At 39.3% G+C, this 288358-nt stretch overlaps 17 protein-coding genes, 1 long non-coding RNA gene and 2 pseudogenes across 19 annotated transcripts in view; 9 read left to right on the forward strand and 11 right to left on the reverse strand.

Annotated features, from left to right (window-relative positions):
- Positions 1-3012: 3012 nt before the first annotated feature.
- On the forward strand, positions 3013-29765 carry LOC137293573 (xanthine dehydrogenase/oxidase-like). Its single transcript, XM_067824205.1, has 32 exons — positions 3013-4102; positions 4557-4665; positions 5176-5302; positions 5788-5849; positions 6754-6816; positions 6957-7049; positions 7938-8079; positions 8332-8499; positions 9256-9332; positions 9897-9990; positions 10306-10418; positions 11090-11274; positions 11363-11525; positions 11813-12023; positions 12489-12667; positions 12821-12940; positions 13667-13888; positions 14402-14465; positions 14804-14873; positions 15380-15467; positions 16625-16711; positions 17756-17947; positions 19087-19232; positions 20852-20939; positions 21833-21928; positions 22232-22360; positions 23124-23192; positions 23795-23847; positions 24538-24739; positions 26876-27043; positions 27690-27857; positions 28525-29765. The coding sequence occupies exons 1-32, from the start codon at positions 4065-4067 to the stop codon at positions 28576-28578; spliced, it is 3840 nt and encodes a 1279-aa protein (XP_067680306.1). The 5' UTR covers positions 3013-4064; the 3' UTR covers positions 28579-29765.
- Positions 29766-37100: 7335 nt separating this feature from the next.
- LOC137295023 (tight junction-associated protein 1-like) lies at positions 37101-68691 on the reverse strand. Its single transcript, XM_067826281.1, has 8 exons — positions 68294-68691; positions 64771-64853; positions 63293-63336; positions 43233-43397; positions 42615-42681; positions 42125-42232; positions 41136-41219; positions 37101-39841 (listed from the first exon to the last, which is right to left on the reverse strand). Exons 2-8 carry the CDS (start codon positions 64825-64827, stop codon positions 39410-39412), a joined length of 957 nt encoding a protein of 318 aa, XP_067682382.1. The 5' UTR covers positions 64828-64853; positions 68294-68691; the 3' UTR covers positions 37101-39409.
- A 5057-nt stretch (positions 68692-73748) lies between these two features.
- LOC137295020 (selenoprotein N-like) lies at positions 73749-105796 on the reverse strand. Its single transcript, XM_067826278.1, has 9 exons — positions 105563-105796; positions 104939-105276; positions 84508-84621; positions 83020-83375; positions 82142-82293; positions 80782-81032; positions 80072-80281; positions 79564-79733; positions 73749-78148 (listed from the first exon to the last, which is right to left on the reverse strand). The coding sequence occupies exons 2-9, from the start codon at positions 105269-105271 to the stop codon at positions 78073-78075; spliced, it is 1662 nt and encodes a 553-aa protein (XP_067682379.1). The 5' UTR covers positions 105272-105276; positions 105563-105796; the 3' UTR covers positions 73749-78072.
- A 165-nt stretch (positions 105797-105961) lies between these two features.
- On the forward strand, positions 105962-118146 carry LOC137295021 (AP-5 complex subunit mu-1-like). Its single transcript, XM_067826279.1, has 14 exons — positions 105962-106162; positions 106413-106539; positions 107239-107340; positions 108327-108397; positions 109053-109125; positions 109415-109549; positions 110086-110166; positions 110450-110639; positions 111181-111311; positions 112320-112420; positions 114875-114960; positions 116425-116549; positions 117099-117195; positions 117497-118146. The coding sequence occupies exons 1-14, from the start codon at positions 106089-106091 to the stop codon at positions 117565-117567; spliced, it is 1464 nt and encodes a 487-aa protein (XP_067682380.1). The 5' UTR covers positions 105962-106088; the 3' UTR covers positions 117568-118146.
- A 2738-nt stretch (positions 118147-120884) lies between these two features.
- Positions 120885-131073, forward strand: LOC137293699 (cryptochrome DASH-like). The gene is made up of 13 exons (XM_067824403.1): positions 120885-121122; positions 122737-122909; positions 123533-123632; positions 124007-124125; positions 125141-125289; positions 126183-126345; positions 127016-127185; positions 127829-127888; positions 128322-128404; positions 128782-128856; positions 129323-129442; positions 129758-129931; positions 130425-131073. The coding sequence occupies exons 1-13, from the start codon at positions 121045-121047 to the stop codon at positions 130497-130499; spliced, it is 1539 nt and encodes a 512-aa protein (XP_067680504.1). The 5' UTR covers positions 120885-121044; the 3' UTR covers positions 130500-131073.
- Positions 131074-132559: 1486 nt separating this feature from the next.
- LOC137295083 (uncharacterized) lies at positions 132560-133213 on the reverse strand. Its single transcript, XM_067826366.1, has one exon. It carries the CDS (start codon positions 133211-133213, stop codon positions 132560-132562), a length of 654 nt encoding a protein of 217 aa, XP_067682467.1.
- A 4606-nt stretch (positions 133214-137819) lies between these two features.
- LOC137294664 (uncharacterized) lies at positions 137820-140395 on the reverse strand. Its single transcript, XM_067825733.1, has one exon. It carries the CDS (start codon positions 140393-140395, stop codon positions 139733-139735), a length of 663 nt encoding a protein of 220 aa, XP_067681834.1. The 3' UTR covers positions 137820-139732.
- Positions 140396-155503: 15108 nt separating this feature from the next.
- LOC137295022 (kelch domain-containing protein 3-like) lies at positions 155504-174859 on the reverse strand. Its single transcript, XM_067826280.1, has 11 exons — positions 174730-174859; positions 166750-166918; positions 164445-164618; positions 163776-163891; positions 163188-163259; positions 162318-162531; positions 160642-160728; positions 160259-160367; positions 159618-159706; positions 156013-156091; positions 155504-155655 (listed from the first exon to the last, which is right to left on the reverse strand). The coding sequence occupies exons 2-11, from the start codon at positions 166901-166903 to the stop codon at positions 155592-155594; spliced, it is 1158 nt and encodes a 385-aa protein (XP_067682381.1). The 5' UTR covers positions 166904-166918; positions 174730-174859; the 3' UTR covers positions 155504-155591.
- Positions 174860-175623: 764 nt separating this feature from the next.
- On the forward strand, positions 175624-179523 carry LOC137295370 (uncharacterized). Its single transcript, XM_067826693.1, has 3 exons — positions 175624-175660; positions 178239-178398; positions 179205-179523. Exons 1-3 carry the CDS (start codon positions 175624-175626, stop codon positions 179521-179523), a joined length of 516 nt encoding a protein of 171 aa, XP_067682794.1.
- Positions 179524-184923: 5400 nt separating this feature from the next.
- Positions 184924-194112, reverse strand: LOC137295375 (elongation factor 1-gamma-like). The gene is made up of 11 exons (XM_067826702.1): positions 194041-194112; positions 193759-193908; positions 191698-191761; positions 191176-191318; positions 190672-190815; positions 189960-190089; positions 188458-188573; positions 188095-188153; positions 187266-187438; positions 186190-186314; positions 184924-185165 (listed from the first exon to the last, which is right to left on the reverse strand). The coding sequence occupies exons 1-11, from the start codon at positions 194050-194052 to the stop codon at positions 185013-185015; spliced, it is 1269 nt and encodes a 422-aa protein (XP_067682803.1). The 5' UTR covers positions 194053-194112; the 3' UTR covers positions 184924-185012.
- Positions 194103-205826, forward strand: LOC137295377 (calcineurin subunit B type 1). Of its 2 annotated transcripts, none has more exons than XM_067826705.1 (6): positions 194103-194200; positions 195418-195457; positions 196577-196753; positions 197570-197629; positions 201315-201499; positions 202739-205826. In XM_067826705.1, the coding sequence occupies exons 1-6, from the start codon at positions 194198-194200 to the stop codon at positions 202784-202786; spliced, it is 513 nt and encodes a 170-aa protein (XP_067682806.1). In that variant the 5' UTR covers positions 194103-194197; the 3' UTR covers positions 202787-205826. The 2 variants fall into 2 exon arrangements, with proteins under 2 accessions (XP_067682806.1, XP_067682805.1); XM_067826704.1 differs by having other exon boundaries at positions 194108-194200; positions 197570-197635.
- Positions 205827-206447: 621 nt separating this feature from the next.
- On the reverse strand, positions 206448-218156 carry LOC137295376 (JNK1/MAPK8-associated membrane protein-like). The gene is made up of 7 exons (XM_067826703.1): positions 217954-218156; positions 217464-217519; positions 214126-214295; positions 213675-213878; positions 212400-212569; positions 211361-211437; positions 206448-208803 (listed from the first exon to the last, which is right to left on the reverse strand). Exons 1-7 carry the CDS (start codon positions 218003-218005, stop codon positions 208588-208590), a joined length of 945 nt encoding a protein of 314 aa, XP_067682804.1. The 5' UTR covers positions 218006-218156; the 3' UTR covers positions 206448-208587.
- On the forward strand, positions 218146-219767 carry LOC137295378 (uncharacterized). Its single transcript, XR_010957563.1, has 2 exons — positions 218146-218307; positions 218989-219767. It is a non-coding gene; the product is annotated as an uncharacterized lncRNA (long non-coding RNA).
- A 7036-nt stretch (positions 219768-226803) lies between these two features.
- Positions 226804-232311, forward strand: LOC137295094 (proton-coupled folate transporter-like). The gene is made up of 4 exons (XM_067826382.1): positions 226804-229054; positions 230288-230371; positions 231582-231738; positions 231995-232311. Exons 1-4 carry the CDS (start codon positions 227554-227556, stop codon positions 232110-232112), a joined length of 1860 nt encoding a protein of 619 aa, XP_067682483.1. The 5' UTR covers positions 226804-227553; the 3' UTR covers positions 232113-232311.
- A 2591-nt stretch (positions 232312-234902) lies between these two features.
- On the forward strand, positions 234903-238803 carry LOC137293740 (lysosomal proton-coupled steroid conjugate and bile acid symporter SLC46A3-like). Its single transcript, XM_067824453.1, has 5 exons — positions 234903-236500; positions 236650-236733; positions 237117-237273; positions 238155-238274; positions 238587-238803. The coding sequence occupies exons 1-4, from the start codon at positions 234985-234987 to the stop codon at positions 238270-238272; spliced, it is 1875 nt and encodes a 624-aa protein (XP_067680554.1). The 5' UTR covers positions 234903-234984; the 3' UTR covers positions 238273-238274; positions 238587-238803.
- A 9014-nt stretch (positions 238804-247817) lies between these two features.
- Positions 247818-253213, reverse strand: LOC137295463 (lysosomal proton-coupled steroid conjugate and bile acid symporter SLC46A3-like; annotated as a pseudogene).
- Positions 253214-258131: 4918 nt separating this feature from the next.
- On the reverse strand, positions 258132-264517 carry LOC137293744 (proton-coupled folate transporter-like; the record flags this gene model as incomplete). Its single annotated transcript, XM_067824455.1, has 4 exons — positions 258132-260200; positions 261083-261239; positions 262038-262111; positions 263543-264517. Coding segments are annotated over 2 exons (1041 nt in total), but the record flags the coding sequence as incomplete, so codon positions are not given.
- A 752-nt stretch (positions 264518-265269) lies between these two features.
- Positions 265270-270421, reverse strand: LOC137293743 (lysosomal proton-coupled steroid conjugate and bile acid symporter SLC46A3-like; annotated as a pseudogene).
- Positions 270422-273412: 2991 nt separating this feature from the next.
- On the reverse strand, positions 273413-277694 carry LOC137293742 (lysosomal proton-coupled steroid conjugate and bile acid symporter SLC46A3-like). The gene is made up of 4 exons (XM_067824454.1): positions 276522-277694; positions 276343-276426; positions 275087-275243; positions 273413-274632 (listed from the first exon to the last, which is right to left on the reverse strand). Exons 1-4 carry the CDS (start codon positions 277633-277635, stop codon positions 274560-274562), a joined length of 1428 nt encoding a protein of 475 aa, XP_067680555.1. The 5' UTR covers positions 277636-277694; the 3' UTR covers positions 273413-274559.
- Positions 277695-286393: 8699 nt separating this feature from the next.
- The window catches only part of LOC137294612 (lysosomal proton-coupled steroid conjugate and bile acid symporter SLC46A3-like), a 4048-nt gene continuing 2083 nt past the window's right edge, over positions 286394-288358 (forward strand). The window contains exons 1-2 of the mRNA XM_067825669.1: positions 286394-287963; positions 288112-288195. Coding sequence (XP_067681770.1) covers positions 286448-287963; positions 288112-288195 — 1600 coding nt within the window. The 5' untranslated portion in view covers positions 286394-286447. The remainder of the gene's footprint in view (positions 287964-288111; positions 288196-288358) is intronic.

The following is a 288358-nucleotide window of genomic DNA, read 5'->3' on the forward strand; positions in this document are numbered from 1 at the left end:
TCAATAACTATTTCCCCTTCCGTTACGTGGAGACGATTGCAGGATCACGAATACTTAAAGGTGGTCACAGAGGCGTGGTTAGAAGGGCAATATGGGGATTTCAATGAAAGTAGAGTAAAAAGCTTGAAGAAGTAAATTGGAGTAAATGTACTGAAAAACATAGGCGTAAAAAAATTCTGTGGTTTGGTCTTATATTGAAGTTTGCCAAATACATGTATATAGAACGCGCCTCGTATGTGTGACAATTGCAAATGGTGCACACAGAATGAACCATTTTTATTTGTGCAGTTCAATTTGAAAGACAACGTAACTTTATTATATTGTCAGGAAGCACATTAACTCTTTGCAACATAAGAGCGAAACTGTGTTTCAGGATTAAACATGGCCCAGCACATCTAAAGGTGATAACTAATAGGTTGACCTCTTTTATACTTCTCGTCAAACGTGCCTCGTTGCAAAAGCACTACACATATCAGCAATGCTTGCGTCACGTGTGTGTATCTTGTACGAAAATAAATCACCACTCTTACTCTGGTCAAAGTTAGATAACACTCCTTGAACATGGCATCTCATGATTGAAAAGAAATTTCTTGTCGCTGCACACCACAACTGGACAGTAGAAATTTCAGTTAAGCGGGGACAATGGCGGGGACGGGCACCTTGACTTTCTTTGTTAACGGTAGAAAGGTAAGGTGTAAATAACACTACCAATTATATTTCAAGGGCATTGCCGTGGTTTTCTGTCGTATGACTAGTCTATTGTTTGCAGTACCATACAACAAACACTACATAGGTGACCGTGTTCGCAGCTTGACCACTGAGAGTTTCTAGGACTCCAGAACAAAACACATGTGGTACATGTGAGTACCCGGTAAGGTAAATGCATGTGACTATAACCTTCTAGCGCCTAAGAGGCAGCTTCCTGGTAATGATAATCAGATTCTGATTACAGCGTCCAGTGAGCAACCAGATGGATACTAGGCGCAATATAAGTGACTTATCATTAGTAGATCTAGTAGTAGATGTGTTAGTTGTGTGAGAGGAAAGGTTCTCACTCTAGGGTACGTCATACAGTCTTTATTCGCGTTTTAAGATACCTATTCCCCTGCAAATGAAACACTGCTTTCATGCACGTTCATTCAGTGCCATTTACTTTCATTCACTTTCATTTCAAGCGTAATGGATCCTTACATACAGAAGCATCCCCAATATTACTGATGCGATGTAAAATTGTCATTGAGACGCAGAAATTCTAAGTGGGCATATATTCTGACTGATTGGCTATTATATCGGATTCCATGTCAATGGCATCTTGAAAGTATCCATTTGCAGCCTTTTATACTTTCTTCCTTGTGTTGGGTGCTCGGGTGGCCGTGTGGTCAATGCGTTTGCTCGTCACTCCGAAGTCCGAGATTGACTCCCGTCATGAACCGTCTTGAAAGCGATGGGTTATTGCTCAAGGTGATATTTTCACTTACATGAGAAACACTTGAGTTTCTACTGACCAAGACAAAGAGAATGGGTTGTTTTTACTCCTTAGACGACAATATTTGTATTACATGGATCATTTAAAAGAATCTGGACCAGACGAACAAATGATTGATAGCTTCAGAATGTTACCAAGGTGACGGAGCTCGACACACCAAACAACCGAGTCACACAGTATGTCGACAATTTGTCGACATCTACGACAATCGTACGATGCTGATCGCAGAGCAGGTGATATTTTGTCCTAGATATTGGACGTGGCAATAGGGTTAAAGAGTGTAACCTGATAACCCGATCTACGCCCCCACGGGACACAATGAGCATATACGCGCTATATGTATGTAGGACAGTGTGATATATAATCTATATTAGAACCGATAGCGTTCCTTTAAGTGCTAATGTTATGTGAATCATACAACAATTTGTTTAAGCACATGGGATGAGTGAGTGAGTTTAGATTTACGCCGCTTTTAGCAATATTCCAACAATATCACGGCGGGGGGACACCAGAAAATGGGCTTCACACATTGTACTCATGTGGGAATCGAACCTGGGTCTTCGGCGTGAACACGTGACACAGAGTACTGCTCGGTCACGATGACTTCTGATGTTAGTACAGCTTCGTTTCTGAGGTCATTCTATTCCCTATGCATTGTTGGGCATGTCCCTGTAAGCGCACTGAAGCAACATTACCTTGCAGTAGGTCATGTGGTTGGTGCTTGGAAAGGTTTGTTCCTGCGATCAAAATTGTTTTGCCATTCATTTCTAATTATTCAAATTTTCTTCACCAAGTATTTAGCAGTTGTCGTGCAAATGCAGCTGAATGAGACCCTCTCTCTTTTACATAATTTTCTGCCCGCTTTATTTTATTTAAAACAAAAACTACGTTTATTCGAAATAATGGAATAAACAATGCAAATCATTCAAATCTCTGTAAACACCTCTGGTTAACGCAATACGGAGACGGGCACTGCAGCAATACACACATTTACACACACACACATATACACACGCGCACGCACGCACACACACACATGCCACATTATCTAGACTTGCATGGTCTTTCTTGGATATATGGTTTGTGTAACAGACTATTAAGAGGTAATCCTGTTTGTATTTGTTGACATGAATAGTCCATCATGTCCTAACACAACTGCAACAACGATTCCAGGATGTTTTGCACATACAAGCGAATGCTTCATGAAACAAGATCTCACCAACCTTATCTGATGTTGGTGCGGTTACAGAGAGCAGGGCGTCATCAGACTGGAGACATGTTGTCCTGTACTTGACGTAGAAGCTAAGGTCAATGCTTATGTCCCTAATCACGGCTCCTAATTCCTCAAGGCAGTTGTGACAGCTGATGAAGAACGCGCACACACGCACACACACACACGGAGAGTGAGATGGGGAGTGAGAGTAGGAGAGAGAGAGAGAGACAGCGACACATTGTTAATCATTAAAATGTACTTAAAGGCCAATATTTTGTACAGTGTGAGTTTCACATTCTCCTCTTCTATCCAGGTGGAAGAGAAGGATCCGGACCCCTACACTAGTCTATTGGACTATCTACGCTACACGCGTATCCTTATTTAAAGGTGTATTGACAAATGCAGGGATGAAGATAAGGGTTTTCTTAATGTTACTGTGGTACCAAACCACAAACCATCACAATCTCTTATCACATAAATTCTTCCGAAGGATATGAGTGGCATAAAATATGTGATGCACTCTTCAGAAAAGAAATATGCATAAGCCATTTTAGATAAACAATATTCTGTTTGCTTAGGTGCATTTGTTTTATGTAATTTCCATGGAAAATGGTGCAAATTCACGCGTCTATAGACAAACAGTTATTGTTGTGTTTCTGTTTACTGGAGTCCACAAGATGGCGTCTAAGGCGTATATTGACATTGGCGTATATATTGATCTAGTTCATCCCACAGGTAGTCTATCGAGTTTAGATCTGGTGGTCGGGAAGGCCATGGCAAGACACTGACGGTAGAATTGTCAAGGATCGGATCTACCTACCTGTCGAATACAATTTGTCTTTTCATACCGCATGCTTTTGCTTTGCAGGTTTTCTTGGTAACGTTTTGGAAAATAAATTTACGTCTTCAAACACTTCTAAAATGAAGGAAAACAATGAAATTGCCTCTCTTTTTGAGACTGTCGATGTTTACAATCACACAAAGATGACGTTTTGGAAAGAAATAGTTTGTACTGATTTTGCCGCAGCTACAATATTGTCAAAATCACCTATGCGTTTCTTTTTTGAAGAGTGTAATATACATATTCTTCTTGCAAAGGATATGGGGGACATGAAATGTGTGATATTTTGAATACAGATATTATGAATCAAAATTACATTATCTGGGAGAATGATTAAGAAAATCACAAGCCTTACGCTAGTGTTTATTTGGTCTGTCCCTCTCCTTTTGAAACTTCAGTTAACATTATCGTCCTCATGTATAGAACAACGCTTTATCATAATTTAATGCACCTTAACTTGCGATGTGCGCCTGACCGGAAGTAAGGCCGGATGTAAGGAAGGAGGATGTGGTGCCTGTACAGTCATGGTGTCGGAGTACGACAATACTTCCAAAAACATCAGGTATCGAAAAGCAAATTGATCACTTGGTATTTAAGGAGCAAACATCTAAAGAAGTACAACTGGCAAAGATGAACTACTCTGTTTAGGAAACGGGTGGGCGATAGCCTAGTGGTTAATGTGTCCGCTCGTCACGCCGAAAACCCGGGTTCGATTCCCAACATGGGTACAATGTATTAAGCAGATTTCTGGTGACTGCTGTCGTGATATTGATGGAATATTGCTTGAAGCAGCATAAAACTAATCTCATTCACTAGTATCAATATCAAAATGCTTAACAGCAAAAAACCCCGTAATTTTCGAAAAAAATGAAGTCTCATAAAAGTAAGCGGTCATGGTTATGTCTACTATCTAAAACCCTAGCTCGGGGATTAAGAGTTAGTCTAGCCTCTGTACACACTCACTCGCACAGGAAAACAGTGCAACATACTGTACTCGCGAAAATATTTTGTTGAAGACACTATTCCGCCAACGCCTGCCTTCTGCCTCTATGCGGCCTTCACGGTCTGGCCATCACTACAGTAGAGGGGATAGGCAGCAAAGAGAGCAGATTGCACCCAGTACAGGTAAGTCTGCTCTATCCATGGTCTGGCTCTCACTATACGTGAGTTGGTATAGGCAGCACCATGACCAGGCTACAACCAGTATTGTTAAGTCTGTTGTCTCCACGGTCTAGCTGTCACTACAGTAGAGGATATAAGCAGCAAAGGAGCCAGGCTACACCCAGTACAGCCGGTACAGGTAGGTCGGTTCTCTCCATGATCGGCGTTTTTTAAAGAATCGAATCTGTCCAAAAATATCCACTGAATCACCTCTTGAGCATCAATTTCTTTCATCAACTAAGCCAGCTGGTCTGACCACCCGATCCCTTTAGTTGTCTCTCACGACAAGAATGGGCTGCTGAAGATCAAAAGTAACCCGGACCGTCATGAGGTCTTCGCCATTTTAGCTCAGCGGGAAAAATGTCAGAGAATCCTAACGATTCATTGATAAAGAAGGCTTAACGATAACATCATGAATACTTCTTCTTATTGTTTTGAAATATAGGATTTTCAGACATTTGTTTCCAACTCTAGGAAAAGATAGCTGAGGCCCATGGCTCCCAGTGTGGATTCTGCACACCTGGTATGGTCATGTCAATGTATACCCTCCTCAGGAACAACCCGGAACCAACTGAAGACGACATTCGAAGTTTTCTTGACGGTGGGTTTCCTAGTCCTCACAGTATTTAATGTATGTGCGTCAAACCCATTCGATTACATCACTGATTGCTCTGTGTGTGCATGCATGCGGGGTAAAAAGGAGAAAGAAGAAGTGGATAATTGTGACTATCTTCACCAGAGCTGACATTTTATAGCAAAAGGCACAGATGCACTGCATTTAAATAAAGGACTTTAACGCTTAAACAATCCTCAGTACATTTAAATTGATTATAAATACAATATACAAGGTTTTTACTTGTTTTGTGAGAAGAAACTTACGAATTTTTGGTTGTTTTTATCTGACTGAGAAGTTATTGTAAATTGCCTCAGGGAATAAACAACTGACACAAAGTTGTAAAATACAGGTGTCGCTAACTTAGGCAACCATTAGATACCTGAAAGAGTGTTGGGGGTTCTAAATAATTAAGAACAGTTATTTTTCCATTCTATCTGATTTTCATCTTCTGCATGTTTGTTATTTTACAGGTAATTTGTGTCGTTGCACTGGCTACAGACCAATACTGGATGGATTTAATAAGTTTTCAAAGGTGAGAACCTCCACTTCTTGAAGTGTACATACTTTGTTTTGACCAACTTAATCTTGGTAATTCATACCAACTTAATCACTTTATACATTAGAGAGAGAAACGTGTAAGTAAATACGATATGTTTGTTAAAAGAAAGTTAAAAGAAAGTTAAAAGAAAGTAAGTGTTAAGTTGGCAAACATAAACAAATCTTCTTTCGTCCTGGCGCACATATTCAGCGACGTCGCAAAGATCCCGCTAGAACTGGTCCTCACCAGTCCATGCTTGTAGGACGAATGTGGTGAGGTGAACTAGCTCAGTGAATTCACTGTTCGTATCCCAAATACGCAGATAGATGCGCATTATGTTAATCACAGGATTGAGTGGTCCAGACTCGATTATTCCCTGACCGTGGGTCCTTTGCTGGACTAATGCTGAGTCAAGCGTTACACAAACACACACTATAGGCTATTGGTGTCCTGATCTAATGCTGTGCAGAAATGCGTCAGAATAGATACCCTTTAGCGTAGGTTGGAATCTCCCTAACAAAGGTTCTAGAGTTGTCAGCGCTAGCCCAGTGCTCGTTTATCCAAACCCCTGGCGTTAAATCCTTTATCATAACATCCACTCTATGGTTATTCAGCTCTACCAAACTTTTGATCGTAGATTTTGTGTTCTTTTTATAATGACCCAAACGCAACACAATCGCCAGCTGCTGAAGGGATGTTGTAAATCGATGTAGGGTCAATGCAGGTAACAAAAGTACAGTTATTCCCCATTGACTCTGGTATCGTGATCTACCTTCAGTTGTTGACGATAATATTGACATTATTTAAACTGTTCTCGTCACGATATGACTGAAATATTGCCAATTTGACGCTATATAATAACTCACTCACGCACCCACCCACTGCTTCTCTTTCTAAGGGTGTCTGCGGCAAGGGAGATCAATGCTGTCGGAACACAATCTACGACAATGTGCCTAATGGGGTAAGATAATCTTTCTTCTTCACTCTCACGCGATGGAGAACAAAAGCAATTAACGCTTTTCGAAGGATTATTAATTTCAGACATTTTGTTCATGTGTAAGCGCATAATTATGAAATGTTAAGAATTTTGATTATTTTCAGTCGGTGTCCACAAATGGCGACACTGTACCAAATGGAACATCTTTTCCACCCTATGACCAAACACAAGAGCCTATCTTCCCACCAGAGTTGAAGGTAAATGGTGTAGGGAACATCTCTGGGCTTAACGGTATTTTTAAAACAATAAAAAAAGTTCTTTGCTAGAACCTCTGCAGTGTCCCCGCGTCAGAAGAACCGTGATATGCCTTGAATGTCAGCGTTAATGATTGGTTGACCACCTCATAGTATCCTCATTGGATAGATCGATGCTCATGATGTTGATCTCTGGATCTGTTCCAGATTCGATTATTTACAAACCACCGCCATATACCTGGAATACTTCCGAGGGTGGCGTTAAACAATAAACAATGTCAATGGTTATCGTGACGTCAAAGGGCAGACATATATGACAACTTATATTAATAACATCCCTGTATTCAAATAACGTTGAAAATTACTATTCGTTACCGTGGTTTTGACGAAGGAAAACGTTTGATTTGTTTGTACCGAATTTTCAGCTCGTCTGATGAGAACTAAAGTCGTTACAAACGTGTACTAATGCTTAGTCTCTAAACACCTGTAATTTAGATAGAAACATCATTTTAAATTTAAAAGTAGCTCCAGTAAGATGGGGTATTCAGAACCTGAGCAATCTAGACTGGCTTCATTACGACTTTAGCATTGCAGATTGAGCTGGGCAGAAGGGAAAATGATGTGGTTCAGGCAATGTTAGGTATATAACTGGGTCAAAATTGTCATATATTACTTTCAGTTAAATTTCTCTAAATTTCGAAAAGTATTAAAATAAAATTCGAAAACTATTCTACAATGTTTGACAATTTTGAGCCTGTTACAGACAGACTACTGCGTTATCCGTAAAAGTGTCTTGTCTGCCGGTTCCTCCTGTTCGGTGACTACCGTGGTTTCCGGAAAACGTTAGATATTCTTTTTCTTACTAAAAAAATTCTCGTGTTTCTGCTGCAGAACAATTGGAGCCAGTACCAAAAGTCGCTTGTTTTCAAGAACGGGCAGGTCACTTGGTACAGGCCAACAAGCTTAACCGATTTGCTTGACTTGAAAACAAAACATCCAGATTCAAAGCTGGTGCGAGGGAACACTGAAATAGGTATGTTGTCGTCGTTGTCATCATCATCGTCGTCATCATTTTACTCTTCTTCTTTTTCATCATCATTGTCGTCCTCATCGACGTCGTCATCAGCAGCATCAGCTGTCGTGATATATTGCTGGAATATTGCTCAAAGCGGCCTAAAACCATACTCATTCACCCTTCGACAATACAACTGCATGTTGTCATAACTACCAATGTCATGAGAGGAAACAAGACACTTCCCGTTGTTTTATTTTTTTTCAATTTCAGCAATTGAAACTCGCTTCAAAGGTCAGACTTATGCTGTTCAGATAGATGTCACCAAGGTGCCGGAGCTCAACCAGATCGCAAAGGCACCATCTGGCATCACATTTGGTTCCGCAGTCACACTGACAGACATCAAAAAAACATTAGAGACTGCAATCAAAGAAATGCCTGGTATTACATTTGTTTTAAATGTCAACTAAAGTATGTATGCATCACTAACGATATTTGTTAGTATCAAGATGAGGTACCGTGAAGATCTGCCTTGAAATTGGTCGTCAGCAACGAATGCTTGTCGTAAGAGGACTCGGGGCTCACTGTAAAACTCGCTGACTTCGTTGACACATCTCATCGTATCCCAATTACATAGATAATGCTCATCCTGTCGGTCACTGGATTGTCTGGTCCAGATAGGATTATTTACATATCGCCACCATATAGCTGTGATAGTGCGGCGCAAAAAAAACGCAATCACTCACTCAAGGTTAGGTACATCTTCCTTTCGATGTGTACCTCTTTAAATTTATCATTGATATATCTATCTATCTATCTATCTCTCTCCCTCTCTCTCTCTCTCTATATATATATATAACACAAAATGCAACTGTGCTATTTGCAAAACAATATGACATTGTACGAGTTCAACAGCATAAGCGTATGTGAGTCAACTACTGTAAAATAATGATGGTACTAGTTCACGATATGGAAAACGTTCACAGTCACACCCATCAAAAACACATGCAGGGGTACGTCATGTGTTCCTTTGAGCGAACGTAGGTCCAAATTTGGAATACACAATGTTGTCTCTGCATCAAGGGTGACAATGCCTTCTTCCCGCAAACAACCCACATAAACATATTTTACTACAAATATCATTCTAACATTTCTGTTCGCTCTTGATATAAACATGACATTGTCTTTGTTTCGTAGAGGCGGCAACACGGGTGTTCCGGGGGTTCCTTGAAGTCATCCGATGGTTCGCCAGTACACAGATCAGGAACGTGGCTGTAAGTGGCAGTGAATATTCCGTATCGTATTAGTATAAATGGATGCGGCATACGTTATCACAGAGTAGCTCCCTTCTACAGACTTACAATATTATTCATGCTACATGTATTTACATCAAAAGACGGCAAGAAGATATAGAGAAACATATGTGCAGTGACACTGCCTTCTCAAACAGGTTTGTTTTCAATACACGTATACACGCGTCTCTATTTGAAAAATGTGAATAGCTTGTGGTAACTTTATGTCATGATCATGTATTTCCAAAATGACAGGTGTGTGTATATCAGTGGATTTCTGGATCAGATGGACAAACACTGAATTCGAATGATCAGGGGCTTCCTGCGGATTGCTACGTCAACGTTTTGTGACGTTTTCTATATTTACCGTTATTTGTGGCGCCATCGTCATGTCTTCGAAAATATGTCTTTAAATGGATATATCTATCTGAAGATGAATATTTTAGCGTGTGTATAGTGTTATTTGAAACAAGTCCCAGACTCATATTTAGAATGGTCGATTCTTTCTTTGTTACTGAACAGAGAATATTTCTGTTTCATGTGAAGTCTATTGCTGGTAACATCATGACGGCAAGTCCTGTGTCAGACCTCAACCCTCTTCTCATGGCTGCAGGTGCAACTCTCCGCGTTATCAGGAAAGGTAAATATTGTTGTTTGTTGGTTAATGCCGCACTCAGCAATACTTCAGCTATGTGACGTCTGTAAATAATCAAATCTGGACCAGACAATCCAGTGAGGAACAGCAAGGGTATCGATCTACGTAACTGGTATAGGATGACATGTGTCAACCAAGTCAGCGAACCGATCCTGAGGATATCAAACAAAACACCAGTCTATACTGCGACATTACCCAGTTACAAACTGTTCACAGGCGCTCACGGTATGAATGTCTGGAAAAAATAGTATTTTGTACACCTTCTTGAGTCGGTGAAAGATCTGCAGTGTCTCACACTAGGTGGTGCTGTACGCGAAATGAAGGTTGACAGCAACTTCTTCACCAAGTACCGAACCACGTGTCTGGCGCCAGAGGACATCCTCCTGTCTGTTGAAATACCTGCTACAAAGAAGGTTAGTGCTTCCTGCCCAAACTACAGTATTAGTTAGTTAAACAGTCACACAGGCGTACAGGTTTAACCAGTGTCCTATGCCTTTGAAAACAAATCATACCTCAGGTTCATTGCAAAGCTCTCGTATATAATCTATTTCCTTATGGAAGCTATAAAGAATGAATCCTTCAACGGAGCATCTCAGACTCTGACCAGTGGTGACACGGAATCTGCACGGAATATATTTCTATATAAGTGTCATGGGATTTAGATCTTACAGTAACATATTATAGATGTACCATTGGCCTTCGTGTTTGAATACTTTTACAGGATTACTTAGTTAAACAGCCACACAGACGTACAGGTTTAACCAGCTCATGCCTTATGCCCTTGAAAGCAAATCTCAATTTCATTGCAAAGTCCTCGTATAGAATCTACAGACTCTGACCAATGGTGACACGGAATCTGCACGGAATATCTTTCTACATAGTGTCATGGGATTTAGATCATACAGCATTGATGTTTGGATAGACTGACTGTGTTTATTTAAAAAGTACGAACTTATCCAAATACATGTAATGTCTTAGAAGCCTGATACGTATTTGGCATAACAAGAATTCAGTTCGACTTCTTATATATCTGTGGTCAGTGGAAGGTCTGGTTCATCATTTTGTCATTTGAAAATATTTTCAGAATGAATTTTTCCAAAGTTTCAAACAAGGGCCACGGAAGGAAGACAGCATTTCTATAGTGAACGCTGGTATGAGGGTCGTCTTTGAGGAAGACTCGGATATAATCAAAGAACTATACCTGGCCTATGGTGGAATGGCACCAATGACCATCATGGCGACCAAAACCATGAAGTCATTAGTTGGAAGGTAATGTTTATTACCATTAATTTACCAAACCAGAGAATGTTCCGTGGATACTGGATATCATGTACTTTATTCCTGGAAATTGTTCCAGTCGGTGGCAGGACGATCTGGTAACCAAAGCGACCGCCCTGCTCGCTGAAGAACTGCAGTTGGATCCGGGGGCACCCGGGGGCATGTGTGAATACAGACAATCTCTCACCACCAGCTTCTTCTTCAAGTTCTATCTGTCTGTACAGCTTCCTTTGTGTCATCAGGTGGGTACTTGCTCTGAGTGCGTTACTTTGTGATGTGTCATCAACTGGTACCTCACTTTTGCATGACAGTGGAAATGATCTATACTGATCGCATCACAATATAATATAGAACTTGTCATCCATAATATACCTCATGTTTCTTGTTAGCCACTAATTTCACACGTTCCAATCACAAAGATCAGTGCAATACCTTGACTGGAAAAAAACGGCCAGACAACGTACATGCAATAGTCTCCTAATTCCACGATCAACACACTTAACTAACCTGAATGTATATACATTTAAAGATGGGAGTGTCCAAAACAGGGATTCCCACGTCTTACCGAAGTGCTGTGTCTGACATCGACTGCTCTCTTCCAACAACTAATTACGTGTATGATGACGTCAGTTCCGTTCAGCCTCCAAACGACTCAGTTGGGAGGTCGTTGCTGCACGAATCTGGGATACAACACGCTACGGGCGAGGCTGTGTATGTGGATGACATGTCGTCAAGAGAAGGTGAGATACTCTCAGCGAGACGTGGCATGACATTCCTGAAATGAAGATATATCAAAGACGATGTTGTCTACATATACGTTCAGAAGAGTGAGTGAGTTGGGTTTTCGTCGCAATATTCCAACAATACCAGGACGGGGAACACCAGAAATGGACTTCACACCTTGTACCCATGTGGAGACTCGAACCCAGATAGACCTTCGCCTTGACGAGCGAACGCTCTGACACATTGTGCCCATTTCGGGACTCGAACCCAGACCTGCGTCGTGACGAGCGAACACTTTAACCACTGTGCTACCCAACCATGCACATCTCCTGAAATTTAGCAAGCATGTCTTAGCGTATGCAAATTTTTAAAACACGGATAAGTTATTCATGGCCCCACCAGTTCGTTATCGTAATTCTGATAAGCATGCAAAAAGATGTTGCTAAACTGGAAAGCATAACTGACCGATTCATTGCGAGCAGGAGAACTCTTCATGACACTGGTGCTCAGTGAGAGGCCACACGCCCGTATTGTCAGTGTTGACGCAACAGAGGCGCTCTCTCTGCCGGGAGTGGTGGACTTCATCACACACAAGGACATCCCAGGGGAGAAAACCTGGGGACAGCCAGGACAAGGAGAGGAGGTGCTAGCATCGGACAAGGTGCGACATTACTTTCAGTTCAAAATATGTCAAACGTAGGTGACTATGAACTACGGTACATGTCCCTGAAAAAAAACAAGTTACTACTGTACTACTTTTCAACAATAATTGCTGTTAATTCATTGCTGTTAACAGTTTTATGTCTGTTGTCAGGTGCTGTGTCGAGGCCAAGCTATCGGCGCTATTGTTGCGGAACGTAGAGAGATCTCAGCAAATGCTGCTACCAAGGTCAAGGTCGTTTATGAAGATCTGAAGCCTATTTTCACGATACAGGTTTGTTGGACTGGTAAAATCACATATTAAAGTCTCCTCCAGTTGGAGTAACATCCACTCTGGTGATAATAAGCAGGACACATGCTATTTTATACAAAGCATCAGCTCACATCACGTGACCGATAATGGTGTCCTATAACCTCTACGTCATTTACGATAACCGTGTCCGTCAAGAGTGTTGTTTTGACGAGACAACACCATTGACTGCAACGAAAGCACTCAGTGTAGAGCCTAACCAACGATAGAGAACTGTTACGTTGACGACACCATCACCGACTGCAACGTCATCTCTCAGGGTATACCTAAGCAGTGATGGAGAACTGTGAACTGTTTTGCTCAGCGACGAGTTAGGATGTATGCTGTATTCAACTAAAGGGATATAGCAAACAGGGGTGGGGTGCAGGGTTGGTTTATTTTTTGCTTCTTTTTGTTATTGTTTTAGTTGTTTTTAGTATTAGCTTCATGTTATTTATTTATTTATTTATTTATTTATTTATTTATTTATTTATTTATTTATTTATTTATTTATTTATTTATTTATTTATTTATGTGTTTGTTTGTTTGGGAGGTTAGGTGATGGTGGTGATGTCATTCAAAAAGCAAATATTAATTTAAAATAAATAAATATTGTTTTGATTGCGTCGTGCCCGCTTTGTCTCCATGCATTATCAGTAAATGAGTATCATATCAAAGCTCTAGTCGTAAAACATTACTTATGGATGACAGGAAGCCATCAAAAACGAATCCTTTCACGGAGGGCCCCAGAGCCTGACCAATGGCGACCCCGAGTCTGCTTTCAAGACCTGCGATCACGTGTTGGAGGGAGAGGCACGGACTGGGCCCCAGGAACACTTCTACCTGGAGACAATGGGCACCTTGGTCATTCCTGGATGCGGGGATGGGGCAATGGAGGTTCATACTGGCACCCAGAATCCAACATTTACACAGGTAAATTACTCTACTGACACGATACAATGATATTTCTGCTTGGAACCAAGACTGATTCGTAGCCAAAATGCAATAAAAATATAAAGCATTGTTTATTGTACAGTTCTCAGTTACTTAGCATTGCACAACTTACAGAAAGATGCTATGTTCAGGGGTTACAAAATCTCATCGCCCGACGCCCGGGACACGTCAGTTTTCATTTCGGACAATCATATCTTACTTGTCCGTGGACTACTAGATAATTTCCACTAATGGTTTCAAACTGCAAATAAACTTGGACTTTGTTTCATATCTGCTCATTATGGAGCTATTACTTTTCCCAATAATGATAATTTACAGCCGTCGTTCTTTGAAATTTACCACTATTAGTGTGTGGTACAGTAAACATTAACACCAAACATTGTGTCATAAAATCAGGACACGTTACTTTCTTGAAGTCACAAGACCTGTGGCAAATGGCTCTTAAAAATTTTGAACCACTGATGTTTTATCTGAGATATGAATTCTTCCAAGGACGCAGTCTGCAGGACTTTGGGTCTCACCTCCAATAAAGTCGTCGTCAAGGTAAAGAGAATGGGTAAGTCGATAACCAATCATCAATTATTATCTATTCTCCGTCACGATTTAAAAAGCGTTTACTATTTCGCTTTGAAGTGAGTGAGTGAGTTTAGTATGGCGGCGGTCTGTAAAGAATCCATCCTAGACCAGACAAGCCAGTGATCGACAGCATAAACATCGATCTACTCAACTGGGAACCGATGACTTGTAAAAAAAAAAAGCAGAAGTTATAGAAGATTAATTCTGACCGGGATCTTCACGGATCTCGCTTTTGAAGAAAAAAACTACATGACAGTTCTAATTTACTAAATATTTGATGATGCTCCTCGGAAACACCTGCTGCGCTATTTTTTTCAGGTGGAGCCTTTGGCGGTAAACAAAGCCGGCATCTTCTGGGTGCTCTTCCGGCAGCAGTAGCCGCTCAGAAGTAAGTCCCGGGTTCGATTCCCCAGATGGGTACAATGTGTGAAGTCTGATGTAACATATGCTATATTTGGGATTACATTTTCTTGGTAAAGTAGACATTCTAGTACCTTTTTGAGTTGAGTCCCATCCGGGATTCGAACCCACATCCTCAGAGTCAGACACCTAATCGCCAGCACATAAAGTCAGCCGCCTAGTCTAACTTGATCAGCCACCACGACTCCCCAAAAATGAAACTAGTAGTGTAGACTGCGAACTCTGATACGTGTGCTGGCGATTAGGTGACAGACGCTGAGGGTGTGGGTTCGAATCCCGGATGGGACTCAACTCAAAAAGTACTAGAATGTGTACTTTACCATGAAAGTGTAATCCCAAATATAACATATGTTAATTTGACCACTGTCTAAAGTGCATTTCTGATGTTCCCCACCGTGCACACTCAGCTTAAGTACAGATTTGCATGTGTTAATATGCTATTTTGATGTTATACTGTTGTAATTATCCCCACAGGCTGGGGAGACCTGTACGGTGTGTTCTGGAGAGACAGATGGATATGGCCACTACTGGCACCAGGAGCGCCATCTGGGCACGCTACAAGGTAATAATAATAAAATAATGTGTCCATTTACAGTGTGCCAACATTCAATAGCATAACACGTTATTACCCCGGAACTGCCTTTTAGGGGCTAGACGGTTTAACCTATACACATGACTTATCCCCCGGGTACCCATTTTTCTGCTGGGTGAACAGAGGCAAGCTTGAAACTCACTTGTCTAAGGTGAGACCACGTATATTTCTTTATTTCGCTGTGGGTATCTGCTGCTTTAACTTCAGCTGATGTTCCTCAGAAGTACTTGATTCATGTCTTTGAACTTTCCAGAGGGTGCCTATGGGAGAGTTTATTGTGATGAATTATGTTTTAAATTTGAAACCTTGTTTGAATCATGCCATGCGCCATGACGAGTGATTCGTCTTTTCTGTTTTAGTCAGAGGAGGCCATAGTTCGCCATTCCATCTTTTAAACTTATGTGCGGGTGTGCGCGTTTGAAATAGTATATCATTATGAATGTTAAGCTACATATAAACTCATTAATCATTATATCACTTCCAAAGGGTGAGCTACTCTGCCTTTTACTATGATATTCATACTCTTCCAAAAAATTAAGGGAACAAGAAATATGTCGGAGAAATAAATAATAAAGAAAGAAAGAAATAATAAAGAAATAGATTTTGACATGACTGTGATAATAATGAATGCTTTGAGAAAACTTCCTTTTGGCCATCGTTGTTTGTACAATGATAGTTCTTGAAAGATGATTGGCGCCTGACGTGTAATTTGCACGTGTACAATTTCATTTTCAAACAAAAACAAGAGCTAGCAACAAAAACTAACAACTATGTATCGCAAGGTGATCGTCAAAATTAATGGTCTTCAGTGATTTATCGACCCTGTTGAAAACCGCCATAATCAGGAATGGCACCCCATGCGTTGTGTATGGGGCCGTTGCGTTGTGCAGTTGCATCAAACATGTTTTGTGTTTAGGGATTGTGATGAAGTGAAATGTCTGGCTTTGAAAGGTTTGTTATCGCTTGTACCTATTGTCCAATTTGAAAGTTCCGGTTCTCCTACTTTCTTTTTTATTGTACATATGGACTGTGTATAATGATAGGCTAAGAGTGTGCAGAGCTGTGATTAGATATACTTGGTCTTAATATCAATTGTTAACGTTAAATCATATGTGACCGTTTTCTAGGTTGGCTTCAACAAGGACGGCAAGATCATCGCCTACAGTGTAAACGCCTACATTAACGCCGGAATGTCTGTCAGCCAAGCAAGATCGGTGTGTAGAACTGTTTTAGCATTTTAGACGGAAATGTGACAGTGACAGTTGAAGATTATCAACTGATATTAACTGGGTATATACTTAAAGTCTGTTACACCCGTGAACATCCGGGTAATAACTGGCTTCAGCAACCCATGCTTGTCGTAAGAGGCGACTAACAGGATCGGGTGGTGAGGATCGGTGACTTGGTTGACACATGTGATCTCATCCTCATAACGAAGATCGATGCTCACGCAGGTGATCACTAGATTGTGTGATCCGGTCTCGATTATTTACAGACCGCTGCCACATAGCTGTTGTTGAGTGCGGTGTTAAACAATACACCAACAATCGTTTACAAATCAAGTTCAAAATTACCTTTGGATATTTACTAAATTCGAAGGTGCTGATGTGACCGATGGGGAAAGGATTCACAGTTTACTCCTCGGGCGTAGGTTTGATAAAGACACATGAGACTAACAGTGAGTGAATGTATATTTACTCCGCTCATAGCAATATTCCAGCAGTATCATAGCGGGGAACTCCAGAAATGAATTTCACACATTTTATCAACGTGGGGAATCGGACAGGGGTCTTCGGCGCGACGGGCGAACGCATTAACCTCTGGCCCACCCCAGCGCTCTCATTGGAAATGGACTGAGTATGTATGCCAATCTCCAAGCAGTATCATGGCGGGTGACACCAGAACGTCTGGACAGTTCAGTCGACAGGAACAATGCAGGGTTCCAGGGACATAACTATTTGCCGGATCATCAGTTCAAACAGTAGAGAAAACGAGAGTGCGCAGGCACTATTTTCAAAATGGTGGAAATATGGAGTACGTCCGTGGAATAACCCGTATGAAGGTCCTGCGGCAAAACATGCTTTTCTACGGTATTCTAGAAGGGACATACACTGACAACGAGACATGTCCCTTCTGGGATTCCATAATTTGCAGAGCTTTTGTTCTAGCGTATTCATCAACGCATTGTCTAACACAGAAATTGCATTCATGACTCATTACTGATGTAATTTGTTTTTCTCCTTTCCTTTGTACCACAGGTTGTACAAAAAATCGTGTTCCAAATCGATGCCATGTACAGAATCCCCAACTTGACCTGCATTGGCAACGCATGCAAGACCAACCTGCCGTCAAACACGGCATTCCGAGGGTTCGGGGTGCCACAAGCCAGTCTGGTCACCGAGCAGATGATACTGCGGGTAGCAGAGTACCTTCAGAAGCCCCCCGAACAGGTGCGAGTCAGTCTTTAACGTTTTCTACTAATGGGAGATGGCCAGTCCGTAAAGAATGTTTGTTTGTTTGTCTGTTTGTTGTTTAATGCCGCACTCAACAATATCACAGTTATATGGCGGCGGTCAGTAAATAATCGAGTTTATCCAGTGATCAACAGCATGAACATCGATATATCTCCGCAATTGGCAATTACGTAAGAATCAAGCATTCGTGAATAAAACGTTAAGCGCCGCCCAATATAATTTGCAAAGATATAGGCTGGCATATAGGGAATCTTTCAGAAAAAAACGAGCTATCATAATTTGGTTTAGCACGTTTTGTTTAAAAACAAAACCATAATGGAAATTATCTATACTTTCAACAGGATGGATGCACGTGCATTTTGTTTTCCTCGAAACGCTTACTTTCTTTTGAAAAGTGAAAACCAGAAATGACTGTTATATTGTCACATGATTGTCACTTTCAACAAGTGAAACCTAAATTAAATAGTTTTGTATAAGCCGAACGGGGATAGTTATTTTGATTTAAAAAGCAATGTCATCATATCTGTAATAATATTTCCTTTAATTGTAAATTCAAATGATTATGATATCCCTAAATCAGTTAATAGACGAACCTACTCTAAATATGAATTGATCTTCCCAACTAGTTCAGCCTAACATTCCCGCAGCTTCACATCTTAGTTTTGAAATAGGCTGGCGCTTAACTTTCTATTCTCGGTATAGACTTTTTATCTTTAAGACTTTATTTGCAGCTGTGGTGTCACGTAGGATGACAGTGGCTTAAAGGTTCGAAATCACGAGAATTAAAGACATTTGATTATACTTGATTTGCTTTACTTGACATGTGCACAGATTGTTCTGCACTGAATGCAGGTTACTGGACGAGCCGTAATGGTTAGTGAGTGTGAGTGAGTTTAGTTGTACGCAGCTTTCAGCAATATTCCAGCATTATGAGGACGGGGGACACCGGAAATGGGTTTCGCTCAGTGTAACCATGTCGGGAATTGAACCCGGGTCTTCGGCGTGACGAGCGAACGCGTTAACCGCTAGGCTACCCCACCGCACCCGCTTTAGCCTTTTAACCACTACGCTACCCCCATCACAAATGGTATTTGAGTTCACGGTTTTGCTTTCAGATTCGCCTCCTGAACATGTTTAGCCCTGGTGATGTCACGCATTACAAGCAGGAGCTTTCCCCATGTAGTGGTCGGAGATGTTGGGACGAATGTTTGACCAATTCTCAGTTTGAAAAGCGCCGACGAGAGGTGGATCTCTTCAACAGGTAACCCTACAAACACAAATATAGATATAATTGAAACTATTTGGATCATACCTTAACTTAAAACGTTTTGGGGAAGGAGGGGTAGTCTAAAGATTAAAGCGCTCGCTCGTCCCGGGTTAGATTCCCTACTTGGGTACAATGTATGAAGCCTAATTCTCAATATCTTCCCCATTGATATTGGTGGAATATCGCTAAAAGCGACATAAAATTAATCACATTCGCTCACATGCTGAAACATAGTAACGCAATGAAAAGCGTGAATGAATGAATGTCAGGTTCTTTTTTTTATTATAAGGTTATTCTGATTCCGTCATCTTCGTAATAGACAGGAGTTGATGGTGGATTCGATTGGGTACAGTGGCCATTTCTGGTGTCCCCCGCCGAGATATTACTATAATATTCCAAAAGGCGGCATGAAATTAAACTCACTGTAAATTACATAAAATGACTTTAATATACGAGGGGATATCAAAAACCAAAAAGCAGTGAGACTCACCAGGACAATGATATAAATGATATCTGTCAACCTCAAGCAAATTGGTTTTGCTGTGGTCCAGCCTCACGATCCCAATTTTGTTTGACGTTCATCTTGGTACTCCCAAAGAACACAACATCTGCAATAAATACATCACAAACTTCAGGAAACGACGTATGCAAGAAACAATTTGTGTTTTAGATAGGTAGATACGTATTAAAGTGCATTAAAAGGCAATTTGTTAATGTTACTTTCCCCATTCATGTTTACTGAAAGAGCTTGTTTCGAAGGCACTACCTACCCCTTCCAGATGACGTCATCATAACGACATAACTGATTCTAACGGTTTTCATACATGATGCCAAGCGTTCAAGCTAAATACTGCATGGTCACAAAAGTGTCAATTCCCAATATATTGTAAACAGTGCCAGATTGAATATCTGGACTCAGTGTTCAAAATGGATGTGTCCTTAAAACAGTCTAAATCTAAATCAAGCAATCCAAATCTTTGGCTGTTGATTTGGACGGGCATTCATGTAAGACCATTGTGAACATATTTTATATCATATTATCTGAGAACATTCCTTTACCAAAGGTTTACCAAATGTTTTCATTTTCTGTAATCATTTTACAAATATTATACCCCGATGTGTTGTGATGATTCATATCTCGTGAACAACATAACCAACATATGTGAAAATTTGGATATGGCTTTGCTAATGATCCTTTCAGAATAAAATGGAAACTTCACAAACACTGGACATCTACAATATATATATATATGTGTGTGTGTACCTTAGATGTGTGCAATGGCTGGGGAAAATAACACATGTACAGATCTCAGTTTTAGCGTCTTGATGGCAAATTGTAAAAAAACACAAAGTTAAATAGCTATAAACAAGTGTATTTGTTATATTATTTTTATTTCACCTGCATAATCGTATTCTACGGTCCATCATACACTGTCTGCGAAAATTCTAACTGCGTCTGATTCCGGTTACAAACTAAGTCAGTATTTCTAGAAACATATATACTTCAGCCAGAAATTGTTCCTATACTACTGAGTGCAAAAGAAGTAACCACGCGAAACCTATTTATGGTCAGGTACGGTGGTCTTTTAATTTACGGTTCCATCTGCATTTAGCGAGAACCGATGGAAGAAGAGAGGAATTGCAGTGGTACCTGCCAAGTTCAGTGCATGCTTCGCTGCCACTGTTCCAATGTTAAACCAGGTACGTGACGAACATAAAGAAGTTTCTTGAGTACATCTCCCTTTTTTCTTCTTTTTTTTTCTTTTTTTTAAGAATAAACAGAAAATAGAATCCAGAACATTCTTTTTTATCCAACAGAAGCAACTTCTAAAATTCGTGCATCCAGGTACAAGTATGTGAAGTTCTCTGCATGCTTTTGTCACGCTTCCTGAGTGTTAAATATCTCTCGCTGGTAATAATGAAGTATAACGATGCATAACAGAAAATTCGTTATTTGGGTTTTTTAATTAGTCAAACTGTGATTATTCGATACTTCTTTGATGTTTTCAATTTTTTCCCTTGTTTTGATTAGTGTATCGTTCCAGGTTTTCCCCTAAAAACCAAAGCTTCTCGAAATTAAGAGGCTTTTTTCTGGTTACAAGTTTATTCCCACAAACTCAATATTTCAAGAATATAATTAAAATACTGGGACAATAACAACAGGAACAACTTTGAAATGTCGAGTTTATGGAATATACTTGAAACAACAGAAAATGTGCAAAGCGAGGATATATGAATATGCATTAAGTGGAAATAATCGAAGTAACGAGAGAATGGCCAAAACTAAGGAGAAAATATCGAGGTTTTAAAATACACTTAAACTAGCGGAACCCCAGTCGGAACTGACTGATTTATCTAAGAATCGAAAAAGCACACATTTCTTTGAAATAATATGAAATATCAGCTAAGAAATAATTCGTGCTTGGAAAGTACCATTGGCGGGGAGGGACTGTGATGGGGGTATTGGAATCGCTTCTATCGGCGTTGTTCCACGAAAGTATTTGAAAGGTTAAGTGTTGACGTTAAAGGCTGCGTTCGAAGTAACAAGATTTATTTACATGTCTGTGTATTGATTGCCACGTTTCTTTGTCTAGGCCAGTGCCCTAATTCACATCTACCGTGACGGCTCTATCCTCGTCGCACATGGAGGCGTTGAGATGGGGCAAGGCATCCACACAAAGATGATACAGGTTTGTGTCCTCTCTATATGTTAGGGATGTGTCAGTGAGTTTAGTTTGACGCCACACTCAGTAATATTCCAGCTATATGGCGAAGGCGTGTTAATAATCTCTGGACCAGACAACCCAGTGATCAACAACATGGACATCAATCTGTGCAGTTGCGATATGATGACATGTGTCAACCAAGTCAGCGAGCCTGACCACCCTATCCCGTTAGTCGTCTCATACAAGCATGGGTAACTGGAGAACCATTCTACAGGTCATCTTATTTAGAAGTGACACTAGCTCACTGATTCCGATCCTTTCCCACAGGTAGCTAGTCGAGAGCTTGGTGTACCCCCGTCCACCATCCATGTTGAGACCTACAGCACAGACACAGTTCATAACGTCTCCCCGAGTGCGGGGTCAGGAACGGCTGACATCAATGGAGCAGCGGTGCAGGTAAGTGAGAGGGCACCTTGCGCAGGTATACGTCTTACAATGATCAATACTCTCCATGTTTAATAAATAATGAGAATATGGGAGACATATAAACATGCATGTTTCAAGTGAAGGTAACATTTTATAATATACGACAAGGCAATATTCGTTTCCATATCGACGGTGATGATACGAAGGTTTATGTAATGAAGATAAGGTACAATTTATTTAGATAAGGATATGAAACCTTTCATGAAAACGACAACGGCATACATTTACATAATGAATATACCGACAAACGCTTTTCAAGAAAACGATCTTTACATTTACATAATGAATATAAGGACAGCCACGTTTATGTAATCGAAACAACGACATTTACATTTATAAAATGAATATAAATACAAGCACGTTTATATAATGAAGACAAAGACATTTACATTAGCACAATGAATATAAGGAGAAGCACGTTTATACACTGAAGATAACGACATTTACATTTACAAAATGAATAGAAATACAAGCACGTTTTTATTACGAAGACAACGCCAAGTACATTTACAGAATGAATATAAAAACAAACACGTCTATATAACGAAGACATCAAGTACATTTACAGAATGAATATAAAAACAAGCACGTATATATAATGAAGACAACGACAATCACATTTATATAATGAAGATATGAACACATGTCTTTGCACGAAGAGGAAGAGCATACACATGTATTTTCAGTGTAGATGTTTCTGTCAATATATGCGATGTGTCTTTGTCTGTTCTAGAACGCTTGTCAACAGCTCCTCCAGCGGCTGAAACCTTACATGACGCCCAAAGGAACATGGAAGGATTGGGTATGTCATGTGGACATGAATATACTAAACTTGAGAGGTTTAAATTAGGTTTTACTGTTTATGGGGAAATGTTGACACATTATCCAACAAAAAAATATTTTTCCGTTTCTTATCAAACATGGTGTTCATAGGAAATACACTCAAAGGGTGTTTATTTGAAATACAATCAAATACCGATGTGTCGACCTTACAGCTGTGTCGAAGTGAAAGCTTGGTCCGTGCGTATTCCTTGTTCAGTCATCATGTCAAACATCGGATTTACATGGTTCCTTCAATATCGACACAAGGGTGTTTGACTATATACAGAAACAAACATCGCTCATAAGAACCCTATTGTAGTTTAAAAACCGAAAATAATGTACATCATGAAATCATTGCGTCACGAAATTAATGCGAGCTCAGGAATCTGCGTTGATCACAAAATGAGACACCCAGACTCCTTGATGTAGTTAATGTTCTTTTCACACTTGATATTTACCAAACACCTTGAAGTAACCACATTTTATTAAAGATAGTTTATTGTTATTTGTCCACTTGTTCCTGGAAGTAACTTGTCAGAGCGTTAGTGTAGCGTCATTATTTCCCTTTTATCTCGTCAATAGATTCAAGCAGCCTATATGGATCGAGTCCAGCTGATGGCGACAGGATTCTACAAGTAAGACATGCTTTTATCTGATTGGGTTGAATAGTTTTTAAAAATTTCTATTGAAAAAACGGCAACAGACACGTCATCAAATACGATATTTATATTTTCATTAACGATGATATCGTATTGCCTACACCATTCTTGCGAGGTACCATACACCCTTCTTACAGTCATGTAATTAAATATGTTCCGCGAATGAGAACCAACTGAGAAGTGAGTGATTGAGTTAAGTTTTACGCCACAATATTCCATAGCAATATTACAGCAATATGACGGCGGTCTGTAAATCGAGTCTGGACCAGACAATCCAGTGATCAACAACATGAGCATCGATATACACAACTGGGATACGATGATGTATGTCAACCAAGTCAGCGAGTCTGACCACCCTTACTTATTAGTCGCCTTTTACGACAGGCATTGGTTCCTGACAGGCATTGGTTCCAGTTCCATCCCAGATCTTCTCGGGTGGTCAGCTTCATATACTCAATGATGGCTTATCACTAAGGGTAGTGTAAATCTGTGTTGAAGTATGGACGTGTGTCACGGTATGGTCTTAGAACTGTTGACGCTTTGTGCGGGCAGTTGCAAATCGACATCAGCATTTTGTCAATTCATGTATATGCTTGATAGATTTCATTTCGACATGGTTACAATGCAACACAAACAGTTTTGTTACAACATATATTACGATGAAAGGATGGACGGTCTCCACTACGACCCCGCAAGCGACAAGAACGTCATGTACAACTACTTCGTGTACGGTGCCGGCTGCTCCGAGGTGGAGATTGACTGTTTGACGGGAGAGCATCATATAATCCGGTCCGACATCGTAATGGATGCCGGTCAAAGCCTGAACCCCACTGTGGACATCGGTCAGATTGAGGGTGCTTTTATTCAGGTAGGTACCTGGTTTGTATATCTGACTTAGTAAGAGATTCACGAGACAGCAATGCCAGAAAGTATATATGTTTATATTCTGTTGTTACACCCCGTGGGTGCCACGGGGACAATTAAGTCCTTCCTCGTCAACTCTCACTTTGAAGTCGAGTAAAATTCTAAATATATTACGCACACAAATATACTTCACAGTTTCGAATTCTGCGGGAAATTCACTTTCTCTTGATACCATCATGTACTCTCTCACAGAGCTAAAGTTCATAAAATAACTTTTAAAACGGGATTGATCGTAAGTGTCGCCAGTTTCGACACAATACGAAATTGCGATTCACAGGTTAAAATGATGTATGCTTTGAAGTGTAAAAATCGGATAATCAGCATGTTACTGATCACTAATATCAGATTTTCATGAACTCACAAATGATAATTCTGAAACGTTACCGACTGCCGAAGTGCACTTTCCGCCATATTGGATTTTGTTTACAAAATTCACTTTTCGCAAAGGTCGGTATTGAGACAATATTCCAAACATATAACGGCGGTCGGTAAATAATCGAGTCTGGACCAGAAAATCCAGTGACGTGAGTATCGAACTACGCTGTTGGGATGGCATGTGTCTACCCGTTCGTGACTCACTCGTGTTATTCATAGCTGGTTAAGGAAAGGGGCGAGTAGTGACGAAAGGGGACTTCTTGGACTTCATTCGTGTCCAACTCGTGTTTTTATCCGGGACAAGCCGAACAGCCTCATGGAGGTTACGGAAAGGGGAGATCGGGGACGAATGGTGTCAACCACGTTAGCGAGCCTGACCACCCGATCCTATTAGTCTCTTACAGCAAGCATGAGTTGCAGATGATCAATTCTAAACCGGGTCTTCAAGGGTTCCCAGAATAATACATGTGACTACGTGTCTAGAACTACATAAGCTGTTCATAGCACAAAGTCATTTGTCATACTATGACAAAATATGTATACTACCCATCAAAACTTTAAACTCTCTGGTGTAAATATCGCCACTTAGACAACTGACAACTGTTATAAACTAAATTTTGCAAAAGTGTCTTAAGTGACTCTAAACCTTTGATGGAAAGTATAGTTAGGACAAATCGTAATACTACAAACGCTTCGTGGGTCAGAATCCGGGGCTCCAGCTCCACAAAGAAGGATGTCCTGGCCTCTTTCACCATCCGCCATTATGTATGGTATTGTGTAAGGTACCCTGGACTAATTAGATTATTGTGGCTTCGTTTTTGGGAGTTACATCACGTTCTACACGTCTCTGGTCACATATAATCTTGTAACGCCAACTCAAGTGTAAAAAAATCGATTGGCTCACCATACTTCTGTACTGTCGATTTGGGCGATTGTATGTATACCGATTAAATCAGGATTCAAGCAAGTGCCAATTTACGGGGGATGGCAATATGATAATAAACAACGTCTGTATTAGAGTGAGAGCGACCTTTTGGTGTCGGTTCTAAAACCGTTGATGTTTTATAACGGTGTTAGAATTCACACCGAAATGTTGTGTCATTGTAATTAATTAATTAATTTGTTTGTTTGTTTGTTTGTTGCTGTGTTAATACATACATGCTAATAAGGGTCAGTTACCAGGTCAGTGCTCAACTTATCCTTGTTTGCCAGTAATTCAAGATACAGACAACTTGCTGCAGACATTATTTATCTATATCTAACAGGGCTATGGCCTATACATACTGAAGGACTACCAGGTCAGCTATTTGCCAGTCCTTCAGTGTTTAATTAATTAATTAATTAATTTGTTTGTTTGTTTGTTGCTGTGTTAATACATACATGCTAATAAGGGTCAGTTACCAGGTCAGTGCTCAACTTATCCTTGTTTGCCAGTAATTCAAGATACAGACAACTTGCTGCAGACATTATTTATCTATATCTAACAGGGCTATGGCCTATACATACTGGAGGACTACCAGGTCAGCTATTTGCCAGTCCTTCAGTGTTTAATTAATTAATTAATTTGTTTGTTTGTTTGTTGCTGTGTTAATACATACATGCTAATAAGGGTCAGTTACCAGGTCAGTGCTCAACTTATCCTTGTTTGCCAGTAATTCAAGATACAGTCAACTTGCTGCAGACATTATTTATCTATATCTAACAGGGCTATGGCCTATACGTCCTGGAGGACTACCAGGTCAGTCCCGACGGGGTGCTACTCACTCAGGGACCAGGCACATACAAAATCCCCTCCATCGGGAACATACCCTCTAAGCTGAACATACACCTGCTCCGAAACAGCGACAACAAACAGGCTATATATGGCTCTAAGGTCGGTAGAATAGTCCCATTTCCCTTCCTACTATGTATATGCGGCGTAAAGCATTGATTCCTGACATGTACATTAACACTTATATGTCATAACAGGCCAAAGGATTTAAATTTGATTCATGTTCTAAAATTAATGTGACTTTATATGGCTTGACCTTTTTACATGTAATTATTTAAATTGCTTCCCAATCAAAGCCAACTGATGTACATCGAAAATTATGTCAAAGATTATTGCCAGGTGATCTAAATTTGAGTGAGTGAGTGAGTGTAGTTTTACGCCGCACTCAGCAATATTCCAGCAATATTGGGGCGCCGTGGGCAAGCTGGCTAAAGCGCCAGGCTAGTGATCCAGCGAGGTTGCGGTGTCGTGATCGAACCCACCGGTGACCGAGTGTAAAAACCTTGGAGTCAACTTTGTGTGCAGACTCTTTCCGTGTTGTCACAACCCCTGGTGTACAGTACACAACCCTGTGCACTTAAAAGAACCCACGAATCCGTTGGTATATGACCAGATGGTGGCCACAGGATTTTTTTATGTACACTCACACACTTAACACTGGCCTTCATATTCATGATTTGAACCGATTAAGTTACGTGTGAGCATTCAGGAACACTGCAGACTGTATGATTTGTTTGCCACATCGCAGGGTGTTGGTGAAGCGTCCTATGGACTCGGCATCTCTGTGTTTTCTGCAATCGCTGACGCCGTCAAATCAGCCAGGGCAGATGCAGGCTGCACAGACCGGTTCCAGCTGGATTGTCCCGCCACCCCTGAAGTAGTCAGAATGGCTTGTCAAGACCAGTTTATAAGAAAGGTTGGTTTTACAATACATATGTAGCATTAGAGGATTCAACTTGTCGTCTGGTTTAAGGAATACGTGGGGAAGTGGGGTAGCCCATAGGTTTAAGCGTTCGCTTGTTCGATTCGACTCATGGGCTAAGAGGTACCACCAGGCTGTCCCTCCACCCGTTCCACATAAGACCTGACTCAGAAATATTTAAATGGAGGGAATAATGTTAGGAATGTTTGAAACTAGATCATCTAATCTTATGCCTTCATAAATAGGGGGTGGGGTAGCTCAGTGGTTAAAGCATTTGCTCATCGCTGAAGGCCTGGGTTCGATTCCCCACATGAGTCCAAAGTGTGAACCGGCCTCATTTCTGGTGTTCCTCGCACTGATGTTGCTGGAATACTAACAAAAGTGGTGAAAGCCACCACTGAACTGGGGTGAAAATAAAGTGTGCACCCCTCCTTTTTGCATTTGTGTGCACCTCCCTTTCTCACTAACTCACACATTATAAACGCCGGTTCTAAGGTCATGTTTGTCAGATAATAAAATTAATGTATTAATGTTTGATGTTTTCGTGAAACAAACTCAAAATGTTATCATTTTCGTGACCGATTTGGTGTGAAGTAATAAAGGTGTTTCACTCAGCAGCCAACCCTTTTCATAATAACCATGCCTTTCGTTATGCTTGCAGGTTAAACCTACTCCCGAGGGAGGATTCAAGCCATGGACCATTCGTCTCTCTTAGCCACTCTGAACTTGAAGAAAGTTGCTAAAAAGGGATTCACGCTGTACAGTTCAAAGAAGCATCGCTTGCAATGATATATTACACCAATACTAACATGAAGTACAGAAAGGATAACCATTGATCAAAGGCAGATCTAGAGGGGAGTGCAGGGGGCCGATCAGGGCTTTTGTCCTGACATTTTGTTAAATGACCATTGAACTCGGGTGAAAATGAAGTGTGCACCCCTCCTTTTCTCAATAGTGTCCACCCCTTCCTTCTCTCCCCTCCCCTCTTCCCCCACCCCACCATTACCTTTCTCCCTGCTAATGAGTATCGTTTGTGTCGTTTGTGCTGTAATGTTACCCAGATGCTACAATTTGATAGCCTTTGGTTTTACAAAGGAGTTCATAGTAATGTATATAAACAACCCTGCATCTTTCTCAATACCTTACAGCTATACATGGACTGAGTCATGAGCAGGTAGTCCATTTTCCGGTTGACGAGATCCTGCCGAGATTATCGATGTTTGTCAATACCGCGACAAATTCAGCGGAAAATCCAGTAATAACAGTCTACTTTCCTTGAATTCATTCAGAAAATCTAATTGACAAGTAGATGATTGATAGATAAGCAGTTTTTCGATGATTGATAGATAAGCAGTTTTTCCTCCGTTTGTGTAATTGTAACTGATATTGACTGGAAACTGTTACCAAACAGGTAAACAGATGTGATATCAATATGCATAGCATGTTAAAACAGCAACCAACAGATGACAATGATTATTATTTTGTTTCTACTTCGCTGTAACAGGTTTGGATTCACTATCACCTACTGGAGCTTAGATGTGCATTCATGCCCATTCATATTTACTCGTATCAAAAGCACAGAAGAAATTCACTTTCCTTTTAATAGCGCGTACATAAATAGTTGGGTTTAGTTTAATGGTAGGTCGAATATTCATGAGCATTCTTCGCCTTTCGCTTCTTTCCGTAACCGTTCGGCTTGTCCCGGAATAACCCGAGTTCGTTACGAATGTTTTGTGGCGGTCATGTTAAACAGAGCTGACGGAGTCATGAGTAACGCACGATACAGACATATATGATGCTCAATGCTGGCAGTACCGACATATACAGTTAGTTGTATTGTTGTATTCAGGGACAGTGTGATAATAAATTTATTTTACAAGGAAGTAAAACACTTTCATAACATTTCTGTTTAATGTACTGTGTGACGTCGCGGGACATTACATCACTCGTACAGTAGAGTGAGAGAGTTTAGTTTTACGCCGTACTCAGCAGTATTCCAGCTATATGGCGACAGTCTGTAAATAATCGAGTCTGGTCCAGACAATCCAATGATCAACAGCATTTTCATACTATCATATGAAAAACGTGATATCATTACTAATGTGAACCCGTGAAGGTCTCGGGGTAGAATATTCCTTCAGCAACCCATGCTTGCCCTAAAAGGCGACTATGCTTGCCGTAAGAGGCGACTAACGGGATCGGGTGGTCAGGCTCACTGACTTGGTTGGCATATGTCATCGGTTTCCAATTGCCCAGATCGATGCTCATGTTGTTGATCACTGGATTGTCTGGTCCAGACTCGATTATTTACAGACCGCCGCCATATAGCTGTAGTATTGCTGAGTGCAGCGTAAAACTAAACTCACTCACTCACACTCACTCACTAATGTGAATGGAATTCCTAGATAACGTATAAGAATAAAACTATTTACATTCCTTACTTGTCTCAGTTAACGTTTGACAGCGTCATTTGTTTTCGTCGTTTGCCATAGTAAGAAAATAGCAATACCGCGACAATAGAGAGTTGCTTCAACTTCCTGGTCAAACAAGATAATCGCCATTGCCATGATCATGTGGAATGAGCTGTGATTACATTGCACATTGTTTGTGACAGAAATGAAGATTAAACTTCAGTCAACTGAGAAAGTATGTAAAATGTCAAATTGCAGTAGTCGGTCATAATCCCGATGGTGACAACATTAACAACCGCAATAATAGAGGGTCCCATGATAAACCTCAAACCAACACACAAACTACATTCCTCACTACACTAACACTGTAGAGAACAAGATTGGGGGATGATTGGGGAGGTGGGGTTCATGGGGATCGAATTGATGCAGATTTGTTGTCAAGGATTTAGCTGGACCTGACTTCTGATACAGACTTCTGTCATCAAGGATTTAGCTAGACCTACATTCTAATGCAACCTTGTCTTATCAGTGATAATCTACAACATAATCTGTCAGTCTCCTTGTTCTTATTGAGGATTTATCTGGATCTGACTTCGGATGCAGATTTGCGAGAATACAGATTTAGCTGTATCTGACTTCTAATGCTGATTTGTGCTATCAAGGATTCAGCTGTATCTGACGCCGATTTGTGGCATCAAGGATTTAGCTGGATCTGATTTCTGCAACTTCGTATTGTCATAAATTTACATGGATTAGACTTACGATGCAGATATTTTGGCAAGGAATTACCTGGATGTTACTGATGCAACAAGTGTCATCAAGGCTGAAACTGGACCAGGCTTTCGATCTAGAGTTTGTGTCATGAAGGACTGTCCAGGTCTCAACAATACTGGAGCACTTAATAACACAACAAGCAATCAAATATTTTGTGAATGTTTTAATGGATGTTGAGAATGTGAAAGTGGTACCCCTGATGCAGAGAATACTGACAAGATATTTACATCATGTGTCACAACTTTGTGTGGTCAAACAGGAGATTCTTCAACCTCCATCACAGCAATAAATAACTGTATAGTAAACACCAAGTGTAAATAGTCATTATGCAGTCAATGCAATGCAATACTGTAGCTAGGTGTTAAGACTACGATTCTGGTCAGGCAGAATTGCTTCATCGTGTTTCACTGGATAAAGCTTCTTGTCACATACAGTAGCATACATATACCCCAGGTTGCTTTCTGCATAGTGACATGAACTAATCAGAACTGCAATACATGAGTGACCTGTGAACATCCAGGTTATAACTGGTCTTCAAGCTTGTCATAAGAAGCCACATACGAGTGGTCAGACTTGGTTGACACATGTCATCATATCCAAATTGTGTAGATTGATGTTCGTAATGTTGATAAGTGGATTGTCTGGTCCAGACTTGATTATATGAAGACGGTTGCCATATAGCTGGAACATTGCTGAGTGTGGAGTTCATTAAACATCTAACAAACATTAATGTACACTTGTATATAATGGCAAACAGAACTGGAAGAAGAACCTGTTCCATTGGGAACCTCCAGCACAATTGAGCTTGATATGTCCAATCTGAAGAAAGTTCCCTGAGGTAAATGTACAAACTACTGCCTTGCACAACAACAATCCATCCAGTGTAAACAAAGCCCTGCAGTTCAACTGGAAGCAAATTCATGACAGTGCAATTCCCTTGATCATTCCAGTGTGTTAAGCTCAGTAGTCACACTGTTGAAGTTTATACAGATAGATCATTGTTACAACTATGTAAAGTGTGAAAGAAACACCTGAGTCATTAATTTTATGAACAATGCAATGACCCACAGCATGCACATCAGGAGGCTTGCACTACAAGTTACTGGAAGCTGTAGCTAGTAGTGACATAGATGTAGCACACATATTGACATCATCCACTCATAACAGAATGATGACATGCCCAGTTAAGACTACAAAGATCAGATTTTTTTTTCTTATAATGGCTTAAGATAAGGCAATGTGAACAGCAAGGATTAAATGAAATGTTTGTGAATGACTTCTGAATTGATTTTTTTCTTTTTTTATATACTACAAATGATGCTCACTCAGTTGAAATTGTAACCAACCTTTTCCACCATAAAACTAAATTGAAACTGTTTTGAACACCATTGCAAAAACATTTTGGTTTCAAGAATACCTCAAGGCTAGGTAATATTGATCAAAGTCATTCTAGGAGATACTGATGTAAGCAATAAACTATCTTGGGTTACATCCCTTGATGATATTTCTCTAAGCCATTCTTGGGGATATTGGTCTAAGCAATCAACTATGTAGAGTTACATCCCTTTGGCTTGTCAGGATCCAATGATCAAAGATGCAGTATAGAAGTTCTGATGAACAGCAGATCATGTCATGGGTAAGGGACACAACCATGATTTCCATTTGACAGTTAGAAGTCTATACATCTTAATACACCTGTCACCATGGGAACAGACTTCAGTTCAGCCTAGATTCAAAAAACCTGGAATGGTTATGAACAAGAAAACAGTTAAACATTCAACCAGCTGACTTCTCATGGTTACCACATACGTTCTCTACAATGCACTTGACAGTTCTAAAATCCTTGACATCCTAACCAACATTTAAATACAGTGCTAAACCCATTGCTGCAATATACTGATATCAGTCATAGGAGCCGTTATACATATACATACCATTTTCATATCTGTAAAATCCACAATATACACACACATTTGATCCCAGATCAACAACACATAAACAAACCCAAAGCATCTTCAAAACTAATTGTCCATGTTCTCCACATCAGTACCATCTTAACTAATAACAGAAGCACAGATCACTGTTACCCATGAGTCAGAGTTTTGAACATTCAGATGCTCATGATTAGACTATGAAACAGAAGAAAAAACATACTTAATAAAATCAGCTGATAAAACAAATACTTAACCATCATTACTATCGCCATGGAGACGATGTCTGGAAGACTGAAGCTGACGACAAGAGCAGAGTGATACACACTGATACAAGCACTCATAAAATCACCAGCATACTATCATCAGTTAGTATACTATCTCATACTTGAAAGAGAGTACATAAAGCCTGATTCTTTTCAAGTATATAGCCTCTTTGTGGTGAAAACATACAGTTGAATTTCACTTTGAACAAAAATGAAAATCAAATATAGTGAAATTAAGATTGTGAATCCTCATAATTTTACACTGCCAACTTTAAATCTTACAATTTTATCTAAGGATAAAAGTTGTTAACAAACCATCATAGTTTGAAATCATTTATATTGGTTTGTATTGCAAGGGGATAAACACAGTTGTTGGAACAGTGAAACAAATGCATGTGCAGTAAATGCTGAGTATTCATCTGGACCAACCCTCCTTCTTTTCAGTGTTTCATTAAATGTGCATATCCCCTTGTAATGCAAACCAATAACACCAATTTTCTGTAATTTAAATTCTTGATTGGCAAGGTAAAATTAGAAGGATTAGCAATCTTTATTTCGCTTTACTTCATTTCCATTTTTGTTTTAAAGTGAAATTCATCACACAGCAAACAGACTATAGCTATTATGACATGTGAGAATGATTATAGACATATGAAAAAATTGTTATTTTGAGTGCCCTGAAGAAAATATGTGACCATAAATATAACACATCCGAACATAATCTGTCAAATCATCTTCACAAAAACATTAGCAACAAACGCAAACGGCATATACTAGATACAGCATTCACATATTTTCTGTAGGAGATAAACCTGATTTAAAGACTATAAAGAGGAGAAGTAGTGACTTTGCTCACAACTGGGCACACTGGTCCAGAGTTCAGTACAAGTAAACAGCTTGTCTGGGATGTCTCTAGTTTGTCAAATATACTGGACAAAATAAGTTAGGGATATTGGAATTTTCATGATTGCTATATCATCAGTGCGTTAGTGAATAAATAAATCATTATTCATAATTTCAAAATTCACATATATATCCAACTATTTTTGTCCAGTATACATCAGACAAACTGATGGAGCTTTTGTTGTAAGAAAGACACAAGTTTCAGCTCTCCTATGGTTATATTCTTTAAATAGTGTCAAATATTACGTGTCCATTCATTTGTGTTGCTCCAATACTATGATGTTTCACTGATCAAGTGGAAACCAGGACTACTGATGCTTCACCATACACACACATACTTTCACATAAGTTTCACTCTTTCCACTAGCATGAAACACCCTTTCCTAAAACGGAAATTTTTCATCTATACTGACATGCAAGTTTTTAAATAGACAACATAAACGTGAACGTTTTCTTTTATCAGATTTCACTTTTTCTAAACTTGCACTTCTTTAGCTGTTCAGTCTAGTTGTCAGTTAATGTGACAAATTGACGTGGAGTCAGACGTCTGGACCTCTCAGTATGAGACATGCGTGGATGATAACACTGACAAACTAACCTCTCATACCAACACAGTAGCAGGCTGTCTTGTGTTGTGTATGCATAAGTTAATTGAGTATTACGCCACACGCAGCAATATTTCAGCTATATTGCCGCCGTCTGTAAATAATCGAGTCTGCACCAGACAATCTAGTGGTCAACAGCATGAGCATCGATCTATGCCTTTGGGATACAACATGTGTCAACCAAGCCAGCAAGCCTGTTCTTATGTGGTAATTACAGTTAACAAACGTGTACATTATTTGTCACACAATGCCACAGGCAGATTTTGCCTACTGAATGATCCTGGAAAAATACATCAGTGAGACTTCTTAGAGTGGCATCTTAGAAGTTGGAGGATCAGATAAGGACAAAATTTTCAGTTAAGATGCTTGACAATACAAGAATCTGTACTGAAACTTACATCACCTGAATAACGAAGTTGCACATCCGTAAAGTATGTTCTTATCTCATCTACATCAGTGTGCTTGTGTCAAATGTCTCATGAGACACAGGAGGATTCAGAGATACATGTAAGACATGTATTTGCCTAAAATATGCAAAATTAGTCTTTAAACTGCATAAAAAAATTTTTTTTTAAAAATAACACTTTTGTTTAGGATTCAGAGCTCCAGGTTACTGTAAGATGTGTTTTTGCATAAAACACTCATTCAATTGTTTGAAAACTTTAAGAAAACAATAGCATCACCACAATCTGTTTACTTTTCCAATCATCCTTCCGCTGTACGTCTTCACACACTTTACTTACTGGCCAGATTAAACCTTGACAGGCATTTGAATACAGCTGCTACTAGCACAAGAAAGCAGCTTTACATCTAGCTCATAGTTATGACGATTTACTTTATCACAAACAGATATACTTGGAAATCATCACAGAACTTATAGCAGAATAATGTGAAAAAACATCTACTCATTAGTGTAAAATTATGCTAGAGAGTAAAAATATATTTAATGCTAAAAATAAACAAACAGATAATACCTGACGTGGCTGTTATGTTGGAGCAGATACTCAAATGCTTAAAGGTCACATGCAACATAAAACACAACTTTGCAAGTGTGATACGTTTTGGTATGCACTTACCAAAACAAATCACCAAAAAAAGTTGGAAAAAAAACATGATGAAAGAAAACCGCAAAATTGAGTTGAAACGATTCACTATATTACTCCCAGTGCTGGGGGAAAGCGTGGTTTTAACAGCTATGACGTGCTGTGCTCATAATGTATGTGCAGTGAATAGGTTTGCGGAGCTTGAAACAGTATGCCTGCCCAGAGTATGAGGTTCTGAGTAGTCTAATCTTGGCTGTGTACACAAATAAGTAAATAATCTCCTCGTTACATGAAAAAAACATGTTGACTGTGATAAGCAGACTGAGTCACAGAGAAAACTCAATGTCTGGTTTATTGACAAACACATGACACCTACATAATAATTCTGTTTATTTGTCTTTTCTTAATCAGCAATGTGCATTTTATATATCGTGAACAAGTGATAACTGTGTTTTAATTATGTTTGATTTTTTGGTTGCATGTGACCTTTAAACTATAATCTGAATCCCTGGGATATGAAGATTCCACTGTCTAGTGTCCATTTCCAGTCTAGGTCTAGATCTAGACGTTTCAGGTGTGATTTGATTAATTGTGATCTCCATTACACATGAGAACACATAATCTACTTCAGCTCACATGCAGTTCACAGCATAATGCATATTTCCCAACGAAATGCATCTTTAAATTCCTTTCAAAAGTGATTGTGAATGACATTGATCAGTTTTACAAGACCTGCCATTGGCTGTAGCCAAGCAACCTTCAAAGCATTCCAACAGAAGTTAGAGATAGATGGTGTATTATGAGATGTCTAATGGGTTACCGATATCCATATATTCATGGAACTATTCCAATGTCCCTCCTTGTCTGTTGTTTGGAGGTAGCAAATATGAGCAAACTGGGTCAGAAATGCTGCCCATCAAAGGCATCTCCCGTGATTGGTTTAGTCATATACAAACACTGTGATTCAAAACACAATCATATTTCTAATGGTCTATGTTATGGTGTTTTCTAGAATGTACTATCACAGTAACTAGTTAGGCTGAATAAAAAATGTGAAATGTTTCTCGGGCATTGGCGTGCAACAATTTTTTATTGCCATTTAAGAAAGATAATTTTGACTTGGTCGCGTCCCGAACATCCATCTGTCCACTATAAGAGTGAGCGTCTGTAAGAAGGAGTGTGACTGAATCTATAACTCATTAACATGTGCTAAACTCCCCAAGCTGTACTTCTGAGAGAAGAAAACCCATAAAAATGTGTTCCTCCCACATCACATTTTTGGGTAAAAATGTGCCTGAGAAACATTTATTTTTTTTTATGCAGCCTTACTGATGAATTATCATCAGGGCTCCAGATAAGGACCCATAATGGTCGATAAAAAAAGGAATGACACGGTAGGAAATAATTCAGAAAATGTAGCAGATACACACCAGTGCAATGGTGCATGGTCTTTGAATCATTTACAGATACATTTATCTGAAATAGCATTGTTTTAGTGTGTACTGACCTGTAACACAAATGTAGCAATGTTGTGGTGCATGTATGAAACAAAACACAAGATTACTCCATTAAATTCCATGCAGTACTCTAAACGTACACGTAAGTTTTACCAGAACTCCTGTATTGTTAAAATAAGGAGTACATACTCCTGATGTTGAAAACTTATCTTGAGCCCAAATACATGGGGACAATACTATCTCAGACTGACTGTAGCCAGGCTTTAAATTTACTGTCTTTGTCTCTGTGGACAAGGGATGGTGGTTCAGCTCATGTACAAAACATACCATTTTGATTCTTATTTTAACGATCAAGTTAGGATCAGCTTACCTACAGTCATACAGCGTAGTGTGCAGAAATGTCAGTCTCAAATACATGAGAATCTTATAATTTCTAGCTGTTCGTTTTGAAAATAACGTCTAAATACAAAATTATTCTATTGTTACTTAAGTTTCAGTTAAAAAGTCACTTCGATTCGAACCAAGTGACACTGATAAAACATGACATGTTGAAAATATGGTGCTCATTACCAATGTATGAAATAAGGCCGCCCAACACAAGATAGATTTCTTAACAGATGGTCTAAATTTACACCTTGCCAGCCCAACAGAGTGCTCCAAAACTGAAAGAACATGTTCCATACATCTCACTTAAAAAACAATTGGTTTCTTTGCATTGTCTGGTCTGATAACATTTTGAATTTACAAGCCCTGATGTCTGGGTGGGTATTTGGTTTACAGTGTTGCATCTAGGAGTTACCATATGTGGGTTATGCAACTCATCAACTTGTGGGTATAAACTGAGTTGGGGCATCGAACAGCCAATCAGGACTCTTACTTCTTCACACATGTCAACATTATATCTCTTTTAAGCATCATTACCTTCCGAAATTTGTACACAATGATTACACTTCATTATTGCATGATATTAATTTTGCAGGACATGTGACACATCCAAAATAAAAATAGCGTTTTAGTAAGCTGGTATCAAGTACATTACACTATTACGCTGCCCAGATGCAACACTGGGCTTATTTCATACACTGCAACTACATTCTATTAAAATATACTTACTTTAAGACACGAGCATGTTCATGATCAACGTGCACATATTATTCCAAATCCTAAACTAGAGAAAAGACAATCTGCTGCACCAACTTTTAAAGAGTTATTCACCACGTGAGATGTAGTAGAAAATATTTACATGGTTTGTTAATAAATATATTTGTACAGATGTACAAGTTGCAGGTGTGCCTGCCCTATGATAACATCTCACAAAATGCTGCATATGAAGTGGCCTTACTCTCATAAACAAGGCATAAATTGTGAAGATTTAAATGGTAAAACCGTTTGAAATTCTGTGCAAACCTGAACCTATTCTAGTCAGAAATCCATGTGGATTCTAAATATCCCTCAGCATCAGTAAGAACAACTTGAGTAGCACTTCAATTCAGTCCAAGTAAACTTAGTGTCAGTATTATTTGTTACACTCCTCTACTGAGTCTAACAAACCCTAGTAGAAGGTTGCATCAGCTAATCTTTCCAACTGACCAATCAAAGATAACTAAATCATTAAAATTGACATTGGCAAATACCTTTTTTCAACCAGAATGATTCCAAATGCTACAATCGCTTACATGTGATGCACATGATGCATGCCACAACAGTGAGTAAACAGTCACTGAAATTGTCAATATTCAAGGATGTCAGCTTGCGGAAATATTAGCAAATGGTAACCAGGTCATAAAAAAGTCCTAAGTGCAGGTCAAATGCATGTGTTTATGTGGTTTTCAGTTTGTTGAGAGAACAGTGTCAGTGACCAGAGAATTTCGTAAGACCCACTGAATCCTAAACAGTAACAGTTGTCTGATTGCTTAAACCTGTTCAGCTGTCTTGCATTTGATTGCCAGTCATAGGTCACTCAAAGGTTAGTTGTCATGACCTTCAACTAGATTTTGTTAGACTTAGTATAAGCAGTGTAACAAATAATGCTGAACCTCAATTTACTTAGACTGCATTTCAATTATGCTTAGTATAAAACACTCAACCACACATGAAGTTCGACAATATTTGACTTCATGATGAAGGCATATCACATGGTGACAAAACAGTGTGTATCAGATCTCTGTCTCCGTAGAATTGTGTCTAGGTCTGCCACTACCATTACTACTTGTACTTCCTGTCCGATGCACCCTCATCGGCAAACTGTTCCGTTCAAGGTCACGCAGACCCGTGGCCTGGACCTGTTTGTCTATCAACACAACGTCCCGCTTACACTTCAGACAGATGTAAGTTCTCTGAGGTTTCCGCCTGGGCTCGGGTTGGGTCAGCACTTTGGCTATGAGGGACATTGGCACTGTTTCTGTAGGGGACACGTTCCCCATGTTGCTTTCGGCATCCGTGTTGTTGACGGAATAGACCATGGCACATGGTGGGAATGTCTGCATCGGGACTCGGATCAACTTGGATTCCTTCACGCTGTTCTCCATGTTCAGAATCTGTTCTCGGGTCATGTGCTTCTTCACCCGGTCTTGCAAGTCCATTGGAAGCTGCAAAAGATGGTGCAATAAATATGATAAAGAGAATGTGGTGTTAATCATGTGGGCTTGTAACACAATGGCATCATTATAAAGTGCACTTTTATACAGTGCTAGGGATGTTTGCTCACTGTTTAACCCATTCAACACCGTAGGCCGGTAAACTGGCCAAGACGTCATGAGTCCCCTGACACTTTAGACTGGTATACGGGCACTCAGTGGTCGCATCAAAATGATATATAATATTCGGAACCTAACAAAAATATGATCAACTCTATCACTTTTCACAATGTCTGAAAACACTTATCAAATTTCAAACGACCATATATTATCAACATGATTAAAATTATAAACTATTTTTCACAATAATTTTATAAAAACATAATTCTAGGATACATGCTTCGGCAACGGGTCCATTTCAAAGTTGTCAAAGAGGGAAATAACAATGTTTCAAGATAATAATTAAACAAATTGAAGAACCTAAAAAAATATGATCAGTAGTAGTACTCATAAAAGTTGTCAAACGTACATTCTAACTTACTATTTCCATCTTTTTTGAGCAATTGTGTAATGTAATTCAAGTGACATCTCGGCTTTTGTCGCCTCTAACTTTGCGCTCAGACACAATGTTTAATGCAAAAATATATGCATGAAGCATTTTTGTCACTGGTCACAACCTTGCATAATATGCCCACTAAGTTCCATAAAATATGTATAGGTGGTGATTTTTTGCATAACACGTTCAGAATAATGTGATTTTACCCAAAACTTTCATCTGAATCTAAAAGTTTTTGTTTATGAGTACGGTATCCATTGCAGCAATGTGATTGGCTGTCTTAGGTCATGTGTACAATTTTGACTAATCATGATACAGAATGTGGCAGAAATGTGTCATTAGAAACCAATCTTTATCCAATAAAATTGCATCTTAAAACTGTGAAAATACTCTTGGCAAGGGTACAGTGATAATGTTGATCTTCAGAGGTTTCAAACGATACTCGCCATCAAACGAATTGCCTCACAAGTCATTCGTACAACCTCAGAGTCTCTGGGAACTAGGTGTCATGGCAGTAAATGCCTCTGCTTGTCTTAAAAGAGTTAAGGCAACACTTAGCAATATTCCAGTTCTATGGTGGCAGTCTGTAAACAATCAAGCCTGGACCAAACAAACCAGTGATTAACATCATGAGCATAATCTATGCAAGTGGGATGACGTGTCCATCAAGTGAGCAAGTTGACAAGTATGGGTTGCTGAAGACAATTCTATAAAGATATAACACAAATCAAAGGACTGGCTCAAACTTACCGAATTAAGTTTATGTGCGACAAAGTTGGAAGGTCTACAGTGTAGTAGCTGCACTGCCAGATTACAGTCATTACGGTACCGCTCCTGGGGGGTCAAGCAAACATGCACAACCTTCAGAGACATCATTACAATAGAACAGGACTAATACTGTACCCACTGGGATACGTCATGTGACTGTAACCGTCTAGTGCCTAAGAGCACAAAAAGACAGGAAGCTCACAGGGCTGATAACCAACAAATGTTGCTAGAAAACATGTAACCAGCCCTGTATTAAATATTGGAAATTGAGATATTCTGTTAAAAGAAAGCAGTTAATCAATTACATCGAGGAAAACTTAAAGGTGTGAAAAAGCAAATTTAATAAAACCATGACTTGGCGGTCACTGTTTATTCATTTAGTGTCACCGCCATCATGAAAGACTGTTAGCGCTATGAGCATTTACCTTGTGAGTTTAGTTTGGTGCAATATAAATGCATATTATTATTATTATTATTACTACTGCCATCACAAATATGTCTACGAAATTCCCTTCATGGCAGCAGTCTGTAAAAATTGAGCCTGGACTAGACAGTACAGAGATCAGCAGCATGAGCATCGATCTACACAGATGGGATACAATGACATCAGTCAACCAAGTCAGCAAGCTTGATCCTCTTTATCATCGCTTACAACAAGCATGGGTTAGTGAGAACAATTCTAACCCATATCTTCACAGTTCCGCTTCATACTCAACTTCAGTACATAACGGCAAAAGTTCATGGTCATGCAAACTATTCAATTTCCATTGTCCATTCCATTCAATTTTCCATTGTCTATTATCTTCATGTCAAAGGAACTGAAATGAAACGCATGTCTCAAAAACAATCCTGAGAACCGATTGTACTGGCTGTGAGGCATCTATTGAATAAATAATTGTCCTGAAATCCTTAAGGACTGATATTGTTTGGACAAGAAATGAATGAAGCTCTCTTTGTAATTCAATACTTACATTTTCCTCCTCTAATTCACATATAGTGACCTTGCCATCAACAAGTTTAGAGGTCAAGGCTGCAACCTCCCGCTGCAGGGATACCTTCTCTCCCTCGAATTTGTTGACCTGGAAGAAAACAAAACATTATTTAAAACATTTCTGGTGCAACAGGAAACATTTTCGTCTATTGGATGCTCCTGAGCTCCTGAGCTCCTGAGTGAGTGAGTAAGTGAGAATTGCTTTCAGCTGCTTTTAGCAACGGCAGTGGGAATCTAACCCAGACCTTCAGCGTGAAGAGAGAATGCTTTAACCACAAGGCTACTCCACAGCCATCGCTGAAGTAAATTCAAGTTTGTCATTCCATATGACACATGAATGCACTACACTGACGTCTAAAGCTTTTCATCCATGTTCGTTATCCTTGTGAGAAAATGGGTTTAACATAGTAAATATATGTGGGGCTGGTGAGACAAAATTCCAACTAAATGACGAAGCAGCTTATACTGACCACTTTAAGTAACTTGTCCTCCAGGTCGTGGTTCACCTTCTGCATCCTCTTGTGACTTTCCAGAAGTCTGCAAACAACATGTGGTACTAAACAACATGTGGTACTTGACAACCTGCCACAAATCAAGTCATCACAAAAGAACCTAATCATCACGATCCAGGGGTGCACAATTTGTAATCACAGTGATATGAACTTCATACACAAAAGGCATCAATATTTTAATAATTTATTATTTAAATTGATTATTAATTATTTACTGTGCCTATAACTGAAAGATACCCTATAAACAGATAACAAGAAAGGTAGGTAGTTTATTAATCTATTGTGCAACTAAACTGATGAAAGTCCATACACCTACCCTATGCCTGTTTACAAAACTTAACCCTCTTAAGAAAACAAAAAACTGACTGTAACATTTGTGAAATATATACTGGACAAAAATACTTATGTATGTATGCAAATTTAGAAATTTTGAATAATGATCTGTTCATTCATTGACACACTGATGAAATATCAATCATAAAAACGCCAATATCCCTAAGTTATTTTGTCCAGTATATGTCACAGCCTTATGTCATATTCATAAAAACTGTAACTTTTATAGTTATAGTCACTTACCTGTCATATCTGTCCCTGAGTCGAGCAAACTCCTCTCGCAGTTTCAACACTTCATATTCCGCAAGCTGCTTACTGTCGATCAGCTCATGCTCTATGAGAGAGATGTGGGAGTTGCTCCGAAGCAGCTGACATTGCAGCTCCTCTATCTGCTGGTGGAGGTCCAGGCTGTAACATACATAAAAGGCCACAGACTGTACTGTAGTGGGTATGAGGTCATATTGTACAGATGTGGAATACAGCTGTATTGTAGTGGGTATGATTTCATACTGTACAGAGGTGGTATACAGCTGTACTGTAGTGGGTATGAGGTCATATTGTACAGATGTGGTATACAGCTGTACTGTAGTGGGTATGAGGTCATATTGTACAAATGTGGTATACAGCTGTACTGTAGTGGGTATGAGGTCATATTGTACAGATGTGGAATACAGCTGGGTATGAGGTCATACTGTACAGAGGTAGTACACAGCTCTGCTGTAGTGGATTATGAGGTCATACTGTACAGAGGTAGTACACAGCTCTACTGCAGTGGATACAAGGTCATACTGTACAGAGGTGGTATTCAGATGCACTGCATTAGATAGGAGGTTATACTGTACAGAGGTGGTATAAAGCTATACAGTCGTGGATATGAGGGCATATTGTACACAGGAGGTATACAAGGGTACTGTACATTAGTGGATACAAGGTCATACTGTACAGAAGTGGTATACAGCTGTACTATAGTGGATATCACTGCATTAGATATGAGGTCATGGTATAAAGCTATACAGTTGTGAATATGAGGTCATATTGTACAGAGGTGGTTCAAAGCAGTAATATAGTAGATACCAGGTCATATTGTACAGAAGTTGTGTACAGGTACACAGTTGTGGATATGAGTTTGTACTGTACAGGAGAGGTATAAGACACTGTTGTAATTAACTTGAGATATTTCATTGACTTGAGGAGGTAGAACTCTGACAAATGTGAAGAAAAGAGGAAAACGTGTTTATCAGCCATCAGTAATGCAAGTTACATAAGGAATACATAGTACATTCTAGCTGAGCAACAGTCTAACATAGTCTAGAATACAGGAATCAAGCCAGGTTGGTGAACTCCATTTACCTGTAGGATCTTAAGCCTAAAACTACACATCAAGTGGCCTATGACACTATAAACATAACAAGGCTACTTGCCTATTCTTTCATAGTATCTGTCAGACATGATAAGAATGAAACATGCTCACTAAAGTCCATCCAGACTCTTTAACAGGGCTATTAGCCTTCACTCTAATTTCACTATAAAATCTGTATACAGCTGTCATGCATAATTCAAAGTTACTGTTTCAGGCAGCTTTAACCATTTACTGTTGCATACAAGCTCCCACCCTTCACAATTGCTTCCAGAAATCCATACAAAACTACAACGTCTAGTCAATATGTGCCACTCAGGCTAGTGTTGTTAGGTATTGAATCCAACCTGCATGCATGGCAGGGGCAATGCTACTTCATCAATTACTATGGCGTCTATTGATCTTTTTGTGCCTTGAAATACACCAAGCCTTCCCTTTAATTGTCTCATCTTTATACAGACAATACTGCTGACACTTACAAATGAAATGTCAAAGAAATTACTCTCTGGCACTGTAGCTCACCTATATGTGTGAATGAGTGAATAAGAGAGTTTGGTATTATACCGAATTTAGTAATGTTCCAGTGATATCAAAACCGGGGACACCAGAAATGTGCTTCACATAATGTACCCATGTGGGAATCAAGCCTTCAGTATCAGAAGCACATGTTTTAACCGTTAGGCTACCTACTCCCCTAACTTACATATATTCTCAACAGTTCAAAATGTCATTATTGAGATCCAAACAGTTTTTCAGCACAAAATACCTCCAACTAAGATCAAATTCAAACCAAATAATTACATGATGATTTCATCTTTAGAATCACGATAAAGTACATGGCATGGCAATTTAAGACACTTCCAAAGAGCAAATATGCATCATGTGACTATTTAAAAACATGGACACAATACAAGTGTGAACTGTTTACATGGATTATGTGTTCTGCAGCTGTGAAACTTTAGAAAGTATATATGGAATCTATGTTCTGTAGCTGAGAAAAGCCTAAACTGGATTTAGCAGTGAAAGTTTTAACTGTCTACATGGATTCAGCAGTGAAAGTTTTAATTGTCTGCATGGATTCTATTGTCTGTAGCTGTTAAGTCTGAACTATTTGGATGGACTTGGCATTCTGTGGAAGTGAAAGTCTGCACTGTCTCCATGAATTCTATGCTCATGATCAGTTAAACTTCTGCTATAGTGAAAGTCGAACTTGTTTACATCAGTTAAACTTCGGCTGCAGTGAACATCTGGACTGTCTACATCAGTTACACTTTGGCTGCAGTGAAAGTTGAACCTGTTTACATGAGTTAAACTTCTGTTGTAGTGAAAGCCTGGCCTGTTTACATCAGTTAAACTTTTCCTGCAGTGAACGTCTGACCTGTTTACATCAGGTAAACTGCTGCTGCAGTGAAAGTCTGACCTGTCTACATCAGTTAAGTTAACTCTGCTAGAGTGAACGTCTGACCTGTCTACATCAGTTAAACTTCCGCTGCAGTGAAGTCTGACCTATCTACATCAGTTAAGCTAACTCTGCTGCAGTGAAAGTCTGACCTGTGTACATTAGTTAGATGTCTGCTGCAGTGAAACTCGGAACTCTTAACATGGTTGAATCTTATGCCTCAGCATTAATCAGTGAACATGACATGTCTCAATTTCTTACATTGAGAGTTATAATATCAGACTGATTATTTGATAGGACATTCAGAAATGACAGAAGCAAGTACACCAATTCCGGAAATTATAAACCATTAAGTAGTCCTGATTGCCTCAACCAAAGAGGCAGTTGTGGATGAATCAGGCAATCTCCCTTGGCTACCCTAATGAGTCACCTGACATGCAGAACATGCATGATGATAAGAACGTGTCAGCTCATACAACTATGCCAACATCATACGTGCAATTCCTCAGTTGTCACATTAAAAGCACACACTGGCGTTTTGCATTCCTGGTGCTTCTCCCATGTTGTGTCTGTAATGACCATACCACAAAGTCCTGCTGGGACTACTTAATCTTTGCTGTCTCAAAGTACATTACTCATATAAAGGAAGGCAGTTATAGTTTTAAAGTATCACCCCCATACTGGTACAATTACAGCTTCACAAAGCTTGGAAAGGTCAAAGGCAACACCTAATTCAATAAATAGCCTTCAATATGTTTCATTGTTAAAGTCCATAATATATATCTGGTAGCCCATCGATTATAAAGTTCAGTTAATATTCTCTCCGTTTTAAAAGAAGAAGCCCTGAAATCACTATATGACTTCAAATTTAGCTTTCAAAAAGCATGAAATCCATCCCAATTGCACTTATTATCATGTTTTGCACACATTTAACTGAAGCCCTGAAATCTCTATGGATTCTCCAATGGTTAAATATAATCAGTTAAGTTTTTCAAATTCGGCTTTCAAAAGGCATTAATTCCTGTGTCCAAACAGACGAGAAATATTGGCTCCAAATTCACTGAAGCGTTAGACTGGCATAGAATATGCCATAAAGTAAAGACTTTTAGCTGCACAAGATATGCATACAAATCAACAACCATGACAGACCAACTTTTGAATTTCTTGCTTGTGAAAAGCTCTCTACAACTATTAGCATCTAAATTTGGCGTTAAATCACTGTAAACACACATAGATAAATGGCACAATGGACGACAGGCATATTCTGACAGATAATCATTTGGTAATTTTGAAACTGTTTCAGTTACATGTCCCTTCAAATGTACATTTGACATTTTATCCATACTGAGCTGATGACGTCTGACATTTAACAGATTGGTTGGTAAAGACCTTAGCTGGGAAGACATACAGACATGTAGGTGCTACACTGGTGACGTCTGACATTCAGTGGACTGCTACAGATGTCAGCTAGAACACACAGAGATGTAGAAGCAACACTAATGACGTCTGAGATCTAGATGATTGCTACAAGCCTGAGCTTGGAACACACAGACATGTAGCGGCTACACTGGTGACGTCTGACATTCAGTAGACTGTTACAGATCTCAGCTAGAACACACAGACATGTAGCAGCAACAATGATAACGTCTGAGGTCCAGCAGATTGCTACAAGCCTGAGCTTGGAACACACACAGACATGTAGCATCTACACTGATGACATCTGATACTTAGTAGACTGCTACAGGCCTCAACTGGGAACACACATAGACATGTTACAGCTACACAGTGTAACTTGGCTTGGATATGTTACTTTGATAGCGAGTTACTTTTACGCCATTTTAGTAATATTCCAGCAATATCACTGCATGGAACAGCAGAAATGGGCGTCACTTGTTGCATCCATGTGGACAACTGAACCCAAATCTTCAGCGTGCTAAGTGAACACCTTGACCACATGGCTATCTAAAACACCACATTTGCTTTAAGAAAGGAAAAAGGTTGTGATTGTTTCCTATGAAAATGATTTCAGAATTTTAGCTTTTTAGTATGCCCAGAGTTAATATTATATTTTATACCACTCAAAATCAAATGACGCCACTATGGTTACTTCAACTGCTTACCCATCAGGATTACCCCTTTAAGCAGCAGTATCATCCATGATGCATTTCATGGGGGAATTACCACCCCTACAAGTTTATCAAGTTTACACAATACCTAACTACCAAGCACGAGGGGGAAAAGCTGTCCACATCTGAAATGTACGGTCCTTTAATACTCCTGCATATGATATATTATTTAATTATAAAACAATTGCATCAGAATATTTGTTATCCAACACACACCAACAAGTCATTTGTATGGATCAATGACTTTACTGGTATATATTTTATAACTTAGCAATGTCTTGAAGTGAAATCTGCATGAATACAGATTATGGCCCACTTTCACCAGCATGTCTATACTAATCTTGTTTATAAATAATATCTACCTCAAAACATAGGTCACATGTAAAACATAAATTATGCACAGCTTGAAAGGTGAAAACATGTATACTTTAGAGCTAACATTCCACCAATGAAACTACATATGGATCAGATTCTAGATAACACTCAAACATTACTTAGTACCAGCCCATCCTGTTCACGCTCTCACAACTAATGTTTCCAAACTGGACTGGCAAATGCATCTAATTCTGATGTGGGTTACAGCTATTGGCAATGATCTCAGTGTTTATATTTCCTCAAGTTCTAAATATTATCATGATCATTTCAAAGCTATTTTTGCTAGAATAAAGCATCATAACTGAACAGCTAACAAAACATTTAACTCTTGGATGGTTTTACTAAGTACCGCTTCCACAACATATAATATACAAAATGAGTTTAATGATGCAGCAATTTGAACTACATAAGTGAGTTTGGTGTTATGCCCCTTTTGGCAAAATTCCAGACGAGCACGAAAAATAGGCTTCATATGTTGCACCCACGTTGAGAATCAAACTAGTTCTTTCTGTGAGATCACACACTTTAACTACTAGACTACCCAAGGATCCCACACAAAAAAGAGTGAATGAGTTAAAATTCCACACCATATCGGCAATATTTCAGTCATATTGTGACTTCAGTAAAAGGGAGGTAAGTGTTTGTTCTGCACCACTTTCCTATCAAGGCAGGAATCATGATAAGACACAACTCCATTTTTAAAGGATTTGAAGATGGATCTTGAAGAGCCAGCACCTTGAAAAGCAAACACTTTAACCACATGGCAACCTCACCTGGTTCCACACAAATAACTGAGTGAGTGATTATGGTCTTACGCTACTTTGGGAAATTTTTCAACAACATCACAGAAGAGAAGACCAGAAATGGGCTTCACACCTTGTACCAATGTGGGAATTGAACCTGGACCTTTGTCGTGATGAATGAATGCTTTCACCACTTAAGGCTTCCCAACCACTCCACACTGGTAATGGAAAGGGCCAGTTGAGTAATAGACTACATTACCTTGGCAAAGAATGCAACACCATGTGAGTCAGCTAATAGTGACTGTATAACAGACTTTGTTACATTTGCTGAAAGTAAACAAAGTGTTGTGACTGATGACATTCCTCAATGGTAACACTAACACCCCTGTACCACCCACTCTTCCCTGTCAGACATTATCAGATCACAGTGACCAGAGCTCCCGATAGCCTTTTGACTATGTGGGTATGATACCCATACATTTGAAACTAAGCAGGTATTTCTATTTATAAGTGTGTACCTATACTTTTAGATACACACCATGTTTTTAAAATCCAGGCATTCATTCCAAATAATAACAGCTGCGACATTTTTCACTCAATTTTTATAATGACAATATCCTCCCCAAAAAGCTAAATTATATACAGCTAAAAACTAATACAGCTTTAATTACTTTTGCTGTAAAAAATAATATGTGCCTTAGTCTACATCCATTTGGTGTGACCCGTGAAGACCCGTGAAGGTCCCGGGGTAGAACAGGCCTTCAGCAACCCAGGCTTGCCTTAAAAGGCGACTATGCTTGTTGTAAGAGGCGACTAACAGGATCGGATAGTCAGACATGCTGACTTGGTTGACACGTCATTGGTTCCCAATAGCACAGATCGATGCTCATGTTGTTGATCACTGGATTGTCTGGTCCAGACTTGATTATTTACAGACCGCCGCCATATAGTTGGAATATTGCTGAGAGTGGTGTAAAACTGAACTCACTCACTCACTCCATTTTGGTGTAAATCAAGATACCAAGATAGGTATCAGATGATGTAACAAATGATGATATTCATACACTGGCATTTATTTTTCTTGCATATTTCAACTTTTCCACAGCATATTTTATGCAAATACGCACCTTATCTGGAGCTCTGGTGAAATAAATATGGTAACGATGACAACTTAACACTGAAAAGGCTTAGCATTTACTTGCAACATAAATGCAGCATTTTCTAAAAATATACAAAGCATTAGTGAACTATTGTGCATTTCCAATCAAAACATTTCTTTTACACCACCTACTAATAATGCAAGCATCAGGACTCTGCAGCTAACTGTGTACCAGTAATATGGCAGAAATAATGCAGACATAATCTAAGATAGTAGCTAAATTTGAAATTACATGTATTACATTTGCTCAAAACAGAACTCTATTTTACACATTTCATTGTTCATCGATATCTGACACAGTCCTTACAATATCAACAATCAGGAGCAGTAGGTTAGCCTAGAGGTTAAAGCATTTCTAGTCACACGGCAGACCTGGGTTCAAATGCTATGTGGATGCAATGTGAGAAGCAATATCAAAGCAGGGGACACCATACCCATGTGGGGAATCAAACCTAGGTCTTTAATGTGAAGAGCCAACACTTTAACCACTAGGTTACCTCACCGCCCCTCATGCTGGAGACCTATGTTTGTTTCCCACTCAGGTACAATGAGTGAAGCCCATTTCTAGTGACCCGCTATGACATTGCTGGAATACAGCAAAAAGCAGCGTAAAACAATCCTCACTCACTCACTATAATAACAATTCACATCAGACTGGTATTTTTAAAAATTACCATACCATGTTGTACAAGTATCTGGCTTATTCACGTCACAGACTGGCTGGTAGATAAACATGTCTTGATTGGTTTGTCTTTGAAAAATTTCTTAACTTTACCTACTCTTGAAATGTTACTACTCAATGGCAGTATTAGGTGAAGAATTTTATTCAATACTGTGTCTTAATATGTTTCAAATGGGTTTTCTGGTCTTATAAATCACAGCAAGATCACGAACTCACTTTCATATCTTACAGTCTGATGAATAAATATTCAGCTCCCAAAATTACTCACAGTATGACACTCTGCATATTGTCTTTCGCAAAGATCTTGTAAACAGTACCATACTTTTTGACCATTTTGATTCTTCTTTCAAAAAACTAGACGATGGATCAAGCTGGTGAGAAAATATATTTCATACATATTTTTCGAAAACAAAATTAAGTTTTGAAATGTACCTTTAAGTGACAATAGTGAAACTACAATTATGCATGTGGCATTCATGAAACAGTCAATATGGATTGTGCATTTACTGATTAAGCATTAGGCATTACAATCACAAATTACATCCTGACTACCAAACATGGAATCCTAGCTTTCCATACAATCAGTGTCCAGTAACATCAGAGCAGTCTACCAACCAACTTGACGGTGAGTTAAATCCACTATTAACTCAGGTTAAAGAAATCATTGACAAAACATTTATTCATGATAAAATCACGCTAAAAATTATCTAATTACACAGACTGTCTTTAGGGATGAGATGCGGGACAGTATTTAGAGATAATGTAACGTTCCAATCTGCTTCATCCCTCGTTAATGCCATCATCAGTGAAGGAGCTGGATGTTACGGAGGTGAGAGCATTATACTTTCAAACAAGGTGATGAAGAAGGCCATCATGGAGATTGCTAGGCAAAAGTACTTGCCCCATGAGGAATAACCGATCAGCAAGTTTGCAATCGGGAAAATATAAAAAATGGAGCATTTCAGAAGTTTTTCCGTTTTCATTACATTGAGGTTAATAGAATCATAAGCCCCAGATTCTTTAGTAAAAAGAGTAGAATTTTTAAAGGGTGTTTTAATATTTTACAATAACTGCTGAAGTAGACCCTTAACTGTTAACATAGAACGTTGCTTCAGTCAATATATATTCAGTATATATCTGCACAAAAACATGAACTGGGTTTAAACTTGTGAGTATGTGAGTTTTAGTTTGACGTCACTCAGAGCAATATTCAAGCAACATCATGGTCACAACGGACACCAGAAATGAGGCCAGTTCACACTTTGTGTGGGGAATCGAACCCGGGCCTTCAGCGATGAGCAAATCCTTTAACCACTAAGCTACCCCACCCCCCTATTTATGAAGGCATAAGATTAGATAAAGGACATATGTGAGTGAAACGTACCAGCTCTAGTTTCAAACATTCCTAACATTATTCCCTCCATTTAAATATTTCTGAGTCAGGTCTTATGTGGAAAGGGTGGTGGTTTAGCTTGGTAGTACCTCTTAGCCTTGAATGGTGAGTGAGTGAGTGAGTGAGTGTGGTTTTATGCCACTTTTAGCAATATTCCAGCAATAACACGGCAGGGGACACCATAAATGGGCTTCACATATTTTACCCTTTGATTCTGTGACGAGCCAACACTTTAACCACTACGCTACATCACCAACCCGATGAAGACCTATGTTTAATTCCTCACATGGGTACAATGTGTGAAGCCCATTTCTAGTGTCCCCACTGTGATATTGCTGGAATATTGCTAATGACTGCATAAACCTATACTCAATCCCTCTATTGTTGGAGGATAGCCCATAGTGACGTGTTTAATACAGTGGAAGCTGTCAAAACCGGCATCTGTCTAATCCAGAAAGTTGTCAACCCCAATGAAACCAGGACAAAACCAAGATTTAAATCCTCAGTGAGTGAGTGAATGAGTGAGTGAGTTTTCAGTTCGCTTCGTATGACAAGCATGGGTTTGTAAAGACCAATTCTTCATTGATCCACTGTGTTTGCTTAGACGACTCCAAAACCTTAGTTTTAAAAGCGTTCTTAATAATCTCATGTGATGCATATTCTATTAGCTAAACATACTGCGTTTCACGTCATTTTTCTCTAACACAGACATCTCCATGAGATAATTCTATAATGATGTTCAAATAGCCAAGTCCAACTAGGTCTGTTATTTTGTGATCAATTGTTCAAGAAAAAGGCATAATTGGACTAAATAACCCTTTCTGGTGTCAAATTGAATGACATCAATTTGCTGGCTGTCAAATATCGGTTGCCATGTTGCTTGAAGCAAGAGAATACCTTGCAATAATCAAGTTACACGGATTTAGTTATCAACTAATCACTAATAATCATGCTTTATTGAGTTCTCATGAAAATGACTCATGAGGTCTTGATATTTCCTTGTCCATACAATATTACATAAAGCATTTAGAGTCAGTCTTTGACTGTCATAATATCCCACAGCGTTCTTTAATTGGAACATGCTTGTGGAGAAGCATGGCAACCAGAAACACAAGAGGAGTTCTATCTGGGAGAAATAACAGATGATGTTTTTGATGTACAGCCAACTGATAGCCTTTCTTTGAGCACCATCCATCGGTTACACAGAAAAGTCATAAAATACAACTATCAAAACAGTTATTTTGCCATTATTCCATGATAGCCGATTATATGAGGCGTTTATCACTTTGTTATCTTGATATCGCATCATCAATCATGCCAAATAAATTTGATTTTTTTATTCATCTTCTGTAAAAATATGTACAGAAAAAATTGGTGAGGTGGCTTAACATACCATACTACAAACTGAAATATCATTAACTGAAAATGTACTACCATCTGGCAATAATTGTTTATACTTATTAAGTTAATAAATACATGCATTGCCATGGATGTTTGTTGTGATTTTAATATATGTTTTTTTTCCCACATTTTCATGAATCAATATTACTTGTGTATGAATATGTTTTTATCCTCGTTTCTAACAGCGTCAGGTTGCAGAATCAGTCTGGTTGCATATACTTTGGAAGCTGTCTAAACCGGCACACACTGGGACTAGAGAAACAATCCGGTTAAAACAATGAACCAGACTTTAGAGCTGATGATAATTGTAGATGTCATGCATGGGACTGAGACTTTATTCCAGTGTTAACAACATGCTGGATTGGACAGATGACGGTTTTGACAGCTTCCACTGTATTGTAGATGTGACCAAGATTAGGTACTATGGATAAGTATACTTGCTAACATAATGTGTAGCTACAAAATTAGAATACACAGTTGGATCCTACTTTGGAAATCTATGATAATGAAGTTCAAACAAATCTCAACAATACACAAACTGGTTTTTTTTCATATCCCTTTTCCTAATTTTCTTGAGAATATTACATATATATCGCTACTGCCATTCGATATGTTCTCAGAAATTAGTATACACTATTAGCCTCTTGTTTGGACATGTGCAACAATGAAACCAGGACAAATCCACACCATAATCCATAAAATTGTTTTCTTTAGACCTCTTTTACATATTGTTCTTGTAAATATTACAGATGAATAGCAACATTCATTGGAAAAGTTCTCAGAAATCAGAATACACAACTGGATTGCACAGTTGGCCTTAGTTTGATAACACATGGCAATGAGGCCAGGACAAAAAAAAAAATGCACAAAACTGTTTTCTTTCATATTAATCTCAAATACTTTCTAGTGAATATTACACATACATAGGTACTATCATTGAAAATGTCCTAATATTGTCTATATTAGAACTAAATTCATTCAATCATGCTCAAACTCAACAAGTTGGGTGATTAATCTCCATGGCAGAAGTGATAATATACTCTTGACAACTTATCAGAACTACAACAAACATTCTTAAGGCCACAGTATGTAGAGTAGTATCTGCATGTCCCATTATAAAACAAGATGTATAGCAATAGGGACACTTGTATCAGAAAATATTCAAATATGGTTTATTTGCCATCCCTAGTTTACGTGTTACTCACCAAGTTTTGTCTTCACCATGTTCATGGCTAGTGCTTTCTGTTCACTAACCGGAAAATATTGGTGCTGTTTGCATCAATGTGATACAGATATTTGCTAATATGTCATGATTTTTTTTTTTCATATTTTAACCTTGTGCCTGAACCAATCCTCTATAATTACTCTTATTGGAAGTGACATTTTCAACATTGACGCAAATATTGAGCCCAATGCTTAATTACCAATTTGATACAAATGAAAACTAAATCTTGAAAATTTTACTGATTCTGTATCTAACATGGAAAGATTCATGTCAACAGCCTGGTGAGGAAACTCACACGAGGAAACCATTACATAGACAGATGCTTACAAATTGCAACCGAGATAAACTCTCCAATGGTTCTCATACACTGCAGTGACAGAATAAAATGATTAAGCGAGTTAAATATGGAATAATATAATATAAAATGGTATTATCAAGAAATACATCTTACCAAACAGGTCCACAATGTCTCTTACTCATCTTGCGATCTTGATGACAATACAATCAATACTTTTAAGTGGCTCCGTAAAAATCTAATTAGGTCAGGCTGACCTCTTCATCGTTTAAGGAAATCCCAATTTCTACTTCAGTCGAAATAAACGCCATGTTCTTCATCCATGGTATCCAAAAACATCAACACTGCTTTCAGTTGACGTTAAAGCACTTGGAGTTATTGAGTTAGGCACATGGACGTTATGTAGTATAAGGCATCAGTGTAACATGGATGAGGCAACGAAGCAGAGTGAGTCGGCTTCAGTCCAGTTTCAAGACAACATGGTGTTGTTATGACAGTGCTGTAGAAAATCCCTCGTGATTCCAGCTCCGGAACAGCACAGGATGATGAAATAATGAGGCTGGCGACGTGATGCCACTCTCACATGTCCAACAGAACAACACACATGCACGTACTGCACCTGGAACGACGGCTATTGTCTGCCATCATGTTAATGCACCTCCATCTTTATGAAGCATGGGAATAAAACAGTTCCGTCAGAAGGGTCTGAAGAGGTCATATCAATCACACAAAAGTATCACTCTATAACCTCTATGATTCACGGTTCAGGCGATCAACACGGGAACTAGAACACAAGTCCTCGACCCTACATTCAGTGTAGATGAATCATTAATAGCAGACGGAACACAAATGCTGCCTAATAATTTTGTTTCTAGGGAACTCTGGAGTAGATGAAATTGATTATTTCTGTGAGGCTAGCTCAGTTCGCTGTTTGAGAGAGATGATGACAAACTACAGCACCATTCAATGAAGGGATTCAGGGATTCACCGGCTCATCAGCAAAGCAAGCTACGGTCTGCAGCTAAGAAAGCAGCTGAGAGACTGACATGAGGCTAAGATCCTAAACTCTTCATCTTAAACACAGATACCAGTCTTCCTTCAAGCCAAGCTTTCACACTGCTGGACAGCTTCAGCCATTGTGATATTTATACAGAGTAACATGAAAATGGCTTTCAGCTATATTCAGGGCTGAATTACTTCCATCATCCTGTCTTATCAAATTACCTCCCTGTCAAATCATCCGGAATTGGAAATTCCATTCACATCAATAACAAAATTACCATAAGTTTCATTGTATAAATATTTTGAGGAAATACCAAAAGTTTACTCCCTCCTTTGAACTTAAAGGTCAGTTTTCAAAGCTAATACAGTGATAGCACAAATTTCCCACACTAAAATACAGTTATCACTGTGACAAAACATAAGCATCAGGTACTCATTAAATGAGGAAAAATCTTCTATAGCCAAAGAAGCTCCTTTCTCATAATTAAACTATGTGTGCCTGAATGTAATCCCTGAAAACAAACAAGAAGATCCAGGTTTCGTGCTGGTCTAAGCCAGTTTGCCACAACTTCACTTATAAGACATAAATCAATTACTAGTGGGGGAGGGGGGGACGTTCTGTTAATGACACTACAGACGGGGAATCAATACACAGGGGAGAGGAGTTATCTGGACCGACAGCTGGCTGCGGATCAATCACACAGAGAGGAGTCTCATCATATACTCTGTTGTCATAAGCCAACTTCAGTGACAGGGAAGAGTATCGTTCTATAGTCATCAGTCTAAGGCATTCCTTCTCTATTTGCTGGTTTATGAAGAAACAAAAACAAGGATCCTTCATATGCTTTTTCATTTTTGAATGACGCTGTAAGAAATTAGAGAATTAGAAGACAAAAATATTTGATAGCTACATTTGACATTTTGTACAATTAGAAATTGTATTTTGTATGTAAAGGAACAAAGCTACATTGTGCATGTATCACCAGTCTTAGGCTACAGTCACCAGTCTTGGGTCTTCCATTTTTATATGTTAGTTTATAAAACAATAGACCTGAACTTTTGGTATATTTTTTAACTTTCTAATGACACTGAAAGAAATTAGAGAAATACTGTCTTTTTGATCAGGGAAAAACTGTTCTAGACATTTTGTGAAAATGAGAAAATGCAAGTTTTTAAAACAGAATGATGCTAAGCAAACAATGCAGGTCACTGAAAACTCACCATGTGTCTCAACGAATCCAACATGAAAAGGTCATTTTGGTTTTAGAAGGGTGATTATCAGTCTTGGCTTTTATCATGTTAATCACATGAAAAGCTACGAAAGGAATTATTCATATCTATCACAATCGTGACTTTTCCTTGTTGTAAGGAACCATAAAAATATTATGAATTAAAAGGCTACAGCGGCATCACTGTAGGGAAGCAGACGCACACATGATGGGAGAAATAACAAAGAGTCAGTTACTGGTTTTCATAGCTTTCAGCAACAAACAAGCACTATTATGGCAAGAGTTTGACATGAGTTTCACATTTTGTAGCCATGTATGGAATCAAACTACTTCTTTTTCTGTGGGCATCAAACACCTTAACCACTAGGTTACCTAAGCACAGAAAGACGAGGGAGGGAGTTAAAATGATACGCCGAACTGACAATATTTCAGTCATAGTTGGACAACCACAGAGAAAAGGATCATAACTAGCTGTGCATAAGTGTTGGTAATGCACCACTTTCTGATCAAGGCACAAATCATGAAAGGACTTTACACATTTCAACCATGTAAGGATTTGAAGTTGGATGAGGAAGAGCCAACACCTTAATTTGTGACGAATACCACTTCTCCTTCAGTGAAGGTCATTCTCATTATGGCCATCACAAAACATGCCTGTAAATCACGATGATAGTAAGAGAGTAAATTTACCATTTGGGTTTTGTTCTTTAACGCACCAATATTCCAGTGGTCTGTAAATTATCAAATGAAGTCTGGACCAGACAATCCAGTGAGCAACAGATGCATGACATGTACTAACCAAGACCATCCAATCCTGTTAGTCAGCTCTTATGACAAGCATAAGTTACTGACGTCCAATTCTAAACCAGATCTTCACAGGTCTCAATTTTATCGAATATATGATGCATAAACGTATCTTGAGAGTCAAGTAATGCCCTCCCAAAACAAATACAATATATTAGAAACAGTTTACACTTTCCAACCAGTTAAGATTAGCAACAATGAGCTCTTGAACATTTCATTTCAAAATGTACAGGCTATTTTCCTAAAATCCACTCGTGGATATTTTGATACCGAGTGAAGAGTGAGTATGGTCCTACACTTTTATCCACTTCCAGAAATATCACTGTGGGGGACACCAGAAAAGGGCTTCACACATTATACCAATATTGGGAATTGAAACCCTGTCTTCAGTGTAACAAATAGACACTTTCACTATTAGGCTACCTCAATACATAGATTTACATACTGAAGCTGTAGAGCTAGATAATATGATATCTTGATGACTCAGTATAGAATCAGCACTGAGAGAATGTGAGTACAAGACACCAATTGTAATAAATACAGGCTTGAACACATATAACTTTATTAGAAGCATTTGTATGGTAATTCTGTTGGTACATCAAACATCATTTCAGTGTATACACACGCTCAGCAGCATACAACATATGCACAGGAAGTCCTTTACCTCTGTCATAATGAGGTGGCAATGTGCAGGTTTTATGGCCTGAACAAGGCAAACCCATGGGAAATCATAGTGCAGCTACAAAAGTGTCTCTCGGCTGACAAGCTGTTTCGTTTTTGTTTGCTGTTCAATGCTGCACTCAGCAATATTCCCGCTATATGAATAGTGGTCTACAAATATTTCAGTCTGGACTAGATAATCCAGTGATCATCACCATGATCGATCTAGGCAACTGGGATACAATGACATGAGTCAACCAATTCTATGAGTCTGACTAACCCATGTTGGTCACTCCTTCACACCATCCTCTGTACCTTTAGGACTTGCATTCACATCCTTCTCTAACCCATTACAGCATGTCCCTGGTTCTGGCAATCAGGCATAATCTACCCTTGATTTGAATTAGCATATTTTACCAACCAAACAAGTATCATGATAACGAAAAAGGAACTGGGTAAAATTTAACTTAAAACTACCATTTTTAAAAGACACTGAACCAATCCTTTCCACAAAAAGTGTTGTTGAACGCTGTCTTTGTGAGTCAGTTTTTAAAGTTGAATTTCTCACAAGTGCTATCAAAAATCAATGGGACTAGTTGCCGTATTAATGAGGATAGGGACTGCCTCATATTATGATCGGTCCGTTAGACTGAGTAGGGTAGCTAATCAAACTTGCTGATGAAAATCAAAAGCAAGTAATTTGAGGTTGCTGGGATCACTAGAATGAATCCAGGAGTTAGTTAAGATTTATCAAAATGAGAGCCTTGAGGATGACTGACAAAGCCTTCAGAAAACTATAAGTTATTTCGCAAGTATTTTGTGTGAATGACCTTCAGGGGGCCTTGACGCATGGACAAGCTTTTTTATTACTAAATGCATATTGTGTGACACACACTGACTTTCATTATTTGCCTGTCACCATAATCACATGTGACAACTTCACAAGTTGCTAAAAGGCATGGTTGGGGGGACTGGAATAAGAAATCTCCTTACTGTCAAGCCTTAATTCACATGTCAGAAAAAATATTCTCAAAAACTATTGAGGGAGGCAGGCATGATTGGGGTGGCTTGAATGTGAAATCTCCTAACTGTCAAGGCTCAATTCACATGTCGGAAGAATTCTCAAAAACTAGTGAGTGATAGGTATATCAAATCACAAACATGTGGACAGAAAACCTGTTGTGTCTTGTGATCAAATTTAGTCACACACTTTCAGCTGCCCCTTTAACAGAGAGTGACAGCACTGAACTAAAAAACCAATGCTTTAAGCTGTGTTGAAGTTACTCCATGGAGCATCATCTTTGCAAGGAGGTGGATGCTCATGCTGTTAACCACTGGATTGTCTGGTCAAGATTCAATTATTTACAGACCGCCACAATATAGCTGGAATATTGTTGAGTGCGGCGAAAAACTAAACTCACTCACTCATTTTGTTTGTTTTGTGTTTATCACCAGACTGAGCAATATTCTACCTATAAAGCAGCGGTCTGTAAATAATCAAATCTGGACCAAACAATCCAGTGATCAACATCACCAGCATCAATCATTGCAACTGGGGTATAATTACAAGTGTCAGCCAAATCAGCCAGCCTGACTAATCAGCCGCCTCTTAACAAAAGCATGGGTTACTGAAGATCAGTTCTAACCCAGACCTTCATGGGTCCAGTATTCATAAGGAAGGATGACCAGCCAGGAAGATGCAAACACATTCACCACTTCTGTTATACCAACAAGCATCGGTTCAGTGTTAATGAAGAAAACACAGTTTGGACACTTCGTGTTCAATATGTATACAGCAAGAGAAATACATAACAGTGAGGAGTACTCAATAACCTACTCCAGGGCCTTTTTAAACTGATAGCTAATACCTCATACCTCAGTGATTTTTTGTCACAGGGCAAGTGTAACGGGGACAAGGTGGAAAAAATGAATGCTGACATGCTCTTCTTTCATAAGGCTATTTCAAAAACAGGATGAAATAACATATACTCTTTTTTCGACTATTTCAAGATGACAGGCAATAATTATGAATTACCAAGAATCGCTGGCTAGAATAAGCAAAAAGATAGTATAATGATGACAATTTTATCAATATTATAAATGTATGTTTGTCATTGTCAATGCTATCTAATGATACTCACAATGACAGGAAAAAATCAGAATAGAAAAGTCCAAAAAGATCTTGGACCATGGCAAACCTTACTGCAACGCCAATCACTTTACAATAGCAATACTCAGGCCATATAAAAAAATTAAATGTTTCTCAGGCACATTTTTTTCAAATGTGATGATGGCAGTAGGACTTTATTCTTAAAGGAAAAAAAAAGTGATAAGGGAGGAATAAATTTTTATTATTTTTCTCTCAGAAATACAGCGGGAAGTTTAGCATGTGTTAATTGTAGATTCAGTCACACTTGTTCTTTCAGACACTCATTCTTATCATGGACAAATGGATGACTGGGATGCTGCCAAGTGGCAATAAAAAAGTGTTACATGCACAAATAAAAGTGACATACTGATGCCACAGAAACATTTCTCTTTTTTCATTTAGCATAAGATACATTAGCATAATTAATGTATTGCATATTACCATTTTACTACATATACATTAAAGGATGGTAGGGTAGCCTTGTGGGTAAAGCACTGACTTCACACACTGGGTACAACTCTGCATATGGGTACATTATAAGTTGTTCACTGGTCACGAGGGGTCCATGGGCTCATGTACCCTCGAGGTTTGTTCATGTTCCCCGAGCCGCAGGGACCAGTGAACAACGTATTTATCTTACCGAACACCCAAGTTTCCATTTTGAACTGTCTGAAGCACTTCTGTTGAATGCGAGGCGAATCGCCATTTTGCAGACGCCACAAGGTAAGCAGATTTAGAGTTATCTCCCTTCCATTGATGTTCAATAGCAAGACATTGGTAGTTTCCGTGCGTGAAAAATGATTCAATGTTATTCGAGAAAAAAAATACTAGCACGAAGCACCAGAAGAGGTCGGAATTCACAGCGGTGTACATTGAAAATAATACATCGCCTGTAAGCAGGGTACATTGAAAATAATAGACTGGTGCTTAGTCAATCAGAAAGCGACATTCATGTGTGAGGTAAGATAATGTGTGAAGTCCATTTCTTTTCCCTTGTCCCTTTTCATGATATTGTTGGAAAACACAGCATAAACCCATACTTACGTATTAGCAGAACCGCAGTATTGTGCCTAGACTAATGCTTAGTCTTTGAATATATATAATTTTTATAGTAACAAACAAACCCATTTAAATTCAAAAGGAGACCCTAGGAGACCAGCGATTCGACATGGGGAAATCTAGACTCCCTTCATCTATGTCTTTAGCTTGGCAGGGAGAGCTAGGCAGTGGGGAAAATAATGTAGTTCAGGGACTGTAAGACAGACAACATTTTGCCTTCAGTTTGGTACACCATAATGCAGTCAAAATATTCAGTGTTTTGGTTTTTCATCATTTTATCAACCTTTTTAAACCTATGATTACAGAATGTCATTTAGAAAGTGGTCAAATGTAATATATGCCATATTTGGAATTACACTTAGTAAAAAGGTACTAGAATTTACACTTTACTAAGTGTAATCCCAAAAATAGCATATAGTACTTTTCAAACCTTTCCTAACATGTAAAAAAAAGTCGAAACATTTGTCAAAATATATGCAATTCTTTGTAAGATGGATGCTATTTTCCTAGAAGTGACTCCTCATATACCAAACCAAAATGGACCAAGCCATGGTAAAAGTGTACTGTTTCACCTCTGTTACTCACATGAATGTCAAACATAAAAAATTTCCCCAAATGTTTTTGATCATGTCGAGATGTAAATAATAATCATAGGTGACAAGTAAATAAGTCATGATGTAACCCGCAATGAGGTATCAAACTGCGGTTGCATCATGCACACAGCAGCTACTATTTTCTTGTACCATCCATCATTAGAGCAAGCCTTTGTGTACATCGCTGATCTTCCTCTCATGACAGCTTTTGCTCACTGCATGGACTGAGTGAACAAAATGGATTTAATGCTGCTCTGAACAATGTTCCAATTATGTCACAGCATGTCTGCTTCAAGTTTGAGGTGAAGCAAGTCTTAGATGTTTGATTTCTGGGATGACAGGTCAAGACATGACAAGCCTGCAAGTCCAGTAGAGGTGCTGACACACCGCAATGAGAGAGTTCAGCTTATGCTGTTTTTAGCAAAATTCCAGCAATATCGTTGCTGGGACACCAGAAATGTGCTTCACACATTGTACCCATGTGGGGAATCAACATGGGTTTTCAACAAGATCAGCATTGAACATTGCAACTGGGGTACAATTACATGTGTCAACCATGTTAGTGAGCCTGAGCACTCAATCCCCTTAGTCGCCTCATATGACAAGCATGGGTAATAGGTATACCGTGCCGCATAAGCATAATGTTTCTCACCTGGAACCATTGCTGAAGCAGGTCTGACAAGCACATCCACAATCCTGAAAACACAAATATGATCATTTGACCAACACAGTAAAATAAAGTTAAACGTGACTTTAATAAATCATATCAAAAGCACATGGAAACTGAAATACAAAACTCAAGAATCATAATTATCAAAAGCTTATTATTGTTGTTGTTGTTGAAACAATGAAAATTTAGCCCCAGAAGGATCCTGTTTTCTCTTAATGCCAATGCTGAAATATTTACAATTATTTCAACATACTTTAGACATATTAGAGAAAACTCATTTGTGAAAGCTGCTATGGTAGAGTACTTTAGATCACTGACTGTGTGTTCTGGCACCTCACCCTCAGTGTGTGAATCTGCATCCCAGATAGGATTCAGATATGAAGAGTACTAGAATGTCAGTCTAAGTAAACTTAGGCTCAGTGTATTTCGTTACACTCCACCAATGAGTCTAACAAAACCTAGTAGAAGGTCGCGTCCGACCAATAACCATCCAATCAAACGTGAGACGGTTAAATAGATTTAACCAATCAGACAACGGCTACTACACAGGAATTGAAGGGACTTTCAAAATATTCAGGTCACTGACACAGATCTCTCCACAAACAAAAATCTGCATATAGCACAGTTATTTGACCTGCAGTATATATGCTTTGGGGTTTCTGTTGACATGGATACCATTAACAAATATTTCCGCAAGATAGCATCTTTGAACATTGCCAAAAACACTATTTTCAGCAACTGTTTACTCATGTTTGTCATGGTTGTACGTACACCATGTGCATCACCCGGAAGCGAGCATACGCTAAATAGTATTCGGAATCGTTCGGGTACCAAACTTTTCGAGATAAAAAGTTCAAAAGGTATGTGCACTTTCGCGATTTGGTAAGCTGTGTTCTGATTGGTCACTCAAAGGTTACCTGATGTGACTTTCCTTTTTGTTAGACTCAGTAGTGGAGGGTAATGAAAAGAACTGAGGATAAGTTTAGTTAGACTGATTAGAATATGTACTTAACTGAACATGTGAAAGTTACATTTGATCCCTTTAGAAAACACAATCTATATTCAAAGCCTTCAGTCACTGCTGCCATGCCAATTCACACTCATCAGGTAAAGAATAAGCTGATTAGCTGATGGCAGAAAGCACCCAAAAGGTATTTCCTATGCATGAACTCACAATTCATATTCAAGCATCAACTGATAAATGTTTAATAAACAAACATACAAGTAATATTTTCAAGTAGAAATGGAAAAAAAGCAACTTAAAAACACCAACCTATGGTACTGCTGTAATCACTGGTAAATGATAAGAAATTTAACAAATATACCCGAGATGTTCTCCTTAAATTTTATAAAGAAAACCCCACATATTTACAGTATTTATATTCCTACTGAAGAGAACTGTTTCCAAGGAGTTAATTTAAAAATTTAAAAAAAAAAACTAGTGACATGACAGGCAATACCTTGCAAATGTTAGCCATCCTTGGTACAATAACTTCAGAGTTTGTCCGTCGATGCATGGTGTTCCTGTCCTTCAGTACTCTGCCTGTGAATATGTAAGCACTAAAAACATCAAAAGGCTTCTAAAAGTGTATTCATTAATCAGTTCTTACTATTAGTATTCTTCAGAATCAGTGTTTTTTCATATGTGTCCAATCAGACCTCACATTATGACACCTGGACTGAAGTATGTAGCCTTGCACAGTTTTAGTTGGTGTATTTATTTACATCTAGCAATATTCCATCAATATCAAATTGAGAGGCACCAGATAGGGACTTCATACACTGTCAGGAATCAGACCTAGGTCTTTGGAGGGATGAGTGATGATGTTTTTAGGTTTACAACCAGGCTACCCCAAGTTCGCTTGGAGAGAGTGAGTGAGTTTAGTTTTACGCCGCACTCTGCAATATTCTAGCTATATGGCAGCGGCCTGTAAATAATCGAGTCTGGACCAGACAATTCAGTGATCAACAGCAAGAGCATCAATCTGCACATTTGGGAACCGACTGACATGTGCCAACCAAGTCAGTGAGCCTGACCATCCAATCCCGTTAGCTGGGTCTTACGACAAGCAGCGTCGAGTTCACTTGGAATATAATTTGGAACTCTAAGGATAGATATATATTTAACCTAGACGAAAAACACTGCACTTGATGTAGTATTTTAGGAAATGATATTGCAGTTAAGAAACAGTCGGCCTTTGTCAGCTTCTTTAACAAAAACGGAAACAATTCATGAAATGGACCAAAGAATGTTCTTTGAACCATAGTCTAGTCCACAGTTTGAATTCTATCCCAAATATGGTTTAAACATATTTATTTCAAGACAAAAAAGCAACAACAGAATTTTCATGAACTGGATTGGTCAATAAGCTCAATAGAACTTATAATTATGAAGACAACTCAAATATATATATATATATATATATGTGAAACACTATCATAACAAGAAAAGATAATATCTATGAAAGTAGATGTTATGACATCAAGTCAAAAAATTACACCCATGATGGTTGTATGTACATTAATGGCATTTGCAGTCAGGAGCCATAGTAGTATAGCTTTGAGAATTATGAGTTGTAGAATATGATTTGCTCAGTTAAAATGCCTAGTTTCAATTATAAATAGAGGGACTGTTTTTAAGATTTTATGATTGAGTTTGTTTGCTTGTTCATGGCAATTGTTCCATAAAAGAATCTTTCTAATGAAAAGCCATTGGCATAAATACATTTTTTTACACTTATAGCAAAAGATCTGGGACATACACAGGCACTGGGAAAGAGAACTTTGACTTTGGGCCATTTTCAAGATTATTAACCATTTTCTTAATTTAGAACGGGCCACTGCCCTTGTATCAATAGTAAACTTCAAAATTTTAATGTGCCATTTTTCATTCTAGTGTGCAGAATGGCCCTTGGCCCTTGCCTTTCCCAATCCCTGCATACAATGAAGTAATGATGTGCATCTTCTGTAGGGTGGCCTCACAAACAATCTGCTCTCTCTGATTTTTCAGCACTGAGATCAATACATCCTGACCACAAGTGACAGTGGAATATTTGAGAAACACTTGTACCCCTATTTGGATCTTCAGCTCTGGAACTTAAGGCAGATTTGAAATGAATGATGTGTGTAAGAAGTTAATATTCTGCAATAAAGCCTTCCATAAGCTTACAGCATCCAGTAGACATGAATGGGCATATTGAGCAGTATGGCACAGATAGTGGGGTAATCTGTTATGATAATATGTTATGATCTGTTATGATACCTTTTGAAAAATGACCAGTTTAGCTTTTCTTCTTCTTTAGCAAAATGAAACAGGATGTTTCAGCTTGGATTTTATCATAACTTATTTTTTAAGAATAAGAAAAAATATTCAATTTTCTTCCCTCAAACTATAAAATCCTAATGTTTTCATTGGCCAAAACTGTAAAGTTGTGTGTTCCCTCATATACACTTCATAAATACTTCTACTTAAAAGGAATATTACTTTCATTGGTGATATTTTTGCCCCTTCTGCATTCAGGTTTTCTGAGAACAAAAATCTTTAAAACAAGAAATAAAATTGGTCTGGCCTGAAGGACAAATGTATCATAAACATCTGAAATGCAATACCTTGACACATTAAAGGTCATATTAGTTGAAGCATGACAATGATATATTCCAACAATCTGTTTAATTAAAATAAAGATAGCTGTGCCGAGGGATATCCCAAAGGTGGCTGATGAGCCTTGCCATACAGTTATTAATATTTTACATAAATGTAGTAACAGTAAACTAATATGACACAATACTGGAAGATACCATTCCGGACATGAAATTAGTTTCAGATACAATCTATTCTTGCCATGCATCAGATGTTTTTGTGCTATATTTTCAACTGAATAGCTGGCAGATTGGACAAAAACATGTGTCCATCTGATTTCTGTGTTCATCCTTGTTTCTTCACATGAAGTCTGTCTTTTTCAATAAAAATACTTCACAAATAATCTTATGCATTATATAACAGAAGGTTTCTGTTCTTTTGCGCATCCACAGAATTTTGAATGGTTTTGTTTGTTCTCTAATGACGCATTCTGCAATATTCCAGCTGTGCAACATTGGACTGTAAACATGGTAAATAATCAACCTGGACCAGACAATCCAGTGATTGACATCATGAGTATTGATCCATGCAGTTGGGATACAATGATATGCATATACCATGTCAACAAACTTGACCTCCCAATCCTGTTAGTCGTCTCTTTACTACTATACTCCATTTGACTCAAAAGCGAACCGATGAACTGCAATCTACATCAAAAACTAATAAAAATGAAATACTCAATGAAACGCTGACCTCAATCAAAATATCATACCAACTCTGTGAAGTTTTTGCAAAATTTTGGTCATAAGAGTAAAAAAGTTGTTTAACAAACTATCATTAATATTGTCACAGATCACTGTTTGTTACAAGCAAGGAGTACTGAGAAGGGACAGCCAGATGTGGTAGAAAGGATGGAGATGTTACTGCACAGGGTATTGAAAAAATACCTTTCTCAACACTTTCTGAGTTGCTCAGCCCTTATGCATGTGCTCCAATAAGACTTCTCCCCTATCCCCCATTTTATTTCACCATGTTCATTCTAGTAAAATCATATCATCGGAACATATACTCCTCATATGGTAAGTATGAGTTTTAACATGTTTCTTTAATTGTATCTGAGCATACTGAAACATTTCAACTGCCAATCAAACACATATTTCCTTATCGTAAAAAAGAGGGAGACACGGGTGGATAATACCTGTGACTGTGCTTCTGGATCAAATGGCTCACTAATGGGTGCCTAACCCTAAACCCTATGGATCGTAATGGGTGCCAAGCCCTAATTATAAACCCAAACGCTAAGGATCGTAAAGGGTGGGTTCACTGTAGTTAGATAATTGCTCAGTGGCATAGGCTCGTGCTGCGCCCGGTAAACTGCATTCTAGCCCCAGATTCATACCAACCTTATTGTTTCGTGCGTTTCAACTCTTTCGAGGACGAAACCATCATTTTCAGGGTGTAACTCCAACTCGCTCCTATCAAACTGATAACAGTTGAAAATTTTCAACTTGCCGACAGTGATGTGACACGGATGAGGTGTTACAGATATTGAAGTCGTCAGTATGCACGAAAACTGGGACGTTGGTCGTTGGACAGGCCTTGGGTCACCTTCGGTGATAAAACAAGGATGTTGCTTGACGTACAATTCACACTGTGAGGCGGATAACAGGGCGTAGGAACCCCGTGGTGATAATGTTGTGGTGTCGTGTTGTGCGGATTACTTTGGTAGTAAATCATTAATTTTGACAAGTTGACGTGTACACATTTTTCCAAACAAACATTCTAACTTCCGATAGGTCTGCGCCTGATCGGAAACTCCTCATGAAACTCCCCACAGAGAATGATAACTCGGTGTGATGTTGAGAAGTCGTTGTTTCATATTTTGACTTTTGGTTATCCTGTTTTAACCAAACTTTATCATTTTACTTGAAAGATTATGATTATATACACGATATAGATTCATTTCAAGCTTAACCCGTGCTAACAGAATCCATTATTTGATTGATTTGCAGATGCAGGTTGTATTTGTGTCAAAAGTAGTTATGTGTGATTCCTAAAAGGTTCTTCAAAGCAGAATTGTTCGATCACTCAAATAAGTACATTATGTTTTCAGAAAAAATATTTAAAATACGACTGAAAAACACGTGCAATAGTTTAACTACCTCTAAGCGTTTTTCTTGGCCTACTTAAAATCCACACACACTCACTTACCGGACAGACTGTAAACACATCAAGGCAATGTCCGCAGAAATCGGTTGTCAGTAGCACTTAATAGCACAAAAATGGGCTTCACACATTCTTTGGGTATGAAACTCCCATACAATTCAGCCAGACCCCAGAGTTGTTTAGATGTAAACTTGCGCCCTGGCCCAAACTTAACTGCCCACAAAATATCTTCATATACATTTCTAAATTTTAACCCGACAGTAGGGCAGATGAATCTGAGTATCTGACAGTCTGTGTTGAAAATGACCCGTACCGAGCGGTCGAGAGGCAGTTATTCCGAACGCAGTTGTTTTTTTCGACGTATCAAAATGGGGAATCGAGCCCGGGCCTTCGGCGTGAAAAGGAAACGTTTTAACCACTTGGCTACACCACCGTTCACAACCTCTATGCATGCACATTCAGCGAATGTGTGCGTGATTGGTATGGGTATATAATTATGTGTGTTCCAGATGTTGTTAAGAAATTGTATATCAGTCGCAACGGCCATTTGATAGCCAATGTCAGTGTGGTTTTCCGGTAGTCTGTAACGTCATATTTCTATTTACAAGCAGTTACTGAAACATAAAGTGTACAATAGTTGATTTTAGACAATTTCGCTGCTGTTACTGCTGCTGTTGATGTTGTTGTTGTTGGTGGTGGTGGTGTTGTTGGCAAGCTACCTTCTCAAATGCTGATCATTCGAAGACAAGCATTCACCTTGAACATACAAATACAAATTCATTGGGTCAAGCTAGCTTTTCAAGTGTAAATGGTTTACAAACAGTTACTAACGCTTGATCGTGTAAATACACGTATTTTTTTAAGGAAACCTAATTTTTGTGGATGGTTTAGACACTGTGATTAACAACTGAACAGACAAGGAGTTGTGTTTTGGGTCAAGCTAGATTTTTTGGTTTTAAGTATTTATGGTTTACGGACTGTTATTAAAAAAGTGTGAACATACCAATTGTACAAATGTTGTTGACTGATATTTTCATGTATTTATAGTTTGCGAACACACATTGAAGGCTGAGTATTCACGTGAAAGGAGTTGTTTATTGGAGGCAAGAGGGTATTGAATATATTTGGTTACCTCAAAGTCTCTTGCTGATACAAAAGTTAATACCACAACCCCATATTGCTCGGTCGTCACCATTCGGAAAGTAATCGATAAATATCGACTTGAGAGTCGGAAGGTGTCAAGCGACTGTTTTGACGGTCGATATAACACGAGTTCTCAACCTTACTTCAAATCCATCATTTTATGTATATAACGTGGTATTGATTAGAAACTGACCTTGCCAAATAATCAGTTTAGCTCTCCTGAGGCCTTCAACATGTTGTATTTAGCTGATCAAGAAAGTAATGGTAAATCGACCTTGAAAATGAAGCATGTTTCCATGAAATATTTCGATTCAGTTTAATTGCACATAACATTAATAAAATAAGTCTGGCCTTTACTATTGCAAAAATATCTTCAGGAACTGTATACGAGATTCTTCTAATGAGATGAATGTTCGTTTCCACTGAAGATATCATGTTTTATTTCGTTTTCCAATAAATATGTGGGAACCGTCGCCCCGAGGAATAGGAGTTTGTTTGTGAATGTGGTTTCACGCCAATCTTAGTAATATTCTAGCAGTACCACGGCGCGAACACTAGATATTGCTTTCACACATTGTGGGGAATCGAACCCGGGTATTCGGAGCGACAAACAACTGCTTTAATGGCCAAGCTATCCTACCGCCCCCAAGGAATGAGAAAAAGTGTCGTACACTTACATGTATTTTCTCGGAGGTTTATTCGAGGGAGTGAGTTTTCTCAAATGAACCTTCTTGATTTATGTTCGTCGTGTCGGAAAACATGGCGTTTGCTCTAGGATTTACTGTACTTTCAGGGAAAAAGCGGAGTCCCCGTTCGGGAAGTAACATAAAACTTTGTACACAAACAAATATATGCTGTGGAATATTGAGTTGAAATAAGTCATTATTAATTTCTGGGACAGAATTTCTTTACTGTTTCCTGATAATCGTGAAACGATTTCAGTGCATGGCATTCTAGATGATGGTGATATTGAGATGACGAAACTTTGTGGATGATCAACCTCTTTACTTTGTCAAAGTAGTTGCGTTTCCGTGTAGCTTCAGTCATATGTTTGAAAACAGTATAAGAAGATATAGCGAAACATTGCTACGTTGAAAAATAAACAAGTTGCCCATCTATAAAGTTTTGCCATCTCTTGATCGTGAAAGGTTGTACACTCATACAAGGCAAGACAGGAACTGTCCTTGGTTATACGGAATCTAGGCTTCGAACAAGAACCTAGAACTAAATTAGGGAGCGCTGCTCAGAACGGTATATGACACACAGTCCTAATGAGAAGAGGTTACATTTCCGTTGCCTAAATCACACGCTGATCAATACTGTACCTGGAGCTTAACTAAATCGAGGCTCTGAACTGATGCTGTTCCTTTAAGTACACATAAACGTTTTAGAGAGTTCGTTCCCTGAGCAGAAATTATCATTAATTTCAGAAATATCTCAATTATTTTCATGAAATTTGGCATATACATCGAACAACTACTGAAACGGTGATTTTAGCTTTGTTGGAATTTTATACTTTCGGGGTTTGTCCGCTTCCCTGACAGACATTTCTAACGAAGGTCGAGTTTGGGTCAGGTTAAAATATTATAAACTTTAAATATTTCCTAGCACATTAGGATACAGATGAAATACTTCTAGGTTTAGTTTAAACACTAGATGGATTCGTTTCAAGAGTGGCGATCTGAAATCTTTCCGTATTGCTTACAAAAGATTTGAAGAAATATCATTCTGAGGTGCCTTTTTATTTTTTGCATCAGATAAGTAGGATGTCAATACATTTATTGGTCTTTCGAAAGTTCACTTCGGAATTCATCTCAACGAGTGAGTGAGGTTTTATGACGATATTAGCAATATTCCAGCAATGACCTTAAACATCCGAAATGGGCTTCAATACCAATTGGGGTAATCGAACGCAGGTTTTAGGCGTGACAAGCGAAGTCTTCAACCTTGTAGAAGTCTTCTACCAACAGGTGGATCCAGATGGGAGGCTCACTCCCCTTTTTGTCCCCGAAGTTTATTAAACATACCCTGTAATACGCACTAGCGATAAGATGTTTGCTAGTGGCCATTATAGCTTGCTATGTACAGAGTAACGGTCCATTACGGCTGAATAGCATTGGTTGCATCACAGTGAAAGGTACATTTTACGACATTAATACGCTATATTGTAAGATTCTTGTCAATTATGGATAGCCAATATTTATATGAAGTGTTTTAAAATGAGCATGTGTTTAAAGGAATTGTTTTACCTTTTAACGAATTTTTATGCCTTTGATTCCATTTTGTTTATTATTATCTAAATATGTCGTAAAGAGAAATTTAACTTGTATATACATATTTTTTCAAAAGGCATTACCATAGCATTGGCCGTAATGTCAGGAGAAGCTGATACGATGCAATATTCACAACAATTTCATAAATTTGATGCTACGGTCGCTAATGGTAAGCCATGTGCATAAAAACGGTTTGCTATGGTGTTTGTTACCGGTCGCTCATAGTCACAACAACAATGAAATCAATACATCAACAAGTATTGAGGTTTGTAAAACTCCATTTCAGAGCTGATTTAACTTCAAAGTAGCAAGAACATGAGATATGGTTATTGGTTTTATGTTATAATAATTTACAATCATTTGAATATACAATATATTCAAATATGAGACAGCAAAGTCGAAACTCTTAGAAGATGCATCAATGAGGAATCTCCCAAATCAATCTGTCCAAGGATATTTTTTAATGTCCAGACATACATCGGATAAACCGACTGTATTACGTTCTGTAACCTGTTTACCATTGAGAATGACATCTGTACTGCGTCGCACATTCGTTGTGGTTTGGAATCAAAACCATTTCATGACATCCATGAATAAATGGAAGGCTACGTTTTCTGTTTGGAATGTTTTGTCGGCTAACATGTGATGGAAGCTTTTCCATTCTGAATATCTACCAACTTCTCTCACACAGTCTACAATTGATTGTAAATGAATTATTTCGGCCATATCATTTTCAGTATCTTCGTCAGGACTCATTTCATAAGTCTGAGATGCCACAACTAAGTTCGCGACTTTCATCACCACAAATTTATTTACTATTAAAGGCACATTTATCGTATTTTGATAGCTTATTAATTATGTAATAACCTAACGGCCAATAGCAAACGTTTTGTGGCTGGTGTGTATTACAGGGTGTGTAAATGACCATTGAAACTCAAGTGGAAATGGAGCGTGCACCACAACTTGCTCAAAAAGTTGTATCCGCCCCTACTACCCCTGTTGCATTTTTAGCCTACCGAAGTTTCAGTTTGTGTGTTATAAACAATTTTAAGCTTTACGATAATACCGAACCGCTAGATGTGATCCTCTGTGCTACTGCTTTCTTCTCACATGCTGATAAGTGAAGAGTTATCTGCCCTAGTCTGTACAGCGCAGAAACAAAGATTTTACGTCCGGACCTTTCAATATCTAGACTACACGCAGTACAGTGTCATGCAAGTCAGAGACTGTTTACAAATAAAATATTATGGTCTCTGAGCAAATACAAACACCAAAGTTTCAAATTGTATTTTATTTTGATAACAATGCTTGCATATATTGTATATTCTTTAAAAAATAAATATAATAATAAAAAAACCATCATTTTTACAAACACTATCTCCACACATCTGAATTAGATTCACGAAAAAACATAACGAAATTGTCCACATATACAAAGCAATTTAAAGCTTGAATTGACTTCTGCATTCAAGGTTCCAAACATAACTGGCCGCGTGTGATATGACTTTCAAACAAACCTCACATGTAATTCAAATGGAAGAATTTTCCACCTTCTCTGAATGTCTATCCAATTCAGAAGCTTATTTACAAATCAAACAAACACTTCCTGATGACAGAAAACACAAAAAATAAAACCAAATAACTATGGTCTTAGCTAAATCACTACTGCGCGAACATGGTTATATACTGATGGAAACAATTAAGGCATCATGCTGGTGATAAGGTCAAATCAACACTTTAGCTTCAGACAGCACTGGTGTTTGTCTTGTTCACACGTAATGCAACTTCTTTTGTTATGTTTCTGTTTTCCCAGAACTTGAAATTAAAATTATTTAATAAATCTTCATCAAACCAAATCTTAATACTTCCCCAGCTGGTGCTTGAGATTGAGTAGCTCCTGTGTATGAAATAGTCTCCACGTTTTGTTCGCCAGTCCTGCTAGCTACACCTGAAAGTTTTTAGCGCACAGAATAATAATTTTTCTGAAATTGGAATGTAGACACAGGCTTCATCATTAAGCTGCTAATGTGACTAGCATTTTTATCAGGCCATAATCTTGCATGATTTAAAAGTGTGTTATAAATAACTTAATAAGTCAGAGAGAGTGATATATCTACAACATGAAATTTCAAGAGCCAGTCAGGTCAGTGACAGTGAAGAATTACTGGCCCAACTAGATTTTTCCTAGCCACAGGCTAGCTTTTTTGCACGCTGAGTAGGTCAGCTTCTCTCCAATTATACAACAGTTCAAATATAGTAAAATTGTCTAAAACAAAATATGGCAAACACTTCAATATTTCAACACAATAATGAGTACCAGGTTGCTTAGTGTATTGTTGACATCAGACAAAAATATCAAAATCTTTCTCACAAATCTCTCACTGGCGAGTCTCTAAACACTTTCTTGAACACTAAAATTCAAGACAAACTAAACTTGCAGGCAATGTCATCCATTTCTTCACTACATACATAGTTAGTGAAACTTTATTAATCCAGACTCTGATGTACAATGGAAACCAGGATTTCGAAGTGTGAAAGCATAGCAATACAAATGGCCATTATTCTGTATATTTGAAACTTGATAATCAAAATGGTTTCCTTTGAAATGGTACAGTCTGGATAAACAGGTTTTTACTGTAAAATATTGCTAATTGCTTGTATTGTGGGTGTTGAAGCTATTGACACTACCTGAAGGGAATTTATACTGATCCTACTTTTCTCAAGCATCTATTCATTTTCTAAATTGCACACTTCAGGCAGAACATATAAAGGTAAAACCTTTTCAAACAGTAGTTATCTTGTGACCATGTAATATTGAAAACTGGAGATAATCTCTTCTCACTTACACTTCAAATCTGTATTCCACCTACTAACATATGGTGCTAAACTGCAAACCCAACACCACTACCTCAATTAACACAGCACACACTGCAAAATATTTAGGTGTTTTGATGACCACAAAAATCTCAAGTGTCTGTTGTATTTTCCACAACAACTGACCACAACTTTTCACCAATACACCTGTAATCCAAGCAAAAAACAAGGTCTTTCCTGAACTTTGTGATCTAGGCATGAAGGGAAATCCTGCCTTAACATCTTTGATACCAGTTTTTGATGTAGCTGGGCCTAGACTGACTGAAGGTGACCTATTGAGAAGTATGGTACAGTTTCCATGGCAACACAGAGAATGGCCATGCCATGAACATCAAAGGTTGAAAGTAGCATGCCATACTTTCATCAAAGTTTAACTGCAACTATATTTTAGTGGATAAGTCGTTTTATGACAAAGATACCTTGGTTTTTATGATGATATTATTTTCCCAAATGTATTTAACTCCATACTGACAATTCTTTATTAAAAATATGTTACAAAAATAACATTTTGATGATGGACGATCAACAACAAAAAAAATAAAACAGTTTGTGTCTCTTGTTTGAGTATCTGCAAAAATGACATGCTGCATTATTAAGTTCAGCAGCTGGTACAGACGTATTCACTCAAACTAAACATCAGTTATGAGTTCCTTAAAACATTTTTCATCCAGACTTTTGTCCACATCAAAACCAAAGCCGACTTAATCAGCTCCAAACTCTTCACAATAGCCTTGATTTTGAAGCCTCAGAAAACTAGAGTAGAACACTTTAAACAAAGGTAGGAGCTTCAAGAAATTTTGAGGTACTTATTATTATATATACTGTGACACAAAGTGGTCAAAAAACAAAACATAATGCACACAGAACAAGACTGACAAACATGTCACAAATAACAATAATTATTAGATCTTATTTATGATAATGATAGTTATTTACAGTGTTCAGTGTTCACCATGCTACTAAGAATATTTTCCAAGTTCCATTCCACAATATTGCTGTAACATCAGGCCAACCTTCACTTACCACTGGATACAACTCTAATACAAGATGCAGCAGATTGGAAATGAAGGAAATAATATGGACACCTAAGGCAACCAGCACTCAAAAGTATGTCATAGTAGACTAGAAAACCTGTAATCTAACACAAACTCCAATTGTATTCATTAGAATATTACCATGTTTTTGCAGTTTAGTCTTAATTGTTTCAAAGCAGTTGCAAGAGCCAAGGTAACCCTATACTGCAACATCTGGCCTTATGAGTCAAACAAACATTGAATGTTCATCAGAAACAAAACAAAACAGAAAATAAGTCTTCTTTGTCAGTCATTATTTTATAAATATAAGCTGTTTGATCTGCGATTGAAGTGACAAGATTAAGTTGGTCTCAGCTGAAAATATTGCAGAATTGAAGCTTTTTAAAAATACAATAATTACATATAGTAAAGTTGTACACCTTTAAACAATAACAACTGTACATGCATTATTTACCATGTTATTGCAAAACTACTTTGAATCAAAGAAACATCTGTTGAAGAAACTTGGACACTTTGATGCTGCCACTACAACTGGCAATGGACAACGGTTGGTGTCAGACTTTCCCTAGCAAATCTGCTTTCTGGTCAAGTCGTCATAGTACACGTTGTCAAGACAACTTAGTAATCAGCACCAAAACATTCTAATTCTTGCCGTCATTTCTAGATTTATGTTGTCTAAATCTACAGGAAAAATAATATGGTTAGGGGTCTTTAACTCTGAACACACCCAATAAAAATGCAATAAAATCAGATCGTTTTTCACGGTTTTAAGCTATGTCTACACCTACTTCTGTGACACTATCTTCAGATAGGCACATGTTGAATATGATGAAATAAGCAGAACATTATGCTGTCAATCCACAAGTTCAAACATTCTCTCCACATGTACTGCTGGTCCGAATTGTTTTGAATTTTCTCTTAACTGTTTGACCTGTGAAGATCCCTGGGTAGAATAGACCTTCAGCAACCCATGCTTGCCATAAAAGGCAACTACACTTGTTGTAAGAGGCGAGTAATGGGATCGGGTGGTCAGGCTCGCTGACTTGGTTGACACGTCATTGGTTCCCAATTGCGCAGATTGATGCTCATGAAGTTGATCACTGGATTGTCTGGTCCAGACTCGATTATTTACAGACCGCCGCCATATGGCTGGAATATTGCTGAGTGAGGCATAAATATAAACTCACTCACTCACTCTTAACTGTTTGCATACTTCAAGATATTTGCGCACTGAGAAGGAATTTTGAAATGATGTGGGCAAACTGACGAGGTCTTGAAAGACCAACTATTGGATATAAATCTTATGTATAAATATTGTCATACTATTATGATAATCTTATGCCCACAAAAAATTAAAATATTCATGGATCAGTCTGTTATGTGTAAATAATTTCAGTGTCTGCAAAACTTTAAAATATGACTGAAAGTCAGTCAAGTGCTGTTATAGTTGATTTGAACTGTAACAGCTGCAAGAGTTGCAAGAGGACTTTATAATATCATTAGAATTATCCATTCGTACATGCTAACATATGGTAGGCTGGATTGTTCAAGAAAGTATGGGATGAAGCATATTTCAAAGGGTCTTAAGTAAAATCCAGTACTTTTGTATATTTATATTTAACCTGTCAAAACTGTCTTCCGAGATTCACTTTACTGTAGGATATGTTGTCATGAAAGCAGGATATGGTAACTTTATGCTGCAGAGGCTGCTTTCTGTATGCCTTCTTTAAGAAACTTGATATAGTTGTAGCTGGATGGTTCAGTAAATCTGAAATCACAAATATAGAGACAATAAATAACATGAATGACAATCTGAATGTAATAACAAATGTATTCCATACAGTCATAATATCAAAATTTGGTGAGCCACTGCTGTCCTTATATGGAAACTTGGTGCTGAAGCAGTCCTCTACAGCCTGCACACCTGGAGTCAAGATTTCACACGTCACAGTTCTACATTCTACAAAGCATGACTTGAGAATAGAAGTGTCCACAAGACAGAACAATAGCCTCCTCACCCTAGCTCAAGAGTGTCTGCATGTCACAGTTCTACAACCTACAAAACAGGACTTGAGAGCAAAAGTGTCCGCAAGACATGCCTACTCACCCTAGCTCAAGAGTGGAAGTGTACAACAGAAAGAAAATTTGGAGAAACTTCAGTTGGAAGCTGCCATAATAGTAACGGGTCTACAGGTTTACCTCACGGCAAATTCTGCATCATGAGGATGTAAAAAGCTGGATGAACGAAGAAAAAGAAGAAAATTTTGTCTATTTTATAAAATTCAAAATAATTTGGCTCCTGTATACTTAAAAGATATTACTCCAGATAGCGTGGGATCAAGATCTAATTATAACCTTAGGGATACTAACAATATTATCCTCCCTTCTGCAAGATTACGACTTTCGTATGTTTCCTTTTTTCCACCAACTGTAAGAATGAGGAATAATATTCCTGAGACCGAAAGAAATCGACCTTCATTGCAAAGTTTCAAGTCGTACTTTAAGTGCGAGCAACCTGTAGCTCCATCATATTACTTGTGTGGAATTAGAAAACTTTATATTATACAAAGTTGAGATATATGACTAGTCAGCTAAATTATGATCTGTATCATTTCAAAATGAAAGATTCTGCCTCTTGTTACTGTGGCAATGCTTGTGAAAATGTTCAACACTTCCTATTGGAGTGTAAACTGTACAACATTCATAGAGCGATATTAATGTTAAATCTAAAAAGTATTGAAAAAAAGACTCTCCAATCATACTGTCATTGATGTTATATGGATGTCCTGATATGACCACTGAACAAAATGAATACATTTTTAAATGTCTGCAAACTTATATTCAACAATCATAATGTTTTGTGTGCTTACATAAATTGCCTTTTTCCTCTCTTTCATTTTCCTGTCTCTTCTCTCTAGTCTTTTCTAAGATGTATACAATTACAAATGTACGTATGTAAATATTAGGGAGCGGGAATTTTAAGTTGGACAACTTGTCCCCAATCCCGTTCACATTTGTGAATAAAATATGTATAAATCAATGGAGGTGTCCACCAGAGACAGGTCAACAGCCAACTCACCCTAACTCAAGAGTGTAAGTGTCCACATGTCACAGTACTAAAGCCTACTCACCCTGACTCAAGAATGGAAGTGTCCACATGTCACAGTACTAAAGCCTACTCACCCTGACTCAAGAATGGAAGTGTCCATGTCAAGGAAATCATTGGCATTCATCTTGTTGATAATGGTGCCATTCGGCAGTATCACCATCATCATGACAGGGAAGTTATAGTTGCTGACAATCTCCTCTGCCTTTTTTGCAACCTCAGGCTCACTGGAGTCCTTCTTCAGTTCCTGCAAGGGAGGTAACTCACATTTTTTATTCTGCCAAACATCCTGTTTACCTCATGGGCTAAGTTATTACCTTGTTTCCAATATATACGGAACACTACGAACAGATATGACAAACTGCTCTTATGTCCTGGCCATTTAATGTAAATTTTAACTGAAATACATTTACTATAATAATTAAAATTAGTGGACCCTAACACTAAACCCCATTCTTATCCTAACCCAAACACCTTACCCTATTCCTACCTCAACTTAACCTTAAACTCAATCCCACCCACATACTAAACCCCAATCTCACCCTTACCCCAATATCAACCCTGAATCCAGAAATATGAGCTTACCTCTAGTTCAGCTAACAGTGACCAGGAACTAATGAAGTTCTCAGACAGGAGCTGAGTGACGGGCGGGCTCTCCAGGGTAGTTTCCCTGAGAGTCCGCCCCGAACCTCAGCAGCTCTGGTCATCTAGGGCACCCCATAACACGATAGAGTGCACTAGCTTATTCTCTGTCTTTGCTCTTTTAAAAGCTTCAGTAAAGTTGTAATATGGAACCTGAAACCAGAGTAAGCAGAAATCAATCACATGAAAATAACTAATTATAAATATATATCTTGAGGATAGAAATATATTAAGATTTGACTAATTATTATTAACTGCTCTTAGTAACTCATGCTTGTCAAAAAAGACGACTAGCAGGATCGGGAGGTAATTCTACCTGACTTAGTAGACACTTGTTCATGGAGACCTTAAATGACACTGTCCTGAACCATACTCCCCCACTGCAGTGAAATCTCGAGCACTAACATGTGTTGAAACCTTCACAAACATGGTTCATCAAAAGAATGATGTGACATAGGCCAGGTATTGGGAAAGAGAACTTTGACTATGGGCCATTTTCAGGCTTATTAACCATTTTCTTACTTTAGAATGGGCCACTGCTCTTGTATTAAATAATAGACTTCAAAATTTTAATGGGCCACTTTTTAATCTGATGTGCAGGATGGCCCTTGGCCCCTGCCTTTCCCAATTCCAGTGTAGACAATGTTGCATACCTTTTTAAATGGATACAATTTGACTTCAAGCACTCTTATAGCATCTTCAAGAGAAATTTCACCCATCCACTCCACCTCAGATACAAGTTTGGGCAGGAAAGGGTTCTCTGCCATCATGGAGTCATTCAGAAGTAAGTCGCCGTGCAGTGCCTTCTCCGATGGCGATGTGTTGTTCAGTTGCATCAGGGGCAAGAAGCCGATGTCCACCTCCATGTTCTCGTTCTCCTTGGGGCCATTCAGCCACTCCATATCTGCAAACATACAGATCAAATTAACGTGTAGACTAAACTCCAAAGACTTGGATCAATGGTAGTTTACAGGACTGAGATCACACATCAGACTGAGAACCATGGCATTTAAAGGACCCGAGGTCCGACTCAAAAACCTTTTCATTACTTATAGGAATAGGATCAATGGTAGAAATGGGATCTAGGGTAAAATCAAGACTAAGTATAGGAATCAGATCTATATTTAATCTCAGATTAATTACAGGTATCAGATCTATGGCATGGCTTGGATGAAGGGTAAGATTTGGATCTAGGTTAAATCCTAGGTTGAAGAAGCTGGTATGGGGTAGGTAAGGAGATGGATCTGAGAATTCACTCGTGTATGAACATTCAAAGAGCAAGGAAAAAACAAATGACAGTAAGCTTTTATGCTCGTACAGTTGCAACTCAGGCCTTAACTCCCCCATTCTCTTCCCACAGAGTGTTCTTGTCATATCTTCCTACGAACGTCTGTTCTAATATGGCCCTTTTATGGTGCAAATATTCAGGATTCGTAATTGGTTGTCACCAGATTTAGTTGTGCAATCGACCATGTCGTTTCAAAAGTGATCATTAATAAGGCCTTGGAAATTTCTGGGTGCTTCAGGAAAACTAGAACCTTTTCCCCAGTGCAATGCATAAATGTGTCTTCTAGACAGAACTCAGTCGTGTAACGGCAGATGAATGGCATCTCCATCACCCGCATTGAAAATGGGACAGTAAGCCAAAAACAAGTCACTGGCAGAGGAGGGATATTTGCGGCCCCACAGTTGCTTCAGTCAAGTTGGGTCAAAGTAAATGTCTGATTGGATAGAAAGAGGGGAGATAATTCAAGTTGTGATTTTTTGCTGCTAGAATATTTTATGAGAGCCAGGAAATATGGGCGTATTGGAACAAAGATTCGTAGGAAGATATGACAAATAATCTAGATGAGAAGAGAATGTAACTCTCCTACATGTAAACAGCATGGATAATCAGATTTACCTGGCTCACAGAATCCCGTCGAATCACACCTAAAACAAGGGTCAGGAGACACAATGCATAACTTTAATGTCAGAACATAGTATATACTGATGAAGAGTGGTCTTACTTACCAACATTAAGTTTCTTATCTGTGGGCACGTACAGGTTGAAGTAAAGGATATGTGAGCTATCACGTGTCATGATGATATTGCCCATGAACTGGGCCGGTGTAAACCAGTAGGGATGATATGGAGGTTCGTTCAGCTGAAACTCAGCATGAATCCTGAAAAGTAAGGACATCTATTGGTGTTTAGTCTGGCAGCAGAAATATATACAAAACATCTACAGGAATAGTTATAACATGATGTAAACGTCCATCCCATAAAAAAATCATGTATTTATAGTAACTTTCAAGAGACTGCTTGTACGTGAAGGCTTCTGGTTTCTCCCCTGTACCAATTAACATCTCAGTCATGCAATACTTGACAAGTGATACAGAATATATCACCTGACAAGTCAAGAATGCTATGAACAGAATAATAATAACAACAACAAATAATGAACTATGATTACGAAATGTCACAAATTGACAGCAAAATGCTACTTTATCTTTCTGTATATTTCGTCAAAGTCAATAGTGAGTAGCCCATTTGTCTAAGGTTCCGCAGTTCGCTGTGCAGTTAATCCCTTGGGTACAAAAGGGTCCTATGATTGTGACTGTGAACCTTTTTTCACCCCGTTATGTTTCTAGGTTGTTCAGCACATAAACATACACATTAGAGAGCTGCTTCAATCACCAATTCACCACATTATGTTTTATCTTTAACTTATAGGTGTGGACTTTGGCTTTATATCACACCTGCTGCAGGATAAATATTTCTGCATTCGTCTAAATCTATGTAAAAATCTATATCTCAGGATTTTGACAAGCATTCACTAACATTTTCTCAATTACAAAAAAAAATATAAAAGAAAATAATCTTTAAGGATTCTCAGTGTGTCCTCTTACCTGAACTGTATATCAAAGTATTTGTCGTTCATGGCCCTGACAGTGGCCACGCTACCAGTCGGAGCGAAACGTGATATGATAAATGGCCGTGAGTGGAACATGGTAAGGAGTCTGTGAATCATCACATTAGAGTCTGCCACCTTGGGTGGATAGTACCGATTGCTCGACAGAGTGGACCCGATTATGGAGCCAAACATTGATGATTGAGTGTTCACAATGTAGTACACGTCTCCCAAGTCCACTGTCTCTATATTTGGTGGCAGGAACACGGAAAAATGACGAGCACCAAAGTTCATCCATTCTATGGCAGGTTTCTGCCAATTCTTCAAGCCAGCGAATGCATCCAGCCCACCATACTGAAACATAAAAAGACATTTCTGAGGTATTCTTCTGCACATAAGCTTCCCCACGATTACTGTTTCGGTTAAAATTATACTGATTGATCACAATCTAACTCCAAACTGAAAGATCAAAACAAAACGATGATAGTTTGTTAAGTAACACTTTTATTTCGAAGACAAGTGTCATGAATCCTTTTTCCAGAGTTGATCAGATGTTTTCATTACATTCTGCATTGAAATATGTCTCATCATGAACTGAGTTGAGAATCATCAGTATGCAACATTCAAAGCTATACTGATCAATCATCTTGATAATTGTTACATACTCGTTCGTTTATTACATATAATTTTTACCAAGTCATGCTTACATGATTTTCTAACCATAAAGAAAAAGTATTGCACATTGTATGCAGTTTACATTGTTACATAGGGGATGTATGAACTCCTGCACATTTTGCATGTTGCACGAAAATATCAGATGTTTTACAAGAAGGAAGATTACTGTAAATCTGTTTTCCTTGCGTCGTCCTCCATCTAGCGATGACTACGAAAGAATCTGCCTTGCATTCTAATAAATATATTTTGACAAAAAGAAGGTAGAAATGTGCGTGGGTAAGTTTAACGATGCTTTTGGCAATATTCCATCAATTTCACATCAGGGTACACCAGAAACAGGCTTCACACACTGTACCCATATCGTGAACTGAACATGGACTGAACGCTGATCTTTCAGTTTGACAGGCTTTAACTGTTTGATTAACCCATTGCTGTGGAATTTGAGCATCTTCTCATCCTTGATATAAGCAAAAGTCTGTTAGATAAAAGTGCCATTAGAAATTCTTGAGTATTGGAATTCATTGTTCTCTCCTCTAATCACTGACCATAATAATAATAAGTGCTTGTATAATGCTTAAATCCATACACAGGTATACTCAGAGCATTTTTCAGAGTAACAGAGGTGGAACACAAAGTGGCAGTTGAATAAGAATATCTTGAACTGATGTTCGAATCGGGTCAGTGATGTTAAAGTTTTTAATACCACTGAAAGAGTGTTCCAGTGTTGTGCTGATACGTTGGAGAATGACCGACATCCAAAAGTTTTCAATTTTGTCTGTGTCATATGTGTTTGTGCTGTTACTACAGTTACCTGCTCATTAAAGTCTTTGGTCATCGTCTCCTGTCTAAGAGGATCAAAGTAGGCCTTGATGGTGACAACTTCATCATCCTCCTCGATAGGGACATCATACACCAAGCCTGTCACCTGTACAACAAATACAAGTTTGGGATTTATTGTGATAAGCTGTTATGGCCTTAATCTGTATCTGGAGTAAACAAGCTTGAAATTCTTAGATCCTCTCCCACTTGTATGTTCTGTGCTGTGACAGATTCAACTCTATGACCACAGGAGATGCCCAGGGCCTAGATTTTCTAAGCTCTCCTAGTGCTGAGATAGTCATAAGTTAATTTTAATGTATGTCACTTCCAACTATCTTAGCACTAAGAGAGCTTCGAAAATCTAGGCTCAGGATGTTTACTGATGTCTGTCTGAATAAACATCTGTAATGAGCTGTAAATGAAAAAAGGTATCTAGGAATAAACACAGTGGAATAAACATAGTGAAAAATTCCAAGTTCTAAATTTCTCATGCGTAAAAACTCCAATGGTTCTAGCTGTTTTCACACAGATATGTTTTAATCGGCTAAGGATTTAGTTCTGAACCTTTCTCGAAGTAAGAAAGTAACCTGGTATATATTTTGCGAGTGAAAATGTTTCTTTAAGCTAACCATAACCTTGAACTTGAGATAATAATGTAAATTATCTCAACATCAAATATACATGTTGATTTCTCTGCCTCAGTGAAAATCTGTTCCACTGGAAAGTTGCCAAATTAACTGGATAAGACACCTTTACACTGGTCTGGAAGGAACCAAATCTGCATTCAGAAATGTTTCTAAGAAATGTGATTTTTCTACAACAAAACTAACTTTTCGTGGAAGTGGCAAATTCACTGAAGTGTTCGTAAAATGACTATGAATCTCCTGTGTTCTGGCTGTCACCATGTTGGTAGCCCGGACACTAACCGCACGGATCATCTAAATGAGTTGCCTCGCTGTAGTGAAAACCTGGAATGAGTTCAGGTATGTGTGTTGGTGCTACCAACATGGTGACAGCCAGCACACATACATAGCCTCACTCCTGGTTTTCATTACAGAGAGGTGACTTGTTTCTATGATCACTGTGGTTGGCATCTGAGCTGATACATGAGCAGGCGACACTTGTGTGAACTTGAATATGTGTCATACAAAACTATGTGCTGCACTCTCATGACTGTTCTGAATTTATTTGAAAAATGTCAAGACAAAGGGTTCATAACAGCACATTGGTAAAGTCATTACACATTTAGCGTGCTCAGTATGGAAGTGGTCACCATTCACAGTTGACTGGTAAGAAGATGTCCAGATTATGAGTTTACATTATTGGTAATACGTATCTACTCTCCTCTTAATTTGGAACCAGTGTTCATTATTATGCTTATGTTAAATTATCTAACATTGTGATGTGTGAAGGTCCTGGCTAGAATTGAACCCATGGTTGTCTCAAGAGGTAACTACTGGGATCGTGTGGTCAGACTCACTAACTTGGATGTTACATGTCATCGGTTCCCAATTTCGTAGACTGATGCTCATGATGTTGATCAGTGGATTGTCTGATCCAACCTCAATTATTAACAGACTGCCACAATTCAGCTGCAATATGCTGAGGGATAACGTTAACCAACTAACATAACAACAACAAGATGCTCCTTTTCATTAACTACTGGTTGTTCTAATCCTGCCTCAAGCATGTTGACATGATGCTAGCCATACCACTGGCTTTCAACAACTACCTACCAGGCAGTCATGACACCATCTAGAACCATACCTGTCGCTCAAGTCTTCATGATAAGGTTACATGTGATTGCATGAGGAAACAGTGTTTATGTCTACCCCACCACATTCTTGTAACTCCTTATACTTCAAGCCTGTATTAAATTCTGTAGTCATGACATATATACATAAAGACTAGATTAACTTGTTGTATTACCAACTTACCATAAATTCACTTACAAATAATAATTTCTTTATTGATTAACTTAATATTTAAATTCTGTAGACTTCACAGATATTCATAAAGACTAAACTAACTTGTTCTTGTATTACCAACTTACTGTAGATTGACATACAAACAACAATTTCTTCATTGATTAAATTAATATTTCTTTAAAACTGCTTTCGAATGAACGTTAAAGATGATAAAATAAGAATGACTTCAACTGTGAAAACCAATGATCGCTTGAGTAAGACATTTACAAGGTGTAAGGTGTTGTCAAGACTCCTCTCTGTACAGGTGCGTCTCCCTGTCAAGATGGCGTCACACCCTGGGGCTTCAACAGATATCACTGACTCGCTCAACCCATTAACATGGGCCAGGGACTGAACTGCACATATAAAATGTGCAGCGAATATTAACAACAGTCACCTTGCTTTAGAAATGGGATTAAAACCTTGATGCTGAGATATTTCAATATAAGTAACTGTTTGTTGTCATATATACATAACCAAGAGTAAGAGGATGTATAATGTAAATAAAACACTAAAACTCTGTGCTGAAAGCCAGCTTTTATCAACACATCATCCTGTTTCGAATTTGTGCATCATGAAAAACACTTCAATATGTCTCGGGAATGGTTGCAAACAGAATCACTTTTTGATAAGTTGCCAAAAAGGTAAAAAGTTCAACTCAGTCATGAGCCCCCAAAAGCATAAACTAACACCAGCCAAACACTTGTTGCACTACGTTATCACTTCATTATCACTTCATTATGTCATACAAAAAAACAGTTCGGTTAAAAAAACCCAGAAGTTAATTACCCGAAACATTGCCAACAAGGTATGTCGTTAGGAGGTGCAAGCTGCATTCGATACATGACTACAGGTTCATGAGCTCTACTCCTGTACAGCAAACGTACCCTTCTTCAACACTGGCGCTGGCAATATGACTGAGGTTTGTAAACCAATTAATCTGCACCAGGCAATCCAGTGATGGATATTCTGAGCAATAACGTAACCCGCTGGTTAAGATATCACACTATAAAAAAGTCACACTGTGCCACCCAAGTACTAGTTAAGTACTAGTGTTGGGAATTGGTTCAAATCTCACAATTGATGATTTGCTTCATTACTAATGACCAATCATTCAAAAAAGTTGGTTAGCATCAGTTTTCAGGTTTTCCTACGCAGGTTGCCATGGCAATTATGTATAACATGATGTAACTTGATATTATTGATAACTAATATATTCTGAATATACACTTCCTGGAGTCCTCAAGAAATATTCAGTCATGATTTTTCAGTTAATGAAGTGAGTTTTCTAAGAATAAAGGCCCTGACAAGATGTGTTCCATCGTCAAGTGTTTCCAAAACTAAAACAATATTTTCAAAATCATTTGTGTTCGATTATGAGAAAATGTCATCGATTGCTTGGTTGTTTGGTCACTGCGACCAATCTTTAATCATTTCAATTAACAATTCAATTCAAACTCAGTTCAGTTTCAATTTCGGAACACAACTATTAAGTACCCCCTCACAACCAGCATGGCGCCCAATCCACAAAGCATTGCAGAACATCATTTGTAAATCTATCATAGACTACATAGCTGCGATAATATGTAACATTAGAAACGCTTTGTAAATCATTACTGTACAGAATCTCTATAGAGGACTACACTGATGAATTTTAAACACACACCAGTTCAGAATGATCAGGATGCCATGCCTTGCCAGGCTCTGCAGAACTCATTCATTGTCTGAGCTGATAAACATATTAAACAACGTATCAGCCATATGTTATATAATGAATGCTGTCAAATTAAAAAATAACTGGAAATTATGAAGCACCACAGCTCTACTTCTCATCAGTTTTATTATGGATCAGATTTTTAACCAGATGCGAAAAAATTTGCTTCAAATTGCATTAATGGCTGACATTTTTCTAGAGACAGGAACTGATTTCTCTATCAGAAGTTTTAAAGATGATACCTATGCCTCTAGTTTTGTAACTTTCAGAAATTATTTAAAAAGCACACATGCAAAATTGTTTGATCTATGGGCAAATGGAGTCACAAATATTTTGATTGCTGTGAACAATAATTGAGCCTTGACCAGACAGTCCATTGAACATCCCTGGTACAAATCCATACAATCTGGATGATGTGGCATGCATAAATAGACTAAATGAGCCAGAGCACCTGATCCACTTAGTTGCCTCTCACAGGTTTTTCTGTAATACTTTAGCAAACAGAATCCAAGCACATGCTGACACTTGCAAAAGTGCAGAGAGTAATGAGCCAAACAGCAAATCCAATATGGCTTCTGCTGGATTATTAGGTTGCATTATGTCATATTCAGCTTTTTGAGACTTTTTTAAACCACTCAGTTTCATAATGACAAAACAAGTCTTTGAAATTAGCAGAGAGTAAATATTTATCAAGCACCTAAGCAAGATAAATGGAGATCAATCGTTAAGTAGAACCAGTATTTGGAACATTAAACAAGCACTGGAGAGAAAACATTTACTGGGCCTTACTGGTTCTAACTTGTATCAGGACCCAAGGACTATTCATCTTCTCTTACCCTCAATAAATATTCTCACATATCCCTTTCAAGATTTACCAACTGGATATGAAATTACACATATGTGTTGAGCTGTCGGCCAAACTACATTTTCAATATGGCTGTCAAGTAGTTGTTTGTGGTAATTATCTCTTCTCATGGAAAACAACCATAGTCTGTTCTTAAATTCAGTAATGGAATATAATGATACCTTCATGATATGCATATCATGAGGCCACTGCACTATCTAGCTATTGCTGATTCACATAATGTTTTTCTTTTTCAGAATAATCCTTTCTCAACACACCACTGTACAAAATCTGTTAGTATCAGCTCTCACGGAAAATGACAGCCAACTCTTACATCAAGTCAGAAACTGAAAAAATAATAGGTCCATAATATGGACATTATGCCTCTATCACACCAAATGGCTATCACCATAAGCTGGATATCACGATAAGCCTGCCTTCTTCAACAAAAATCAATCTTCAGCGCACCACTCTATAAAATTGCTAAACTGATGCAACTCAGCCATGCAAGCTTATTATGCAGTTATCCTCAACAAAACCAATAAAGGAAAATGAAAAGCATGACAGCTCTCTGAGTGTAAATATTATCTTAGTCTCCCTCATCTGTACCGCAAATAGACTATACCTGTAAGCTGATCACGACACACATCTATAATGGCTACTCAATCCTATTTGTGAGCTGGCAGGTGAAGATTGGTACCTGTACACAGACAGCACCACAGATATTGAATATTAAACCCTTCAAACCACCAACCATGTTGATGAAACTGAAAAAAACCCAGTTCCATATGCATCATTAAACATCTTGGATACATATTTTTCCTATCAGTTAACGCAAAATACCATCAGTACCTTGGAAAATCTGACATCTTGGTATTAAATATTCTAAATTTATTTTTATAACATTCTGCATCATTAATCTGCATTAATATGTGCCACGTCCTCAAAGGTTTATGCATTCTCAATTCTTCAGTGGCTGTTTTCACCATTTTCACCCTACTACATATTGATATAAGACATGTGTCGTTGTTGTGAACCTATGCAGGGGAGGAAATAACTTTAAAATTGCTATACTCCAGTATAGTGGCACATGTAAAATCACTTGCTCTGATAATTTTCCAACTATACCAGCTGATTTTTTGCTCATGTTTTAAAGGTCACATGCAACGTAAAACACTACTTTTCAAATTCTGATAGTTTTCGGTATGTACTTGCTGAAATAAATCGTCAAAAATACCAATTCAACCTATAAAGTTGAAAAAAAATGTGATAACAAAAGAAGCCCAAGAAATCGGAGTTTAAACAATTCACTAACTTTCCCCAAACACTAGGGGAAAAAGTGGTTTCAACAGTACGCTGTGCTGCACTCATAATGCATGTACATGAATAGGTTTGCAGAGCTTGAAACAGTATGCCTGCCCAGAGTATGAGGTTCTGAGCAGTAGTCTAATCTTGGTTGTGTACGCAAACAAGCAAATAATCTACTCATTACATAAAAAAAAACAAAAAAACATGTTGACTGTGATAAGCAGATTCTCTCACAGAGAAAACTTAATGTCTGGTTTATTGACACTTATCTGTCTGCCTGTCTGTCTGCTAATGACAATATGCAATGCACAACTTCAATTACTGACCATTTGCAATTTGAGATAAACACCTATCAGGTTTACAAGCCATAAACAAAGAACTGGCTAAGCATATCTGGCAAATGAACCAGTGGCCAATGAAAAAGCTGTGTTAAACTTGAGTGCACACCCTCCAGCTCTGACTGGGTTTGGTATCACAGCTGCTTCATTTCAAGGGGGGTAAACCCAAGTACAAAATATTGCCCTTTTGAGTTGCAATAATACATTTATAATTTTGTTTATTTGTCTTTTCTTAATCAGCAATGCATTGTATATATCATGAATAAGTGATAACTGTGTTTTCATTATGTTTGATTTTTTGGTTGCATGTGACCTTTAAATAAAAAACATAACAAAGTCAACTGGACACTGGTACTGAGTGATATACACATTTGCTTGCCTGACAGAAAAATACACTGGACTGGGACATCAGACAGTGGATTATTTCCTTCCACCCCTGATGTATCAGGAAATACCTGCACCTGCTGTGGAAGACTAATTAGCCACTGAAATGAACACACATATTTTCTTTATTTTCACTGTTTAAATCTAGACTTGTCACATATTCTAAACTTGCTGGGCTGAATTGGATTATGTTTGTTTCAGGGTCTGTTTGACTCCTAGCAGCAACAAAGAATGGTTAATGTGAATGTTTTAATACACATTTCATTAAAAGGCTAGCTAAACGGAGTTAAAACTATTCATTGAAATGTCCATATATAGCAAGGATTGTCTTATCCAGTTAATGATTTGGAGGTACAAACAAAAGAACAGTGTTTTCATATGGCAAATACCAATATGATCAATAATGAGATATCCCAGTGTTAGGGGTTCTCAACGGTATAAGACAAAAACCTAATTTTTATCTTTAATACCATTTTAAGTTTTGATTTTGCTAACCTTGGGTGACAAAGGTATATTTTTCTATTTCACAAAAAAGTATCATGTGTTTCCAACAAAAATAGCATTTAAAAAATCATACCGGCGAAACTGCAGTTGCTTGTCTCATCGGTGAGCCAGACTTTTCCCTCCGCACTGCGAGAGAGTGTTTTGATCACGTGGCTTCCTGTTTCATACATAACCTGTCACTAGCAGACGACTGATCTTGTTAAATTTTGCTCGCTATTTTTTGTTAAACAGGCAATTGATTTTGCCTCTTAAGTGGTATTAACAATCGAGGGTAAATAATATTGTTGTTTATTTGCTCTTTACATAACTTAATTTCATGATTTCAATTATCAATAAAACGTCTCACGACAGGAACTGGGCATCCGCCCTACTGATGGAACTGTTTGTGCACTCCGATTGCGCACATACTTCCTTGATATAGCGCTGCAATCGTCGAAATCACCAAAACGTTGAATTCAGCTCGCTTTGGGATACTGGCAAAGGAATATTTTATTTGACATATTTACAAGTTTGAAAGACATTTTAATGAAATAAGCAGATAACTTAGTGCTACAGCTGCATAGGTTAGTTTTTTTTTATTGGAATTGTGTAAGTTGGAATGTGAATAAGTGAGTGTGGTTTTACCTTATTTTTAACAATATTCCTGCACCAACAAGAAATGGGCTTCACACACTGTACCATGTGGAGAATCGAACCCAGGTCATTGGGTTAATAAGCCAGCTTAGAAAGTGTTAACTGAAAGGCTACCCTCCCTGACACTGCTGAAAATGAAAGGTCAAGCACTTTGTCCCTGTATATAGACAAGGAAGTGATCATTATTACAGTTTAATTATCCAGCTATGACAATCTCAAACATCTTGGTTAAAACCAAACACAGGGTTGTGTGTCAGGCTCACAGACTTGAATGTATCAAATTCAAGAGGACCACTATCTGTATACATATACATAATGTGACTCAACTTGGGGTGGGTATTGCAGAGAATGTTTATTCTGTGACATAATGCGATGTGAAAGCAAATATTCCGATATATTGCAACAGTGTATATTCTTTCAACAAAATCAGTTAATGGTTGGTAAAATCAATACCTTTTACATCTGAATATATACTGCTGGACAAATTCACTTTCATTTAAACAAGCTCATTTTACATAAGATCATTGTCTTACTTGCTTTACAGATGACAAATTTATACTTGATAAAAATTTATATCATATAATGTGCTTTTAACTGAGATGACACTTTTATTTGCAGTCAGTATTAACCTCAAATCAGTTTTCAGTGAATGAGATTAGTTTTACGCCACTTTTAGCAATACTTCAGCAGAATATACTAATGCATGCAGCTGATGAAGGTCCACAGGGACGACTTAGCCTAAACTAACAGGAACTTTATCACACTTCACAGAGAAATATTTGAGAAGCTCTATTATGACATTGAAGCACTGCTTTACATACAAAACACAAAATGCCTACTTTTATGGACAACTCAAAGATATTCCAAGATAATATTTGTTTCAACATTTTGCTTCTACCAAAATGTTCATAAAAATATGCAGGCCTCGGTAGTAAAATCTAATGATTTACACAAAAGAGTTACACATAACATGGTCATGAGACTATAAACATTAATCTTCGCAAGTAGGATTTGATCACATACATGAAACAAATAAGTGAAAACAAGCACCCGATCACATTAGTTCCCTCTCGCGAAAACATGGGTTGCTGAAGATCAATGTTAATCCAGATTATTTTTTCGAATCCAACATATTTGTGAACCTTTGAAAATGATAAGTGAATACATACATAGTCAGGCTATCGATTGTAGGTAATTCTAAATGCTGTTATAGAAAACACAATGACACTCTAGATCTAGATTTTGCAGAGAAACCCTAAAATAGTACAAACATATTGACAAATGGATACTAAAACTGTCATTCATTTCCTGATTTCAGCGTGTCGCATGACTATGTTGTCAGTCAAGCAGAAAGTCAATGAACTGACAATGCTTAGAGCATCATGGAACTGGCTCACACGCATCTTCATCTGCTTGTGAACGTCAACAATACAACATCAGTCTTAAAATATTGACTGATGTTACCAACATGAACACTACAATGTTGTCTGTAGTCAAAATGCATTGTTCCAACTGACATTAAGAAGCCACCAGCTGTGATCAGCAGTGCATGTTTCAAATGAAGGACATCTTCTGCTTGGCAAATTCTATACAAAATGTTAATACCAATACATGTATTAGTAAGAGATTGGGATTTCATAAAATGCTTTTCCCTCCTTATGCAAATCATTCTGTATCACTGGGACCTTAGACATACCAGCAGTCTGTTTCATGCTCCAAACGTTATGCAACACCCTTCTGCAAGGTAATAGTCTAAAATGAAGATACTTATGCCCTATACAATAATGTGTCAGGATCCTGTAATTATGTATCGAAATAATGTCATCATTTTCAAAAATTTTCCAACCGCCTTCATGGGGGGATTGGTTAGAGTATTAAACTGCTGAGTCGCCTGTTATATCCCTTGCTGTGTCATACCAAAAAACGTTAACATCTGGAACTTGGTGGTCCCTGTCTGCATGGCGCTGAGCGTTAAAGGTGAGAACAAGGACTGGTCAACTTGGAGTCAGTAAAATGTGTCTCAGTGGGGTATTCACGCATGGTATCTCAGTGAGTAAACCAGTTTAAGTCTGGGCTAGTACAAGCAACCACACATACACATGCATGCACATCGTTATATGGGCGAAAAATTCTCAAATACGACACAAAACCTCATTTCATCTAAAAATATTTGTTGTTGCAATTGTGTTTAAAATACCTTCATACAGATAAAAGACAGATAATACATCACACTCACTGGGAACACATTTTGTTACAATGTTCTATACCAGCTACTCGTAACAGCTATGGATACTGCAACATATTTACATTTCAAAATTTCACTTACGGCTGGAATAGAGTGAGTTTTATTTTACTTACTCAGCAATACTACAGCTATATGACAGCAGTCAATAAATAATCAAGTATAGACCACACAATCCAGTGGTCAACAGCATGAGTATTGATCTACACATTTGTGATACAATGACTTGTCTACCAAGTCAGCGAGCCTGACTAACCGTTCCCACAAGTCGATCTTCAGACAAGCATGGGTTTACCCCCATATATCAATTCTAAGCCATATGTTCGCTGGTCATGCCACCAACGAGATAAAATCATGTAACCAATGCAAAACGTTTAAAAGTTTAAGTGCCCTCGAGGAACTAAACCACTATCAACATGATTAAGAAATGTTTAAAAAAACAATCAACATGTTGACACTCAATATATACACAAGAAAGGGTTTTTTTGTTCTGAAACTGATCTGACCTTTCCTTGAAACGTTTATAAAATATTTGACACACACTTGGCAACTGCAGAAAATGAACTTAGAAAGTCTGCCAAAGACGATGACTCACACATAAGAATTCTGGTTTAAACTAACAAATATACCCATAAACACATATATGCTATCTAAGAAGCTCCCAAATGGGCACGAACAGAAATCAGCAACAGAATTCAGAATTCACACCAACTTCTTAGTGTAGCGGCATAAACAAATAATAAACAAAACAAATTCCCCATCAACCTTTTGGACTATCGTCAAATGGAGGAATAAGCCAAGGGAGGGAATGAAACTCGTTGTACCATGACTAAAGTAGCAACCATCCCACTTAATATAGTTTTCAAGAACATCATCTCATGCACCAGTGCCAAGAACTTGTAAACAAATCTAGAACACCCATAGCATTCCATGACTAACAGTCTCTGATTAAAGTGTAGATAAACACACTTTTATAATCGTATTGTATGAGATCTGTGAAGATCAGTTTACAATTGGGTCTTCAGCAACCCATTCTTGTCATGAGAGGTGCCTAACAGGAATAGGTGATCAGGCTTGCTGACTTGGTTGACACGTGTCATAGTTTCCTGTTGGCGTTGATCACCTGACTATTTACAGACTGCCAAAATAAGAACTAATGACTGCAGTGAAAAAACAACAAAAAAACACCCCCAAAACAATAGTATTGTCGAATGATATATTCAGATGCACTGTGGTATATGAATGAATAATGAAGATGGCAGACTTTTGGATTTTACCTGCTTTATTCCTTTATGCAATAAAGCTGCATATCCATAAGATCTTATTACTGTAGGAATTAACAAGTCTAGGTTACCAGATATATTAATAATTTGGCACCTGGATCTCATTTCTGCGGCAAATTAACTGAAGAGAACAGTCTGATCAACACTTCCAAAATGAACAGTAGAATAGGACAATTACACATCAAAGAAAAAGTCTGATCACCAACAAGTTCATAAATATAAACAACTGTCTTATCAAAGAACAAGAAACACAGCAGAACATCAAGGAAAAACTCTGATCACCAACAAGTTCATAATTATAAACAACGGTCTTATCAAAAGAAGAAGAAAGCTGAAGATTAAGTAGCTGCAACATCTGACAACTGTTAATTGTAATTGTTCTGCGGTACTGTTGCCAACACTTCGCCTTGAAGATGACAAAAAACACTTCCTTCTGTGAAGCTTGGCATGATGAAGTTTTACGGTCATTACAGAAATAGCTACAGTGGCAAGTGGTTGTTTCCCAAGCCAAGCTGAACCAGACTCACAGCATTCAAAATACCAGCGCCTTCAAGAGAAAACGTGAATGTGTTTGTTGTGCTAGAAATACACTTCAATATTTTTATGTTCAAGAAAAAATCAGAAAGAGAGAATTTTTCTAGGTTCTGTTTCTTTGAGCCCTAGCACAGAAAGAACAGGAAATTGTTGGAAAGTTTTGTCTTTTTTTGGCTAAATGCCCAAAGCAATTAAAACAGTGATGCTTAAATTACCAAATTTCTCGGCAAAGAGACAAGCTGCAAAATGTTATTCGGAATTCTCTCCACTTCAAAGTGTCACATAAAACAGATTATTAGAGAATAATAATCCTTCATGTATTATTTGTATGCCACTTAATGTGTTTCATGTATTCAACCAAAAAAGGTACATTGCTGATTTCAGGAAACAGATGTTTTTCTTCAAATTATCTACAAACAGATGTTAATGGTGTAATTTGTAGATAACACTTTGACATAACATGTACACATATATCAAGATACAATTACAGACCACTGTTCTCATATTTCAGTGAAGTGTTATATTCAGGAATTGAAAATGTGTAATATGATCCATCCAATCACAACAGTATATATGTTATGGACATTTGTGATTAGTTTCGGTAACAGTATTAATGTAACATCTGTATATCAAAGTCTATCATCACAAGCATCGCTGACCAACATGCATCATATCTTGTATAGAGACTTTCGCTGGTCTACAAGCCATTATTAGTTTTGAATTTGAACTCTGTTCCTTGTTTTACAGATGAGCCAAATTAATAAAAACATATAAAGTAAATTACGATTTGGATCAAGAATATGTGTTCATTATTAACCTCAAATCTGTCCTGATGAATATTTGCCTGTTGAATGATTTCATTTACATTTAATGTAGAGTTAGGCACAAGAAACCTCAAAGCATTGGCATTGTGAGTGAGTGTGTGAGTGAGGTGTTCTTCCAGATAAGCAAAATTGATATAAATGGATTACAGCTTGCTCAGTAACTTCTTCCTTCAGCAATCTTTTAACCATATAAAGCTATGTGCATTACAAATAGACGTTTTACAACAAACCAACTGGGCTCGACAAAATGTAAATTAAACGGGCCTCATCAAAACATAATTCATTAACTGACATGATCCATATTGAAGCAGATATACCACAAAGATCAGTAGGCAATTAGAGTAGCATACACAGTGTTAAAAAAAGAACAGTTTCAATGGAGACTGAGGTGGGGGGCATGCTTCCTGGGAACACCCTCTGACAATCATGACTTGATGAGAAACTTATGATAGTATTTACAAGAACAGCTTAGCCTTCATCAAAACCACTTTCCGGTGTATAACAATGAAGTTCCATGAAGTACTTTCAGATCCACCATCTGTGTATGCTATTTGGAATCTTGCTGTGCCTGATGATATGGTTAAAAGCATCACTTTCTTATACATGACATCTAATACAATCTAAAGCTGTCAGGGAACGTAAACACGGAGTCTGAACACCGAACATGGTTGTCTTGTCAAGTAAATGTCACACTAATGTTATGAGGTTATAAATCATTTTTATACCATACACCACTGGGGGAAAATTAGGGCATTGCTTGAACTCTGATTTTGCAAGCTTTCTTCATCACTGTTTTTTTCAACTTTAGAGGCTGAATTGGCTTATTTTATTATTCGTTTCAGTAAGTGCATACCAAAAAGTATCAGAATCTGCAAAGTTGTGTTTTACATTGCATGTGATGTCTAATGGTTCTAATGTTTTTTCTTGTCCTCATCCATGTTGAAATACATTTCGTTACTGCCTCTGGATCTCAAACAACAAATTCAACTTAAATGATATTTAGGACTTAAAGTTTAACATGCACCCAATTAGACAATGGTATGAGTTAGTTTAGTTTTAGGTTAAATTCAGCAATATTCCAGCTGTATGGAGGGGACCTGTAAAGAATCAAGTCAGGACCAGACAATCTAGTGATCAATGGCATGATAATCGATCTGCACAATTTGGGAACTGATGACATGTGTCAACCAAGTGAGAGCCTAACCACCCAATCCCATTAGTCGCCTCCCATGACGAGCATTGTCATCTTTTGTGGCAAGCATGGGTTGCTGAAGGCCTTAATTCTATCCCATATCTTCACATGCCATCAAAGATATGAGTGCCCCAGTGACTTATTACAATCAACAGTGAATACAGTATTGACACCATGACTAATATCATCATGGCATGTTAGTTTAATGAAACAGGAGATATTAGATGATCCGACTACCAGTGCTTAACGGCCATCAGCACGTGAAGGTCTAATCCCAAATATAACATGTTGCATAAGCAGGTTACTGTGGGATTATGGGGCAGGACAGGTTGTAGTGCCTCTTGCTGAAACAGACCCACGAACAGGATCAAGTGGTCTGCCCTGCTGGCTTGGCATTGGCATGAAATTAAATACCACTTGCAAAGATATGCTCATAATGCAAAAAAATTGGAATGTGTGTTCCAGACTCCATTATTTACAGGTTGCTGTCATATAGCTGATATCGCTGACTGTGGCATTCAACAAAGAGGAAATCTTACTTCCTGAGACAGGTCCTAGAGTAAAGCTTCCTGAATATATACAATTTTTATGGTATTTAAATAAAAAAAGGAGTGCCAGTGAGTTTGGACACCCCTGAACCTGGGGAAATGTAGACTTGCTTCATTTTGGGCAGAGAGAGCAAGGCAGTAGGTAAAATAATGTGGATCACTGACTGTGAGACAGACTACACAGGTCCCAGTACCTCTTGCTGAAACAACTGATTAAAATAAGACTAGGTGATTCGGATTTGGATGATTAGGTACCATTGTGAACGGGGAATAGGGGCCAAGTCATTGAGGGCACTTCAATTTCACTGTGAATTATGGTTGTGTCCATGGGACAAATCAGAAACCCGTGATTCTGGGTTCAAATTCACATTATGTTTCTAGGTTTGTTGGTGCCATACATGTACTCAAGGCAGTTTTTAAAGTGTCAAATACCTGAGACATGCATCTCATTAATCTGACACTCATTCACATAACTAGAATGCCCCATTTAACATTCTTAGTTGGCCCAATATTGGCAGACGTTCGCCCAACATTGCCAAACATTGGGCCAACCAAGAATGCTTTCTGGGACTGTCAAAACCAGTGGTGATCCAAACTCACTCACTTATTGCTCATGATTTCACTAATTTTAGGAACTGTTTGTGTCTTGGGTCACGGTTCGACATTGAGTTCATTTTTTACACATCTGCAATAATGACATGCTACATTTAGCAAATGGCAAAGATAGTAGTTCACAAGGAAATGTTTGTAGTCCACGCTGAGAGTTGTTAGTGTCAGTCTGTTAGACTTACGTTCATCAGAAACTGAGCAGGCTGCTGTGAAAGAGTTGAAATATTGCTGAAGGAGGTATTTAATATCAACCAGTTATGCACTCAGTCAAAGGCTGTGGACACAAAACAATCTCTTCCAAACAGTAGCCTGCTGAGATGTATGCTAAGCTGTCTGGAAACACAAATATCCCTGGATAATATGTGTCAGAATTCAAGACAAAACCAGTCATAACTTGAACTCCTTTTGTCATTGGCACTAAGATACAAGGACATGCAATATGTTATCAATGCATTATCATGTCTACAAAAGCCTACACAATAACGTAGAAAGTTTCAAGTCAAGTGACTTTAGAGTCGGTTTAATTGTATCTATGATTTGAATACATTGAACATCAAGTTTAAAGTGAAAACACGGATGTAGTTCAAGCATTCATGACTGTCAGTTCTGAAGACAATTAAACTGGACAGCTTCATTCACAATGAACAAGTAAATCTGTCTCCATTTGGAAAGTCTGTAACGTGTGTGGTACAGCAGAGAAAAAATGAAAGCAAACAAGAAAGAATGTAGACAAAACTCCTAACTCTCTGAATCTCATGCAAACCTTTTTCATGTATTTGGCGCCAAGTGAAATGACTCATTGCTTCCAAAGGGAGAGGGTGATAAAAAACAAAAACAATACCTACTCCAAGGCAAGAAGTGTGAAAAAACTGACATGTTTATCAACACCTAATTTACCTTGTTTTCTTGGCAAATAAACACAAGCAATTGTAGACAATACAATGAACAATGTCAGTCATCCACAAAGGGGGAACAAAGCTTGTGAACTGAACATTTCTTCTCCAGGTTAACACACTGTAATTAAAAGTCAGTGCCCTGTGAAACCAGGAAATCTGATGGACTATTCAGTTATTATAGATGTGCATAAGCCAATGAGATTTAGGGGGATTAAACATTAGTGATGGGAATTGGTTAAGATCTCATAATTGATGATAGGTTCATTACAACTGATCAATCATCGAAAATAATTGGCTAGCGCCAGTTTTTAGATTTTCCTATACACGTTGTTACTGCAGATATAACCAGAGATCATATATGGTCTCTGATATAACAGGATGCAACTTGCTCCTATACACGTTGTTACTGCAGATACATACAACCAGAGATAATATATGGTCTCTGATATAACAGAATGCAACTTGCTACTTTAAAGTGATGACTAATATATCATAAACGCAAATCTTCTGGAATCTTTAAGAAATATTTTGTCATCAGTCTAAGTAAACTTAGTCTCAGTGTATTTCATTACACTCCACCACTGAGTCTAACAAAACCTAGTAGAAGGTCGCGTCAGGTAACCTTTGAGTGACCAATGACCGTCCAATCAAATGCAACACAGTCAAATAGATTAACCTATCAGACAACGGCTACTATTTAGGGATCAGAGGGACTTCAAAAATATTCAGGTCACAGACACAGATCTCTCCACAAACAAAAATCAGCAAATAACACAACTATTTGACCTGCAGTATATACGCTTTGGGGTTTCTGTTGACATGATTACCATTAGCTAATATTTCCGCAAGATAACATCCCTGAATATTGCCAAAAACACTATTTTCAGCGACTGTTTACTCACCATTGTACGTCGTGTGCATCACCCAGAAGCGAGTGTACGCTAAATAGCATTCGGAATCATTCGGGTACGAACCTTTTCGAGATAAAAAGTTCAAAAGGTATGTGCGAATGTGCACTTTTGCAATATGGTAAGCTGTGTTCTGATTGGTCAATCTCAGATGTTAACTGATGCGATCTCCCATATGGTTTTGTTAGACTCAGTAGTGGAGTGTAACGAAAAGTACTGAGGACAAGTTTACTTGGACTGATTCGGTCATGACAGTTAGTAAGTGAGTTTTCTAACAATTTAACATGTTTTCAGGGGCTGACAAGTTCGAAGACATGTTCCATCATCAAGTCTTTCAAAGACAACAACAGTACTTCCAAAATAGTTTGTGTTCGATTATGAGAAAATGTGACAGACTGTTTGGTGGCTGCAACCAATCTTCGATAATTTCAACTTCTTGGATCACCATTACTAAACTTGACATAGCAGAGGATGGAGGTCACAAAAATAAATCAAAGCTATATGAGGTTGGTCAGGCAAGCCACTACTCCACCAACCTCTACAGAAAATGACCAGTCACTAGCTCCTTCATTCATACACACAAAAATGTGAACAAGCAATGGTTGCGTGAGTGAGTGAGAGTTTTACACCACTTATAGCAATACTCCAACATTATCACGGTAGGGGAATGGACCCTACACATTATACATGTGTGGGAAATCCAACCCGTGTCTTCAGCTAGACAAGCTGATGTACCATTAGGCTACTTCACTGTCACTTATCCCCATTAACAGAACCTTCAAATATTTATCAATTCAAACACCTCTAGTAGCAATTTCATGTCTAACTGGGAAAACGTGATTGTTAAAAGGGCTGGGATGATACACTATGTCACAATATGATACATATCGAAATATTTTACCTGCGATGCGACAAATATCATGATACATACACTCTCAAAGAACAACACAGTACTGAGATATAAAATGATTTACATGTATTTCAAGGTATTTGTGTAGAACAATGACACTATTGCTTTAAACAAACAAGTAACCCTATCATACTTGCATATTTTTCTCTAAATAAGAACTTTAAGTTTAACATGTTTAAGATAATACTGACTTGAAAAAAAGTTGTGAACACTATATATTGTCACGTGACATATGTGATAGCTGTATCAAATCTAAATATATCACAATGTGTTGGTGCCTTAGTAAATCATCCGAGCTGTAATTGTTAAACATAAAGAATTCGCACATGTTATTGAATGTCAAGAAGAAACCTCTCTTGAAACCATAAGAAATTGACCATGTCTCATGATGTATTGAGTGTACTGACCAGTGTCAATCTCTGCCATAAACTCATGATAAAGGTCTATATAATTACTGGCAATCTCTAGTCTTCATGAGAAGCTACATTCTTTTGACATTATTATGACAAGAATGAACTGTGATTCTCATTATTTTTGTCATAGATTTATGCATGTGTTGACTTATATATATGACACCTATGAGAATCACTGACACATGGAAATACTTTGATATAGACTGTGATTTGATAAATTACTTGATAACAAAAACTATACAAATTGTTCACATTTCATAATTTCAAAGGGCTTTTTCATATTCATAAGGAGAATCTAATGAAAGATACATTTTAGTGGGAATATTTTCTGTTTTCTGTTCAATGAACAATATTCTGTAGTCTGGAAATGTTCATTTTGATGTAGTTTACCAATTATGATTAGCATTCGGATTTGCAGAAATGTATGCATATAGATACAGGTTTGTGAAAAGTATATCATTGGGACTGCTGTCTTACATTTCTTCATAGAAATGTAGCTGTAATATTGCAGATTCCATGAAATTTTGTTAACTTACTCACTCTGACCTTCTGCAATTCTTATATTCCAAGAATAATAGGGTGCTGTTATATATTAAGTGACCTGTGAAGGTGCGGGTAGAATAGGCCTTAAGGAACTCATGCTTGCCATTGAAGGGCGACTGTTACGTGCTTGTTGTAAGGGGTGACCAGCGGGTTCAGGCGGTCAGGCTTGCTGACTTGGTTGACACATGACAATGGTTCCCAATTGCCCAGATCCACACTCATACTGTTGATCACTGGTTTGTCTGGTCCAGACTCAGTTATTGACAGACTGCCGTCATATAGCTGGAATGTTGCTCTGTGCGGCGTAAAGCTAAACTCATTCACTATCATATTAAGCAATAGATTTTGATTAATGAATATGGAAATTATAGCGCCATAGTTTCATGATATTAATTTAAAGGTCACATGCAACGTAAAACACAACTTTGCAGATTCTGGTACCTTTCGGTGTGCACTTACCGAAACAAATCATAAAAAGTGCCAATTCAACCTATAAAGTTGAAAAAAACGCGATGAAAAAAAAGCCCGCGAAATCGGAGTTCAAACGTTTCACTAAATTCCCCCCAGCGCTGGGGGGAAAACTGGTTTCAACAGCTGTGCTGCGCTGCGTCCATAACGCATGCGCAGTGAATAGGTTCGCGGAGCTTGAAACAGTATGCATGCCCAGCGTCTGAGGTCGTGAGCAGTAGTCTAGTCTTGGTTGTGTACACAAACAAGTACATAATCTACTCGTTACGTAAAACAGCTTGTTGATTGTGGTGAGCAGTCTCTGTCACAGAGGAAGCTCAGTGTCTGGTTTATTCACACCTATATGTCTGTCTGCCTGTCTGCTAAAGACAACATGCAATACACAGCTTCAATCATTGACCACGTGCAATTTGAACTTAACACCTATCAGACTATACGACATAAAGAAAATAAGTTGATTTATGACTCGTGCACCCGAGTCCCGTGTCTGCTGCATTATGTAATTAGGCACGTGTGATACACATGACATGTTTTTATGTCTGTGGGTTGCAAACAAACTACATTCATTTTTTTCGGATGACTGGATCTGACGGAAACTTGTGCAAACTCTTGTCAGATTCAAGTCCTGTTTTGTACTTGGACGAATGACAGATTCCAGCCACGCAGTATTTTCCCATCTCTACTGACATTATTTTTTATTGGATCGAGCTCAAATTCAGATAACATGTATTTTCTAAACCCAACATCTCTATATACATTCTTCATTGATATCGACTTCTTTTCGTGTATATGATTTTGTTTGACAACAGTATATGAATCCATACTGAAACGACGCATCAAGTACACAAAAAGAAGTTATCCATAAAGAATCTTACTTTCTTGTGACTGGCTATACTTCTAAAATGCCCATCAAACAGATCATCTTTCTGTACACACAATGAACCCTCAGCATGTCAGCAAATGGAACAGCCAATCGGAAGCCGTCGTTACACTTGAGTGCATATCCACCCGCTATAACTGGGTTCGGTCTCCCGAGGGCTTCGTTTCGGGGGAAGTAAGCCCAAGTACAAAATATTGCACTTTTGAATCGCGATTGCACGCTTATAATTGTGTTTATTTGTTTTTTTAAAAGCAGCAATGTATATTATATGTCGTGAATAAGTGATAAATGTGTTTTAATTATGTTTGATTTTTTGGTTGCATGTGACCTTTAAGTAATTGATTTTGATTCATCAATATGGAATAACACCGCCATAGTTTCATGATATTGATTACTTAAAAACTTTCCATATGTTGGTAATCTGTTAATATTACTAAATAAAAAGAACTGTGACATGAAAGAAATTCCCATTCATACTTACATTTGACTCTAGAAGTCTGTATATGAATGGTTCAAATTCTTCAATTGACAAATAACCATCCCCGTCTCTGTCATGCTGTTCAAACAACTGTACTCCTTCAATGCCAACATTTTGGAGGATGTCCATATTTCTTGTTGTTGGAATCAGCTTAACATAAGCCAGGTAGCTCCCTATCATTACAGAAACAAAGCCAACAAAGACTGATGTACTGAAAAACAGCCATCTTGGGATCTCTATTTTCACTGTTGGTTTTTGAGGCTCCAATTTTTCACTTGATGCATGTTTTGACTTTGTTGTCCCTGTCCCACCTTTGTCAGGTGGTTTTGATGTCATCTTGTCTGAAATTGTTGAAAAAAAGTGAAAATATACATCACAAGTCATATGCATAGATTCATACAACTGTTATTTTGTTTTATGCAAACATGTTTCTGAAAATTAGGAAATTATCTGTTGAGACAGCCGAAACATTTTTTAAACATGTGGCTGAGATCGATTTCCACAGACGGATTTTTACCATGAGACATGATCAGTGTCAACATAACCTCTTCGGATGTGACAAAACTGTTATGTGGTGGCTGAACAAACACATGACTTATCGTGTTACACTTATGTGTTATGGCGTACCTTCTACAACTCCGAACTACTGCTGTTTGGTGACAGACGCGCAGCTTCCTGATGATACGTGCAGGTCCGCATTCACCCTTACACTAAAGAACATTTGCTGAAACATTACATCCGCTTTCCCTATAAGCAAGCCACCCAGCCAATCACAGGTGCCGGGTTTGCTTGGCCTAGTGATCACGGTGGGTGATTAAGCTTGACAGACAGCTGGGTCCCGCTAAACAACACGGGTCAAGTGTCAAGGTGAAGGCCTTATGTGAAACTACCCATTTCTGGTTTACGGTCATAATACCAAACCCTAGAGTAGACACAGTACGTTTGTAATATAATTAGAGGTAGTAATTACACATTTTATTGCGCCTGGGTTTTCATACACGCTTCAGCAATACAATATACGAAACCAAACCGCAGGCTAGGCAAATATTTAAAACACTTCCGGGTCGTGGTCATTTCCTGATATTCAGTCATGTGAACCGCATAAGCGCATAGCAGTACATTTGGTGACAGTCTCAGAAATATCTGAATCCCAATGAGTATACGAGCGTTATGGGTAGTTAAACTACCCTCTGCCAATAATAAATCTCCAAAGAATTTATTTTTCAGGTATCAGAAATTTAGGGAACTGTAATTTCGCAGAAGATTTTTTGACGCTTTGATTAGTTTTCAATATTGTGTTATGATCTGTGATAATAGTGCCATGAATGCATCATATCCAAGGGCCACTCATCATCTCTTTGCGACAATGAACAATGACATTGTTTTGCCTTTACAGTAACTCGCAGGTGTCTGTTTTTGAAATTGCAATTTTAAATGTTTGGGTTTAAGTCTCTTAATTGCCAATGAATTGTTTCAGAAAATTCCCAACAGTTGAGAAAAGGACGAAGCAAGTAGAGGGTACAAACTATATTGCCATTCCCAACTCCCCACAGTTTCTACAACAGCTGCTTGTTGAGACAGGACTGTCACATACATCCGGCGAGGTACTATCATACACCAATGTCATGGTTAATCATAATAAGGAGAATGTTTAGTATTGGCCGTATATTAGTGTCTCAAAAGGAATCTCTATTGGGTATTTCATCACTCACTGGAATTGTCATCTTAGATTAGTTCTGCTTAATAAGGGGCGGTGGGGTAGTGTAGTGGTTAAGGCGTTCGCTCGTCACACCGAAGACCCGGGTTCGATTCCCCACATGGGTACAATGTGTGAAGCCCATTTTCTGGTGTCCCCCGCCGTGATATTGCTGGAATATTGCTAAAAGCGGCGTAAAACGTAACTCACTCACTCTTCTTAATAATTAATAACCATGTCCATAAGACTTTTAATTGTGTAGATTGATGTTTATGCTGTTGATCACTGGGTTGTCTTCACAGTCTTTAAAGACTGCTGCCATATTTCTTGACTATTGCTGAGTGTGACTTTAAAGAACCAATTATAGTTAAAATGCATGGCATTATAGATGTTGGTCTTCAGGAAATAATATTACTTCAAATCCTTACATACATATGTTCAAGCAAACATACATTATTAGGTATATAAGTTTAACATGTATGTAAAAGGTTTATTCATGTCAGTGTTATCAGGTATACAAGTTTGGTATTTTGTTTCATTCAAGTTAAAAAGAGTGAATCAGTGAGCCGATGAGGAGCAAGTAAGCAATGTACATATTTTCCTATAGTTTGTTGGCAGCAGAGATCAGTGCTCAAAGCAGGATGAGAAACCAGTGTTTGAAGTGGACACCAGTAGTGGTAAAATCTGGCCCTTTATCGTCATTGAACAGGTTTGTGATAGCATCAATCATATCTCCATGAAGTTGTTTGTTCAAAAGTGAAACTTTGATGTTTTTGATGTTTGATAGGCATTTAGAAGTTGGTAGGGTAATACAAGACACTTGATATGGATGTGAAACATCTTTATTATTTTATTTTATTTTATTTTATTACAAAATAGTAAAGAAGTTGCACGTCCATATCAAGTGTCGTGTATTTGATGTTTTTGTTCTTCAGAATCTAATAGAACTAAACACAAAGGATTTGCAAGTACCTCTGATACACTTGTTAACAAGACAGCCTGTAGGCAAATGAAGAAGTTAGAATATTATTTAATTACAGTGAAATCTCGGATATACAGACACATTTGTTATTGCATAAATCATCCGGATAACTGAGTATCGGAAAGTCTGGATTTCTGTCTTTTAGGTTTCATTGGTTAAAATCACTTCAAAAACAGCATGGTTGTTTTGATTTCCAATTCAAGTTCACTCAGTGTCAGACAGGCCTACTTATCACCACAGTACCCTGCTGATCGGTCATTAATCTGGATTATCAGACCTTTTCTTGTGTCAAAACACGTGGACATCATTAGTAGATCAAGCTTCCTGCAGATAATTTAGTCAGTTATCTGTTGACTTTGCAGGTTTGTTTGTAAAATTTACTGTCTGGAAACGGAAAACGAGTTTCAATTATAGAGATCACTTTTATAGCGTAAGAGATTTGGCTTTTAGGAAAACTGACCGGAAGGCGAGATATCCGGATATTTGAAGTCATGGTGTCTGGGATCTCACTATAGATAAATAGATAAGACAATGAAAGATCTCAGGTAAATATTTTTAGATGGTTTATATTCGTAATATGAAAACCTTTTGTGTCCCTCAGATCCTTAAAACCAGTTTAAGAAGAAAAAAATTTAGTAAATTTAGTAAAAAAAATTTGTTTGCATAAGAGCATTTGCTAATTGTGCTTTTGAAAGTTAGTTTGTACTTTGCAGCAAGGTGTGCTGTATTGCTGTTTGGTGCATGTGCCACAGGGAGCTCATCTCAGACCAAATATGATAGAAATGTAAGTGATTCAATCAGGACACTTGCTTCTCAATGTGATGCTTACACATACCAGGATCTGCTGAGCCTGACTTTAAATCCTATATTTACTTCCAACGTGATTCTTGGTCTCCCAGCGACCCGTGAAGGTCCCGGGGTAGAATAGGCCTTCAACAACCCATGCTTGCCATAAAAGGCGACTCAGCTTGTCGTAAGAGGCGACTAACGGGATCAGGTGGTCAGGCTCGCTGACTTGGTTGACGCATGTCATCGGTTCCCAATTGCGCAGATCGATGCTCCTGTTGTTGATCACTGGATTGTCTGGTCCAGACTCGATTATTTACAGACCGCCACCATATAGCTGTAATATTGCTGAGTGTGGCGTAAAACTAAACTCACTCACTCACTTGGTCTCCCAGCAAAGCCTTGATGAACATGGTTGATGTGTTGACCTGCTTTCTGGGTCTGAATAGGTACCCCATGCCTCATTTAAACTGGTTGAACAGTGCCCAAGATGTGTATAATGAAACAGTCAAACATACTTGTATCTCCATTTCATTCATAGCATTGTCACCAGCATGATTATGATTGGCATCCTGGACAGAAGATGTTTGAAAACAGGATAAATGAAAGATTTGTGGGACTGAGGCGTTGAAACACCTATCCAACTATTTCAGCCCATCTGTGTCGCTCGGCTTCTCCCTGATGTGTGGTGTAGCAGAGTATATTCGGTCAGCTTCAAGTCAGGAGGTAGGTCAGAAGATCAACACAGTGTCCTGGTTGACTGAAGATCAACACTGTCCTGGTTGACTGAAGATCAACACAGTGTCCTGGTTGACTGAAGGCCATAACAGTTCTCTGTTTGACAGAAAGTCTGCAACACTTGGCTCAAATTTCATGTTTGTAATACATTCAAACAAGTGATAAATGTCTTCAACAGGTGTCATTTTTGTCTCCTCCCACATTTATTTGATACACGGCTGTAACTGAGACAGTATTTAAAGTTGTGTTGAACCCAACTCATGCATCTCTATTCCAGCTACCTGCCCGACTGACAGAACTCCACAATTTCCTGAATGAAGCAGCGCCTTTTGGAGCTCTGAGAGACACATGCTGTGAGTCGATAGTGGCCAAGTTAGCAGGGAGACCTAATGCCCTGCCTAAGTCACAAAAGGTACATTCATATTAAAATAAGTTCTTATACCCCTGTACAAAACCTCTCTACACTAATCCCGGGATATGTTTTAAATCAGATAATCCGAATGAGGCATCAGAATCTTCAGTGTGAGTGAGTAAAACTTGAAAACAAAAAGCTGATTTCTGTATCTCAATAAAAAACCCAAACAAGATCATCAAGTTTTGAAAGTAGGAAGTATAGAGGTGCTGTTTGTTTATGTGCATATTTCATATCGCTTGTCGAGAACATTGCGTCTTAAATGCCAAAGGGAGTGCCATCAAACTAACATGTCTAACATGGTGGAGTTCATTGTTTTGAATCAAAATTTGACACCACTCTTAGCAACATTGCAACTATATTGCAGTGGTCTGTAAGTAATTGAATCTGGACCAGACAATCCAGTGGTCAACAGCATGAACATCGATTTTCACAAATATGATACAGTGACATGCTCCCTTGCTGTGGTAAGGTGCCATTGCTTCTTTATGTAACCAACCAATCAACTCACTCACTCACTCACTCATTTTTTTCAGCAACCAGCTTGGAAACCTCTGCTCAACAAGGGAAAAGGAATTATCTACCTTTCTGTATCAGAATGTATTAAGGCATCTCAAGTAAGTCTAGATCCATGTTATTTCCATGGACAAGAAATGTAATCCCGCTCTTCTACTAAGGAATGAGTAGTGTTTTATTCTGAATCTCATACTTTAGTTTTAGTTCTTTATTTTGAAAGCCCAGGTTCAGGTTTTCAAATTTGAATATACCTCCAAACCTTTGATATTGCTGGAAACTTCCTAAAAAGAATATTGGTGTTCTCTTTTTCAATGTTTTGAGTTGGTATTTTTGCTTTGATGTTTTTAGTTCGTTATAAGCACAATTTACTTATGCATGTTTCAGTGTGAGCAAGGAGAAACACAAGACTCATGGGATGTGTACGGCTCTATATCATGTCGTGCTGACCTAGAGGGTGCTCTGTCTGACATCACGCTGAACGTGTCACACCAGAGCGATGGGGACAGTGTTGCCCTTGATCACTTGCTGATACATCCCTGTGTCCAGAGTGCTGACTCAGGGATTGTTGATTCAGGTGAGTAGGGAGTCAGGTTAGAATTACCCTAGTTTTCAGTAACCCAGTCTTGTAAGAAGAGGTGACTAACATGATTGGATGGTCAGGTTTGCTGATTTAGTTGACACATATCCCAATTGCGTAGATAGATGCTCATGATGTTGATCGCTGGATTGACTCAATTATTTACAGACCACTGCCATGCAGCTGGAATATTGCTGACTGGACAGTCACCATGCTTTGCTCCAGCCTTGGTTCAAATATTTAAATACAGCATCCTTCTTAGTTATGAAGTATTCATCCAAAACATTTAGTCCGCAACCAACCCCTGAAGATCAGTAACCCATGCTTGTCACAAGAGGCGACTAATGGGATTGGGTGGTCAGGCCCGCTGACTTGGTTAACATGTGAATCCAAGTTGCATAGATTGATGCTCATCGCATAGTGGAGCTTAAAAGTAACCTGCTCACCCACTTGACTGCAATTCTTCATAAATTATTCTGTAATTATGACAGGACATTTGTGAGGAAGGACACAAATGTTTTCTGATGTCTTGTTGCAGCAAGCATGACCCAGTCCCATCCTCCCCCTCGCCGTCTCCGCTTCATGCCACCCATGGAGATGTTCGTCCTGTGTCAGTACTCTGTGTCCGGAGTACAGGAGCTGCCCATATTTGGTGTCTACCAGATGAAAGTGAGGCTGGTCATGCTATACTTTATGTGACCACGGATGGTTGAGTTGACTCAGTTGATCTTGTGACATGCTAGAGAAGTTGACATCCATATATTCTTGCCTTTATTGACTCAGGTTTCTGATTCTTCAAAATGAGACCACATTCAGCTGATTTTGTGTAATGCCATGAATAATTATTTAAATGTTTGTTGTCGTAAGTCATGAGCAAAATGGGGATCAGGTGGTAAGATAAACAGACTGTCATTGTGCCCAGTAGTTTGAAAGAGTGAGTGAGTGAGCTGGGTTTTACGCATTGTTAAGTAATATTCAAGTAATACAATAGCTAGAATGCTAGATGCTAGAAATACAATTCACACATTGTACCCATGTTGGGAAACAAACCTGGGCCTTTGTGTAACAAACTAATGCTTTAATCATCATGCTATCCGTGTAGTTTGAATGGAATGCAGTAAACAAATGGTGGGTCTGGTCCAGCACTGTACAGACTACTATACTACAGTTGTTATATTGACTGAGGTGTGAGTAAACAATATTTACTCATCATGAGCATGCCTTTGCATAATCAGAAATTGTTAAACTGCCCAAAAAGTTGTTAATGATCTTTGAGAGTAGGATTTTTCATGATATATGTCCACAGCCCACAAGTCCACAACACTACAGGGGCAGTGAGGTAGACTAGTGGTTAAAGTATTGGTTAATGCGTTCGCTGATAACACCATGGGAATAATGTGCGAAGCTAATTTCTGTTGTCCTGTGATATTACTCGGAAGCTAATTTCTGTTGTCCTGTGATATAACTGGAATATTGCTCAAAATTAGCAAAAATCTAAACACTCTCACTTATTCTACAGTACTAAGGTACACTCGACTGGAATCCATGTAACCATGAACATGATTTTTATGTGTTTAAAAACATATCTTAGCTCAAGAACCAAGACACTCACTGCTCAAGCAAATTATTGATGTTATTATCATACGAACAGTGACTATGTTTGTTTACTGTTTGCAGTGTGATGCTAGGATTGCAAACCTCAGTGTCAAGCTGAAACTCAACAACCAAGTGAAGAACATGTTTGAGTACTGTGAGGTACAGATTCCTTTCTTCAACAGGTGAGCTACGGCTTAGTACAACATTCAACACAATACCATATATAGTGGAAGTTGTCATAACAGGCAGCTGTCTAATCCAGCAAATTGTCAACACCGGCATAAACTCTGAGTCCTTTCATGAGTGAAAAAACTCTGCTACCTGGCAGCTGTCAGTTCCGGATCTCAGCATGAAATGAACCGGCCAAACATATGTTCATACAGTGATCAGCGCTGTGTAATTCGGCACGAGAGGAGTTGAGCAGATGTGGATTGCCACCAATCAATCAGTCCTGCATAGAAACTAAATGGTTGCAGACAAAGACATTTTTTGTCTCATTTCAGTATGGGTATATATAGTATTCCCAGAAATTATTGAGAATCATGTTGCATCATGTAACTCATTACGTTTATTAACTTCTGGCGTTTTACTTACATAAACATGTTAAAACATCATCCTTTTACAGTCTCAGTCTTGTTTTAGTACTTTGTTAGACCTCCTCGCTCAGCAATGCATGCCTGAATATGCCTAGGCACACTACCCATCAAAGTTTGTAGGTAATCGTGTGACAGGGTATCCCAATATTGGACCACCTCGGCCTTCATATCTTCAATATTTCTCAGTCCCTTTTGGTTTATTCTGTCCTTCATGACTCCCCACACATTCGCAATTGGGTTTAGGTCTGGGCTGTAACTGGGCCAGTCTAAAACTTAAACATTTTCGCCCGACAACCACTGTTTTGTGTAGCGCGCAGTGTGTTTTGGGTCATTATCATGCTGGAAAATCCAATCATCTTCATACAATGTTTGTGCTGTCGGAAGAAGGTGACCATTTAGAATGTCAACGTATCTTTCTTTTGTCAAGTTTCCCGTGAAAACACACAATGGCGTCACTCTGCGAGCCGATATGCCACCCCACATGTGAAACTTCGGGCTATGTTTTGGTCGCTGGTAGATAGGTTTGACAGTATCTTTGGTCCAAATTTTCACACAATTAGGGAAAAGTCAAACAGAACTTTCATCCGAAAAGAAAACATTTTCCCAATTTTGATTTTCATGAGCCCGACACCAGTTTAAACGTTTTTCCTTTTGTGCATCTTTCATCAACGGCGAGGGAATTCCACGTTTTTTCACCCAATTAAGTCTCTGTAATTCCTGCCTAACTGTTTCATTGCATACCTGAGGACTTCCTCTGCTAATCATTTCATTTCTGATGTTCTCAACACTTTTCAATTTGCCCCTACTCACAATCTGCCCAAGTCTTCGGCGATCCACAACACTGAATTTCCTAGGCCGACCTGCCCCTGCTTTGTGCTCTATCCCGGTTCCTGTTTGAATATTCTTCAAAGTTCTGTATACTGTAGACAGAGGAATACCATGTCTACAAGCTAACACTTTAGCATCAGCCTCACCCCTTTCAAAATCATCTAGAATGAGCTTTCTTTTCTCTCTTGCTGTAAATTCTGCCATGTCAACACAGGAAGCCGTCTGCTCAGACAAGGGAGATAACTCTTGACGTAATGAGCTGTCTTCTAAGCCTTCAAGAGTTGTCTCCCTTATTTAGTATGCTTAGTGCATAGTGAAAGCCCTTTTTCCAATCATAGCATCATTAGAGAAAAAACAAAGATTTTCTCAATAATTTCTGGGAACACTGTACTTGTACAGTGGTCAGTGTGTGCAGTAATTTAGAGAACTATATGATACAACAATGGATATGAGAGTTACCAAACTGGTTCAGTTTTATCTGTGAGTTACCATGTCAGCTCTACAATCCGGCACACTGTCTGAACCGGATTATTTCTTAAGTATCTGGGAGTCCTGGTTTAGACAGCTTCCACTGTATGTATAAATCTAGGTGATCTCCGTTGAACAACATCTGCATTAAACTCTGGAATACCTGGGTGAGTGAGTATGGCTCTACACCACTTTTTAGCAATGTTCCAGCAATTTCGCAGTAGGGAAGTCTAGAAAAGGGCTTCACTCATTGTACCCATTTGGGCAGTCAAACCCGGGTCTTCAATGTGATGAGTGGACGCTTCAACCATTAGGCTACCTCACCACTCCTAATGCCTTGGTAATTTGAGATGAATACTGTCATTGCTTAGTAGGTCTTGCTTTTCATATAGATCACAGAAATTGATAATTGATAACTAAATATGCAACGATTATAGATAAACAGTGTTATAATTATACTTGGATTAGTAACAAAGGAGCATGCTGAATGCAACTCAGAAGCAGCCCTTAAATATATAGACTTAGGTTTGTGTAATTGTTAGTGCTCTATTTTGCGTCACAATAGTTTGTGAACTCTGTTGTCGATGCCACAATTTTCATATAGATAATAATCAATAATTCTTTCCACTGACAATATTTCCTATTATTGATCTCTTAATCAGCCCTATTGCTTAGTATTATGAACCATCATGCATAATATGTCACTTTGTATGTAGTGTTGACAAAGACCCTCTCTTGTTGCAGAGGGATTATATCAATGCACGACTCCTCACCTTCTCAGGGCAGTGTGTCACTGTCACCTAGTAAAACTATCTTGGTGTGGAATGTTGGTAAGTGTTGAACTGTCACAACCTCATTAGTATTACAGCAGAAAGCCTCTATGTGGAACAGGGCAGAATAGATTCACAGCCCACGATGCTGGTTTTAACAAATGAGTCTGTCAACGTCAGTGTTGATGCAGAGCAAACACCCTTGTCTCACAACCTGAGCATGACTGTAATTAGGAAATAAAGTTCGCTCTACCCTTTTTTTAGTTTTCTAATACAGTATAGTTTTGCCCTGAACTTTTACTATTATAATTAAAGCACAAGGATGAACTTTACATCTTTTCTAAGATGCCAGATTTAATACTTTTTAAGGATATCTTCGTTTAATCTAAGGCAGAAAACAAACGATGGTGTCAGTGACCTAACTTAAGAATCTTCACACAGGGTTACACACTGTTCCTTCGATGTGTCTGCCACCCTGTGGTGTGACGAATGTTACCAGACAAAACGCATGATAAACAGTTTGATGAAGATTTAAGTTTGAGTAAATATCTCCTCCAAATTATTTTAATTACATCTGTGATTAATGTAAATCATATGGGGCAATGTGAACATCGCATTTCTACTACCAACGTAAGTTTAAATCTGCACATAGAGATGAAGCAGACTAGTCAAGTAACATTCCACAATTTACATTGTGGGAATGTAAAGCGTTTGATTATGAGGGGGCAGACTAGAATGGCACAGTGACTCTGAGGCATTGTGACGCAATGCAAAATGAGCATATTATCTTCTGATGAAGTACTGCTGGCACCTTTGATCTTTCACTGAAGCATCTTAGAATGCAGAATAAGTTCACAGTTTGTCATGCTGATTTGAATGAAGATTGTTACAGTACCAGTGGAGATTCAACAGCCTTAATTGCTGTAAAAGTCTCATTTTAAGTCATAGCTAACCCTTGTGGTATGCAGAGATATGGAGTTATCTCCCTTAGCTGTGAGGTTCCAGCATAATTTTGAGAACCTCTCTTGAAATTTCTGTATGAACAACACAGAAAATGTGTTTACACAGTGCAGGTGTTTTAAATTTGTCTTCAAATTTTCAAGGACGACAAGACTCCTGGTCAATAGTGTTGTAATGGTTGATGTTTCTGGCTATCACACTCCATTGCAGCCGTGATCACTAGAAGTGTCTCATTCTAATCCCCCAAATTGCATGTCAGTCTGTATTTTGGTGTGTATTTGAGATCTGTTCCAAAAATCGAGATGTGCAGAAGGAGCTATGATTGAAACAGTACTTTTGCTTCTTTGAAGTCTGCTTCTACAACCCAACCTCGGACAACTAAACTAACTTTTTTCCTTATGTTGTTAACTCTTTACCACCTTTGTCAATTTTCTAATTTCCTGGACCATGTATTTCACAGTCACATTTTTGTGTATTGTTTCATGTGAAACAGTAACCATAGCAACTGACTTCTATATCACCTGTTCTTGAGCCCATTGTGATCCTACCAATGTTGTGCCCCAGGTCAGAAGTTCCCCAGCAAGACCCTAGAGGTGACAATGTCTGCCAACCTTCAGTTCTCTGGACCCATCATCTCTCCATCTGCACCAGAGGACAAGTTCTGTTCCGGACAAACCTCTTATGCACAGGTGGGTTCTTTCTATAGATCTTATTCAACCTTCTTTCCACAACGTCAGATGAAACCGAGTCTCTTTTGGACAGATTAGACACATTAATGGAATGCATCTAATTTTCTCTGCATAATGTTATTCTCGTAAAACAGAGAGAGAATGTTATCAAAGATTTGCATTTCTATTTTCCAGGACGCAAATGTGGACTATCAGAAACATATATAAAGATTACTGGCTGATTAGTGTAGATATTGGTCTAGGAACAAAGAACTTAACATTGCCACAAGAAATCTAGAAAATCACTGCCGGTCCTCAACACAGTAACAAACGTCATATTTGGGATTATACTTTCTTAGTAACATACGAATTCTAGTCCAAATTCTAGTCTAGTTTGGGATTTGAACCTGCACCTTCAGTCAGGCACCTAATTGCCAGCACACAATGTCAACCACTCGGCCAATGCGACTTCCACTTTCTAAATGATATTGTGTAATCAGTGTCTTACATTACTGTTACCAAGGCAAATCCTGTCAGGAATATTATGAGCAGTGTATTGTTTTTTGACAGCTGTACTTCAAGGTCCCTGACTTCACTCAGTCTGGGTGCTGTATTGACCCCCGATCCATACAGGTGTCTCCAAGTGCAAAGTTCAAACTCACCACAGGTAGATAGAACTTATGTCTTGTCTCATACATACCTAGCAACCCATCTATTCATGTTTTATACCTAGGCGTGCAGAATAAAAAACTGGATACTGTGTGTCACAATTCTGTAACAGGGTACTGTGTATCACAATTCTGTAACAGGGTACTGTGTATCACAATTCTATAACTGGGTATTCCACAACTGGGTAGTATGTATCATGATTCTGTAACAAGGCACTGTGTATCACAATAGTCACTGAGTACTGAAATACCATTTTCAGCACAAAAACTAATACCATATTTTCATTTTTTTGTTTCTAGTGAGAGAATATTTTTCTACGGACTACAAGATTTGGAACTCTTATGGTGATGTCCTCTCCACATCCGAGTAAGGAGATGGGCCAGGAAAACCTAGACTGTGATATCCATGTTTGGGGCCATGTAAATGAGGACATGTGGACACTGCAGCTGTATTGTTAAATCATTTGTCAGTCATTCATTTAAGTACGTTGAATCTAACAAACACATTGCTGTAATCTCCATGAAACTCAACAATCAAATATGGACGAAGTATGAATTTTCCCTAATGTCTTGTTTATTCAGCACTGTTTCAAGGAAATGTCAAAGTTTGTTTCTTCTTTACATAATTTACTTTACATTTTGATATAGCTTGTTTATCCTCCTGTATATGTGTTTCAAACAACATTGCAAGGTATTTTCATGATTGGTGTACAAAACATGAAATGATCAGAATTAATTATTGAAGAACTATGTGTATTTCTGACATTTTGTTTGAAAACTACTTCAGTGTTGGAAATATCTTTTTTAAATTATAACAGAAACCATGTTCATATGAACCATTGGTAACTATATTTGTTAAGTACTTTTTGTTCTACTGGCATTGATATACTTCATTTCTAAAGGAGAATGTGCAATATTGTATTCAGTTGATTAAATGTGTGAAGTTTGAATATTTTGTTTGTGATCAACACCACCAGAATTGAAGACAAGACATAGCCACTAGTTATCTATGGCCTGCGACACATGCAGTGTGGGAAGAACTGTTTGTTTTCTTGTCAAATCCAGTTACGTTACATTCTATCATAGCTTTGAAAATATAGTACACATCTCACTAGTGAAAATGTAGCCACTTAATTCAAGCAGCTGTTCTCAAATAGATTTTGCAAAAATATTCAATAGTGTTTTAAGGTACTGTTTACACATGAGCTGATGTATCATAAAATAAATTTATAACATTTAAACTATTATTGTCATGTTCAATACATGATAAAACTCGGTGAAAATTGTAGAATTCTTAACAAAACTTTACCCCAAAATGCAGCAGTTCACATGCACAACATCGACACATGCTTTTCAATAAGTTGATGCATGATCTTCGTGCAGTTCATCTGCTTAAGGTTTGCAGTTGATTTCCCAAAGTTAGAGGAGAAATTCATCTTTGATGTAACACATAACATATAGTGAGTGCTTCAAGTGAATTTAAACTTTAGATGGGTACTATACCTGACTATGATTCATCAGCCAGGGTTTTAAATAATGATACCAGCACAAGGAGAGTGCTGTGATGTTATACTTTCTGAATTTTGAAAGTGTGTAGCAAAGACTTACCATGCTTATGGACAACAAATACTATAAAATTGACTTGGAAATTACATTACCAGTTATATATAAATATACCCCGAAACATGATCTTCTGTGCATTATGAATATGTTGTCATGTTACAATGATGATAAACGTACAGTGTTTTAAATATATTGATGGGGCATTGCATTGTAATATAATTAAGGAAAAAAAAGGTTAAAAACAATGGCTTCAGCATTAATATCACTGCATTGCGACATGCACGTGTACATATCAAACACACCTGACCTGACCCTAACCCTAAGGATCGCAAACGGTGCCAAACCCGAAAGTATCGTAAAGGGTGTTGCGGTAAACTGCATTCTAGCCACAACTTCTTATTATTGCGTTGAGCGATTCTTTCGATGTGGATTCTTACCTCTTTTATAGCAAACTAACATTGTGACTACACAACCAAATGGTTTGCCGAGACTTGGGCGAGAGTGAGTAAAAGATGAAGCATATACAGTGTTCCCAGAAATTATTGAGAACATCTTTGTTTTTTCTCTAATGATGCTATGATTGGAAAAAGGGCTTTCACTATGCACTAAGCATACTAAATAAGGGAGACAACTCTTGAAGGCTTAGACGGCAGCTCATTACGTCAAGAGTTATCTCCCTTGTCTGAGCAGACGGCTTCCTGTGTTGGCATGGCAGAATTTACAGCAAAAGAGAAAAGAAAGCTCATTCTAGATGATTTTGAAAGGGGTGAGGCTGATGCTAAAGTGTTAGCTTGTAGACATGGTATTCCTCTGTCTACAGTATACAGAACTTTGAAGAATATTCAAACAGGAACCGGGATAGAGCACAAAGCAGGGGCAGGTCGGCCTAGGAAATTCAGTGTTGTGGATCGCCGAAGACTTGGGCAGATTGTGAGTAGGGGCAAATTGAAAAGTGTTGAGAACATCAGAAATGAAATGATTAGCAGAGGAAGTCCTCAGGTATGCAATGAAACAGTTAGGCAGGAATTACAGAGACTTAATTGGGTGAAAAAACGTGGAATTCCCTCGCCGTTGATGAAAGATGCACAAAAGGAAAAACGTTTAAACTGGTGTCAGGCTCATGAAAATCAAGATTGGGATAATGTTTTCTTTTCGGATGAAAGTTCTGTTTGACTTTTCCCTAATTGTGTGAAAATTTGGACCAAAGATACTGTCAAACCTATCTACCAGCGACCAAAACATAGCCCGAAGTTTCACATGTGGGGTGGCATATCGGCTCGCGGAGTGACGCCATTGTGTGTTTTCACGGGAAAATTGACAAAAGAAAGATACGTTGACATTCTAAATGGTCACCTTCTTCCGACAGCACAAACATTGTATGAAGATGATTGGATTTTCCAGCATGATAATGACCCAAAACACACTGCGCGCTACACAAAACAGTGGTTGTCGGGCGAAAATGTTCAAGTTTTAGACTGGCCCAGTTACAGCCCAGACCTAAACCCAATTGCGAATGTGTGGGGAGTCATGAAGGACAGAATAAACCAAAAGGGACTGAGAAATATTGAAGATATGAAGGCCGAGGTGGTCCAATATCGGGATATATTGTCACACGATTACCTACAAACTTTGATGGGTAGTGTGCCTAGGCATATTCAGGCATGCATTGCTGAGCGAGGAGGTCTAACAAAGTACTAAAACAAGACTGAGACTGTAAAAGGATGATGTTTTAACATGTTTATGTAAGTAAACCGCCAGAAGTTAATAAACGTAATGAGTTACATGACGCAACATGATTCTCAATAATTTCTGGGAATACTATAACTTTATGGCTGTTTCGATGTAGATTCTTATATAGTTATCATGCTACAGCGAAAAGTCTCTCAACGCAATAAACAAGAAGATATAATCCATAAAGTTGTATGTTTCATTTTTGAATTGCCAACTTCTCGAACGCCGATTAACAATTATGTCAGCTGTTCGTTCCGAGAGTTACCTCCCTTCGGACACCTGTCCAGAAAGACTTGGTTCATTCTCACGCTTATTCTTATTCCGAATACACAAGAACGCAAGCGCGACACAACAAATGAAACTTGTTAGAAACGGCAGCACAAACAAACTCCTTGCAATGTTCTGAACGCTTCCTAAAATGTAAGACCGCCCAGAGCATCGCAGTAGCGTAGTGTCGTGAGCTAAATATTAACACGCGCAAGATGTTTTGATTATATAAGTCAGATTGGAAGAGAGAAGAAACACTTATAGAGTGTTCACCATAGGAGTAACTTATGAATAGAGTTATGGCTTCAGTAACAGGAACCATTATATGCTTATTTAGGAATGACCTGAGACTGCACGACAATGAGGTAAGGGATTCAGATCACCAGCTATGTACATATATATAGCTACATATTTGCTTATTCGGATCACTGTTATTACTGTTATTTGCAGCATTTGGGTTCTCCAATATTAACCATGTTGGCACGTGTTTCCATCCCAGATTGGACCAATTTGTATCTTGTTTTGCCATAACCATGGTAACGGCTATGTTACAAAGTATGAATGACAATTAATCAGTTGCGAAAGTTGCACAATATATTGATGTAAATGTGATATCAATTGCTGCATTATGACAATGTCGTTATGCGTCATGACAAGCATCCAGGGTTGCTGTGGCTCAGCCAGCTGAACCAGGGTTGCTGAAGAAACGACTAATTATAACCCGGATCTGCACAAGTTTAGAACTATTTCTGATGTTTCAGTAGGTAATGAAAGCTTCGCAATTTTTTCACATTATGATAGGAGTGAAATTGTTTATGACAGCATGTAGGTTGAACAGAAGAGCCATACATTTGTATTTATTTAGTTGTCACTAGAAATATTGTCTCCATATTTTGACATCTGGCTCCTTGGTTGTGACTTAAAAAAAGAGTTATACCAGCTAGGTTTTAATTAAGAGACAAACATTTTCTATTCCTTGATATTATTAAACCATTTTGTATAATAAGGTTCTTCAAGATTTCATACCAAATTTCTGTTTGATTTAAAAAAGACATCCCAGAGATTCCTGAAAACAGAATTAATATATTCCTTTGTACCCAAATGTGAATATTTAAAAACATTAATGCTTTTTATTAAGAGATATACCTGTCATCATGATGACCATGTGCGTAACAGTTGCTTGTTCATAGAGAACATGTTCCTGTATACAGATCTTAAATGATTTTCTTAAAATGAGCACTACAACGTCATATCTGTTGCCATGTACATGATATAGGTTCTTGAAATACTCTATGAATCCAGTGAATGATATTTTAAGGATAAATGTATACTTCCCATCAAACGTTTAGACTTGCATAAAGCGTTCACTATATGTGGTTACACCAAAAATGAATTTTTCCACAAACATAGGGGGTACCAACTGCAAATCTTATGCAGATGAATTGTATGACGATCATGTATCAAATTGCTGAAAAGCATGAGCATGAGCATATGCAAATATCATGCATGTGAACAGATGCTTTTTTGGGTAATGTTTTCTTAACAATTGTCAGTTATTCACCGATTTTCACCGAGCTCCATCTTATCACCAGCTCCAAGCTTATTTAACTCATGACAATAGTCTATTAAATGAATTTGCTTTACAATGCATTAGTACCTGTAAACAGTAAGGAATATTTTGCAAAAAGTAGCTGAGAACAGTTGACTGCAGTGGCTGCATTTACACAGGTGAAAATAAACCTTTGATGTGGAGTATATTTACAAAGTTACAAGTATGATTTATTCATCTGATGTGTTTTGTGACATACATTAAACTATGGTTACAAAACTCAAAACGACCATTAGTGTTGGTCAGATAACTATTTGTTATATGCGTTTAAAATTATATAAACAAGTAGCTTGGACACATGAAACTGTGCACTGTCCTTTAGTTTGTGATGAGAGTGTTTGTTTTAAACTTTGTTTACTGTTTACACCAGGCACTGTATTGGGCTATGAAGAATGGGACACATGTGTTGCCTTTGTACTGCTTTGACCCTCGTCACTACAAAGGAACTTACCACTTCAACTTCCCCAAGACTGGCGCCCACAGACTTAAGTTTCTCCTGGAGAGTGTCACAGATCTCAGACAGTCTCTGCAGAGTAGGGGGAGGTAACCACTTACTGCTTCACATTTCACTGTCAGTGTTTGCAGTCTTTGGGAGCAAGTAAGCATGTTCATGGACCTGTTCAAGACTCCAATTCTTCTACATTTGGCAATGATGTACCTTTTATATCTGAGAAGAAAAAAACTTGTAATTATATCTGGTTTTGTCATGATGATGTCGAAGATTCTGTTATACACTAACAAACATTCCATCAAAATTGATCATGGTGAGTTTCGAGGTGGTTGAGAGATGTTGATATTTTATAATTCCACAAGTTTTGAGCATGCTTCAAAGCGAACACACATGCAAAGTACAGTGGAAACTGTCTAAACTGGCACGCATTGGGACTGAATAAATAATCCAGTTGAGACAAAGTGCCGGATTGTAGAGCTGATGATAAAGAGACAAGCCATGGATGGGACTGAGATTTTATTCTGGTGTTGACATCTTGCTGGTTGGGACAGATGCTGGTTTTGACAGCTTCCACCGTATGCTATTATATTGTCAGTGATGGCATTTTCCATCTTGTCAAGAAGTCTCCCTAAGGAGACATATCAAGAATATGATTTATACATGAATTTTGATGTCACCGTCCAATACCAAAACCTCCCGCCGATTTCTATTTCAGTAACCTGATAGTTCGAGTTGGCAAACCAGAGGAAGTAGTTCCACAGCTGGTGGAATGCATTGGTAAAAATATGGTGAAAGGACTGGTCTACCAAGCAGAGGTAATTACAGCAAAACACTCAAGAATACAGAGACTCAAAGTTTATGTGTTATGCTATGTTCACAGCTAATAGATTAAATTAGATCAAACTAAGCATGACCCAATGCCATGTGTGAAATGTAGTTGAATTACATTTTTGTATTTTGTGTATATTTGTCCTAATACATTGGCATTAAGTAAGCAGCCAAGTAGCTTTGTAGGCTTGGTGTTTAAGTTTAAATATTTGTTCATGCTGTTGTTTTGTAGTGATCATAAATAGTTGAAATGAAATACAAGTCCTTTCCAGATTTATTTCTTTTCCTTTTAGTAAATGAAAGCAAATTGGTTTACATTCTGGCTATTTTCATTGGAGTTCTGTCTTTAATTTATGATCAGGTGACAGACGAAGAGTTAACAGTTGAACAAGGCTTGAATAAAAAATGTGGGGTCAAAGTTCATACTGTTTGGGGTCACACATTACATCATAAAGAAGATTTGCCGTTCAACCCCCAAAAGTAAGAAATTAATTTTGTTCATATATATATCATGTGTATGATGTGTTTATTGGTATGTGGATTTTTAGTACCTTGTTTTCTCAATGCATTGAAATAATGAAAACATAAGAACCCATTTGGCAACCATGATAGTCAGCATGTTCGGTTTGCTATTCGCATATACAAAACATTGCACTCTTAAGTTACATGCAAATGTGCTTAAAGGGTGATTCATCTGCCCCTGCTTGAGCATCAGGGTAACTTTATGAAGTTTCAGTTGGCAAAGGAAATGATCTAATCAAAATCCATATTCTGTGTGTTTGTTATGTAGCACTGCACCCAGCAGTATTCAAGCTGTAAGACTGCAGTGTGTAATTTATTAACACCACCCGTGAAGGTCCCGGGGTAGAATAAGCCTTCAGCAACCCATGCTTGCCATAAAATGTGACTGTGCTTGTTGTAAGAGGGTGGTCAGGCTCACGAACTTGGATGATACATGTCATCAGTTCCCAGTTGTGCAGATCGATGCTCATGTTGTTGATCGCTGGATTGTCTGGTCCAGACTCAATTGTCTACAGACTGCCGCCATATAGCTGGAATAGTGCGGCGTAAAACTAAACTAAACTCTGGAAGCCTACTAGGATTTCCCGTAATAAACCCTGGGCTTAATAACAGAAAAGAACAGCGTGCCAGATTGTAGAGCTGATGATGAATGTACAAGCCATGGACTGAACTGAGTTGTCATGCAGGTATTGAGAACTTGCCAGATTGGATAGTTGCCTGTTCTGACAACAGTTTTCACTGCAGCAGGAAACTATCCTGTTTTTATGCCAATGGGTGTAATTTTGAGTGGGGTTAGGGAGTTAAAGGTTACCTCAGTGCTAAGATGGGGTATGGGACCTGGTTATTTGCCTCTGACAAAAATTATAGATCATTATTAGTGGGGAGCCAATGTTTGCATGTAAACACCTCTGTTACAATAGACATCATCCATCATGTGATTCAGTGTCTGATATAAACACATGGCACAATCCAGTGTTCCAGATGTATACACACAGTTCAGGAAAAGAGTTGAAGAGCAGGCTCCAGTCAGATCTGTCATCCCTACCCCAGACAGGCTGAAACCTCTACCCCCAGGGATTGAGGAAGGTGTGATCCCTACCCCTCATGATCTTGGGGTTGAAGGTCAGTATTTCATATTAGGCCAATGGTGATTAATTGAGGTTAAAATGCACTAAAGTAAATTATGCCTAAAGTTCAGACTGAGTGGAACTGGGCCTAGACTTTCCAAGCTCTCTTAGCACTAAGATAGTCGTAAGTGCCATTCATTAACATTAACTTACCACTATTCTAAGCGTTGAGAGAGCTCTCAAAATATTGGCCCAGGTTCACCTGGATCACAATATGTACCAGGTTGAATTGTTTGGTGATATATTCTGATAATGTGCAGTTGTTCCCATCATCATTACAATTTCTGGATGTAAGATTTTTTTTTGTGGTGGCTTTCTCTCTTGTCCACATATTTCTCCGCTCCATGTCCTGTAGACACACACACTGCCTCTGTCTCATTTTCCCAACATGATGTGGATGGAACTCCTACATGTGTATGTCCCCGCACGCAACTTGCGCTCAAACACTCAAGATCTACTGGTCATCCCATCCTACAAACTGAAATCCTTCAGCTACTGGTCATTCTCATACTCTGCACCTGTTCTTTGGAACTCTCTCCCTTGTGTCATTTAAAGCTTTAACACAATTGACATTTTTAAGTCCAGACTTAAAACTCACTTTTTCACAGCATACTACTAATTATTTCAGCTGTAAATACTCCATTGTAAATATTCTGTAGCACTTTGAGCATGCCTTAGGGTGTGGAACAGGCGCATTATAAGTATGCATTTATCATTATTATTATAATATTGCAGAAAATCAATTTAGTAACTTAATCCATATCAATGTTGACACCATGGGTTGACTTTCTTTTTGTCATGCGAGAATAGTCATTCTGTGTAAAGTTTACACCTGACGTACTGTTAACTTTATCACATGTAGCCTTACGATGCGACCTTCACATTCAGAATCAAACACAGACCCAAGGACAGCATTTCCATTTGCTGGAGGGGAGACAACTGGTGTTGCAAGGGTGCAGAACTACCTGTGGGAGACGGACCATGTCGCTCAGTACAAGGAGACAAGGAATGGCATGATTGGTGCTGACTTCTCCACAAAATTCTCACCATGGTAGGTATCCATTATTCAACAATCCACAACATCAGATTTCGCTTGCATGGTTACATCCCTTGGAACTGCCAGGAACCTCTCCCTATTATCATATATTTGAAATCCCGACTTGCCCATCAGTGGATTATAAGATTATAAAGGTCAATTTCTGTTAGAATATTTTCCCAAAATAAACTGACATACTGTAATTAGTGTTTACCAAGACCCTTGAAGATACCAGTGATTGTGCTCTTATTTACAGATAGCAGCCATGTAGCTGAAATATTTCTGAAAGAACTGCAGTATTATTTTTTTTACTCCTTACTCAATCATTTAGCTGATATGCTTCTCTCTTCTTCATCAAGTGTTTATAACAGATTATTCCACCACACTGATAGATCTGTCACAGATAGAACATGAGCTGTCCCAATCCATGTATCATAGTATATATTTATTGCACATTTAACTATGTTTTCAAACATAATCAAAGAATTATTATGTTGAATTCATTAAGAGGACTGCACTACTTGTGTTTATATATTTAATCCTGTTAAAAGAGGTGTAAAGCGGCATTTTACCTTTGTATACGAGTACATGTTACTAGTGTGTGTTAGTTGGAGAGATGCTATGACTATTGATCATTTGGGATTGGCTTCATGCAACAGTAAGAATTTTTTTATGAATGATGCAGGCTGGCCCATGGATGTGTCTCCCCACGCTTCATATACTCCGAGATCAAGAAGTACGAAGCAAAGCGGACGGCCAACCAGTCAACATATTGGGTCATATTTGAGCTCCTCTGGAGGGACTACTTTCGGTTTGTGGCTCTCAAATATGGAAACAAGATCTTTTTCAGTGGAGGTGAGTTGCCAGTACTTTATAAGGGAACTGTCAAATAATGATGTTACCAGGCTTTAGGGGAAATGCTGATATATTTCTTAGTTCAATTAGTTTTAGTTGTGGTTACGGTGACAGCATTGTTAGGGTAATTTTTTTTGTTTCACTGACAACCATTCAGTGAAAGAGGTTTTATGATGTAGCTTTATAATACTGCAATTGATTGTCTGATAAGTGTTACGAGAACTGTAAGAAGAATTTTTCCCCCAGAGCAGTTAGTTTGCTCCAAGTCCATATGCCTGAGACATTTAGTTAATAACCTAGCTAAATGTCTATTGCTTTAAGTGTCTACTGCAGAAGGCTTTGTTTCAAATGGTTGTTAAGTGTTAACTTTCAGCTGTTAAGAGCTGTTTGTATCTTTGTTTAGTTGTAGAGATGTATATTTTAACATTAGCCTGGAATAATTTCAGATAGAAATGCATTTTCCAGTATGCCTTGTAATGGTTTTTCACATCCTGTGTACAAACTGATTTCCCTTTAAGAAAAATCTGTTGTGATTAGGAGCCCTCCAACAATCAAACAACTGTGTGGAAATGTTACTCACTTACATCTTGTGTTAATTTCTGATGTTGTAGTGTGACTACTCTCAATATCTGTCTTCCTACAGGCATTTTGGGGAAGGATATACCATGGAAGAGAGACATGAGGCAGTTTGAAGCTTGGAAAAGTAAGTACATGTATTAACTGTATATATGTATTAAAATGGCTGCAATAGAGGTAGTTATGGAGGTTTGAAGACCTAAGATAAAAAGATATCTCTTTTGAGACATTCTACATGATCACATTGTGTTAAACCCATTTCTGGTGTCCCCTGTCGTGATATTGCTGGAATATTGCTGAAAGTGGCATAAAATCATACTCGGTCACTCACAGGATCTTGATCATATTGATGAAGCATGTCAAAAAAAAGAACAACTCAGTGAACTGAATATAATTCCCTCTGAAACTGACTTAATTGAGCACTCAGCTGATGATTTTTTTGTATCTATGTATGTTGTATGAAATTGTTTATCGCTTCCACAATAAAAATACTGCTACAAAGCTATCCCACATGGCCTTGAAGTTGTTTGATTCCTGCAATACTGTGTGTCCTGTGACAGGTGGCACTACTGGTGTTCCATACATCGATGCCAACCTGAGAGAGCTGCTGGCTACTGGCTTCATGTCCAACAGAGGCAGACAGGTAGGCATTTTCTACAAGAGAGTAATAGCAAACATTCCTGGAATGTTTTTCAAAGTTATCCAATTCGTTATCATATTTACCAACGTTTCCCTTATCTCCAACGTTAAATGACTGTTTATGCGTGAGTAATTTAATGCTGACTCTGAATTAAGTCAGTTTGATTGGCATCATTTTGGAAACATTGAATAAGAATGATCAGGCATCAATTATTGTGATCATTGTAGTTAAACCAAAATGTCCCTGTCTAAAATTATTTTGCATTTTGAATGAGTTTCATCATAATAAGGACAAAGCTACAATGAATGTTATTGATAATTCAATTGCACACAGAGGCTTTTTTCTTATTCCAATTACAAGTAATCACTTTCGTGATTCAGAATGTGGCAAGTTTCTTGACGAAGGATTTGAAACTAGACTGGAGACTTGGTGCTGAGTGGTTTGAATCTATGTTGGTAAGTTCAATGTGCAGCCAGCTGGTATGGCTTTGGTGCTGGTATGCCTACTGATAGCGTTGGGTACCCTGGGTGTCTTGGTGTCTTGAAGGACATGTTAATTCTTATCAGTTTCATTTGTGATCATACACATTCACAGAAAGCATTTAAATGTCCAAGCAAAGTGAGTCACTCTCTCCCTCGCTCATGCACGCCCGCAACAAGTGCTCATTCACCAGTAACACACTTAATTAACACATGATAGATATGTTGTCATCATTGTGAGTGGAATGGATGAGTTTGGCAGTATTGCTACTTCCCTGTCTTGGTAATAATAGCATATTGATGTCGAGGATGAAAGTACATGGCACTCCTTGGACATGGTCCTTGACCACGTTTTACACCCGACATATTAATGTTATTGGAGTATATTTCCTTCAATACTCATTTATTCTAAGGTGTCAGAATGTCATTCATTGTATTTCAGATAGACCATGATGTATGCAGTAACTATGGCAACTGGTTGTACAGTGCAGGCATAGGTAATGACCCTCGTCAGGATCGCAAGTTCAACATTGTCAAGCAGGGCTTGGATTATGATGCTCAGGTGAGAACTAGCCTTGAAGGATGTAGGATCTATCTAACCATGGTCTTTGACATTATTTACTAAGGTAGCTTCCAGAATTCTGATGGGTGGGGTAGCCTAGTGTTTGTAGCATTAGGTGGAATCGAATCACAGATGGCATTCAATCCAAAAACTGTAGTGTACTGGGACAGTTTAATCCTCAAAATTAACATGTTGCATTTGACCACTTCCTGAAAGGCATTGTGTATTCAGAGCATGCTGTACCCTTGATAATTAAGAGAGCATGTATAGTTTATTTTTAAATACAGAAAGTTGACATTGAATGTTGTGTTTCAGGGTGACTATGTTCGCCTCTGGGTGCCAGAGCTGTCAAAGGTGATGGGGGGTGATGTACACACTGTCTGGGCCCTTAGTAATACAGTACTGTCTCATGCAGAGGTTTCACTAGGAGAAACATACCCCAAACCACTCTTAGTGGCACCAGAATGGAGCAGACACAGTGCCAAATCGGTAAGTTCTTGAATCAGCTGAATCCTAAAACCCAGGCAATCCAGGGGCCCCTTTCACAAAACTCTTGTATGGCTAAGGTGTCATAACATTTCTGGTAGCATTCTTACCTCCTATGTTAAAGTATAGGAGGTACAAATGATCATAGATCTTAGGCTTACGAGAACTAGGGTTCAGACATGACTAATGGGATCAATTGTCAGGTTCGCTGATTTGGTTGACACTTGCCATCATATCCCAATTTGTAGATCAATGTTTATGCCATTGATCACTGGATTGTCTGGCTCAGACTCAATTGTTTACAGACAACTGCCATATGGCTGGGAAATTGATAAGTGTGGTGTTAAACAACAAACCAACCAGCCAATGTATGGTCTTGTCCATGTACACTTATTTACGGACTGCCGTCATGTTGCAATGGTGAATTAAACAGATGCAAACAAAACAGACACTTCAGTGAACTATGGTCACATGAATGTCACAAATCTTGTTTCAGCGTGGCCATACTCAGGGGAGAGGAGACAAGCCTCGACAGAATCGAGGGATTGACTTCTACTTCAAGAAGAGATGAAGCAAGTGAACAAAAACACCAATTTCTGCATTTATTCCACTCAGGGAAGGTTGGCTGTTTACTGAAGATAAGAGATGTTTGCAACATCATTCACAGATCAGGAATCCCATGGGCAAGCCTAACAATGTAATATGTATTATGTTGTAGTACAGTTTTCTTATCTTCTCAGTAGCTAACAAACACAGGGCAACCTCATCAGAAGAAGGGGTGAAATGGTACAGTATGGTACATACTGGGTTAGGAGGCCTTTGGTTCGACCCGTTTCAGTTTGGAATTTTAGACATAATCATAATCCGGAAAATTGACAAGCGCCAAACCAGACATTGCTTAATAACATGAAAAAGAAATAACCATTAATTAATCTTTGTTATTCTGAAGGAATGAAACTGTCATTTATGTAGGTTCATAAAGTGATGGTACAAAAAAAAAAAATTGAGTATGTGAAACTGAAACAAAATATTGCAGTTCTACTATTACTGATGGGAAGTATACCGTTTCACCCCTAATCAGAAGCGTCTTAATGTGGTGAATTGTTATTGTATGTCATGTGTTTGAATTAAAGTGTAAATACCTATCTGTGGCTTCAGTCTTACAGTGGTGACACTGGATGAGATATTCATTGTTGATTTCATGTGGCTCATCAGTTGCAATCGTTTTTGGTCACAACTATCATTTATTTACGTTCTGTTCTTTGTTCATCTCTTTAAGCGAATACTTCCAGCAAGGGCCCCCACATAAGCTCTTAAAGAATATGCCTCAGTATTTGATGAGTTGATTTTTTTTGCTAGACCACAGTTGTCCACATCTGGATGATCCAATATTGCTGTATTGGGAGCTGTATCACTATCCCAGTTGTTATATTATAGTATTACAGAAGCTGTAGAGGTGCACTTGCTGTGAATGGATAGAGATCTAAGATCAAAAGAAACATTTGTAGCAGGTGCAAATATAAGTTTCCCGTTGTCTTATCCAACAATTAGTTGGAATATCTGTAAACATTCATGTCAGGCAGAACCAAACTGCAGCATCAGTTCATATTAAGAATAAGAATTGATATTAACTGATTCCTTAAGTGCCTTGTGAGCATTTGGGTAGTCTAGCGTCAAGCGTCAGGCTGGAGGCAAATTAGTACAGCGTCTGAAGGACATCTCTGGTGTCTGTCGCCATGCTATTCCTGGAATATAGCTGAAAGTTGCATAAACCGGTACTCACATTCACTCACTCAATGGCTTAATATCAACCAACAGGTGCCCACTGGTGCTATGACAAAGATAAAATCAAGTCCATGCTCACATAAACAGGCCAGTCTAGTGAAATGGTGAATGGAAGAGGTGAGTTCTAAAGAAAGACTTGAAAAGATCTTTGCATTTGACGTTTCTTTGTTCAGAAGGCAGAGAGTTCCAAAACTCTTGTCGACTGGACACAAGACTGAAAACTTGTCTTCTGGTCATTTAGATTCAAGTAATTCGGACTCATCCAGTGCTTTGTGTCATCAATGTACTGTTTAAATTGGAGAACAGAACCACAAGGAACCCCCATACAAACGTTTGAATGTGACAGAAAGCCTATCTTGAACTTCAAATAGTAGGGACAATATGAGGATGAAAATATTCTTTATTACAGTGAGAGAGATGTTTCCTTGCAGGCTCTTACACCGTTATCAAGCAGTTGATTGTCATATCTTAGAGCAAGGTTAAGATCGTTTCTAGCTTCTCACTTTAGTGGTACAGGAGTATGCGGTAGGACAGATCAGAGGTAAACAACAGAAGAATGCAGGTGATACCCAAAGTTCCACCATGCCACTCACATAGTGAAGGGTTGGTGGTCTATCTGTTTAAAATGGGGGCTGAGTAAGGATTTAACGGCCCCGATTCGAACAGACGTTCATGTCTACACACAGCGATGTTTCTGACTTGTAAACCCAAGCTGCACATATGGGGAAAGTAGTTTTTGTAACAGTTTAGAAAGGCATATATTCATGTTGAAAGTCGCAAACAAAATGATGTGTCTGACGCGTAAATCCCACGTTGTGCACATATAGAGAAACAGTTTGTAACAGTTTAGAAAGGTGGAGGGAAAGGTCTGGGACAATCTTTGAAGCAATACTCGGGTACTTTGAATATGCCATCTTCAGGTTCACTTTTCGTGTAAGTAGTCATGTCAAAGGTGAGAGTATGATCCACAGTGCCCACAACTTCATGATACAGACATGGTACATTGTCTTTAGTAGCGAACCACGTATCGTTGGCAACAGCTCCGGGAGTGGTCCAACCGTAGCAGACAGTGCCAGATATCACCTCGGTGCCAATGGAAGTTGCACCCTTCAACCAATCAGGTCTGAGAACAGTACATCCCTCACTTGCTCCACACAGTCGACAACAGGTGCCCGCTTCTGGGTAGTGGACATACAGGGACATGTCCCTTGAGAAGATCAAATGACAAGGACCCTGTGGATTGTCATCACTTAGTCCCTGGCCACGACAAAAATTATTTTTCTGGCCTTTAAGATGATCGAATCTTGCTTGTATTTTGGTATAGTCGTAGTGCCAAGCCCCTGTATTCTGTGAGTAAAAATTTCCGTTTTTTATTTGTAGTTCTGAAAACTGGACAGAGAACGTATTCGGCCAGTGGGGTGTTTTTCTTGTGGTCTGGGGTTTATTTGACGTGTTGAGAAGCAGAGCTTGCATGAAGACTGTCATTCCTGGTAAATGCATCTGTAAAGAAGTGATAGATTAATGATAGTATATATAATAGATACGCGTGGGCCTAGTGGATAATGCACAATGCAATATTCCACCCAGCCGAGTGAGTACACTACCATAAAGATGAGATGAACGTAATGTACGTGGAAATTAGATGAATGTAAGACCGAACTGATAGTCTTTGAATCCCATTTCAAACCTGACGCGAAGGGATGCGTTATGTAAGATGGATGTGTTCCACACCATCCCCAGCCTGAGGAAGTCTGGTGCTATGGTTGGCACCATTCACAGTAGTGTGTTTCTCATAGATGTAGCACTGGTTTAACTGGAATCCCATACTGGTCGCAGCTGATGATGAAACGGGTAGGTTTACTCTTTCCACATATGTAGTGTAACATAATATAGTTTGACCCCGAGCTACTATAGTCATAATATAGCTTTATATAGCACGTGGTATATTTGGGATTACACTTTCACTGTAAAGTACAGTGACTCTAGTACTTTTGTTGGGTGCAGTGACGAAGTTGAGTCCCAGCTAGGATTCGAACCCACCCCCTCAAAGTCATAGCATTTCATGGGTGTATAGCTTTCGGCCATGGGAACCGTTCCAATTTACACATATTGGACTTGTACACAAAATCCGTTGTCTAGACCACCTGGTGTCCGACTTCCATTTCTGCCGCGATGGCCGAGTGGGTGCCACTTTCTAAATGGCATTGTGCATTCATAATATAGCGTTGGCATTCAATAACATTCTCAGGTTTATATTTTGTCTAGGCTTATTATAATACTTAGAATTGTCTTGGATAGGAATTTGCTGGGACGTACATCTTGATATAACCAAGAGAAGCATCTCTTAGTGGTGTAACGAATCAGTGTTTTTACTTTACAATGAAACATTAGCAATATTATACATTTTTGAGAAACCTGAATTGATAAATATACGAACCTTACTGACAATGGCAAGTAACCAGTTTATTTGCATTTGAGGCCTCGTGGCCCACATTGCTAAGATACCAAACTCATCACACAGCCTTTTCATTTTGCAAATTAACATTCAGGTTTAGCTCAATTTGCTATTTACACATATCGGACTTGTACACAAAGTGTACAAAGTTGTCCGAGTTCCATTTTTGTGGAAGGCTCGGGGGCTGAGCTGGTTAGACGGCTGACATTGTGTTCTGGCGATTAGATGCCTGATTCTATGGGTGTTGGATGGAATCCCAGATGGGATTCAAACCAGCAAAAGTGTACGAATGTGTACTTTACTGAGAACGTGCAATCCAAAATATAACAGATCACAAATGAACACTTTTTAAGTGGAATTGTGTATTTATAATATAGCTATGGCATTCAATAACAGTCTCAGGTTTATATTTTGTCTGGACTGATTTTAATACCTAGAATTGAGTTGAAAAGGAATTTGCCGGGACATACATCATTATATAACCAAGAAAAGCATCTCTTAGTGGCCAATGTTAACTTGGGTAACTCATCAGTGTTTATATTTTACAATAAAACATTAATAAAATGAGAATTTTGGCAATTAATACATTGTTGAGAATCCTGAATTGATAAATATACGAACCTTACTTACAATGACAAGTGACCAGTTTATTTGCATTTGAGGCCGTGTGACCCATAGTGCTAAGATACCAAATTCATCACACAGTGCACAAGATATACTGATCTACAATACAGGGTCACTTAACATGAAGTATTTCTTTTGTGAAAGTGATTACCTCTTCATACGAACAGAATATGTTGATGACATAAAGAGACACATTTACCATGGGATAAATATTATTGTACACACAACAATAGATGTCTCATGATAAGAACATAACAAAAACAGATGGATTCATCTAACACAGATGGTGCACCACACTTTGAGCATACTTACTGATAATGTAGCTTATAATAAACATACTGTGTTGGAAAATCAGAGGCATATAACGAAATTATGACAGCTTTAAATTTGATTTAAGACCAAACGCGTAGCTTGAGGTTTTTTAAATAAACAATTATGGTAGAATAAACAATTGCAAAGACTACAAAAAATGCGAATCACTTTACATTTGGAAAAAAATAACAGAGAATAATAAATGAAATAAAAAGAATAAATGATATAACTCGTAAAAGATATTGTATCTGTGACTGAAATAGTCTTTCATGCTTATGCAGTCATTTTCTTAGAGTACGTGACATGCCCTTCCTCTCGGTTTGTTTAGGTTGAATTGTAACTCTACTGAGAGAAATAAATAACGGAACACAAGAAAATTCACGTGTTCCTTTAATACTTTCCAGTTTTCATTATCAGCTTTGAATAGCGCTGTGGGAGGAAATCTGAAAATAGCTAAATTAACACTGCCATGAATTAGTGTAATCTTAATTGTTTTCTTCAGTATATCATCGATCACAAGGTATCAATTTCTATTTCTTGGATAAAATAATGAATAGTTGAATAAACAGACAATTTCAGTGAACAGGCGTGTTCGTTGAAATGTGACAGATGACTTACCTCCAGGTGTGGTGAAGATTTGAGTGGCCACCGAGACTACTCGGAGGATGTTGAACCAGACTGACGGGTGGCTTGGGTATTCGATGACGACTTGCTGTAACAATAGAATCACTCAAGCAAATGCCGTGAAAAGCGACAAAATTTCCTATGTCCAGCAGTGGCCCGTGAAGCAACATATCCCGTGTACGGGTGCATTATATTTCCTTCAAAGAAAAGAGCACCTTGATGTCCAACGTATACCCTAGGGGCTAGTGGGCAAGAATAGAAAAAATAATTTGTTTCGACACATGTGGAGTACAAGTCACAACAAAATGCCCCAAGTCACCATTAGTCCAAGTTAGATGTGAAATAGCCTAAACAGTCTTGTGAAAATCACTTCACACTTGAACAAAAAATCTAAACCTGTCCAGAGAATTTATATAGAATGGGACTCAGTTTAAATTACAAAGAGAGCTGTAGTTTCAATATATATAATTTATTCCTGGTACATCCTCTTTGTTTCAGTATGGCTTTGCTCCGCTTTCAGCAAGGTTCCAGCAACATCAAGGCGGGGGACTCCAGAAATGAACTTCACACATTGTGCCTATGTGGGGAATCGAATGCTGGTCTTCAGTGTGACGAGCGAACGCTTTAACCACCAGGCTACCCCACCGCCCCTCCTTCTTTGAAACAAAATTCCCGAATTGTAGGGTTTGTAGTTGAAATACAATTAATAATCTGGAAATAAGTTTCTCAAATGACTTTCAAATTATTTGCCTTTAAGCGACCTTCCACGTTTTGTTGATCTTGCAAAATTCACAGTCTAATACGAGAATGGTAAAAAAAAACCCCATATACCTCACTACTCAAAGTTGCAAGGCAGTTGTGTTTATAATGGCTTTGCACACTTGGACTATGCATGAATTGGTAACAAAAGTACCCGTCGTGAAGATCCGGGTATGAATTGATCTTCACCATCCCGTACTTGTCGTAAGAGGCGACTAACGGGATCCGGTGATCAGGCTGTTTGACCTGGTTGACACATGCCATCGTATCCAAAATGCTTTTATCAGTGTTCATGGTGTTGATCGCGGGATTGTTTGGGCCAGATTTGAATACTTACAGACCGCTGTCAGACAGCTGGAATACTGCCGACTGCGGCGTAAAACTAAATTCACCCACTAACGTTAGTCGGGCTGCAAGGTTTGGACACTTCGTTGATGCATATCATAGCTATAAATAGACAAAGCTGAGAGCAGCACTAAACAATACAAAGCATTGTCCACGTGGAAGTGCTGGTGCGAAGTTAGTTGATACCACTGCCACTATCCTGCTGTTAAAAAATTGTCATTTCACTCGAGTGCAAAAAAAAATGTGATCCAGGTTCTCTTTATCCCTATTAATAAATATCGTGAGCTAAGCATCTCCTATGTGCATATTATAATGTTTCTTTGTCATTCATTCATAGTTCCTTGTCGAGAAGTGATTATTCATTACGCTTCAAGCATTCAGTTAGTCGGCTTTTAGGCCCAGATTGCCAGTGTTATCACTCGTGTCACGTCGTGCTGGGGTGAGTGAGTTTAGGCCCAGTTTGACAGTGTTTTCACTCGTCTCACGTCGTGCTGGAGTGAGTGAGTTTAGTTTTACGTCGCTTTTAGCAATATTCCAGCATTATCACAGCGAGGGACCCCAGAAACGAGCCTCTCACATGGTATCCTAGTGGGTGGAGTGACGAGCGAACGCGTTAAGTATTAGACTACCCTACCATCCCTTGCAAATTGTGTTTCGAATACAACAGGTGGCGGACAAAGGGAAGCAACTCAGCTTCTGTCGTTCCAAGGATCGCATAAAATGCGAAACACGGTTTTATAATGATAACAAATACATTCTCGGTACTGTATAAACTTCTGAAAGCATTGAAACATATAGAGTAGCTATAACTCGTTTTGTTAACGTAAACGTAAGTCGGTACTGAATTATACGTAAACATCCAAAACAAAGGATTTTGCCTCATTGCTGACAGGGGTAACTCTTCCGCGTGTTATACATTAACGCAGCTGTGCATACCTTCACAGGTCTTGTTCAGAAATAATTTGTTCTCATACAACAGAAGAAGTAACGGATAATTTTTATTCAGGGAAAAAATAACGACTTCATCAAAGAAATGTAATTTGTCTTCATACAAAAAAAGAAGTAATGAATCATTGATTAAAAAAGTAAAAAATAAAAAAAACCCCACATGACTTTTAAAACTAAAATATATTTTGTTTTCATACAACAAAAGAAGTAATGAATCATTATTTAAAAAAGTAAAATATCACAAAATACGACTTTTAAAGAGAAAATGTAACTTGTTTTCATACAACAAATGAAGTAATGAATCTTTTCTCTTTTTTAAAAAAAATAAAATATCACACAATTACGACTTTTAGAAATGAAACGCAATTTGTTTTCATACAACAAAAGAAGTTATGAAACTTTTTTTTGTTAAAAAAATGTAAAATATAACAAAATTACGACTTTCGAAAAATAAGTGCAATTTGTTTTCATACAACAAAACAAGAAATCGGGCATATTTCCAGATGAAAAATCTCAAACGTCTTAAATATATCTGGTGTATGTGTATCTTTAGTTACAAATTGACCATTGTATGTGGCAATCTTTTAAAGTCAAGTTACAACCCTGTGAACTGCAGTATCGTTTTTATCCCAGATATGACGACATTATGTGATTTAAGTGCAACATGTGGAACATGTGCTGTAAAAATGTTAATTTACGTTCGGTAAACTACGAGAGTAAGATTTTTAACGGTGCTGATGGGCGAATGAGCATTCTGCCTGACGGGGACACGACATTGCTCATCTTGAGATCTGATAAAAACCTGGGACTATATTTGTATGAAAGTATAACCACACAGCGAGTGCGAGTGTGTGTACGCGTGCGTGCTTTTAAGGTCCTTCATTGTGAGTGTAGGAATCTTTGAGAAACGATGACACTAAGTGCTGGCCTCGTTAATTGGAAGTGTAGATGATTTGAGATCAGGCTTCATTGAGAGTTAATCTCGCTCTTTAAACAGAGCCTTTCCACTTAGATTCTAGGTCACAGTGAATGCAGACTTCATTAAGTGAGTGAGCTTAGTTTTACGCCGCACTCAGCAATATTCTGTAAATAATTCAGTCAGTACCAGACAATCGAGCGATCAATATCATGAGCATCGACCTACGCAGTTGGGATACGATGACATGTGTCAAGCAAGTCAGCGAGCCTGGCCACCCGATCACGTTAGTCGCCTCTTACAACAAGAATGGGTTACTGAAGATCATTCTAAACCAGATCTTCATGGGTCGTAGACTTAATATACCCGTGAAGGTCCGGGGAAGAATAGGCCTTCAGCAACCCATGTTTGCCACAAAAGACGATTATGCTTGTCGTAATATTCGACTAACGGGATCGGGTGGTCAGGTTCGTGGACTTGGTTGACACATGTCATCGGTTCCCAATTGTACAGATCGATGCTCATGTTGTTGATCAATTGATTGTCTAGTCCTGACTCAATTATTTACGGACCGCCGTCATATAGCTGGAATATTGCTGAGTGCGGAGTAAAACTAAACTCACTCACGTAGACTTAATAGGGCGTTGGTGTTGTCAGTGTCACTGGGCATCGACCAAATTGCGCGTATGCGTGGGTCCCATAACGGCTGATCCCACTGACTCTAGGGTTCATTGACTGTAAATCTTGTCAAGTGTATGCTTCATTGATTGTGTGTCTCACTGATTATGGGATACACTACACTGATCGTAGGTCTCAAAAGCTATGATCTTATGTGTGTATGTGGTGAGCTTTCTTGATACATGGATACAGACATAGGGAAGTCAGAGGGATTCAATGCAAACATATTGAAGACCTATTCTGACCCGGAACCCCCTTATGAGTGAGTTTAGTTCTACGCCGCAGTCCACTATATACCAGCAATATACCTGGCGTGAATGCCCTTGTGGCATAATTATAGTGTAGAGGTGGCGACAGGTTAGACTGGGGGTGTGTAAGGATTTGGACACTCTCTGTAACAGTAACTGGGTACTTTGAAAATATAGTCTTTGGGTTGATCCTTCGTATAAGTATCCTGATCAAATGTTAGAGTATGCACCACAGTGCCCACAATTTCATGATACAGACACGGTACATTGTCTTCAGTAGCGAACCACGTATCGTTGGCAACAGCTCCGGGAGTGGTCCATCCGTAGCAGACAGTGCCAGATATAACCTTAGTGCCAATGGAAGTTGCACCCTTCAACCAATCAGGTCTGAGAACAGTACATCCCTCACTTGCTCCACACAGTCGACAACAGGTGCCCGCTTCTGGGTAGTGGACATACAGGGACATGTCCCTTGAGAAGATCAGATGACAAGGACCCTGTGGATTGTCATCACTTAGTCCCTGGCCACGACAAAAATTATTTTTCTGGCCTTCAAGATGATCGAATCTTGCTTGCTTCCGGATATAGTCATAATACCACGTCCCTTTGTTCTCGGCGTAAATAGCGTTCCTGACTTCTTGGAGTTCTGAAAACTGGACTGAGAAGGTTTCCGGCCAGTAAGGTGGTTTAACCATGGAACCGGTGCCATTTGGCTGGCGTGACATCGGGAGGAAGAGAGCTTGCATGAAGACCGTCAATCCCGGTAAATGCATCTGTAAAGTAGTACAATGTAACAGAATAATGATCGTGTAAGGTATCATGTGTCAAGGTAAAAATCAAACCAAAAGACATGTTTTCAAATGAGAGCCAAAAGCTCATCTGGATATGTAATCAACAGTACAACATGTCAATATAATATACATTTTGCCAACGTAGGAAGTGACACTTGCAACTGCTGACAACTTCTTTTAGTGGCATTTTAGATATTTTGGAGTACAATACTGACAAGTTTCGTGGATTTCAATTACTTTACTTCGTAAGTGAGACGTTTCGATACAGATTATTGCACCTTTGTCCAGCTGGAATGGTAACTGCCGACAACATATCCAAGTGCGCTCCGTTGGAACCTTACATTAAGATAAGAAAGAAATATACCATTAAGCCTGTAGATGTGTAAAGTATACTTATAATTATGATAGTTCAACTCCAGTTAATGTGTTGGGCGCAGATAGACCTTACTTCTGGTCCAAGTCACTCTAAAACTAATTCACCACCACCACGCCGCTTGCACTTGTGTTTTACAAGTCGAGTAGCAATGAGCATGCATTATAGGGGATCAGTTATTTGATGTTTGAGTGAGTTTGGTTCCACGGCGCCTTTAGCCATATTCAAACAATATCACGGCGAGGAACACCAGAAATGGGATTCACATGTTGTACCCATGTGCGATTCGAAGCGGAATCTTCAGCGTGACGAGTCAACGCTTTAACCACTGAGCCACCCTTACCGCCCCGCATTTGATTTCAGTGGGAGAACGTAGATATGTTTTGTCAAGAACAGGATGAATGGGTTGAGAAAAGCGATCAATTAATTTGGTGAGTGAGATCAATTACTGAAGAGTCAGTGGTGTCAGCGTGAATTGGTATATTCATGTACATGCATGTTCATTGTACCGAAGAGAATAAATCCCATGATATAATGTACATATAAATGCCCTTATGTCATAATTATAGTGCAGAGGTGGCGACAGGTAAGTGTCCTGATCAATTATGAGAGTTTACAACATACAGACATGGTACATTGTCTTTAGTAGCGAACCACGTATCGTTGGCAACGGCTCCTGGAGTGGTCTAACCGTAGCAGACTGTTCCAGATATATCCAGAATTGTACATGTAAATACAGGTTGGTTTTTTTCTCTATTTACCAAGAAAATAACTATTAAGCATTAATTTCATGATATAAGCCAGAAAAGATGTATGGTACTGTTTGAAAATTATCCAAGCATGGAGACATTGAATTATCAGACACGCTGTATAATCCGACAATTTTTTTCCTGTCACAGTGAGTGTCAGTTTCAGTTGTAACTCATATCTGTGTTCTGTTACATGTCGCTGTTCTGCTCTAAACATGCAGGCCTTTATTCTGGATGAGCCCATGTGCTTCTGATCATGTGATCAGATGCCATGATGTCACATATACTGTATATATGCAAAGGCTTAGGGAGCATCCTAGGTTTGAACCAGTAACCGGTATATTTTATAAAATGATTAATACAGAGGCTCAAGTGAACAATCCTGCCACCCACAGGCACTTGCTCAGGTGTTGACAAGATTGGAATACTGAAGTTAACACCCCCCACCCCAACCCCACCACTGTTGCCATAAACCCAACTGTGATATGAGAAAAGCGCTTACACAGTCACGCATATATCGTGATGCACAAGATCACTCGCAGTTAGATGAACGGGAACTACTACCAACAGTTTCGCTTGACTTGGGTACCGTTTCTATACTTTGTGTAGTGTAGGCTACATGCCTGTACACAGACACCTACCTGGGGTACATATCATAAATATCTGCGCCAACAACGACACCTTCGGTCCCACTTTCACGCATCTGGCTTGAAACTCATGCTTGTAGTATTTATGTTACGGCCTCACGACAAACCAGGTAAATCTAACGAAAACCTTGGTTCATGTAAACTATAAATTTGTAAAATCACACAGGTAAGATAAATACAGCTGAATACTTTTCTGAGAAAGGAATCTAGAGCGCCCCCACCTACCCCTACCCCCCACCAACACAGACACACCTTTGTTGTCCTGAACCCGCCCAACCACCCTCAGACAGACGGACAGACAGACAAACGGGCAGGAACACAACCTTCTGAACTGTGCACACCTACTCTCGTGCTCAGTTGTAAAGTGCAACACTTTACAACACTACCTGTTATCGCAAGTACTTTTCTCTTGGGTCTGAAAGTTCTCTGTTCGTTTCAAATGTGGGGTGTACAGGGGCAGAGAGTAAAAGGTCTTACCTTCAGGACTTATGAAAAGTGCTGCCCCAGCACAAATGGACTGTATAAGTCACGTGATTGACGACGGAGGGATTTTTCCAGTGATGGTCTCAATCTAACAACAAAAGAATGTTCAAGTGTTCAAGCCTACACAGGTAAATAATACCCGTCCATGAATGACCTCTCAATCACCTTGTGACCCACATAGCGTGGTGGGCGAGTTGGCTAAGGCTCCAGGTGGTGGGATCAAGTCTATATGAGACCGGGTGAAAAAGTCAGCTTTGTTTGCAGACTCAACCCCAAATGCACAGTACACAACCCTGAGCACTTTAAAGAAACCAAGAATCCGTTTGTAAGTGACCAGACGGTAGTCAAGTGAATGCGTGCAAACTCCAGGTCCTAAAGTACTGTTGGAAATAGAAAAAAAGTGTTAATAAGCTGGTACTCTGTATCCCTGAAATGAACACAGTTACAAATAGCATATATCGAAATAGCCCTCTTCGGCCCAACTGGGCGTTCGAGGGATGCACAATTAGAGGATGTCCAGAAAAATCGGGCAAAACATCGGGCAAACATACGAATGGCTGCAGAAAACAATAGGTCAGACTTACAGATGGCAATTTGGTCGCTCGAACCGCCGACTTTACTGGCACGAAAAGCTTGTGCTACATACTGGAACAAGGGGCCATCTCAAAGATTTCTTTTGCTTTTTCATGCGTGTTGAATAAATCCCACCAACTGATTAACATCTTACCTGTCTTTCTTACATAAAGTGTATGTTGTGGTATGTCAAAGAGTATCATACCCATAGAAAAGCTTAATTCAGCCATCGTATTAAATGCATCGATGATCTACAGGCTGGGTGTTAGTGGTAAATTGTTATGACATCCCGTTTGATTCCGCAGTTTATTTCCCTGATGTCTCTATCCCCCATCCCGACCCCAACCACCGTCCGTGACACCCGTCCTAAAGTTCATTTTAAAATGGGTATTTAAAAAGAATCCTTTGTAATACAATATCATCGCACACGAATTTGCATGAAGTCATGGTCCGTTCCAAATAAATCCATTTGGAAATAGCTCATTTGGGCACTAATCTCTCCTCAGTAAAGGAATTTTCTGTACGTGACCTATCTCCCTACCACTGAGATTTTAGTTAGGCCGAACTTTATTTAGTTTAACGGATATTTCACACTTTTACATATTAACAACATACATTGCAGATATACATGCGACAAACCTCCTCCTCATGTCTATTCTCGAACAATACTTTAATGGGGTACACCAACGTGCAGTAAAGTTGGACAAATTAATGTGAGCGCGTGTCCCAGTCCACCCATCTGTGAAGGATGAGAAAACTGCAAAAACTCGGTGCGCCCAGTTGGGATTGAGACTGAGAATACGATGTGCTTCTGAGGTCGACATCCTGTGCACGCACACGCACGCACGCACACACACACACATACACACATACACACACACACACACACACACACACACACAGCTCTTTTGTCATGCACGAAGGTTAATACTCACATCACTTATGATACCTTTCTATGATCCAACGCCGGTGATGGTAAGATCTCGGTGACGATATGACCTAGGTGATGATAAGACGTCAGTGACAAGATCCCGGTTACCTCTGCGATAACTCCTATTCTGTTTTATTTGGAGAAGACATCCAACACATTGCCACTGTCGATAATGATAAACAGAATCAGCACACCAGGCGTTACGGTAGGGCCAGTATAAACGTATACCAGCAGTCATTCTGAGCACACCAAGTACGTGTTGACAAATACGACTGGACCCTTAGAGTGGTAGCTCTGCTCAAGAAATGGGATGGTACAATCGGTCGCGCGTGAGGAACAGGTATATCAGGAAGAAAGGCTCTGTTGCCCATGGCTGAATATTTTTCAGAGGCCAGTGTGTTTAAGCTTACATGCTGAGTTGTTCGCAGAGAGGAAGGAGTGCACTCATAAACGTAGTGAATGAGTTTAGTTTTAAGCCACTTGTAGCAATATTCCGATGGCGAGGGGACACCGGGAATTGGCCTCACACATTGTACCCAAGTGGGAAATCGAACTCGGGACTCCCACGTGACGAACGGCGGCCTTAATCTTTTAGATATTAGCCATCTGGCTTGGCTCAAGTAACTGAAAAATATCGATGACTCTACTGATGAATAAACTGATTAAGAATCTTTAGGAAACAGGTGAAACAGAAGCGGCAGAAACAAAATCCAAACGAATCTATGTAAATACAGTGCAATTAGATTAATAGTAATTGGTATGTGGTTGTGTCTGAAGACAGTAAAATACTGACTAGCCCAAAATAACGTGGTAAAAAGTGTCTTGCTCCCACTTGGGTTCCAGATGTTTTTTCAAACCGACGGCCATGTTCCGCTCTCCAGGGAAGAGAGTAGTCTCAGCATCACTCCAGAGAGACCTGGTCCAGAGACACAGCAAACAATGGAACACTGTCGTAAATCGCCTCCAGCCATTCGACGGAGATACCCGTTGGACAGGTTGCCTCACCATTGTAAAAAACAGGGCCAGGAAGTTCGGTCAGGCGCGAAGTCTAAGAAGTCATTGAAACCAAGTCTGGTAGAAATTAACATACCTCGCCTTCAGCGAAGGGTGTCAAATTGTGAAAGCTGGCATCGTCCCACCTGACCTTGGAACGACTTCAGTGCTCCATCGAAGCAAACCGACAAACCTTGACCATTGCGAAAGGAGTGAGTTTAGTTTTACGCCGCCCTCAGCGATATTGCAGCTAATGGTGGCAGTCCGTAAATAATCGATTCCGGACCAGACAAATCAGTGATAAACAGCATGAGCAATTGGGAACCGATGACATGTGTCAACCAAGCCACCGACCCTGACCACTCGATCACGTTAATCCTAGCGAAAGGACACGAGTAGTGTTCTGAGGACGGAACTTCGGTTACCATTGTTATGGTTCGTGTCATACAACCAGCATGAGTAGGATCTTCACGGGATCTATTAGCATTGAATAGGGGTATGCTGTGTCACACTCAGGGGTGTACTATTAGCGTTATATAATGGTTATATATCAGTACAATCGCCAATGGCTGAAGGGATGGTATAAATCCAGCTAGGGTCCATGCAAGTAGCCGAAGGTCTGAAAGTCGACATGACCCCGAAAGTGGTGATCTATCTTTAGTTACTGGCGATTCTCAGCCTTTTTGTAATTTTGTTTTGTCCCATTCTTAAGTCCTATTTGAGAAATGTCTTCTAGTTTTATTTCTTGATACTGTGATATACTAGTTCGTTTTACCGTCCTTTGTCGACAGGTTTTTAACATTTCTGCATCTATCATGAATTTATTTATAACTAAGTCACGATATGGCTGATAACTGCAGCTGTATCTCACTCACTCACTCACTCACTCACTCTATGAGCGTTATATTGGACATTATTGTTGATCACCGATGTGCACCGTTTGTGGAGCGCAATACTGCAGTCTCCCTATCACGCTGAAGGTCGGTTCCGGTGGAGGAACCTAGACTGTGATACATTTAGGTTTTGCGTAGTATCCTTTGACAAGAGACCTAAATCCACATTATCTCAGTTCACCAAACTATAAAATGGGTATCCATTTCGATGTGCTGACAATGTTTGTGATTAGTTCATCGCGCCTACCAGGCAGTATGGTTATATGATCCCTAGGGAGTTGAAAAAGAATAGGATAATACGACCAGTTCATGCAAGAAATATACATGCACTGTGCACCAGTATGCATTAAGTAACTAAACTGACGAGCAAAAGGAAGTGCTGTACACGGGTGTAATTGTTGCTGCAACCCCAAATTTGCCTTCTAAGTAGTAAACTTATTTAAGAACACTGATTTATAGAACGCATCCATCATGTTTCATTTGCCCAAATGCAAACAAAAATCATTTGTACGTGTTTTGCACGAAGATTTGCAAAATTGTTATTATTGCCCTATGCACAAGGGCAATTTTCGTACAGAGGGTACCACACCTGTGATCCCAAGAGGATCGCTGTCTGCGGATTATTCACCTTCGTAACCGGATGTTGACTGTGACCTCACCAGCAGCCTCATCATTGGACCATCGCGTAAGCAGATTCACAATGATATGACGACTTCGTGATGTTGGCATATGGGCTTACCGATCGCTGTATGCGGTGGTCATAACTACATCGCTGTTTATTGTTACGATGTCATTTTGCTGACAAAACACGTGTTTGTACAGTGTGCTTCAATATACATTTTCCACGTCATCGAAACGTTTTGTTACTTTTATCGGGGGGGGGAAGAAACAACCTGTTACTTTCTTTTGCTCGTCAGTATAGCATCCATTACTTGGACGATCATCTGTGTATGGTGTAAAACTATGCTCAAAGTATGTAGTTAAGCAACACCTGACATATCTTCAGATTTAATGATCCCATCTTTAACCGTTTGGGGCATGTCTGGCACATGATTGGTCGTTATGTGCAACAAAGGGACCTTCCTGTGCAGAACCTGACCCTATTGAAAGCTGCTTTACACAAGGAACGGCTTAGACCTCCCCTTCAGAGGGTCAGGCGGCTGATGAGGAGGAGAGTGCTGGCTGTCATACAGTAACATGGAGGTTACACTTGGTATTGACCTTGAATCATGTAAGACACGCAATGTGACATTTCGCTTGTTCACATTCCCCCCAAATTCAAAATTAAACATTCCAAGGCCATACTTATGCAGACATGATTTTGAGTGAGTTTAGTTTTACGCCTCACGCCCCAACATTCCATCCATATTCGAGAGGTCTGTAAATAATCCAGCCTGGACCAAATGCACCAATGGTCAACAGCATGAACATCGATCAACACACCTGGGAACCGATGACCTGTGCATGTCGTAAGAGGCAACTGATAGGCCCGAGTGGTCAGAGTCGCTGACTTGGTTGACACATGTCATCGTATCCCAATTGCCATTACGAATGCTCTTGCTGTTGATCACTGGCGTGTCTGGTGCATACTCGCTCATTTATAAATCGTTGACTTGCCTCTATATGAAAGCGTGGATTCGAATCCGGGAAGGTTACTCAGTCCTCCAAGGTATTAGAACCTGAACTAAGACATAATATCCGTCACATTTGACGGATTTGACACTTTCTAAATGAGTGCACTCATTTGACACTTTCTAAATGAGTGCACTCATTTGACACTTTCTAAACGAGTGCATTTAAGGTCAGAAAGGCAACTTCGTGTTATTATGAGTGCGTTTTACGCCGCTTGTAGCAATATTCCATCACTATTACGTCCGGAGACACAAGAATTGGGTTCCACACACTTTATCCATGTGGGGATTTGAACCCGGATCTCCAGCGTGGGATCGAACGCTTAAACCACTAGACTACTCCACCGCCCTTCGCGTCTTACGAGCATGGCTTGTTAGAAAGTTGGCGACGATATCGAGACAGACAGACAGACAGACAGACAGACAGACAGACAGATAGATAGATAGATAGATAGATAGATAGATAGATATGGAGAAAGAGGAGACATATGCTTGTGACATATGGAGGCTAAGCACAAATTATAAATCATGAACTATAAGCCCTTGCGTCATAATATTGGCAATACCGTTAACAGTGTTTCCGACTTTGGGGAATAAAACTCCCGGGTAATATCTGGGCCATTTCTGGGGAGGTCATGTCATACGTAGAACTCGTCCTTGTCAAGAATGACATACACGGGCGGCTTCCACCGGGTGCAAGAACCGGGTTATCGTACGACCGACGATAATAACAGCCAAGTCTTCATAGCGATCATGTACGGGAATAAAAAGATAAACGGCAGAATATTTCAAACTATGATGTGATGCTGTGGAAATGCTTGGATAAAATAATTGGGAACACCAGTCCACATATAAAGAAGGTTCATCTGGTAACTGATTTAGGGATATTATAATCATTTGTATTTACAATCAAAGAAAATATTGTTAAAGACATGTTGATACTGTTTTTAAAGCTATTCATGTCCTGCTTATACAACATTGTTATACTTAGGTTTCACCTGTTGAAAGTGACAATCATGTGACCATATAACAGTCATTTCTGATTTTCACTTTTCAAAAGAAGGTAACCTTCTCGTAGAAAACAAAATGCATGTTTTCCAAAAGCGTATACTTCCTGTTTAAAGTGAAAGATAATTTCAATAATGGCTTTGCTCTTAAATTTAAAGTACTAAACCAAATCATGATAGTTGATTTTTTTGTGAAAGGATTCCTATGAGATAACCTATATTGGCAAAATACACTGGGTGGCGTTTACCCTTTTATTCTCAGGATATATTCGGTACTGGCTGGATCAGGTGTTCAGCAAATTCTGCGTATGTTAAAACCAGATAGGCCGTTAACTTCTTAATAGCTCATTAGTTCATACGTGCACTAAACGTGAGGTGAAACTGGCTTCACAATATTAATCATATCTTATACAGCTATGTGTACGTTCATACTACTGTTTGTAGTGTTACAGCACAGTTGTTCACACTAACAACTAATTGTAGTTTTACTGTAGTTTCAATGTTGTTCACACCATCAACTATTTGTACTTTTACTGTAGTTTTAATGTTGTTCACACTATCAGCTATTTGGTGTTTTCCATGTAGTTTCAATGTTGTTCACACCATCAACAATTTGTAGTTCTATTGTGTTGTTCATATTATCAGCTATTTGGAGTTTTACTGTGATGTTGTTCACACTATCAGCAATTTGAGTTTTACTGAGATGTTGTTCACACTATCAGCTATTTGACGTTTTACTGTGATGGTGTACACACTATCAACTACTTGTAGTTCTACTATAGCTTCAGCATAGTGAGAGCACTAGGCTGCTATTTCTACCTGGAGTAAAACTGATGATGGTTGACAGTGTGATAAAGTTTACAAATAGGTGTAAAGTCGTCAAGATGCATAATATGGCTGGTTGTCCAAATCCGGGTTAGAATTTATCTTTAACAGCCCATGCTTGTCATAAGGCTCAACTAACAGGATCAGGTTCCCAGACTCGCTGACTTGGTTGACACATCATCGTATCCCAAGGGTGTTAATAGATGTTCATTATGCTGATCACTGGACTGTCTGCTCCAGACTAGATTACTTACAGACCATCTCCATATAGCTGGTATATTGAAGTGCTGTGTTAAACAACAAACCAACCAATCATAATGTGGCTTTCATAATGAATGGTAATTAACAAATGCTGAATATATGTAATATGCATAGAAAAGAAAAGAACATCTTAATGAAATAAATTTACTGTGATACTAATCATATCTGTAAGGATCACAAAACAATTCATAACAATTCCAGTCATTGTACTTCCTTAACATAACATGACTGGCGACAGGTATAACCAGGTAATTGACTAACAGGTCAGTTTCTTTCACTCTCTGTCTCACTTTCAGATACATGTATTAAACTTACTACAGGTGAAATGCACAATCATCCACTCATAGTTAACTTTGGTTAAAAAATCAGGGACATATAAATCCACTTAAAATCATTCAACCGCTACACAGTTAACTGCTGTTGTGTCAAGTGAATGAGTTTTACGCCGATCTCAGTAATATTTCAGCTATATGGCGGATTTTGAATTTACAGAGTAAAATCTACATGAGTAAGATACAGGATTCAAATATATGGCAACACACACAGTCATTGGAAAATAAGTGGTTGGATAAGTCCTGTGGTCGCTCAATCAAATGAAACTTGAAAGAAAGTGTTACCTTCTATTAATTCATATTAACAAGAGAAGCTTAGAGCCAAGCTAATACTGGTATGAAAGACAAGTAAGGAAAAACACAAGCTGAATAAGCCAAAAACCTCTAATCATATAATGAGTATGTTTCCTTGGCAGGATAATTAGTGGTGGATACAGCTTTTAAAAGAAAGGAGGGGTACACAATTCAGAAAGGGTGGGGGGTGCACCCATACAACCCATCCCCCATCCCCACAGATCTGTAGCATAAAACAATATTGTTGCGCAGAGAAGTAATTTCAGTTTTTTCGCTGCTTTTAGCAATATTCCAGCAATATCACAGCTAGGTACATCAGAGAAGAGCTTCATACATATTACCCATGTAAGGATTTGAACCTGGATCATCAGCATGATGAGTAAATGCTTTAACTACTGAGCTACCCCACTGCCCAACAAGAAAGAGGATGCAAACATGAACGGTTAAATAGTTACTGTCCATGTATACAAATAAACATTCTTGTCCTTTAGAAATAGATTCATAATTACCCATGGGTGAATATGAAAATATTACACAGACAAGTGTTAACATTACCAAGACATACTCAAAGACCTTCGAAATCAATGATTAAGTGGACATAGCTGAGACATTTTCAAAATCAGCAAATTTAGCAAAGAAAGAAAAGCACATTTTATATGAAACTGACTCCAAATGCATGATATTTACCATTCCAAAAGACATTTCCTCAACAGCAATGTATCATCAAGCTATAGCAATAGATTAATGAAATATCATGCAGAAAATGTCAATGCAAGAAAGGGTACGAACTTTTTTTTAGCTGTGTGAAGGGCAATGTTTTGGTACAAATTCATCAGGAAACCATACAAGAATCTGTACAAAACCACCACACTCATGAAAAAAAGTTTCTATCCATAAAGTTTGTACTTTCCACCTCCTAAAATAACACACATAAAAGGCATCAATGACTCATACCATATCAGCACATTGAAGTTATACAAACTAATGCCCCTGAAAGATATCCACATTTCCAACGGATTGAAACAATTTACATTGCAAGTAATAAGTAACATAAAACACATCTCTGTTTGAATCAGTGACAGCGACCTAATTTTTAGATTGCAAGACCAGTCTAAGTAAACTTAGTCTCAGTGTATTTCGTTACACTCCACCACTGAGACTAACAAAACCTAGTTGAAGGTCGCATCAGGTAACCTTTGAGCGACCAATGACCGTCCAATCAAACGCAAGACGGTTAAATAGACTTAACCAATCAGACAACGGCTACTATTTAGGGATCAGAGGTACTTTCAAAATATTCAGGTCACTGACACAGATCTCTCCACAAACAAAAATCTGCATACAACACAGTTATTTGACCTGCAGTGTATACGTTTTTTCTGTTGACATGGTTACCATTAGCTAATATTTCCGCAAGATGACATCCTCGAATATTGTCAAAAACACTATTTTCAGCGACTGTTTGCTCACCGTTGTCATGGTTGTACGTATGCCACATGCATCAGCCGGAAGTAAGCGTACGCTAAATAGCATTCGGAATCGTTCGGGTACGAACCTTTTCGAGATAATAAGTTCAAAAGGTATGTGCGAATGTGCACTTTCACGATTTGGTAAGCTGTGTTCTGATTGGTCAATCTCAAAGGTTACCTGAGGTGGAGTGTAACGAAATACACTGAGACTAAGTTTACTTAGACTGATTGCAAGACCAAAGTGATATTCTATTCTGGTACGGATTATTCAACATTTAGTGAGTGAGTTTAGTTTTACAAAGCTTTTAGCAATATTCCAGCAATATCACGGTTGGGGACACCAGAAATGGGCTTGACATATTGTACCCATGTCAGGAATGAAACCGGGTCTTCAGTCTGACGAATGAATGCTTTAACCTCTTGGCTATCCCATCGCTACCAGAACTTAATAACAACAGCTTAAGTTGAGATGAAAGTATGTACAGACTGGTGTTGTCTATTGTAAAGTGAACTGATAATTTTTTTGGGTGCAAATATCATCTTTATCAAGCTCACTGACAAGCTTGCCCTACTATTAAAACTGGCAACATTTCATAACCTTTTGGCTTTTCTGGGTGTAAATCCAGTGAAGTAAATGTGTGGGATGGTTTTATGAAGCTTTCAGCAACATAAGCCTTAAGTAGTGTTGGCAAGGAATCAGGACCCTTGGCATGGCAGGTGATGGCTTTAACCACTTGACTACACTAATCCAGATAGGAACACAAATCATTCAGTCACTTGTAAGAAACAGCAACTGACACCATCTGATGAAACAGAATACACCCACACCCATTACATAAGATGTGGTCCTTTTGTAGATATCTACACAATGTCATGTCAAGGGCATGATATTGAATAATTTTATCTTTCACCAGAATTGACATAAATGGAAAATCTGATACATCATTAATAATGTCAGTTATGGAGTCAGGAAAACAAGCATTACATATTTCGTTCCTGAAATAAATACCTGACCCAATATTTTTTCAGCAAATATTTGCATAGGTTTCTTATATTAACACATCTAGTATAGAGTACTGTTGAGGACCATTAATGTACTGTTGAGTACCATTAAAGTATAGTGCACTCTGTCTAATTCAGACTGGCTTGGGACTAAAAAGTCTGAATTAGACAGCACTCCAAGTTACTAAGAAATTTCCTGTAAAGAAGGATTACGTAGGGATCATAAGTTCAGTCCGGTATACGCAGCAATCCAAGAAGGACAGAGTCCGAGTTGGAAAGAGCGTCCTGTACGTGAGTTTAAAAGCTCATCCTTCTACAAACAGATGCAAATGGTTTCACATGTCAGTTTTGTGCCAGTACAAATATAATATAAGCAAGAATCTTGTGTGAAAGGCAGTAACATCTGTGCACCTGTCATTCAGACCACAGGCAAACTGTAGCGCACATGTGGTTGCGCAGCGTAGAGAAAATGACCAGTCTTCATATATGCGAGCGAAGCAAGCAAAGGCTGGCAACACACTTTCCTCACTTAGGTTCAAAAAGTATTTTTCGTGTCAAAATAAAATATCGCCATCATCAAAGATACACTCCCATTTCCTCACTAGGTTGTTCTCTCCAATTTCCAACCCCATACTTAATAATTACTCATGTGAAATATGTTTTATTCAACTTTTTAAGCGCCACTCGTGGTATTCAGTTCGTTCTTCGCCTCCATTACCCCTGCCAGCTTCCGGCTCAATGGAGTGAAGGAACAAGAATAAGCAGCAATTATAAAGATATACCATAATGCCTAATTTTATCATAATTCTGTAGGAATGTATTTGTCTTGAGTGTCGGCATTGTTGTTAGATCTTTTGTAACATTTATTCTACAATAAACACACTTCTGGCGTAGTGGGCGTATGAAGCATGAGAGGTAACTCTCTATGTATTCCATACGGAATAATAACTTGTTCCTTCACTGCTTTAAACCGGAAGCTGGCAGGGGTAATGGAGGCGAAGAACGGTCTGATGTATCACGAGTGACGCTTAAAATGTTGAATAAAACATATTTCACATGAGTAATTGTTAAATATGGCGTTGGAAATCTGAGATCACAACCTAGTCAGGAATTCAGAGTGTACCTTTGATGGTGGCGATATTTTATTTTGACATTTTATTTCGCTCGCATATATTAAGACTGGTCATATTCTCTACGCTGCACTACAGTTTGCCTGTGTTCAGACGTATGGTAACTGCATGGTGTAGTATATGTCATTTTTTATGTCCTTATAAAACATATAACACTCAGTTTGTGCTTTTCCATGCTCACTCAAAGTGCAGACAGGGGTGAGCAGTTCAAAAACTTGATGGAAGCGATAGTCAAAGGAGGAATTTTAAAATTGGAATAGTTTGGAGCAGTACCAGTAGATGCTGAATCGCATCTATGACTGATAAGTTTGACTTTCGGTACAGAATGAAGAAGGGATTCTGAATGAAGTCACCTGAATAGAACGTAAGGTTGGAGAAAGTATGACTAATAGAGTGGCAATTTGCAAATGTTTTTTACAGGCAAAGGAGAGGAGGTGCAGCACAGCATCCATAGCAGAGGAGATGCTGTGTCTCATTCATAGCTGACACGTTTATCTTTTGATACAAAGGTAGAAGCTGGGAGTCTGAATGGAATTTAAGGCTGAAATGCTGACTGAAAGCATCCATAGAAGAGTAAAATGCTGCATTGCATGCATAGCTAACAGATTTAACTTTTGGTGCAAAAACACCCAGAACCTGCACGTCTGAATGATGATATCAGGATGGAACAAGAGGTTGGAGAAGGTCTGATGGAGCAGATTGTGCATTGTATTTATAGGCAAAGCAGACGAGTTCGAAACAAATCTACTTCTGTATCGGAAGCAAGTGAAGCTCCTTCACGATGGGTGTGATAGCCTCATTAAATGACAGTTAATTATAAGATATGCATTACAGGATAAATATCTCATAATGGCTTCTCATCTCCACCCCTATCCCCTTTCTATAACAGAGTTTGGTTGTATGTCGCCTTTAGCAATATGCCATCAATATCACTGCAAGAGACACCATAATGGGTTTCACACATTGTACCCGTGTGGGGACTGAATCCAGGTTTTCGGCGAGACGAGGAAATGCATTAACTACTAGGCTACTCCACTGCCCCCTTGTAATACAGAAATACAAAACACACTTGGACATTCTATAAGACTTTGGTAATCTTACCACTCATCTGTTATTGCTAAAATAACCCTGAAATCATGAACCAGTAACAAAATGATACATCTGTAGCATAATATGAAGACCATAATCTGTCCAACAGAAGCTTTTGAGGAAACATTCTAACATTTCCAGAGCAAAGTGTCCATGGTCAAAATAATCAATGCATTGTGCTCTGGCATAGCTGTGTGTGAAAATATTGTTCATCATTGTTTTCTGATAGTTTCACAATGCTGAGAATATTGAATACTGATCTACTGTTTCCTCACGAAGAAAACGTTTCTCTACCTTCCAGCAGAGTAGCCGTAGCAACTAACTGAAAAGGGCACTGATTAGCTGGGGTGAGGGTCCATGTTGGAACTACAACATAAGATGCCTGTGGACAAAGAAGACTTTGATGTGTCCTTTCCTTTTGATGATGTGATGCTGTCCATTATATCTTGTCTTTGATCTGCTAGTCTTCTGACTTGATGGATCAAGTCATGGATGTTCAACCTGTAGTGTTGCTTGACCGACTGATGTTGTTGTTAGTTGTCATGGCAGCAAGTTCCCATCTGAAACATAAAAATAATTTCATTTCACCCTGAGTCATATATTGAATTAAAACATGAAATAAAACGGACAACGTAAAAGGAACAATTGGTTTGTTTGTTGTATAATGCCACACTCAGTAATATTCCATCAGTATGTAAATAGTGACATATAGACCAGACGATCCTTTGATCAACAGCATGAGCACTCATCTAGAAGTTCAACACTCAGAGGTCCTCTACTATTTTCACTATAGAAAGATCCACCAATCTTCAAATTCTTCATGTCAACATCTTGTTTTGATGAACAAATCATTGTGAGTGTGTTTACATTAACTGGTGACTTTCAAGTAAAAGCTATGAAACAACTTCTCAACCTACCGTATATTCATGGGCAAGAAGGATGTATCTTGCTTATATTCTAACACAGCTAGCTCACAGAGAATTTTCAGGGACGGAGCTGAAATGAAGAACTGGAAATTTTGCAGAAGTCATCCAACATGGACAAACATGGGGTTAGACAAAGGTTGACACATATCATAAGCCATTAAATTTAAGGCATTTTTATGGACTTTTCAAATCTCAAATATTTGTTTCACAACACTATAGAAACACATACAAAACATAATTAGGGACCGTTCACTATTGCCGTCCTCCCAGCCCCCAGCCCCTCTAAAATATATCTAAAAAGTAAGTGATCACCTTTCATGTCACATACAAAATGAATGAATCCACACTCCACACTATCATAATTGTTGAGCATAAATAGAGATTAATACACGAGCGAGTGTGTCATATTGTTTTTACGAAATGAGTGTCAGAAAAAATACAGGAAATATGGATTTTTCTGACACGAGTTTCTTAAAAACAATATGACACACTTGCAAGTGTGTTAGTTTCTTTATTATCCATTTGTATCCAATGTTTTATTTCTAATCAACTAGGTTCACGTAAAACAAAATCAGGTGTTGTCGCTTGACGTAAAGGTCAAGGACGTGTAAGAATACAGTGATACGCCACATAAACTCTCTGTGTAAAGCTACTAAGTAAAGAGCGTGACATATTGACTAGCTACTCTTGCACGAAGGCAAAAAATCTTTATCTTTAATCTTTATCAACTTAAGTAACTGTAAGTATTGTATAACTGGAAACATTGTTAATGGGAAAGTTATTCATGGTCAGAAGAGTCACTGAGAGGAGAGCAAGCAACACGGCAGCGGTTTGTAACGGCTCGGTCTCACTCACTGCCATAGAGGACTGGTCAGTTTTGATGTGGAATGGACCTCCGAAGATAGTGTGAACAACATCACTAGACAAGGCTTTGCTTGTGTTTGTGTACAACATGCATTGGGATGTTAGATTTATTTCGGACAAACTGCCGATGACGGAACGATTGAAGACGTGCAACGCGAGCATGGAAACATCGCAGGCTGATTTCCGGTCGAAGACAACAGATTTCCCACTTCCCCAGTGTTGTGCATCAGCAAGGCGTGAATAATTGTTCACACTCTGTACATTTTTATATCCCAGACACTTGCATGATTTGCGTTGGAGCTACGTTATTGTCTTGCAACTTCTGAATCAAATGTTGCGGGCACTGTGATTAGTTAGCCGTTTGTCGCCAGTGACATGTGCTCCCCTTGTAGTTATCGAGCCGAGTTTATTTTTACCTTTTCCTGAAATCTCATTTCAGTATACACAGTGTGTGAAAAATTGTTTGTTTGCAACATTTCGTATTTGATAGCATTTCATTGGTTTGTTCTCGTAGTAGCGAGACAGAACATTCGTGGTAAATTTGTAGTAAAAAGTTATGAATGAAAAAAGTAGTTCCACATTCCAATGGGGTCATGGAGGTCATGGTCGGATAACTGACCACTGAAATTCGTTTTAGGGTTTATTACACGTGTGCAACATATGCTTTTTATGTACTCGGTTATGTTTCACTGTATGGATAATGAATGTTGAATATATAACCATGCCACCCTCACAATTGTTTAGCACATCTTTTATATAGCCATCCCCACTCCCATGTGTACAATGTTAATGACTCCATCCCCCATTCACACCCACACCCACTCCTACTACTAGCAATAAATTATGTTAGGTCTCTTAGTTGACTTAGCAAAAGAATGGTCAAATGACCATCAAAGGGAAATAACTCTCAAAAGTAAGTAAAACTCTAAAAAGTAAGTAAAATATATTTAAAAAGTAAGTGACAACCCTGCATGTCACATACAAAATGACAAAGTAAGTAAAACTTGAAAAAGTAAGTAAAAAAATGTTGGACTGACCATCAAAGGGAAATAACTCCAGCTACATCAGCGTGATGACGGCCACAGCCATGAGGGATGTACAATTAAGGCCATAAATGCCATAATTAATGAGAGAGACGGTAAGGTACAGGGTGGCAGACAAGACCATGTACAATGCTGCACTGATCAGGATTAAGAATGCAGACAAAATAATTACAATGAAGTCTCGCATGGTTTGGCTACATTCTTTTTGGGCTTTAAAAATATCTGGATGATGGCTGTCCAGAATTAGATGCTATGACAGTATAATGAATAGGCAATATTAGTCAAAACATGCACATCTATGAACAAATACAGACGGGTGTTTGGACCTCTGAACAAACAAGGATAATAACCACGTATATCAGTGACACATGGTCATGCCCTGTGTATCATGGCAAGGGACACAACTCAAGAGTGAGTAAACAGGGTTGTCCGCTGCTTTTAGCAATATGCCAAAAATATAACAGCTTGGGACACCAGGAAGGGGCATCACACTTTGTACTTATGCGAGAAGGAACCTCAGCATTTGGCACCACAAGTCCTGGCAGCCTGTACTAGAGGCAGAAATAATCGGGCCACTTATTCCTCCATCTGTAAGCTGCCTAAGTACAGTGAAACCCAGTGTTCACGAACAGCATCTGACCCTCTGACAAATCCTGCAGATTCACCAGTGGTCAGATAGAAATCACATTCCCGCCAGCCCCAGTGTCTTGACTGAATATTTCACAATGTCTTTGTGTGAAGTTGTTATTTGCGGCAAGTGACACTTGTTTGCTGTTTAGAAATCTTATGTTTGCTATCATATAATGTTAATAATTTCAATCTCAACTATAATAAATGTTATATCTGAAATGTTTGTTTAACTTTATTCTGTGGATCCTGTGAATTTTCAGTGGGTCAGACAGTCATCTGAAACTTACAGGACCCAATGTCCTGTTACTTTGAAAAACCATCATGAACACTGGAAACCTGCCAAAACTAGTACCTGTCTGATCCAGCATACTGTCAAAACTGGCATAAAACACTAGTCCTGCCATTTTATTACAATATTATGATCATTAAAACATTTTCTAATCCGGCACACTGTCAAAACTGGCATAAAATGCTGGTCCCACCATTTCACAACAATATTATGATCATTGTCAAATCTGGCACCTGCATATTCTGTAATCCAGCACTTTCCAGTCCTAACAAGCAATTTTAACTGTAATTAAACTGTTTAAACTGACTTGGGTATGAGCAATCAAATCAATGACTCAATCTAATACACTTCTTGTCCTCTCAAAACTGTTTTGTACAATTTGAAAAAGCACAATGTTCATCGATCCAAATTTGAAGAAAACCATACTAGAGATAAAGAGATTGACGAGTGTAAAATATGGCAGCCATGTTGGAAAACGATCATCACTGTCTAATCCGGCTCCCTGTCTAAACAGGAATTTTTTTTCGGTCCCATGGGGTGCTGTTTTAGACAGGTTTCACCGTACATGAAGCTGTCAAGTCTGTCTAGTCCATATCCCTGTCTAAACCAGAATTTTATTTCGGTCCCTTTGGGTGCTGGTTTAAGAAGGTTTCACTGTACATGAAGCCATCAAGTCTCAAGTGTAAGTGTTACAGGAGTCTCTTTTCAGAGTACAGTATCAGTGAGAATGGTGTCCAGAAGCAACTTGGTGGCCAAAACTGGATACTTACAGAAGTCAAGCACGTAGAGGTCTGAGTGATCGGTCAGGTCAGTCTCTGCCAACGGGATGTGTGTTGAGGTGATCTGAGGATTCTTAGGACTGTGGAAGAAGCAAATACATACTCCTTGTACACAGCATCGGGAAGATCTTGGGTGTATCTTGTTTCCATTACAAGTATCAGCATGGTCAAGGATGACAAACTCTAATGTCACAGGATGAAGTTACTTCTACACCTCATACTTATCACATTGTCTAGGCATATCAAATTGAGTGAGTGAGTGTGAGTGAGTGAGTGAGTGAGTGAGTGAGTGAATGAGTATGATTTTACGCCGCTTTAACAATATTCCAGCAATATCACGACTGGAAACACCAGAAGTGGGCTTCACACATTGTACCCATGAGGGAAATCAAACCTGTGTCTGCAATGTGACAAGCAGATGCATTAACCACTAGGCTACTACAACACTTCTCACATTATTAGAGTTTTGTAATTTAATAACATAAATTAACCTTCAGCTTTCCTTATATGCCTGAGAAGACTTTGAATTTCACTCTGGAAATATATGGAGGACAGAAAGTCAAAACCCAGTCACATGTTCTCTGGCATCAAGCATGTGAGTATGCACGTATACCATGTACACGAACACATACCTGGTTCCTCCAAACAGGTACACACATGACCCGATCCGGCAACAACACTGACGTCGCCTTGGACATGGCCCTTGACCTTTCACCTTCACTTTCGACCACTTCATTTTTCCTGTTCACGAACAAATGACAAATAACATTAAATGACTCATGCTTATCTCATCAGCTTTCCTGACAGGAAATATTTAACAAAAAGATTAAAATCACATGCCGAGGTCAAAATTATTACTTCACAAAATATACAGCTAGGCAAAATGGTAAAGGGTATATTTTATATATACATTTATGTATTTATATATTTGTGAAGTGTAACATAATATGTAGTCCTTACAAACATGATGGTGCTGAAGTTTGATGGTGTTATTAGCAACTGCAAAAAATATTACCTGGTTCGAGTTTGTACATGTCATTGAAGTGATTCTCATGAATACCGTTGTAGCCGCCAAATATATACAAGTAACCTTCATAGTAAACTGCAACAAATAAACAGGTACAAGATAACATATTCAGGACAAAACCTTGATTAAAAAAATGAAGGAAGAGGCACTACAGTCACCATTATCTCAGGGTTTCCATTTCACACTTCGAAACTTGAAACAGGAATATGTAAGTCAGGCATTTTGTGACATGGTCATACAGACTAGTCAGTGTGATAACTGACTCCCAATCTGTAAAGTGTATAAGCATCCCTTGTCGCCTAAAACAGGCATGGGTTGCATGACTGAATGTGCAAGAACCTTTAAAACTAATAATTAGGGGTCCCTGGTAAAACCCTGAAATAATCAAGCCTGTTAATCATGAGCATCAGGATTTAATGGGTCAGATTACACTTCCAGATCTTTATTGTTTTAAAGCTTAGACAATCATAGTTGTTGTGGTCAAATGCTTATGGTATATCTAGATTAAGATCATGTGACTGGGTGGACATCACATGACTGTGAAAGGGGAGATAACTTGGGTACAGAAGGATGCAATGTTATGCGTTTCAGAGTGCGGATTTTCAACCGACAATGAAATCAGAAGAAAACAGAAGTGTATACAGATGGCACAGTTTGCTGTGATGGAACCGTGAGTGCTGTCAGTTTTTACAGAATTTACAGCAATGACAACAGTACATGGGGTTTTCCATGAGGACATGGATTTAGTGAATGTATGTTGCCTCTGAGGCAGGCAGCAATTAGAGATCCCTTACTGTGGCCTGTCTGCGTGAACTCTGGACCTGGCGCTCCTGCGGTTGACAGCAAAAGTAATGATCCATATTTGATATAAGTATCATTGGCACCTTATGAATAAGGCAGTCGTTACCACCCAATCCTCATACACCTCTTGGTACAAACACTGGATGCTAAGGACCTACTCAACCCACATGCCAGATTGCAGCATATGGAACAAGTGTAGCACTGACAGAAGCAATGAACATATTTGAAGTCTTTGGAGAAAATCCCCAAAAGAAGAATTTTGCTATCAACTATTTTGGAGGACAGGGGCACAAGTGTGATCCCAATAAACCTGGAAAACAGTAAGGACAAATCCTTCATTCTAAGCAAGGATCAACTGCCTCTGGGATGCAACTCTCCACAGTGAAGAGGACCATCTTAGACAGCTGAGACCCATTCCCAGAATGATAGAACCCTCAGAAACAACCTACAGAGTGACTTCTGCTAAAAAATAATCAAGGCAAATACTTCATTCAAGGCAAGGATCTGAGGTCAGTCAGTGAGTTTAGTTAGCATTTAGTTAGAGGCGAATTTTGCTGTCAACAAACTATTTTGGAGAGGCGGTGCTGATAAACCTGGAAAACAATATGGACAAATGCTTGATTCTAAGCAAGGATCAGGGGTCTCTAAGGTTACTGTGTAGGTGTCAACACAAAAACTGCCCCACCTTAGATAGTTTGGGCTCATTTCTCCTTTGATAAATCCCAACACTATGAATTTATCTACTGACAGCAGACAGTGTGACTTCTTAAAGATCATAGGATCCTGGATGCGTAACTCTACACTGCCACATCTTAGATAGTTGGAATTCTTCCCCACTGCTACAACACAAAGCATCCACTTACATGCAGAGTGACTTCTCCGACCCTGAGGTATTGTACCCGATACGACAGGCTCGTACCACGTGTTGCTGGAGGTATCAAACGTCTGGACCTTATTGCAATATATCTCATTATTCGTGAAGACATCTCCTCCATCATCACTGCGGCCACCAAACACAAACATGGTGCTGCCAACAGCTGTGGCGGTATGGAAGTCACGCCAGCGGGCTGGGCTACCCTGCAACCAACCATAGCAATCAAACATCTTATCATCCGGTACATGACCTTAACAATGTCACACAAGGTAGCATCCGATACGAGAGACTCAATGTGTGTTTTGCTTTGTGAGGGTGCATTAGTGGTCTCCTTTCCCTATATGGTATTGGGGACACATTCTTCCACAAAAGCAGTACCCAGGAATAGAACAAGCAAAAAGGCTAATTGGAAGCTGATAGCATGAAGACTCCATAACTTCACAACACTTTTCAAAGTTGTGATGCACATTATGTTGTGTCACCCTCAGAAATATTCCTGCTCTTTGACCATTATAACATTTTGTAATTATTTGCTATTCGAGTATGACCAATGAATGATTAACAGGCAATTCAAGATCCATGACACATATTTAACTACATCACAGACAGAGACTGACCACCATTATCTATATGTAGTCTCTCACACGATGCAAGGTTTCATGGAATCTATTTTCTCCTGGCTTTTAATTATTCAGTTGAGAGAGAGTATGGTTCTACACTGCTTTTAGCAATATTCCATCAATATCACAGCGATAGTCACCACAAATGGACTTCACACACTGTACCTAAGTTAACAGACAGAAAATTTCATGTAAACATACACAAAAATGTTTTCAGTTTCAGACCTTGATATACTCACATTGGCTTTTACCGAGATCCAATGCATTGATGTAAAATCGAAGGCATGCACATCATTAGAGAATCTGTCAATCTGAAAGCAAATGTGATATGTCATCAGTTTTAGAAACCTTTTAGCACCACAGTTAACTTTCCACAGATTGTGACAGTTCATATCTATGCTGAATTGTGTCAGTATTTTGATGATAGTATTTTGAACAACTTTTTTCATTATTATGACAAAAGATCTACAAAATACAGATTTGGAAAGATGACTGTAATCAGCGTTTCACTGAGTATTTTATGTTTATCAGTTTTTGACTTAGACTGAAATTCATCAGTCCGCTTTTAAACCAAATGGACTATAATGCCAAGCATGCCACAGTTAAACATGAACAGTCCACTCACACACAGGATACTGACTTTGACGAAACCAGTCCTGGTTTTATTCCCAAGCACCAGGAAGGGGAACAACAAATACCATTTGCTTTATGTCTTTTCCTATGACAAGCAAAGGTATATGTGTTTCTGCTTCAGTGCAGATCTAAACCTGAGTCCATGATCTGCATTTATTTGCATCTGGTACATGAAAAGTGTGAACTCTCTGTACCTCCTCCTCGTATCCTCCAAAGATATACATCTTGTTGTTGATGACACAAGCAGAATGTCCATCCCTCGCACCTGGTATCGGTCCGTTAATCACAGGCTTGTTCCACTTCATCGTTGCTGGAACACATTCAGGAATGGGGTATTATCTAATCATTTATCATCAATACCGATACTATATGCACTGTTGTATTGCATGTCAGTGTTTACTTCACATATGGTTATACCATTGAAACTCTCAAAGATTTAGGTTAGAACTGATGTTCTGCAACCCATTCTTGTCGAAAGAGGCAACTAGCAGGATGTGTTAGTACAGAACAGCTTAGTATCCCAAATGCAAAGTGTGATGCTCATGATGTTGATCACTGGACTGTCTTGACCAGACTCATATATTTACAGATCTCTATCATATAGTTGGAATATTGCTTAATAAGTAGAGAAACAACAAGCAAAACCCCATTTCACAATTCTTTGAGCACAGTTCCAGAAAACACATTCTAAAAATACCTGAATGAGATACTGGTCTAGCTAGAAGACACTTATATACAACAACAAATCAGATGTCACCCTTTAAAAAATCTTGATGCAATGAAGCATTTACTATGGCCTATTTCAGTGTAAGGGAGTGAAACTACTGAAACATAAACCCCTGAATTAGAATTACTGATCTTACCTGTATCAAAACAGTACAAGATGTTACAAGCGCCATCCTTGTCGTTTCGGCCACCCCATATGTAGGCACAGTCGCCAACGGCAACTGCTGTATGGCCATACCGCTGATATGGAACCAGGTCATAGTCAGGGTGGTTTATGGGAATACCTGGTAGAAGGCGCCAGCGCAGCGAAACTGTGGCAACAATCAACAACATCAGTCACACAACGGAATGTCACATTCAGAAATGAACAACAACCCACAGGGGCTTGTATCGCTTGTAACGGCGTTCGATAGACAAATAGGTGTATAGACCTTACCCTAGCACTATATAAAAGGAAAGGACTGTAACGAAGAAACCACACCCTCCTTGATCAAAGTTACATGTCACTGCATAAAATATTTTTAAGGCCCTGTTGGAGATTTTGGTGAAAATGCTTGCTTACTGTCGAGAAACTGACATGTACATGTTGCAATAAGTTTTCCGACCCGCGGAATGCCGCAGCTGAATAAATCCAGCAGAACGCTGGTGCTGTCAATGTGACTGGAATTAATAAATGAATTTAAAAGGTGAGTTTTTGCCGTATTGGGTGATCCATGATTTTGGCGTGAAATTGCAGAGGAAGCTGTTTTCAGTGATTGGTGGCGTACAAACTTTTGAAATAATGATCTGATTGTGACCATTTATAGCTCATTTTGTAGGGAAATTATCTGGCCTTTGATCCGTTGGCCTCGATGGGGCCTTGAAACATTTTACGCGGAGACATGTAACTTTGATCTAGGAGGGGGTGGTTTTTTTGTTAGATCCCTTTCCTTTTATACAGTACTAGGGTAGGGTCTATACACCTATATGTCTTTCGAACGCACCGTTACAAGCGATACAAGCCCCTGTGCAACAACCATGTACTTTGTGGCAGAGTGCAAAAAGATCACCATCCTGCTTGCCCGTGGCTAGTAAACATTCAATCGGGCCAGTAAATTTCCACTGTCACTGGCCCAAATGGCTTGGGAATTTTCATGGGGTCATTTTGTAAAACACATCCTCTGACTTGTTAAGTTATAATACACTTCTAAATCATGCAAGATAACAGCCTGATAAAAATGTTCATCATATTAGCAACTTAATTATGAAAGTCTAAATTCAAATTTTGCACAAGTGAACTATTTTGTGGGCTAGCAACCTTCAGGTATAGATAGCCTGACTGGCAAGCAAAATTTGGAAACTGTTTCACACACTGCTATGTGGTATTCAATTTTGTACACATGTCCTAGGGTATTAGCAAACTTGTACATAAAAATATTTTAAAAAGTTACACTTTAAAATTATGGAAGGATGAGGAAGGGAGAAGGACTGTGGTTGTGTCATTGATTTTGTACATGATATGCAAAGTGGGGGAGTGGGGTGGGGGAGGAAGTGTCACTTACTTTGTACATAAAGTTTAGGACGGGGGTTGTCATTCACATTATACTTAGCCATAGATTATAAACGTCTCTTAGTATATCTTGACACTAAAAAATACAGATCCACCCTGACAGGATTGAGCTTATTTCACCCTTATTACAAAACTCAGGTTAGAAGATCTGCATATGCACTTTATGTTAAAAACAAAATACAGTAAAACCTCATTAACTCCAACTCGCATAACACAAAATATCGGTTAACTTCAAGTAACAGCCTGGTCCCAACTCAGCTCTCCTTTATTTATCATTATTTAACTCTGTTTAACTCCAACATGCATAACTCCAAATATCGGTTAAGTCCAAGTAAAATTGTGGTTCAAGGCCATGAAACTTACCCGATAACTCCAATGAATGTTCACAACATATAGTATTCCATAGTAATCAATCCTCACCTGACTGCCGCTACCTATCAGTGTTACTGTTTGACACTGACTGCATCAATTGAGTCAGCTAAAACAACTAATTATCCAGTGACACTGATTGAGCAGTTTACTTCCAAGCAAACTACATGCTATGACAACATACAGGGACTTTGAAGTAAGTGGCTGTAAAACTTCATATTCAAATGTGCAACAACATATATGGTGAATCCAACAAGACAGTCTGCATATTTAACTGGACACGTTTTAACTCGGATATCTCCAAGTTTTTTATCAGTCTCTTGAACTTCGAGTTAATGAGGTTTTACTTTATTTCCACATCCATTTCAAAGGTTACTGTTGTATTCAATGTGTACAAGACAAACTGGTGAATAATTTAAAATTTGTTATGGTATAGTCATGATGAACTAATAACAGATTTGCTCAAAAAATTATTGAAGACATTTGTCATTTGTAACCATGGTGACATGATGCCAAATGCTTACGCGTATCTAGGATGTACACATCCATCGGCCGGGTCGTGTCATAGTCCTCCCCCGTGCAGTAACCCCCGAAGGAGAAGATGCTGTCACCGATGGCAACAGCAGCGTGATTGACACGCTTTGGCCCCCCCTCCAGGTGTATCGTCCATCTTTGCATTCTACCTTCTTACACCTGAAGAAAATTGAAATGTTGTTATAAATAAAGTTGCAATACAAAAGTGAGTTGACATGAATTCACACAAGAAACATGTGGATAATTTCTCTCGGCCAGGTCAGCAGATGGAAGAGGAGATCCCTACATTGTTTCACCTGGCTGATGGTGGGAAACATTTCGTCAGCATTTCAACCACATCAATATCATGAATTTCTAATAAATCATAAGATATGAATAAATACATTTAAAACCCATTCCAGCTCAAATACTTCGTTTTTGCCATAAATATAATAATATTGAGTGAAAATGTAATGTAGAATGTATATCCTTTATGATTGGCCCTATAAAACCTATTCAAAATGGTGAGTGAGTGTGTATGGTTTCATGCCACTTTTAGCAATATTCCGGCAATATCACAGCAGGGGACACCAGAAATGGGTTGCACCCATGTTAGGCATCGACCTGTGTCTTCGGTGTGATGAGCGAATGCTTTCAACACTGGGCTGCCCACCTGCCCCTCACTTACAATGGACCCTCAGCAGAAACCTGCTGCAGGCACCTGTCCCTACCCATACATTTAACTAACAGAAGTTCTACATTTTTTGTTTCCACTCAGCATCAAGAGCTGTTAGCAGAAATGTAGCATGGGAGGACAGTTAAAAAAATCTGTCTGGCTAACAAACTCAGCTGGAATGGAACTGGCTTGGAGCACTGACTCCGATGACTATACACACAACTGAATGACTGACTGATTATGGTTTTATGTTGCTCGTAGCAATATTCCAGCAATATCACAGCAGGGGACATAAAAAAGGGGCTGTCACACATTGTACCCATGTGGAGAATCGAACCTGGATCTTCATGGTGATGAGCAGACACTGTAAATAACCATTAGGCTAACACAACCCACCCTACAATCGAAATACTGCACCAATTCATGCAAACAAGAGTCATCAGAAGATGACGTGTTTGAAAGGACAAATCATCTCACAGTTACTCATTGTTTTTTTTAGGCTAAATTTGAATTGTTTCCATGGAATTCATGAACATTATAAATGCAATATATCTGTAATCAGCAAAGTCATAATTTCAAGATCTGTCTCATACATCTGCCAAGATCTGTTGAAAGATATGAAATGGTTTTCGAGTTGTGCTCTGGGAATGAAGCCCATCCCTCCATTTTGAGACTAAGTCCGAAACATTTCCATGGAAACCAAGAAAATAATACATCACAAAAACCTTTAAAAACCAAAAGGCACCACTTTGGGGTCTGACACACATATCTAGAAAGTCTTACTGACAGATATTAAGAAGTTTTTGAGTTCTGCTCTGGAAACGAAACACACTTCTCGTTTTTCAGAAAGTCCGAAAGGTTTCCATGGAAACAGAGAAAATAATAAATCACAAGATCCTGTACATAGCAAAAGGCACCACTTTTGGTTCTGATTGATATATCTACCAAGTTCTGCTGAAAAATATTGAATGGGTTTTGAGTTCTGCTCTGGAAATGAAGCCCACCCCACCATAAGACTAACACCAAAATGTTCCATGGAAAAACAAAAATAATATACATGCCACAAATCTGTAAATAGCAAAAGGCACAACCACAGGCTGAGATTACTATATCTGTCAAGTTTGGTCTAAAAATATTGAATGGTTTCTGAGTTATGCTCCGGAAACAAAATGATTACGGACGGTGGACGGACAGACGGATAGATGAGACATCGACTATATCCTCCCCCGCATTACACATCCGGGGGATAAAAACGTTTAAGAAAAATAAAGTGATTTTACGATATTGATGTTCAGAATCATGAATATCTATATTGAATAGCATGTACAGCCATTTTTTGAGCAATGTGTAAAGCCCATTTCTGGTGTCCCCCGCCGTGATATTGCTGGAATATTGCTGAAAAGCAGCGTAAAACTAAACTCACTCATTCACTCACTGTTTTTGTGCAATGCAACAAGGCTATTACCTGGGGTTGCACCAGGTGCAAGTAGTTACATATTGTTAAATCAAGCCCTGAGTGCTATGTTAATATCACATTCTTAATGCCACAAACAAGGCTCTCATAAGTGACTTTGCTTGTCATAAGAGGTGACTAATAGGATCGGATCGTCAGGCTCGCTGACTTGGTTGACATCAGTTCCCAATTGTGCAGATCGATGCTCATGTTGTTGATCACTGGATTGTCTGGTCCAGACCCAATTATTTACAGAGCGCCGCCATATAGCTGGAATATTGCTGAATGCGGCGTAAAACTAAACTCATTCACTTACTCACTCACTCACTCACTGATAAGGCTCTCACTAAATCCTCACTGCCATTTCCTCTGTGATATGTACACAAGTAGACTGAAGACAAGTCTAACAGACTGTAATAATCAGCTGACCATACTTTATTATTGCTCTATCAGCTGAATATATAGTTATATGTTACAATGGTAACAGTGCCACTTAATCAAATAATTGTTGGACCATGGATCACACTATCAGAATGACTGGCAATCTGTATTATGTATAGTAACGTAGAACATGTCTATGAAATACAAATGAAGACCTGAACATACTAATGGGTATCACTGTTAACAAATTGTTCACCAACAACATGGAGCCTGGTAGTATTCATGCAACATCAGTATTATGGGAATCCGGCACCAGCCCCTCACTCACTTTATGTGTACATAAACTCAGGCCAGAATAAACCAAATGCACTACCCCAGACACGTTAATCTGTGATACAGTAAACACAACAGTGATCTAAGTAACATAATGTGAGAAACCCCAAGCATGAGCAGTTCAAAAATAGACAGGACAAAATTGTGTCTAAGGACACAGATGCCACCACTGCTGTAGGAAGCATTCCTCCACATTGAGTGTGCTCTTATGATTAACTTCATCTATGCAAGTCCAAATTACATCTATGCAACTATGAGATGCACACCTCTTGAGTCCCAGTGAAATGCATGATAAAGCTTATTCCATTCTGTTGAGCAGTTTTTGTGGAGAAATGGATAGATTTAATCCCCTATTTCACTATCATCAGAGAGAAATTCCACAAAATTTACTGAAGGTCAAATGTCTCTAAACATACAAAAACTATAATATACAAAAACAAAATATGAGATGCACACCTTATGTAAATTAACTGATTTTTATGCAGTGTTTTTTGTGGAGAAATGGATAGATTTAATCCCCTATTTCACTATCATCAGAGAGAAATTCCACAAAATTTACTGAAGGTCAAATGTCTCTAAACATACAAAAACTATAATATACAAAAACAAAATATGAGATGCACACCTTATGAAAATTAACTGATTTTTATGCAGTGTTTTTTGAGGAGAAGTGGATAAAGTACACCTCCTGTTTTGTGCAGATGGATGGACACGGAGGGCAATCCTATATGCTATGGCTGGGGCATAAGAAAAGTTTCAACAACATTCAAAATGAAGAGAAACCTGTAACAACTACCCTGTATTAATCTTACGTAAATATAACCTTCCTTACACTATTTCAAAACCAATCAACAAAAGATATAAGAAATACATGTACTTAATTCCTACTACACATAAAAAAATACAAACCCTTCAGAACATACTCCAAACAATCCACAGGTAAAGCCACAACCAGTGTGGTGAATTCTGCCCCATAGAATGCTGCACAGAGAAGCTGTTAAGTCAGAAGATCAAGTATACAATCCCTAGTGCCCAGATACACGTCCAACCCAGAGTTAAGAAGCTTAGATGGGTGGACAAACACAGGAAAATCAGCTCCACAGAATCTCTAAAAGCTATAGGTAGATCTAGGAATTATCACTAGGAAGATAAACAACACCTGCATCTGCCCTGTGGTTAATTCTTGCAGTGCAGTAATCTGATGCAGAATCAGAAAAAACTTACTGATAACCTCTGTTAAGTCCTGATTAGGGCAATATTAGATGTACAAATCCTACATGAATAGGAACTCCAATTCACATGCATGAAACAGGTAGGGTTAGAGAGTAAGGTAAGGTAGGGTAGGATAGGGTACTGTGGTTCATCAAACTCTTGAAAACTATTGGAAAGTGAATTTAGTCACACAGTGTTGTGGCAAAACTGAAATACCAGGAATAAACGAGGCTGGACATAACCACAAAATGATAAGAAAGTAAGGAAAATATGATCACCATATTCAAGTTCAACATAACAGTGTTTGACCTTTTGTAAGTGACAACAACTAGTCAGACAAGTAGACAGCTCAGCTGCTCTTCCCTCAATAAGACATAAAATTTTCTAGAATTTCTACCTGAATTGTCACAGTTACCTCTTGTCTATACCGTGTTTCAGTTTCAACATTTGGCCTATTTTTGCAGGCTACCCTGTTCTGTTACCAATTTTGTTATGAACAATCCTGACTATCAGGATTACCAGTAGAATACTAGCAGTACTAATTCACTCATACTCTATTCTTCATTACAAAATCATCAACCCCAAAATGTACCAGAATCTGCTCTTTTCCTGACAAAATATACCCTTGAAGATCTGAGCTAGAATTAGTGTTCAGTGAAGCATGCTTGTCATACATGTGGAATAATGTGCGCAGGTGGCTTGACAGACTTGATTGTCATTTCATCGTATCCTAACTGTGTTCATGCCATTGATCACTGGATTGCCTGCCCCAAACTCAAGTATATATAGCTGCAATATTGCTGTGTGTGGCATTAAACATCGAACAGAAAACATTATCCCACACATAACAGGTTACACTACTGTTCCTTTGTAGCTTAATATCTATGAATAATCAAATATGGTGTCAAAGATCAATTTACACTGTTATTTGTGGCATTTGGCGCGGTGCATTTGGATAATTAATTGAAAGAATTTCCACCTGAGCACTAACCTTAATTGAGCACACCTAAATCCTGTAAAGCCATTTGAAGTCTCCAATATCATAGTCATAAGAGATGCCTATAATTATAGCATGTCAAGATAATGTGATATTAATGTCAGATCAGTCACCGTTAATATTAATATCTGTATCTATAATGAGAGATATCACTGACCTAAGCAATGACAAGGCTTTGTGTCTACATGCTGACATGAAGATTAATGGGTGTGTTAATATATGTAAGTCACTATATCCCACGTTGTGTCTCTCAAGTACATGTGCACTACAATAACGTGTCCTGATTTATGGATAAACCTAAAACCAATGGATACCACATAGAAATAACACATTTTTCTTGATTCTAAGAAATACCTGTCAACATCTATCTTCATTCAGTACTTTAACAACATTGTTCTTACTTACGTCATAGCATTCAAAACATCACAGAGAAGAGTAATAGAAGTAATATAATCTCACTTCAAGTAATTATTTTCGATAAAATCTAAGCTTATAATCAACTGCTTTTATGCCCAGCAAAAAATATGTTTCTGGGCCTAGATTTTCAAAGCTTTCTTAGTCTTAGCGATAAGAGAGTCATAAGTTAATGTTGATGTATGGCACTTACAACTAACTTAGTCATAAGAGAGCTTTGAAATCTTATATTATTGTCTGTTTGCAGTGGAAATGTACCAATGAATTTCACCAGGTAAAAAGAATAAGTGAGTGAGTGAGTTTAGTTTTACGCTGCAATCAGCAATATTCCAGCTATATGGCGGCGGTCTGTAAATAATCGAGTCTGGACCAGACAATCCAATGATCAACAACATGAGCATCAATCTGCGTAATTGGGAACCGATGACATATGTCAACCAAGTCAGCGAGTCTGACCACCTGATCCTGTTAGTCGCCTCTTACGACAAGCACAATCACCTTTTACGGCAAGCATGGGTTGCTGAAGGCCTATTCTACCCCGGGACCTTCATGGGTCGAATAAGTGAAATAAAGAATCTTCATAATTTTACCCCTTGCCAACTGCACATCTTAATATCAGAATTTTATTCAACTTGGGATAAAAGTTGTGTAACAAATGATGATAGTTTCAAATTGTCATCATTGATTTGTACTGCAAAGGGGTACATGAAACACCGAGAACAAGCTGGGTTAGTGTAAGTTAATGCTCATCACGTACCGAACATGCATTTGTTTCACTGTTCCAACAACTGGGCTTACCCTCTTGTAATACTAACTAATAAAAGCAATTTGAAATACTATTTATACTATTTCTATGACTATGGCACAATCCTAAAAGTGGCTTCAAAGCCTGAATACAGGGAAATAAAAACAAATCTCTAATCACAACCTATCCTGGAACTGTATACTTACTCATAATGACATACTATTCATATGAGAACAATTATGATGAGATGAGATGCAGAAACTGACATTCATTAATGTGTGATTGAAACAATTTCACATTACAATGTTTTTCATGAGAATCTAATTTCTCATGACAATTTCAAATTAATGGGAATCAATCTTGGTCTGAGTGTTTCAGCAAACATTGTAGTTACCTTTCTCTCTCATACCCTCAACAATCAATTAGAGTCCTTCAGTTCTTCAATAAGATCCTTGGTAAATTTTGTTTACAGGTCCTTGTCATTTATCTCTGGTGCAGAAAACGTTTAGTCGAACAGAGTGAGTGAGTGAGTGAGTGAGTGAGTGAGTTTTTAGCTTTATGCTGCACTCAGCAATATTCCAGCTATATGGCAGAAGTCTGTAAATAATCGAGTCTGGAACAGACAATCCAGTGGTCAACAACATGAGCATTGATCTGCGCAAATCAGAACCGATGACGTGTCAACCAAGTCAGCGAGCCTGACCACCCAATCCCATTAGTTGCCTCTTACACAAAGCATAGTCGCCTTTTATGGCAAGCATGAGTTGCTGAGGCCTATTCTACCGCGGGACCTTCACGGGTCTTAGTTGAACAGAACATTAAACACAATTTTCACGTATTTATGTTAACATAAACCCATATTCCAAATATTTGAGGTCACTATCAAAATACTATTCCTGTTTCAGTTGCATAATCTAATCATTGGGATTGGCAATGTTCATGCTGTTGATCACTATATTATTTATAGACTGCCACCTGTAGGCAGTATATTTATGAGTGCTGTATTAAACTAACAAACAACAAAACAAAAAATAATAGAATTAACATGCAATATTGTCTCACAATCTCATACAGTAGGTCACATGACAATTATGTGCCACATGCTGGTGAGAAAATTGATTAAAACCTTTACATCTGTTACAAACAGCACCACAAAAGAGACAGGTATACGCACTAAAAATGTTTTGAATTACACCTGTGCAGAGCAGGGTTGTTTTTTCTCTGTATCGTCAACATCACTTTAATCCTAAGGATTTTACCATGATCACCTAATCTCGGTTTGAGGGGTTTTTTTCAAGTACAATTACTGTACTTTGTGAGATGTTTAACGTAATTGTCGTCCATGTGATTAGAAAAGTAGGAACAATTTAATTTAAGCCTTAACCCACAGTGTGAAGATAATACCAGCAGACCTATATAAGCATAAAAAACTGAGATGATTGGAAAAGAAGCATGTATTGCAAGTGTGTATGTGTGTATGTCAAGCCGAAATATTTCGTGTCTTCCTGTTATCGAATTTCTTAGACAAAGTGAAACAATATTTTGTACCAGTTCTACAAGGATGTATATCTACCTCGACACTCCGAACAGCACTGAGTCGTGTAGGTTGTCTAACACCATACCACCAATGTCAAGGCTGCACAGTATATGCTCCAGTTACCTAAATCCTTCAGTCGAGTGTTGCTCAGCTGACTTGACCGTGGCTGATCGCCTGTACTTGGTCCAGTGACAGTACAGTTGTTTCACCTTCGCACAGTACCTCAGAGAAAAGGGCACTTACCGTACACATATTTTCCTTCTTGGATGTTATTTCACTATTCATTCAAGGACACTGGGCATAATTTACAGCTTCAAATATAATTGCCCCTATATTTCTTTCTCCACACTGCAGACATTACCCGACCGTGGTTAATGGGAGATAATTCACTCCATAAAGCAGCTTCATGGGGACCGCTAAGATATTTATTACTATATTCACATACCTCAGAGCCTGCGCAACTTATTTTTCAAAAGACTATGGTTTGTGTTCCACAAACACCATATCCATAGAAAATACAACACACAACAGATTCTAGGGTGCCCTATAAATATACACTGTTAGGTTAAATAAAAAGTAAAGTGAAATGTTTCTCGGGCATAGGAGCGTCACTATTATTTGTGCGCGTAAGAAGTTTTATTGCCATTTTTTTTCAAAAGTACTTTTGACTTCGCCGCGTCCCCATCTCCCATTTGTCCACTATAGGAGTGAATCCCTACGCCCTCGTCACTTTTGAAAAAAATGTTCCCGAGAAACATTTGATTATTTTGATTTGATTTGATTATTCAACCTTATCGTTGCTAGCAATCTCATTAGCCACTCGTCTGACGACGTCTTGATATTTTACATGACGTCATTTGTTGACCTTTTTTGTACGTTTAGATACCATATAAAAACATCGAATATCCTGAAAAGAAATAAAACTGCAACTTCTGACCCCATGACAAATTCGATCATTACCTCCTTGATATAAATTCATAAAATGAGTCAACATTTGGGTATACGAGATTTAACGAGATATATAAGTATTTGTGATCAACGCTCGGGCTCGTGAATTTTCGTGCACAGTGAACACCCAAAGCAAGTGAAGGTGACGCTGGAGGCAGATCTCGTCGCCGGGCCACATCAGCTGATAACATGGCGGATACCGACCTACTTGTGATCCAGACAGGAGGTACTACTTCACATGTTTTCCCCAATGACCTAAAGAAACTTGGCCCTTGCGATAACTGTACCGCGAACAAAAGAAAAATCAATGTTAGTGTGTGCACCATAATGGAGATATAATCGCACCGAGTCCCCTATTTCCACTCATAACACTGACTGTCGGTTTCTCGGTCATATGGGCAATGTTGACGCAAGTCGCCAAAGTCATTGATAGGCTTGACAGAAAAGTAGTAACGAAACAAGCATTTTAGGGTGGATCATGTATGTTACAAGGGTCATCGTAATTAGATTCTGATAACTGAGAAGAAACTGTTTGTTTGACACAAGTCATGACAGATCGAGTACCCATTACGATCCGTTTTAAAATTGATCTACAGTAACACTTTCTTGTCGTAAGGGGCGACTAATGGGATCGGATGGTCAGGTTCAATTCCACAGATCGATGCCCATGCTGTTGATCACTGGATTGTCTGGTTCAGACTCGATTATTTGCCGATCGCCGTCATATAGGTGGGATCCTGTTCATTACGGTGTGAAACAACAAACAAATACGAAAGTAGACGTTCGTAGGTAACGAGTTAGCCATGAATTATAGCCTTACATGGATATCGTGTGCTGACCACAGTTCCGGTGGAGGTAGCCCAGTGGTTAAAGCGTCGGCTCGTCACGTCTGAGACCCGGTTTCGAATTCCAACCTGGTTACAATGTGTGACCTCCATTTCTGGCGTTCCCCGCCGTGATTGTTGTTAGAATATTGCTACAAACGGCTGAATTCCAAACTCAGTCAGTCACAGTTCCGTTTTACTGCTGAAAAGTGTCGAAAAGGCAGTACTACTGACTCCCTTACGACATATAGAACGCTTGCGACGGAAACAGATCTAGTTGTCTGAGGGGCCGCAGTTCCTTTAGCACAGTTGTGCCCCAGGGTTCGAAACCTGGTTACGTGTCCTGGTCTGTCGAGACCATGCCCTACTCATCTAAGACCAGTATTACTCTATTCCTTTACGGCTATGTTAACACGACGATATGCGGTGTAAGTTAACATTGTTCAAACCGGTGTTAAACCCACGCCACTGACTTAAAATAGCTATGTAAATCTTGAGTCAAGCAGGCATTTTATCTATGCGGGTAGACGTTCTGGCTATCGATCGGCAAATAATGAACATGCACATGCTAAAATTTGATTACCATTAATCAAACACCTAGTTATCACCTACCTGGATTGTCTTGTACAAGTTTTCCCGACACGTAATCATTAACAGGTGAGTGAGTTTAGTTTTACACCGCACTCAGCACTATTCCAGCTATATGGTGGCAGTTTGTAATCAAGTGATCAACGACATGATCTATGCATTTGGGATACGATGGTGTGTGTCAACCAAGTCAGCGAGCCTGACCACCTACAGGTTGCGGTGGAGTAGCCAGGTGGTTAAAGCGTTTCCGCGTCACATTGAAGACCTGGGTCGATTCCCCGCACGTGGAAGTCCATTTCTGGTGTCCTCCTCCGTGATATTGCTGGAATATTGCTAAAAGCGGCGTTAAACTGTCACGTACAATAGGATGCGGTTGAAAAGTTTCTCCGGAGATGCGTCCCTTAGAGCGCCAGACAGAGATGATTGTGTGATCCATTCCCAGATTCGCACTGGTTATGCTAACCACGAACTCCTTTCACAAAGCAACCTTTACTAAGGTTACCCTTAACTCCCATTCTTTAACACTGTACTAAGGTTACTTTAGACTTAGGTTCACCTTAGTAAAGGCTGATCTGTGAAAGAAGCCCCAGGCTTAACAAACGTGGCAAACGTCCATGACTGCATAACCACTTGCTTTTCTTTCATGACGTCTTCTTGATGTAACACAAATGCTGCACGAAGGGCGTGAAAAATAGACCCTACTCACCCTCTTAGACAAAGAGCTCTCGCTGATGTTGAAACATCAACAGACCAAACATTTGCCCATGTTTCCCATCGGAGGGCACATAGAAACCTCATTCATTCATTCATTCATTCATTCATTCATTCATTCAATGCCGATTTGAACATTTATACACTGATATAATGGCGTTCATCTACATGAGGGAGTGAGTATGGTTTTATAGGCTGCTTTTAACAATATTCCAGCACCATCACGGGAAGGGACATCAGAAATAGGCTGCACACATTGTGTTCATGTGGGGAAGCGGAGCCGGGCTTTCGGCGTAACGGGCGAACACATAACCACTAGGCCACCCCACTCACGTCCTTGCATATATTATGAAATACTTTCTTTTCAGGGTAGATAAAACTGCACAGTGAAGGGTTGGGAAGCGAAACGACATGAGTGAGACTTATTTTGACATAATAATATCCAACTAATCGTCATGCTTAGATCTACAATGTGGTGAATTTTCACGTTGATACATAAATACTTTGTAATATTACTGAGTGTTGAATATGTATGTTTTATTCAGCAAGGACTTAAACCCCCATGATCCCCTCGAGACCAATGAACAACTTGTGATGTTTTGCTTCTCAACCTGTTTAAAAGCAATATTTATTTTAACCGTATGCATTTCTCAATTAACATGTACGATTGCGTTTTTAAAGGTACAATAGATAAGGATTATCCGAAACGGCAAGGAGGCTATGCATTCGAGATCGGTGACTCGGCAGTGGAGAAGATAATGAGGACTTTCAGGCCAAACTGCTCCTGGAGCTTCAGGACCGTATGCAGGAAGGACAGCCAGGAAATCACACATGAGGACAGGTAAGAAGGGGTGGAGTGAGTGGGTACGGTTTGAATCCACAACAAAATGTCATGTCAGCTATTTGTATGGGGTAGCCCTAAGTAGATGCACGCCAAAGCCATTTATGACGTTCGTGAAACAAACGTGGAAAGGATATTGAATAAACCGTATTGATAACAACGTCTTATATTTAGGGAGTGCGGCATTTCGATGCAGATGACTGAAAATATTACCAACGGTACGAGAATCTGCAGAGCTTGTTATGGATACTGTTTGTTGAATATTGTACGTTCCAACTTCTAACATCCCACTCAAAGAAGCCACGAGGAAAGTTTGGTGTTGATAATCCAAGAATCATTATTTGGGCAAATCTAGCATTCCAACTTGTGATGAAATCATACCTTTGCTGCTGAGGGAGGAACGTAACTCTGCATACTGCGAATATCAACCGTGTCTGCAGCTGATAAAACCAATGTGCAGACTTCTGTGATTCCATGTTTGGTCACACTAGAATGGTTTCAAATGCAGCGCGAACCTATATGGTTATCCAAATCCTTGAGGGTACTGAAAGTATGATCCTTCTTTGAGAGTCGCTATGCTGGAGTCGTGATCCACATTTCAGAGAGTCCATGCGTCAAGTAGGATCCACATTTTAGATTGTCCATGCGTCAAGTAGGATCCACATTTTAGAGTGTCCGTGTGTCAAGTATGATCCATTTTTCAAAGTTACTATGCTGGGCGTATGATCCACATTTCAGACTGTCAATGCGTCAGGTATGATTCACATTTCAGACTGTCCATGCGTCAGGTATGATCCACATTTCAGAATGTCCATGCTAGAGGTGTGCAGAGAGTCTCCAAACACAAGGATCCTGATCTCACACAGAACAGACACGCTCATAGAAACAGCTCAGTTCATAGGTTCTCACCGCCTGGAGAAGATCATTGTCCTTACAGGTGCTTTCTTGCCTTATGCCTTCAAAGGTTCCGACGCCGAGTTCAACGTTGGTTTTGCTGTAGGCTGCCTACAGTGCCTCACCATGCATGGAGTATATGTAACCATGGGGTCACAAGTCTTCAACTGTAACGAAGTGTGTAGGGATGATGTAAGTGGAGAGTTTGTAAAGAAATTTACCAGTTCATGAATATCATTGTTGTGACAATAAAATTGACAAAATAGAAATGATATGAGCATATCTTGTTTAATGTTTCTCATTCTGAGATTCTAGATAAGTTGGATCACAACGGACTGGTAATTTCGTGGGGTTGTCGGTCACGGTTAAAGTCACCGAATCATATGGTCTCGGAAATGGTCATAAACTGTGAACAATGTATGTCCAAAAATATTAATTTCCTTTGCATTTTATCTTTTCGGGGTTGTTTGTACAAAATAAGCTGCCTACACGCTAGTGGAGGATGGCCATCAGAAAATACACTCGCACGCACGCGCGGACGGACACATAGCCAAACGGACCCTTTACTGAATGACTGACCATTATCCACTATTAGGGAGTGAGTGAGTTAAGTCCTACGCCGCACTCAGCCGAATGGCGGCGGTTTGTAAATAACTGATTGTGGATCTAACAGTCCAGTGATCCACACCATGAGAATAGACCTACGCAGTTGCGATACGATATGTGTCAATGAAGTCATCGATCCGGACCACTCGATCCCGTTTGATGCTTGTTACTACAAGCACGTGTTACTGAAGATCAACAGTAACCCAGATCTTCACGGGTTTGTACTGGTAAGTAATGCACTGCACAGATGCAGTTTATGACAACACAACACTACCAACACTAATTTCGTACTCCTTGTCTGACCTAAACCATTCACTCAACATCAACGCAAAGCTCTGATTTCACAATCTTACCCCATTTCAACATTCAGTGCACAATTTCACTACGTGACTGGTGACCTCTTTAAAATATATAATCAATGAATATCGTAGTGATTCCCCTTGGTCTTGTGATCAACCTCAGTTACATGTCGCTTGCTTTGAGGACTCTCATTTTATCGTTTAAACATGTACCATTCTCAAAACGCAATTCACATTTCAACCGTAATCTGCCTCTTCTCTGAAACGGTACACTAGGTATTTGCCTTCTGTGTGTATTTGAAAGCATAGGGTTGTCAGGTGTGACGTTTCTCGCAAAACGTGATTGGCCAATGAAGTATCGTAAAATATCAACACGCCGTATTTGTTTGTGTATATTTATCACGTTTCACCATACTGAAATGAAAGCTGTTCCAATCTAATAAGTTGGGATATGATGTATCACTGAGAGGAATCGAGTGTGTGATTGAGTTGTTCAACGTCCCGCTTAGCAATATTCCATCTATATTGCAGCAGGCTGAAAATAATCGACTGACCAACAGCATGAACATCGCTCTAAACAACATGCTGACACGTGTCAACCAAGTCAGCGAGCCTGACCACCCGATGCTGTTAGTCACCTCTGACAAGCATGGATTATTGAAGATCAGTGCTAGCCCAGATCTGGCACGGGGATTTGTTTTGTGTCACGTGTACTTGAACTGTTGTAATGTAACAGCAGACGTTGATAAGTCCTTAACATGGACCCGGTCTGGGGAACCTGGGTTCCTAGCAGTAACATATGCTTGTCATGTTATAGGCCGATTACTGGATCGCGATCGTGTCAGCACATTTAGTCTCGGTGAATTGGTAGATCTACAGCGTGGTCACGTGCTGATGGACCGTGCTCTTAACATTCATAGCTACATTAAAGAAATATGCACGGAGCAATTGAAGGCCATTTGGTCCCGGAATAGCTAGTGCAATTATATTGAAAACAAGTGAAATGCTAAGCTTGGATGTTTGAGATTTTATGGTAGCCATGCCTTTACTAAACACATACTTCCATGTTTGATGGTAGTTTAAAATGAGTGAGTGGGTGAGTTTAGTTTTACACCGCACTCAGCAATATTCCAGCTATATGTCGACAGTCTGTAAATAATCGAGTCTGGACCAGACAATCCAGTGATCAACAGTATGAGTATGGATCTGCGCGATTGGGAACCGATGACGTGTCAACCACGTCAGTGAGCCTGACCACCCGATCCCGTTAGTCGCCTCTTACAAGCACAGTCGCCTTTTATGGCAATCATAGGTTGCTGAAGGCCTATTCTACCCCAGTTTAAAATAAAGTAAACAAGAAACTACTATTTGATGATGAAATGTTTGGGTTACTGTTGTCAGTCTGGTGCAGTTTGGATTGGTACTTTTTAAGGAAACCATTTTTAATTGTGTACGTTCTCTGATGACTTACGCGGAGGTTTTCAAATGCTGTAGCCACATGCATTTATGGCGTGGGTAAATTAGGCTCATTATGTTAATTAAATATCATGCTTATGTATCACGTGTTCATATGGTCGAACCAGCTGCGACTAGTTTACAGCCTGGATACAATTAGAGGCACGCTATTTGCCAGCAGCGTAATAGACCTTGTAGTATTGTAATGTGATCCTGACTTGCCTGACTTTTTCCAGCAGCGAATTTAGTGTTTTAAGAGCAGTGACGTAGATTTGTATGTATGTAATGCGGAGCACATTCTCTGGTTTCAGATTAACCGTTAGAGATCCGTTTCTGACAAAAATCATCCAGTCACGTTCGATCTTATGAATGATCAGGAAAGTCTATCCAGTTTGACGGAGTTCGTCCTTTTCGGACGTTGAAAATAGCGAAAGTCTACGAAAGAACAGAAACCAAGTTTAAAGAGTAATAGTGTCCTGAATATGTCGATGTGGTTTGCAAATGTGATAAAATGATGCATTGACCTTTTGGTCTCGTTTTACATATTTAAACACCACAGCGCAATTTTCTGCAGAATACTATACACCTGGAAATTAATCAAGCAACACCCCAATTTTTTCTATTGGAGCAACTTTGAAGTGTTCTGACAATCAAAATATGCCGGGTTGATATAGTTTGACACTTTTTTATTCAACAGACGATCTCTGACAAACAACTTAAAGGGAAAAAGTATCAAGACTTTGCTTTATTGCAACGAAATCCAAATTCTTAAAACTGTCTTAAATTCATGAAAAAATGGACACAATTTACTATTCATCCACAGACGTTGTTGTCAGGTGTATTAACACAAATGTCACATGGAAAGAAAGAACAGTCATCTGAGAGTCTGCACACCGACTTTCATCAATATCTAGTGTGTCCTCCCTGCGCACGCACCACCGATTCCAGACGCCTCCTCATTCCTTGGATGAGTCTCCGGATCTGATTCTGGGGGATCCTGTTCCACTCCTCATGCAGGGCAGCCGTCAATTCGTTGAGATTATGGACTGGTGGGTCTCTCTGCCTCACACGACGGCCAATAAAGTCCCACAAATGTTCAATGGGGTTGAGGTCAGGGCTCATGGCAGGCCATGGAATTCTGTCAATTGCATTTTGCCGCAAAAAATCATTTACAGCATGCGCCCTGTGAGGTCTAGCATTGTCGTCCATAAATATGGGTCTCGTTGCCAGAGGATGGATCTCAAAATGAGGTACCACAGCCCTGTCAAGAACCTCCTGTTGGTAACGAACACCGTTAAGGTTGCCACGGATGGTAATGATATCCAACTTGCAGTTCATGGAAATGCACCCCCATACCATAACGGAACCTCCCCCAAAGGCCACAGTCTCCTGGATGTTCCGTGGAGCCATTGCTGTGTTCCTCTGCCTCCAGACCCGAGTACGACCGTCCACCATGTGCAGCAAGAACCGGCTCTCATCTGAGAAATGGACCTTCCTCCAAGAGGCAATGTTCCAGTGCAAACGGTCATTACACCAGGCCAGTCGGGCTGCCTTATGGGCTGGAGACAGTCTGGGTCGCTTGATTGGCCTCCTTGCCCGGTATCCTGCAGCTTTCAGACGATTCCGAACAGTCCTGTTCGAGATGGGTCTCCCTGGAAGCCACTCCTGTCTCAACCGAGAGCTCGAGTCGAAGGACCTGCGCCGTACAAGTCTCAGTAAAGCTCTGTCCTCCCGGACTGTGGTCTTCCTGGGTCTTCCTGGTCTAGGCAGGTCTTTAACTTCATTAGTGGCCCGGTATTTTTTCAAAAGTTTTGAAATTATGGAATGATGTCGTCCGATTTGAGTCCCGATTTGTCTTAGAGACATACCAGCATTCCTCATGCCGATTATTTGCCAACGAGTGGCCTCTGATAATTTCCTACGTGCCATGACATTGAAATGAATGAAAAACCGAATGCAATCGACAACCTGCGCTTGTAAACACCCCAGGGAAAAAGTGCATTTTTCGAAAGTTGAGGTTAAAGCAATGCACGTGCGCTGTGCAAGCTTCACGCGCGTCATATCAACCCATGAAAAGCTCATGCTGTATGTCAATACATCAAAATTGAATAATCAATCATCAAAATTACTTCGTTAAACTTTGTTAAGTTTTTATGTGTCTTTGAATTTGGTGTTGCTTAATTAATTTCCATATGTATATATTAACTACGTGGAATCGTTATTAAAGAACCTCTGTTTCAAGCAGATCGGGTCTCGTTACATTAGTGAAACGTCATGGATACCATTAATTGTTTTTAACCCCAGTTCCTTGGCTTTGGCCTCTTGAGCACTACAGGTTTCAGGTAGTTCAGTCGTTCATGACTGTTCGAAAAGATCAAATATCTTCAACCTGCACACCAGCCAAATTCATGTGACCATTATTTTGAACATGGCGTTTTAACATGATCGGTTGTTACAGGTTAGTAATAACGTATGGCCGATATGTATGTTCAACTAATGTATCTTGTATGGTAACACAGTTGCGACCATTGATATGCTGGAACAATAAAAGTCGACTTGTGTAAATAGTTCAAGGAATGTAGGTAGCCCCACGCCTTATATTTCCCCCTATCTTTACTGTACCTCTGGGACAAGGTTAAGGACTCCTAAGCTTTGACAGAAACAAATGGTGATAATGAAATTACTGACAAACACAAACGCTGAAGTCTCCGTTTTCCTTTCAGTGAGGGGTTTTGTGCAAATGGCGATAGAACTGCTTACAGCTGCATTATTACCAACTGAAGCGTAACAAAAAGCCATTCTTGTCCATAACTGACATCACTGGAAACTTACAGTGAGTTTAGTTTTACGCATTCAGCAATATTCCAGCTATATGGTGGCTGTCTGTAAATATTAGAGTCTGCACCAGACAATCAACATCATGAGCATCGTTCTGCGCAATTGGGAACCGATTGTGTCAACCACGCCAGCAAGCCTGACCACCCGATCCCGTTAGTCGCCTCTTACGACAAGCATAGTTGCCTTTTGTGGCAAGCGTGGGTTGCTGAACTTGAAACTTACATGTGCTTGACTATCCCCAAATCCACCACCACTGTCTTGCACATAATCTGCTTCCCCTAATGCATATAATATGCTTCTTCTGAAAAGTGCTCTTTGGCCTGCATTTACCCACTTGGACGTAGATGCAGTTATCAGGTTATTCGATATGGTTGTAGCTGTAATGTTGTGAACATGATTACCTCCACATACATCACCACATAACTCACAAATATTCCCTTGACACCATATTTATTCATTTTCTTTATCACATTTGGATGACAGTAAAAGTGTTCAGCACTTATTTTCCTTTGAATGTTTCAATCACTTGAAGATCTTTCCCTGGTTGAATTCTTTGCCATCGAAGTCTCCTTCCCAGGTGAAGTACTCCTTGACCAGAGTCTTAGTCTTGGGATCATCAGGGTCCAACTTGGTCCACTTGTAGGACTCGTAGTCAACCTGCCAGTCCTCGCTCAACTGAAACATACACATACCTAAAACTGGCTTGCGTGTTTAATGGCACACTCAATGTTCTTACAACATTTACATAAATGGATCTGATATTGTAGCTTCATGGATATGGATTGGACCCTCGTCATTGAATCTTATTTAACCTGCAATCCCTACATATTCATTCAAATTAAAGGTTTAATATTAGTCTGTTATTTCACTGTAATGCCCAGAGTAAATATTTACTTTAACTTAGTTTAATATTCAGGCTGCATCCAGACAATTTGGCGACTGTATTTCATATTTGTGAGACACAGTGAACACAACTTTAGTAAAGGTCAGTGACTGCATCCTCGGGATCTCCAGGGTATACGTTCCGATAAGTCTCCACTGTACCCTGGATGTATCTACGGCTCAGTCCAATAAATTTATTACCTCCCTTGGCTGGCTTTTTATCCAATCACATGTCTATGTTGGGAAGTTAAAAGAACCAATCACAACTCAACTTTCACTTTTTAAATTATCTAACCGATTCAACTTGACAAAACTAACTATTCACAGGTTCTCTGAAAGAAATTTTTTAAATGTTTCGGACCTATACATTTGTTGCGACCGTTACCTTTGTTGACACTGGAAAGCTCCGTTATAACGATGGCCTAGCTGATTGGCTACTGTGAGAATGCGGAGCCAGCTAAGGGATGTAATAAAATTATTGGGCTGACCTGTAGATGCATCCAGGGTATAGTGGAGACTTATCGGAACATATACCCTGGAGATATCGAGGATGCAGTGACTGATGATCAAGTATATACAGTGTTACAGGTCACACACACGTTTACATTTTTTGAGGTTCTTGTAAGTTATTCACCTGATACACAATAAAAGACTTGTTTAAATGTAGAAATAAATACCAATAAAATGGCTGCCATGCCATTGTGGAGGAATGTGTTACCTGCACTTTGTGCAACCTGACAACAAAGACCACATGCACTGGTACAGCCTGGATATGGTGAAATAAATCCCTGGCATCAATCATTCCTCCTATGATTACCTCAAAAGCCAGCTCAGGTCCTCTCCAGAACCAGATGCCAGATATGCTGTTCTTTTTGTCCGTGCCAAAAATGATCTGACTTCCAAATGCATTTTTCCTCATCTTGTCAAGACGCTGGAACATACCTGCAACATAAAAATGACAATCACTTCAATACAAGCAGTTTTACTGACAGGAAATGCACATATGCAGCCTGTGCTCAAAAACATTTGCACACATGAACACAAGCTGTTCTTTTCAAGTCAGTGTGTCATGTGTCATCATCCACCAGTCATGAGTGATTGAGTTTAGTTTTACGCCGCACTCAGCAATATTCCAGCTATATGGTGGCTGTCTGTAAATAATCGAGTCTGGACCAGACAATCCAGTTAACAACATGAGCACTGATCTGTGCAATTGGGAACCAATGACGTTTCAACCAAGTCAGCCAGCCTGACCACCCGATCCCGTTAGTTGCCTCTTACGAGCATAGTCACCTTTTATGGCAAACATGGGTTGCTGTAGGCCTATTCTACCCCATGACCTTCACGCGTCAACTACCAGTCATGCCAGTTATTTATTTTCATATGTCAATTACATGAACCTGGCAGTATTTGACACTTTTCAAAGCTGGGGCCCCTTTCAAGTATGACGATGTTTATTTCAATTTTTTTTCAGCACATGCACTGTAAGATCTGGGGATTTTCTAGGCTTGAATTAGATGTCCATAAGGCTACATGCCAATTTTACTTTCATGTCAGTCTTCGTTAAACATTTACAACCACAATAACAAATAGCATGGTGTGGGTCAAGACACATAAAATACTTGTAATGAATGAATGTGTTTTTTTCTTTCGCATCACAAAAGACAGTGGAATTGGTGGAGTTAACATAAGCTGTGGACCATGTCTGTGTAAGATCATCCAGATTCAGCATCTTTGTCAGCAAACTTAATGGGAAACTGAAACTGAATTCTACTTTCTTATCACAGGAAAGACAATTATTGTTCCAAAATCTGAACTGATCATGGATTGTTCTTTGTTTACTAACTTCCACAGAAAACATCACACACATGACATTTGTGTTAAAATACATACCTGACACAAGATTGCACACCATAAAGGTCATCTTGGAGGACAGATCTTGGGTATATTCACAATACCATATGGAATACTTGTCCTTCTCAAACTTGTCCCAGAAATATGGCAAAGCAACTTTCTCTGTATCCTCATTGGAGTAGGTTCTCTTGAATTCATCAAAGTCAAAGTTCCTGAAACATGAGCAAAGTTGAAAACAGATATAGCATTATGGTTTGATATGGGAAAATACACATTGTATAAATATGGACCTTCTGGGTCATGTAGGATGGTTTAGGATTCCAATCACAAATACTGGTGACGGATACTCGGACAACCAAATATTATATCCTCTTTTAACTCGCAAGACCAACAGTGAAAGAGCAAGTCTCACAGAGGAATGTGGACAGACAAGAATATTTTCTCATAACAAATTGTCAGGACAGCAGGGGTTAAAGTCAGGTCTTACTGCACTCAGTGAAAGAGCCATGAAAGGGCAGGACACGTGAAGAAAGAACTTCATAAACTGAACTCTGAATGAGATTAACCATCACTTAGCAAGTTTAATTTTACACCACAGTACTCAGCAATATGGCCATGGTCTGTAAATAATCGTGTCTGGACCAGACAATCCAGTGACCAACATCATAATCATCGATCTGAGCAACTGGGAACCCATGACATGTCAACCAAGTCAGCCAGTCTGACCACCCGATCCCATTAGTCTCCTCTAACGACAAACATAACCGCCTATTATGGCAAGCTTGAATTGCTGAAGATCTATTCTACTATAGATCTTCATGGGTCCTGACACAGAGAAAGGTTTATCTGAAGCAAAACTGAGTCTCACCCTTTGGGGAACTGTGCAAAGGGATCTTTCTTCTCAGGCCTGGGTGCCTCCTCTGCCAGCTAAGTCAAATGAATATCAAAGTATGGTCAAATTCCATGGCACGGCTTTATAGTTTGGCATTTTCTAAATAAATTCAAACCTTTGATCTTAGCTAAAAATATTTGCCCGCTCCTCCTCGCTTCCCCAATATCAAAGAAAGAGTGTCCTACCTTTCTGAAGAGTAGTATAGAGGTTGGATTGTTCAAAGGATGTGCTTAATATTCACTCAGCTTACAGTAGGAATTTTGAAAAGGCTATTACACAGTAAACCATATCTGTATCATTGTTAATCAAGGTTTACACATTGAAAGGTATTTGACAAACCTCAGCTGGCTTTTCCTCCTTGGGTTTCTGGGCTGGCTTGTTTTCCTTCTTGCTCTCCTTCTTGCTGTCTTTCTTGCCTTCTTTCTGTGATCCATGGAGTTCTGCATACTTCTTGGCTGAAAGCATGATAGTTCGTCAAAGAAAGTAGAAAACAATTTTCTAACACCTTTCAAGAACTGTTTTAGTTCACTGATCAAACAACTAAGCTATTTCTTCAAATCTCATCAAAAACTTTCAAAAATATTCCAGTAAAACCAAGGTGGTTCAGCATAACATACGTCTGGTTTGATTATTGTTTAACAACACACTCAGAAATATTCCAGCTGTAAATAATGTACCAGATAATCCAGTGATCAACAGCATGAACATCGATCTGCGCAACTGAGATGACATAACTGATGTTAACGGAGTCAACAAACTTGACCACCTGATTACATTAATCGCCTTTTACTACAAGCATGGGTTGCTGAAGACCAACTCGAACCCCAATTTTCATGGGTCAACACAATGAAAGAGTTGAAGTAGGTCTGAGATTTCAGCTCTCCAGAAAAAACCAACACGCTAAAGTATGTAATGACGAAGCAACAGTCTTGAAACATGATCCAAGCCTATGTACAAGTTCCCTGGGCTGCACAGAAGAATATGCCTAAAAATTACCATGGAAATACCAAAAGCAGGAGATGCGAGCTACTCGTCATGTTGGATGGTTTAGGATTCCTGTCACAAATACTGGTGAAGGAAACTCGGCCAACCAATTACTATATCCTCTTTAAACTTACAAGATCAACAGTGAAAGAGCAAGTCTCACAGAGGAATAACCACTGATGGCAGCTGATCGGTGACAGTTGATCAATGATGATGATTCAATCTCAACATCACCTTTTTAGGTGACGTAAGGGATCATACATCGGAGTGATGATTATACATTGAACTGGTACTGAGTAAGACACGATGCTTCATCATAATATCAACAGAAAATCATACCCTTGGAGGTGGTGATGATTCTCATTCTCATTACACATTCAAAAGAAAAAACTTAAGGTGAGTTACTGAGCGAGTTGTTTTATGCAGCTTTTAGCGATATTCCAGCAACACAATGCTTGGGGGCATCAGAAATGGGCTTTATACACTGGACCCATGTGTGGAGTGAGTGAGTGAGTTTAGTTTTACGCCGCACTCAGCAATATTCCAGCTATATAGCGGTGGTCTGTAAATAATCGAGTCTGGACCAGACAATCCAGTGATCAACAACATGAGCATCAATCTGCGCAGTTGGGAACTGATGACATGTGTCAACCAATTCAGCAAGCCTGACCACCCGATCCCGTTTGTCGCCTTTTATGGCAAGCATGGGTTGCTGAAGGCTTATTCTACCCCGGGACCTTCACGGGTCGGGACCCATGTGTGGAATCTGACCCAGGCCTTAGGCATGACAAGCAAAAGCTTCAACCACTGGGCTAGCCCACTGCTGATTGATTGGAAGCAATGCTCAATATACATACCATCAAACTGAGCCATCTTGGTGCATAGTGAAAAGTTCTTGATGACAGCCTTGAACTCCTTCTGGTTGATCAGTGTTGTGAACCAACGATTAACATTTGGGAAAGACTTGCGGAAGTCAGGATCCAAAACCTACATAAAATATATAAAAGTACAGAACAGTTAGGCTTGTGGATGTTTCACATTTCATGAGAAGCTAAACCTTCTTAACCCTGATGTAATATAAACATTTATAATGAATAAGATATGAGCTTCTCATGTTGGTTGGATTTCTGTTACAAATACTGGTGATGGAAACTTGGTCAATCAACTTTTATATCATCTTTAAACTCGCAAAATCAACAGTGAAAGAGCAAGTCTCGCAGAGGAACATCACACAGTGTATGAACACCTCTTCCAAACAGTTTCACATGCACTGGAGAACATTGCTGTAGCAAAACAATAACCATGAAAGCAAATAATCATCCACTTATTACCTGCCCAGAGTGTACAGCCAGCACCAACAGTCAAATAGCAATCAACCAACCATCCGACTATGGTGTAGTTAATCAACTTGAAACCATCCATGAATATAGACAACCACACTATCCATATATGTTGCGCATTCAGTTGCACAGTAACCACCAATACATGATGCAGCATCAACCACCTCTCCTGTCCTTGGTGCCCAATCTACCACAATGTAGGTACAGAAGGATTCCACATTGTACTTACGTATTGGTAGAGTTGGATGAGGTTGCAGGCAACGCTGATGTCTGCCTGGGAGATGCGCTCGCTGACGAGGTATGTACGTGTCAGCAGGACATTGTTCAACACATCTAGGGCGGTACGAATCTGCTCCTTAGCTCTCTCTGTGTCCTGGAAACACATCTTTCATTACCAACAAGCAAACATCCACAAAGAGGAAACAATCAAGATACTGAAACGTGGCAACTGACACATCCTTTCATGAATTGCTTCTTCATATTTGAAGTGCTATTCCTTTTCCTGTTTCCTACACAGAAATATCATGCAGTACATTCATCAGAAAAAAGGGTCATAAGGAATTACAATGCCCTAGTTTTGCTTTCAAAGCATAGCAACAACTCTGCTTAAAAGAATAAAAAAATCATAATATTCAATTCTAGTGATCACGAAAAGTAAATAGAATTTCTGAAAGGATATGGTTGGATTCACTGAATACACAAGTGAATCATAATGGCCTTAGTGTCAACTCACCTGTTTGTTGTACTGTATAATGCCGAGACAAGGGAAAACCCAGGTGCACGCTGCAGGGAGGATTTCATTGTCAGCAAAGCAGGTCCACTGCTGCACCTGGGCGGCGGCCTCAGGACTACTCCCCCTCAACTGGGGGTTGCCCACTGAAACATCAGAAATCACTTTTCAAGTCAAAATCGTATGCTAAATCAACTAAAGGTAATGAAATCCTTGAAGAGTGGTAGCTACGAAGATGAGAAATGAATTCACTGAAAAATGTTTTAACAGCCAATTTCAACTGTTGAAGTACTCATTTCTGACTGGAGAAAACAAAGAAAAATACCAGTTTTCACCAGGCTTTTGGAATAAGGGCTGTGTCTAACCCACTTAATAACCAAAGTTTCTTTGAGCATGTATGCCCAGACTTTGAATTCAAAATAATTCGTATATCCACAGAAACAGAAGAAGCAAGGGTGTACACGGTTTTGTACATTTGAGGCCTGTGGTACCCTGGTTACCTAACAGAAAATGTAAGATACTAACCATAGTAAGCAATAGCATTGCTCTCAAACAAGCTTAATCCATCCTTCGACTGGAAAGCAGGGACCTGGAATTTATCAAAACAAATGATTATAATTCTAAGATGTTTCGGAGGAAGATCAAAGGCGCCGACAGTACTTTATCAGATGATAATGTGCACTTTTCGCATTGCTTCACAAAGTGTTGACATCACTTATGGTGATGCCACATTTACTTGAAAACTTGGTTTGCAAATCTTCATGGATGGAGCCGGTGTATATAAATTAACGCAGAGCCAAAATGCCTGTTATCACAAGAAATATCTGTTCTCAAAATTCAACCATAGCAATAATCCTTGCATGCATCCCTTGCTGCCTTTGTACGAGTCATCTAGCCAGCTCATGCCAGCGACGGGGGAAATTAGCGAATCGTTTGAACTGAGATTTCACTGGCTCTTTCTCATGTTAATTTTCAACTTTACAGATTGAATTTGCACTTTCGATATGTTTCTGTAAGCCATACAGAAAGGTATCAGAATCTGCAAAGTTGTGTTTTGCATTGCATGAGACCTTTAACATCGTTATGAAATGCCGGGACTCTTGACTGACATAACACGCTGGGTATGACCATGTCGCTTGAACAGTTGCATTTTTATAGAATAGTTTTGTTTTTTTCCCATCTTTTTCACTGTTCCCCATTATAGCGAGTACAAAGATATGAAAATGCATGTAGTAGAATAAGTGTACATACAAGTGACGTGAATAGAACAAACTGAGTACATCACATACCCCAGTGTAGTGGGTACATACATATAAAAAAGCATACAGTTGATTAAGTGTACATCACATATCAATATCAATATCAGTGGTATGTATTTGTGATCATCAGGGTTTGAATTCATGGACGAGAGGAAACCATTTGGCTAAAAATCTTCCAACATTATTATTTCTTCTGGCAATAAAAGCTTCGTTTTTATAGAATAGTTTATAAAAGATTTCTTGCCTTGACTCTTTCAGGGGGCTACTGTAACGTCACAAGACTACAGCCACAATGTATTGTTAGACTGGCAAGATGATGATTACATGTAGTGACAAGACCCAACAAGTCCTGCTAGTCTCCTAATGTGCCTCCAGGTCTTACACTTGTGTCACAGAAGTACATAAGTGCCTTTGAAGGAGGGAGATTTGTAGCTGATAGAGACTAAACACTCATGCAACTCCCTTATGTCATGCCAACCATAGAATATATTCAATGTAACTGATCAACAGCAGCAGAAAAGGGTTCGATAAACAATTTGGCCATAGTGTTCATTAAAAAAACGTTTTACATACAGTTATTAGTTTGTAAACACTTTTGGAGATTTCATTTCAGTTCTGCCCTGTCCTTGCAACTTAAAATTGAATTACTCTTTCTAACTTTTTGCATTTGGCAGGAAGAACAGTAGGCACTTGATGAAAACAAGTCTGCTTCATGTAAACAAAGTCCTGTTTTACAGCTTGCCTCAATACTGGATATTTGTAATATGTGGGCAAAAGTAAGTTCCTTTAACCTTTTGCCACCAAGACTTATTTTGCAATTATCTGGATAACAAAAAGATGGAAAAAAGTCAAAACTTTAGTACTTTGTATATTCAATGTATTCTGGTACAATATTGTTAGACTGGCAAGAACATGGTAACATGTAATGACAAGAACCTTGAAATCCTGCAAATCTTGTTATGTTCCTCCAGGTCTTACACTTGTGTCACAACAGTACACAAGTGCCTTTGAAGGAGGGAATGACAGCTGCAGTTCTATGGCCATTACAGATAGTGTGACTTACATTTGATTGCCCTATAAACAAAACCTTGAAATTCAATTGAGATTTCCCATCTGGGAAAGTATCTGTTACCTGTGGGGTTTTCTTAAATTCATTTGACTGTCAAATATGCATTAGGTAAAGTTGTTCATTAAGCCCAACCATGGCAATGCAAGGATATTTCTTAAGGTTACCGGTCTAATATTTCCGGGTTCTAGGACAGTAACCAACTGAAGTCGAAACGAGAGGGTACACCGTATTTTATCTCGACATTAATGCTTTTCATACCTTTCCAAGTGGAAACTTGCTTAGAAAGTCGCTGGACTTATTAGTTTCTCCAAGTTTAAACCCGTCTGCAACTTTCACGTCAGCACCACTGTACTGAGCTGCTACAAGAATCTTGTAGGCTCTGAAGTTTCCCTGGTACGTGTATAAAGTCTGGAATAGAAATAATGATGATTGCTGTTACAGCTAATCTTCACAAACATGGAATTACAAAAATTCAAGTGCTGGTTCCGGGGATTGTCAAGATTTCAAAGTGATACAGAACGCAAATGGCAAAAGACTCACGCCGGCCGCCATGTCACCGATTCAAAAGGAAGTGACGTACCGGGGTTTTCCAGATTATGCGCAAAGAGTAATGAAATTGCTTGAGTGCCCGGATGACATTCGGCGACGAAGTAGATATTAGTGACACTATATATTTAGGGGTCTTCGATCTATTAATATGGTACGTATGTGCATATATTTTCAAGATTGAATGTAGCGTTCGAAGAAGTAGTGATTCTATTGTTTTTATTCAATAACATAACAGCTGAGAATTGCGAAATCATACCAAGAGCCGGTCAAATACAGTTTCGGTAACGGATCGTCAATGCAGTTTTCTCTGCTGCTATGGACAGTAGTCGATACCATAAGCATCTGTGGTACCAAGCACTATTTGAGATTATCACCTGGAATAGCACTACAGGGACCATATTAATTTGAGTAGTAATAACTTCCATGTGCTACACTGTACCAATGCGAATGTCCGGCGTAGGTTTTTTCCGACACAAATTAGGCAGGTCCATTGGGGCTCATTTAGCCTCCAGCCTACGACATGTCCAAGTCTGCTCGTGATCGTAACTTCAGTTCCTTGTACAAATTGGCACAGGACGCAATCAACCAACAAAGATCTTTTCTTAATTCGAGACCATAAAAGATTCATTCCCTGATTTGTTTTACATATTCACACTTCTCATACACCGATTAATATTGGTCAGAGGTGTTCATTAACCATTGTTACTGTATGTAGTTTATATTAGTCCAGGGGCTATGTCTCTGTGAGTGCTGAATATACATTTGCAATTATATCTGATCAAAGTGTATTATGTATGACTGACATCAACTATTTTTCCATTGAATTTGACGTGCATTAACTTTAGCTGACTGATGTTTCCATATTGTTTATTTATTTTAACAAATCCTATCATAGCACTAATTAGTTCAGATTACAAATTCTGTTGCTAGATTATTCTGATCATGCACCCCTTTCGTACTTAGCATGAGTTAGGACGAAGGGTAAGTGTGCCTGGTTAAGTACATAATCATTATTCACAGTCATGATAAAGCCATGACATCTCTGGTTTGCCCTTGATTTGAAAAGAAAGTCTGTTCTTGCAGAGAAATAGTTTGAAGTTGAACACGGAAAGAGTTGAAAGAACTCAACCATTACATGTCTAGTATGTCCAGACATTGTTTGTATAATGATTACACCCTTAGTCTTATAACCCACACTTGATTAACAAAATCTCATTCAGTCCTAATACACACATTGCTTTGGATCTAATCTTTTTTCAATCAAGAAAAATTAAAAAGGGTGCTAATGATCCAAAAAGTCTATAATATAATGATAACTGTGCTGTGTGAATATTAGCATGATTTTAGTAATTTTGTCATTCTTTTCAGGGAAATGAAAACAGTTTGCCAATGGAGCTTTGCTCCAACTGTAAGTATCACCATTGAACAATCAGAATTAAAGGTGTTTTTTGACATCTACGATAGGATTAAGTCATGTAGATAGCATGTGTTTAAAGACTTGTAGAGTGTCATCACAGTCTAAGTAAACTTAGTCTCAGTATTATTCATTACACTCTTACACTGAGCCTAACAAACCCAAGTAAGAGGTTGTGTCAAGTAACCTTTGTGGTTGACCAGTCACCACACAGCTTACCAAATTGTGAAATTGGTACATACCTTTTGAACTTTAACCTCAATAAGGTTTGTACCCAAACGAATATGAATGCTGTTTTCTGTGCGATTGCCTCTGAGTGATGCACAATGAGCACATCAGTAAGTAAACAGCGTTTTTGGCGATATTGAAGGATGTCAGCTTAAGGAAATATTAGCTAATGGTAACCATGTCATCAGAAAACCCAGAGTGTATATACTGCATGTCAAATATCTGTGTTTTATGTGGATTTTCCTTTGCTTAGCGATAATGTCAGTGACCGGGGAATTTTGTAAATCGGAGCTGCTAAACCCTAAATAGTAGCCATTGTCTAATTAATTAAATCTGTTTGGCAGTCTCATGTTTGATTGGGTGGTCATTTGTCGCCCAAAGGTTACCTGACGCGACTTCCAACAAGGGTTTGTCAGGGTGTAACGAATAACACTGAGACCAAGTGTCATCATCACCTGATTATGTGGATATGATTTGGTATGGGACTCAACTATTTGTTATGTTTACAAGCACTGGTCCTATAACTGAAATATGCATGACTTCAATGAACAACAGTTTCTTTACTTTTCCCAATCTTTTATAAGCTGATAATGCTTCACATGGCACCAAATATTTTCATCTAAGATCTTGACATTTTTCATACACAGTGCTAAGATGCATGATTAAATTGTTTTAATTGTTAATTTGAACAGACAAGGTTTCTCTCAGGGTTATTTTGGTTGTTGTAATTACTAATTGATATTTTAATTCTGAATCTCTGTTGCATACTAAACTAGACCCGGTGTCCACGATATCAGAGTGCTTTGTGCTGAATGTGATATTGGTAAGGATTTACCTTAATTTACGTAATATTACCTTTGGTGTGGTTCTGTCATTTCTTTACAGTTGACCTGGATGAAATCAAGAGGCTTGGAAAACGCTTCCGCAAACTCGACTTGGACAATTCCGGATCTTTGAGCGTGGAGGAGTTCATGTCCCTACCAGAGTTGCAGCAAAACCCGCTGGTGCAGAGGGTTATAGACATATTTGACACTGATGGAAATGGGGAGGTAGATTTTAAAGGTAAAGTGTTTTTGACAGACAAACTGTAGACTGGTCATTCAGCCTTCAACTATGAGTTGGCATCTGAGTTTGGGTAGGTCCTTTGGTTGTGTGTTAAAGGAAGTGTGTATTCTCGTGTCTGATTTAGCAAGGATTGTTGCTCATTCTTTCAGGCACTGGTTTTCCTTGTCCAGACTTTACAAGGCATTTTGAATAGCTAGACAGCCCATATGAAAAACATTTATCAACTCACCCACTCACTTAGGTGTTTCACATGTTCCACATGTTTTACCAGTGAAAAAACCCATGGGTTAAAATGGGTCTTCAGCAACCCATGCATATCGTAAAAGACGACTTATGGGATCGGATGGTCAGGTTTGCTGATTTGGTTGCCGCACGTCATTGTATCCCACCTGTGTAGATAAGTGCTCATGTGTTTGATCACTGGATTGTCTGGCCCAGGATTGATTATTTACAGACTGCCACCATGTAGCTGGATTGTTAGTGAAAGTGGCGTGTGATAAACAGAGAAATACTAGTACTGAAAGTACAGGTCCAGGCTTAGAAAAATCTAACGTTATATTCTGATTATCAGTGATTATCGATGAGATAGTGACCTTCCATGTTTGTATTGTAAGTGTCCTTAATTGGCTTTGGATAAATCAACTCTTAATCCAATCATATGCCTTGATACAGTCTTGGAAAAAGTGCTGGAAATAATTTGCATATATTTCTGATTTGTTGCAGTACAATTAAGTTCTTATAGACAAAATTTTAAGTCAATTGCTGTCAGATTATTTTACAGAAATCAATACGTCCTTTTTGTTTCTTTTTCAGAATTCATCGAAGGTATTTCACAGTTCAGTGTTCGTGGCGACAAGGAGTCCAAGTTAAGATGTATGTGTAAGCATTTTACCTAGATGTTCAAGACGACATCATCATGATCACCCCCACCTACTCCCACTAAGCAGTTAACACCTCTTTCCTCATCTGCTACGGCAGATCAGTGACGTACTCTCTGTGGCTAATCTCATCAGGCAGCGAGGCTACTGCCCCAGGGCTGTATCTAGGATTCCCCCTTTGACCCCCTAACATACATGATACAAGATGGCCTTTCACTGCATCTAGCAGTCCTTCGTAGGTGAAGGAGGACTGGGTCAACTTTAGTGACATTTTCTATTCTCTACTATAGAGTATTTTTTTACATATATATTTGATGTTAGTGTTTTCATGGAGGGATTTGTTCTCAACATGGTTCTTTACAAGCGTGTAAGGTTTTCAGGGATTTATTCTCAGCATGGTTCTTGACAAGTGTGTAAGGTTTTCAGGGATTATGTTTCATATTCATAATGACTTATGATGCTTGTTATTGTTTCTCTATGATTTTCTTTATGATGATATGTATTGTAACCATTAATGGAAAAGTACATGAGCTCTGATAGATTTGCCAGCTGTTTACAATAACTGCATTTTCGATAATCTCCATGGTGTATGTTACGATAAGTGTCCACCATTCCCTGGCTGCATCTACAGCTAGATGATTTTATTACCTCCCTTCACTGGCTTTTTATCCAGTCAGGTTTCTACGCTGGGACGTTGAGCATACCAATCACAAGTCACTTTTGCTTTTCAAATTAACCAACTGATTAAACATGGAAATACAACTGATGCAGAGGTACTCTGAAAGAGGTTGAAGGAGTTCTTACATATATGATTTTAAGGTATCAGACCTGTCAGTTTGTCTGTATGATATGCCCCTAAATCTGAGTCGCACTCTGAACAAATTTTTGTGGCTGCAACTATCTTCATTGCTTGGTTGTAACAGACACATAACTGATTGGCTGCTGTGAGAATGCAGAGACAGCAAAGGAAGGTAATAGAATCATTGGTCCGAGCCATAGATGCATCCAGGGTATAGGAGAGACTTGCCCTTGAGATTATTGAGGATGCAATAACTGTAGTTGTTATGGAGTCGTTAATGGTGAAATGTATGGGAAATGCATGTTACAAGGATCAAGATGAAAGGTAACAATGTAACAATCCTGTCATTCCCCCATAAAACATAGATGCAACAGTGATATGCGGCCAGTGTGTCCTGTATCTTGTCCCTTGAATCCCAAACTGAATCCTAGATACAGCTCTGACAAAAAGGTGTGCGAAGTGAAATCTGAAGGGTATGGTATTTGTTCTTTAGAATTGTGATTAAATGAGTTAATGCATCTATAGGATCAGGTAAGAGTTTTAATTAAAGTTCAAAATTTGCATGTTTGTGCATACATTTTGACCCATCTTTTTACTCTGAAATTTCAAGATTACTGTTTCCAATGCATACAGTGTTATGTAAACTTTGTGACACTCCTTCACTGGACTGCACCCTTGTCTCTAGCTTTTGTGCACGCATCTTGCACTCGGAGCCACAACCCACCTTTTGTATTGAACTGATGATGTTGAACAGTCACTGGCCAGAGCATGGTCAAACATGAGGCATATATGTATAGTCATGTTATAACTATGTAAAGATCCTTTGAGAAGAATTGCTGAAAGTTTGGTTCACTTGCCTTGTGATGGGCCCTTTAAAACAATGTCATTTAACCAGCTGGTGGAGACTTAAATGCTTATGCAGTGAAGGAAGGTATCCTTTGTGTGTGAGCACAGGCACAAAGGAAATAGGAATTCTTTTTTTTGTTTAGCTCAGATATTTTTTTTTTATTTTCATGTTGGTGTTTCTCAAGGTAGTTTTTCTTTGGTGATTAATTTTTGTCAGTTAATTATTTTTATTGGGTGTTACTATTGTTACTGAATTGTTTTCTTGGGTATTATGTTTATGTTAACTTGCTTTCTCATTACTGTTTCTATTTTTTTTTGAGGGATGATCTTTTGGAACTTCTAAAATGTAACTGTTTTTACAAGGATTTTTTATTACACTTTGTCTAATAATCTTGGATTTCTGAACAGTCAGGTACCACTAATCTTAATGACTTATATTCATGGCATCGAGAAATCTGTTATAATTTGAGGTAATTGATTCCACAGGGAATGTTTGTACTGAACAGAAACTTAAAGAACAGTCTTAGACAAATCCATTAGTGTATTCAGGGACTAATTACATGTATCATCATATGATGACATTTGAAAGTTGAATTTTGGTTTATCATTGATTATTTTGTAGTGTGTACAGGCATGGTTTTAAAGAATAGTTTTCATTTTGTTGGTCATTTTGCTATGACCTAGTTTGGCCCAACCAGACCCAAAAAATTTTTGTGCCTTGTCTTGAAGTGAGCTACAGGACCTATGCCTTCATCTTTTTTCTATTTCAACTGCAATATGTATCACTATCTTTTCACTGTAGTTTTGGGACAGGAGAACAATTGTGTGATAGAGATATGTAATTTGTAATGTTTTTACTGACAACATCTATTCGTATGTTCATAGGATTGTTCTGTCATCTCTGATTTCTAAGACTCGTGGTCTCTTTTGACTTAACAGTTTTCATACTCAATCTAATAATCTAATAGCAACCCGACTTCTTGTTTTATTCTTAGGTCTTAAAGTATTGGTATATTTAAATATATACATACATTGATAATTTTGAAAGGGATAATTGATCTTGCATGAACAACTTGCATAAAGATGACTGAGATTTCAATTAAAAGAGTAACTGTTTAATATGATTAGACTGCAACTGTGAGTGATTTAGAAGTCTTTTCTTCATGTCATTTATTTCCAGCACACAAAGTATTTTCACACAATATTTATTTTGTAGGGCACCTATATTACTGCAAGTGAACTTATGTATTTTTCACTCTTTGTAAATCCCAGATTTACTCTCCTTATTTGCCATAATTCTGTTAGCCTTTTTATGATAATGAGTTCTCCCCTCCTAGATAGATATGTGTAGTACTGCATACAACGTCAAGTAACTATAACTGGCACTATCGCAGAAATGCCACACTTGTCAGAATGGGTAAGACTCTTATCAAGTAACTAAGAGCTACATGTATAATTTGTTATATATGAATTAGTCGGTTCTTGAATGTCACTAAATAGTTATGAATGTACAACCTGTCATACATGCTTTATTCAGTGATAAAGATAGTGCCAGTTACAGTGAAGAAATATTGGCTTTGTCACAGTGGTCAGCCCTGATATCCTGTTTATAAAGGAAATATCACTTAGTACGGGAGGTGCACTGTGAGTAGTCTTGCAATAAATAGTTATGTGACTTATATTACATGTTTTGGCAATATTCTGTTTTGAGCCTTTGGTAAATGATTCATAAATGTCCAGACATAAGGACTAATCTGAAATATAGATGACCGTGTTTGACCACTGTTACAAAATCAGTAATTTCTTTCAAACAGTATATTCACTCACTTTTCAAATTTTGGCAAATCCGAACTGATACTGATATGTGGTCGAGGCCCCTGTTTCATAAAGTGATCTTAGCTCTATGATTATTGTAAACCTATCTTAAAGTATAGGCGTTATGATCACCATAGTGCTAAGGTCTCATTATGGAATGGAGCCCTTAACTATATAAAAGTGTATTAATTCTGTTTTTTGTTTTAAACTCCAATTTCAGTTGCATTCAAGATATACGACATGGACAAAGATGGGTACATCTCGAATGGAGAGTTGTTCCAAGTCCTTAAGATGATGGTGGGCAACAACTTGAAGGATACACAGCTCCAGCAGATAGTGGACAAGACGATTATCCATGCAGACACTGATGGCGATGGCAAAATCTCATTTGAAGAATTCTGTGCTGTAAGTGGAGTCTTTTACTTGCCACAAGAAAAGAAAAACAACTAGAGATATACATTATAAGTTGTTCACTGGTCGCGAGGGGGGCCATGGGCTCATGTACCCTCGAGGTGTGTTTATGTTCCCCGAGCTGTTTATAAACACCTGAGTTTTAATTTTGAACTGCTTGAAGCACTTCTGTTGAATGCGAGGCGAATCGCCATTTTGCAGACGACACAAGGTAAACAGATTTAGTGTTATCTCCATTCCATTGATTTTCAATCGCAGAACATCGGTAATTTCTGCGCTTGATGCGTGATTCAATGTCATTCGAGGCAAAGAAGTACTACCATGAAGCACCAGAAGAGTTCAAAATTCCCTTTGGTGTACTTTGAAAATAATACATCGCCTGTAAGCAGGGTACATTGAAAATAATAGAATAGCGCTTAGCCAATTGGAAAACGACATTCATGTGTGAGGTAAGGTAAATACTCTTGAACATTGGCCTGTTTATATATGAGGTGAAAAGCTGGGATCAGATAAACAGAGTGGGTGATTGACAGCGCTGAGTGCCTGTCTTGAACAAGGCTGTAGAACTCTGTTGCTTATGTGTAAGGTGACAAGATTGGATCAGATGGATAAATCAGATCACTGTGTTGATTTTCCCATCACTAACAAGTGTGCAGAGCTCTATGGCTTATGTAAGAGGGGACAAGAATGGATAAGATGGATAGAACAGGTCACCATGTTGATTGCCCATCACTAACAAGTGTGCAGAACTCCATGGCTTATGTAAGAAGTGACAGGTATAGGTCAGATGGATAGATTAGGTCACTGTGTTCATTGCTCGTCATGAGTAGTTGGGTGACCATGTTACTACTGAAAGTTTGACATTTCCAATGCATACAGTTTTAAGTCAACAACATTGAAATTTGAATAATAAGACTAGGGTCCTAAGTAATGGTATAAAAACAAGCACAACGCCCTGTGTACTTCAATGAAGGGATTAGTTGAAATTAATTTAATGAAATTAACAAATGAAGTTTTTCTGCTAATCTGCAGTGTATGTATGAGACAACATATAGAATAGAAAACTGGAATGATATTCAGTACCTGTTCCCTTCCACTCATCAAAACTCAGTTACTAGCATTTCAGTGTGTCATTGTGTCATCAGTTTTCATTTTTAACTTCAGATTGAACTTTCTTGTGCAGTCACATTTCCACTTTACACTCAAGTATATTTTGTCTCTTTCTCTTTCCAGGTTGTAGGAACTATGGATGTTCATAAGAAAATGGTGGTTGACGTATAGAAGAAATCCTCACATCACTACAAAAAGACTTTACTTTACTTTTTTAAATGATGATCTTTTTCCATGACAGCTTGCTGGTGTTCACCCTACAGGTGTTATGGTACTTTGATGTTTAGCTGTGTACCACATGGAAGTGCTTCTCGCCAATGGAGCTGATGCTGCACAACAACCAACTACCCATTCATGGAGGGCAGAATTTCCCTTGTGCCTGCGTCTCTCAGTGTCGAAAATATTCAAACCAATCATAGGAATTTTGTGCTCTTTAGAAACTCTTAGCATTGAAAGCATGACTTCAGCTGGAGGTTTGTTTAATGATTCAGTATAGGAACTTGTTTAGTTACCCAAGTGGTCTTCGACTGACAGAATCAATTGTGTTTGTACCATTTCAGTGAAAGGTACCTGTAACTCAGGGTTGTGTGCATTGTGTGGTATTTAGTGTAATCTTGTTTCTCAGTGGTTGTGAGATTAGACCGACATCTAGGACATCTAGACCAATGTCTAGTCTGGGACTACATTCAGCTCATTCACACATCCTGAAAGTCTTGCATGAAAGATCATTATTTCAAATGTTTATCCCATTTTTAGTTGGATATTATAACAAATCTTCTAGTTTGAAGTCTTGCTTCCAACCTATCTACCCTTCTCTTGTACCAGTGCAGAGAAGGTTGGTATTCTTAGGTTCCAGATGTGTTATTGATAAAAACACTTATCATATGCTAAGTAGGTGGGTGTGTTTGTCATCATAAAAATGTGCAGCTAGACTGACCAGTGATCTCAGCTACTTTCAAGGGTACATCAAGGTAGAAGGACAGAATCATGTCTTGCATAACTTTCACAAAAAAAGATGGAAAAGAGTTGTTCTTGTTGCATAATCCAGCACAGTAATGGGAATGCTTTATGTGTTGTTGATATTGTTTGTTGACCCAAAGTAGTGTTCTTTTGTTGATTGTGTTGGTGGGTAGTTTTTACACATCCTTGCTCTAAAAATGTTTATTTCATTTTTGATAGTTTTTTTTTTAACTTCAGTCACTTATGGGATGATGAAACATGTAATAGCTCTATGATGTTCACTTTAGACCGTACACCATTCACATGTATATTTGTGATGTCGCTGGTTTAAACTTTTGGTTGTTATTCATTTGGCGGATTGGTTTCTAACTATTGGAAAGTACTTTCATTATTGCTGTGTACAGGAGTTAGCTCCCCTTCGCATTCATTTGGGATGCTCTGCAGAGTTAATGAATCCAGTAAATAATATTTCTGAGATTGAAATAGAATGATTTAATAATTTAAGGTCAACATTCAGTGTTGAGATACCAAAGACTCTTTGAAAGTTTTCTTTCACGGATGTGATGTTAACCATCTAGTCTTACAGAAAACACAGAACCTCGATCAAATTTTGCCTATAGTGGATATATATCTTATTATGAACAAATAAGTATATATGCACTTTAAACCAAGCATAAAATTTTAACATTGCATAATAATGTTTTTCAATTGTCGTCAACTAACATTTATGATGGACCTCTTTTGTAATGTTACATTTACATAAGAATGTGTTTGTAAATCCAAGGAAGTAGAAAAGGATTATTATGCGCTTTGAAATCTCTGCTGACAGAAATTGGTATGAATCTGTGCCCAAATCAATAGTTGTTACTCCTTGCAAATGGGCTGTAAGAAGCCAAACTTCCAGGACTGACAGAAAGTATTAGACTTGGACTGAAAGCTGAAGTCATGGACTGACATTGTTGACTTGCGGTTACGAAATAGTGCTATTTGAAGATGTTTCCCTCCTTTATTTACACGAGAGATCCAGTGCACTGTCTCCACATCTCAGCATCTGCCCATCACTGTATGACTAGTGTCACTCACTCTTCACTCATCATACATCACATGTGGACAGAGTCCTATGCCAAACCCAGGGGTGTTCATGTCTTTTGTAACCCGTTCTGACTGATCATATGAAACAACTGAGGGGCCTGAAGCTACTTATCAGTGTGTAAATCACTGCCTCTCCATTGCATGTTGTTAAACCACCACCAGATCTGCTGACGACCCATTGTTAACTGCCTTGCCTCTCAAAGTTGGTCAAACCCTGACAGGTGAACATAGGTTATCCATACCTGTGGAACTCTGACAGAGCACAAGCACAGGCTCATCGGTGAAGGTCAAATAAGAATATTCAAACCCTGGGGTGAAGGTTGATTTGAATACAGACCAACTTCAGTTAACGCCATTGCACACATTTCTCAGGTTGTTAATTAAACATAATGTCTCAAGATACAAAATTTAAAATGAAGGGTTTGGTTACGCAAGCTGTTACAACACTAATAATTACTTACTAACTTATGACATAATGATGTTGGTTTGTTTGCAGTAAACAATGATAACATTCCTGTATTTTGATATTTGATAAAGTTCTTCCAGTACTACAAATATGATTTTGGACAAAGCTGATTATAGTCGGAGAGCCTCTGTGATTCTAGGAGACGTAGGGTTTAAAAGTTATCTCATTGCTGCACTCTGTGTGGTGTCAAGCATTTAGTCAATCTTGTAACCCTGGTGTTTTTTGCCAATCCCTTCAAGGACCTATTTTAATTTATAGTCCAAATTTATCCACCATTTTTTGTTAGTTAAATTTTTACCTTCAGTGTCAGATCTTATCGTTTTCCCCCGTACATGTGATACCTGTTTTTTCCTTTTGTGTCGTTTTGTGTGGAATGAATCATTTGCATGTAATTTGGTGTGTAAATTAAATTAATTATAATTATACCATCATCAGCTTGTGTATATTGAATCCCTGTATATTTTTGCAATAATTTGAATATGGTCTATCACCTGACCGTTTTTTATTATTGTAAGATGTTCCAACTTTTTTCTGTAAATTTGTACCATTTATATGTTGTGAAATGTCAAATCACCTTCAGGTGTTTTTATCCTTCCTGTTAACACCCTCACATTGAGCTTATCTAACCTTGTTCATTTTATCTTTTCACACAATTGCTAAGATTTCTCTTAAATAAATTTTGCAAATATCCAACCTGTTTTGGTTGCTTTTTTATAAATACTCTCCAAAGCCACACTGGCAGTGCTAGCACCGGTATTCCTTATTTGGGCAGTTTTGCACAGACCAGACAATCCAGTGATCAACAACATGAGCATCTATCTACGCAATTGGGAACCAATGACGTGTCAACCAAGTTAGTGAACCTGACAACCCAATCCTGTTAGTTGCCTCTTATGACCAGCATAGTCGCCTTTCATAGCATGCATGGGTTGCTGAAGGCCTGTTCTACCCAAAAACCTTCACGGGTCAGAATAATGGCCTTCAGTAACCCATGTTTGTTGTAAGAGGCAACTTACGGGATCGGGTGGTCAGGCTCGCTTATCATCTGCACAGATTGATTCTCATGCTTTTGATCACTGGATTGTCTGGTCCAGACTTGATTAATTACAGACCGCCGTCATATAGCTGGAATATTGCTGAGTGTGGCATAAAACTCAACTCACTCACTCACTCTCCCAATATTCTAACCCAGACCATCATGGGTTATACAAAGCTCGAATACTGCTGAGTACAGTGTAAAACTTAACTTATTCTCCTTGTATAGTCTTCTTGACGGATCCTTATGTTGCTGGAGTGACAGGTATATAATGTCTGTTAATAATAACGGTACATTTATTCCTGATTTTGATCAATTACTGAAATGTCAAAATGGCATCCAATCTGTGTTTTATTTAAACAGAAATAAACACGTACCCAGGCCATGCTCTTAAATTCAAATCACATTTCATGTTACGATTATAGCTTAACGATTCCTGTGCAATGAATTCACTGTCACCTGGCAATCTTATTCAAATCAGATTGCTTACTCTTTGTATTGAGATCTAACAAGCTGTCTCTGTGATGTTTCAGTAGCAGTACTTTCTCTTCCAACAAACATAGTGGCTTCCGAATTCTTAGTACCCCCAGGAGCAGCATATATGCCATACTGAAAAACACAGTACAGAATGAAAACAATAATGATTTCATTCATCCTGTTTTTTCTACACTAACTTTTAGTGCACTGCATCATTGTACTTATACCAGAAATGCCAAACCTTTTCAGTGTTGAAAATCATAGATCTTGAGTATTTTGAAGGACAGAAGTGTCATTGAAGAGTTAACACCAAACAATGAAAAATATGGATCTCATAATAATATGAAATAATAACACAAAATAGCACAAATTCATGCCTTCACTAAAATGGTTGTTCTCTAGTAATTTCTGGTGTAAAGTCATTGAATACAGAGCTCCAGATAAGGCACATATTTGCATATTTTACTCTATAAAAATCATATTTACTCAATCATAAATCTGGGAGTATGAAAAACACACAAGAACCACTTAAAACCTGATAGGTCTATAATACCTTGTGTACTTTACTTTATTAACTAACTTGGCTTGCGTACAATTTGTTGTGGCACACAAACTTTACAACTCATGGTAGGCGATGCCTATATGAATTATAAATGTATCATTGTAGCCGTAGCCACTGTTCGGCATTTACGATAATAGTCACATGACTTCCATGTTGAGTCTTTGAAAATGACTGAAAACTATTTTGCAATATAACAATTAAAACAACTTTTATTCCACTGAGAAGCATTAATATTTATATATGTAGGAAAGTTATTTACCCAATGAGGATAAGAAACTGTGTAAAAGTACTCAATTCCTTAAACTAGAGGGAGTATACAAAATGTTAGTTACTCCTAAAAAAATGCAATTACGTATACATAAAGAGACTTGGGAGTAAAAACCCAATTGCTTGAAAAATTATCTGGAGCTCTGTGAATACCAAATACATTGTATGGGTTGGCACCTACAGCATCAAACATTAGGACACTTTTCACTGTGACCAATAGTGAAACAAAAAGATCCAAATAGGAAGGTTGAAATACACCAAATGTGATCAGATCTTCACACTATTCACAAGATGATCTGCAAATGTTATCACTAGTGCCATCTTTACAGCATTATTTTACCCTTATTAATGCTTCACTACACTGAAAAGCATCAAAATTCCTACATGAATAAATTAGTGATACACATCGCTAATTTATTCATAAGAAAATGAGAATTTCTTGCTGAAAGAGTAGTAAGGAACTGAGTGAATGTAGCACCGTGGTCTCATATTCCACCTTCATCTTCAGAGTTTCCATAACAACATCCTCACATTTCTACATGGAATGATAAGAAAAGCCAGATGTATGGATGTCCACTTCTTTATTGTGGATAACACAAAGACAGATTTATGGATGTTAACTTCGTTATTACAATATTATACGCAATAATGAAGCTGACATCCATAACTCTGGCTTTTCTCATGCTTTCTACTTCTAAATTCCTTTCAAACATTTACAGAGAATGATGAATTTAAGGAGTTCTGTAACCCTGGTAATCCTTGATGATGTGTCCATAGTTTTCAAGACAAACCCAGAAATGTCACTGTGGACTATCAACTGTGATCGTCCCTGCCGTTGCCATGGGTACTCACTAAAGAGAAACCCCAATTTCTTCTATGAACATCTGAGGCTGTATTGAACTTAAGTGAGTTTAGTTTTACACCACTTTTAGCAATTTTCCATCAATTTCACAACAGGGAGACACCAGAAATTGGCTTCACACACTGTGCCCATGAAGGGAGTTTAACCCCGCATTTTGGCATGAGAAAGCGCTTTAACCACCTGGCTACCCCACAGCCCCCTACTGAACAATGAACTGTGACAAAACCAACAACCAACAGCGCAGCTGAATTCAAGTCCTTCCAAGGTTATCTGGATTAGAGAACCTCACGGTTAACACATAAAAAATGGCTGGGAATGGCACCAAAGCTATGAGAGGTGCTTGGAAGCCAGGTTGTTTTAGTAATGTGAGGGATATGATTCCGTATGCATGGAGAAGCCAGTGTCCAATCAGAATAGTTGCATTTCTTTCGTTTGTGAAACTGTCGACTATAAGATCCCTCATTTTCTGAAAGAAAAGTAATGTAACTTTAAGAATCAGACAAAAAGAACTCTCCAAACTAAACAACAACTAAAACACAAACTACAAATATCTCAAGCAAACTATGGTTATAAAGACCAAAAGCAGAATACTTAGTTCACATAACTGTACAATGCATGATGCACTATGCATTTCAACCTTGGCAGAGATGCCAACCCTATTTTGAGCCTATGTGTAATACTGGATATCAAAAGTGTAATGTAGACCCCAAAAGTGTAATACTTGTCTTCCGGTTGCTTTGATATAGTGCACATTTACACAAAAGGAATATTCTAGACAGAAATACACATCACTAATCATTATGAAACTCCAAGCATAAAAAATTATTGATCAGGTGACACAAGATAGTTTAATAATTTACAAATTAATTGGAATGAGTGCAATTCTAAGAATATGTGGTTTCTATGGGTGTAAGGTCATTTCTTAACCTCTACACGAGTACATTACAAAATACTTCCTAGTAAAATTTTATAAACTTCATTTTCCAAAAACCAGTAGAGAAGCATAATTCACACATTAAGTGTAATGGCATAACCTGTTCCCTATACAGCCACACATGTCCCCAATACGAAGGTTGGCTGAAAAGTTCTAAGCCTCACTGTGAAAAAAAGTTACAAAGTCCACGTTTGTAATTTATTTTCCTACATAGTCCCCTTCCAAGTTCACACACTTTTGCCAGTGATGCTGCAAGGCCCGAATCCCGGTCAGAAAGAAATCTTCTTCAGCTACCATAAAAAACTCAGTCACAGCGGAAATGACGTCATCATTACTTGCAAAATGGCGACTGGCGAGTTCCTTTTTCATTTTGGGGAACAGGTGGAAGTCAGAAGGAGCCAAATCAGGTGAATAAGGAGGATGGTCAATGAGTTCAAAGCCACAATCGCGGATTGTTGACATGGCCACCACCGATTTGTGAACAGACGCATTGTCTTGGTGGAAGAGGACACCTTTAGCGATCATCCCTCGTCGTTTGGCTTTGATTGCTTCTCGCAACTGGTTCAGTAGATCAGCATAGTATCTGCCGTTGATAGTTTGACCTTTTTCAAGATAATCATTGAGCAGAATACCCCTGGAATCCCAAAAGACTGATGCCATCACCTTTCCAGCTGAAGGAACAGACTTGGCTTTCTTCGGAGCTGGTGAATCAGGATGCTTCCACTGTTTTGACGGTAGTTTTGTTTCTGGTTGAAAGTGATGTATCCAGGTCTCATCCATGGTTACAAATCGTGCCACAAAATCATCGGGATCTGCTTCAAAATGACGCAAATTGTCCAGGGACGTCTGGAACCTGACAAGTTTCTGTTCTGCCGTCAAGAGCTTTGGCACCCATCTTGCAGAAACTTTAGTCATTCCAAATTCGTTGGTGATAATATGCTCAACCCTCTCATGAGAGATGCCCACTACACTAGCAATATGTCGAGTAGTCAATCGTCAATCATCCATCAACATATCGAGCACTCGTGTGATGTTTTCTGGAGTGGTTGCTGTTGAAGGCCTTCCTGAGCGTGGGTCATCATCAAGGCTTTGTCTGCCACGCTTAAATTCTGCAGCCCACTTCTTTACTATGGAAAATGAAGGAGCATCATCCCCTAGAGCGGAGACCATGTCAGCATGTATCTGTGTTGGGGACATCCCTTTCTTTCGCAAGTACTTGATGACTGCCCTGTATTCAGTTTTGTCCATTTCTGATGATTTCAGAGGGTAGGTTTACCAAAAGAGCTGTAGTTGAGATAAAACTATTAGTACGTTTGTAGTTCTTGTGTCTATGATTCACTAAATGATTGTCCTCATTGGTGGCAAACACCTGTCTCTACCTGGTGGGGAAAAACCACTCAGGCTGAGAACTTTTCAGCCAACCCTCGTACTATTACACCTGTTCCCCAATACCCCTACACCTGTCCCCAATACCACTAAACCTGATCCCTATGCTGCTAAACCTGTTCCCTATACTGCTACACCTGACCCAATACTGTTACAATCTGTCCCCAGTAATGCTACATTTGTCTCCAATACTGCTACACCTGTCCCCAGTACTACTACACCTGTTCCCCAATATCACTACACATGTCCATATACCACTAAACCTGTTCCCCAATACTACTACACCTGTCCCCTATACCACTAAACCTGTTCCCCAGTACTACTACACCTGTCCCCTATACCAATAAACCTGTTCCCCAATACCACTACACATGTTCCCTATACCACTGAACTTGCTTCCTATACTGCTACACTTGTCCCCAATACTATTACACCTTTCCCCTATACCACTAAACCTGTTCCCCAATACTACTACACCTGTCCCCTATAACTACACCTGTTCCCTATACCTCTGAACTTGTTTCCTATACTGCTACACTTGTCCCCAATACTACTACACCTGTCCCCTATACCACTAAACCTGTTCCCCAATACCACTACACCTGTTCTCTATACCACTGAACTTGTTTCCTATACTGCTACACCTGTCCCTCATACTGCTACATTTAACCCAAACAGTGCTACACCTAGTGGATATACATACCTGATCCTTCATAGAAGCTAGATGAACTGCACTGGTCACAACCGAGACAACCAGGACGATAAAGGGGAAGGCGTAGTCTGAAACAAAGCATCTCATTCAATTTTCTCGTCCTTGTCATCAGTCTACAACCTCGCTGTCTCATCACTACAGTACCTCAATGGACACATAACATGGATATTACAACTCATTGACCCATGAAGATCAGGGTAAAACAGGTCTTCAGCAACCAATGCTTGCCACAAAAGGCTTGTTTTAAAAGGCGACTAATGGAAACAGGTGGCCAGGCTTGTTGACTTGGTTGAGACATCATCAGTTCCCAAATGTGCAGATCAATACTCATGTTGTCAATCACTGGATTGTCTGGCCCAGACTCGGTTATTTACAGACCGCCGCCATATAGATGGAATATTTTTGAGTGCAGCATAAAACTAAACTCACTCACTCATCATGTTTGTGGCAGACCTATCTGAGAGAAACTTACAGCTGTTGCTGATTCTTGGTTTAACCTTGACCTTCAAAGCTAAGGGTCAATGGAGCCATGTACGATAAATATCAAGAGTTCTATGAAGTAATGAAAGCCGTGTTGTGCACTTTAATGTGCGATGAAATAACTATATGCAGGCCCTGCACACTCGTTCCATTATGGCTGTACATTACTCAGAATGCAATGTGTGTTTTGTGTACTCATTTACAAAATTTGGTGTGCACTGGATGCACATTTTTTTCACCATCATACAAAACTTAGTATGAACTGCCTTTTTGAACATTATGGTTGCATTATGTAGATTACAGAGATTGATAACTAAGTATCATTATCTGAATATCAACTGAGCATCAATAAATATCGGAGAACTAACGTTGAAACAAAAATCTGAAAGAAATCAACATTTCGATGCATGGATTTGTAACAAAACACCGTCTGGAATTGGAACCAACAAACTACGAGTCAGGCACCAGTACACAAAGTAAGCCATCTGACCCACTCAGCCACTGCTTCCAGAGTTAAAGGCCTTTGTTGTGTGAAGTATACATGACTTACATAATAGACCTCCGAACACAGCCTGCAGCACAATGAGGATTGGGAGGAAGTATAGGGCAGCATATATTGACTTGGTGCCGCGGCCTTCCACAAACTTGTACGAGATGACTGGTCGGATGAGCATGAGTAATACCAGAGATATGGCATAATACACCATCACCATTGTGTACCTGTCAAAACAAACAGTGATTGAGCATAATTCACTATTACCACTGACAGACAACTTACACAGTGCAGACATGTCATCTCACCTTAGGCAAGTGAGTTTGTTCAAAACTGGTTCTTCATCCAGCAGAAAATGGGTACCATGTGGGATACATCGTGTGGCTATAACCTTTCAGCACTTCACAGGCAGATTGGGTTATTTAGTGTAATCAGGCCTATAATGTTGTATGTACTTAGTGCAGTTCGGAGATCAGCGCTATGAAAGTGAGTGAGCGAGTGAGTTAAGTTTTCAGCTTATTCCAGCTATATGGCCGCAGTCTGTACATAGGTCTGGACCAGACGATCCAATGATCTACGACATGAACATTGATCTGCGCAATTGGGAACTGATGATGTGCGAGCGAGTCTGACCATCTGATCCCGATAGTTGCCTCTTACGACAAGCATCGTTACCTCTTATGGCAAGCATGGGTTGCTGAAGGCCTTTTCAACCCAGGGACCTCCACGGGTCAGCGCTATAAAAGTGGCCTTATTATCATATTATTATTATTGTACGTAAATGCAGATAAACATGAGCCTCATTTTGATCACTGATATTATCTGTGTTAGGCCAAAATAATTGATTGTGACATTGTTGCGTGTGTAGCTGCCCCAATACCAAACCATTGTATCACCAAGCTCCTACTGATATGAAAAGTGTTTGTTTTCCTGATAATGTACATTACATACACATTCCAATCATTCATGCATAAGTGAATCATCTATAGATAAAATACATAAGACATGCTAAACAGTTTTGTGCCAAATCAAACGGAAGATTGTACATTGTACATTGTAAAAATGGCCACGATATGGGTATAAGAAGACATCTGGCTTGTCAGAATGACACAAGTAGTTATGAATATCATGATGATAAGATGCTGGCAACAGGTAAGGGAGGTCACTCTACTATGGGCAACTCAGACATAGCAATGAACAGGATTAACCACTGTGAGTTAGTGAGTGGGCTGGTTGGTTGGTTAGTTTTACACTGCTTTTAGCGACATTTTAGCATCACAAAGTATGGAAACATGATCCTGTGGTGAGTGGGTGAGTGTGGGGAATACTTACAGTGGGTAGACCAACTCCTGTGTACAATGTAGGGTGAATGTGTAGTTGGGGCTGGGGTTGTACAGCATGGTGTACCAGTCAGACAACTTGTTCACGTTACAGGATCGTATGTGCATGGATCCCACTGGGTCGGCCACCAACAACGTGAGGACTGCAGCAATGGCGCTCTCCACCAAGGCCGATAGGTGCAGCACTAACACAGACCTGGAAAAACACACAAGCATATGTAGAGATGGGACATGCAATGATGGGACATAATCAGGAAAAGGAAACATGCATCAATTTATACCATGATCAAAATAAAAGAGTCTAAATGGCATTGTTTCCTTATCTTTTCCTGAGTGAGTTGGTCTTGTGCAATAATCCAACAAAAGCACTGATGATGATTATAGAAACAACCTTCTCACATCGGAACAAGTGAACCATACAACCTCCATCATTTATATCTCACCTGAATCTTTTGCCCCGAGTTTTGAAATCAATAAAGAACCAATGCAGGACGAGAGACAGCAGAGCCATGAAGCCGAGATAGAGCCAGTCATGTAGGGCCAGACTCCCATTACATTCAATACATTCAGACCAGGTAGACTCTCTGCTAGGTTGGTATCCTCGTGGACAGGCCTGAAAAACAGCTATTGTGTTTCAACAGTATTATCGTACACATCTCTACAAACCTCACATGGACAATATAAACAAAATCTGTCCAACTCAAGTCAGCAGAGACTGGGTAAGCCTAGATTCCAAAATAAGGTCTCACTGACCTTTATGCTTAAAGGTCACATGCAACCAAAAAATCAAACATAATTAAAACACATTTATCACTTATTCATGACATATAATATACATTGCTGCTTTTAAAAAAACAAATAAACAAAATTATAAGCGTACAATCGCGATTCAAAAGTGCAATATTTTGTACTTGGGCTTACTTCCCCCGAAACGAAGCCCTCGGGAGACCGAGCCCAGTCTTAGCACCTGGATGTGCACTCAAGTGTAACGACGGATTCTGACTGGCTGTTTCATTTGCTGATCTGCTTTCATTGTGTGTACAGAAAGATGATCTGTTTGATGGGCATTTTAGAAGTATAGCGAGTCACAAGAAAGTAAGATTCTTTATGGATAACATCTTCTTTTTGTGTACTTGATGCGTCGTTTCAGTATGGATTCATATACTGTTGTCAAACAAACTCATACACACTAAAACAAGTCGTTATCCATGAAGAATGTATATAGAGATGTTGGATTTTGAAAATACATGTTCTCCGAATTTGCGCTCGATCCAATCAAAAATGACATCAGTAGAGATGGTAAACTACTGCGTGGCTGGAATCTGTCATTCGTCCAAGTACAAAGCAGGACTTGAAAATGACAAGAGTTTGCGCCAGTTTCCGTCAGATCCAGTCATCCGAAAAAAGTGAATGTAGTTTGTTTGCAACCCACTGACATAAAAACATGTCATGTGTATCACACGTGCCTAATTACATAATGTGGCAGAGACGGGACGCGGGGGCGCGAGTCATAAATCAACTTATTTTCTTTATGTCGTATACTCTGATAGGTGTTAAGTTCAAATTACACGTGGTCAATGATTGAAGCTGTGTACTGCATGTTGTCTTTAGCAGACAGGCAGGCAGACATATAGGTGTGAATAAACCAGACAATGAGCTCTGTGACAGAGACTGCTTACCACAATCAACAAGTTTTTTTTACGTAACGAGTAGATCATTTACTTGTTTGTGTACACAACCAACATTAGACTACTGCTCACAACCTCAGACGCTGGGCATGCATACTGTTTCAAGCTCCGCGAACCTATTCACTGTGCATGCGTTATGGACGCAGCGCAGTACAACTGTTGAAACCAGTTTTCCCCCCAGCGCTGGGGGGAATTTAGTGAAACGTTTGAACTCCGATTTCGCGGGCTTTTTTTTCATCGCGTTTTTTTCAACTTTATAGGTTGAATTGGCAATTTTTATGATTTGTTTCGGTAAGTGCATACCGAAAGGTACCAGAATCTGCAAAGTTGTGTTTTACGTTGCATGTGACCTTTAATGGTTACATGCAACCCCCCAAAATAAACAAAAAATAATTAAAACACAATTATCATTTATTCATGACACATAGTTTACTCTGATTCTCAGGACAAAAAAAAACCCCAAAAGCAAAATTATAAGCGTAACAAATAAAAAATGCTATATTTTGTACTTGGATTTATTACCCTCGAATCAAAGCAGCCGGGATACCAAAAGCAGTCAGAGTGAGTGAGTGTGTACTTAAGTGTAATGAACACTTTCTTTGTGTGTGAATAGAGGAGCTCATTTTTTCTGCATTTGTGTTCGATCAACAAATACTAAGATGGTGAACTACTGCATGGCTGGAAACTTCCAAGTACAAATCGACACTCTGAGTTTGCACCAGTTTCCATCTGATACAGTCATCTGCGAAAAATGGTTGTAGTTAGTTTGCAATGAACAGACATCACAACATGTTATGTGCACATCGGCCTGTCTGTGTAATTACATAATGTGACAGACATAGAACTCAGGTGCACGAGCCATAAATCATTGTGTTTTGTTTATTTTGTACAGTCTGACAGGTGTTAAGTTCAAACTGAATGTGGTCAATGATTGAAGTATTGTGTATTGCATAATGTCATTAGCAGACAGGCACATAAATATCAGTACATCAGAGACAAAGGCTGCTTACCACAATCATTTTTTTCCCTATCTGTCCATAGACATGAATTAAATCATTTCAGTTTTGAAGCCGAGTAATTTTTAACAATGAAATAAGTATTTCTAAGATTACACTTTCTTGAAATCTTGGTTTGCAAATCTGCCAAACCAGGGAAAGCAACATATGAAAAAAATATGAAAAAATATGGAAGAAGTGTATTCTGACCCAAGATGCTTGATGCCTGCAATTACAAGAAACATAATTTTGTTGTTCAATTCTGACCACATGATCCTTGCATGCATCACTTGCTGTGTTTTAATAAGTCACCCGCTTGGGAATAAACCATCCATGCATCCTGCATCAAGCCGCACAAACCTATCTGTTGTGCATGTGCAATGTGCACAACACAGCTGTTGAAGCTACTTTTCACCCCAGCTGGGATGAAATTAGTGAACTGTTTGAATTTTGTGGGATTTTCTTCTTCGATTGCATTATTTTGTAACTTTGAAAGCTGAATTTGCATTTTAGATAACCAGTTACTGTAAATATATACCAAAGGGTATTAGAATCTGTGAAGTTGTGTTGCATGCAAGCTTTAATTCTAAGAGTGAATGTGTTTACTTTTACGACACACTCAGCAATATCCCAGCTATATAATGGTGGTCTGTAGATAATTAAAAGAAGGGACCTGTCAATCCAGTGATCAACAATAAGAGCACTGATCCACGCAACTGAAAACCGATGACATGTGTCAACCAAGTCAGCCAGCCTGACCACCCGATCCCACTAGTCGCCTCTTACATCAACCAAAGTTGCCTTTTTTAGCAAGTATGGTTTTTTGAAGGCCTACTGTACCCTGGACCTTCAAGAGTCTTTAATTCTAACACTGTAACTGTACTAACAGTTTGTGTGTAGATCCCAAAATGATCTGGTTTACTTTACCATTATTTTGAACAATTTAGGCCCAGCGCTTTGCGTCATGGACTGAGGTTATTGAACAGTCTCAGTTGCTGCCCAAGGCATGCTAGTCTCGGGAAGCTGCATTACATGAAATGCGCAGGTCCATTTCAATAATAGCAGTGAACATATTGCATGTATGATTCCATACATTACCCCACAATCAGCATCTATAGTCTCTCTTCCACAGTACTCCCCAGGACAAGTTTTCACTGAAAATATCGAACCATGACAGTGAGTGAAAAGGTCAGTTAGATGAATATCATTGTATTAAAAAAACTATAATATTACAGTAATTCACGTAAAGTGGTTTACAAATTATGTCAGTCGCTATGACTGGGAAACTAAAACGGACATTATGGACTGCACCGTATGAAGTACTATATTCTACGTGCATAGTATGGACTGGATTGTACGTGCACCTGTTAGAAATATGCGTTCTATCGAACATATGACAAAATAATAGTTTCTCTCACTTCAAAAGCAATTGTGAATTACAAAACACTTGTGTATTTCACTGGCCGAAAGCCGCGATGCGGCCAAGATCATCATCTTGACTGCATTTCACTTTAATCGTCAATGCCAATAGTAAAGACTGTTTCCGTCGATCACTCGAAACTGGAATCAGTTTGTTTGCAAGTCTTACCTATGTTCATTTTCACAATAAAGTCTGACGACGTGTCGAGTAACAGCGACATCAGAAAGTGATATTAGAACACAACACTAAAAAAAAACTTCGGTGACATCAGGAAATAAGACGACTTGACATGCGCATCGCTGTTTGTCTTCGTAGAGTTTTCTCCGCTTTGCACACGCTATCGTTTTCCCGATAGGTGGCGCATTGAAACTCGCCACTGTAAACTGGGTCCGCCCAGTGTTTCCGACCAGCTAGCCTACCGACGCTTTGCAGATACATAGGATTTATTCAATAACAGCGAAACGATTCTGGATTCCCAAGCCATGGCAACCCTCAAATTCTGAGTGCTACACTCATACAAGAGTAAGAATGTCTTAATTTTCTAATTTAAAAAAACTGAAGACGTATACTCACTAATATAAGTCTTTGCAAAAACTAAGAAAGTCACTGTTTTGCAAAAATCGCGATTGTCTAAAAACGTCATCACCCTACAACAATGACCTAATTTGTAATATGACGTCACTCCGACCTGCCATCGCAAGACCGCCAGAATATAGCCTAGCATGCAGGTGCGTATGAAATAATATCAAACAATATGTGCCCATATATGTGTGTTTTTATGAACTGACTTAGACAACCAACAACAAGTAAAACAATGACACCCCACCCGTAAACAAACAAATGAATAAGTAAATAAATAAACAAATAAACGCCCCCAAAATCAAACAAAAGAACAAACAATAAAACCTCAAAAACCCCAACAAAAACCCCAAACAAAACAAAAAGGTCTACAACAAGAAAAAAACAAACAAAAAAAAACAACAACCAAAAACCAAAAAAAACAATAACTACAACAAAAAAACAAACAAAACAACAACAACAACAACAACAACAAACCCACAAAAACATACAAGAAAGCAAAAAAAAAAAACAACAAAAAAAACCAAACCATCCAACACAACATAGATGACTTTAGTGCTTGTTTGTGATTAAGTAATGATTATTTGTAATTTGCTTCGATTTTTTTTTGTTTTGTTTTGACAGGTTTACACAAATGGCTTCCATTTAATGGAATCAAAACATCAAAACTGAAACATGACAACAAATGGTATGGATTTACAACTTCTTTAATGTTTACAACATGACGTTTGTGGGCTACTTCTTGCCCCTTCACCAGGTGAATTACAGTATGGTAATGAGCAAAATGATATAGTATGTACAGGAAGCCAGTGAGACAGTGTTTACAGATTATATTTAAAGAGATCAAGAGGATTAACTGAAGTGTTGAATACAGGATGTACTGAGTGTTTATACAACTAGAAGGATGGGATTAACTTGATACTATGACTGGAAGCCATTTATGAAAACAATGATAGGAAAACACGCATGTACAGTGATAGTGGAAAAACAAAGAGATACATGTTCATTGATGGCTATATTCAGTGCACCACGCATTTGGTAGGAAGACGCCCTGACCTCTGTTAATTTCCGGTTTGGAGCGGTGGATCTAGATGGCCTCCGTCAGTTTCCTTTTTCGCCAGTTGTTGATGTTGACGGCCAAAATGTCTGTGTCCTCCCAATTTATGGTGTGGCCGGGATTTCTGATGACATGTCCTGATAGTGCTGATTTCATATCCGAGTTTTTGATCGATGCCTTGTGCTCTTTGATGCGAATGCACAGGGGCCTGCCTGTTTCACCTATGTAGCTGCTGTCACATGAACATTTCACTTTGTATATACACCCTCTTGGGCTTGGGTTAGTTTGGCTGCTACCTTTACCACTGGTTCTTAATAAAGACTTTAGGGTTTTTCCAGATGAGAAAGTAGTGTCAACGCTGGCACTTTTCTTTAGAAGTCTACTGATGTGATGACTGATGGTCCAACACAGGGAATATTCACACAGGCAGAGGATGATTCGCGTTTAACAGGAGGTTAGTCACGGTGTTCTCAGGTCCTGTTGATCTTTACAGGAGATGTGGATTTTTATGGTTGCACGTGCATGGGGTTGCTGAGAGTTTGTGGGGTTTGCAATATTCCATCAATGTCACGTCGTGGTACACCAGAAATGAGCTTCAGACATAGTACCAAAGTGGGGAACCGAATCCGGCTCGAGCGAACGCTTTAACCACTAGGCTACGCCACCGTCCCCTTAGTGATAAGAACAGGACAACAGGACATTACCTACAGTGATTGAGTGAGTTTAGTTTTACGCCGCACTCAGCAATGTTCCACCTATATGGCGGCGGTAAATAATCGAGTCTGGACCAGACAATCCAGTGATCAACAACATGAGCATCGATCTGCACAATCGGGAACCGATGACATGACAGCGAGCCTGTTGGTAACACGGATATGGATTAGATATCCAGTATTCTTGCTTTGTATAACCCATGATGGTCCCGGTTAGAATATTGGGGGAGTGTGCGAGTTTAGTTTTACGCCGCGCTCAGCAATATTCCAGCTATATAGCGGCAGTCAGTAAATAATCGAGTCTGGACCAGACAATCCAGTGACCAACAACATGAGCATCGATCTGCGCTCATTTGGGAACCGATGACGTGTCAACCAAGTCAGCGAGCCTGACCACCCGATCCCGTTAATTGCCTCTAACGACAAGCATAGGTGCCTTTTATGGGCCTGAAGGCCTATTCTACCCAGGGACCTTCACCGGTCACATTACCTAGGACTGAAGATGGGTATATTCACAGGGGTTTGAATCTCTGTTTGTACAATAATTTTTAAAAATATTGTATTTTATGTTACGAGTGTAACGGCAGAATTTCCATTTCTATACCGATTTCGTTCAAATTTGAAATATATGTAAATTATAGCATCTAAAAACATTATACGATTGCTAAAAACTAGATTAATATTATTGAAAATTATTTTCCAAACAGAGATTCGAACCATTGTGGGTATAATTAGCGGACATTGTGTTACCTTAAAAGGGTAGAGGGGGGCTGTGCTTTCAAGTTGGATAGGAAGTATATGCGTTGACAAACTTTTCAAGGACAGACATCTTGTGAACGCACCACCACTTCTCTATATCGCTACCCCTGAACACATTGCATGGAGTACACGTGCACAAAGAAGTAACCCCATACACGTGCATTCGGTATCATTCCTGACTTTGAATCTACACCCGATATAGGTTTAAATGCGTGGCATGATCACAATTAATACTTGAAAATGTTCGTGGTTACATGTTATTTGTGAGTGAGCTGCGTTTATACTTAACGTGGGTGAAGAATAAGTAGTGATGCACCCCTCCGATATTTACTATTTTGTCCATACCCGCATCGTGCAGAAACAATGAAACAATCGGGACGAGCAAGGATTTAAACCCCAATCATTGTTCTCTGGCCTGCTCAAGGGACGCAACTCAGCACTGCGGTGACTAGGTCAACCGTGCTCCATCTTGCTATGTGAGTCGTTTTTAAAAAATGCAGGAATTCTTGTCCCTGCTCAATCACATAAATATTTCTTCAAATTTGTTGCAATTTTTCAGCCCAAGACGGAAATAAAGGCATTATGTTTGTATATCATAAGGCATATGTTTAATTGTGGACAAATGTATTTATATTTTTGTTACAGTTCGAGAAAGGGCTAAAAATGAGCTGTTTTCACTGTCCCTCAGTCAGGGTGTTGTTCGTTTTCCATATCTGCTGATACAAATTCACTAAATTAGTTAACTTTCGGGGGCTGATTTCATGTGTATGAACTTTTTAGTTCACACACATAATGATTGAAAGATGTTTGATGCCATATTTTTAAAAATAAGACATGTTTTGTAGCTGTCCCTCAGCTATTGTTCTTTCCCATAACGACAACTTCAAATTTGAAATAATGTATGATCCCTGATGCCAAGATACCCAAACTTCCTTCCTGTAACAATACTTTTGCACTGACATGTACAATATTGCAAAAGTTTGTTTCCATGATTGCATTTGAACTATGAAACATTTGAAACTTGCAAAGTCCAATTTTTGCGAGGGAACATTAAGTTCCTCATAATGTAATTTGTGTTGTTGTACTTCTTTCCTCTAACATTCTTGCCTGTAACGGAAAAAATGTAACAGGAAACAAAAATCAGATGTTTAAACAGGAACTATGTATATTATAAACTTGTATCTTAATATATTATTAGGTGTGAACCTGTCACACTTTTGGTTCAATATATTATGTTTATACAAAGTGAAAAACAGATGATAAGTGATATTGTCCTCCTCAGACTGTTGCAGTAGAGAATGGTAATTGTTACGGGAAAGAATATATCTGTTACTGTTATTATCATGTTCAAGATTTTACTAATATCTTACCCTAAGTAGGAGTAATTATTACATGAATATTATTCTCTACCGTATGTGTATGCAGTTAACAGTATTTGCCGGATGTACATGCTGATTTAACTACAATGAATACAACCGTTACAGTAAAGAATTAATTCTGTTACTGTAAAGAAAGTGTATGTTACGGTAAAGAAAAACAGCAGTTCACAGGGGATATTTGTATTAAATATGCATTTGTCTTAATATATTCTTAGGTTACAAGTAAACCAGTGTAAACTCACAGTTTTTGTTCAATATATTGATGTAGATTTAATGTGAAAAACAGATTGTTAAGCAATCTTTCCTGTAACAATCTTTATGTGGATATACATACAATCTAAGCTTATCGTTATGTCTGTCACACAATGTTGCTAGAAATATAATTTTTATAACATGTTACACCGTCTAAAGTGTTGTTACGGGAAAGAAATGTAAATTTGGTGATTTGAGAAAACAACATATTTTAAAAAAAATAATTGCACTTAAGGCCTAATTTTCTTTTGTTTAGAAAGAGCAATAGCATATGATGCTATTTAAAGAATGAAAAAAATAACTTTTCACTCATTTCATTTTGCCATTTCACGGGAACTAAATGTTGGCATATTTTGAAAACGACTCATATAAGCTGTATAGCAAAGTGCATGTTGCGTTGCACTGCAGTGGCGAGGCAGCACATCCATGCTATATAGTAACCTTTGGATAGATCATGCCTGGATTGCTCGGGGATCCCGTGATGTTGCAGTAATGTCGCTGACCTCCGATTCGACAGCATACAATCACTAGTTACTGCCTTGACCTTTGCAGCTCTACTGATGACACCATACCACCAACGGGTATCTTCATTCGGGACTTTCGCACCGACCGTCGATTTATTTCGACACCACCTGAAAGATACATTTGGAAATAGAGCTGATTATCATTATCTCATGGTCCGAGGGATTACATGCAACATCGATAGCTCTTAAAGATATACTGTTCGCAAAAACAGACACGATTTTATTACCTTTTAACAAATGAAATTTATATCTGACATAAAATCGTTGTTCTTGGCTTTCTGTAAATTGTAGACCCGTAAAGACCCGGAGTAGAACAGCTGATTGGTTGACACATGTTCTCTTTTGCGCAGATCGATGCTGTTGATCACTGGATTGTCTGGACTAGCCACGGAATATTGCGGAAACTGAACTCACTCACTCACTACCGATTATGCGAATTACTTTTAACGTGTTTTCAATAGGTAATGTTTTAAACAATACAAGTGACCGAAGAAACACAATTACAGATTGTATTTACATCAACTTTGTTCATATTGTTCTCACCCTTGAAGAGACCCGTGAAGTTCCCGGGATAGAATTGGCCTTCAGCATCACATGCTTGCCATAAAAAGGCGACTCAGCTTGTCGTAAGAGGCGACTAACGGGATCGGGTGGTCATTCTAGCTGACGCGGTTGACACATGTCATCGGTTCCCATTTGCGCAGATCGATGCTCATGTTGTTGGTCACTGGATTGTCTGGTCCAGACTCAATTATTTGCAGGCCGCCGCCATATTGGTGGAATATTGCTGAGTGCGGCGTAAAGCTTAACTCACTCACTCCCTTGAAGATCCGGCTTAGAATTGTCTTCAGCAATCCATGCTTGTCGTTACAACCGACTAACGGGATCGGGTGGTCAGATCTTCTGACGTTGATGATACACGTCATCGTATTCCAATTGCTTAGATCGATGTTCATGCTCTTGATCACTGGAATGTCTGGACCAGTCTCAACTATTTACAGACAGCTAGCTGCCATTTTGCTGACGGCAGCGTCATACAACAACCAACCAACCACGTTGCTTGTTTTGTGAAAGACATACATGTTGTGAAGGAATGAGTTACTGAATTATTTTGGGTACAATTATACCCAAACCCAATACTTCTTAAGTCATTAATGACAGTATAAAGAAATTAGAATTATGTTGACCAACATTTCATTCATTTTTCAACATACAACTTTTAAGGATCATCTGAGATCTGTCTTCCAAGATAAATATCAAGTAACGAAATAGTTTATCAATCATAATGGTAGTGATACACCACTACAATCTTGCATCATCATTGCTCTCGTGTGTAGAGGTATGATTAGCCGCAGTGATATCTGCGTGTCAACACCAGTCGCCGACAGCTCCAGCACAAGCTGTTCTTTATCTCTAGTCCAATAAATAGATGACCCCAGTCTCTACGTTTCTTGCATTTGCCAGACAAGCATTAAAGCATCTGTTCCGCTTTAATTAATTATATTCCCCTAAAGTACGTTATATTGATTATATTTTCTTCTGGAAAATAGCTTCCTTCCTATCCGAAGAAGAATGCGCATGCCCAATCACCACATCCGCCATGTCCATAGAACTGAGGGGTGGTCACTGACATAAGCCCATGTGTTCTATTTATTTGGGGTATTCCAGCTTCATCATTTCATGTCGCACACATCGGAGCCCATTCACAACAAATACCACGAACGACCCCTCATGTCCACTGTTTAAAGCAAACAAAAAGCCTTAAAAGAAGCAAATCTAAATTTTCCCCAGGTTGAGGATCTGAATTTCACATCTCACTGGGTTTCCTTTTCGATCAAAATGATATTTTTCAGAGACTGAACAGACAGTGAGTGAATATTGTTTTATGCAGCGTTTAGCAAAATTCCAGCAATATCAGGACTGACGCTAGAAATGGGCTTCACACATTGTCTTCACGTGGGAAATCAATCCCTGACGAGCAAACGCTTTAACCACGACTCGACCCAACACCTACCTTTGTTGGATGAGACAGATATATTTCTACCCGAGGGAAGGCTGAGTGACTTTTACGATTCGATGCACGCTAGTCGCACGCTGGCTGCACGCTGGCTGCACGCTGACTAAAGGTACAGTGCATACAGTCTTGTGAATCACCATGTGCACTTGGGGAAATAACCTTTAGAACAACAGATAGGCAGCGTAGTCAGTGAACTGGAAGGTGTTTTGTCACACCCAGCCCAGATCTGAACCTAGTAAATGAGCATTATGGATTTATCAAAACGTCTACCTGCCTATATACATGTACACTCTCTAAGAAACAAAAGATATATTGTAACAATATCACCAGTGAATACTGATTTACTGATAAAGTGTTGCAACACACATTTCTTGCCATTGATAGTGTGTCATGAGTTTCTTTGGCAGTGATGACGCGTAGGGATTTCAGAAATCATACAGTTAATTTAAAAGAAAAATTAAAAAAAAAATTACAAACGTCTCATTTTTAAGAAAAAACATATTCCAAAAATATCACTGCAGATGATCACCACATTGTAACCATGTGGGGATTCGAACCCGGGTCTTCAGTGTAACGCACGACTCCTTTAACCACTCGCCTATCCCACTGCCAGTGCCATACAATTACACTTTGATGCGTTCAAGTTCATTGGTAGACCCGAAGCTTGTGTATCGCGAAAATGAATATCTTGACGTTTTAATGTTGACAAAAAATATATACATATATGTATACTTTGGCTCTGAGTTCGATTTTCTTCAGCCCACTCTTAACACTTTGGCTACGATCAAAGTTAAGAATTTTTAGGGACGTTTCTACATTACAAAGGCCCAGGTTCAGGGTCACTGAATATATCCACAGTAGCCAAGGGTAGCTGCATTTAGGTGCTTCTCCTTCGAAACAAGACAACCCGTGAAGATCTGGGGTAGCATAGGCCTTCAGCAACCTATGCTTGCCATAAAAGGGGCGACTAACGGGATCGGGTGGTCATTCTAGCTGACTTGGTTGACACGTCATCGGTTCCCACTTACGCAGATCGATGTTCATACTGTTGATCACTGGATTGTCTGGTCCAGACTCGATTATTTACAGACCGCTGTCATATAGCTAGAATATTGCTGGGTGCGGCGTAAAACTAAAGCAGTTTCATCAGAGACAGTCCGTAAACGGTCACTGGCATGGAAACGAGCAGTGAGACCTTACGTCGCCGTTATTTTCCTCAACGTAAACCAATTCAGGGCTGCTGTCATGTCAGCGTTTGGTTTTGTGACAAATCCCGTTCCTTTCTTCTCAGGAAATTTTGTCGAATCCGTTTGCATCAGCAGCTGAATGAGCATCATGTTGCGAATGCAAAACCGACAGATACAGAGCACTGGTCATGACGTGCTGAAAAATTTTCATATCAACGAAGGGTGGACTTCCAGACAGTCCAGTGACAGACATCATGAGCACCAATCTACTCCACTGGGATACTTTGACATGGATTATGTGGCGAGCAAGATTATCCGACCCCGTTAGTCGTTTTTTACAACAAGCATGGGATCTTGAAGCTCAGTCAGCCAAAACCCAGATCTCCAAGGGCTGAGGGTGAACAGGACGTATTTTTAATAACTGCTAACAGATACGGCGAGAAGAGAAGGCATGAAGTTGCCTTCCCCATTCCCCAGCCCTAAACCGGATCGAACACATCTGAGATGTCCATCAGAAGATAAGTCATCACAAGACCTCAGATGAATACACGTTGGCAAATGGCGGCAGTGACGTCCGGAGTGATCCTACAGGTTCTCCTCTCCATGAGAAAACGCTGTTGTGCCGTCTCTGCCAGCACACCAGGTCACACTCGTTCTGGATTCCAGCTGTTCCATCAGTTTTATCAGTGTGAAGTTAGTGGTCATTGAGCGTCTCTATTATTTCTTCATTACAATGATGTCACTCTACTCAGTTCATCGTCTGTATAGTTACTTGAATGATAGAAGTATGATACATATCGATTGTCATAAAAATTCACACACATCTTCCATTGTGGGATACAGTTTCACAAGTTTCTGCTTTCTTAATTGATTGAGGGTATAATATATGTTACATTGGGACAGCGACCATTGCATTGGCTGAGACGAGGGCATTTCGACCTTCCACTATGCAGTACTGGTGTAACGGAAGAGTAACCCACTGAACCAGGTGTATATGTGAAGCTTACATTGATCAATTTAATATAATGTATCATATTTAGGAACAATATGCTTACATTATCTACGGGTCAGATGATCTCGCATGTGATCTTGGTGACGTAGAAACGAAGGAGGCTTTTTCATAGCGGTGATAAGACTGATAGGATTCGCGAAAGATAATTCTGACATTTAGCATGAATGACTCATGAAGAATGCCCAGGGGCTCGCTGCAGAAGCTACATCAGAAGTTCTATTTACAATCGTGATTCTAGTTTGAGAGCATCACACACATCCATGCGCTGAATGCAACTGCTTTCATTACAATGGATGAAAGAACACCACTTCTTGATGGATCCGTGAATAGGTTTGATGAAAGGGGCATCCAGCACGACTGGCAAGAAGATCCCCTTTCTGTGAGGACTCCCGTGAATGCTGTATTCAAAGAACGTACCGACGTCGATCTTGTCGTGAAAGTGAATGCAAGACCTAGGTCTGCTCCTCCTCTGAGACGAACTCACACCGTGGACGACGATGAAGACCCATTTCCTGCACAGAGACAGAGGCCTAAGACAAGCCTAGGCGACGAAGAGATGATAGATGACGATGATGCTTTGGTTCGCCGGGCCCTCAATTGGCAGAGGAGTGGGAACAATGAGGATGAGGAGTTCCTCAACAAAGACACCAATAAGAAGGAAGATTCTTCCAAGGCGATGGTGGTCAACCTAATTCTTATGAACATCATCCTGATCATCTGGCAAATCTCCACTCACAGCCATGGCACGGCGTGGACTCAGTACTTCTTCAAAAGACTGGAAGACGAAGTGTTTGGAAATAGGACTCGTTCTCGAGGGGGAAACCATTCGAGCTACGACCCATCCTACTGTGCCAATCCATCACAAAACGCATCTGGTGCCAAGGAGACAAACGCGTTGCAAGAAGAAGCCGAAAAACTCCAGACTACATGGAACATGAGGTTTTCAGTAACAGGGTGTCCCATTGCTCTTATAAGCACGATTATCTTCAGTGCCTATTCGGATTACATTGGTCGAAAAATACTGTTTTTGATTCCAATGATTGGTACGCTGGTCAGCTATACCTTGTCAACCGCCGTCATGCATTGGTCTCTCAGCATTTATATTTTATTCGTGGGCACTGTCATACAGTCGATTTGTACCACTGAAATCTTCTCCATTGCGTGTTATGCGTTCATTGCAGACAATACGCCTCCTAAAGACGCACGGACCATGGGTCTGGTTGTTATGGGAATAACCCAGACGTTGACCAATGCAGCATTGTCTACTGGTGTTGGTTACTACATACAAACTGAAGGCTATTTTCTGCCATGCATAACATCTTTGGCTATTCTCGTGCTTGCAATATTGGCTGTTGTGGTTATCTTGCCAGGAACTAAAAAGACGCCATTGTCTTCAGCGTTGAGGAAACAGCAACAAAGGGAGAGGAAGAAACTTACTCCTCTTGGGGCAATTAAAAACGTTTTCGGATTTTACTTCACGAGAGGTACAGTGAAAACAAGAATAATGTTCTCGATACTTATGCTGGCAATTGCCTTTCACAAACTAGCACAGAAAACAGGAAGTATTGGCACTATGTGGGAAATGACCTGGCCATTATGCTGGAGCCCAGAAATGATTGGCTTCTATGGAACTGGAGCCTCCGTCATTTCTCAAATAGTAAAAATCCCTCTCCTGAAACTGTATCAGTGTTTCTTCACTGACGCGCTCATCGCCATCTTGAGCAACCTCGCCGTGGTTGGATCCAGTATACTGAAGGCATTTGCATACGACAACGTGCTGATGTATGGGGGTAAGCATGATAATGTGTAGTGTTATAAAGCCTACCAGACTACCATGTATGTATGTATGTATGTATGTATGTATGTATGTATGTATGTATGTATGTATGTATGTATGTATGTATGTATGTATGTATGTATGTATATGTGTGTGTGTGTGTATGTGTGTGTGTGTGTATGTATGTATGTATGCATGCATGCATGTATGTATGTATATATGTGTGCATGTGGGTGTGTGTATGTGTGCATGTGAGTCTGCATGTGTGTGCATGCATGTCCCTAGATCTAAATGCACATTCGTACGTTTGCGTGCATGTGAGCGTGTATATGCATGCATGTTATTGTGTTTGTGAACATGCATGTGCATCTATGGATGGATGTAACCATGCATACAATAGCGTGTATGTAGATGCGTGTGCATGTGCGTGTGTGCGTGTGCGGTATGTGTATGAATATATACTTAAGTAAAATAATAGTGTAGCTTCCGTGAAGATATATGTTGCACTGATTCGTTTATGCAACTGCTGTTAGCTTGTCCATAGTGACCTTGAGTCGATAGATGTCGCCGAACTGTCCCTGTTACCGTAATACTCAATATTGATAACAGGTTCAGATACGAATTTCATGCCTCTTGCAAGTCACGTGAGACGATCCTCTCCGGGTGCTCTCTTGGGGTCTTGGACGCTCGGGTCCATTTAAGACGAACGTTTTATTTCATTCCGCGACATAGCTAATTCAGTGCAAGTCAGGGAGAAAATGATGTTACATAAATTATAATATCATATTATGAGGTCAGGCACATGTATCCTCCAATTTCGGAGATCGATGCTCATGATGTCAATCACTGCATTGTCTAGTCCAGACTAGTTTATTTTCGGATTGCGGCCATATTATTAGAAAACTTTTAACAAACAAACAAACAAACACGAGGTACCACCTGAAGAAAGATAATTATTAGAAATGATACTTTGTGTCACATTATTATATTTGTGACGAAACTGAACCACAGGGCATGTGACCGAAAGATTTATTTATACATGACTGTACATACTTTTGAATAAACATGCGTTATTTCAGAAAGTTAATGGACGCTAATGTGAGTGACGAGAACATTTTACGAGTGGGTGCTCCAATGGCAGCGATGCATACTGAATAGCCTCCATTGTACGTCGAAACGTACATTCAACATTAATCAACAATAGTTTTAGGGCAGATATCACAGGCTTGTATATTACTGTTTTCAGTTGCTATCGTCGGTGCCTTTGATGTAGCTTTGATCAGCGCAATCCAGTCAATCATGTCGGGAATGGCCGGACCTGATCGCCAAGGTGAAATGAAGAATTTTCTTATCGCATGCCATGATAACTTAGGTATTTGGATCACATGCTAGGGTGAGGCCACATTGGTTCTGGATAACGATAGGCAGTCTTGCCACAGGTGTGGGTGAAGTCATGGGTTTTGCAACGTATGAGGGTCATAGTAAGGAGATCTGCTATCTCGCCACAGGTAAGGGTAGCCCTAGGAAGGTTTGCCACATATAAGGGCAGCCCTAGGGAGGTTTGCGACATATGAGGTTAACCCGAAGGAGGTTTGCCATATCTAAGGGTAACCCTTGCGAGGCGTGCCACATATGAGGTAACTAACCTTAGGGAGGTTTGCGACATGTAAGTGTAACCCTAGAGAGGTTTGACCCTTGAAGGTCTGGGGAAGAATAGGCCTTCAGCAACCAATGCTTGCCGTAAAAGGCGACTATGCTTGTCGTAAGAGGCGACTAACGGGATCGGGTGGTCAGGCTCGCGAACTTGGTTGACACGTCATCGGTTCCCAATTGCGCAGATAGATGCTCATGCTGTTGGTCACTGGATTGTCTGGTACTGACTCGATTATTTACAGACCACCGCCATATAGGTGGAATATTGCAGAATGTGGCGTAAAATTAACCTCTCACTCACTCACTCACGCACTCACTCACTAGAGAGGTTTGTCACATATGAGGGTAACTCTAGGGAGGTTTGCGACATGTAAGTGTAACCCTAGAGAGGTTTACCACATATGAGGGTAACCCTAGAGAGGTTTACCACATATTATGGTAACCCCAGGAGCTTTGCCATATGTAAGGGTAACGCTATGGCGTTTTGCGACATGTAATGATAACGCCTGGGAGTTTGGTCACCATATGTCAATGTAATGCTATGGAGTTTTGCCATTGTGTTTGCATAGTGTTTGACAGATTTACCATGTGGTTACGTTTAGGAGTTTTATGACATAATGGTAAGGGTAAAGAGTATCGATAAGGGTGGGACCCTCCATCAAATGGTAGAAAAAGCTATCTAGTTATCTTAAGACGTCAGGGTACTCTAGGAATTTCCTTCACGTGTTCATTAACAACCCGGATAATACACAATACACTCCCTATTCAACAAACCTTGTAAAAATCTTTCACCTATTTTTCTTTCCGTCTCATACAACCTATAAGTACACTGAACTATACATCCACCAGCCGTAGATATATAAATTATGCTTATTTGATTTCTACAGGTGCTTTGTTTGGCAGTCTATCCATTATTGACACCATCAGCAACCTGATTGGGACGCCCGTCTTCAATAAACTCTACCAGTATACTTTAGACATATTCAAGGGCGTGTCCTATCTGGTCGTAGCGGCTTGTCAAGCTGTCGGAACCATTTTGATCATGTAAGCATTGTGGACTAGGACAAGTTGCATTATTTTAAAGATGATTTTCGTTTTCATCAGTGTGTTTTGGTTAATTAATATTTCAGTTATAAGCGTTGGCACATAGTTTGATGAAAGGTAATGGGTTTCACGCAGAGGTGGGTTTCATACATTGTACCCATGTGGGCAACTCTTTTACACCAACATGGCACTCACTCATTGAATTATCTTGTGTTTCATATATATTATTGTGCTATAGTTCCATTCATTATTACAGAGTGTATGTCGTTCTGAGCCGGATGGGATACAACACTGAGGTGGAACACATTAGTATCCATGACAACAAGACAGAGGAGAACAGCACGACCCCAGCAGAGGAGGACGACCAGGTGTGATGTCGTGCATGTCTTCGACCGTCATCCTGCAACTGATGACTCGCCGAGTATTCATCCAATCACACATCACTTCCGGTTGTTGATTCAACAGAGACACGCTTGCCACATCGCTTCCTCATCACTCTGTCGCTGTAGTGTTCCTCATGACCGATGGGTTTTTAGGGCACATGTTTTCATTAAATCAAATGGTGCATTGTAATTCACATGTTTTTTTAGCCAGGTGTTTTACATAAGTAAGGCAGGTAACTCCCTTTCCCTAAGTTGTTTTTGCATACCGCTAAAACGATAATTTCGCCAATAGAGTTGTAATACTACAGTTACGTGTCGGCTTGCCCAACAATATCATGTGGCACTCTAGCAACTAAATCAGCTGTTTGAAGCTTCCAGAAAAAATACAACAAGAAACTGTATGATACCTGTGACGAAGATCAAAAAGCATTAAATCACTATAGCCCTTTGTGACGAGTGAAGGTCCGGGTTAGAATAGGCCTTCAGCAACCCTTGCTTATCGTGAGAGGCGACTAACGGGATCGGTTGGTCAGACTTGGTTGACAAATGTTATTAGCGGCCAGTTGCGCAGATCGATGCTCATGTTGTTGATCACTGGATTTTCTGGTTCAGACTCAATTATTGATACACTGTCGTCACAGAGCTGGAATATTGCTGAGTGCTGCGTAAAACTGAACTCACTCACTCACTATAGCCCTTTGTCGAACATGGAGCAACTGAACTTGAAGGGATTCTGTGTCCGAAGAATTCTATATTGCTTCAAGAATGGGAATCGGGTGGTCAGACTCATCAGAATGACGCTCCTGCTTTCCGTCACTGGTTTGCTTATACTGTAGTGAATATACATGGGATATTGCAGGCTGCAACTCCTAACTAGTTTTTCTGTGTGAACAAAATTATCAATGTGACGTCAGGATGTTTTTCATAGAAGTCGTTGTATATATGATATAAAGTAGGCAGCGCTTGGATTTTCTTTTTGGAAATTACCATATATGTATATATATTAATCTCATGCAAACGGCGCTTTCAGTACTACATATGCAACACTGGACACAATGTACAAATATCTCTACACACTACTGCTGAACCATGAAGTACTCAACCTACGGTTTGGCGCCATCGCGTGTTATCACAGATGTCATGCATATTATCTGTATACTGTCATTACTTGGAATGTGGTTATCTAACAAGCTTATGTATGAGTAAATGTTATCTACTATCATGTGTTTGTTTTCGTTAGTTAGTGCAACTTCACCACAAGGATCTCGGGATGGGGTTTGGCTGTCTCTAATGTCAGGACAGGATTCAGGTCTCTTTAGTCAGGAATAGAGATCAGGCTTGGGATAAACGGGGTAATAAAGCCAAGGCAGTAGTTGAGAATACAATAATGTGCACACACATGCATACGTACACGCGCATGCACATACACTCATGCACACTGTTTATATGCAAATATCACCCGTCAAGATCCGGGTTAGAATTGGTCTTCACCAAGCCATGCTTGTCGTAAGCGGCGACTTGATTTGATTGATGCATGCCTTGCAGTGTCCCAGTTGGGTGGTTTGATATCATGGTGTTGATCACTGGACTATCTGCTTCAGGCTCGATTAATTACAGACCGCCATCATATAGCTGGAATGAAGCTGACAGCAGCGCTAAACAACAAACAACAAACATGTAATTATCTGCCTATTGGCTTCCATTCATTGGGAGTAATTTTGCAAAGTCGCAAAGAGGGCATCACACGTGTCACCGGTCGCACAAAGTGCTCAGTTCCGTGCATACCAAAAATTTAGTTCAAAACATCTTATTTCTTGATATTGTTGACAGTTGCTCCCTATTCCATGCTCGATTCCCTTAATCAGTTGTACCCGCTGTCAGTTTGATGGATTTATTGCTAACAGTCATAAAAGTCACCCCTTCTAACCTCGCAAACAAATTGCGTAGATTGATGCTTACGATGTTGATCACTGATGTGTTTGGTCCTTGATTAAACTGCACACCTCTGCCTTATTGCCGAGTCCGGCGTTACAAACAAATGACAGAAAACGGTCTAACGCTTCTTCCTTTCAGAATCTCTGCCGTGGTCGATCCATAATGCTTTTCACATTAACATTGTGATAGGGTAGGATTTAAGATCCTTTTGAGCAATGTCACAAACCTGATTACATACAATGCAATGCTTACACACATGCCAAAGAATTAGTCATTTCAGGATTAAAATTGTATAAACTGGAACACTGAAAATAGATTACGTCTTGACAAATTGCGGTTAGAGATGGCATGTTTTATAGAGGTCTGGTTACTCCAGATTCAGCCGATAAGTAGCTGCCAGGACCACACCTGAGCTTATCTGTGTCATAACTAGTGCAAGCCAAACACTCACATGACATATCATAACAATGAATCGGGGAAGAGCAAAGCCAGATAAATGTCATATATTGGTCCATAACCTATGTGGGTTACATGTCACCCCGGCTGTCTTATCACAAGGAAACGCAGAATTTTACCTTACTCGTGATGTGATATGATATGAAATGACCAAGTTAAGATAACCACCTGTCCCATGACTGTAAAGACATTTTATAGCACAAAGCATTCACTTCCTTATATCTCAGAAGCATAAAAATCAAGGAGTCGTGTAACTGTCAAGAGAAAATATTTTTGCGAATTTCACGTATACCACAGAGGTGCACGTTTGGTCAGTCTGTACCATGGCGAACAAAAGATAACGGCCAGTTGCACATCCCCGGAGATCGTTCGACATGTGATGTACGTGTCATATATCTGAGGCATGATATGAGATATAAACACCACCACACATCAGCAGCTAGACCACGTACCTAGATGATCAATAGTAGAGATGGGCGAGAGGACGCCCCTTCTGGGAGGAAATCTAGAACGAACTGCTGGCGGTAAAATCCAATTCTCTGAGCCCGCAGAGGATTGTGATCCGCTCAGTCGCAGACAGGTATCCTGGGATGATAGCATCTCCATTGCTGATGCAAGGGTTGTGCCAGTTAGAACCAGACCAAAGTCGGCACCACCGCTCCGGCTTTCTGCAGAATCAGATGACAGTGATGATGGATGGGCCAATAGCTCGCAGCGTCGAAGGCCCCAAACAAGTCTTGATCACAGAACTGACACAGATGCAGATGAGATCTACAGGATTCTTAACAGACAGAAGAGTGGAGGAAGTGAAGACGAGGTTTTCCTTAACAAGGAGACGAATAAGGACAAGGGTGTTACAAAAGTACAGATAATGAATATGGTGTTGCTGAACATAATTCAAATCATCTGGACCATTGCTAATCACATGCATAGTCCTGTATATTCGCAATATCTCTACCGACGAATCCTGGAGGAAGTCCTCGGTAACAGCACACTGCCGTCGGGACACAATTCATCGTCCTTGAATGCCACGCTGTGCTTTAAACCCTCCCCGAATGAAAGCGACTCATCTGATGGCAGCAGCGGGTACTCTCTTCAAGAAGAAGCACAGAAACTTACATCGCAGACGAGCATGTACTTCTCCTTGGTGGGTTGTGCTTTTTCTTTCGTCAGCACGGTCTTATTCGGTGCCTATTCAGATTACTTTGGAAGGAAAATGTTGTTCCTGGTGCCCTTATTTGGACACTTGATAGATTATGTCCTAGTGACAATCATCATACAATGGTCCCTTGACATCAAATTATTTTTTGCTACAGCAACCATTTCTGGCATTTGCACATCCGAGATTTTCACCATTGCATGCAACGCATACGTTGCGGACAACACGCCTCCAAAAGGGACCAGAACCGTGGCTCTACTTGTGGTTGCCATTACGGAGTCACTGACAGCTGCAGCATTGTCCACCGGCGTTGGCTACTACATCCAACTGCAAGGCTTTGTCCTTCCGTCCCTCACTGCAGCGGCCATCTTGGTTCTCACGATACTTGCAGTTGTTTTCATCCTCCCGGAAAAGAAAAAGGTGGCCGCTTCGTCCAAACTACGACAGCAGAAACTCAAGGAGAAAACAATCCTGACTCCACTTAGAGCTGTCAAGAACGTGTTTGGCTTTTACTTTTTCGAAGGTACTGTAAAACTTCGAGTTATGTATTCGCTGGCTTTGGTTGCATATTTTGTCCACGAAATTGCCATGAAAACAGGAAATATTGGTACCCTGTGGGAGATGAACTACCCTTTCTGTTGGAGCCCCGAGATGATGGGTTACTATAGCACAGCATCCTCCCTGTTCTCCGAGGTAATAAAACTCCCTCTCTTGAAGCTGTGTCAGTGCTGTTTGACCGATCAGTTCATCGCCATTTGGAGCAACCTGGCCTACACTGGATCCGTAATACTGAAGGCCTTTTCCTACGACAACTTTATGATGTATGGAGGTAAGCGTTACATGACGGCGCGGTATGAAGTCAAGTGTAGTGGGAGATCCCATCTTTCTATACGATTCAGTTGTTTTTGTTATTGCTAATTCTGAACAATATCCCAATAAGAATATGTTTTGCCAATGTATTACATTTATTTATTGCAGTGGCCTTCATGACGGCATTTGATTTGTCAGTTTCGACGATTATTAAATCCATGGTATCAAGCATGGCCGGAACTGATCGACAAGGTATGCGTGTCTCTATGCACTTTGAAAACCATTCTCGCCTACTCTCTCAATATATAATTTATATATTGTTATAATTTACACATTATTTGGAAAGAACATGCTATATATACTCATGTAAACGAAGAAAGGAATACATGAAAGGGCAAGTGTTCCTTTATTCATTTCCAGAATTTCACCCACAGTGTAATACATACATTGTGAAGAAATTTGTTCACTCAGTAGAGAATGGGTACCCGGTGGGATAAGTCATGTGACAATCTTTTAGCGCCTCACAGTGAGCCTGGTCTGTCAAGGGTAAAAATAATCAGACTGTGCGCGTTGAGCATCCTTAAAGTTGGAAATGCACAATTACTGTTACTATTAATTTATTACTATTGTTTCAGGTGCTGTGTTCTCGAGCCTAGCCATTGCCAACATTATTACCTCTTTCACGGGGACCCCCATGTTTAGCGAGATCTACAAGTACACGTTGGATATCTTTAAAGGAGTTTCTTACCTTGTTTCGGCAGGACTCCAGTGTACGGCCACGATTTGTTTGGTGTGAGTATTCTAGTTCCTGTCCCGTACCTACACTATTACACTTCATCCCACAAATGAAATTCCTATATTCTAAAACTAAGCGTGCATATATACTGAAGGAGCCATTCTTTATATAAATTTTATATATTTATATTGCGCATTTTACATACTTGCATATTGTATTAATAAATTATTATCCCGGTTAACGTAGGTGCTCTGAAGCTCCGGAAGTTTACACTGTTCTATGACCATCACACTATAATGTTTATCCGTGAAGATCAGGGTTAGAAATGATCTTCAACAACTCATGCTTGTCGTACGAAGCAAATAACGGTCTGGCTTGGATGATGCAAGTCGTCCCATTCCAATCGCGTAGTCCAATGCTCATGATGTTGATCACTGAATTGTCTGGTTAGAATCACCAGACAATAGTGTAAACGACCGAACTAACGAACAAATTATATGATGTTCTTTTCTAAAAGACCTCGGTTTTAAGATCGTGATTAACAACTTGCACGTGCGTTTTAGTTTCAAGATTTGTTTTGTTTTTGCTGTTAACACGTGTGTTTTTAATGTGATTTGAAAGCGATGCTTGTTTACCTGTCTCGTGGTTATAAAGACATTCAGACGACTCCAGGTTTTAGCTGAACAGATCATGAATACCATGCTTGAGTACAAGTGCGTTCAGGAGATTGGAAGTTGAAGTGTAACGGTATGGGGTGCCATACCCTTTTCGGATATGCATGGACGTATCGTCACCTTGCAGTATTATTGTGCTCGCGTGTCGTAACCTTTTGAGGCAACGTGACCTTGCTGCAAGGTCCTAGGGCATGTCTTGAATGATATATATTGATGCTTACAACGTTTGTGTTGATCGTGATGGTCGTTTAATCTGATTGCAGTGGGTTCGCCGTGCTCGACAAGATGGGGTACATGCAGCAGACTGAGATCATCAACATACAGGATAACAAGGAGCCCGTACCCAGGACATCCACAGCAGAAGAGGATTCGAAAGTCTAGAGGTGATATAACCTGTTATATTGGGAGAAACGTTAAATAATAATGCCTGTTGCGTTGGTAGAAAACGTTATGTAAAGATATGTTTGTTTTGCGTTAAGTATATTTCAAAATATATGCATAAAATTTTTAATAGCTATAAGCAGAGTGAATTTTATGATCCCTGGGAAGTTGAGGATTTATTCGAATTTAGACTGATCTATAGGTAATAATAGTGGGTCATTGTCACAAGGGATTTGAAGAATGAAATATGAATTGGAAACAAACATTTGGCATCTCCATGGCGTCTTGTTTTAGATGCTTCATTTCTATTACAGGACGATCCTGCTTCTTCATGTTCAAGGTCAAGAAATGTGCTAGTAGCTGTAGACGGAGTTTCCGGTACAACCTTTAACCAACGGATTACGTTCACGTGCCATACCAAAGCATGAGTCTCATTAACCCATTCAGACAATGACCTACTTTACAGTCGATCCGAATTTTTCCCCTGTGAAAATGAAAACAGACATAACAAATAAATCTGGTTATACTGAATTCCAGTCCCCTGTTTCATAAGAACATGATGTTTACAAATGAATTTTAATTTTAGACTTCAATAACACAGTATTTCTATATCGTATGGCGAAGTATAGGCCGCATACCTTAACTAAGAAATCACAGACTGTTCCTGTTTGATGAAGTCGTAAAGTGATTCACATTGCACCTGCCTCACTGGTTACACCTGTTATGTGTTTTTTGCACTCATTCAGTGTAGTTCTGGGACGCACAGTGAGATTGATACAGTATCCGTCCCGTACCAGACCACCAAATGTTTCTAGCGGCAGAGCCTCGTTTTGAGATTTCCACGATTTCCATCTGTCAGAGCACGCTGTACGACGTGTTTGCAATATGCAAGTGTTTGGACGTATCAAATCACACTGATTCATATTTATGTATCCAGTTAGATGAAGTAGTCTAAAAATTCTGCACTGGTTATCACACTAAGTTACACAATAGGACGGAACCCAGAAAAGGGAAAGGAAACCGTATCAAATCACACTGATTCATATTTATGTATCCAGTTAGATGAAGTAGTCTAAAAATTCTGGACTGGTTATCGCTCTAATTTACACAATAGGACGGAACCCAGGAAAGGGAAAAGAGACCGCTCTGTAATCAATGTTTTGACTTGGAAACACTTACAGTCCGATCAGACGATGGATTGAATCAGATTGGGTGGTGCAAGAGATACTTAATTATTCAATGTGTTATACGTCGAATGTCTTCCTATAACTTGCACTGAAAATTTACAACTGGCCATATGTCCCCCGCAGAACGATCAGTATGATTTTATCATTCGCAAACCGGCCATCGGGGCTACATGCAGGCTTCAAAATCTACAGGCCCTGAATGAAATCTGCAGGCCCATTTGGTTAAAGTCAAACAAACATAAACTAAAAACATAACACAGTTCTTGTACACAGTTTCATGCTGTTTCTAGAACGTCAAGCGAAGTCTAGGGCACACGGGGGAGCTAATATTTGTTAGACATTCCAACGCCAAAGCGCTGAAATACCAGGAGGTGAAAGTGTAAGTTATCGTAACATGATGGATCGGGGTTGATTCCCGAGCATTGACAAAGGACAAATTGGGAAACATTCCTGATGAAAAATAATTGAAAGACAATTTACGGACGGTCATAAGGGCCGCACACATTTCAAACTGTCGGCCCGATACAATAACGACCGGCGCTGGGGTCGGCGGTTATTTCGAACGCTGATAAGCACCTGTATGGCGGTTCTTGCACTACCAAACTATTGCAAATACTGCATCACACTGTGACCAATATCGGCATACTGGCACCACCTATAAAAGTCAACTTTGCAAAACTGTCGAACAGCACATAGGGATGTCTGTTCGAGACAGTTCGAGTTTTCAGTAATAATGACAATGAAGGGCTTGTTGATATCAAAGCTGTTGTCAGAAGACAATAAATGATATATTAAGCTATGAGTTTACCATGTTTTGGTTGTTACATGATCACATTGGAAATGCATCCACAGGAACAAAAAAATGGGTACACATAGTAAGTTACATATTTCTGAAGCTATGAAAGTCTTGTCATTGTAAGTATTAGATTCGGGTTGGGAGTGAACAAGCAACCAAGCAACGGGATCGAGTGGTCGACACATGTGATCGTAACACAACTGCTTAGGTCGATGTTCATGATATTGATCACTGGATTGTCTGGTCCACACTCGATTATTTACATACCGCAGCCATATAGCTGGAATAGTGGTGAGCGAGGCGTAAAACTAAACTCACGCATTCACTGAATTCGTCCACCACCATATGATATAGCTTACAATAGGCAGCGCTTAGATATAGTTTTTGGGAAATATATGTACCATATATGCCTATATATTAATCCCACTAAGTCGGGCTTAAAATGAAAGCTTTATTTAAAAGCTTTATTTAAAAGCTAAACATCAAAATTTAACAGCATTAAAACATTTTTCAGTCTGTCCCTTTCTTTATGAACAGATGGGTTTTGATTACTTTCCGTGTTTTGAATGCACGAATAGCGTGACGATGTAAACACTGTTTGTGGATTCAGCTCAATGTAAGCATTGTTGTTACTATCAGTTGGTACTATACCAGCCTAACACTTCATCACAGCTGACATGCCACAACTGGCGCAATAGCCGATCGAGGAGGAACAAAGTGCAGATTAGAGGCTCTTTGACACATATTCGTATTATCACTAGCGATGAAGTGCGCATCGTAATAAACGATTCATCTCACACCGTCAACAAACGTGCATTTGAACTAACATCACTACGTTTTTAACATGACGTTTCAGTGTTGCCAGTCGTGACATCAGCCCATTTGACAAATAAAACAAATGTGAAATCCAAATGCTCCAGAGTCAAACGTGTTTGCATTGAAAGTACAGATTCTGCTATTTACATTTGTGAGTATGGTTTATGCCGTTTTTTTTGCATTTTTTTCAGCAAACTCGCGGTGGGGGACACCAGAAATGGGTTTCACATATAGTACCCTATGTACTGGTATCGAGTGAACTATTTACTAGAATTTACGACATGAGTGTAATACCGAGGTCAGAGTCTGATCATCTCCCTATATCATGTCATCTCAGTGACGTCACCAAGCTTATGATAAGCCAAGCTGCGCCTAGCATACCCCTCTTGAAAGTGCCAAGATATATTAATAGCAATAGTGATAGACAACATTTCACTGATGTGTATACTTCTGACAAAGTGATGGGGATGATCTCGGAATTTCTGGAGTATTTAGATGGTGATATCAATCGTGCAGTTGCCAAACTGTCTAATATTGTTGCTGCTACAGGGAGACAACTCAGACCGACCGTCTTTAATGTTCGAACGACTCTCAAACAACCACCCTGGTTTGATAACGATTGCCAACAACTAAAAACCATTAAGTATAGATGCCTTCACAGATTTAGGAAATTCAGCTGTGACGATAATCGAAGGAAGTACTTAGAATAAAAAAGAGCCTTTAAAAAGTTGTGCTGTCTCAAGAAAACTGAATTCGATAAGAAAGAAGCAGACGAGATCGCCTATGCAGCAAAACATGGAAATTGCAAAGAATTTTGGAAAAGGATAAAACAAGCATTTCGCACAAGTAATGACTCATGGGTTCAAGCCCAGGACTGGCAGTGTTACTTTAAGACGTTATTGAATCCTACATTATCCGAAACTACCCCTGTCTTCGATGAACATGTCAAATACTTTCTTGAACACCATTCGTGCCATGACTGTGGTGGGTTAGCTAACCAGGACATCTATCTCAATGACGAACTTTCTGAAGCAGAAATTAAAAATGAAATTTCTAACCTCAAAAATGGGAAAGCACCTGGTACAGATGGGGTACCTCCGGAACTTTACAAACTGTCATCGGAACTGATAATCCCATATCTGAAGCTGTTATTCAATAAGATCCTAGATGAGGGTATATTCCCATCACAGTGGAATATTGGAATGGTCTTGCCTATATTTAAGTCTGGTGATAAGACTGAACCATCAAATTACAGAGGAATTTCCCTACTAAATATAATGGGAAAAATCTTTACAACAATAATCGAGTCACGACTTAGAAAATGGATTGAACTCAATGAATTAATATCTGAATGTCAAGCAGGATTCCGTCCACAATATTCTACTACAGATCATTTATTTACGCTACAGGCATTGTGTTCCAAATACTTGGGTAAAACAAAAGGTCGTTTCTACTGTGGATTCATTGACTTTAAAAAAGCATTTGACTTTGTAGACAGAGATAAATTATTATACGTGCTCGTGCAACGTGGATGTCATGGAAAGTTATTTATCTTACTCAAAAGCATGTACGCATCAGTGAAGGCCTGTGTTAAAGTTGGTAATTCAAGAACGGTAGCGTTTGATACCTCCCGTGGAGTAAGGCAAGGATGTGTCTTAAGTCCCGTACTCTTTATTCTGTTTATTAATGAATTTGCCACCGAACTGTACAGGTCTTGTAACAGTGGAGTGTTCGTTACACAGGATATACGAGATCTACTGCTACTAATGTTTGCCGACGACATCGTCCTTTTTGCCACGAGTGTTATTGGTCTGCAACGACAACTAAGGATCCTGGAGTCATTTTGTGTAAAATGGGGACTGGAGTTGAACTTAAAAAAGTCAAATATCATCGTATTTCGAAATGGCGGAATTCTTACAAAATCGGAAAGATGGTTCTTCGGTAATCAGCCTATGGAGGTTGTTAGTTACTATAAATATCTTGGGATTGTGTTTTCATCAAGATTAATATGGACAAAAGCGTGTGAAACCCTTGCACAACAAGCAAACAAAGCCTGTCTTTCATTGTTTAGAATCTTTAGGAAAAACCAGGAAATAACATACTCTACGGCACGGATGATATTTGACACGAAGATAGCACCAATACTACTCTATGGAGCTGAAATATGGGGACACAAGTATTCAGATTCAATTGAAAGGATTCAGATGATGTATTTTAAAAGATTTCTCAAAATTGGAAAATTTGCATCCAGCAAGGCCATTCTCGGTGAACTTGGACGTTATCCAATGTATGTCTTCAGCCAAATCAAAGTAATTACGTTTTGGTTCAGACTGTTATACATGAATCCACAGCGTTATCCCATACAGTGTTATAAGATGCTCAAAGTGTTTGACGATTTGGGCAAAATTAATTGGGTGTCAAGTGTGAGATCTATTTTATTCAGAAACGGGTTTTCACATGTATGGCAAAACCAAGGCGTTGGCGATGTACAGTTATTCATCCTAACCTTCGAACAACGCATCAAAGATATAGCCTGCCAGACTTGGCATAATGATGTTTGTAGCTCAACTTTTCTAAAACACTATTCACAATTCAAATATAACCTTCACTTGGAACCGTATATCACTGAATTAAAAAACAAAAACCTAATACGTGCATACTGCAAATTCCGAATTTCCCACAACAATCTGAAGATAAACAAATTTAGATGTAAGAAAGATGCCGCAATAACAGACTTTGTGTGTACAGTATGTAATGCCTTGGAAGTTGAAGATGAGAATCATGTCTTTTTCAAGTGTAAATATTACGAATGTTGGCGTGAAAAGTATTTCTTACAACTTGGAAAAGTGTATAGAGGTCCATTAGCCTTAGAATCAATCCTCAAATCAAGGAACAGTCAGGTAATATATTTTACTGCCGTATTTTTGCATAATATATTCCAAGCAAGATCTGCACCCAGTTGACCACTGTACAACGGTTAAATAACTGTATAACTGTATTATAGGCCACAAGGCCGATATTACGCAAATAAACTGTCTGTCTGTCTGTCTGTCTGTCTGTCATGTGCGGAATCCAGGTCCTCAGCGTGACGGAGCAAACGCTTTACCTATACGGCTACCCCGGTGCCCCTTTACGCTATGTGTGTTTGTATATTTCTTTAAGGTGTTGTTCTAACTATATAAATGATTTACCGTTGACACAAGCACACGGACAAATCCCCTGTGGTAACAGTCAGTCACGATCTTTCAAAAGGAAGTTGTTCTAACTGATATACACATTGCTGTGAATACCTTATTAACAAGCATAGGGGACATAATCTTTCCGCGTGCAGTCTTGTGGTTAAAGCTGTCGCTCGTCACGCCGAGGATCCGGGTTTGATTCCCCACATGGGTACAGTTGGTGAAACTCATTTATGTCAAAGACCATGATGATGTTGCTTGAATATTGCTGACAGCGGTCTAAAAACATATTCACTTACTCACTCCTGAAATTTGTACATAACTGGCCTGGATATTAATCATTACTAATACTTCAATTGAATGAATTATTTTATTCTTAACGGAATGCATTCATTAACGCAAGTTTTCTTGCTGTCCACTTATCGCCAGTCTGATTTTAAGCCGATTGTAGCAATATTCCACCAGATACCAGAAATGGGCTACACACATTAAACCCATTTTGGAAATCGAACCCGTGGTATCGGGTGTATGAACGCGTTAACCACTAGGCTAACCCCACCGCCCCTACATCGTTCTAACCTGATGTGATAGAAAACTTCTGAAACGTGTTCCACATCCGTGACCAGAGTGCTTGTATATTCGTGGCAAATGACGGGGGTAATGTAACTAAATGCTTACAGCGGTCGCTCATAACTCCACAGGTCCCTGTTCGAAACCACAGTGTCTTGGGACTTTGCTGGAGTATAGCTATCAACTTTAATCACGCACCCCCTGACAAGCCGAACAAAAGTAATCCATGGAATCGCTCCACACCTATTTCATGTTGATGGAGGGTGCACATGATAAGAATTCTGTAGAACACTCGTGGGTGAGTTTAGTTTTACGCCGCACACAACAATATTCCACCTATATGGCGGTGGTCTGTAAATAATCGAGTCTGGACCAGACAATCCAGTGATCAACAACATGAACATCGATCTGCACAATTGGGAACCGATGACATGTGTCAACCAAGTCAGCGAGCCTGACCACCCGATCCCGTTAGTCGCCTCTTACGACAAACCGAGTGACGGCGTTCTGTACATGATAAGGTCTGATCGACAGCATGAGCATCAGTCTACGTAACTGGGATACGATGACGTGTTAGCCAAGTCAGCGGGTCTGACCACCTGATAGTCGCTTCATATCACAAGCACGTGTTGCTTCCAGTGTAGAGCCATTAGCACGAGAATGCCATCAGTGCGAGAATGAATCAATCGAGCATAGTCTGATCATATGCTCCAAACTTACTAGTATAGATTCCACTACACTATATTAGAATCACCTGCTACCTGAGCGGACATGTATGTAAACAACTGAAGATACAGAGACTTGTGACATCTGTGATTGGGTGATATAGTGTAAGATATTTATGTTTTGAAAAGCATTCTCATCCAGTAATTAAAACTGACCACAATTGTAAGTATTCAGTGCTGTCATTGTTATGTCCATGACTTATGCTTATATGTGTAAGGATATTTTCAAGTAGGTGACATTTGGTGCGAAACTGTGGTTGAAGAGTTCTGCTTCCTGTGCTTGGAAAATACGACGGACGAATTGGCCCAAAATTGTGTTCTATTGTTGCTGGGCCTGACTGTTCCCATGTGTACATGGAGTGGACGTTGAATAACCTGGAACAATTAAGTCTGTTCAGTAAGGGAGGCAACTCTGTATTGTGAGATTTCAAGACGATTCTTTCAATCTCTCCCAAGGTATCTGTAGGAGTTTTATGTAGTTTCTAAAACAATATCCCAGAAAAAGTTGGAGATATTCAAACATTATTTTTGCCGGTATTTACAAGGAACTGACACTGGTTAACGTTTGGTCACAGTAGCATTAGTTACCTCCCTTTAAAGTTAAATAGTCAAATTCATATGTGAGAGAGATTTTCACAATTCGTAAAAAAATGAACCACTTTGTTTGCATAAATTATTTATACTTACAACGGATGTTTTGATAGGTCATATGTTTATTGTATTTACAGATATATAAACAATGTTGCCTTGGTAAAACTCTTTGGCCACCACAAATAGGTTATGAAAGAATTTTAAAACATAGTAGGTCACACTTAAATATAAAAACATTAAGATTTTTGTTTTAAATACGTTCATCCGGTTAACAGAAACATATCAGAACTATTCATACCACAACAGTGAGTTAATGAGTGTGTTATTACTTTCACATTAGTATAACATCAACCATACCGTCAAGAGAACAATCTAATTTATATCAACATTAAAATCAACAAAATTAGAACATGAAAAACTGCCTTTGAAGGACAGTAAATATACTACAGTGTCACAGATATATAAATTTAAAACTAGTGCACTATCGTTAAATTAATTTGCTAGAGGCACTGCAAAACAAAGCAGGCTACAGATCACAAAGAAGTGAAGGAGTATGTTTAGTTGCATCAAAGATGACTTTCTCCACTTCATGGGAGAACCAACTGCAAACATTATGCAGATGAATTGGATGAGCATCATGCATGAAACTGGTGAGCAGCATGTGTGTTTTAGTGTGAAGCTTTGGAAAGAATTTAATCATTTATTGTACCTATGACAACATCATTTTAATGTTACGAATTTGTAATACAGGAGTTCATGTGTAAGCAGTACTTTGAAACAGTAAGAATACTTTCCCAAAACTAGTTCAGAAACGTTTACTGAAGAACGAGGCTACATTTACACTAATGGGTCTAAACTGTTAAAGGGAAGTATAGTATGGTTGTTGGTGACAAAGGGAGGTAACCTGGATCTTAACGCAGGACCTTATTCAATCTGATATATCCATCCGGCCGATATAGTGACACTATATTTTTAATATATATTTTTTCAAATGACCAAGCGATACGTATTTGTTCCTTTTCATCTCTAAAGAAGTTTGTGTTAAATTGAGCTAATCCATTTCACATCCAGCGGTTTAATTCATCACTTACGATGCATTCATTACAATACAAAACACCCAAGCCACAAATACTCTTTTGATCTTTCTCTAGTAAACGAACTGAGCAATGGCTATCAGAGTGACACAATACGAACATGGTTTGGTTCAGTTTGTTAGAGGGCGATTAGGTAGCCTAGTGGCTAAAGCGCTCGCTCGTCACGCCGAAAACCTGGGTTTGATTCCCCACATGTGGACAATGTGTGACGTCTGTTTCTGGTGTCTCCCATCCGGAGATATTGCTGGAACATTGCTAAAAGCTGCGTAAATAAAACTCACTTACTAGAACGATATAATAGTCTTGCAATTTTCCCTAGGATTTCGGTTTGTGAGTGAGTGAGTTGAGATTTAAATTCACTTCGGCAATATTTCAGCCAAATCATGACTAAAACTCGTCCCTGATGCTGAAATATTTCTAAGGGCCGTAAAACAAACCCTACTCACTCAATGTATTAGAAACTCTTTTGGATATCCTATAATCAGATGATCAGCTATTCTAGAAGTTAGAATTCATAGCTAAAGTACAGTCTTATGCCCACGAGGAAAAGACCCCGATACGAAAGATTTACATGTCCAATATTAACCCTAAGAGTCCAGATCTGGCTTCTCGGGTGTTGTGGCGATGTGTGTTTCCTCGTTGATAATGACTGTCTCCGATTTTACCTTGCGTAGTATCCCTGGCGCCAGGCAGTAAAACACCCTGCAACAGTTTTGTTATGCGTTAATAAAACAATCGTTTACGTGAATAAGACACTATGTGACAGTTTCATTTTACGGTAATAAAGTACACTGTATCAATTGTTTGACGTAAATATAACAACCCTGTGACGGATTGGTTTGTTATACGTCAAAAACACCATGTAAGAATTTTATTGTACATTTCTAAATACATACCATGTAGCAATTTTGTTATGCGTCAATAAAACACCCGGTACTAGCATTGCTTTACGTCATATACCCTGTGATTGGTTTGTTATACGTCAAAAACACCATGTAACAATTTTGTTGTATGTTTCTAAATACCATGTAGCATGTAACAATTTTGTTATGCGTCAATAAAACACCCGGTATAGCATTGCTTTATGTCATATATTCTATGACAGTGTTGCTTTACGTTACTATAACACCCTGCAACATTACAGTTTTAAGTTAGTCAAACACATGCATCCTTACTGTTACGTTAATAAAATACCCTGTAACCGGTTTTTTGTTCAACACTAATAAAATACCATGTAACAGATTTGTTTTAGGTCAATAATACACCATGTAACAGGTCAGCCCCCCGTTACTTAACACCATGTACCAGTTTTGTTATATGTCTTTAAAACACCATGTAACGGATTTGTTTTACATCAATAATGCACCAGGTAACAGTTTTGTTATGGTCAACAAAACACTCTGTAATATCATGTCAATAAAATACCTTGTAACCGGTTTGTTATACGTCAATACACCATGTAACAACATAGCTTTGCGTCAATAAAACACCCCGTAACACCATTGCCATACATCAACACTTGATAAACTACACAACAATAAAACCTCATTATGCATTAACCCTGGTGAACATTATTGGACATTTTTTCATTAAATGTTATTTTTCATACTTACCTGGTTGAAAACCAACAATTGCCCTAGCGCTCACCGATGCGCTCAATCTCTCTACTTACACCACAGAGAGAGAGAGAGAGAGAGAGAGAGAGAGAGAGAGAGAGAGAGAGAGAGAGAGAGAGAGAGAGAGAGAGAGAGAGAGAGAGAGAGAGAGAGAGAGAGAGAGAGAGAGAGAGAGAGAGAGAGAGAGAGAGAGAGAGAGAGAGAGACGACCCTGTGCGTAGCTGGGTCGCGCCTCCCACAGGTCACGCGACCTCTTGACACGTCATTCCCCGGCGGCGACACAGGTAACCCCCCTGGGAGGGGGGAAGGTAGGGAAATCACGACTTATTGGCTTTCAACCAGGTAAGTATAAAACATAACATGTAATAAAAAAATGACCATTTATTTTACATACTTATCATAGTTGAAAGCCAACGATTGCCCAGGTTCCCACAGTCGGAGGAAGGCTAGAGGGAGTTAAGACCCAGATCGTCTTTCAATCTGCGGTAGTGTAAGTGGTTCTGACAAGGGAGACTGAAGGTTAACAGAGAACGAGGAAAGATTCGAACGTTTATTAACAAAGGATCTCAGAAAACCGCGGAAGGTTGCCCTGTGCCGCTAGAGGACCTACGTAGGTCTTAGTGTGTTTCGTCTCCTGATGAACAATGACCCCCGGAGTTCTCTGCTGTGCAAAGACCTGGGGTCCTAACCGGGACACTCCCGCCAAATCCTCATTCGATAGTTCCCTTAAATAGCGGTCGGCATAGACTGACCTTGACCTCCAGAAACACCCGTCGAGGATGTCTGTCACAGCAATATTGCTGTGGTATGCCAAGGTAGCCGATGCTGCCCTGATTGTATGTGGGTAGGTTTTTGCGGGTGCTGGGAGGTCAGCAGACTTGTATGCTTCTATCACCGCTGAGCGGAAGTAGACACCCAGTGTCCTCGTGCTCCGTTGGGAATGATGAAGAAACAACCTGCGTCGGCCCCGTCTCAGGGTGCGGGTGCGCCCTGACCGGACACAATGCAAGCGCTCTATCATCATTGTGGTCTACCAGTGGAGTCAAAACGGGGATGTGGAAAGTGTGGCCGAGTTCTTCCGCCTCTTGATTTTTACACACGAAAGTGGGATCGAGCCATAGAACTTCAAAAGGTCCGCATGAAGTGTGTGGATCTCGCTAGGATCCTAGCGGCTGAAGCCACAGCTACCAGTAAGGCAGTCTTGACCGTCACCCTGAGGATGGGGGCTTCCTCTAGCGGCTCATAAAAGTCCGACTTAAGGTGGCTCAGGACTATGCGCAGGTCCCACTCGGGGGCCCTGGGTTTGCGTCTGCCACCTGCCTGTCTGAAGCTCTTATCGAGCTCCTTCAATACCGACACATCCAACCCTGGGGACCGTTTCCTGATGACGGACATGATGCCCGCCAGGTTGGTGTTGATGGAAAAGGCATTGAGGCCCCTTACAGTACGTACGTGGACGATAGTCCGCGATCTGAGGAAAGGAAGCAGTGTCAGCACAAAACCCCTGATCCTCGCATAAGGAAACAAACGTCCCCCACTGGAAATCATACAGTTTCCTAGTTGTCACCCTCTGCGAGCCCGCTATGGCAGAAGCGACCCGGTTGGAGTACCCACTGCTCCTGAGACGCCTTTGTATACTAGCCAAGCATGCAGATTGAGTACCTAAGGGTTCTCGTGTATCCGTCCGCTTGGCTGACTTAGGAGAAGATCCCTCCGAAGAGGTATCTGTACAGGCTCCTGACTGCAAAGTCTGTGGAGGGGTACATTCTCTTGTAGTTTGATTATTACTCGTTGTAGTGATGCTGGGGGAGGGAAAGCGTAAGCGTCCATCCCTTTCCAATCTCCGGACAGAGCGTCTAAGGCCCAGGCATCTGGGTCTGGTACAGGGGACACATACGTGGGCAGTTGGTGTTTGAGTTTGGTGGCAAACAGGTCCACCAACGGCCTGCCGAACTGAAGACACAGCGTTTGGAAGGTCCGAGGGTGCAGTTGCCACTCCGTGGAGGGAGGGCAGACAGATTTGGGCTGTGCCTCCGGCCACGGATCCGAATGCACGGTATAGAGGTTCATCTTGCGACAAAATTGCACTCACTTCATTTGAATATAATACATGGTTGAGAAATTGAAAAACCCGAAATTTTAGTCTCCGAGCCCAAGAATATATTACTATTTCTACAAATTTGACGTCTGAAATCAACAAAACGGGTATCCGGGTAGGGTATGGTAAGAGGGGGAGGGGTACCAGGATAGAAAATATGGACATGTACCATCCGTAGTTACAAGGTATAATGGCTGTTTGTACGTACACAAGTATGGCGGCTGTCAGGGCGCGTGTTCCACCGCATGTAAAGTAGACGAAGCCACGCATTGTCGCCACGGTTGCGTCATACACGGCACCGTATATCGTCATCCCCAGCATAGTGGCCACAGCTCCAGCCACGGTCAGTCCCGCAAACAAAGAACCTGAACGAGCGAAACTAATGTCAGTGTATGGTGTAACACACACGTATACAGATATACATCCAGTGTCTGAGTGAGTGAATGAGTATGATCTTACTCCGCTTTTAGGAATATCCCAGCAATATCACGCCCGGGAACACCAGAAACGAGCTTCTCATATCGTCTTTAAGTTGGGAACTGAAAACGGAACCTCGACGTGACGAAGGAACACTTTACTTAGTAGGTTACCATACCGCACCTATATACACAGACTTTGCGCGAAGAACGATGAGTATTACCCTGAATCTCTGCTGGAGCCAACCTTGACACGATCCCTCTCATTACAGGCATCATTGGAACAGCCAGTGCTGACAGAACGGTCTCTGTAGGACAAAAGAACAACCACATTCAATAAGATGGAGCATACACTATATACGCATATATATATACGTGTGTGTGTGTGTGTGTGTGTGTGTGTGAGAGAGAGAGAGAGAGGGTGTGTGTATGTGTTTAAAAGTCGCAATAGACAATAGTCCAACTTTTGCGGCAGAGGTGCGTAAACAATCGAGTCTGAACCAAGCAATCCAGTGATCAACGTCATGAGCATGCATATATATATATATATATATATATATATATATATATATATATATATATATATATATATATATATATATATATATATCCTCGTATATATATATACTTCAATAATACTAAAAATACACCTTAAATCCAACCAGTTTCATGTCATAAGAACAAGTGCAGCTGCAATCAGTCAGTCACCAAATCTTAGATACGCAAAACACTTACGGGCATATATCATGAAATCAGTGTACGCCAGGCCATGAAGAACGTCAGAACCTCCTCTCACCAGTGCCGTCCCAATGGCGATCATCTCGTCAGTTGAACACATGTGAAACAGCTTGACCACAGCAACACTGAAAAACTGGTTCAGTAGCATGGCCGCCATATTGACGTAGCCAATCATCTCTGGTCCCCAGCAAAATGGTTGATTAAGAACCAACATGTAATCTATATATCCCGTGCCAGAATCGCCTACAGTTGTCACGAAGAGCGCTAAGAAAGCTATCCAAAACAATGTCCTCTTTCTGCCAAAGTCTTTGGAGAAATAGAATCCGAAAACGTTCTTGATAGCTTTAGTTGGGGCAACGCATGGCGATTGTTTCTTTTCAAGAGCAACTGTTTCTGGAAGTAGAACAACAGTTATGAAAACTGAGAGGAATACCAGAGCGGATGTGACGAAGGAAGGCCATACAAAGCCCGTATATTGGATAAAGTATCCAGTTCCTGCTTGAGAAAGAGCTGCAGCGAAGTAGCTTGTGAAGTCCAGAACAGCCATTCCTACCGTCCTGGATGCTTTAGGTGGTGTATTGTCAGCGGTGTATACATAACTGGCAAGATTTACGCCATAGTATCCAGCCGTGATCCCTGTGATGGCTTCCCCGATGTACATATATCTCAAGTCCATGTTCCAGTACATGATTGCAGTACACAGAGCATTGCGAAGACCTTCGCCCATCAATGGAACCACGAACAGAATCCGTCGACCGATAAAGTCAGAGTACGAACCAAGCAGGGTGGAAGTTATGATAGACAAGGGTACGCTAATGTAGCTGAACATGACCCTTAAGTTGTTGCTCATTTCCTCCGCCTGAACATGATTTTGGTATATTGGATCTGTTATGTTAACGAAACATTTTGATGATGCGCTGGTGGAGAACGCGTCTGTTCCATTGTCGACAAAGCTCGCTTAAGTAACGCTGGTAAAGATATTGGGAGAGAACTGGAGACCGCATATAGGAAGATAAATGGAAGATGAGCAACACAATGTTGGCCTTGAGGAGATTGCCCAGCTTGGATCTGTCCTCTGAATCTTTGTGAACTTGGAGCAGAGGTGTGGACTCCATGACTGCCGGCGAGGTTCTTCTTACTGCCATCCGCCTATCTGTTGAGGTTATGTCGACAGGTTAACGACGACGGTTTGTCTGTAATCTGAGCTTCATAAGCTGTTTACGTCATATAAGTGTTGGATAGATACGGTTATCGAGATGATACTGGCGGGATGAGCAATGAACAAACTATTTACCTTTCACGCAAGTCGATTCTTTATCAGCGGAATGATGGTCAACACCATACAATAGATCTTGGGTTTATATGTTGCCAACTGTGGGATAAAGCAACTTTCACACAGTCACTCAAATAAGGTTTTAGAGACATTTTCCCTCTCATACAGAGACAACCCGCGATGATCCGTATTAGTACGTGTTAGTACAGCAACCCATACGTGTCGTAAGAGGCCATTAACACGATCGGGTAGTCAGGCTACGGCTTGGTTGGTCGTAGATCGATTCTGATGATGCTGATCACGGGATTGTATGGTCCAGACTCGATTATTTACAGACCCTGTCTAAATCTCACTTATTTTGTACCAAGAAACATCCAGAAGTGTGGCAAAGGCTGAAGCTTTGTGACCAAAGTTTCAACACAGAGAGTGTTAAAAAGGCTGTTAAAAGAGCAACATCCTCTTGTAATTGTTATGGGCAAATGGGCAAATGACAAATGTTACCCATGAAGGTCCCGGGGTAGAATAGGCCTTCAGCAACCCATGCTTGTCATAAAAGGCGACATGTTTGTCGTAAGAGGTGACTAAAAGGATCGGGCGATCAGGCTCGCTGACTTGGTTGACACGTCATTGGTTCCCAATAGCGCAGATCGATGCTCATGCTGTTGATCACTGGATTGTCTGTTCCGGATTCGATTATTTACAGACAGTCGCCATATAGCTGGAATATTGCTGGGTGCGACGTAAAACTAACCTCACGCACTCACACGCTAAGGGCATAACGGTGAAACGTTCCCTGTTCACTGCTGACACTGTACGTCTAGTCGGTGTTTGCAATGCTCTAATTTGCCAACTGACCATCAGGGCCTGCTGCGGCCTGCAGGCTTTAAAATCTACAGGTCCTGAATGAACTCTGCGGGCCCATTTTGTTAAAATCAAATCAATAAACACAACCTAGACCTACACAGTTTCTCACTATTGACATCCATATGCACAAAGAGTTGAAATTCCAGGAAGTGAACATACAGATAATGTACTAAAACCAAGAAGGATCTGCAGATATTTGAAACTGCCGGCCCGATACAATAACAACCGGCTCTGGGCCTCCAGGCCGGCGATTATTTCGGACGCTACTTCTAGCACACGCCAAGTACCCTAGTTCATGTACTTCACCCAGGCGCTGACTTCAACTAACCTGGAAGAGGAACGAGGCAAACGAATTTCTCGTTACCATTAGGCGACAATCTTAACTTGCTTGAACTCAAGGCTGTGTTGTCCGGCTGGGTGGATCAGTGTAAATTTTCTTCGACCAATTTATAAGTGGAACCACTCACTCAGTGTAGGTGTTGAGAGCAGATAGTTAACGTGTGTCATTGTCAGGGATCAAATTTCAGTTTAATCTGTGGGGCGGTGGGGTAGCATAGTGGTTGAAGCGTTTGCTCGTTACGCTGAAGATCCGTGTTCGAATCCCCACATGGATACAAAGCGTGAAGACCATTTACGCGGTCCCCGCAGCCGTGATGTTGCTAGAATATTGCTACAAGCAGTGTAAAACTAAAATCACTGACTCACACTGACCCTTTAATCTACATACAGACCTTCGTGATGACGTTGCGAAAATGAAGCATATCACTTTATAGATAGGAATTTCTGACACCATTATCAAGTCAAAGTGATAAAAAAATTTAGCTTGATAACGATGTGAAAATTAGCACCCAAACGTCGCTCTATGCTACGGAAGCGTAGTAGGGCCACGATAACATAGTTTTGGTTTAACTATCTGGTACGAAGGCGATGCTATCTCATAGGACTTAATATCACCTACGCAGGACTTAGTATCTCCTACGTAGGACATACTATCTCCTAAGTAGGACATACTACCTCTTACGTTGTATTTCATATCTCCTACGTATGACTTACTATCTCCTATGTAGGACTTAGTATCTTCTATTTGCTACACAGGACTTAGTATCTCCTACGTAGGACATACTATCTCTTACGTAGTACTTAAAGTATCTGATTATGAAGTATGGTTATTAAGATGAGAAGTGTTTGGTGATGCAGGAAGTTAGATAGTAGAAATGCTAGTCAGTGAATATTCATGACACTAATGCGGTGTTACCATACGGTGTTACTCACACACATTCACACACAAACACACATACACACATAGCTGGAGGGAGAATGGATTAAGGTACTGATATGAACTTCTGGAAATTCTGTAACACGTTATTGCTTGTTTTCAGGTGGGGATATGTTGGATCGGATACAACACTCGTTCGCGTTCTTTTTCGTGATTGTTTGCAAGCTGACTTGACTGGGGTGGAAAAAATGTTTAGTGCGGCGTAAAACAATACGACATTCAAAAAGGCAAAATAATTGTCACTATAGTATAAGTATAAGGGAATAAGCACGTATATATTGCCTGCGATAGTTAAAGAGATGTATGCAAACGCAGATTATGACTCACGTGCAAATATCCGACGCGTAATAGTAAAGTGTAACCAAGTGCAACAAATAACGGTGAACAAACTGCAACGCGTAACAGTAGAGCAAACTGAACGCGAGGCAGTAAAGTACAAGACGGCCCAACACATGACAGTTATGTGCAGCAATTAGTTGAACACATGCGTCTAATGGTGAATGAAACAGTTGACTCTTACTGTAAATGAAACACGATGCTACTCTCTAACGGTAAATGTAACATAACTGTAGACTCAGAAAGTGAATGAAACACATTGACCGTAGACTAACAGTGACTGAAACAGTGAAACAGGAGATTCCGTATCGTGGGAATGAAGTCAACCATTTCAGAGCAAGGCATATTGACACATATCGATCATCACTCACAGGAGATACAAAGTCCTACGTAGGAGATACTAAGTCCTTCGAAGAAGATATATTAAGTACTACCTAGGATATAATGAGATATTAAGCACTACGTAGGAGATATTACGTACTATGTATGAGATAGTAAGTCCTAAACGTAAAAGACAGTGAGTACTACGTGGGAGATATTAAGCCCCGTGGAGATACTAAGGAGACAGTATTTCCTACGGAGAAGATATTAAGCCCTCCGTAGGAGATGGAAAGTTGGAGATAATGAGATTTAAAAAGATGCACCGTAGCCCTACTAAGCTTCCGTACTATGCAATTGGAAAAAAAACCCAGGTGTGCATAAAGTCGTACGCTTCATTTGTGACCTCTAAAATGCCAACGCAATCTCGGTGGGAGACACTGATATGGCCTTCACACACTGTACCGCGTGTTTTGGGCGTGATTACCGAACGCTCTTACCAGTAAAATACCGAAGCTAAATGTGGAGGTGTAAACTCATCATGTTTAGTGACACACTCTCTTACTGTACATTGGTGATATCACTGACAGTCATATACGTACTAAAGTCTGTTTGTGGACTAGTTGTACATGTTTGAAAGTACAGCCTTTTCGCAACAGATTTCTGGCCTGTGCGTATCTTTTTGGGGACAGTATATGTATGGGTGTGTGCAGTACCTTGCGGCACAGGCAAACTGTAGCGCAAGTGCGGTTGCGCAGCGTAGAGAATATGACCTTGGCAGCACACTTCACTCGCTTCGGTTCAAAAAGTATTTTTCGTGTCAAAATAAAATATCGCCACCATCAAAGGTGCACTCCAAATTCCTGACTAGGTTGTGATCTCAGATTTCCAACGCCATATTTAACAATTACTCAAGTGAAATATGTTTTATTCAACATTTTAAGCGCCACTCGTGGTACATCAGACCGATTTTCGCCTCCATTACCCCTGCCAGCTTCCGGTTCAAAGCAGTGAATAAACAAGTTATTATTTCGTATGGAATACACAAAGAGTTACCTCCCATGCTTCATACGCTCACTACGCCAGAAGTGTGTAGTATAAATGTTACAAAAAATCTAACGCCGACACTTCAGACAAATACATTCCAACAGAATCATGATAAAATTAGGCAATGTGGTATATCTTTATAATTTCTGCTTATTCGTGTTCCTTCACTCCGTCACGATATTTTTGCGACTTGCCTAATTTTCAAAACATAGTTTAGTTTGACAGTTTCAAAGCTTACTTGCATCTGAAGGTGGGTGTGCACTCTAGCGTCCGACTGACTGGTTCATTTGCTGATACCCGAGGACTCATTGTGTGTACAGAAAGATGATCTGTTTGATGGGCATTTTAGAAGGATGACCAGTCACAGGAAAGTAAGATTCTTTATGGATGACAACTTATCTTGTATTGTACTGGGTGCGGCGTTTCAGTATGGATTCATATATCGTTGTCAAACAAAATCATATACACTAGAAGAAGTTGTTATCCATAAAGAATGCATATATAGATGTTGGCTTTTGTAAATACATGTTCTCTAAATTTGCGTTCGATCCAATCCAAAATCATCTCAGTAGAGATGGTGAAATACTAAGTGGCTGGAAACTGTCATTCGCCCAAGTTCAAAGCAGGACTGATAAGAGTTTGCAACAGTTTCCGTCATATCCAGTCATCCGAGAAAAATGGATGTAGTTTGTTTGTAACCCACAGACATAAAAACATGTCATGTGTACAAGTATCACACCTGCCTAATGACGTAATGTGGCAGAGACAGGACCCTGAGTCATAAATCAATTTATTTTGTTTATGGCGCATAGCCTGATAGGTGTTTAGTTCAAATTGCATGTGGTCAGTGATTGAAGCTGTGTATTGCATATTGTCTTTAGCAGACAGGCATATAGGTGTAAAAAAACCAAAACAGACATTGAGCTTTCTCTGTGACAGTGGCTGCTCACCACAGTCAACAAGTCTATTTACGTAACGAGTCGATTATTTATTTGTTTGTGTACATATCCAAGATTAGACAACTGCTCACTACCTCATACTCCGGGCATGCATACTGTTTCAAGCTCCGCGAACCTATTCACTGCGCATGCGTTATGGGCGTAGCGCAGCACAACTGTTGAAACCACGTTTTTCTCCAGCGCTGGGTGAAATTTAGTGAATCGTTTGAACTCCGATTTCGCGGGCTTTTTTCATTTTACAGGTTGAATTTGCAATTTTGATGATTTGTTTTGGTAAGTGCATACCGAAAGGTATCACGGTATCAGACTCTGCAAAGTTGTGTTTTACGTTGCATGTGGCCTTTAAAAACGTATTGCGGTAAACCGGTATACAGGTAATACCGTTCAATCCTCATAGAATCATACATGAGAGTGAAGTACATAAACACATATACATACAAGAGGTCAGAGTTAAGTTACGTAATATGTTTAACATACTTACGGCCCGCAGACACAGGCACACACAGACAGACAGACAGACACACAAATACACGAACACGCGAACACGTACAAATACAATCAAATATTCTTAATATCATATAGAATTATGCACAAAAACACAACATAACTTTTCGACCTTTCGTGATTTTTAAAACAGTTTCATTTTTGCAACTGAGTATATTTGGCAAACATACCTGACCTTGGGATATATTTGTGATTTTTGTAATATAATGCAAACGTAAGTCATTGTAATATTCACATAAAAAGAAAATATGATCTTCGGTCTCAATAAGACCATTACCGTCTCAATTACAAATGCTTCTTTGAAAATCTACTTTTTTTTCTTTCGTAACATGTTAACTTTGAAATTGTGAAAATTTATTCTTAATTCACAAAAAATCTTAAAGATCTATTTCAAATAGTTCAAAGTTAAAATTAAGAATTCACATTTGAATAATGCCCTAATTGCTTTGATGACGACAGTTTAGAAAAAAAACTTGTCCACAAACATCTTGCTATCTTTCACTAAACTGGTGCATGAAAATTCTTGCATCACCAGAACATTGATAATTCCATATATATGAACAACCATGAAAACATAGAACATGTTTAACACATGTTACATAGTTCCGTTTACCGTCTTCGTGTAATATGTTAAGTTAAAAGTAACATTGCGAAGGGCAGATAGACCTATCCATGCGTAACAATTTTATCAAATATGTAACTGCTCGTTTCCGGCTTAGAACAAACATAATGCCGACTAGTTTCATCTAAGATTGCAATATTTGAGGGATATTTACCAACAATCAGAAAATATTTGACGTATGAAGCCTGAACTTTTTCAATACAAAGAATGATATTGTAACCTTCAAATTTCAGAATCGGGGCAAGTTTACTGTCATAATTTTAGAAACAGAAAAATGGCTTTGGTCCAAATTTTAGAAAGCTTTCACAGGCTTTGGTCCAAATAAGCCTTAAGGAAAATCAATACTATATCTATATACTGCCACTATAGTACCTTTTCTCAAAACAATTTAAAATGCCTCCATTTCTAAGGACTACAACATCAGATTTTTGTAGATTTATCAGAAACCTCACTTAGAGCAAAACGTTTCCAAAACATTAAGCTGTCTCTGTAAATTAACAACATTACTAGCAAATAGTGCTATATCGTCCGTGAATAATAACAACATCAAGTCTTTCATAAATTTCTGTTGCAAGCCCATTTGTAAAAATATCAAAGTATCGGGCTTAACATACAACCCTGCCTAAGACCAGTGGATGTTTGAAACAAATCGGTTTTGGAAGTTTAAGAAGGTTTAAGAAATAGGGCCATCGTAAGAATTCTATATAGGTCGTAACATTAACGTAAAGACGAATACTGTACTGTTTTGACAGAGATTTAACAACGTGTTACATGTCGTCAACAGTGACCAGGGACGCTACGTCGTCGGTTCGGAGATGGGTTTGTCTTGAGAGATGATGGGATCAGGTTTCCTGTCTTCTTCGTTGATGACAACAACAGTGTCGGAATACACACAGGAACACCCTGTAACACGAGAATATATATCTTCACCATTTTATGTTGACAAAACAAACATCACCAGCATACGACTTTAGTTCAACAATGAGTGAGTGAGACCAAGAGTGTGAACCAAGTATGCGAGACCGCCCGCCCGATCGACCGAGTCGCATCTTGCGACGAGCATGGGTTGTTGAAGACCAACTATTACCCTGTTAGTTAGTGAATTAAATAAACAAGATAAATACAGATAAATACGGAGACATCATGTCAGGGCAGAAGTTCCGGTTGGCTATGGACCGTCTGGACTCCAAGCAGACCCCCATACGTCTGAAGTTCAGGTTGGCTATGGACCACCTGTGCCCCATACAGACTCCATGTCTCATGTTCCGAATCTCTATGGACCACCTGAACCCCGTGCAGACAACCATTTGCCTGATGTTCTGAGTCTTCATGGACCACATGGACCACATGGACCCCATACAGACCCCTATACGTCTGAATTTCCGAATACATGTAGTTATTGGCCTCCTATACTCCATACAGACCCCAATAGACCTGAAGTTTCTATGAGTTGTGAGGCATCTGGGCCTGACGTTTCGGGTGGCTATGAAACCCTTGGGACCGATGCAGATCCCCATACGTCTGAAGTTCCGATATTGACTTAAGCTCGCCTGGATCCCAGAAACCCATAAGTCTGAAATTCCGGCTGGTTAAAGCCCGTCTGGATCTCACACAGAAACCCATAAGTCTGAAATTCCGGCTGGTTACTGGGCCACCTGGCTAGCTATTCTGTTCGTAGCCCTACAGACTTCTTAAGTCCATTCTTAACACATTGGCTAACATCAAAGTTAAGAATTCTTAGGGCTGCGAACGTTTCAAGAATAAGGGCTCTGGACATATACTCACACTATGATAACCCCAGCCAACAGCTGGCACCCCGCACAGACGAAGAAGACAAAGCCACGGAGCATCTTCACAGTCGCATCATACATCTCGTTGAAAACTGTTATCCCTATACCTTACGATATGATGTTCACAAGCCCGATACCGGCAAACAGTGATCCTGAAATCAATTGTCGCCATTTTAATGCACGACATCCACTTGGGAAGAACAACAGCACTTAAGGTCAGTGTTTGGAATGTGAAAAATCCTCAAGCGTTTTTCTTTCCTTAGAAAGGTACTCTTGGTGAAATATGATCAAAACATTTCCATTACTGGAAAGACGAAACAGATTCTTCGATTCTTCATATAGACATTACAGTTTCAGATTTCGGGGTTCCGTTCCCGAGAGAGGAGTCTGGAAGCCTAATGGTAGAAGTGTCACGCCGAAGATCAAGGTTGGACAATGTGTGAAGCCCATTTCTGATGATCCTCCTCAGTGATATTGATGAAATATTGCTATATATTAACTAAACACACTCACTCTCTAGGCAGATATATTGCTGATAAAGCATATTTTACACACAAGGAATAGAATATATTCTTCATAAATGTTTTCAGACACCGATAAGGAATACTCTCACAGCATCACGAACACCTGGTATCATTGCCACGTGATGCTGAGTGATAATAAGGTGATTGTGGTGAAACTGATCTCTTCGATTTTATCCAAATGAGCGTGGAAAAGACCTAGGAATAACCTCATGGACAAAAAGATTGACCAGTGTTCACATTTAGCAATATTCCAGCAATTCCATGACGGGGACACCAGAAATGGGCTTTACACATTGTACCCACGTGGGGAATGGAACCTAGCCGTTCAGCACGACGAGCGATCGCTTTAACCTTTAGAAATGGAAGAAGATGGACAGCTGTCGGTGACAAGTCTGACCCTGTCTGTCCACAAGTATACCTACTTACCCTGCATTTCAGCAGGAGCAGTCCGAGACATGATAGCCCGTAGTGCCGGTAAAAGAGGGGCGGCAATACGAGAACTGCAACAGAGTTAACAATTATCATTAATCAAGATTAAATATTACAATATAATATAGAAAGATTACTGAGTTAGAAGAATTCTGTGACAAAAATGGGATGAAAATTATTAGTGTGCTATGTTAGAAATGAAGGACATTTTCGAAATTATGAGAAATGGCAATTTTAAAGGTGAACAAATTGGAACGGTGAAACAGTACATATATCTATGAACTGTGTTTTCGACGAAGCTGTCTTGGAGTAAAGCACTAACTAGCATTGCTGCACAGGCACGAAATGCAATGTTGGCCGTATACCAATATCATAGGAAGTTCGGTGATCACGCCTGCAGTGATATGATTAAGCCGTATGAGGGTATAGTGGTTCCAATACTGTGTTATGGTGCCGAGGTGTGGGGAACATCATTGAGCAAAGTCAAAGAAACCGTTCGCATTTCATTCTGTAAGCGTTCTTTTGGTCTATCCAAATCAGTTCCCACAGGTATAGTTCTTGGATAGTATGGGAAAACCTACGCCCAGAGCGTGTACATATGACCAGAGTCATCGGTTACCTGTGCCCTGTTGTCCACCTACATGCATCTAGATTACCACACCAAGCTTATATTATGCTTTAACCAGTTCTGTATAAAATTGGCATGGGAATAGTCTGAACCGAGCAGGAAATAGGAAATACAGACATCTTCATATCAACTTTAAACAACGAGTGAACGACACTTAAACTCAATACTGGCACGACTCTTTCTATTCAAGCAATAAGTATTCAACCTTGACACTTGAACTTTCCCTTTCAACTACGCATAATATTAACTAAACTCCTGTGTTCCATTTCTCAAATAGAAATCGAACTAGACCGCCATAACAATATTCCGATGCGAGACATGCAAGAAAAATAACATTCATGTCGGCGAAGACGAGCTCCATGTGCTAGACGAGCTTACCGTGCCCATCTTACAGTGAACTAAGGGAAACACACGTGAAACCATTCTATTTTGCGGAATTTGTGCCATTTACTTTTAAAATTACAAGCTTATTAAAACAAAATCAGTTAAACCATGCTGTATATGTATTTCACATGAACACGCTAAAAGCTCTGCTATAATCAACTGGAAAATCTACTTTGCAGAATTTGTGCTATTTTCTTTTAAAGTTAAACGACTTATTAGAACAAAATCAGAATAAAAGAATGTTGCATATCTATTTCATGTCTATAAATGTATTTTCGGAAATAAAATCTGTCTGTATTATAATGTCACTATAAAGTTATTGTTATGAACATATAAAATGACACACCAGTATTAGTTATCTATCATTTGTTAGTGATGTTTAACAAAATAACCAGTGTTTTCGCATACTTAATGATATTTACTGGGTTCATTCATGTTCGTCATTGCGATGTGCCTTACACCATGTTTGTATCTTCACGAGCCAACTTACACATGAACAGCATAAGTCCGTGTTGGCGAATCTGTGTAGGACATAGGCTCCTGCTTGAATGACAGATGTAATAATACATATTCCTGGGTCTGAGGTGCACAGATGGAGAAGTTTGATGACTGGAATCCCTAGAAATTGTCGAGAAAGGGAAAACGCTATATTAAAATAGCCAATGAGTTCTGGTCCCCAACAGAAGGGCAAGTTCAGTTGGAAAAGGTATTCAATATAATTCACACCACGTTGACTGAAATATAATATAAAATACGATGCAAGTGAGAGCCAGAAGAGTTTTCTCCTTGGTCCAAAACCTTTCGAAAAGTAGAAGCCAAACACATTTTTGACTGCCTTCACGGGAGATGGGTATTGGGATCTCCTTTCTGAGTCGATTGTTTCAGGAAGAAGAACAACGACAAGGATAAGTGACAGAAGCATGAGCGAAGCAGTAGTTATGGACGGATACAGGTAGCCAAGGTCCTTGATGAAGAATCCGGTAACGACAGAAGAAACCGCAGCCGCCAAGTAGGCCGAGAAATCTATCACAGCAATGCCAAGTGTCCTGGAATTCTTAGGAGGTGTGTTGTCAGCCGTGTAGGCATAGCTAGCCAGAATCACACCATTGTAGCCCCCTGTAATTCCTTCAAACACCTCACCAATGTACAGGTACCTCAGATCTAGATTCCAGTAAATAACAACCGTCAACAACCAAAACTTCAGAACCTCTCCGATTAACGGTACAACAAAGAGAAACCGTCGCCCAAGGAAGTCAGAATATGCTCCTAGAAACATGCAGCTGATTACCGCTCCGGAGTATCCAATGGCTGTCAGTATTGTCTGACAGTTGGAAGTAAGATCCTGAACCCTTTCCTGTAACATGTATCCTGGATCGGACTCATTGACGTAACACTTTGATGTTTGGTTCCGAGTCTTGTCAAATGTTGTGCTGTTATCAAACTCTTCATCGTAATACCTCTTGTAAAGATACGTATAGGTCCATCAGACAATGTGCGTTTTCGGATGAAACAGCAGGCAAAAAATCAGACGCAACATTTCCTTAACACTTGCGTCCGGACATCAAGCATGTACGTGCTTTGTAACACACCACAGCTTCATCACATCATGTGCATGGCAACGTACAAACATTAAACTTCTGTCATGCGCTACAGCAGAGACTGCTTCGTGTATCAGAAACGCTAGACAAACTGCATATATAATTACTAACAGTTGAATGTTGACAAACATTCGGGACTGTCAGTTATCTTTCAGCATCCTCGGCGACTGAGGCACTTTTCATGTTCTCAGTTTCTGATGTTTTTTCTTGTGCATAAAATTGATGCACTCAATATCCCGAAATGACTTGCGTGTGTCATTTGGAGGAGTTTCATATGTTTTACACGAAATATATTCCTTACAGAATAAGTAATAACTCATAAAGTCCGTTTGATACAAAAAGATACGAATAAACATACATAGCGACATAACTACTAACAATTGAATGTTGCCAAACCTTCGGAACTGTCGGTTATCTTTCGGTATCCTCCGCGAATGAGGCACTTTTTGTGTTCTCAGTTTCTGTTGTAGTTCCTGCATAAAATGGATGCACTCGGTATGCTGAAATAGCTTGTGTGTTTCATCCGGATGAGTTTCACTTTTTTCACACCAGAGATATTCCTAACAGAATAGGTATTACTAATAACTCTTACAGTCCGTTTGATACAAAATGATAGGAATGAATATTAAAATTATTGTAATCTAACATAAAACTAATAGACATGAAAAGTCAAACAAACACTGAGAGCAATGAAAACAACATACCAGCTCTGGAAAAAATGGCACAATTTGTGTCATAAAAATATAAAATCGTTGTTTAACTAACTGTCATAATTCATTCGTGCGATTTCCCAGTTTGTTACTAGAGCGCAATGGCAGCTAAAAGAACAGCGCGAAAAGCGAGATGCACGTACGTTAACTGAACGGGTTCGCACACATTTTTGAGCTGGTGAGATGACATCCCAACTGCTTAGGCAGTACATATGTACTAACGTGTCTTAGTAATTGCACACTTGGACCTTCCTCTGTCATTTTCATTCTCGTAGAAATCATAAGTTATTAAAAATTATTGACTTTACGGAGGGAACAATTTTCATTTTCTCTCACTGTGTCAATCAGCAGTAGTCACATGTTTCTGAGGTCGCCATTGCATGTGTACCTCTCTTTTCGTGCTGTTCCTTTAGTTTCACAAGTATGCTTTGCCTGTTTTAGTTTTACAAGCCTCTCAGATCCACACCAGTCACACTCTATAGCAAAACTACAGACACTGTTACTCTCATAAGTATTCATTCCCTCTCTCCATGAAATCTCCATGATTGATTAAAGCTTTAACTATAACCTCGCCTAACCTTTTCATCAAAAAGACGCATTCAAAACAAAATTCAGGTAATCTGGAATGAAAATTTAAAGAATATTTTACATCCCTTTGGAGACTTAATTGCTTTTACCTTGTAACTTTTCATGAAAATTGGTTTCCACAGTTATTTTTCCTGTACCACACCCCACCTTCGGGGGTCATGACCTCTTAGCATTACCATCTACCAATACAGACGACCGGCAGATCGGTGATATCATGAATGAAAACTACTTTTTAGGGTGTACTTTGGTCTTGATGTTTTTGCATTAGTGCAGAAGAGTCAAAATACGTTTGCTGGAAGACTGTGTATAAAACCTCTTCTTTGAAGCTTGTGATTTCCGAATCGTGACAGCAAGAAAAGAAAATGACTTCTTGTTTATAAACACGAAATCTTATGTCACAATTTTATGTACTTCGACCGCGTAAATCCAGAAGTGATAGCTGTCCGCGAATTTACATTACGAAAGGATAAATATATAAAACGTTCCTGACTGTCATGTTATGAACTAATAAAGTCTCAGTATCAGACAGGTTAATGCAAAGAATATCCTCGTTCCTTGACGACAACATCAACCACGGACACCGCATGGTCGTGTGGGTGGCAGGTTTGTGTTGGAGGATGATGGGGCCTGACGTTTAGTCGTTGTCGTTGATGCCAACAGCGGAGGTATCAGTTACAGTCCCGCGACGGGTGGTACACAAGAACACTCTACAACACATGTACCTGAATATGTATAAGATGGGTATATGGATGGCAACTTCGTTGTTTATTGCATAACACAGCGTTTCTGTTCTACTTCTTATGTATATACCAACTACTAAATGCCTCTCGAGAATCACAGGAATATGCATTTGTTAAATATCTCATTTTTTCATAAAATTTTTTATTATGCAAGACGTGATTTTCTATAGGTTACCTCTTGCAAGCATCTCAATGGCTACAAACACTGACATTGTATGCGAGATGAAGATGGTCCTGAAACTTTCTGTCAACATTTAGAACCAAATATAATTTACTTGGGAAACTACTACGAACGCCTGTTGCTGCCACTGTTTTAGTTTCAGAGGAATTTCTCATTACGTCGTATACATTTCTATTTGTTTCAAGTTTTCCATGATTCTTGCCATTTCATGTAACACTGGAAAATACTCAAAATCTCGAGATTGTAATAACGAGAAAATATTCAAAATCTCAAATAATTCCAACAAAGTACACACACACACACACACACACACACACACACACACACACACACACACACACACATATTTATATATATATATATATATATATATATATATATATATATATATATAGTGAGTGAGTGAGTTTAGTTTTACGCCGCACTCAGCAATATTCCAGCTATATGGCGGCGGTCTGTAAATAATCGAGTCTGGACCAGACAATCCAGTGATCAACAACATGAGCATCGATCTGCGCAATTGGGAACCGATGACATGCGTCAACCAAGTCAGCGAGCCTGACCACCCGATCCCGTTAGTCGCCTCTTACGACAAGCTGAGTCGCCTTTTATGGCAAGCATGGGATGCTGAAGGCCTATTCTACCCCGGGACCTTCACGGGTCCTATATATATATATATATATATATATATATATATATATATATATATATATATATATATATATATATATATATATATATATATATATATATATTCCAACTACTTGAAACATCGAGAAAAGCAGAGAGATTAGAAGCAGAGAAAAAGTTCTCGAATTTTCGTGTTCTCGAAGGAAACTTGAAACACTCAAAGCAGTGGGAAACTACGTGAAACAATAAATTTTGCATGAACAAACTATCTATGCTACAAAAGGAGCAGTATTAGTTTTCCGTATAAAATGTGTGACATTATACATGTATCAGTGAAATGTAAACATACAAACATACTAAGATAGCAAGGGAAGCTATCAGTTGCTCGGGTTATCTATTGATATCATGAATGTTCAGTACTCGCAACAAGACCTGTACTCACACCATGATAAAAGCACACAACAGTTGACACCCCGCACCAGTGAAGAAGATAAAACCACACAGCATTTTCACAGTGGCATTATACATCTCGTTGAAAACTGTAGACCCAGTACCTGATGAGATGATGTTCACAAGTCCGATACCCGCAAACAGCGATCCTGAATTCAATATTAGAGGAAGATAAGCTCACCGAAAACCCCTACTCGATTCCCGACATGGATACAATGTGTGAATACCAGTTATGGTGTTCCCCGCCATGGTATTACTGGAACATTGCTAAAGTGGCATTAAACGTCACTCATACACTACATGTCAATCGACCTCTTCCGCAGCAACTAAGGGAATTTTTGAAGTGTGAATGGTTTCTCCTAAATGTCAAATTGTTTACAAGTTCTTTCCTTTCCACTATTGTGTACACATTTGTTAAACATACGAGTTTAGAAAACATTTACAATTGAGGAAACGTTTCTATATGCACTCTCATTCCTTTTCCAGTTCTATTTGCAATACATTCCGGATTCAGTTTGCAGGATCGTTGTTTCAGAAGTGAATGCTGCTAGTAATCAAGGTCAGTTGGACACGCTGTGGCTTTCAGATCATGGTAATGACTCATGGACACCTAAATGTGATAATTATGTCATTGTCTAACGATCGGTATGTTTATGACATAAAGCTCCAGAATAGGGACAGTTTACTTTATTTCCTTTAAAGCGTGTGTGCATATCAATTTGATGGTCTGTCAATCCTGAAACATGCACATGCATACCATTAAAAATATCGGGGATATTGGATTTTCAAGATAGAAAAAAAATGCAAAAGACTGAGCAATGGAAGAGTCAGGTGATGAATTGAAATCGAGGGAAAATGACACAGTTTATTCCATCCCACTGGAAATTCTATGACATTATTTATGATTTTTATTCTGTAAAATATGTTCATTTCAGACCATGCTATACTTGAAAATTTGTCCATGTTCGTTTACTATGCCATGTTATTTAGAACACAATGTAACCTACATATGATTGGTGGTGATCGATAAACGTGTTGTACTACAGACCAATATATATCTCAGTATGTTGGGATCCTCTATTGTTATCACAGTTGCATGGGTGTCAAAGTCTATCCATATTTATCACCGAGGATCCATGTTTTCATTCTGTTTGCAAGCTTGACATGTTCTTGCATACTCACCCTGCATTTCGGGAGGGGCCATCCGTGACATGATAGCTCGCAGTGTTGGTAACAGAGGCGCTGCAATACCATTGGGCACAACAGCTGCAAAACCCCAAACAGTTCATATTATACAATAGCAAAGACACAACAGTACTACTGTATACTTTCTTCTGAAGATGTCAAATGACTTACTCAGGAAGAGCATGACGTCAGTGGTGGCCGCACCATTTAGGACGTAAGATGCGGCAAGTATGACAGACGTTATGATGCATATCTCTGGGTCTGAGGTACATAAATGAAGTAGTTTGATGACTGGAATCCCAAGCACTTGTCTGGAAAGGGCCAACGCCATATTGAAATAGCCGATGAGTACTGGTCCCCAACAGAAAGGCAGGTTCAGCTGGAAAAGATATTCCAGAAAAAAGACACCACTTACACTAAAATATGTTAAGAAATATGTTGTCACTGAAAGCCAGAAAAGTCTTCTCCTTTGTCCAAAATCTTTTGAAAAGTAGAATCCAAAGGCATTTGTCACCGCCTTCAGTGGAGATGGGTATTGGGATCTTCTATCTTTGTTGACTGTTTCAGGGAGAAGAACAATGACAAGGATTAGTGAGAGAAACATGAGTGAAGTTGTAGTTATTGATGGGTAGAGGTAACCTAGGTCCTTGATGAAGTATCCGGTAATAACTTGGGACGCTGCGGTTGACAGGTAGATGGTGAAATCTATCACAGCGATTCCAACTGTCCTGGAGTTCTTAGGAGGCGTGTTGTCAGCCGTGTAAGCATAGCTAGCCAGAATTACACCATTATATCCACCCGAAACACCTTCAATCACTTCCCCAACAAACAGATATTTCAGATCAAGATTCCAGTAAATATAACAAATATCGTCAATACATTCTTCAGAATCTGGCCGACTAAAGGGCAGATGAAGAGAAATCGTCGACCAAGAAAATCCGAATACGCCCCTAAGAACATGCAGCTAATTAACACTGTAGAGTTTCCGATGGCTACGAGTATTGTCTGACAGTTGGAAGTAAGATCCTGAATCCGTTCCTGTAACATGTATCCTGGATCCCACTCACTGACGTAACACTTAGACGTTTGACTAGCAGTAGTGGCTGACTTTGTGCTGTTGTCGAACACCTCGTCGGAGTACCTTTGGTAAATGTATTGTGTTAACACTGGATCATGGACATTGACAGATAGCTGGTAAACAAGAAACATAATGTTGGCCTTGAGTAGATTTCCTAGCTTAGCCTTCTCATCTTTATCCATGTTTTCAAGAAGCGGAGCAGACTCCATGTTTGTCCCGTGTTCATCCAGGAGGTTGTGGCCTACCTTGAGTCACGTGTCCCAGGAACGTGCAATGATACATGCGCAGTTCATTTTTGATAACGCTATCCTGTTTGACCTAATAGATATGATGTAATGGTCATATGATATAATCATATAGTTTACATGAGATAATCAGTTGCGTGATTTCACAGTGGGGCACCATCTTTAACATTATGTGTAAGCTGTGTAGATATAAAAAAATGATCACGTGGTAAATAGGCTGTGGTAAACACGGAAGGGTAACGTGCAACTGGTATATACAATGAACTGATCTTGAGAATGAATTGTGGAATGTCTCCTCATAATGGAATGTAACCGAAATATATTGTAGAGTGCAGTGTAGATAAAGTGTAGATAAGAAATAAATGTGGGATGAAAGACATCCGTGTCCTCTACACCAACAGCAGGAGATTAGAAACTGTACTTTGACACCAGTATGAATATTTTATCACATATGTTGGCTATGCACGAAAGCAAACAATAAATGAAGTGAATAGGTGAAAATATTATTTAACGAGGTGGTAGTTTCTCATAGTAAGGTAACAAATAAAAGTCCACCCGAGGTCAGCTTATCTTTAAATAAAATATGTCACATGAAATCAAGTTCACAACGATAGTACTGAGGACCTTGAACGAGGTGTCATATTTTTGCACCAGTTAGGAGAGAGAGTACGGACATTGCATTCTTTACCTTTGATAGGGTTGGCCAGGGGACCGCACCTTTGTGTGAAGGTCTGGAAATGAATTGAAATGGGGATCAACGTCATGTTTAAGTTTCTTGTAGTATATTGTGATGCGTGTGTACGTGTGTGCTGTCTGTGCCTTTGATTACGCGCTTGCATGTAGTAGCTGAAGTCATAACCAATATCGAGATACTCCACTGTGATACCACAGCGTTATTTAACATAGATAGCTACAAAAACGCAAGTGCAAATACTGATAATGGGTTAGCCTGGCGTTAATGATTTAGTAAATTACCTTTACTCCACTTTCAGCAATATTCCAGCAATGTCAAAAATACAACAGAAACTGAGAGCACAAACAGTGCCTCATTCGCGAAGGATGCTGAAAGATAACTGACAGTTTTCTAAAGTTCAATTGTTAGTTATGTCGCTTATGTAGCGTTTCTGATACAAAAAGCAATCTATTCCAACAGAAATGGCCAGGCAAAACTATCCTTTAGTTTTTAAGCACAATTTGTGAATGGCGCGTACTACAGTTAGGGCATGACATGCTTACCCATTTACACGATAAAAAGAGTATTTTTTTATTCATTCGTGAACAGTAAATGAAATTGACGTACAACGAAGGTGTTAGATGTGATGCTAGAAACCTGATCTTGTACCCGACAAACATCTTGTCCCTGAAATGAACACATTAGCAGCATCATAAACTATAATGAAATGGAGGCGAGATGTTTTCATTTTCAAAATCTTAAACTGCGGTAATCTAGCCTTGCCACATAATCTAAACGCGCATGGGCTTTCTTGGATATTTTTGTTTCAGGGTCTGTGTGACAGACTATTGAATATCCATGTACATATATGCCATCCGGGTTCTGTCCTTGAAGATCCGGCTTTGAACTCATGCTGCTTGTAAGAGGCAAATGGCGGGATCGGGTTGTCAGACCGCTGACTTCGTTGGCACATGTCATCGTGTCCTAATCGTTGAACATGTTGTTGATCTGACTCGATTATTTACAGAATGACACCATGTAGCTGGAATATTGCTGAGAGCAGCGTAAAACGCAACTCACACACATAATATTTGTTGACCGATGTCTCTTGCTATGCCTGGTTTTATCAGTGACATTGCAGTGTTTGCGAGTTATCATGTCGGAGATGAGCCCTGTTTAAACAGTGCAAATGCCTTGAAAGCACTGGCGTGAGTCCTCTGTATATAATCAATGTCACTATCTAGTGTCAGTATTTCACTGTGTCTTGAATCTGCAGGATGCAGTTCAAGCAATGTAGTAAGGCAATATCTCCATATAAATTAAGGTTGAAATCCATTGTTTAGCATGTTGAATAATTTGCTCCTGAACACAAAAGAGGATTTAAAATTCAGTGAATTTTGTCTTAAAAGTAGTTCTGGGTGAAAGAATTTTCTGTTTTAGTGTGAGAAAATATATTACATCTTCTCATTCAACATAACCATAGCTTCGATTTTACAGGCACCCCAAACTGAGTAGGTGTTACCACAATTACTGACTCTGATGTATTGTGAAGACCAGGAGACCAAGATGGTCTTGTGGGTAAAGCCTTCGTTCATCAGGACACGCAATATCCTGAAATATCTTGTGTGTGCCATTCGGAGGAGTTTCACAACTGATTCATTTGGTAATAGCGAATAGGCAGTAACTCGTCTTACAGCTCGTTTGAGACAAAAGTGTACTGAAGAATTGCAATCTAGCTAAAAACCCTAATAAACAACAATTTTAAAGAAATGCACGGAGTGAAATTAACAGCCCGCTCCTAGAGAAATGATACAGTTTGTGCCACATCTTCATCATATGAAGTACATGGTTAGGTACATTCATTAGATTTCTGTCAGGGGTTACTGCAGAGATTGCTTCGTGTATGAAAAAACGCTACATAGCGACATAACTACTAACAATTGAATGTTGGCAGGCCTTCGCAGCTGTCGGTTATCTTTCAGTATCATCCGCGAATGAGGCACTTTTTGTGTTCTCAGTTTCTGTTGTAGTTGCTGCATAAAATGGATATGTGTGTTTCATCCGGATGGTTTCACATTTTTCACACCAGAGATATTTCTAACAGAATAGGTATTACTAATAACTCTTTCAGTCCGTTTGATACAAAATGATAGGAATGAATTGCAATCTAACATAAGACTAATAGACATAAAAAAGTCAAACCAACAAGGAGTGCCATAAAACAACATACCAGCTCTAGACAAAATGACAAAAAATTGTGTCACTAAAACATAAAAACGTTGTTTAAAAAACTGTCATAATTTATTCGTGCGATTTCCCAGTTTGTTACAAGGGCACAAAGGCAACGAAAAGAACAGGCTGTCACACTTTTTTTGAGCTGGTTAGATGACACCCTAACTGCACAAGCAGTGCGCTGTATGTACTAAGTAATTTAAGTGCATATTTGGCCTTCCTCCTTTCATCCTTGAGGAAATCATAGACTTATGAACATTATAGACTTTGCATGGGGAGCAATTTTCGTTTCCTCTCACTTTGTCAATCAGTAGTAGTCACATGTCTCTGAGGTCGCTAATGCACGTGCACCTCTCTTTTCGTGCTGTTCCTTTAGTTTCACAAGCATGCTTTGCCTGTTTCAGTTTTACAAGCCTCTCAGATCCACACCAGTCACACTTTATAGCAAAACTACAAATACTGCTACTCTCAAAAGTATTGATTCCCTTCTCCATGAAATCTCATGATTGATTAAAGATCATTATTCGCGCACCTAACACGTTTCGGCGCGGAATGTGGAATTAACAAGGCACACGAAAATCAACATTTATACGAAACTTCGTTAATATATAATGTATGTAGTATAAAAACATACGTTTCAGCATTTGACACATCGCTATCGTAGCGGGTCGAAGCCATCATCCACACGACAGTATCAAGGTCAGACATTAATATTCGACATCAATATTCGTATTAGCTAAAATCCGAACAAACAGTATGGCGAATAGTTAACGCCAACAGCTGCCACCGATGTAATATTGAAGTTCATGTCTTACAATACTGATAAGTACGTTTTTGTCAGGAAATATTCACAATTTGTCTACTTTCGTCTTTTTTCATCCTGTAGTTTCACAAGCCTGGTTTGCCTGTTTGAAGTTTTTCAAGCCTCTCCGACCCACGCCAGTCATACTCTATAGCAAAACTACAATTAAAACTGCTACTCTTAAAAGCACAGATCACTCTCTCCATGAATTGTCATAATGGATTAAAGCTTTAAATATAAACAAAACGCTCCTGACAATTTTGGCCTGAACTAATAAGGTCCCAGAACTGATGTTAATGTAAAGAGTATCCTCGTTCCTTGATGGCCACTTCAACAACTGAGACCAATGGTATGTCAGTGAGACACTTGTGTTGGAGGATGATTGGGCATGGTGTTTAGTTGTTGTTGTTGATGCCATCAGCGGAGGTATCAGTTACAGTCCCGCGACGGGCGATCCACAAAAACACCCTGCAACACACAAATATGTATAAGACTAGTAGATCTATATGGATGGCAACTTCTTTATTGTATAACTAACTGGTTTCTGGGCTACTTCTTGCAAATTCTTCAGGTGATCACATGAAGATAAGAAGAAATTAACACCAATATACTCGTCGCATATGTTCACAACTAAGAAATGCCCCTCAAGACTCACATGAATATAAATTCGTTAAATATCATTTTTTCCCCCATTTACACGATCTGATTTCTATAGGATACCTCTTGCAGCTACTCAGAAGAGAAATTTCGATGAACAAAATATCTATGCTACAAAAGTATCTTTCGGATCCATATGTGACATTCCATCAGTGAAATGTAAACATACAAACATACTAAGATAGCTAGAGAGACTATCAATTGCTCGGGTTATCGATGGACAACATCCTGAATGTTCAGTACTCGCAACAAGACCTGTACTCACACCATGATAAAAGCACACAACAGTTGACATCCCGCACCAGTGAAGAAGATAAAACCACGCAGCATTTTCACAGTGGCATTATACATCTCGTTGAAAACTGTAGACCCAGTACCTGATGATATGATGTTCACAAGTCCGATACCGGCAAACAGTGATCCTGAAATCAATATTAGAGGAAGATAAGCTCACCGAATCGTGTACATGTTCTCGTCGGGGCTGTTGGGTAGCCTGTGTTGCTCGTCAAGCCGAAAACCAGTGTTTGATTCCCCACGTGAATACAATGTGTGAATACCAGTTATAGTGTCCTCCGCCATGATAGTACTATAATACTGTTAAAAGTGGCATAAAACGTCACTCATATCGTCATTATTTGATAATCAACTTCTTCCACAGAAACTAATTTAGGTTTTGAACTGTGAATGGTTTCACCTAAATTGTTTACAAGTTCTCTCCTGTCCACTATTGTGTACACATTTGTTAAGCAAATGAGTTTAGAAAACATTTACAATTGAGGAAAGATTTCTATGTGCACTCTCATTCCTTTTCCAGTTCTATTTGCAATACATTCCGGATTCAGTTTGCAGGATCGTTGTTTCAGAAGTGAATGCTGCTAGTAATCAAGGTCAGTTGGACACGCTGTGGCTTTCAGGCCATTACATATGATGGAGCAAAGGAGAAATCAGGTGATGAAGAAACATCGAGGGAAAATGTCACACTTTATTCCATTCCACTGGAAATATTGGAAATTGGAAATGGCTAGTGGTATGCTCATATGTATACCCTACTTTTTGTGTATAGTTTGCATGTAAGGAAGCCTATGTAGGTCTGGAACATATAGCAAGTCTAGATTTCCATACTTTATGGAAATGAGCAAGGTCTCAGTGTTCCTTTGCCTTAATTTTATGACATTGTATATGAACGTTTTTTTTCTGTGAAATATGTTTATTTCAGATCATGCTATACTTCAAAACATGTCCATGTTTGTTTACTATGTCATGTTATTTAGAACACAATGTAACCTATTCATGATTGTTTTCCCGTCTTCATGTCTATTACATCTGCGTTTAAATGGTGACTAATAACTGTGTTGTACTCCAGACATGTGACCTTTCCGTACTGGAAATAAATATATATCAGGACCCTCTATTGTTATCATACTTGCATGTCAAGGTGTGTCCATATTCATCTCCGAGGATCCATGTTTTCATTCTGTTTGCAAGCTTCACATGTTCAACAAAATGTCTCTGCATACTAACCCTGCATTTCTGGAGGGGCCATCCGTGACATGACAGCTCGCAGTGTTGGCAACAGAGGCGCTGCAATACCGCTGGGCAAAACAGCTGCAAAAAATAACAAACATAAAACCCAATTCAAATTATACGATAGCAAAAACACATTACTAAATAATTTTTTCTGAAGATGTCAAATGACTTACTCAGGAAGAGCATGACGTCAGTGGTGGCTGCACCATTTAGGACGTAGGATGCGGCTAGTATGACAGATGTTATGATGCATATCTCAGGGTCTGAGGTGCATAAATGAAGTAGTTTGATGACTGGAATCCCAAGCACTTGTCTGGAAAGGGCCAACGCCATATTGAAATAGCCGATGAGTACTGGTCCCCAACAGAAAGGCAGGTTCAGCTGGAAAAGATATTCCAGAAAAAAGACACCACTTACACTAAAATATGTTAAGAAATATGTTGTCACTGAAAGCCAGAAAAGTCTTCTCCTTTGTCCAAAATCTTTTGAAAAGTAGAATCCAAAGACATTTTTCACCGCCTTCAGTGGAGATGGGTATTGGGATCTTCTATCTTTGTTGACTGTTTCAGGGAGAAGAACAATGACAAGGATTAGTGAGAGAAACATGAGTGAAGTTGTAGTTATTGATGGGTAGAGGTAACCTAGGTCCTTGATGAAGTATCCGGTAATAACTTGGGACGCTGCGGTTGACAGGTAGGTGGTGAAATCTATCACAGCGATTCCAACTGTCCTGGAGTTCTTAGGAGGCGTGTTGTCAGCCGTGTAAGCATAGCTAGCCAGAATTACACCATTATATCCACCCGAAACACCTTCAATTACTTCCCCAACAAACAGATATTTCAGATCAAGATTCCAGTAAATAACAAATATCGTCAATACATTCTTCAGAATCTGGCCGACTAAAGGGCAGATGAAGAGAAATCGTCGACCAAGAAAATCCGAATACGCCCCTAAGAACATGCAGCTAATTAACGCTGTAGAGTTTCCGATGGCTACGAGTATTGTCTGACAGTTGGAAGTAAGATGCTGCACCCGTTCCTGTAACATGTATCCTGGATCCGACTCATTGACGTAACACTTAGACGTTTGATTAGCAGTAGTGGCTGACTTTGTGCTGTTGTCGAACACCTCGTCGGAGTACCTCTGGTAAATGTATTGTGTTAACACTGGATCATGGACATTGACAGACAGCTGGTAAACAAGAAACATAATGTTGGCCTTAAGTAGATTTCCGATCTTAGCCTTCTCTTCTTTATCCTTGTTTTCAATGCGTGGCACAGACTCCATGTTTGTTCCGTGGTCATCCAGGAAGTTGTGGCCTACCTAGAGTCACGTGTCCCAGAAACATGCCCCGATACATGCGCAGTGCATTTTGATAGCCTTATCTTGTTTGACCTAAAAATATTATGTCATGACCAATTGATATAATCATATAGTTTTACATGAGATAATCAGTTGCGTGATTTCACAGTGGTGCTGCATTGTGTGTGAGCTGTGGTATGCAGGCTGTGACAGATATCGATAGGCTGTGGTAAACACGGAAGGGTAACGTGCAGCTGGTATATATAATGAACTAATCTTGAGAAGGAATTGCCATAGTGGAATGTAACCGAAATATATTGTAGAGTGCAATGTAGATAAAGTGTAGCTAAGAAATAAGAAACGTGGGATGAAAGGCATCTGTGTCCTCTACACCATCCACTGGAGATTAGAAAAGTGTACTTTGACGCCATTATGAATCTTATTACCATATATGTTGCATTTACACAAAGGCAAACAGAATAAATGAAGAGAATAGGTGAAAATATTATTTAACGATGTCAGAGTTTCTCATAGTAAGCTAACAAATAAAATACCCCTTCCCCCCCCCCCCCCCCCCCCTCCTCCCCCGAAGTCTGCTTGTCTTAAAATAGACCATGTCACATGACATGAAATCAAGTTCACAACGATAGCACAGTGGACTTTGAACGAGGTCTGATAGTTTTGCACCAGTTGTAACGTTGCATGCTATACCCTTGAAGGGGTTGGCCAGAGGACCGCACCTTTGTGTGAAGGTCTGGGAGTAAATTGAATTTAGGCTCAGCATCATGTTGAAGCCTATTGCAATATTTTGTGATGCATGTGTGCGTGTGTGATGTGTGTGCTGTCTGTGCCTGTGATTACGCGCTTGCAGATAATTCACAATCACAAAAATGCAATTAAAAGGACTCTATTTCTAAAATCGTGTTTGTAAATCTGAATTGGACGTTTGTATTAATGCATCTGTATTTTGTCTAAAGATCAAATGAATGTTTGAATCTATAATTCCAGGTGATTTAAACTGAATATACCTTTTTCAAATTTCAAGATAATGTTGCCTAGAACATCACGAGTGGTTAGGAATAATGAAGTGATGTTTGTCTCAAGGCATGCTGTTAATTCCACCACGAACGGTATATTGAATATTGCATGAATCAATAAATAGATCACAATCGTCATCAAGATCATCATGAATTTCGTCCATAGTGTCTTCTGAAAACGATAAGTTTGTGCTGACTATGTGAGTTATGGATTGTGAATGCGGCTTTGTACTATCTATTTGTATGGGTTCCATTAATAATAATAATGGTAATAATATTGTGACTTCCGCGTCATGTTATCTTATGACTTGTTCATTTGTGGTGACTGAAATGATTCGTTATAAATATTTAGTTCTTTGATATTTGATAATGTTGATGTTGTACACAATAGATATCTGTAATGACTATTAATGCATAATTTCATAATTTGAACTGATCAAGAAATGTGCTGATATGTAAAACCCTGGAGTCGAAAGTAGTTGTAATTGCCGCTGTTAAGAACATATGCTATCCAAAAAAGAAACGCATAGACGATACGTCTGTTGCGAAAATGTATTTTCAAACATGTATAACTCGTCCACACATAGGCTTTAATGCATGAAATTTTACACCAGTTTAGAAGAAGGTAATGTCTATACAACGAAGGGGATACTCTTAGATAACGGAGACGCTGAGCGAGATGGTGACAATGTAGCACAATCCGTCTTTCAACCTGTTCCATACTGTTTCACAGGATATACTCTGAAGTCCAGGCACGCTGGCTGCTGTGCTCTCACCTGTGCCAGTACGATCATGCAACTGCGGTACCCGGATGTACCGATCTTGGGCTGCAGTGGTAACTCGAGGTCTGCCTCATATGTTATACCTCTTTGGTTGCAACGAACTGCAAGCCATCGTATCTTGCTCAGGCTAACATTCACACGCCGGGCAGAAGATTGGTAATCGCCAGCATGCATTCTTTCAATGGCGATGTGTCGTAGAGTCAAGACGTGACGTTATTATTTGACTTCGAAATTCCTTCAAAACGAATGCCAATTTCTGAAAGTAATCTGGATCTTTATTGTCAGACATTGAAAGCTCTTTGCTGCACAACTTCAACTAAAATCGACTTTTTACTTGTGACGCTATGTAAAATCATTGCCTCACATACTAGGTAATTAATAGACTTTGAAATATACAAATTGCCTATGCGTTTCTTTTTTTGGATAGTATATTATGCAATGAAACTATTTTCTGACTGTCTAGCTAAGAACAGATCGCTCCAAGATCGTTCATTGTTTGCGCTAGTCATGATAGGAATTTTCGTAAATAATAAGGTTGACTCTGCATCACGTCCATGGTATTCGTTCAATGGTGACACAATCGTCCTGGAGAAGTGAACCTTTATGGGTCATACAACCCATGCGGAAGTTTATTTCGATTATCTGGTTCCCAAAAGCACTTCACGAATAGTCCTTTCCGACCATTTCGAAAGGAAACAGTGCACGTAACTAATGCTTGCTGGATTCTATTGACGAATGATTCGAACTGCACTAACATCTATCTGTGACCACGTTGCACGTGTATTTAAAATTTATAAAAAAACAGTTTTACAAGGAAATATATCATGATTATTTCTGCAGTTTGTTCACATGATAATACAATCACCCTGTGTGTGTGTAAGTAAGTATATCGCTGGTTTGTGGAATTTTGCTACTAAATATCTTAAGGCCTCCATGTACTGAGTGAGCGACTTGCGACTTACATCGGCAATAATCGTGATTAAAACTAAGTATAGATTAAATTATAAACACCAATGAAGGATAGTAAAACAGATTATCACAGATAGATATTTACAACTAGTAATTAAATCTGAAACGACACAATATAAACACGAGCTATGGACTACGTACAACTGAAGGTAGATCAACATACAAGGGACCATAAGGACTTTCAATGGATTTACCCCATCCTTTCAGGCCCTGGCGATTGCAGAAAGAAGACTCCTAATTAAAAGAACATAAATATACGAATAAGAATAATAATAGGTTTAAACGGACGTTGAATGCTTTGGGACTTACGTACCCTCTCAAGAGGACAATCATTTTATAATACCGCTTCACGTAGTCCGGCTTCAGACATACAGTAGACAGTATGTTGCTTCTTTTAAGGCGAAATGAGATTGTTCAGTCTTGAGTGAGTGTTTTGAGTTTTACGCCGCACTTAGCAATATTCTAGATGTAAAATGTTTGCGGCAGCCTGTATATAATCGACTCTGGATTAGAGAATCCACTGGTCAACAGCATGACCATCGATCTGCGCAATTTAGATACAATGATACCAAGTCAGCGAGCATGACCAAGCGATGCTGTTAGTGGATTCTTTCGACTCGCATGGGCTACTGAAGATCAATTCTAACCCGGATCTTGAGTAAGACTGTTTACTGTATGTTGTCATCCAACGTTGTTGTTCATCATATAAACCATGCCTTGTCTCAGACCAAAAACTTCGTTCGTTACAGTTCACCCCTATGTAGTTTGTGTACTGAAACTAGGGATGTATCCTCGATATCTGAAGGGTACACATTCCCATAACTCTCCACTATACCCTGGATGCATCCTCGGCACTGCCCGGTGAATTTATCACCGTCCTTTGCTGCCCTTTTCTCCAATCAGGTCTTTACGCTGGGAAGTTTAGCGAATGATGCAGAGCTACTCTCAAAGAGGCACACGGAGGTCATGTATATATTTTTCAAAGTTTCGGACCTGCGAATTTGTCTGTATGATTTCCCCCAACTCTGAGTCGCACTACTAACAAACCATCGCAGTTGCAACTGCTATCTCTGTTGACACCGGAAAGTGGAGCCAGCAAAGGGAGGTAATAAAATTATCGGGCCGCAGAGGCATCCAGGGTATAGTGAAGAGTTATCGGAACGTATACCCTGGAGATATCGAGGATGCCAGGGATGATATTGTCATCATTATACGATATTTTTCGTTTTACGTTTATGGCTTTGAAGAAGGTGGGGGTGGGGAGGTGGAGGAGTAGCCCAGTGGTTAAAGCGTTCGCTCGTCTTCCCGAAGACCTGGGGGCCATTCCCCAAGTTTGTACACATTGTTGAAGCTCTTTTGTGGTATTCCCCGCCGTGTTATTGCTGGAATATTGCTAAAAGCGGTGTAAAACTAAACTCACTCACTAACTGAAGGTGACTGTTTGGCGAATGGTTTGAAGATAAGGCTATTGATTTCATACGAAGATGACCTCATTGTATATTTTCATTTTTCTTTATTTGACACCAGGTCGACACATTAATGCATCTAGTATGAGTGATTGAGTGAGTTTGGTGTTACGCCGCTTTTAGCAATATTTCATCAATATCACGCCTGGGGACACCAGAAATGAGATTATGTAGTGAGTTTACATAGTGCTTGTTCTTTGACATTATATCAGCTGGGAAACTTGAAGAATGTTCAAAGTTGAAATCGGAAAATCAACTGCTGTGTGCAGCCACTAGAACTTTAGACTGGATGCGCACTCTTTCTGGATCGCGAACGATGTAACAGGACTTGTCAATGACGCATCACCACTTATAGGATATAACACCCTGTTTCACGTTTTACAGATAGACATGGACCACCGTACAATTAGTGACCCTTTTAATAGCGCATGGATAAACTCAGTTTAAAGTCGGTGCAGACTGGATAACTTTGGTTAACGTACCCTCGAAATACCTCACGATACAGACGAAATTCAATCGTCACGAGTAGATGAGTCATCATTCCAATGTCACATCCATCCACTGTAGAAGCTTGGACAACACTCTGTGTAAATATCCTTGGTTGGATGTGCACAAAGTGGTTTCCATCTGCAAGAACTGGTAGGAACCGGCACCAATCTTCAGCACTATATTTATGTTATACAAAGGGTGCAGCACTTGAATGAAGCGGGGTTTCGCATTTGTCCGCCAGTTGTTACTTGTAAAATTTAGTAATGATAACGCCTGGGAGTTTGGCCACCATATGTCAGTGTAATGCTATGGAGTTTGTCATACGAAAGCATAGTGTTTGACAGATTTACCAACGTTTAGGAGTTCTGTGACGTAATGGTAAGGGTAAAGAGTATCGATAAGGGTGGGACCGTCTATCAAATGGTACAAAACGCTATCTAGTTATCTTACGACGTCAGGTTACTTTAGGAATTTCCTTCACGTGTTCATTAACAACCCGGATAATACACAATACACTCCCTATTCAACAAACCTTGTAAAATCTTTCACCTATTTCTTTCCGTCTCATACAACATATAAGAACACTGAACTATACATCCACCAGCCGTAGATATATAAGTTATGCCTATTTGATTTCTACAGGTGCTCTGTTTGGCAGTCTATCCATTATTGACATCATCAGCAACCTGATTGGGACGCCCGTCTTCAATAAACTCTACCAGTATACTTTAGACATATTCAAGGGCGTGTCCTATCTGGTCGTAGCGGCTTGTCAAGCTGTCGGAACCATTTTGATCGTGTAAGTGTTGTGGACAGGACAGGTTGCATTATTTTAAAGATGATTTTCGTTTTCATCAGTGTGTTTTGGTTAATTAATATTTCAGTTATAAGCGTTGGCACAAAGTGTGATGAAAGGTAATGGGTTTCACACAGAGGTGGGTTTCATACATTGTACCCATGTGGGCAACTCTTTTACACCAACATGGCACTCACTCATTGAATTATCTTGTGTTTCATATATATTATTGTGCTATAATTTTATTCATTATTACAGAGTGTATGTCGTTCTGAGCCGGATGGGATACCACACTGAGGTGGAACACATCAGCATCCATGACAACAAGGCAGAGGAGGACGACCAGGTGTGATGTCGTGCATGTCTTCGACCGTCATCCTGCAACTGATGACTCGCCGAGTATTCATCCAATCACACATCACTTCCGGTTGATGATTCAACAGAGACACGCTTGCCACATCGCTTCCTCATCACTCTGTCGCTGTAGTGTTCTTCATGACCGATGGGCTTTTAGGGCACATGTTTTCATTAAATCAAATGGTGCATTGTAATTCACATGTTTTATTAGCCAGGTGTTTTACATCCCTAAGGCAGGTAACTCTCTTTCCCTAAGTTGTTTTTTGCATACCGATAAAACGATAATACCGCCAATAGAGTTGTATTACTACAGTTATGTGTCGGCTTGCCCAACGATATCATGTGGCACTCTAGCAACTAAATCAGCAGTTTGAAGCTTCCAGAAACAATACAAGAAACTGTATGATATCTGTGACGAAGATGAAACATCATTGCATCACTGTAGCCCCCTGTGACGAGTGAAGGTCCGGGATAGAATAGACCTTCAGCAACCCATGCTTATCGTAAGAGGTGACCATGTTTGTCGCCTGAGGCGACTAACGGGATCGGTTGGTCAGGCTCGCTGACTTGGTTGACACATGTCATCAGCTGCCAGTTGCACAGATCGATGCTCATGTTCAGACTCAATTATTGATATACCGTCGTCATATAGCTGGAATACTGCTGAGTGCGGCGTAAAACTGAATTCACTCACTCACTCACTCACTATAGCCCTTTGGCGAACTTGGAGCAACTGAACTTGAAGGGATTCTTTGTCCGAAGAATTCTATATTGCTTCAAGAATGGGAATCGGGTGGTCAGACTCATCAGAATGACGCTCCTGCTTTCCGTCACTGATTTGCTTATACTGTAGTGAATATACATGGGATATTGCAGGCTGCAACTCCTAACTAGTTTTTCTGTGAGAATGAACAAAATTATCAATGTGACGTCAGGATGTTTTTCATAGAAGTCGTTGTATATATGATATAAAGTAGGCAGCGCTTGGATTTTCTTTTTGGAAATTACCATATATGTATATATATTAATCTCATGCAAACGGCGCTTCGAGTACTACATATGCAACACTGGACACAATGTACATATGCAACATATCTCTACACACTACTGTTGAACCATGAAGTACTCAACCTACGGTTTGGCGCCATCGCGTGTTATCACAGATGTCATGCATATTATCTGTATACTGTCATTACTTGGAATGTGGTTATCTAGCAAGCTTATGTATGAGTAAATGTTATCTACTATCATGTGTTTGTTTTCATTAGTTAGTGCAACTTCACCAGAAGGATCTCGGGATGGGGTTTGGCTGTCTCTAATGTCAGGACAGGATTCAGGTCTCTTTAGTCAGGAATAGAGATCAGGCTTGGGATAAACGGGGTAATAAAGCCAAGGCAGTAGTTGAGAATACAATAATGTGCACACACATGCATGCACACACGCGCATGCACATACACTCATACACACTGTTTATCTGCAAATATCACCCGTCAAGATCCGTGTTAGAATTGGTCTTCACCAAGCCATGCTTGTCGTGAGCGGCGACTTGATTTGATTGATGCATGCCTTGCAGTGTCCCAGTTGGGTGGTTTGATATCATGGTGTTGATCACTGGACTGTCTGCTTCAGACTCGATTAATTACAGACCGCCACCATATAGCTGGAATGAAGCTGACAGCAGCGCTAAACAACAAACAACAAACATGTAATTATCTGCCTATTGGCTTCCATTCATTGGAAGTAATTTTGCAAAGTCGCAAAGAGGGCATCACACGTGTCACCGGTCGCACAAAGTGCTCAGTTCCGTGCATACCAAAAATTTAGTTCAAAACATCTTATTTCTTGATATTGTTGACAGTTGCTCCCTATTCCATGCTCGATTCCCTTAATCAGCCGTACCCGCTGTCAGTTTGATGGATTTATTGCTAACAGTCATAAAAGTCACCCCTTCTGACCTCGCAAACAAATTGCGTAGATTGATGCTTACGATGTTGATCACTGATGTGTTTGGTCCTTGATTAAACTGCACACCTCTGCCTTATTGCCGAGTCCGGCGTTACTCTACAAACAAATGACAGAAAACGACCTGACGCGTCTTCCTTTCAGAATCTCTGCCGTGGTCGATCCATAATGCTTTTCACATTAATATTGTGATAGGGTAGGATTTCAGATCCTTTTGAGCAATGTCACAAACCTGATTACATACAATGCAATGCTTACACATATGCCAAAGAATTAGTCATTTCAGGATTAAAATTGTATAAACTAGAACACTGAAAATAGATTACGGCTTGACAAATTGCGGTTAGAGATGGCATGTTTTATAGAGGTCTGGTTACTCCAGATTCAGCCGATAAGTAGCTGCCAGGACCACACCTGAGCTTATCTGTGTCATAACTAGTGCAAGCCAAACACTCACATGACATATCATAACAATGAATCGGGGAAGAGCAAAGCCAGATAAATGTCATATATTGGTCCATAACCTATGTGGGTTACATGTCACCCCGGCTGTCTTATCACAAGGAAACGCAGAATTTTACCTTCTTCGTGATGTGATATAATATGATATGATATGACCAAGTTAAGATAACCACCTGTCCCATGACTGTAAAGACATTTTATAGCACAAAGCATTCACTTCCTTATATCTCAGATGCATAAAAATCAAGGAGTCGTGTAACTGTCAAGAGAAAATATTTTTGCGAATTTCACGTATACCACAGAGGTGCACGTTAGGTCAGTCTGTACCATGGCGAACAAAAGATAACGGCCAGTTGCACATCCCCGGAGATCGTTCGACATGTGATGTACGTGTCATATATCTGAGGCATGATATGAGATATAAACACCACCACACATCAGCAGCTAGACTACTTACCTAGATCATCATTAACAGAGATGGGCGAGAGGACGCCCCTTCTGGGAGGAAATCTAGAACGAACTGCTGGCGGTAAAATCCAATTCTCTGAGCCCGCAGAGGATTGTGATCCGCTCAGTCGCAGACAGATATCCTGGGATGATAGCATCTCCATTGCAGATACAAGGGTTGTGCCAGTTAGAACCAGACCAAAGTCGGCACCACCGCTCCGGCTTTCTGCAGAATCAGATGACAGTGATGATGGATGGGCCAGTAGCTCGCAGCGTCGAAGGCCCCAAACAAGTCTTGATCAAAGAACTGACACAGATGCAGAGGAGATCTACAGGATTCTCAACAGACAGAAGAGTGGAGGAAGTGAAGACGAGGTTTTCCTTAACAAGGAGACGAATAAGGACAAGGGTGTTACAAAAGTACAGATAACGAATATGGTGTTGCTGAACATAATTCAAATCATCTGGACCATTGCTAATCACATGAATATTCCTGTATATTCGCAATATCTCTACCGACGAATCCTGGAGGAAGTCCTCGGTAACAGCACACTGCCGTCGGGACACAATTCATCGTCCTTGAATGTCACGTTGTGCTTTAAACCCTCCCCGAATGAAAGCGATTCATCTGATGGCAGCAGTGGGTACTCTCTTCAAGAAGAAGCACAGAAACTTACATCTCAGACGAGCATGTACTTCTCCTTGGTGGGTTGTGCTTGTTCTTTCGTCAGCACGGTCTTATTCGGTGCCTATTCAGATTACTTTGGAAGGAAAATGTTGTTCCTGGTGCCCTTATTTGGACACTTGATAGATTATGTCCTAGTGACAATCATCATACAATGGTCCCTTGACATCAGATTATTTTTTGCAACAGCAACCATTTCTGGCATTTGCTCATCCGAGCTTTTCACCATTGCATGCAACGCATACGTTGCGGACAACACGCCTCCAAAAGGGACCAGAACCGTGGCTCTACTTGTGTTTGCCATTACGGAGTCACTGACAGCTGCAGCATTGTCCACCGGCGTTGGCTACTACATCCAACTGCAAGGCTTTGTCCTTCCGTCCCTCACTGCAGCGGCCATCTTGGTTCTCACGATATTTGCAGTTGTTTTCATCCTCCCGGAAAAGAAAAAGGTGGCCGCTTCGTCCAAACTACGACAGCAGAAACTCAAGGAAAAAGAAATCCTGACTCCACTTAGAGCTGTCAAGAACGTGTTTGGCTTTTACTTTTTCGAAGGTACTGTAAAACTTCGAGTTATGTATTCGCTGGCTTTGGTTGCATATTTTGTCCACGAAATTGCCATGAAAACAGGAAATATTGGTACCCTGTGGGAGATGAACTACCCTTTCTGTTGGAGCCCCGAGATGATGGGTTACTATAGCACAGCATCCTCCCTGTTCTCCGAGGTAATAAAGCTCCCTCTCTTGAAGCTGTGTCAGTGCTGTTTGACCGATCAGTTCATCGCCATTTGGAGCAACCTGGCCTACACTGGATCCGTAATACTGAAGGCCTTTTCCTACGACAACTTTATGATGTATGGAGGTAAGTGTTACATGACGGCGCGGTATGAAGTCAAGTGTATTGGGAGATCCCCTCTTTCTATACGATTCAGTTGTTTTGTTATTGCTAATTCTGAACAATATCCCAATAAGAATATGTTTTGCCAATGTATTACATTTATTTATTTCAGTGGCCTTCATGACGGCATTTGATTTGTCAGTTTCGACGATTATTAAATCCATGGTATCAAGCATGGCCGGAACTGACCGACAAGGTATGCGTGTCTCTATGCACTTTGAAAACCACTCTCGCCTACTCTCTCAATATATGATTTATATATTATTATAATTTACACATTATTTGGAAAAAACATGCTATATATATACTCATGTAAACGAAGAAAGGAATACATGAAAGGGCAAGTGTTTCTTTATTCA

Source organism: Haliotis asinina, chromosome 8 (assembly GCF_037392515.1).
Source record: "Haliotis asinina isolate JCU_RB_2024 chromosome 8, JCU_Hal_asi_v2, whole genome shotgun sequence".
Lineage (NCBI taxonomy): Eukaryota > Metazoa > Mollusca > Gastropoda > Lepetellida > Haliotidae > Haliotis > Haliotis asinina.

Coding starts and splice junctions, on each gene's coding strand:
- LOC137293573 (XM_067824205.1), top strand. CDS start 4,065: ATGGTGTCGGAGTACGACAATACTTCCAAAAACATCAG. Junction 7,050..7,937: donor TCTTCCCACCAGAGTTGAAG/GTAAATGGTGTA, acceptor TTTCTGCTGCAG/AACAATTGGAGCCAGTACCA. Junction 24,740..26,875: donor TTGAGGGTGCTTTTATTCAG/GTAGGTACCTGG, acceptor TATATCTAACAG/GGCTATGGCCTATACGTCCT.
- LOC137295023 (XM_067826281.1), bottom strand. CDS start 64,827: ATGCATCGACGGACAAACTCTGAAGTTATTGTACCAAGGATGGCTAAC. Junction 63,337..64,770: donor GGATGGCTAACATTTGCAAG/GTATTGCCTGTC, acceptor TTGTGTTTTCAG/GATTGTGGATGTGCTTGTCA. Junction 39,842..41,135: donor TCGCACATAAACTTAATTCG/GTAAGTTTGAGC, acceptor CATCTTTTGCAG/CTTCCAATGGACTTGCAAGA.
- LOC137295021 (XM_067826279.1), top strand. CDS start 106,089: ATGAGTATACGAGCGTTATGGGTAGTTAAACTACCCTCTGCCAATAAT. Junction 109,126..109,414: donor GGTCAGCTTCAAGTCAGGAG/GTAGGTCAGAAG, acceptor TCTCTATTCCAG/CTACCTGCCCGACTGACAGA. Junction 112,421..114,874: donor CAGATTCCTTTCTTCAACAG/GTGAGCTACGGC, acceptor CTCTTGTTGCAG/AGGGATTATATCAATGCACG.
- LOC137293699 (XM_067824403.1), top strand. CDS start 121,045: ATGAATAGAGTTATGGCTTCAGTAACAGGAACCATTATATGCTTATTT. Junction 122,910..123,532: donor TCTCTGCAGAGTAGGGGGAG/GTAACCACTTAC, acceptor TTTCTATTTCAG/TAACCTGATAGTTCGAGTTG. Junction 129,443..129,757: donor GCTTGGATTATGATGCTCAG/GTGAGAACTAGC, acceptor GTTGTGTTTCAG/GGTGACTATGTTCGCCTCTG.
- LOC137295083 (XM_067826366.1), bottom strand. CDS start 133,213: ATGCATTTACCAGGAATGACAGTCTTCATGCAAGCTCTGCTTCTCAAC.
- LOC137294664 (XM_067825733.1), bottom strand. CDS start 140,395: ATGCATTTACCGGGATTGACGGTCTTCATGCAAGCTCTCTTCCTCCCG.
- LOC137295022 (XM_067826280.1), bottom strand. CDS start 166,903: ATGCAAAGATGGACGATACACCTGGAGGGGGGGCCAAAGCGTGTCAAT. Junction 156,092..159,617: donor CCTCTACGTGCTTGACTTCT/GTAAGTATCCAG, acceptor TCTTCATTTCAG/CTCCGTCCCTGAAAATTCTC. Junction 155,656..156,012: donor TTCTTGCCCATGAATATACG/GTAGGTTGAGAA, acceptor TTTATGTTTCAG/ATGGGAACTTGCTGCCATGA.
- LOC137295370 (XM_067826693.1), top strand. CDS start 175,624: ATGGCGGATACCGACCTACTTGTGATCCAGACAGGAG. Junction 175,661..178,238: donor ACTTGTGATCCAGACAGGAG/GTACTACTTCAC, acceptor GCGTTTTTAAAG/GTACAATAGATAAGGATTAT. Junction 178,399..179,204: donor GAAATCACACATGAGGACAG/GTAAGAAGGGGT, acceptor TCCACATTTCAG/AATGTCCATGCTAGAGGTGT.
- LOC137295375 (XM_067826702.1), bottom strand. Junction 187,439..188,094: donor TTTGCACAGTTCCCCAAAGG/GTGAGACTCAGT, acceptor CTCATGTTTCAG/GAACTTTGACTTTGATGAAT. Junction 186,315..187,265: donor GGTGTGCAATCTTGTGTCAG/GTATGTATTTTA, acceptor TTTATGTTGCAG/GTATGTTCCAGCGTCTTGAC.
- LOC137295377 (XM_067826704.1), top strand. Junction 195,458..196,576: donor AATGGAGCTTTGCTCCAACT/GTAAGTATCACC, acceptor ATTTCTTTACAG/TTGACCTGGATGAAATCAAG. Junction 197,636..201,314: donor GTCCAAGTTAAGATGTATGT/GTAAGCATTTTA, acceptor CTCCAATTTCAG/TTGCATTCAAGATATACGAC.
- LOC137295376 (XM_067826703.1), bottom strand. CDS start 218,005: ATGTCGCTGTTACTCGACACGTCGTCAGACTTTATTGTGAAAATGAAC. Junction 217,520..217,953: donor TATTGTGAAAATGAACATAG/GTAAGACTTGCA, acceptor CGATATTTTCAG/TGAAAACTTGTCCTGGGGAG. Junction 208,804..211,360: donor TAGCTTCTATGAAGGATCAG/GTATGTATATCC, acceptor CTTTTCTTTCAG/AAAATGAGGGATCTTATAGT.
- LOC137295094 (XM_067826382.1), top strand. CDS start 227,554: ATGGATGAAAGAACACCACTTCTTGATGGATCCGTGAATAGGTTTGAT. Junction 229,055..230,287: donor CAACGTGCTGATGTATGGGG/GTAAGCATGATA, acceptor TACTGTTTTCAG/TTGCTATCGTCGGTGCCTTT. Junction 231,739..231,994: donor GTCGGAACCATTTTGATCAT/GTAAGCATTGTG, acceptor TCATTATTACAG/AGTGTATGTCGTTCTGAGCC.
- LOC137293740 (XM_067824453.1), top strand. CDS start 234,985: ATGGGCGAGAGGACGCCCCTTCTGGGAGGAAATCTAGAACGAACTGCT. Junction 236,501..236,649: donor CAACTTTATGATGTATGGAG/GTAAGCGTTACA, acceptor TATTTATTGCAG/TGGCCTTCATGACGGCATTT. Junction 236,734..237,116: donor GGCCGGAACTGATCGACAAG/GTATGCGTGTCT, acceptor CTATTGTTTCAG/GTGCTGTGTTCTCGAGCCTA.
- LOC137293742 (XM_067824454.1), bottom strand. CDS start 277,635: ATGGAGTCTGTGCCACGCATTGAAAACAAGGATAAAGAAGAGAAGGCT. Junction 276,427..276,521: donor TGACGTCATGCTCTTCCTGA/GTAAGTCATTTG, acceptor TATTTTTTGCAG/CTGTTTTGCCCAGCGGTATT. Junction 274,633..275,086: donor TTGTGTGCTTTTATCATGGT/GTGAGTACAGGT, acceptor TGTGTGTTGCAG/GGTGTTTTTGTGGATCGCCC.